Below are 243793 nucleotides of genomic sequence, written 5' to 3'. Positions count from 1 at the left end.
TTCACCTAAATCCCCTTCCCTGAGAGGCCACTTGGGTCACTGGGCATGGTAGGAAACTCGAGACGCTCTTCAAATCACTGTTCTGTCGAGCAAAGCCAAAGAGCAGGGCTGTGTGGATTCACAGCAGAGTTTGCATGTCTGGGAAGGTGTCTTAACACCCTGGTAGAATCCAATGCCTGTGCTGTGTGCAGCACCACCCTTATGCACATCAGTAGTGCACAGACGATTCTGTCTCACAGCCACCCTGTTTTAATGTCGGAAGTGAGAGAGCAGTGAAGATCTTAAAAGTTGCTTTATTTAAACAAAATTGATGCCAACTTTTCTATCTATATACAAACATGTTTCAGAACCAGAGCAGCAGACACACAGACTGTTCACACAGGAACTGTAATGCTTGACGTGTTCAGACAAAGTTTTGTTTCCTGCTCATAAAGACATTCACAGACTCAAAAGTCATTCTGAAGGCTAAACGACACTATACCTTCATCTTCCGGGGTGGCTTATAATTCTAAATAAAGGGGGGTGGAACTTTGGAGGGTCAATACACCATGTTTAGTTTAGTTCAACAGTGTACGGCCCATGATGGGGGCTCACAAAATGTTTTGGGCTGGAGATAAAATTTTGATTAAAATATAATTTATTGAGAGGACACTTAAGAGTCAGAGGCTCAATTTTTTTTTCATTCTACTTGTCTATTTCATAAATATAAGAAGATCCTTTCATTTTTTGGTCCCCCAAAGTAAGAAAGACTAGCTTAAAAAATAAGTTTAAAATAATTTCATAAGTACTATCAACAAAATGTAGTGACTAGATCCTTCAAAGTCAAGGTAAGACTATGGAAGTACCACATTCCTGTCCTCCTCCCTCCACACACTCGCCTACACGATACGCTAGTTCTAAAGATCCCTGTCTGGAAAGTTAGTCGCTTTTGCTTCTCCCATGCTACGGGCTTCCAGGAGCCCTCTGTTCAACAAGGATCACAGTTCCAAAAATCTCCCAAAGACGCGCTACATCTTCTGCTCACTAACTCCAGCTCCACACAGGTACTAGTTGCTTTAGGTAATACTTGAAAGCAGTGGCGGCTGCAGAGTGCGACCGTTCTGTTGGCGCTGATCTGTGGGCAGCTCTTGGCCCCTCCATTCGGGGGATAAGACTGTGCAACAGTGAGGTGGAGAAGGAGGGGATCCCATAGCCCGTCTGCCCCATCACATGAGACATTGGAGCCGCAGGGTGCCGGGCTGCACCGCAGATCAGACCTCAGAATGTCTGCATTACAGAGCCACCGAGCACCAAGCATGACTAGATGCCACAATACAATGACCACAGCGGTTGTCTACTCCCGTCTGCTCATAGGAATCAGCTCCCACCACTTACTGTGCTTTCATTTTCTAAAAATGAGATGAAACCATTGTAAAAATGTTCTTTCAAAATAAATTATTTCTAGAATATAAAAGCTTTATATTTTCCCAGCTCATGTATCATTATAAAATAGGAAATCAGAAAATTAGCTGTTGCAATTTGCATATGGTAAAAAATATTTATATGTGTACACATATATACACATATATAAAAATGTACCTTTTAAATTAAAATTATCAATTAAAATGATCAGGTATTAAATCATACCTAAGAAAATCCATGTATTTATAACGAAAACAAACCTGAAAGGAGTATAATCCCAACTGTGAGAAGGATGAGTTTGCCGTGTGCTAAGGCAAAGGCAGGAAGTCTGCTTACCCAGTAGACTAGAAGTCACCGAACCATTTCCTATCTACCCAGCCCTCACCCCAGTCCCACTCAGCACCACTAAGTCCTTAAGGATGGACAGCCTCAAGAGGGGTGGCCTGTGATGTCCCCCCTCGCCTGAGCTGCCCTGGCCCAGGAAGCCCTACCCATGCAGGAGATAGGCTTTCTCCCAGTGTGCACGAGTGCCTTGTGGACTGGCTGGTCTTGACACCTCTTAGTGGAGTCGAGGTGAGCAAGAAGAGAGCATCTGTGGCTAGACTAGGAGTGCTCCGTTCCTCGCACTGAGAACGGGTAGTGTTCCTAACGCCTCTGCAGACAGAGGGCTTCTCTTTCCATGTGGTTGATTCCCGAAGTCGCTAGTGTTCATGTTCATGAGGAAAAATGTTCTGGGTCTCAGACAGAGGCTACGCTCGTCCCCAGGAGAACCTGCTCAGAAAGGGCCAAAGGGAGAACTGCTCTGGCCTGGGGAACAGCCCTAGGATTCTATACTTAAAAGTGGTGGCCTCCCGTGGGGCTCTGCACGGACCCCCGGGTGAGAAGCCAGCCACAGCAGGCCCATCACAGCCTGCTTTCAAGTACACTTGGAATGGCACTGCTGAGGCTTGTGTTTTAATGGATCTGCTCCTTCACATTTTAAAGTGGCCCTTTATGTTTGGTGGAGCAGACTAAACTTTATGTATCTTTCCTTCTTTACCTAACAACAACCACAAAAAACAATTACACATCCCCTACCCAACTATTACCAATAAGCAGGCAAAACCTAAATACTGAAAAATCTGTCTTTTCTTCTGCTAACACCTGCTGCTGACACACGACCAGGGACAACGAAGCTCATGGCTTTGCAGAACACTGTTAGTCCTCGGAGTGGGAGGGACAAACACAGTGTATTTTCTAACCAAATTTAAAATGGCCCATCAAGTAGAAAATTTCTATCATGTGCCAACTATTCTGAAAGAGTCAAAGCAAAATCAGAGTGGAGGTGTGCACCAAAACACAGGCTGATCTCTTCAGTAGCATTTATCCAAGAAGCCTGTCAATCATAAACCTGCCCCTCTAAATGGTTTATGAAAGAAGTGTCTATTCAGAAAAAAAATAAACACTTAGTAAGAAAGGCCTCAGATCCCACCAAAAACCTGTGGAGAGCATTATTTCCTTTCAACAGAAAACAGTAGAATTTCAGGGGTCTCCCACCTCTCCTAGCCCAGCCACAGAGCTCAGGTAAGGGGCTCTCAACCTTTCTATGGTGACTCTGGGAAAAAAGCAAATCCCTCCTACTGCATCAAGAGTCTAGGGTGCGACCCTAAGCCACAAATACTAGAAGAAAACCAATTTGCTTCAAAGACCAATTCTGACTCATTTGCCCTTTGAAGAAAGAACATCCCAGTCTCTGGTGGCCTCTATCAGATGCCGCTGGCCGTGACTCATCCACTCTTCCTGGTCTTCGTAGAGCCGCCCACAGAACCAGCACTTAAACACGCACTGGGCAGGGTCATCGGGCAGGGAGCCCACCACCTGGTAGTTGTTCTTGTGAACCTTCTTCAGCTTCATCTTCAGCATCATCTGCCTCTTCATGTGGCTTGCCTCGTCTGCGGTCTGGTAGGTCAGGCGCGCGTGGTGCCGCCGGATGCCCAGCTGATACCGAGTCCTCTCGGAGAGCACAACCTTGAGGACATTGCCTCGGTACTTGTTTATGACCTTCATCACGTTGCTCACTTCGGGGGAGTCCACGTCAGGATGGTTTAGTACGATGACCGGCTGGTTCCGACGGGGACATTTGATCAACTGATCTGGCCTGGCAGCTATGAGTCGCAGCTGCCTGGCGACCTGAAAGAAGGAAGGATCTTTGAGGCCGCGGCTGGGATCCGCCTGCAGCTTGCTTTTTTTCTTGGCTGAGCTCACTTGCTTGGTTTTAGTCTTGCTTAGGGTTAGGTTCCTAGAAATGGGCCTCCCTTGCCTGCTGGAGTCATTGTTCCCTGTCTGTGTGCTGTACACAGGGATGATTTTCTTAGGGGTACTACCGCAGATAGAGTCCTCCTTTTTAGATTTGGGCCGAAGAGATGTCTCCAGATTGGGGGACATGTCTACCGACCCGCGTCTGCACACCAAAGGCTGGGAGCCTGAGCTGGTCTGTTTCACAGGGCAGAACGGAAGCGGTTCTAACTGGGCTTCACTGCAGGGTATGCTGACAGGTGTGTCGCAGGTGGCCTCGATGATCCGGGCATCTTCAGAAGAGTTCAGGACCCTCAACACGGCCCCTTTGGGGATCAGCACTGGAGTCGCTACAGGAGTCTTTCTGGTCACTCTGCTCTCCATTTTCCCATCGTCACCACTGGCAAACTTGGGGCAGATCTGCTGCTGAGCAAGCTGCCCGCTGCCAGCCATATTGCCTTCATTCTGAGGATTTTGGAGAGAACCTACGGAAGGGCCGGAACTAGGGCCAGGGCCAGTAAGAGACACACTCATTTCCTGACTGCCCTTGGGAGCTGCTTTTGAAGCCAGCTTGGGTGCCTGCCCTATAGACCGTCGCTGAGCACCATTGGCAGACAAAGAGGAGGGCTTGCCGCATGACTCAATTAACTGTGCGATCTTTCTGCGAAGCAGTTCGATGGACTTTATTTTGGTTGTTGAATTATTCCACTTAATGCCCTCTGGCACATTTTCAGATCCAGAGCTCAAAGAAAATACTGACGAGATGATTGGACCCTCAAATGTGTTACCTGTCTTTTCAGAATTCTTCGGCTGTTCAGGCTGATCCCCAGGCTGTTGGGACCTCAGTTTATCTTCCCCAGTAATGTTTATGTGTAAGTACTCTTTTTTCTGTGCAGAGGAAGCCTGGCCTGTATTTCCCACTGCCTTGTTTTCTACCTGTTTGTCTTCCAGCTTCCTGTCAGAGGGAACCATTGTTTCAGGACAACTAGTCCGATTCCTGGCTTCTAAGTCACTTTCACCTCTAGGCAGAATGCCCTTCTCTCCAGAGAAGGGAACCTTTGCAGGCAACGAGGTGAGGGGAAGGAGCTGCCGGGAGTCACTGTGGGAACCCCTTCCTTCTTCAGCCAAAGGAACTGCTGATTTACTCAAGAAAGGGTTCACTGTGGCTCCAGGACCGCAGGAAACACTGCTTTGTACAGAGGCTGGAGAATGGCCTTTTAAGACAGCAGAGGGAAGGGCTCTAGGTGGACACAAACTGTGAGTTTTTTGCAAATCTTTAATTGTCTCGGAGCTGAGAAAAGAGTCTTGATTATTGGGCACACCAGAACTGGGCATGAAGAAATTGCAAGACTTGACCCACTTCACATTTTTTAGTTGTTTCTGAACTAAAGAGTGCAGCCGATCAAGGCCCACAAACTCTCCAGCATTCCCTTCCATTGCTAGCGACCTCGCTGCTTCTGTAGAGAGCATCTTTCTCTGTCCCCCTGAGCCCTTCTCTGTAATAGTACAGATGGAGCTCCCTCCATCTCCTTTGCCTGTGTCAAGGCGGGTGTTTTCTTCTAACGGAAACAGTTTAAGCACCAGCTGCTGTGTGCCATTGACAACCTTCACATCGATCAACTGGGCTAGACAGTTGGTGGGGACCACCAGCTCCGAGGGAGCCATGACTGTCAGTGGCATACCAGCCTGCACAGGCTCCTTCGAGGGGGACAGGACTTCCACCTCAACGTTATTCTTATTCCCTAACAGGCTCACCTCGCTTGGCTCTGACAGGGCCATTTTGTTGGGAATACACACTACATCTTTCTGGTACTTCTTTAGCTCAGGTAACAGCATCACGCTGTGTGTCTTGTCTTTGTTTGTGTGGAGAGAGAACCGAGATAGCTGCTCTGACAACTTGTTCTGGAAGGTAGTCCTGGGACTGGGGGCCTTCCAGAGTTCTGTGCTTTGCTTTGCAATGTTGGTTCTCTTGGGCTCCAGCTTGGCAACGGTTTTGAATGGTCGTTTGGCACCGGCCCTCTCATGGACCCTCCTCCTGTGCTTGACAATGTAGTCATTGCGGATAGCGCCATAGTCACAGTACTCACAGCGGTACGGGAAGACGCCTGTGTGCTTCACCAGGTGCCTCTGGAACTCGCCCTTCGTGTAGGAGATGTAGCTGCAGTGGGAGCAGATGAACTTGATCTCCTCATGCTGCAGTGTGTGCTTTCTGTACTGCAGCGGGTCCTTTGTGGAGAAGCGACATTTGTCACAGTAGAATTTCCCCGGCTTGAAGTTCCTAACCTTAAATTTGTTATTTACAGGGCTTGAGATGGTTTCCGTCTCATTTCTGACAAGAACAGCAGCGGGGTTATTGTTCACAAAATGAAGCTGGGTAGGTATCGTGCGAAGGCTGCATTTGAAGCAGACAAAAGCGTCTTCCTTCTGGCTCTGCCCAGGGCCCTTCCTTAAGTCTTGAGGCGGGATCTTGTGAACACTTTTGCACTGTACACAGGTAGCAATGGTCAGTGTGGCTGTCTCAGCCTCTGAGCCTTGGTACAGTAAGGTTTGTGCTTCCTGTCTGTCTGGCCGGGTTGCTCTAGTACAACTAGGCTGTTTGGGGGACATGGTCAAAGAACTTGGTCCACCATTCACTTGTGTGGTATACAGCTGTTCTCCGATGTCCTTCATCTTCTTTATCTGCATACCCACATAGCCAGCTGAAATCGAAGATGTCATTTGATAAAGTCCTCTGCAGACATCCTTCCCACACACCCAGTGACTGGTGGAGCCGCAGACACTTCTTGGCAAATGCGTAACGATCAATCACGTTTTGTGTCCTTTCACAGGAAATACACGAACCGCAGTATGCTTTCAATTCTGTTTCCAGGCAACACTACAGGAAAAGACCATAAAGCATGATTAGTACAGAGGCTCATAGCTTGGCTAAGCTACCACTATTTCCACTGTGCCGGCATGACGCTGTGGGAACGTCACAGGGAATCCCCACAGAGACTAGAAGGACAAACACAAACACAAGCATGTTGGCAAGGCTAAACTAGGAACATTCTCTAGCCCACATCAACTGGGAGCCAGAGCTACCTGGAGGATTCTCACCAGCAGCTCAGGATCACCTCTGAATGTTTTGTTTATTGACAGTGACCACAGATAGCTTCAGATGATCCTCAGAAAACATCATAGAAAACACTGCCCGCTCAGCCTTGACGTGTGCGTCACCAAGTGGTGGAGACAGGTCTTATGGTCAGTTCACACATGCACCTGCATTATAGCAACTCTTATTCACACACCCACTCGGTTTGCACAAGTGGAGAAGCCAGCAACACTGTCTCAAACATAGCGATTTCTTTACCATCTTCATGGCCTCCATCAGGTGTGAGGCTCTGTCCGTAAGCTGAAGGGCAGTGATCAAGAGACGGTTCAATGGGTAAATACACTGACGGCCTGGGTTCCACTCTCAGAACCCACATGGTAGGAGAAGACCCATCCCTAGAAGTTGCTCTCTGACTACCACATATGTTCCGTGGCATGTGTTAACATGCGAAGAATTTAAAAATGTTTAAAAACTATGTACCACTGTCTTCCACTTATGAAGTCCACATTTGGGAGCATGGTTCATATATTTGGTGGTCAAATGACAGTTTAAGAAAGAAAAAACTGGTAAAGAAATATCAAAAAGCAAGGTGAAGAAGATAGGGAGTTCATCCAAGGAGGCGGAGGGATTGGCGGAAGGAGGGCATCCAGGAAAGACTGAGAACGGGAAGCCACATCTGTATACAGACCTGTGGCAGCCAGGGACTGAGCTCTGTGGAAGTCCAGAAAAAAAAGGATGTGTCAAGCAGAGAGGGCCAGGATCTGTAGGAAGTGGGCCTGGAGCACTTGGAGAATTAGCAAGAAATTGAGGTGGGGGCTGCAGGATGACCAGAATGGGACACAGCCTCACGGGATGGCAGTTCTTCCTGCATATGTGACAGAGCTGGGAGAGGGACTGGGTCAGTGGAACAACACTCAGATTTATATTCAGTGGCGTGCAGTGATGTGGGAGGACTAGAGCCTACAAAGGACTAAGCGGCAGCTGTGGGCCACAAGGCCTTGGATTGGAACAAGAGCAGAAACAGTATCTTCTAGAACAAGTAAGATTCATCATGCTCATGCAAGTGTTACAGGGTGACTGGGACTATACAATGTATAGAAACTTTACTTGGAAGATACAAACTAGAAGCCCAACAACACTTGCTTGGAATCTGCTGGAAGCTGGTCTTTTATGATCCTAAACAAACAAACCACGCCCGCAACATCTGAACAAATTTCCTCATTGTCTCCTAGTTCTCCTGCCATACACAAAGTCACCTCCACAGTGACCTATGTGCACCTGTTTGCTCATCTCTAGGGCATAAGCCTGGACTAGCTTCCCAAGCCTGAGGCTGCTGGTCTCTGAAACCAGACTTTATAATTTAGCAACACGAGCATCTTCAAGATGTTCTCGCCAGCAACTCTGTGCAGACACCACAACTGCAAGCAGAGCCTGGAAAACCACAGAGCCATACAATGCAGAGGCTGAAGTCAGGGAATAGGGCTCATGTCCAGTGGTCCTGAAGCTGGAGGAGCCTACGAGACATGCAGACACTGACATTCCTGGGATGTATTCTCTCTCAGGAGATGCGGCTGTTAAAGCAGCATCAGCTAAGGCACCGGGTAACCCTGACAAAAGCCACAGCTGGAATCGCCAGATCCCTCCGAACACCTCCACCTGGGACACAGAGGATCCTCTGAGCTCCCACATCCTTCCCTCTTCAGGTGGAATTCTGTTCTCATTGTCAACAATGTACCCTGAGATAAAAATGAAGAAGCTTCCCTGTAACTCATCCTCAACTGACTTGCAGGGAAACAAAGGACTTACTCTTGATGGGCCAGTCAGTAACCTGCACAGCCCAGCCTGTTTCTTGCCAGGCAGTCCTTGGTTCTCAGTTCTGTTCCAAAGATCTGCACCTGGTCCCTACCCAATGTTCTTATCTACCAGCCTGATAAACTTCTAATGTAGGTGGCAGTGGTGCTGGTGGGGGCGCTAATTGAAGCCCTGGCCCCCCATGGCTTGCTTGTTGATGCTTTCAATGCAGCACCTCTTTAGGCAAACATTAACTGAAGTGGTTCTCAGAGAAGCCCACCTGCAAAGCTTCCTGCAGGGGAAGAACCACACCAGCCAGGATTACATTGGTACACATTCAGGTTTTCACACCTTCACAGCCTCAAAGAATCATGTAGGGAAGCAGTGATGTTCTCAAGTCCTAACAAGACTTGAAGTGGATTTAGCCAGCAGGTCTGTGACAGTTAGTGAGAAGCAGAGAGCATCCTGAAGAAGTGTCTCTAAAACAATCAGGCCAGCACCAAGTGGCTGGGGAACAGCAGGGTCTGTGGCACCATCTCTGCAAAACATCTAAGCCGTTCTATATGCTCCCCAATTTCTGAGAGGTTTATGACCCACCACAAATTGAAAATACGCTAAGTGAAATATGAATTTAATACACCAGGCTTACAGCACAGCATAGCATAGCACACAGTTAGATAGTTATAATGAGTAGGTCATTTCAATTTTGGATACAGTTCACAGCTTACACTTATGACAGCATGGCTGACCATGAGCTCCAGATCCCTGCTGCCACCGGACATCACAACAGGGCTGTGTTGCACATGGCTAGCCTGATAAAAGGTTACAAAACAAACCCAGAAGTGTGATTCCTACTGAATGCACGCTGCACCTACACTGTGAAGTCACAGCGTCCTAGGCTCAACTATCATAAGTTGGGGGACAACTTGTACTTGAAATTAAGAATCCTTGAGAACAAGGGTTCTCAAATGGGACATACAAAATTGATCACACATCCTTGTACAGAGAAGGCAGACGTCTGGGCTGTGAACCATTTCACAGTATCTTCTACACTTTTAAACAGTCCTTAGAACAATACCACCATTTCTCCCCCTCGAAGCAGGAAAGAGCGAGGTTTCTTTAAAATGTTCTAGCTGAAGCTTTGCAACTTGTATGTTGAAGTTCAGGAGAGAACTCAGTTCCAGTCTTAATGCCTCAAGGAAAGGGTAAGCAGAGGCAACGAATGGGAGAAGGACGGTGGCTGCAATGGACCTAACACTTCTCAGGTACAGCCAATACCTCCTTCCTTACACACAGGGTCCTTCGTTTGATTCACACCCAACCACCTGGAAAGCTGAATCCTTGGCAGGTTACTGTCAATGGACTGGATGACAGAAGACACTGCAGACAGAGGACTGTACATGTATGCACTTAGCGCTGAAGGCACCCCACATGTCAGCAGCAGAGTCCACTGACCTCCAAAGGCACAGCTCCTAGGGCAAAACTCCATTTTTTTTCCCCCAGATAACTCAGAAGAGCTCAGCATTATTAACTTAATGGCACAGTAGGACATCCATTTAACACTGTTTCCCATAATAAATGACTTAGCAGGATATAAGAAGCCTTTAAATAACACAATTATCTATAGCAACCGTCATGTTTTGTGTACCATAAACTTGGTCTCTGCACTGAGGCAGGGGTGGGAGTTTATTTGCATGCACTAAGGGTGAGGTTTTTTTCCCCCCTGCATTTTTAACAGAATTCTTTTGAACTCACTTGTATTGATTTCTTACACACTTATTAGAGGAACATAAGTGTAAAAAATTTACCCTGAAGCTCCAGTTCAGTGACACAAAAGCTAGTCAAAGACAAAGTTTGCGCTCATCACTCAGAAGGAAGCGTATGGCACCTTAATGCTTACTAGTGTCCAACAGATCAGAGAGGGCCAGCGTGGAAGCCTAGGTCCCACATTATCCTTGGAGAAACGATGCAGGGTTTTAAAGAGCAGTGTGTGTGAACTGGGCACGCTGCTCCCAGCCGACACCAGTCGGCAGTAAGAGGAGCTACCACAATGCAGGTGCCATGTGTTGGGAGAGCCCTTGACTCACCTGGGCTCATTCAATGTTACTCTACATTTTTAATGAAGACCTTATGCCAAGCATTGGTTTCTCTGCTGCCTGACCATGGCTCTCTCCAGAACATAGCTGAGTCACTTTACATTTTAATTCTTTTTGGTTGCACAGCCTAAACTGATCCTGGTAGAAACTGTTTGTCAGCTTCAGTGGTAATAGGGCAGTTTTCAGCATGAGACAAAAGACACTGCACACTACCCTTGGCAATGGTGTCAGTTACTCAGCCAGGTGACCTTTCCCTACCCTCTTGACACAGGTGGGCAGCAAATGTCCCATCCAGATGTCAGTGAGGAAAGAACGTAGCTGGACACTGGATCACACCCATTGGCGCACAGGACGGATGACTGGCTATATCTGTTTTGACTGGGAAACAAACTCAAGTGGCTTTCTGTAGACATTCTGATCCAGAACTATTCCTTACTGTGGCTCCGCCCACATCCATCACTAGGGCAGGGACTGTGCTCTGAACAGGAAGAACAAAGGATCTGCTGGATGTTTAACTTTTCAGCCCTTATTGGCTGGATCCTTTGAGAAGTGATTTCTTTCTCTCCACTGCCAGGCGAGGGACAGGGTGTCACTCACAAGCTGTACCTATGCATTCCTTCTGCTTATGACTCATCTCGCCTGTCCCTCTCAGTGATCCCTTTAGCACTATTTGACCCCATAATGCCCAGTGGCGTGTGGATGGGGAAGATGTCAACATTAGACTTATAAAAAGCGTGTCATGTCACCGCCCGGGTGAGTACTTCAATGACCACAAATCAGAACTGGGCAGGTGGGAAAGCGGCCTAAACAGGCAATGCAAATCACACAATGGACTCTTCATGCTGAAGCGCTTTGCACTCAGGAATGATTAAGACTGACTGCCACCTGGATGACAAAAAGCGTGTGCAAATGTCACCGACAACACATCGCCCCCGGGGATCCCACTGTCTTCTGAAAGTGGGTGTATTGCTGGGGCAACAGAACGGAGCCAGACGGCTGTGACAGCCTAGCTGCTTTCTCAGTGCTGGATAGTTCTAAGAGTGCAGAGCACAAGATCTTGAGAAACCAAGGTCAAGGGTCAAAAGGCAGGTGGGTCTCTGGCTTGCTAGCTAGCCAGCTGTGTGGTTTTCTAGACTTTTAACCTAGCTTAACAGTTCCTGCGGTTGTAAAAGTGGGACAACTGACCACATGGCTGATGTGAGGATGAACGAACAAAAACCAAATGCAAGCGGCTAATACCAAAGAGCCTGTCTTGTCAGGAAATGCCAACATTTTGGCAAGACTCCTTTAAGTCGAAGAGTCCAGTAAAGCTCTGAGGAGCAGAAACTGTAAAAATGAACAAAAGAGGTGGCTGAGGGAAAGGTCCACACACAGAGGACTTGCTAGGCAGCGAGGAGCGTCCAGGTACTGCTCCCCAGGACTGAAGGAGGAACTGGCTCTGCAGAGAGCATCAGCAAACTCTACAGCAGAGAACAAAGAGGATTTTATGCGTTACTTCTCCCGACAGTTTAAGAGTAAGAATAGGGTTGGAATCCTTTGAGTTTAAAACTTGTAGCTTAAATGTGAAAAAGAAAACGCTAATGAGCAAATACGCTTATTAGCATCAGATCACACATACACATTCACACATACACACACACACACGACCAAGTGGTATTATAAGGAATAGGTACAAATTTCGGATTTCAAACGTTTAAATATTCATTAAAGATATTTAGTATGAACAACATTTTTGTAGTTCCCTCGTTTCCTTTTATTTGCTTCAAAAACCCCTAAATTTGTAGACCAGAGAGTTTAATGAAAGAGAAGAAATCTTTCCTTCTACACAGGGGAATCACTGGCTTTGCCTACATTAAGGCAAATATGGTCTGGATAAGGCCACAGTGTTTAAAGGAAGTTACTGAGGAAGCATTGAGAATTGCTGCTGCCAGAGTCCTATTCCTCAGACAGGGTTGCAATTGAGATACTGGCAGGGGCAGGGCAGAATCCAGAAACAAGTCTGCAAGGCTTTGAAAATGGTTCAAGCTGGGCAGTGGTGGCGCACGCCTTTAATCCCCCATCACTCGGGGAGGCAGAGGCAGGCGGATCTCTGTGAGTTCAAGGCCAGCCTGGTTCCAGGACAGGCTCCAAGCTACAGTGAAACCCTGTCTCAAAAAACCAAAAAAAGGTTCTAATATGCAACTTGGGTTGGAGACCACCCGTATTACAGGTGCAGGGTAGTAGGGATGGCAAGGAAAACTCGTTACCCTGTAGACCTCACAGTAGAGGTGGGGCTAGGCCACAGCCTCAGGGTAGTGACAGGGCCTAAAAACACAAGAGTCAAGGCTTTGCAACACAACCTTGGAAACACCAAGGTGCTCGCGAGGTGTGAAGATCTCAGTAATCTAAATGCTCCCACTCTCCCTCCACAGTATTTGGGCATGGCCACGCACAAAAGGCACAGACGAGGACCATACTAGCCCCACCTCTGTACGGGCTGCTGTCCCTAAGGAGTCTGACTGGACTCGGAAGTAAATGGGCAAATTCAATGTGGATCCTGTTATCAGGAAGCCGGCCCATGCCACAGCACTTTGGCCCTGGTCAGGAAGGGTGCCTGTAGGGGCAGGCTCTGTGACTGGACATGCTTTGAAGCAAAACTTAATTACCTGCTTCTTTCAAAACGACAGGCCTGGAGGTGGTGGTATATGGCTTTCCTAGGTCACAATGCCGTGGGAAGTGATAGCAGCCAGTATTCAGTCCAAACTCTTGTCTTGTGAACTCAGGTCGCAGCCAGGATCCCTGATTTCTTGGGCACTGTTCTTCCAGGCCCAGAAGTCAAGAGTGTAGCAAGTCTCGGTGGCTCTTCCTTCTTTTTCAGGCCTTCTCAGATACTGAGGACCATAGGTCTCAGGACGTCAGGCCCTGGTATAGACATGTAGGCACAGAAGCCAGGGCTGCGCCAATAGGCCTGCAACAGAGTCAGACACTCGGGTATAAGTGTGGGATCTGCAAGCTGTGGTCTCCTGGATACATTTATTGTAGGAAAGACAAAATGAATAAACCTTCCAAGTGCTTCTCAATGGCAGCCAATCTAAGCTTAAAGAGAAAGGGTTCCCAGGAACCCTGTGACCTAAATGCAATGGATGGCGCCCTTCCTGGGGTAGGGCACATGACAGGTTCAGAAACCTTCCCAGATTATCCCGTGTCTCCCACTCCCACCCGTGAAGGAGTGGTCTGGATTAGATGGCTCCAGCCACTTCTCTGCAGGCAGCTGGATTTGCAGGGTAGCAACAGTATGCAGCGGAGATCAAAGGTGGTTTAGGAACAATCAAGACAGGGAAAATCATCACTGGGTAGGACCCCGCTGACCCCAGCCACAGCAGACTTGGGCATGAAAAGCCCAAGGAGCAAAGAAAATGGCAGCCTTCGCAGCGACAATTATTAACCTGTTCTTTGTTCTGCCTCTTGCACAAACACTGTCCCAGACCCTCTTACTTAAAGGCAGATAGATAAGAAAGAATATATAGGTTTCTTTAAATGGGCGTGAAAATCAGCGATTGAGGAGAAAACCAAGAAACGAGGCAAGGCTCTCCTTTACGATAGCAACCAATATAACATGGCTGGGTCTGTCACATGTGTTAGCCTTCTCAGGGCTCACTACCAGATCCAAGACAAAAAAAAATCTTTAATAAATGCTTGTATTGGATAAAGATAATGCCTACAATGTAAAAAGCTGGATATGACGCTTCAAACATACTTACCAGGCTTCAAGAATCCTCAGCAAGGGCATGCTCTCCTGTACAGTCCTGGATTGGGCTTAACTTTGTGCAATTTAGAGGGACAGAGACACTTTTCCAAGCGAGCTGGCTTCTCTTCTGTCGCCAAGTGCTGCAAGTTATTGGCACCCAGGGAATTTTCTTATAAGGCGATTTCAATTCTAAACTTAGGGTAATGTTTTTAAGGCCTCAAACACAGCATTGAGTTGGGTTGGTAGGCTACTTTTCAATAGGACAATGTGCTTGATGTTTCAAGTTTTTATGATAAAATACCGTTGGTATTCTATTTTTTAAGAGCAGAGGTAGTTTAAAAGGATATGTCAAATCCCCAACAATCATAAGGGGAGTTCGATATCTTCTTCTATCTTTTGGTTTTCCCTTTTCGGATCATAAACTTTGCACTGGTTCTTTCCCCTCTTCTGCACCCTTTCCCTAGCCTTCATCTGCATCCACCCTCAACCCCAAGCAACAAGATCAAACTGAAAAGCTGTGATGGAGCTGTCCCACAAAAGGTGACACCAGCCGCATCCCACCCACGATTAGGTCCTCTGTGGGCAGGCCCACCCCGACACCCGCTCCAAAGACAATGCCAGCGTGGTCCTCAAGTTTATTGTTGGCGCGCTCGCAGGGATGCACGCTCTCGCGGGCGAGGCCAGGGCGCCGCACGGCACTGAGCGAGGCGCGGGTACGAGAGAGCCCGCACCGTCGCGTCTCCTGAGGGTCAGCCAGACGCAGATGGGGTGTCTTCCAAAAGCTGAAAGCTAAAGCCGCCTCAAGACAGCCTCTGAGGCCGAGAGGCTTTAAAAATGGCCTCCTGACGACACTTCCTGCTCGGGTCTGAGGCATCATTTAAAAAGCCGGCTCAGCCACCCGGCGCGCAGAGTCGCCGGGCTGAGCCGGCGCTGCACAAAGGCCGCAGGATGGGCCGTGGGTCTCCGACCGGACCCGCCTAGCCCGACGGGAGGCGCCTCGGGCCGGAGGCGAGCTCGTGGGACCGTGGAGCCACACCCGACCGCGCCCGCCCAGGTCCCGCACCGCCACTCACCCGGACGCCGCGGCACCGCACGGTCCCAGATCCCCGCGGACGGACAGGAACCTACACCGCCGGCTGCCGCCCGCAGACCGCCGCCGCCGCGCCCGCTGTAGGTCCCTACCCGGGGGGCGGAGCCGGGCCGACGACGCGCGTGCGTAGTGCGGCGCGACTGCAGCGGAGAGGCGGGCTCCTGAGGTTGCCCCTTCCCTGCCCTGGGCTGTGGGCTCTGAGCTTGGGGCTTGAATCTAGTCGTTTGCACCAGAAGAGTGCAGTGTCTGCATCGCTCAGCCCTGCACGCTCCGCAGCCTCCTCTGAAAAGAACTGAACCCTCTTCCCTTTGGGTCTAGTAGAACATCCATGGGCGTCTGTCCTGCGCTGGGTCCTGTCTGCTGAGGGTGGATTTGGTGCTTACCCTCAAGGAGCTTGAAGTTCTCCAGCAAGTAAGTGAAGCGATGACAAGCCTCAGTCATCATAGCTTCCTGGAGCGTCCTAGTGAAGGAGTTGGGCCCGCAGCCCTAGATTTGGATACAGCTTGCTGCTGGGCCTTAGATATGGAAGCGCAGACTCAAGCCATTTCTAAAGCTGAGAAGATTGTATTTGATGTATAAGGCCTCATCTAGTGCACGTTGTGACAGTCCGAGCAGGGACATGATTGATGGGGGAGCAGTCAGCAGATACTACGAGCTTTTAGTGCCGGAGTTTGCATTTACCTCCTGCGTTCCAACCATGTAAGCAGGTAAACGACCCCCTTTCACAGAGGTGCGCACCTGCAGTCTACTGGATAAGAGACTACCCCAAATCTGAGGGAGGAAGGGAATCACATGGCCACCCCCTCCCCCCGCGCAGTCAGCAACTCCGATGCCGCTCCCCACAAAATAAAGCTGCCCCCACTCCAGCAAGAACAGATGGTGGCAAGGGACAGTGTCGCTGTGAAATACAGATCCTCCATGGACAAGAGGCAGACGTTCTCTTCAAAGCTCTAGAAAGAAAAGAAAGCCAAGACTGGTTTCCTGTTCCTTCCTCTGGGCGGTGGAGGTCAGCTCCAAGACATCGGTAGTAAGCTGGGAGAAGATGCAGGGCTTTAGCAAAATCTAATGGGTGAATGGAGTTTGGGAAGAGCAGGCAGTCACAATACCAACTGCTGGGCAGGCCCCCAGTCCCTGGAAGAGTAGACGCTGGACATAGAAAATCTGGGCAGAGAGCTAGTCGGTGAGGCAATGCCTTTGACCACACCCTGATAAGGGAGCTTCTCCTGTTTTCTCTCTCCCTCTCCCTCCTGCTAAGCTAAAGGAAAAACAAACGGGTCCAGAGTTCAAAGTCTCTCTCAAGAGTAGGCTAATGATGAGGAGAACATTGAGAGCCTGTCCTGGTCATGCCTGAGAACCCCTAGTGACACAAGGAACCACACTCGGGAAAATCAGTTATGTATTGAAGAACCAGAAGTCCAAGGGTTAGAGAATTTTTCAGCTCAAAGCATTGCGCCCCCCCCTTGTCATTCCTACCCATACATCACAGTCCCATCTTCTTCAGTCACTTGGAACTGAGAGAAGGCTGCCTTTGGGTTGTCTGGAAGCTTCTCTGGAGTTCGTTCCTATAGGCCTGTTCGCTACCCTGCCAGAACCTTGGTTTCTCATGTAAAATCTAGTCACCATTGGGACTGCTCCCACAGGCAGCTATCAGTATTTAACTAGACAGAATCTTGCCCAGTGCTTCTCAAACCTGCGGCTCTGGCCCTCCCCTGCTTTGGAGTTGTACATTGGTTATCCTGAATATCAGATATTTACATCATGATCCGTAACAGTAACAAAATTGTGGTTGTGAAGAAACAACGAAACGGTTTTATGGTTTCGGGGTCACCAGAGCACGAGGAACTGCATTAAAAGGTCACAGCATTAGGAAGTTTGGGAAGCCCTGGTCTAGACTGTCACAGCCCCAGGCAGATGAGAAGGGTCTGAAAAGTCTTGCAATTCTCAGAGGTTCCGGTGTGGTGAGATAAAGCTGTTTTGCAGGGGGTTTGGAGATGCGGTATCTGCAGCCTGGGAAAAGGGCCAGCCAGGGTACAGACTGGGTTTCATGAGACCACAAGAGTTCAAGTGTTACTCCTCCAGAGTCTCTTGACGGGGAGCAGGGGGTGAGTTTATCAGAAATTCTCAGCTGCACATTCTGTTCCTGCCACTCACGCCTTCTTTCTCTCCATCTTCCTCACCCTCTAGAATAATTTGCCCAAGATCCCTTCCAATGTGGATTGAATTGTGCTCTACAGAAAGATTCTGAAGTCCATTGCCATGGTTCCTGTGAACCGGGGGCCTTATTGGGAAAAGGACTTTATGCATGAAACCCTATTAAAATGAAGTCATTAGGGTGGGTCCTTGCCCAGTATGGTAAGTGTCCTTGGAAGAAGAGGACAAAAGAAACTGAGAGGCCAGGAAAGGCATAGATACACAGAAGACAACATGGAAACCGGGCAGAAACTGGGATTATGTTTGCATAGTCAAAACCAGCAGAGGAGGCCAGATGCTGCAAGAGCTAAGAAAAGGATCCACTTCTCTTGAAAGCTTTGGAGGGCACCGTGACCCTGCAGACAGCTTGACCCATCAGGCTTGTTTGTTTTGTTTGAGACAAAGTATCTATGTACCCCTAGCTAGCATGGAATCCAGTGTGTAGACCAGGCTGGCCTCCAACTCAGGCGAACCCCACGTGCTGGGATTAGAGGTGAATGCCACCACACCCTCCTACTTCTAACTTCCAGAAATGCTAAACAAATCTATGTCACACAGTCTTCAGAAATGACCTCCCTCCTTGTCGTAAATGCCAGCTGTAGGAGAGGCGTGAATGTACCAGTCTTTGGATGATGGGAGGGGAGAGCCTCAGCCAGAAGGGTTGACTTTCCCTCAGGGGACAGTCACTTTGAACAGGGTTGTGGCTGCACAAACCTGTACAGTAATGCTTTATGACAAAGGGAAATGAAACTGGGCAGTCAGATTAGGACGAACGCAAAGCGGGAGGAAGGATGACGGTGGGACAGTGGAAGGCTCCCAGGAATGGTATTTGGTGTGCAGATGAAAAGAGCCACCGGCAGCACAAAGACCTGAGGTGGGGGGGGGGGGGAAGCTGGGGATGCCTGGGGAAGAAAGGAAGAGCAGCGGGGAGTTGGAGCTTGCGGGTACTTGAAAGCTGCACCTTCAGGTGTAGTTCTTTTCAAACTCTGCCAAGAACAGGTGGACCAAAAGAGGGAATCCATGAGCCTTTGCGTCCTGTCAGCCTGGCCATAGCTCTGTTCTTTACTACACACCACACCAGTCGGTTATATTTTCTCTAGTGGCGGCTAACACTTCCGAATACTATATGACTAACCTCACGGTGAGTGCCCCTTGGAAAAGACATGGTCTCTTGCACAGAGGCCGGAGTGTTCACACCAACGTTCCCATGCCCACTCAAATCTCAGGCGCTTTAAGACAGCATAAACTGAAAGACGTACAGGAACAGCACTAGTTCTTTTCAAACCTAGTGCTCAATGATGCGGCTTTTCTGAAGACCAAGTCACAAGACGCGGGCAATAGAAGCTGTAGAATTTGTTCCCAGCCGTGTGACCCTGGGCAGATTACCTCGGGTCTCTGAGATGCTGTTCCTAGGAGCAACCTTCCCTTAGGGATGTCCAGGCGCCGGGTCTGTGGACCACTTTCCTGCAGCCCTCTCTCGCTGGACCGTGGCGATCCAGTCTCTTTTGGTGCGCCCAAAGGTGTAACTCCTGCAGTTGCTGGAACTGCTGGAGCGTGCAGTGACGGTCACACTAGGCATGCGCGACTGGTAGACCAGGCGGCGCGGGAGCTGCAGTACTGCCAGTGGCCTGAGGCGTCGCTGCAGGGCCGGCGATCCCGGTTTCGAGGTATAGAGCTCCAGCCACCGCTCACTGAGCTGCCCGCTACCACCTGCCGCGCAGATCCTTTGGCCAAACCCGGGATGAGTCGAGTGGCTTTAGTTTTTTGCTTTTGTTGTTGTGGTTGTTGTTTGTTTTGTTTTGTGTCTTTTTTAAAGCTTTGGGAGCTGAGCACGCTTCACTTGGAGATAACTCAGCTCCCTTGGAGAGGCTCCCACGGTGCTCTCCACACCCAGGTTGGCAGTTCACTCAAATAGACCTGAGCTGCCGTCTCTGGGCTGTCAGCTCCGCGAAGTCTAGGACTGTTTTGTTCCCAGAAGTCACAGGATCTAGCACAGTGCCTGACACCCAGTTTGCCAGGCTTCTAGAGCGGAAATGCCAGAGCCATCAGTGTCACTTAGATCAAGGCTACGTGAAACGTGGTGGGTGACAAGGGCCGTCCTCGGATTGGTGCTAAAGTGTAGGTTCAGAAGGCAAGGAGACTTCGCACAGGGGTGGTGGTAGCCATGGTGTTTGTAAAAACTCAAGAGAAATCTGCTCCTCACCATGGGTTTTAGGATTGTCAGCATAGTCATTTGTGATTAGGGTTGTGGAGAAGCAGGAACTGGGGGAGGACTGGGCCTTGGCTGCAGGAAGGTCTAGGCTCATCCCAGACTTCCTCTCACCGGTCATCCGTCCTGCATTCAGAAATTGTCCTGCTACAAAGCTAATGGGCTTAGCCATTCTTCTGCCTACTGGTCTTCCAAGGACCCTGCAGTTTTAGGAATGGTCCCAGGCGCCAGTGAGCCTCCCAAGTCAGTTTTCCTGCTAGCTCCCCTCTGCACCACTGGACACCAGACTTACACTTCTGTTATTGCCCCCCCCCAGCACGCCCCCCACAATAGGGCCTCTGACATGCTTCACCTTTGACCTTCCTAAAGTGTCCACCATCACATCCTGTGTTCTATGCTACTCATGGTTGTAATTGCTAACTTCGCTGTTTTTCTTTCTCTTGTACAAAATAAGTCAACACTGGTTTGGTTTCCCCTTAGAGGTCCAGTGCCTGAGTAGGAAGGGTTATCATAGGACAAGGATTCCCGCCAAATGGAGTCACCCTTTATAAACTGAAAGAAAAAAAAAGAAAGAATGCAGCTTGAGGCACTAAAGCAGGGGCATGCTTGAAGTTCCCAGTCAAAATCTGAACACCGAGAGAGGATTCTGTCCTCTCTAGAGTTTCTTGTCTGAGGGGATGGAGGGGAAAACGATAGAATTTTTCTCCATCAGGTTGCCATGAGGATGAGATGGGAGAACTTTTGTAGGAAACTTGTAAGGGAGCTCACATTGAGAGCTGAACATGGCCTCCATATTGCCCGACTGCAGGAACCAACACTTCCCAGAGTTGTTTAAGAAGACAAAGGTGTATTTTTCTTCTTATACTCTCTGCCCACCACGGATTGGCTGAAGATGCTGTTTGTTAATCTTTTGTCCAACGACAGGGCTGACAAAGCAACCACTGGTTGATGTGTGGCAGCTGCCGGGGAAGAGGGACAAAGTTGCCTTTACCAAGTATTTCAAAATCTTCCACTAACTACAAATACTTTCTTATATTCGATTGGCCACAGCCAGTCACATGACTGCACTAATCTCTGAAGGGCGGAAGATTTTCGCTCCCTGTGTTGAGCCCTCTTGCAGGGTCTCTGTGAATACTGTGAGATGCACAAACAGGTGCAAAACTTGGGGAAGCTGAACTTGCACAGACCTAAAGTTTTCTCCCTGTTCTTGGGTGTGGCCCAGTTCTTCTGCTCTATGACGTGAACAGGAGTTTTGGCATTTTCTTGGTCTCTTCAAACAGTATCTGCATGGTACTGGATAGTACCGGATAGGAGGAGATTCGAGACAAAACATCACTCTTATCTTACTCAACTTTCATATACTAAATTCTCAGTACAGTGGCTGGTGTGTTATTTACTGAATCCTTTGTGTATTGTCTTGAAAATATATTTTATGGCACAAATATAACACTCGGAGCTCCCAGAATTCATTTTTTCCATGTATTGGAAGCCCCCTGTACTGACTGGTTTGTGTGTCAACTTGACACAAGCTAGAGTCATCAGAGAGGGAGAAGCCTCAGCTGCTTTATGGTCATGGTGTCTTGTCAAAGCAAAAGAAACCCTAACTAAGACATCCCCTAAAAAGGACAATGTCTTAGTTAGCCAGTCCACAGGATACTCACTTTGAACTCATTTTTGTGTGTAACAATCTAGTATAGTTCTACATTGCCCTAAAATAAAATTAGCTAGATATACATAGTTCTATAAACATAGGATAATTTCTGTTCTATCATCATGGGATAATTTGATACACTTCTGCAAGGTGTTCTCATTGTTTAGTATACTAATATAGCTCCAGGAATAGGGGTACAGCCCCCCCAAATCCTATTAAATAACCACATGATTCTATAACATGGGTATATTTCAGTTAATTTAACCAGTCTTTTACTGGTTTTTTGGGGGGAGGAGGGGACAAGGTCTCTTTACATAGCCCTGGCTGTCCTGGAACTCCTTATATAGACCAGACTGGCCTTGAATTCATAGAGATCAAGCTGCCTCTAATTCCTAAGCACTGAGACGAAAGCAACAGCACACCTGGTCCTTAATCTTTTTTAATAGATTTTATTTATATGTTTCCATAGACAGATAACACTTTAATGAACACCTGTGATGGCCAATCTTCATCATCAATCTGATTGGCTTTAGAATTACCTGGGAGACTATAGTAGGGAGGGGGCCGCTTGTTTGTCCCAGCTGCCCGGCTAGGTTAGCCCCAAAATAACCACACAGAAACTATATTAATCAAATCATTGCTTGGCCCATTATCTCCAACTTCCCACCAGCTAACTCCTACATCCCAATTCAACCCATCTCCATTAATCTGTGTATCGCCATGTGGCTGTGATGTACTGCAAAGATTCTAACTGGCCTCCATCTCAGATGAAGGATCCATGGCTTCTCAGCCTAGCTTTCCCTGCCAGGTTCTGTTCTTCTTTGCCATAGGCTCAAAGCAGTTTTTTATTAAGCAATAAAAGCAACACATAGACAGAAGGACCTCCTACACCAGGAGACACACCTCTAGGTATTTCCATGTGGGTGTTTCCAGAGAGGTTTGACAGAAGAGGGAAGGCCCACCCTAGATGTGTGGAGTATCGTCTTATAGGCTGGAGGCCCAGAATAAATAAGAACGAGAAGAGAGGGAGTCAGAGGAGTACTTTAGGTCTCTTCGCTTCCTGATTGGACACCGTATGACCAGCCTTCCCATGTCCTCCAGCCCCCTTGACTTCTCTGCCACAATGGACTTTACTCCTGGAACTGCAAGCCCAAACCTTTCTTCTGGAAGCTGCTTTCTGTCACATATGTAGTCTCCATGACAAGGAAAGTAACCAAGATATCACTCTTTGTGGTCTTCCTGCTTCAGGAACTACGGTTTCAATTTTATGCAATTTAATTTTATGGACTAAATTTTCAGAAGTAGAAATTGTAAGAGAATACATATATTTTAATTTTAGTAGATATGCCAGATTACTTTGCAGTAATTCTAATGTCCACTGTTAGGAAAAATTTATACATCCTACCATCTCACCCAGCCCTGACCCTCCAACCCATCTCCTGAACTTGACACTTGCTGGGTGGAGACCAGTAGGGCCCTTGCCATTGTAAGAGGTGCATCCCTGATCACGTGGAACCTGGACTTGCCTCATCTGCCTGGTACAGCAGGCTTTCCTCTCCTGGTGATTCTTACCCTTTGACAAGCTTTTATCAGGGGGATGTGTATCACTGGGGTTCTTTACAGAAGCTACCTGTGAGTGGGGTACAGAAGTCACCCATCTCACATTGATGCTTCATGGATTGCCTACAGTCTGTTCTTTGTCTTCAGACTTTGCTTATTATCTCTTAAGGTGAATTTCAAATATTCGCTTAGTGAAGGGTTTCTCTGTTTGCCTTTGCCTTTTGGGTTCCCTGTCTTGTTTGCAAGTGTCAGGCCAAGGGGGCTGCAGGGCACCAGAGAATCCACTTGTCAATAAAACTACAAGGTGTGGCATGGCCAGGCACAATCCTTTCATCTCTCAGCAACCCTCTGCTTAGATGCCAGAGTTCCTTGCAGACTCTGCCTTCTGGGAATAAATCCCATAGCCAGCCTTAGCAATGTTTTTGGTGTTGCCCTTAGTAGACCTCACTTTGGAAACACGTGATCTCTTCTCTTTGCTACTGAAGCCTAGGCTGAGAAAACATCACCTGTGAGCTTATTCAGCAGCCGCAGTCTTGTCTTTGAAAAGCTGCTGTCTGATTGTGTCTGCATTTCCCATCCTACTAACCGTCTCCCATCCTACTCAAATCAAGTTCTTCACAGTGGCTACAAACCTCCATGTGATCTGGTTCACGTCACCTGTCTGATCTGTTGCTCTCCTACCCACTATCCCATCGTTCAGTAGACGTCTATAGAGTGCCTACGGTGTGCCAAGGCCCCATTGGACACGTGGACTACTTTAGTCGATAAAAGAACAAATCATCATTATCCTCCCCAAACTTGCTTTCTGTATAGGAAAGCCAGGGAATATACAATAGACAAATAGTTAATAGTTTTGGAAGTTGGGGACCACTGCATCTGGCTGCCTGGAATGCAGAGACCAGATTTCCAGGGCTGAAACTGGGACCATCTTAGATAAGCTGGGCTAAGTCAGTCATCCTATAAAAGGTATAGGTGTCACTGAGAAAGAAAAAGGAGGGAAGGGAAAGGGCTGTGCAGACTGTATGCAAAATTGTGTATGTGTTTGTGTGTGCATGTGTGTGGGGGGGAGATAGAGATACAGATGGAACATTTTAGACTGGTGAGGGAAGGCTTGTGTCCTGTTCTCCAGATTGGTGTGAAAGCTTGTTTGGTGTGCATCTGCCTCAGGCTAGTAAAACCCTCACCTTCGCTGTTGTCTCTGACTGAACTGCTCTTGCTCTTAGGATTCACACGTCTGATGTCTTCTCTATCTGCAGGTCCCTAGAAATGCCCCTGCTATAGTTGGGTGTGGTTTCAGTATGACCTGCAGTGGCTGTGTGCTGGAATTCAGTACTCGCTGTGAGGTGTTAAGACATTAGACACTTATTTATGGTGTTTAAAAGTGGCAATGCCGGGGAGGTGAGGAGAAATCGATGGGGTCGTTAGGGTGCTGTGATGGCTAGTCTCGGTTGTCGGCTTGACTACATGTGGAGTTAGCTAAAAATCATGTGGCTGAGTTCACCTATGAGGGAATTTTTTTTTCTTAATTAAATCACATGTGGTGTGGGATAATCCTTCTATGCACTATGAATATATATTATTCTCATTGGTTGATAATAAAGCTGATTTGGCCTAAGAGAGGCAGAATAAGGCTAGGTGAGAAAGCCAAACAGAAAATACAAAGAGGAAGAAGGACCAGGTCAGGAGAGAGAGAGACAAATCGGCCACTGGGGAAGCAAGATGCTGGAGGACAGATAAAGTCATGAGCCATGTGACAAAATATAGATGAATAGAAATGGGATAATTTAAGTTGTAAGAGCTAATTAGTTATAAACCTGAGCTATAGGCCGAACACTTTATAATTAATATAAGCTTTTGTGTGATTATGTGGGACTAGGTAGTTGGGACAGAAAAACTCTGACTCCATTTATACACTTGAGGTAGGAAGACCCACCTTTAATCTGGATCTTTTGATGTTGGAAGATCCACCTTTAATCTGGGCCACACCTTCTGCTGGCAGCCTTTTAAAGGATGTGGAAGAAGGAAACTTGCTCTCTTTGTCTGCTTGCTCTCACTCTCATGAACAAGTCTATTTCTTCACTGGCATTAGAGCATACTTTTCCGGGATTCTAGTGTGTATTCAAGACATCAGCCTGAAAAAACTAGATTCTCGGTGCTTTTGCTGGTAGACAGCCATTGCTGGACTAGCTGGATCACAGCCTATAAGCTATTCTAATAAATCTCCTTTATTGTGTGTGTGGGCTCACAATTGTGAGCATGTTCCACCTTGACTAAAGGTCAGAGTTTGAGCTTTTTTTTTTCTCTTTCAAAGTTGTGACAACAGGTATGGCTCTTGTGACAACAAGAGGTCCTGACCTAGGGTGTGGTTAATTAGTATTTTGAATAGAGAAGAGAGGTGCATCCATTCTAATCCATTTTGCTATTCCTGCTCCTTCTAAGGAGATCAGCAGGAGGTTCCAGGGAGGAGCTGCCTGCAGGATATTTGATCTATTCCTTACATCATGTTAATGATGCCTGTTGTCTTCCCCGCTACCTCTTTGGACTGAAGTATAGAAGAATGTGGAAAATAAATGCTGGTGGTTCAGTTGCCCTCCCGGTACTATCCTACGTCTCTGCATTTCTTTCCTACCTCTGTTCTTTCTACCTAATTTTTCTAATCTCCTTGCCCCTACCCTGGAATGTATGAATCTGTCGAGGCTGGACCACAACAGAGTCACCCCAGCGTGTGGCTTACACATAAGGAGTTTAATTCTATCAGTTCTGCTCCTCTAGAGCAGTGGTTCTCAACCTGTGGGTTGTGACTCTTTTGGGGGGGGGGTGTCGACCCTTTCACAGGGGTTACATACCAGATATCCTGCATATTTACATTATGATTCTTATCAGTAGCAAAATTAAAGTTATGGAGTAGCAACAAAATAATTTTGTGGTTGAGGTCACCTCAGCATGAAGATCTGTTTTAAAGGATCGAACCATTAGGAAGAATGAGAAACACAACTCTAGAGAACCCTAACTAATACAGGTGCGTCACCATGACTGCATCCTGGTGGCTTCATAAGAAGGAGAGAAATCAAAATGCTGGCCCTCTCAACATGCCTGTTTCGGTCACATCACTTGCCATTGCTCTTCTGCTTTTAATTCAGAGCTCTTCTGTTGTCTTCATTTATGCAGCTAAAAGTTCATCGATTTTGTTAATAGAAACAGCTGTTAGTTTTGTTTATTTTCTGTTTCCAAGTTTCTATTTCTGGCCATGTCTTCTGTTGTCTTTAGTTTACTTTGTCCTCTTTCTAAGTTCTTTTTTTTTTCTTCCTAGGTTCTTAAGTTGTTCAGTTGTTGTTGATTTTTTTTTTCTTGAATGCTGGGGTTTCTTCTTATATACTTCCCTCTTAATAACTCCTGCCTTTGACCCAGCCTATCATTTGAGTACGTGCATCTTTGTTCTCGTCTGCTTTCAGATTAGTTTTCCAATTCACTTATGATTCACTTCTTTGACTCATAGTTAAGCAATTAAGCCAACCTAGGTGCCTGGTACAAGAATGGTCAGGGAAATACGCTGTATGCACACAATGGGGTTCTTCCCAGTCACAGGGAGAATGAGCTCATGCCATTTACAGGAAAATGAATGCCGCTGGGGACACTCATATTAAGCAAATTAAGCCAGTCTGAGAAAGACAAAAGCCATTAAGTTCCATTCCATTCGTAGATCCTAGATCTTAAACTGTAACATAAAATCATGTATTTGTATGTTAATGAAAGAGGAAAAGAAAGTGTCTAGAACAAGGGCGCTAATTGGAGGGAGAAGGGTGAAAGAGGGAAGGTGGAGGAACAGAGTTGGGATGTGCTCATCACACAATACCTTTAAGGAAATAAAAGTCGGTAAATTGAAAATGACGTGAACTTCCTTTACAAAGCAAGTTGCTCAACTGTCACACCGCTGTAGATCCCTTGTTGTGTCTTTTGCATTGATTTCTAGACTCGTTCCCTTGCAGTCAGAGAGAAAATGCCATATGATTTTAACCTTAAATTTGAACTCATTTTGTGGCCTCGTGTATGACCTACCTTAGAGGACACTTCACACATGCTTGGGGGCGGGACACATGCTTTGCAGCTGTTGGTGACATGTCCTGGAGGAAGCTCTTAGGTTTGGCATGGAAGGGGGACACTGAGGTAGGTTGTCCTTCTGGGTGAGAGGTTATCAGAAGTTATTAATGCAGTAGACAGACAGATGGTAGCACACGGGCTCTGAGCAGAGCTCAGGCCCAGGAGGCAGTGGGGCTTCCTTCGTAGAGGTCTCTGGGGAAGGTTGTATGCCAGGTGGTTGATGGATGGATAGTCCAGGCTGTCCCTGACTCCTGGAGACAGTGGGACTGGAGGGGCTCTGGTTTATTTGTTCACCAGGGTATGATGGCTATTATATTAGTCTCGTAAAAAGAGTGCAGACCTGGTTCCCTTTTCTATTTGGTATTGTTATAAAGAAAATTGATAGGGTCTATCTAAGTTTAGACTTAACAGCTTTTGTGTACAAAGGTTCTATTTTTTTTTCCACTTTAAATGTCTGCATTTCTTCTTCTATTTGTTCTGCCTGTGAGATTACAGTTTTCCACTTCATTAGTTTAACTGTGTTTCTGATACTACTTTCCTATATCACCAGCGTCTATGGAATCGGTTGGGTTGTTTTCGTTTGTGTTCTGTTAGGAGTCTTTGTGTTTGGTTGCTTATTTATTTTGAAAGGATTACCAGCATTTAGGGTAATAAAACTCTATTGGCCTCATTATTTTAAAATTTATTTAATTCTGCTCCTTATTATTTCTTTTCTTTGAGCATAATTTATGCTTTCTTTATAGCTCGTGCTAGGAAGTATGGTGCTTAATGGTAGGGTGCTCTTCGCTAATGTGTGCAGTTAAAGCTATAAATTCTTTGCTTTGCTTTCTTTCTTCTTCCTCTTCTTTTGTTTATTTTTAAATATGGGATGCTTCACCAATTTGCATGTCATCCTTGTGTAGGGGCCATGCTAATCTTCATTCCAGTTCTGGCCTATGTGCTCCCAAGTGAACACAGCTACAAATTCTTATATTACATCTTTAAGCAAAAAGGTTGACATGTCCTTTAAATTTTGAAGTGCACCCTTTGCTATCACTGCGACATATTTTTAAAGTTCTTTGTTTGTTTTTCTTTGCCTTAAAGAAATACAGAAATGTATGGCTTTCGTAACGGTGGAGGAATTTTCTAGATACATTATTAGCTTCTAATTTAAGGTTGTTTATTTTTAACTCCTGAGAGAGGAATTTGTGGTTTTTTTGGAAGTATTTTAAAATTTTGCGATTGCTTTAGGTCTCAGGAGTTGATCCTTCTTGGTGACTGGTGTGTGGGAAGGAGAGTATATGTACTCTGTATCTGTTTCATGAATGAGTTGCTAAATGGAATTAGACCTCACAGGTTGATAGTGACGGTAACAATCTCTATGTGTCCTTACTCGGTTTCATTTTCTCACCTAGTTAGTTGTCTCGCGTGTTAATGTTTCCAATGGTCGTTATGGCTTTGCCTGTCTTGTTCCTTTCAGTGTCGTCAATGTTTCCTTCAGAATGTCTGCCGATTTAAGCAGCATCCTGACTTTCTGTGGATTGTCCTCCCTCTAGGAACATTCACTTTAGTTTCCTGTGTCCTTTCGCCACCACCCCGGATCTTCCCATTATGCTCTTTAATTTTTTTTTTCTGGCTTGTGGTTTTTCTTTCCTAGTGGAATCTTCCCCTTATGTGTGGCCATTCGCATTTGAAGAAAAGGCTCTGGAGGTAGACCTAAGGGTATCTGCCTGGGTGGGGTTTCCTGTTGCCCCCCAGGAGGCCCCTGCTAGCCGGCTGTGTCAGCCTTTGTAGCAGATTTCTGTTCTCTTACTTCCTGGTCGAAAGCCTGTTACTCTTCTTAGAGCCTGCTGTTTACTCGGGCTTGGAGCCCCTGGGGCCCCCATTGTCCAGCACAGCTCTCACCCCACAGGGGCCCTAAACCTTACAGGCCTAATTTGAGTTGTTTTCTCTCAGTGGCCACCACAGCTAGGCTGGCTGAGTAAACCTCTGACCCAGATCAAGGAAGTGTTGGCTCTCATGGGCTCTCAGGATTGTAGATAAAATCTCTACCTTCACGCTTTACCTACACTTCATGGCAGGTCATTACGTCAAACTTCCCAGTCTGTCCAGATTTTTGTTTTGGAAATTAGCTTGCATTTTTCTTACATTTACTCCTTTTAGGCAAGTGTTTCTCAATCTGTGGGTCATGACCCCTTTGGGATCATGACTTTCACATGGGTCACCCAAGACCATCAAAAAGCATAGATATTTACATTCTGATTCATAACAGTAGCAGAATTACAGTTATGAAGTAGCAATGAAAATAATTTAAATGGTCTGCGGGAGGAGGGGGGGTCCTCCCAACATGAGGAACTGTATTAAACGGTCACAGCATTAGGGAGCATGAGAACCTCTGTTCTAGGCTAACACTGATAACTCCATCTGCCCAGTTCACATAACCCCGTGCTCAGCAAGGCAACTCCTCTTAACTTTCAGGCCTGCAGTGTTTTCCGAGTTGTTTATGCTCTTTGTATGTGCGTGTCGTGGTGTTTAATTGCCTCTTGGCTTTGCCTGACTTTTGCAAACATTTGCAATTTTGATATAATGAACCTATCAATCTTTCCCTTTATGATTTATGTCTTCATCTTGCTTAAGAGCACCTTCTATATCCCAAAGTCATAAAAATTATTAGATGAGAACACAGGACTCAATTCTGACTTTGCTTGCAGCTATTTGATTTATACAGAACATATTTTGTTGTGACTCAAAGAAGAGAAATAATTACCTTTTTTTTTCTTTTTCTAGCCAGAGAGCCAGTTTCCCTAGAAATACTTAATGAATCACCTGTCCCTTCCCTGAGGATGTTGCCTCTATTGTCTTCATCCAACCCTCCAGCATGTGGTCACTGCTTGACTCCCCGAAGTCTAGGTTAGCGCTGTGAGGACACGAGGTCTCCATGTGGACTAAGGACATTCCAAATGCTGTCTCCCAGGGTTACCCTCAAAGTCCCTAACCATCTCTGCAAAGTCTTCCCTGGCCAGACTGCCTGGTGAATCTGCTTCCCCCACCACCTGTGCGGCAACAGACAAAGAAGAAACTTACAAATCTATTATTTTGTCTTGCATGCATTTGTTAACTTGTATACTTCATCTTAACAGATAGCATTGGAGAAATATAACTGATATAGGGAGGGGAGCAAACCAGCATTGGTACATTTCATGTGTACATCTGGATACACTCGAAGATATGCACACAAACAGTAAAGGAAATAAACATATCAGTGCCTCCCCAACTTGCCCACCCCCTTCTTCTGTGGTAAGAATATTTAATATGAGACCCATTCTTAATCCAATTTTCGGTGTGCAATTCTTTACTGTTGACCAGAGGCATGGTGTTGTCAAGCACATCCTGTGGTTACTCGACAGTACAACCAAAGCTTTACACACTTTAATGTGTGTATCACCTGGCCATTTCATCCCACGTTTTCACGTATGGCCACATTTCTGATGGCTGTAGAGTGCTTTCTTGTGAAGATTTTAGGACACTTCCTTGTGACATGTGTTTTCTTTTCCCAGTGATGAGTGTTTAGGCTGACCTTATTTTTTAAATCTTGGCTGTTGTTAACAGTTCCACAATAAACATAGAAATGTAGGCAGCTCTTCAAGTGTTCCCCTCAGTATTTCCTGATTGGCCCATGGGAGTTGACTTGCTGACTCTAATGGTATTTCTTCTTATTTTTTTTTTGAAGGAGTCATAAACAGCATTTATTACCTTAGTATATCATCCTGGTCTTGTTGCTGTTCCTTCACATTTATGTGGTTTTCCATTGCCTTCCCTCCCATAGTCTGGATACACAATGCATTCTTGAACTGTTAGCCCACAGCAGCAATCTATATGCTCAACACCATTCATTCAGAGTCAAGATTCTGGTCCACAATCCCTTCACTCCAGGAAGCTCAATGATGTCGAAAGAATTTGCACTACACAAGACCGACCAGGATTGGCTAGCTCCAGTAAGATGATGATGGGAAAGAGAAGTTGGTTGGTTGTCAGTTTTCTGGACATTGAGTGGAGAATCTTTCTGCGTTTGCTCAAGATTTCATTTGTGCTTACCAGTCTATTCTTGGTACGTTCCAACTGTTCTCGTTGTTTCCCCAATTCTTCTATGATTTTTGTACCAATCTGGTCAGTTTCTGTGGCAATCCAATGAGAATGCTCAATGCTTTGGGTGGCCCGGTTCAGGCTTTCTGTGCCTTGTGAAAGCAATGCTCTTTGAGACTGTAGCTGATTCAAACGCTCATTCTCTAAGGCATATGTGCCGTACTTCACATCTCCTCGGCCTCCAGATGTGGCTGTCAAAGGTGTGCTTCTTACCTCGTGATGGAGTTTAGCAAGGTCCTTCTGGTAGTTTTGAAGTTTAGACATCATGGGATTAAAGAAAGTCAGGGGTGCATACCGTAGTTCTTCATCCATTTCTGCCAACGTTTCATTTGCTTCCTGTTGCTTTTCATCAAAATCTCTGACCAGCTTCTTCTCTCTGGTCCCTGCAGTCCACAGCAGCCACTTGGAACCCCCTTGTAGGTCTTCCAAAAGGCTGTGGAAGATCTCCGAATGCTCAGAGCAGGTGGAGTAGGTGGCCATGGCACAAGTTGCGCATGTGAGCTTCGGTCTCTGAGATTCTGGGCACAGGGCCCACTCCCTCCTCACATTCTTGTGTTTTTAATTTGTCAGCTTTGAGCTGTGAGTCACATGGCTGTGTCTCCATCTTTATCTCTAGAATCTAGCATAGTACTCATATGCCAATAATTATTCTAGGAATATTTCTTAACTTTGCCCTAAGTGTGATTTCCAAAGTGCTTTAGGGGCAATAGCACAAGAAACAAAGAAGATTAAATTTATGCTTTGAATTCCGCTCTTCACCCTCAGTGACAAGAGTATTACAATATTGAGTTACATACTTGCTTTCATTTAAATTAACAATCCATAAACTTCAAGTGTTAAAAGGCAGATGTGCTTAGCTTGAATACATATTACTAAGACTAAACCAATAGATGTACAAGTGTAATGTGAATCGTACATAGTTAAGGCTATCTTTAAAACATGTGTTCACCCACATAATAATAACTATATCTGACAGAGTCAAGCTTGACTTTTTTATATTAATTAGAATGAATTAATTAAATTGCTTATAGATATAATATAGTTAATCAAACTGGGCTGTGGTGGCACACACCTTTAATTCCAGCACTCAGGAGGCAGAGATAGGCAGATTTCTGTGAGTTCAAGGCCAGCTTAGTCTATAGAGAGAGTTCCAGGACAGCTAGGGCTGTTACACAGAGAAACCCTGTCTTGAAAAACAAACGAACAAACAAATCTACCATTTTCCTCCCCCTAAAGATCTCAGTGATGTATTCAAATAAAGATACAGAGAGTAACAGGAGACTAACTTGGATTATCTGTTTATGTGTGCACTTTGTCTCTCTTGCTCACTCCACTGTTCTCAACATCTACAACAGCCCCTAGCAAGAGGCCTATGAAAATGCTGTGTGATAACTGGAGGAGACACAGATGTCGTCCAAAAGAAATCTCTGGAATTCACAAGTGCCATAATCAGATGAACTGAAATTCCACTGCCCGACTGAGGCTAGGTATCAAGTGACATTTTTTAAAATGGAAAATGAGATACTAGTTAGAAAGACTGAAACATCCTACCATGCTACCTATCACTGGCTTTTTCAGCTAGGGATCCAATAAAACCAATAAGTGGAAAACAGAAAAACTGTACTTTCCAGCTTTAGTCACAAATATGTCGTCTTAAGATAAAGCCAAGGTGTTAGTATCTATTGTAAGAATGAAATACATTCAGTTTTTCATATGGTATTCCTTAGTCATCAATTGCAATAAAACACCTTTTATTGTAACAGACACTGGAAATAGTAAACACAGGAATGTTGCCCAGCAATTCAGTGGACAAGTCCCTGGCAAGTAATTTCTGTGTCTGTTACAGAGTTCAAAGCTCAGATCTCCAGCCAGTGAGTTGGCATGACGAGGCACCAGGACCAGGCCCTTTCTGCAGCATGACAGTCTAATCTATGAGCAAACTCTGGTCTGGATCTTACTACAGAGAGCATCTTTCCTGCCACGGTTTTACAAAAGAGACAATGCTAGAAATTGCTTGTTCTGTTTTCATTTGATTCTCTTACCTTTTCACTCTCTCTCTTTTGGAGGCAGGGTCTTACGTAATACTGGGTGGCCTTGAATTTGCTGTATAGTCAAGGATGACCTTGAGATTCTGATCCTCTGGCCTCTCTACCTCCCAGGTGCTGAGTTTATAGGTCTGCACCACCACACTAACTGTTTTCTACAGTGCTGGGAATTTAACCGAGGGCTGGGTATGCTTTCTGCCAACTTAGCTACATCTCCTGTGCTCTAGCTGGTTTTATTTCATCATGAAAACTCAAAACTGCATAACTGCTCCATGAATTTCACATGTGGTATTTGGTAATAATTGAAGCCATGGCGTATGGTATACCTATTTATTCAATGACACCTTATTTCGGTGAACTAATTATACTATAAGGATTTAAGGTGGATAAATATGTATTGTTAAAGTATAACTTTAAGTATAAGAGTTCATAGCTCAAATATAAAAGCCCATAGAGTAGAGAATATATCTGGGATGATGCAGTGACGTGGAACAGGCAAACTGGGTTACAGTTCATGCTCACTTCTTATCCTAAATGAGATCTTTGAATGCCCCTACCTCATCTGTGTTATAAAGTAGGAATACATTGCTTGAGAAGAGACAATACCATGATGTGCTATGGTGTTGTAGCTATCAGTACTCTGAGGACAGTTCTTCTCTTCCTGTAATAGAAATCTATCATTAAACTACTCAAAACATTTTCGCTGTAACTCAAATGAATGCTTGCTTTATGATTGGGGTGAGCTCTGTGTTCCTCTCTATGGATCTTCTAGTTCCATGGAAGTCACCATTCAGAAAGTAGGCTGACATCTGGGCCTCCGGCCATTTCACATCACGGTCCGCTTATTTCTTCTCTTTGTCTGCATGCTGGTATTCACAATGGCTTTTTTTAATTCATATCACATCTCTTCCCTGTATTTGAATTTCAAGGATTACAGGTAAAGAGAACTAAATAACACCCACTGTCATCCTCAGCATCCAAAAATGAGCATCCTAGGGCAAGACGTTCTGAACCGAGGTCAGCCTGATGTCCTCCACTGAGTAGCAGTTTGGGGATCTCACACCTGCTGCAAACATCGAAACCGTCAGATCTTGTTGCATTAGCTATTCATCGCTAATGTATGATAACCATGCCTACAGTTTCCCATTTAGAAAATTCTTTTTCAAACCTAGGTTTGATTTTTTTTTTTGCAGATTGCATATATTTCTTCTATGACTCAAGCTTCCAAGCCATAATTGAGCTCTCAAGTTCTATTACAGAATAATTTTTTTTTACAGAGTCAAGAAAGTCATCGTTTGAAGGCACAGACAATATAATTTGAGATAAATGCAGATGGTAGAAGCGCTGAATCCTTTGAGCTGAGGATGAGGCAAGGTCCAGGCTGCTGATGTGGAAATACCTGGCTAGGCTGCTTAGTCGTGAGGTGCCTGGTTGGAGTGCGGAGTCAGCGGGAGCCTGCCGAGAGGCAGGGGCTGAGTGAGGTAGCACTGTTCCCTGTGCACACCGGCCTTGTCTTTCCCATCGATTAGTTTAATGGGGAAATGCTTGTAGTATTCGATGATGTCTTCCACAGAACCAAACATCTGAAACACAGAAAGCAAAGTGACCACGTTTGAATGCAGCTGGTGCCCGAAGTGCAGCTCAGCTGTGGCATGCTACTCAGGGAAGGTGAAGGATTTCATACTTTTGACATTGTAGCGAGACGTGTTAGAAAGTGATATTGGTGGTGGTGTTCTGAGATAGGGTCTCACACTGAAGCTCAGCCTAGAGCTCTTTCTGGAGCTCAGATGGGCCTTGAACCTGCAGCAATCATCGTACCTCTGCCTCTTCAGGAGGCTAGCATTACATGGGTCAGCTACCTTGTCTGACTTACTCTATATGTCTGTCTTTCTTTCTTTCTTTCTTTCTTTCTTTCTTTCTTTCTTTCTTTCTTTCTCTTTCTTTCTCTCTCTCTCCCTTTCTCCCTTCCTTCCTTTCTCTCTTTCTCCCTCCCTCCTTTCCTCCCTTCCCCTCCTTCCCTTCCTTCCTTTCTCTCCCTCCGTCCCTCCCTCCCTCCCTCCCCCTCCTTCTCTCCTACCCTCCCTTCCTTCCTTTCTTCCTTCCTTCCTCCCCTCCTTCCTCCCTCCCCCTCCCTCTCTCCTACCTTCCCTTCCTTCCTTTCTTCCCTTCCTTCCCTTCCCTTCCCTTCCCTTCCCTTCCCTTCCCTTCCTTCCCTTCCCTCCCTCTCTCCCCTCTCTCCCTTCCTCTCTCCCCTCCCTCCCTCCCTCCCTCCCTCCCTCCCTCCCTCCCTTCCTTCCTTCCTTCCTTCCTCCCTCTCTCCCTCCTCCTTTTTTTCTTTGAGGATGTAACAAACAAGCAATTGAAGGATGACTGACAAACACAAGGAGAGGACAAGGGTCTTGGGACCATCTGGAGTCCTGGCCCCCAGCTGCTCTTCCCTGCTATAGATCTTTACTTTCCTTCTGATTTGAGTTACTAAAAGCTGGGTCAAAGTTGTTTACCAGCTCTGCTTCACGAGCCCGTGTTGCCTTGGCCTTGAGGATCAGAGGATAAGGTTTTCACCTGTTGGCCCACCTGACTGTTAGGTATATAAGCTTCCATGGTGCTATTGAATAAAGGGCTTCTTACCAGTGACTAGAGGTCCGTGTCTCTGTCTCTCTGTCTTTGTGTGTTTGTGTGTTTCAATCTCCAGCCCCTTGCCCAAAATTCGAAGCTCGTGAACTGTATGGTAGCACATAGAGCGCAGACGGGTGTTGTGCGCTGCACAAAGGGGAACGGATGTGCTCTTAAGTTTCCTGTCTGCAGAATTTTCCCAGTCAGACCACCTACCTCTAAGATCCTCCCAGCTCCATCACAGCCTTCCCACCCCATGACTTGATGAATTATTTATGAGGTCATCACAAATGAAGGCTTGAGTTCAATGTGTGGGTGTCCTGCCAGCTATAAGCTGTGTGACCCTAGGCCAACTTCTTATACTCAGTTTCTCTGTCCACAAAGAGTGGTGGTGACATTGGGACTTGCCTCTGTGTTCTTTGTGAGCATTAGTGGAACTTACACATGGACAGCATTTGGAGGAAAGCCTTCCCTTTATTTCCGCACATAGTGAGGGTCACTAAATGTGAGACCGTGGAATGCATTCTAGACTCTCTTCACAAGCCTCAGGAAGAAAGGGAACTTTTGAATTTCACTTCTAATTTCAAACCAAGGATGGGCTTTTCTTCCTTTACACTCAACAAAGTGGTCAATGCAGAGAACCTTTCTGTGCAGCGCTTGTCCAGTGATTGGGTTCACAGACAGCTAAGGGCAGATAATCACTCTGATAAGAGTAGCCTCACCATTCTACTCCATGGGTAATTTCTATGAGACCACACTATTAGGGACAAGGCAGGTGCAATCAACCACGCTCCTGTCCCTTCTTAGTGGATCCAGTGCTGTACTCACAGCTGCAACGCTGCCTGCAAAGGCTAGGAGAAAAAACTGTAATTAAGCTCCTATTTTTATCTTAGATCCCCCCCCCTCCAAGGACAACAGAGAATGTCAAATGTCCTAATATCAGATTTTTAAGCCTGTTTAAATCCTTTGTGTCTGTCCTATATGCAAACTGTCTTTCCTTTTTTCCCCCTTGTCAGAAAAGCAGAAAGAGAGGAGGGAGGGAGGGAAGGAGGGAGAGAGAGAGAGAGAGAGTGTGTGTGTGTGTGTGTGTGTGTGTGTGTAGAGACAGAGACAGAGAAAGGTGAGAGAGAGGAGCTACAGGGGAGGATAAGGAAGAAGTCAGGGAGGTGAGAAAGACAGACATGGGCTATTGATAATCTGTCTTTTAGTCTTAAAATCTTAAATTGTCAAGCCAAGTGATAGAGGCACATGCCTTTAATTCCAGTACTTGGGAGGCAGAGGCAGGTGGATCTCTGCAAGTTCAAGGCCAGCTTGTTTACAAAGGAAGTTCCAGAAACCCTGTCTTGTAAACCAAAAAAACCCCAAACTGTCAAGTAAATATCTGTCATCATTTTTAGAAACCCATGCTGTCCAGGTACCTGCATAGAGAGGTATGGAAGAGTCTTGTAACCCTGGGTAGCCATGAAATGGTTGCTGGTCCAGTCAGTGAATGACTAGACATCGTGAGCTAAATATTGTACCTTCAGCGCATCCATATTTGTGACCTAGAATCTATGCTCTCATTACTCTATGCTTTGAAAGTGTTAATAGCATTTTATTTGGTAAATTATACTCTTGAATGGAGTTCACCCCAGGTTATCCTCAGGAGGACAACAGGTCTTAGATGTAGTCACATGTCAGTGAGATTCTAATCAGAGAAGTAGATGTTTCCCTTGAGGCAGGCACTGGAGAGCTGTGGCCAAGAGCCAAGGACACCAAGGGTGGCAGAGTGTCTCCCTGGGGTGGGGTGGGGCTGGATGTCAGACTTCTGTTCTCCAGCATTGATGAGTTTCTTCTGTCCTAAGCCTTTCAGTTTGTAGAAAGTTATAGAAATACAGTTGGAACATTAAAGCAATGGGCACTCCTGGATCTGAAACCAAACAGGGATCTCTGTCTTCCTGACCAGTTGAATAACTTCCCAGGTTTTTGTTTTGAGGGCACGTGACTTTGCTTGCCTTCTGTGCTGACGAGGATGGCAGACTGGGAGAGCCTTCCCTGGGTCTGGCCTGGGTGCTTCTTATAGGCCTTGTGGTATGGCGTCCCCCTTTGCCTGAGGTACATGGACTCAAGGAAAGGACTTTCTGGGGTCAGCCCAGAAGAGACTGGTTACTTCACAGCACCTGCCTCTGTGTACCTGCCGTGGTATTTATATCATGCTATCTTGCACTCAGATGGCTCCTGAGAGTCAGGAGCCTACTGTCTTCCTGTGCCATTACGAAGTCCACAAGACAGATGAAAATGAAATGAAGTGAATATTGTCCCTAGAATCCCTCTTCCTCATCATGTGTTTCCTGCTGAAGTGGCCGATGATGCTCTTAGAGCACAGATGGAAGAGCTGGGAGGTCGTGCATTTGAGCAGAGATTTCTGAACCTGATTTCTTCCAATTTTCTTTTTCTTTCTTTCTTTCTTTTTCTTTTCTTTTTTTTTTTTTTTTTTTGCTTTTTCGAGACAGGAATTCTCTGTGGTTTTGGAGCTTGTCCTGGAACTAGCTCTTGTAGATTAAGCTGGTCTTGAACTTACAAAGATCAGCCTGCCTCTGCCTCCCAAGTGCTGGGATTAAAGGCGTGCGCCACCACCGCCCGGCTTCTTCCAATTTTCTTAACGATGAGAGGTTCCTCAGTAAGACAGAGAGGGGTCAGGTTGCAGGAGGCCCATGGGACCCTCTCACTCTGATGGCAGGGCTCCTCGCTTCCCAACAACAGTGAGAAGAATCTCTGTAGGTTGCAGTTTCTCTCAAGATGCTCGGTACATGATAAGCTCCAAGTAGGCATTGCTTATTCTCAACTTGCAGTGCTTGGGCTGTCATCAGGTGGGGGAGATTGTGTGAGAAGGCCAAGCTGTTTGCCAAGGAGAGTAAATCCCAGGACTGGTCTTTACTGTTTCTGGGCTTTACTTTCACCATCTAGAAAATGAGAGCCGTGTCCGCCTTTCAGGGTGGCTCTGAGTGCTCAGTGCATCCATGTGCCTGTGTACAGTGCATGTAGGTAAATGTTCCGTAGATGCATGAAAGGGAAGCCCATGTCCCAGAGGTGCAAAGAAGAGAGAATTATGGACTAATACAGAAAGGGGATTTTAAAAACCGGCACCAGGATCCAGTAATTGGAACAGCTTGTCAGGTGCTTACGGTGGGGTTACAGGTGGCCTCAGCTGACAGTTCCTCACTTCTAAGGCAGCCCGCTAAAGGCTTGTGATCTGATAAGATGCTGTTAGGATGTAAGTGCACTGATACGCTGTGTCCTCTTTCATTAGCAGGCAAAGCGTGGTGTGCTGGGAACAAAGCTGAAACTTTAATAAAGGCTCTGCTTCTCCCCAGTGAGTGGGACTCAACCACGTGGCTTTAAGGACCAAGTGAGAGAGCAAGTTACAAATCTCCTGGAGGAGAGAGGGCCCTGGAGTAGGACAATACACACAGAACAGACCTGGAATATGTATTCAGCTAAAACATCTCCTTTTGATCAATTGATTTACATAGTTATTAATTGATGTTTACTTGATTTTTTTGTAGGGTCTCACATGTGCTAGGTAAACACTTGACCACTAAGCCACACCCTTAACCCTATTTGTATCTTTTAAGATAGGGTCACACTAAGTTGCCTAGGCTAGTCTTGGCAATCTTCCTGCCTCAGACTCTTAAGTATGTGGGACTATTGGTCTATGCTACTAGGGCCAGCAACGGGCAGATTTGCCAGTAGATGGCCTCCCACCAGCACACCTGCACTGAGAGTGGGACTTTGGCTTAGAACCAATTGCTACTGTTGAACACACACTCACTTTGAGGACCGAATCTTGTGGATAAGTGAATGACGCTTGACTTCAGAAATGCCTGCAGTGAACATGGGGAGGTGGGAGAAGAGAGTGGAGCATGGGCTGAGAGAAGCACTCCACCAGGCAGAATGGAGTTGCCGCTTTCTGAATAGGTTTCTTTGATAGGTTTGGGACGACGGGGGGGGGGGGGGGATGGGGGGGTGAGGTGGGGTGGGGGGCATTCAGTGGCCTTGAGGACTGCTGGCCTGGTGAGCTGAGCTCAGCACAACAGGGTGTTCACAGGATGTTCATGAAAAACGGGCTGGAAGGGTATCATTACAGCATCTTTTCAATCCTGTCCTGTGTTCCCTGGGGTAGGTAGACAAGGATTTAGCACCTCCCAAACTCAATATTCCTTTTTTTACTTCTGGCCAAGGTAAGGGAAGTGGTTGAGTTGCACCCACCTCATTTCCTCGGAGTCCTGTCCCCAGGGCGAACTGCTGACTGCTCTCCAGAAAGCGAATTTTTACATTGTAGACTTTGTTCCCATAAAACACCACCAAGACATAGGGCTCTGCCTTGGATTTTGTGGAACAATCTCGGACCAAGAAGGTACCATCCTGAAGCAAAAAAAAAAAAAAAAAAAAAAGACTTACAGTTATCTTCTCAGGTGCCTAGGGCCCTGGCCTTAAGGTGATGTCAACAATGATGCTTTTGTGAGGTTCGTAACTGGATTTAGTTTGTGGCGACCCAACTGCACTGTTCCATTTAACTCAGTGAGCTTTCCTTGAGTTCCTGTTGGGGTTTGAATACAAAGTGTCCACCAAAAGACTACTGTGTTAACTGGTGGTGTTACAGGGAGACAATTGGTTTATGAAGGTGCTAACATTCTGAGGCTAAGCCATTGGTGAGTTCAAAGGCTATTTGGAGGTAGGGCCTAGTCATAGGAAGTTGGCCATTGGGGGGAGGCATGGAGGGGGGTGTTGCCTCTGAAAGACATATCTTGGCCTCATCTTTGCTTCCTGGCTGCTGTGAGGTGGGCAGCCCTTCATACATAGTACTTCTGCTTTGCCACAGACCTAAAAGCAATGGGGTCAGCCTACTAGGGGTTGAAACCAGGAGCCTCCCCCTTCCTTCTCAAAGTTTCCCAGGTCTTTTGCCACAGAAATAGCTGACATAGTATCTGCATGGATGAGATTTCTTTTACTGCCTCCTGACAGTATACCAGATGCACAGTGATGATTCCTTCTTTAAAATCTTCCTCTACTCTCTGCATAATTCTTACATCCTTAAGGCTTTCATATTAGATTCACCAGCCAGTCCCTTGTTTGATCTTCTGTCCCCAGCTCCTGGCTCCAGTTAGGCTACTGTTTCCCGAATGGACACTTTCTCTGGGTTTCTTATCTGTTGCATACTGCCCTCTTTCTGCACAGGGAGGTCCTCCTTCGTCCCTCTGTGGTGTGTTTCTCTGCACCTGTCACTACTCAACATGTCTCCTGTTCATCTTGGAGGTCAAATCTTATTCTGCAGAGAGGAGGAAACCATCACAGACCATGCAAAGATTTTAGCCCAAGAAATGAGGGAGATTCCAGTGTAGGATCAGGGATCCCAAAAGAGGGATGGGGTTGTGCAGAGACTGTGACGCCAAAGTGAGCAGAGAGAGGAAGCAGGAAATACAGCCTGAAGTGTGGTCAAGGCAAGGGCAGCACCAGGAGGAGGAGATTGGAAAGGTACAAGAAGCTTTAGTGTCTGAAGCCAAGGGGCGGCTAGCAAAGGTAAGCAAAAGATCAACTGGATTGAAAAGACCAAGGGCTGAGAACAGGCCTGGGACAGAAATAGCCAGACACACTGGAGAGAATCACTCAAGGTGAAGGCGTGAGGCTGAAAGGTGGAATCCCCCTGAACACACTGAAGAGCTCGTCTTCAGGGCTATGCTGTGTCATCTACATGCTGGAGGGCACTGAGTGTCCCAACTGTAAATGTGTGGAGAGGATGATAAATGCCATAAAATAGCATAGGTATAGACAGTATGAACGATTTTATATTTCTAATCCTTACATGTCTGTACAGAGTGCATGGAATATTGATAAGTAATCTATAATATAGCATAATCTATAATATGACATCACTATATAAAACACTATGTCATACAATGTTTCTCTAACAAACACTAAATTTAAGGATAGCACTATTATTTTGTGTTTATATTATAATGAGGTGGGCCGTAGAAGTCTACTGAGAGCCGCCCTTAAGGTGAGCAGCATCTTGCATGCATTATTTCACTTGGTCTTTACATACATCTTGAGGAAAGACTTTTATCCCCATTTACAGACACTCGGGTTTGGTTTCTGAGCCTAAGAAAAATCTCCCAGGCTTAGCAGGTGTGTCCAACATTGAGACTGGACATGAGGTTGTCATCTACAAAGTTCATGCTTGAGAAATGAGCAGTCAAAATTTCAAAGGAAAAAAGAAAGGCTGAAAAGATGGCTCAGCCATTAAGAGCCCTTGCTGCTCTGTCATGAGAACCTAGTTCATTTCCCAGCACCCAGATCAGACAGCACACAAAATCATGCCTATCTCTGAGGGATCAGACATGTCCTTCTAGTCTCTGTGAGCACCCCACACATATGTGCATACAAACACACACTTGAATAAGAATAATATAAATAAAGCTTTTTAAAATTTTTTTGGAGACAGGGTTTCTCTGTGTATCTCTGGCTATCCTGGAACCCACTCTGTAGACCATATTGTCCATGAACTCACAGAGATGTGCCAGCCTCTGCCTCCCAGGTATTGGGTTAAAGGTGTATGCTACCACACCTTGAATTCACAGAGATCTGCCTGCCTCTGCCTCCCTGAATGCTGGGATTAAAGGTGTGCACCACCACTGCCCAGCTCAAATAAAGCTTTTTAAAAAGTTACAAAAAAAGTCTCATAATGATTTAGTAAATTAACAATTGTATGTTGGCCTGCATTTATAGTTGTTCTTGGTCACATGTAGACAGTGGTTGGGCAGTTAGCAAATGGTAACCTGAAAGTCAAGCTCGAAGTCTAACAATTTAAGTGTGGTGACTTCTGCTCCACTGAGGGCGATGAGGAACCATCTGTGGCTCTCTCTGCATAAAGCGTTCATTTGGAAGCAGAGGCTTACGGCTCCAGCACAGAACCCTGCCAGAGATCAGGAAGGCGGATGGGGGCCAAGAATTGGGGCCAAACTTGGGTTTGTCTTCTTAAACTCCGCAATGCACTTGTCAAAATAAATCTGGGAGATCTTTCATTTAAATTAAATTATCTCTCACAAGTGGGAAACACTTCCTGACAAGGCTGATGCAAACAGAAAAGGGAAACACAGTCATTTAGTGTAGACAGTGCCATTCTGTGTCTGAGGAGGAGGCGGCATAGGCACACATGGAGGAAGGGAGCATTTGAGGAGCACCAAGCCTGGCCACAGCAATGCCAGATGGCCTGAACGTTGCTCTCCCTGCACAGTTCACATGTGGGCTTTCACATCTGGGTCTTCTAAGGTTGATTTCTGATGAAAGTCCAACTGCGTGTCTGTAGTAGTGCAGTGGGTAATGGAAGGAAGCCTTGCCTGGGGTCTACCATCACCGTGCCCCATCCTATGACAGCAGAGCCCAGCCACATCCGAGGCCATGACAGAGGGAGGGGCTAGAGATCCTAGGACAGGGGACCAGTAAACCTCAAGCTCCATCCCACTGCAGAGAACTGTCATGGTAGCTGGAAGCAGCTGAGACTTGGTGAAATGGGTACTAATCTTTGTTATGACAGAGACCCTGACCTCAGCCTCCCCGCCTATGAAACGGGATAGTTCCACTTATTCCTGATAGGGTTATGAAGGTTTGCAGGCAATCTTCTTTTCCTATAGTGCAAGTGTTAACACATTAACATGAAATTAGTGACTTAAAAGTAAAGCCATATTTTACATAGTTTTGGAGGTTAGAAGTCCAATGTGGGTCTCTGAGCTAGAGCTAGTGTGGGGGTATGGAGACTGTGTCTGTGGCTCTCATTGTCTCTAGAGGTCACCAGAATTCTTTGCTCCTGGTGCCCCCATCAGTCCGACCTCTACTTCCATAATCACATATTTTCTATGACATTCCTGCCTCCCTCTTATTGGGGAACACAAGGGGCCACTCGGCTCAGGATAACCTTCTCATCTTAATCCTCAACTTAATCTTCTAGGTTCCCTTTTCTATATAAAGTGATTCATTCACAGGTTCTAGGATTTAGGACATGGTATGTGGGGTGGGGAATGGCCACAATTTTGTTTATCTTAGCAACTGATGAGTAATTTACTTTTTACATCAATTCTATGTTTTCTTAGATGGGTTGGAGACCCGTGATTTATTCACTAATTAACAGATTCATTCATGTTGTGTTTTCACATTCAGCAGTAAATCTGTTTGAGAATTTGTGTTCTTAAACAACAGAAGCTATCTGTTATTTCTGAGTAACCCAGTGTCCCTCGCATTGAATGGGCAGTCATTCAAATTTTTCTGTTCTTTGGGTTATGTGGTAGGCTGGCACCTCCCTATGAATTTGATGAAGGAAAAGGTAAAGTATATTACTCCTGGGGAGATGTATGGAGAGCCAGGGTGGAAAGGCAGAAGCACACTGTGGACACAGTGCCTCACACAGACCAAATAAATTTATCTGGAATCTGGTGTGCGGTAAAGAAAGAGTATCATGTGGTAAATGACAGAGATCTTGGGGGGGGGGATCTGTTACTGCAGCATGACCTGTCATATCCTGGATCGCAGTTTTCATGACCCCTGCTCCTTTCCTGAAGGAGTGAGATAGAAAGACCCAGCTGTGCCATAGGTGCACATTTAGTGAGGGGATGAAATTTGAGGCGAGCAGGAGGCACTGCCCATTGTGACTCCTGCACCCCAGATGCCATCCGTGGTTTTCCTGTGGCTCCCTCATTACTGATATTTTTACAAACTGATTTTAATTTTATAAATAATCAATAGCTAACCTTGTTTATGAACTTGGGAAGGTCACATCTGATAAGTGACAAAACCAAGTCTTAGGTGTGAGGCCATTTTAAATATCTCTGCATTCTAGGAAAATTAAAGCCACAATTTCGTCTGTATGTTTAGTGTTCTTTCATCAAAGTTTTCCCTGAAGAAACTAGAAATTGTACTCCCTTATCTTTTCTCACCCCCTTCCTCTTCTAGAGAGCCCCCCATCCCAAGCCCTCTTCCTACTTTTGTGTGTGTCTGCATGTAGAAATAAATGCAATGGCCACAGGAACAACGTAGGAGCATTACCTTCTTCTCCTTCATTAGTGCCTCTTCTACTGCCTGGCGACTGTATTCTCCAATGTACCATTCATTCTTCTGGACATCCTATGGTACAAATCCAATGAGGAATATTTTAAGATCAAAGGGAAGCTATTGATTATGGACTAATTAATTCAGATTTTACTTTTGTTCCACCAGTGTCCAATCACAGACAAACTGATGGATATTCAGCATAGAACATTTTGATCTGGAGCCTGGAAATGCCTACTAATGCTGGAAGAAGATGGACACAACAAAAGCAACCATAGCTGGGATGCTGACTGATAGGGGTAAAAAGAGAGTGGTCATTGGGAGTGGCCAGAAATTGTCCATCAGTTAGGATGAGTCAAAATCTGCCACATGGTTGTCAAAATCAGACATGTGACATCAAGTCTTTGGTCTTCCATGAAGTGTCTGGTCTTTCCAGCACCAACATGAGCCATCCAGTGATGGGTACAAGTATATGCCATCTGGCCTGCATGCATTGCTCCTACCTAACTGCAGCTGCATTTCTTTTCATGTCCTCAGATCATGGGCCTGCCAACCATACGTGTCTACCATCCCAATATTACACACACACACACACACACACACGCTACCCTGGGCTTATATATAGTCTCATAGTCCTCCTGTATCTGACATTCAGGCATGCTCCTTCATTAAGAGTACAATACATAATTAGCGGGAAACAGAATACAGTCAACCACAGGAGTGAATCTCAAAAGCATTATGCTCAGGGAAACAAAGCTGGGAACAAAAAAAATGCCACTCTCTTGTTCTGTTTAGACAGTTTTCTAGGAAGGACAGGGCAGTTGGTGCAGGACAATCGAATATATTCTGTCAATTATATTTTAAATAAATGCTGATTGGCCAGTAACCAGGCAGGAAGTGTAGGTAGGACAACTAGGCAGGAAGTAGAGGTGGGTCAAGGAGAACAGGAGAATTCTGGGAAGGAGAAAGCCCATTCCTCCACAGTCCTGTTCAGACACTGAAGAAGCAAGATGTGACCTGCCTTGCGGAAAAAGGTACTGAGTCATGTGGTTAACACAGATAAGAATAATGGGCTAATGTAAGTTATAAGAGTTAATAAGAAGCCTGAGCTAATGGGCCAATCAGTTTATCATTGATATAGACCTCTGTGTGACTTTCTTTTGGGACATAACAACTGCGGGAACTGGGCAGGACAAGAAACCTCAGTCAACAGAATAGTGCCCAACATGTGGATGACTGCATCTACATAAAGCCTGACAGAGCTTGGGAACTAATTCTAAACATAAAATAATAGAATTAAGCATGGCTTATTGATAGCAGCACTCTCTCGGGTTGGCTCTGCTTGCTAAAGGCAAACACTCTCATTTAAGAGAGGCTTCCTGACTCAGCTTTAACTGTAAAACCTTGCAGCTCCTTTAAGAGGTCCTGCCAAGAAACACTTAAATGGTGTTGATAAAAGTTGACCACATGCTTTTTGGTTTTCAATGATAGTAGGAAAAAAGCCACACCATTTTAAAATGCTGGCTTTCTGGGCCATCCTGCCAGTGCAAACTCTGACTCGTTGTGAGGCAGGAGGTCTGGCTACAGAGAGAGCATTTGAGTGTTGTTTGTGAATGCATTGTTGCAGCTTGCTTGCTGGAAAGGACCTTGAAGCCCCATAGAGCTGTGGCAATAAACATGGCTCTGAGCCTGGAATTTCAGAACGTTAAGGAATGGGCTGAATTCAGCTGCCAAAACTATGGCTTTAATCCTCTCCATATTGCTTAGCAAATTAAAAACTCATGTGGTCATAAAAAAGAGATATACAGTAAAGAGAGAGTCAAAGATGAAGAAAATCTCTAAATGGTTTACAGTGTGTTAAAAATATATGCAGGTTAAAGATTAAAGTCCTTAAAATAATAAACAAAGAAAGAGAGTAGTTGGGTATGGTGGTACACACCTTTAATCCCAACATTTGGGAGACAGAGGCAGACAGACCTCTGTGAGTTTAAGGTGTGGTGGCACACACCTTTAATCTCAGTACTTGGGAGGCAGAGGCAGGAAGATATCTGTGAGTTCAAGGACAGCCTGGTCTACAGAGGGAGTTCCAGGACAGCCATAGATATTCAAAGAACCTGTCTCAAAAAGTAAGAGTAAAAATAAAAGAAATAGAGGTTAAAGTAAAGCCACATAAAGATGGAAAATACACAGAGAATCTGGATACTGTATGTTATTATGCTCTCTTTAAATTGTTTGAATGCTGAGGAAGGAGCAACAGCTGCTAAAAGATATTTACTTATAAATGCTGATGAATTAATCCAAGATAGATATTTTGAAAATACCTTGACTTCAAAATTGAAGTCAAAAGGTATGCTACTTTGGAGAAGAGATTTTGATTTTGTTTCCACAAGAAATGAGAGGCTGTGGATTCATTCTGAGTTAAGAAAAATCAGGTTTGACCAAGGAAGACCACCTGAGAAATATCTGGTAGGAACAGATGGCCCAGATGTCTGAGTTCTACATCCAGAACAGATTCAAGACTGCTGCCTGAGATGATCAAGACTCACAGGATACTCCAGTCCAGTCTTGATCATAATTCTAAATTTTCTTTAGGTCCCCATAAGATTACTAGTACCCCAAACCAGCAGAAAGTAGCCTGGAATACTATGCCCACATTCCCATTAAAAAAAAAGGACTATGGGGGGGTGATGCAGGACAATTGTCTATATTCTGTCAATTATATGTTAAATAAATGCTGATTGACCAGTAGTCAGGCAGGAAGTATAGGCAGGACAACCAGACAGGAAGTAGAGGTGGGTCAAGGAGAACAGGAGAATTCTGGGAAGGAGGAAGCCCATTCCTCCGCAATCTTGTCCAGACACCAAAGAAGCGAGATCTGACCTGCCCTGAGGAAAAAGGTACTAAGACATGTGGCTAACACAGATAAGAATAATAGGCTAATGTAAGTTATAGAAGCTAATAAGAAGCCTGAGCTAATGGACCAATCAGTTTATGATTAATGTAGAGTCTCTGTGTGGTTTCTTTGGGACTTACTGGCTGTGGGATCTGGTGGGAGGACAGAAACCAAGCAGGCCCACATTAGAGAGTTGCTGTCTGGAACCTGAGGAAGAGAGGGCTTCATAGGAGCTGGTAGGATATTGGGATATAGTGGAAAAGTATTTCTTGAACCAGGACAGTGGCTAGCCTGGTATTTTCATTTGTCAAAAGTCATGGGTCTGTACATAATACTTTCAATTTCTGATATTTATTGCATATAAGCAATATCTTAAGTAGTTCTTTGGTTTTATAAACACAGATAAAATTGAAACTAACTCTTCTCTTGTTTGAAGACCCTTTTGTAGTAAGCTTTTCTATTTGAGGGATAATCAGTGCTAGGAGGGTCAAGGCGCTGCTCTAGGCAAAGCTCAGGAAGGATCCCAGTAAGTAAGTGTCTGAGACAGCTCCCTGCTAGAGTGTGAGCCTTCCCATCCCTGTGGTCGCCATGGTCACCGTAGTCACTGTGATCCTTGTGGTGGTGGCTCTGGGGCTCCTGGTTGGGCTCAGAGCTTGGGCAGGCTTCGCCATGGTGAATTTCATTTACTCTGATTAGTTCCTTTAAGCTAACAGATGCCTTAGAGCAGTGGTCCTCAGCTTTCCTAATGCTATGACCCTTTAATACAGGTCCTTGGTTGTGGTGACCGCTACAGAAAATTATTTTGTTTCTACTTCATAACTATAATTTTGCTACTGTTATGAATTGTAATGTAAATGTTGATATGCAGGCTATCTGATTCCCCCAAAGAGGCTGTGACCCACAGGTTGAGAACTGTCTTAGACATTGCAGCTTAGGGCAACTTGGGCTATTTCAAGATGTGGTTATGAGGGCCATAGGGTGTAGACTGGTGCTTGTTAAAGCCCTTGGTGGCTTCTGAATGACAGTGAGGACAGGCCAAGCTTATCTTCAGTCCTTTCTTGTCCTCTGAGTGACTGCAGAGTATTATGCTTGGTATTAGAGCAGTCATACCAGTGCTGGCATTTCTAGTCATCCCTCAACAGAAGACATGAGCCCCCTACTCTGGGAACCTTTAGTAGGCTGCCTGTGGGATCCTGCTATACCTTTTTTAAAAGCACAATAAAATATACACAGTGTAAGCAGTCACTATTTTAGCCACTTTGAGTGCTCAACCCATCACATTAAGTGCCTTTATATTGTTTTAAAACCATCACCATTATCCATTTCCAAGAATTTTTCTATCCTCCCAAGCTGAAACTATGTGCCCACTAAACAACAGCTCCCCATTACTGCCTTCTCCTTCCCAGTTCTGGGGAGCCACCTTGCTAATGGATGTCTCTGTGCTCTAGGAACCATGAATAGCAGAAGGGATACGCTTCTCCTTTAGTGTCTTCTTACTTCACCTAGGGTAATGCTTTTGAAGTTTACTCATATATAACATGCCAGACTTTTTTATGCTTGAGACAGTGTGTGTGTGATGTTTCGTTTATCTCTGTCTGTGAATGGACACCTGTCTTCTCTTCCTGCTGTTTGACTATCATAAATAATGTTATAAATGTGAACGCTCAAATCCTGTTGGGCTCTGCTTTCAGTTCTTTTGGAGATGTGCCCTGTAGTAGAATGCAGTAATAGACCTCCATTTTACTTTTTGTCTGTGCTCTGGAATACGGCTTGGAAAACCATTAACATAGCAATGGAAAGTGAAAGCAGCCAATTTGCTGAATATTACACAGATATCTTTATTGAGAGGATTTAGATCTGTCACAAGTCATAAGATTTGTTGAGCTGTTGAAAATAGGAACATCCTGATCTAGTCCAGGCTCCTCTCATGCCCTGGAACTCTGGCTCTGGGAGGAGTTTGGTCTTAATGTAGACTTTGAGTTGCCCTGGAACTCTGGCTCTGGGAGGAGTTTGGTCTTACATAGAAAATGAGTTAGAGCCCAGGAATCCTAAGGCTTACGAGAGTGGCAGAGTGACAAAGACTCAGGTCCATGCGAAGGGAAAATGAGAGAGAATTCCAGAGTCCATAGAGAGATTGGGAAACCACTAGAGAATCAGGTAGGGATTAATTATAAGGCCAAGCAGAGAAACTTGAGATCCTATAGGGCTTACAAGAAATTGATCAGAGATCCCAGATGCTTTGCTTACAAGCCATGAGAAGCTCTGGGGCACCCATGAGTCAGGGCTATTGAATGAGGGCAATGCCATCTTCTTTTGTGCTGTCTGTGGGTAAGTAGTGGCATAGGTGATGGAGGGTAGAGCAGATAGGACACAAAGAGCTTCCCCTCCTTAGAGGGAACCATGAGTGCAAGGTAAACCGAGAAGCGACTGTGTGAACAGAGCTGGTTTTAGGGAGCTGTCATGAAACAGATGAAGACAAATGAAGCCACTTATTAGTCATTTCTAGCTCTCCTCTGTTTCCGGGATCCAGACTCCTCATGCTGACGCACACAATCAGTGCTCAGGAAATGGCTGTCAGGCTCAACTGAAGTTGAAATGTGACCTGTAAATCTTTGGATGGGAAATGATTCTAGTACTCAAATTCCAGTTAATCATCCATGAAACTTAACTAATACAAGTCTAAGTCTCTCTCAGCCCTGCCCTCCCACCCCCTACAATTAAAAAACAGAATGTTCTGAGAATCAGCAAAACATGCACGTTAAAAATCTAGTGAAAGAGTAATGACTTATGAGTCAACGAAACATTTTAGAAACATTAAAACCCACTGATTTGTCATTATATGGGAAATAATTAATGGCAATCACAATGATTTGCTTTGGGCCTTCCCAGCAAGCTGTCACTGGATGCCAAGGACAGTTAGAAAGGCTTGCATAGAAGCTCCCACCTTACCTTTTCATCAGGCTTGGTGGGGACAGGTTTTCCTGTGTTTGTGTTTTCATAGGGCAACACTTGATCATGAGGGCCATGCCTGACTGCAGTTTGGCATCTCTGAGGCAGACAGCGTTGCATGCTGTCTGTTTTGCCTGGGAAGAGATTGCACTTAAATGAAATCACATTGCTGTTGCAGCTTGTCTCCTTCCAACAGGAAGCTGGGCCCACCACTTCTGTCTTTGGCCATCTTTGTGGTCTAGACAAACCCTATCACCATGGACTGCAATGTCTTCTGAATGACTCCCTTGCTTCCACACTCAGCTTGCCCACTCTCTTTATACTGGGAACTGGGAGTAATTTTCCAAAACTGTAACTGTGTGGTTGGGGAGATGACTAGGTGGGTGAGAAGTGTTTGCCTCATAAGTGTGGTGAGCTGAGTTCAGATCCTCAGAACCCATGAAAAGGCCAGATGTTAGTGAGCAGGTGTAATCCCAGCATTCCTACAGGGGAATGGTAGACAGGGACTGGAGAATCTCTAGAAGTTTGCAGGCCAGCTAACCTGGCAAAGTACACTAGAAAAAAAAACCCAACCCTCCAAGACTCTGTCTCAAATAAGGTGGAAGGTGTCCTTTGTCCTCTGTGTGGGCCTACACACACACACACACACACACACACACACACACACACACACACACACACACACACGTGATAGAGAGAGAGTGAGAAAGAGAGGGAGAAATGTAACTGTGATTTAGTTACTCAGCCTGATTAAAAATCCTTCCATGATTACCCACTCCCAAATAAAATAGTCTCTCATCTGTTTTTTTGCTTAAATAATTTATTTATCTGGGTGTAGTGGTGCATGCCTTTGATCCTAGCACTTGGGAGGCAGAGGCAGGCGGATCTCTGTGAGTATGAGGCTAGCCTGGTCCACAGAGTGAATTCCAGGAGACCCAAGGCTACAGAGAAACACTGTCTGGAAAAACACTACCAATAATGATGATGATGATGATGATGATGATGATGACAATAATTTATTTTTACTTTAGGTGAATTGTTTGTGAGGGTGTTAGATTCCCTGGAACTGGAGTTGCAGATAGTTATGAGCTATCATATGGGTGCTGGGAATTGAATCTGGGTCCTCTGGAAGAGCAGCCAGTCCTCTTAACCATTGAGCCACCTCTCCAGTCCTTTCTCTTCTGTTTTAAAGGCTCCAAATTCCTTCTCTCCTTCTTTCTTCATCCTTTCCTCATCCTTCCCACATTACCCACTCCACCCAGGCCGTAATGAACTCCGTTCAGTTCCTTAAGCCTACTATGACCATTCCTAGCTTGGGAAATACCATTAAAAAACTCTAAGTGTAATCTAAGAAAGCTACAATATCTTTTCTTTTAACCTGGAACAGCAGCTGATAGAGAAACTATGGTAATGTAGACTTGGATATTCAGCAGATACTTTATTTAAAATGAATAAAGCAAATTTGTCATTTCATAGAACACAAGGGGATGGTATTGTCGATCATAAATTTAAACCATTAAGCCATATGTTGGAAGCTGGGAAGTTGCATCTAACACAATAGTATCCTGATAGACTTTTCTCATGAGATTGGTGGTACTATTTGCAAATAATATGAGTATATTATGTAATGACACACTGTGTGGTTGAGATAGTAACTGGATCCCCAAAGCATGTGTGTTGAAGGTTTGAGCCACAGTATGGGATACTTTTGAGAGGTGGCAGATAATTTAGGAGATGAACCTTAGCTGGAGGATATTCAATCACTGGCTTGTGCTCTTGAACAGGATATTGGGGTCCTGGACTGGAAATGAGTAGACTTGTTCTATCACACACTCCCTCCCATGATGCTCTGCTGTATCATAGGCCCAAAGCGACAGGGCCAGGCAACCATGGATAGAGACTAAAAACACGAACACAAATGTATTGCCACAATGCGGCACGTCTGACTGACACAAACATGTTATCTATGTCAAGGGTGTGTCTTGTAGGATTGATCCCAAATTGTAGTACTGTCGAGAGGTGATTGGTTCATGAGGCTCTGACCTCTTCATGGGTTAATCTACTGATGAATTCATAGATTGTTATGATGTGGGTCCTACTTGAAGGAACTGGATCACAGGGAGCGTGCCTTTGAAGGGTTTGCCTTATCCCTGGACTCCACTTCTCACTCTGCTTCCTGATACCCATGAGCAGCTTTGCTCCATCACATACTGTGTGATATTTGGCCTCGCCTCAGCCCCGAGAGTGATGGAGTCCAGCAATCATGGACTTGAAGTTTCAAGTCAGAGGAAGTCTTAGCTTTGTAGGTTTTTTGTTTTTTGTTTTTTTTTTTTTAAATCAAGAATTTTCCCAGAGGGAAAAGGGTGGCTCATACACATGTTAACACTGGAAGTCTGGATCATGTCTATGAACCATTATTTCTAACTGACCAATATGTTGATGCTACAATTTGCCATGCTTGGATTAGAAGTGAACTGAAATGTAAATAAACTTGTCCATTTTATAGAATATAGAAAGTTATTGTTTTGCCTGGCATGTCATCATTAAGGAACCACCATTTGTCAAATTCTGATATGGTGTTTTCTCTACATACTTCAACCAAAATGAAACATTTGCACCACATGTTACTCTTGTAAACAGAAACCAAGGCTGGAGTTTTTGACATTTAGGTCAGGAGGTGAGCCAAGCACAGCCAAGACATTTGTGAATATTTTAGAATTTAAGATAGGAATACCTAAAAAAAACCCCATAAAATCATAATAGTATATATAAACACTATGTAAATAAAACACCAGGCAAAAGCAACAAATAAACCAGGTGTGGTGGTGCACACCTTTAATCGCAGCACTGCTGAGTGAGCCCCATTTCTCTTTGAATTTGAGGTCAGCCTGGTCTACGTAAAGAGCTCCAGGCCACCCTGGGCTACATAGTTAGACTCCAGAGAGAGAGAGGGGGGGGGGAGAGAGAGAGAGAGAGAGAGAGAGAGAGAGAGAGAATGAACACTTATAAACTGGAAGTCAGGTCAGCATTATAAGCATATAGCCTGCCTCAGTATCAGACATATGACTAGGTTGTCATCCTGGCAAGCAGCTGAGCAAGAACTTCAGGAGTATGAGCTACTTTTGACCCAAAACTTTGTTTAGATGAAATGACGTTTCGGCAAATATTTACTAAGAACAAAAAATAGTCCTGATATTTTGAAAGTTTTATTTTAATTGTGCCAGTGATGATGGTTTTTATTGAGCCTAAGAATGTGTGTGTGTGTGTGTGTGTGTGTGTGTGTGTGTGTGTGTGTGTATTTTAAATGGGACTTGTACCTAGGGCTTTGTGCATACTAAGCAAATGATTAACCTCTGAAAAATGTCCCTAGAATACTCTAGAACACCCTTTAGTTCTTCTTTTTTTTCTGAAATGGGGCCTTATTAAGTTGCATAGGTTGGCTATGAACTCACTCTGTATTCCACGAAAGCCTTGCATTTGCGGTTCTCCTACTGAGAAGCTGGGACTACCAAGGCCTAAGAAGAAGATTGATCACTTAGAATCTAAATGCATTTATAATACTAAGTTAATTTTACCTACCAATTTATGATCTTAAGAACAATAGCTGGGCAATAATGGTGCATGCCTTTTAATCCCAGCACTCAGAGGCAGAGGCAGGTGGATCTCTGTGAGTTCGAGGCCAACCTGGTCTTCAAGAGCTAGTTCCAGGACAGGCTCCAAAGCTACAGAGAAACCCTGTCTTGAAAAAACAAAACAAAACAAAAAACCAAAAACAACAAGAAAAAGAACAAGAAGAAAGCTAAAGATTTCCCTCCTAAAATTTCAGTTGATAAATAATAAAACTTAACCTTGAAATGGTATAGAATATATACCGCTAAACTATTTTCACTTTTTGGTACTGTTTGGAAAGAGAATGTAACTTTCAGCTATTTTAAACATCTCTTTATTTAAAATGTTGAGTAACCAAGAGTAGAATACTTTTGAAAAATATACCTCCCAGACAATGAGGAAACATGGGAAGTAAAGGCGAGTTGGATCTAGTACATGTAGGAAGAAAACCAAAATGTGAGTGAAAAGTTGAGCAGCCAAGAGTCACAAAATAACCTAAATTTCAACAATCATGGCAAGCATCAAACATGGAAGGAGACAAGCATGGAAACAGATCACTTGAAAGTCAGACCTAAGCTGACTTAAAAACCTAGTGGTGTGCTGATGACATAGCCACAGTCTAAGGGCACTGAGGAATCACATGTAAAAGATGGGGACCACATGCCCTGCAGTCCTCAGAGCAAACCTACAGACCTGTATTTGTGAGAAGGACATTGGCTTAAAAACTTTCTTATAAGTGATCCTAGAGCAGAATGCAGGGGGCATATTATTTAAATGGGAGTGACTATCTTTACTTCGTGGCTTGAAGCAGTAAAAACAAACTTGAGAGGGAAAAATCAGCATTATCAGCATTTCTTATTACTCAGTTTGTGCTTTGTGTCCTATAGAATTCAGAGACTATGAAATTTTTATGATATTATGGCAACTGATTCATTATCGTTCAACCCCGTATGCCTTGCTTAAATATTTAAGAGGTCCTATTTTTACAAAGAGCATTTGGAAATAATTATGCATTTGTAGTCTGTTCACAGATCTAGGGAAATGAAACAGCAAAATTGCCACACTATTTTCTTCCGAATGCCGCTGGCTCGGCTCCGTGTGGGATGATGAATGAATAAATGAGCAGTTCTGAGCATGCTGTCTGTATCCCACCACATCATGGTTTTCCTCCCTCCGAATGAAAGCAGCTAAGCTTCCAGAGCTTCCCACACGAGGCTTCACATTTGAGGCTGATCACTCATATGGAGCCTGAAAGCGGGAAGGTGACAGCAATGAAGGGATTGGCGAAAGGTCAGTAGAAAAGATTTTGGGGTGGGTAGTTGACATCCCAAGAGACAAAACAGCCTGATTAAAAATGGTTTGGGGTAAAGCTGCACTGCGGTGAACACTTTCTAATGTTTTAAAATTCTTATGGAGCTATGTGTGTCGGCCCAAAATCTAACCCTTGCGATCAGCCCAGGGATGCTAACTTATGAGCGTGGTTAGTATTACCAGAGAGACAACCTTACATTCCTCTGTTGCCACTTACAGTACAGCATTTAAAATCAGGCATTATGTCAGTACTTATCAGAAAATTTTAATTTATATTTGTACATAATTAAAAATTAACTTTATAGGGAAAAAACCATATGTATGTTTTCCAAAGGAAAACAGAACAAAACAAGCCTAAATACAAACACACACCCACAAAAAGAAAAATCCACACTTCCAACTCTAAAGAGAAATATTATTACTATTTTGGCATATAAGAAGACATTTCTGAACCCTCTTCTAGTTTATGTGTATAACACACACACACATGATCTGTTTACTGAGATTCTTTATAGTTTATCTTGAATTAATTTATCAATACATTGGGCCCATTGTGTTTATCTGTAAGTGAACCACCCAGAAACAACCTAAACCTATCCGAGATTCTTTTTCCATTTGTTAGGTAACAATAATGACATCAGCATCTTCAGAGATGTGGAGCTCACTATCCTTTATGACTGCCTGCCCTGAAGGCATCTGTATGGATCCCAGTGTGTGGCCGAGCTCCAGTAAACTGTCAATCTATGAGTGTGGATGGCCCATCATCTTCTCACATGACGCATGGCTTCGTCTGATGAATCAGAAGTAAACTTCTATTCAGTAGAACGAGTATTTGCTGAGTAAACTGATGGGGAAGCATTGGTCAGTGGAAGGAGAGGGCTGTCTCTACTCTCTATCTTTAAACATGGCAACATTTCAAGTCCTGACCATGCATTATGATGTGTGCTTGTTGATGGAAGGAGAAAGTAATGGAGGCAAAATATGTATTCTGTCACCTCTAGTGATGTGGGATTCCCCTCTGTATGCTGTGATTACCATTAATGAATAAAGAAACTGCTTTGGACCTATAGCAGGACAGAACTTAGGTAGGTAGGGAAAATTAAATTGAATGCTGGGAGAAAGGAAGCAGAGTCAGAGAGAAGCCATGTAACTCCCATGAGAGACAGATGCCAGAACTTTAGCTAGTAAGCCACAACCACATGGTGATACACAGATTACTATAAATGGGTTAAATTCAGATGTAAGGAGCTAGAGCTATTGGGCCAAGCAGTGATTTAATTGATACAGTATCTGTGTGGTTATTTTGGGGCTAAGCGGCTGGGAACTAACTAGTGGCCTTCTTACTACAAATTAACACCTAATGTCTTGCAGAGGCGGTGAATGGACTTCCACAACACTCTAGGCTTTCTTAAGAAGTCTAGCTTCCTCTATGATGGGTTCAGGACACAAAAGATGGACTGGACTCCTGGTGGTGATGGCTATTCTCTTAACACTTTGGTTCCAGATTGTATTTGCTTTGCTTTGTATCTGCATGTGCTTTTATCTTTAAGAGAGAGACTCGACAGTCTGCCCTGAGTTATGATTCTCTCTAACCTCGAAGCACAATTTCAGAACCCACAAGTCAAGCCTCTTCTGGCCCCGTTCATCCCTGGTACTCTCCAGATGGATACTCCAAGCCATCTTATCTTTACCTACCTAAATCTGACCTTCAGCACTCCTGTGGATAGCATTTGAGTCCTCGAAATGGACGGAGATCATGTGTTAATCACAGCTCTCTTGGACTATGCAAGCCAGCCATGTTGCTTAACTGTACTACCAATATTTGGGAGGTAGAGACAGGAAGATTGGGAGTTCAAGGTCATTTTAGGCTACAGAGTGAATTCAAGACCACCCTGGGCTACCTGCAACCCTGCTTTGAAGAAGGAGGTATGTGTAGGGGAAAATCCCTGTTTGGAGAGAGTCCCATTATCATGGTATGCATTGAAAAAAATAAACTTATCATATGGGCCTTAACTGTTTCACTGTAGGGCAAAAATGAAATGAGGCATGATGGGAATTAGTCAGGTGTCTCTGAGGCTGGCTGATGTCATTTGGGGAAGAGGAAATAGGGGGACAAAGAAAATAATGAAGGATATTAAAACAGGAGAGTATCAAATAGACTGAGTGATGGAGGAGGGTTGTCTATGTGTTACTTTCATTGGTTAATAAAGAAACTGCCTTGGCCCTGATAGGACAGAAAATTAGGTAGGCGGAGTAGACAGAACAGAATGCTGGGAGAAAGAACCCGAGTCAGGCAGTCGCCATGATTCTCCCATCCGACACAGACGCAGGTTAAGAATCTCCCTGGTAAGCAACCAGCTCGTGGTGCAACACAGATTATTAGAAATGGGTTAATCAAGATGTAAGAATTAGCCAATAAGAGGCTAGAACTAATGGGCCAAGCAGTGTTGAAAAGAATACAGTTTCCTTGTAATTATTTCTGGGGCTAAGCTAGCCATATGGGATCCAGGCGGGAACATAGCCCGCCGCTCTCCATACAACAACTGAGTGCGCCTGTGTGAATATTGTACTGATATTCATATATGAGTTTTTATTTACATTCTGTCAGTGGAAGGGTGAAGTTCAAAGGATTTAACTGGATCTAAGTGGCCCTGCTGAAGAGTCAGAGGCAGACCTGGGTCCAAGAGGTGAAGCTCTCATCTCCTCCATTGGTACCCTATAGAGTCTGCTCTTCTCAGCCCCATGGCTCAGCTGAGAGACATGAATGCAGTACTTCCCTGGCACACAGTAATCGTGAGGGAAAATGCACATGGCAGAAGTAGCTGAGACAAGTGGCAATGGGCAATGCTGAGCCCCCTGCAGGCACAGGGCTGTGTTCTTCCGCTGCTTCAGGCAGAGATATGCTAGCTTTCTGAGCTTTATGTCATGATCAGTAAGAGGGGTCATTTAAGTTATTAGTATCATTTTCTTTCATTTTATAGATCTGTAGTTCTTAAGATAATTCTCCATTACACCCAGTGTGTTGGGGGAAATTTGTCTACAACTATTAGAGACGATGGAGATCACAGTGTGCTCATGAACCATTGGTGACTGATGGATGAATCCATCCCCCATCTGGTGAAGACCACTGTAGTGTGCTCTTATCAGTTTAATAGCTAACTGCTATGACTACCTTGCAAAGATACATCTGAGGTAGCTAAAGAGATACACAGTTTGAGAGCCGGATATTTCTCTCCCAGAAAGAGTTGAGCCTATAGCATTTCTGGAACCATGTCAATACCAAGGCTTCCAACAATAATGCTTATAAGAAGATTATTTCATTATGAATTCAAATAAAAACTAGTTATTATATAACTTTAACACAAATGGAACACTAATAATCAGTGAGAACGAGACCATCACAACTGTGCACATCAGCCCAGGGGCTCCAGTTCCCAAACATCGCGTCACCGTGCAGGACTCTCGTAGAGTGCTGGCTTACCTGTTCATATCACAGTTTTACTGACAGTGCCCTTACCTCTGACGTGTACACTGTGCTTTCCCGGCATGTAGGAAGAGCTAAAGAAAATGTCAGAATCGGTGTGTTAGCATTCCTGTGACAGACAAAAATCCCACTTCCGCAAAGTTAATGGCGACATCTCAAGGTGACATTTATAAAGTATGCATATTTTACGGAATCCGCTTAAAGAACTGTCAGTTTTCTAAAACAGCAGGGGTTGACTTTTCCTCTCCTCTCTCGAGTCTGGCAAGTGTTAGACATGGAACTAAGGGACTGGTGGACATACTGTTTTCCTCTGTCATCTCTGTGAGACCATGTCATTACTCTTGGCTTTGTTAAGCTGAGTTCAGCCTTGTCTTGTAGCTACTAACATCCGTGTGTTTGGGGCTCCTATTCTTTCTTTTTTTAAATTTATGTTTTTATTATTATTTTTAATTTATTTTACATCTCGACCACAGTTTCCTGTCCTTCCTTTCCTCCCATTTCCTCATCCCTGCCTCTCCTCTGCCCCCTCCCCATCTACTCCTCTGTTTCTGTTCAGAAAGAGGCAGGCCTCCCATGGGTGTCAACAAAGCATGGCTTATCAAGTTGCTGCAGGACTAAGCTCCTCCCTTTGTGGGGCTCTAATTCTATAGAATGGTCTACCAGTTGAGAGGCAGCTATAGCTAGGAAGAGAAGCATAAAAATTCCCACCTTTTGAAAATGTGAGCTGGATGACAAAAAAAACATGCTGGGGATCCCAAGGAATTCCACACAAAAGGGGATTATGAAAATATAACACAAATCAATCAAAACAGCAATATGCACTTCTAATCACAAACGTGGTGTGGCTAGGACTGCTCTCTCACATCTGCACTTTGCACTCTATTTCACTTTGTGTTCCCGTCAACGTCAACGTAAGCTCCAGGTGCTGATAGAATGCCATCTAATTACAAGAGCCATACTGTATCCCGAGGACTGTGCTATTGGCAGAAGCCTCTAGTGTAATTAAAAGCAACCTGACCTTTTCCTAGCACCAGTGAAATCAACCGAGGGCGTGTCTGCTTTTTGTTACCCCCACAAAAGCCCAAGGACCTTACAGCTGGCTTTATAATTGAAAATGCTTGCAGGTGGTCTGAGAACCAGACAGTGCCCCCATCACTGATTACGCTTCTGACATTCAAGCTCTTGACTGTTAAAACTGGTGTCCCCTCACAAGGAGCCAATGCAACATTTCTGTTAAATGAGGGAAAAAAGAGTCACAGAGCTTCTCTCTGACTTTAAAGAATTTGTGGGGAATGCTAAACAAGATGGGGTGTCCTTCTAGAACCTTTTAAGTACCAAGCACATCGTCTGTAAGGATAGACACAGCATTTTAAAACAACTAAGACCAACAAGTAGGTCGAACACTTTCTAATGAGCATATGTTTGGGGGACTATGAAATAAAGGAGAGACCCGGTTTCTACTTTAGTGGGGAGCACTTATGCAGGGAAGACATGGCTGTGGAGAATCCTAATGGACCCAACAGATGTCCCAGGAAAAGTTTGCAGTGTCAGCTGCTGTGGTGTGAGAGATCACACATGAGGAGTTGCTCAAAGTGTAAAGGATGGGGAAGCATGTTCCAGGGAGGTGGGAAGGCTCAAAGAGGAGAAGTCGTAGGTTATTCTGCAAGAGCCCAGAAGTAATCCCATAGGGATGGGATGGGGTGGGATGGATGCTCTTGGTGTCAATAGAAGGCTGTTGCAGTAGTCCAGGCAAGAGTTGGTGGGGGCTGGTCTATGCATAGAGCTGGGAGGAGAAATGGGTATATTCAAGACATGTTTTGGAGATAGAATTTTGGGTTAGAAAAGGGTTCCCCTCAGCAGGAGTAGGAAAGTTTGGGAGTGGTATTGGAAGTAAGAGCAGATTTCAACACAATTGTTTTTTGGTGTCTGGAACCTCTCTAAGGGAAGGGCCTATTGTACAATTGGATGCCAAGCAGAGGGGCTTGGTCAGGAGAAAGGGACTTGGGAGTCATTGACATGGGGAGGGCACTTGACCCTGAGACGAATGAGATTCATGTCTTCAGTGGCAGGAAGGGGCCAGTGAGATGAACTCAGTTACCACCCTTGTTTAGTACTCTGCTGGGAGATAAGTCCAAGAAGGAGACTTAGGAGAGGTAGCTAATTAAGAGAACAGTTAAAGTTAGACTTTGTGTGTAACAAATCAAACAAACAAATAAGCGGAAACCACATGGAATAGCTCATTTTCTTCTCTCAAGTGTGATTTACCCTCCATTAGAAAATCGGTGTAAGAAAGGCTGTCTGGTCGGATAGGGACTTATGTAGCAAATAGTCTCCTAAGAGCTACAATGCAATGGTCCTAATCTCTGCAGGCCAAAGGATGAGAGCTTACTGAAGGTACAAAACAGGACACATTAAGAAAATGAGGCAGGAGAAGGGAATTGGGGCTTATGATGCTCTGAGGTTCACAGCCTGGCAATCATCCAGAGAAGTCATTTACTAGGTTCTTGCTATGTTCCTGGCTCTGATTTAAGCTTAGACACCAACACTGTCCAAATTCGTTGCTCAGCAGTGAATCTAGTTGCTCCTACTTCACAGCCTTTCTCTTCAATCACTAATGTGGCCATTTTCAGTAAATATTATTCATCAAGGCAGCATCTCAATTATGGGCATGCGCAAGGAGAGCCATGACTATTGGGCAGCATTGTTAGAATCAAGTTTCTATGGCAGCAGGGGCTCAGGCTCTGGAGTTGCCCTTACTTCAGAGGTCAAGGAAGGCTGTCTCCCTGGACTTCATTTTTACCATCCGAGGAATGAATGAAACAATGTCCTGGATTCAGTGTGGTTCTAACCTTGGGTGTAATTGATGGAGGTGTTTTCACATAGGAGAGAAGTAACTGTGGGGAAAGTAGTCGGAAGAATAGACATGCATATGTCCTTCTGAGAGGGATAGTGTGGGGGCTGGAGAGTATCTGCTGAGGATGTAGTGTGTAAGGTCAGGAACTGAGGTCACAGCCATTAGCCAGAGTCTCACAGAGGCAACTCAGAGTCCAAACTTTGCAAAAGTTAGCACTAATTTTGATAAAGCCACTACTAATTTTTATCAAGCGACCTTGGTCAAGGAATCTCTCTTGATTCTTCCACTCCTCAGTGAAGGTGATGATGTCACAATCAATTGATCATGATTACATCATCAGAAGTAACATTCTCAACACCTGCTTACCTACACAGTACTCATCAAATGTGTCTGTGGACTTTGGTGCAGTCATGAACTGACATCAGCTGGAGATGACCCGCTTTTCCTACAACACTGATCAGCATCTACCCATCTAGTTACTATTTGTTTTTAGGCCCCTTAGTTTCCTGTAACACCCAATCATTTATAAATAGCAGGCAGGCATTATTAGATTCTGTGGCAGATGGAGATGTCCCTGTTTTCCTTGAGACCTGTCTGTCACTGGGCTGAAGAGTAGAAGGGCTAACATTTCCTGTTCTTAGAAGTCTTGTGAGTCACTGTGTAAGATCTAAGAGGATGCATATCTGTTGACATGAGAATAACAGGTATTCCTGCCTCCTTACCTGGCGATGGCAGGTGGACTCTTCCCTGTGGTTTGGTTTTGTGATGGATGAGAAGGTCCTGGCTTTTCCTGGTGATAAGATCCTGGAAAGTATGACATATTGGGTCAGACTGCACAGTGAATATAATTGAGGGCTTCCAGGAGAACACTGGGATGGCTATATCTTAAGTCCTCACATTGTCCTTAGGGGCTTTTAGAAACTATAAACTCATATAGTTTACAGTCCCGCTCTCCCCTCCCCCCCCCAGGAGCACTACCTTCTGGAGGCTGTAAAATTGCATGGATTGTTTACAGCCTAGAGCACATATGACTGGATTTTCCAAGTAATACAAACTATTTCATCAGAAGGCATTTTAAGGGGTATTACAGATAAATTAGTTTAAAAAAAACTTTGGCTTTATCATACACCCATACACTCATTCATTTGTTGGTTTATTCACACAGTTCAGTGAGACTGTGTAACATTTATGGAGTAGGTTCTCTGCTAGAAAATGGAGTTACTGTCAGGGAGAGAGATGTAATTTTTAAATTAAAGGAGATGGCAAACAAGTAGAGCAGGAAGAACATTTTGGACAGAGTGATGGACATAAAGAAAATAAAGTATGCTTCAGGATACAGGGTTGACCTTGTATGGCTAATGAGGGGCCTCTGAGAGTTGACTGGTGAATGGCATCCTGATGTGGAGAGCGTTAAGCCGAAGGACTGCTGTGGGGGCAGCGATGTTTAGGGACGCCTACTATCTGCACAAGCCATTGCCTTCTCATTCCCTCTTGTGCTAGAGCAGGTGATCTTCCACGGTTCTGAGGTAGGCCAGCAGCTACCAGCTGGTAACCAACAGGGATCTATTTTCTCCATGCTTCCTCCTTGATCATTGTCTTAGATAAATTTAACAGTCAATTTTACACATCCTTTAGTAACCTGAAGGAAGAACCTCAATCGAGGAATTGCCTAGATCAGATTAAACTATATTCATGTCATTGGGGGATTATCGTGATTATTAATGTAGGTGAGTGCAATCCACGGTGGGCAGTGCCACCACCGGGCAGGTGTCCCTGGGCTGTCTGAAAAAGCTAGCTAAGCATAAGCCTAGGAGGGGGACCATCAAGAAGCATTCTTCCTGGTTCTCGACTCCAGGTTCCTGCCCTGATTTCCCTCAATGAGTGACTGTGCCCTTAAAGTACAAACTAATCCCCCATCCCCACAAGCTGCTTTTGGCAAGAATGTTTGGCAACAGAAATGTCTAGAAAAAAAAAAAACAAGTTCAGTCATGCCTCCTTAGCACCATTACTGTTCCTGTTTTTCATCATGGATGGATTTTTAACCAGCCATTGATACTTATGAGGGACCTTGATTATACTCTGATGTGAGACTCATAAAGCATTGTTCCTGTTATGGTGAGTTATGGTGAGCTATAGAGCTATGGAAGCATGCACACCCTGGCCATCTTGCCTTAATTTGGGTTGTTGCTCTGTGTTCTGCCCAAGCTTGACCACCGACTGGACACTCCTAATTGAATGGACGGTGATTACTTGCAATAACATTTGAGTCAGTGATAGGCCCATTGATCACACATCCATAAAAATCACTAGCCAGTTGGAACATCTGCCCCTCTGGAGCTTAACAAGGCCACATTGTTACATCACTACATCAAAGCCGGTTGCAAGGTTTTCTGGATGTCTTAGTACATTAAGATTCACGGTAGATTTCATTTGGTTTCACAGTTATTTCAGTTGCTAACAAGTCCCTGGTTCTCTCTCAGGGACCCTGGAATTCCCAGACCTGGGTAGGCCCCTCTTCCAAGTATTTTATCTTCTTCTGCATAGGGCAGAAACAACTTGAGTTTCACAGAGGAAATACAACTCAGACTCACATAGTTTGATTTCAACCTGACACAAGTTACAGGGAATCTCAGTTGAGAAAGTGCCCCCACCCATAATATTGACCCTTGGGGCATTTTCTTGATTAATGATTGATATAGGAAGGCCCATCCCACTGTGGGAAGTGTCCTGGATGCTATAAGAAAGCAGACTGAGCAAACCATAAGGAGAAAACTATTAGTCAGCATTCCTCCACAGGCTCTGCATCAGCTCCTGCCTCCAGGTTCCTGCCTTGAGTTCCTGCCCTGACTTCCCTTAGGAATAGAGCGTGACCTGAGAGTTGTGAGCTGAAATAAGCCTTTTCCCATCTTTATGGTCATGGTGTTTTATTGCAACCATAAAAAACCTAACTAAGACACATGGTAAGTTGAAAACAGGTTTCATAGTTCCAATCCACTGCTCCTTCCTTGGTCCATGTGTGACTTGCTAATTCTCTGCACCATGACACTGGCCTTTTGAATAATAATTTATCATTTTAAACTAATGAGGAAGAGTATTTTAAAGATAGGCATAAAGGTACATTGCTGTTCAGTGTCTTGCTGTTTAACAAGCTTTGGGTTGCCTTTGTTCTACATGAATAAGGCCACTAGGGTGCACATGTGTATATGAGGACATGCACATGCACATGCGTGACCCTGACCTCAAGGGGACACCAAGATGTCCTTAACAATGGGACAACAATGCATTTCCCAAGTGGCAGAGGTGTGACCTTTTTTGGTTAGTGCATATAGATAAAGAAAGACACTGTCCTACTGCTATTTTTAATAATTCTCCTTATGCCAAAGGATGTTGGAATAGCCTATGAAGTCTTACATTCATCTTGGATGACTTCATCACACATGCCCCCTATAGATCCCAGGATTCAAACCTCACTTTCCACAGAGTGCTAACCCTAGAGACCTAGACTTAGGACCTAATGTGGTAGTCTAGGATAAGAAAATCAATGTAAACAGTTACCTTCTTCTGTTCCAGGGACCTGCATTGAATTTAAAAAAGATAATGGTGAATAACTTCAGGCAACAGAAAATTTAACCCAAAATTTAACAGAAAAGTAACTGTGTATATTGGAAATTTTGTTAGTAGAGTCTGGGGAAAATTATTGTTAGTACAGACTTTTAAGGAGATCTGCAAATAAAAAGATTACATAAAAACCAAGGTTTATCTTCTGTATATGATATAACAACTGTGTAGTTGGCCAATGGTGCTAAAAGTTCATTTAACTACTGGAGAACTGTACACTCATAGTTATCAAAGTCTTTAAAATATTCTATCCCAACAACTGGATTGGTGAGACTCATTTTCTAAGAAACCAAATATGGCTACATTACATACACAAGGATGTTCATGACATTGTTCCTTACAGTACCAGAGCATTGAAAATGGTCTACAGGTCCAGATGAGTAAGAAGTGCTCATTTAGGGGCCAGGGAGAATAATGCTTTCTTTCCAAGTGTAAGGACCTGAGTTTTAGTCCCTATCACTCATGTAAAAGTGGAGCATGGCCACATGTGCCTGTAACTGCAGTGATTCAGGAGGGGGCATCTGAGATAGGGGAATTCTGGGAGCCTTGGCAAGTCAATGTAGCTTCAGGGTTTGAGAGGGATCTTAAGGGACTAAGACAGAGAGCAACAGAGGTCTTCCTCTGGCCTTCATATGCACACGCATGATCCTGAACACCCATACACGTACCTGCAGGCATACACACATTCACCACACACATACATGTATGTACACGCACATGTACACACACATATATAAACACACATACACACTGGAATTGTTTATTTTGGTGTTATACTTGGTTAATGAAATATTATGCAGACATAACAGATATCTATGTAAAAATGGAATAAGAATATACAATACACAGGTTGCATGGGGCTTGTTTTCAATATATACATATGTGTGCATGCACACACACAAAACAGGTTTGAAGAAAGACTATGAAATAAGAAAGATCGTGCTCAAGTATGGGGCTGTAATTGCTTTATATTTTTGACATTTGCATTTTAAAAATGAACAGAAAATATGTTTTTGTTTCTAGATGCAGCTATTCCTCTTTCCAAACATTTTTTTCTCTTTTTCTTATTAAAAGTGGTTGACTTCCTGAATGTGTTGTGGGATAATGCTCTTGTACCCTGTAAAGATTTGTCACTCATATTGGTTAAATAAAACACCGACTAGCCAGTAGCCAGGCAGGAAGTATAGGCAGGGTGACCAGAGTAGGAAAATTTTGTAAGAGGAAAGGCTCAGTTTGCAGTCATCAGCCAGATGCAGAGAAAACAAGACGCCTTACTGAAAAAAAGGTACCAAGCCACATGGCTAAATATAGATAATAATTATAGGTTAATTTAAGATGTAAGAGCTAGTTAATAATAATAAGCCTGAGCTAATAGGTCAAACAGTTTATTTATAATTGTTATAAGCCTCTGTGTGTTTCTTCAGGACTGAATGACTGCAGGACTGGACAGGACAGAAACTTTCATCTACAAATGGTGCCAATGTGGGGCAACTGCATCCACATAAAACCTGAAAGAGATTGAGAAGGGATTCTAGACATAAAAGAACAGAGTTAAGCATGACTTCTTGGTAGAAGCATTTTCTCAGGTGGGCTCTGTTTGCTAGAGGCAAGCAGAGGCACAGATCCTTTAAGAGAGCCTTTCTGGCCCAGTGTTAGCAGCAAAAACCTCACAACTCTTTAAGAGGCTCTGCCACCAGACACATGAGCAGCCAGCATCAGGCTTCTTGGTGGTGGCATGGACCTAGAAAATCCCACAGAATTGTGGTAAAAGCATGGCTTCCACCAGTGCCTTTGCCACAAAGCTAGACTCTCAGAAAGCTAAGGAGTGGGGTAGATCCAGTCACCAAAGCTGTGACTTTAATCCTTGTCATGTCCTTAGCAAACTAAAGACTCATATGATCAGAAAAAGATAGAAATATACAGCAAAGACAGATGCAGAAAAAAGAAAAATATCTAAATGATTAATAGTATGTTTAAAAATATACATAGGCTTAGGAGAGAAAAGAAAAAGGATTGAGAAAGTCCTTAAAAAAAAGTAATATAGTCAGGTGTGCTGGGACATGCCTTTAATCCCAGCACTTGGTAGGCAGAGACAGGTGAATTCTGGGAAGAGGAAAGGCTCAGTCTGCAGTTATCAGCCAGATGCAGAGGAAGCATGATACCTCACAGAGAAAAGGTACCAAGTCATGTGGCTAAACGTAGATAATTATGGGTTAATTTAATATGTAAGAGCTTGTTAATAATAAGCCTGAGCTAATAGATCCAACAGTTTATAATTGTTATAAGCCTCTTTCATAACATGAATGTTATGAAGAATCTACATATCTGTTGGGCGGGCTTGCATTCTGCACACACACACACACACACACACACACACACACACACACACAATTTTCAGACAGGATCCCAGTATGTATTTTATGTCTCAGCTTAAAATCCTTCTGCCTTGGCACCCTATGGGATGATTGCGGGTATATACCACCATGCCTGGCTCTACCCTCAAACCCTGAAGAAGCAGAGAATTTTATAGTGGGCTTAGCACTTCACTTCAAATAACTTCCAAAGTCTATTCCAGACATTGCCTCTTCTGAGAAGCCATGAGGAATCAGCAAGAAAAGACAGTCGTTAACCTGGGGGATGGAAATGTCATGATATGGCTTAGGAACCTTATGAAGTAAAAATGATCTGATTATAAATAAAATCATATTTTCTTTTGTGGGCATAAGGAAACTTTATATACCTTTCATGAAAAATTCAAAGGATTGTGAAATCTAGAAATATTAGGAATCACTGTTTTAGATAAGTTGCAAGGTGGTGCCGGTGACCAGGTTTCCAGAGTTACTCTGAGAGTAACTGACCTTGAGCCCAGCTCTCTTGGTTCGTCTTGATTTTGCAGACAAGAAGCCCTTAGCAGCAATCTGCTTAGAGAGGCATCCTGCATCTTGTTTGAAGCTAACTGAAGGCCTCTTTGTTTTAAAGACCTTAGCATCTCTGGGGTTCTGGGATGAGGGTATGTGTATTGTGGATAGCAAATCAAAGCTAATTCATAGGCCAGGTATAAAGGGTAATGAGTCCAGTTTAGACGAGCAGTTTGAAAGTTTCCCCACTGAATATTCTCCTGCAGTTCAAAGTGCTGGGTCTAAGGCAGCCCGAGTTCTTAGGCTTGTCAAAGGCAAGGGGAAGGAGGCCCGTGCACACCATGAGAAGCCTGCTGCTGGGAGGGCTGTTGCTTTATCTTGCTGAAGCCCTGCTGACTGTTGTGCTTGAGGGCTCCAATTCCAATCAAACACAATTAGAAAAGCACAGTGGAATCTCTCTAGCTTGTTCTATGTGTTGATTTTCTCTGTTAACTAACATAGTGGAGTGAGCTAGAAATGTTTTATTTGTCTTGTACCTCTCCTTTCCTTTTTTTTTAACCTTTAAAAACTTATTTTCACTGTCTCTATTTTTTTTTTCCGGGCAGAGCCACAAATGTAGGAAGCAGATCAGAATGATGGGATCCATGTCCCGTCTTCTGCCAGGTGGGGAAGCTCTGGCAGCCAGCTCCTATCCAGGCTTTCTCTGATTAGGCAGTGATTCTCAATGTGTGTGTCTTGACTCCCTGTGGTCCCAATATAAGATATTTACATTATGATTTATAACAGTAGCAAAATTATAGTTAGGAAGTAGCAACAAAAATAATTTTATGGTGGGGGGGGGTCACAATGACATGAAGGTCGCAATATTAGGAAGGTTGAAAACCACCGGTTCACAGCTTTGTGAAGATCACATGGGACCCAATAAGCACCAACTTGGAGAGCAAGAAAGTCCATGTAAGCTTGAGTCAGAGCAGGTAACTTATTGAACTAGATCCTTCTCTGCACCACCCAACCAGGTGGGGGCTTAGTGTGCCCACAGCATGGCCTTGACCCTCCCTGGTGGGCTTTCATACTGGAGAAATGGCTCTCGGTTGCAGCTCAGACAAAAACAGGAAAAGATCTTGGCAAGATGTAAGAATGTGTGTTTTAGCTAAGCCTGGTTGTTAGGGTGATGCCAAGTTCTAGTGGAAGGCAAAATAAATAATAGGAAGAAAGGAGAGAGCAAGTAGGCAGCCCCTGTGCTCCCTGCTGCCTGAAGGGAGCAGCATCTTGCTTCTTACAGAGACAACACACAAAATTCCCCCTTTGTTAGACAAAACAGCTGCTTACCTCACAGACATCTTTAGGGCTGATCTGCCTGCAAGGAAAAAAAAATAGAAAGTAAGTAAGAAAGAAATATGGTGTTAAATAAAAGGTAATTTATCATGAGCAAGATAAATCATTGTGAACCTTATAAACCTCAGATTACATTTTCATGGCCAAATTAACAGCCCATAGTCCAGTGTGAATTCATCACTGCCCTATAAAATGAAACCAGGCTATTTTTCTTGTAGTTTTCTAAGGGAAAGGAGAAGCACTAAGCCAGTGTGGAAGCTGGTGAGAGGAGGCGCATGGATATACTACTCATTTCTCACTTTAGGGGGGCTCGAGTCACCCCCTCTTCTTCCTGACACCTGAGCTCCCACGCCAGGTTGCATTAGCTCACTCAGCCCTCTGCTTAGCAAGCTCTCGGCTTTTCACTCTGAGAAAGGGAGCTTTAAATACAAAGCTGTCAGGGGCACCAAGACCCCAGGAAGGCCAAAGAAAGAATGCAGGCGACGAAGGGAGAATGAGATAGAAGAAAAGCCATCACAATTAATGGGAAGGAGGAAATCCAATACGGCGTCCAACTACGTGGCTACTGGAAGAGCAAACATCAAATGTTTCATATGTGGACAAGCCCTCCAGTGCTCATTTGTGTATGGGTATGAGCATGTACGTGTGTGTGCGTGCATGTGTGTGTATCTTTTGAAACTGGGTCTCTCACTGTTTCTGCTAGGTTTGTGGGCTACAGGGAATCTGCATGTCTGTGGACACGGCAGGCTTTGGAGGTGGGGGCTGGGATCTGAACTCAGATCCTCATGCTGGGCTGCAAGCACTTTACCTCCTGAGCATGAGGGAAGTTCTTCTTTCTGGGATTTGAACCTGCACAGCCAGCATGAGCAGTACTCGGAAATCAAGTATGTTTGCTTTACAAAAGCATTTCAAATATTTAAGTGGATTTCTCTGAGTCTGTGAGCAAATCTCGCTCTCTAAGACTCTATATGCTCTCTTGCTTGATTCCATCTATATTTATAGGACAGGTGGAGTGGCTCTCTTGTTAGATAAAGCCCTCAAAGGATAAATCACTGTTGTAGCTCACAAATTGAACGGGGCTGCAAACCTCCGATTTTCATTTGTTCTCACAGAATGGCAAGGGCATTTATCTTGAGAGATTCTTAGGTGAACAACTAGAGATGAAAATAAGAATCGGTGGCAGCCAGTGGGCAAGAATGGCACATTGTGGCCAGACTGGTGAGCCAGCCAGGGGAGGATGTGGGGTGAGGTGTATTGCCCACCTGCTTGGGTGTATGAGTGATAAGAAGAACATGCTGCAAGGTTAAGATGACATTGCCAATCTCAGAGAGAAGCTGTGCATCTAGACCTTTGGAGTTGACCCCATCAGGCAGCCCATAGCTGCTGGCCTCAGGTCTAAGCCACTCCTTGGCTTTGGAATATAGTGTGCTTGGGTTATGGCCAAAAGAATTAAAGCCATGCACAAACACTTGCACATAGGAGTTCAGAGCTACATTATCCACAAGAGTCAGTAAATGAAAGCAGAAACCAATGAGGCTGCTTAGTGGGTGGGTTGAGTGATCGCCTCTAGCGTTAGTTCCCCAGTGCCATATGGACCAGTATGGTGGTTCAGGCCTGCAGTCCATGTACTGAGGTGGCAAAGGCGTGAAGCATAGGAGTTCAAGGCCAACCTGGGCTATACGAGGCAAAGCCTAAAAAAGCTGCCTCAGGTGTAATGTCTTACCCAGTCCCCATGGTCAGGGCTCATGATAAAAAGAGATATGAACGGGGATAATGAAATAGAACCGATACCATACTCCTAATTATATTGTGGTTATACTGAGCTAACCTCAATGTTTTCAATGCTTGAGATTATGATATGTCAAAGATGCTGTGGGACTGGCTTAAATTAAGATGTGATGTGTACAAATTGCATTATATACTTACATGCAAATGGACTTATATAGCTCTGTATAATGATCTTTTTTTAATGCAGAAACTGAGGCTGGAGAGGAGGCACAGTGATTTGTAGAGATGAGCTGCGGGCAGGCCAGCTTTTCGTCCTTCCCGGCTCCCGCGTGGTGAGCTTTACACCAGAAATAACAACACACAAATTGTATTCATTTAAACACTGCCTGGCCCATTAGTTCTAGCCTCTTATGCGACCCTCCTCCATCAGTGATTAAAAGTGTTTGCTGCTCTCAAGTTCATTTCCCAGCACCCACAATCCTTGGAGGGCTCACAGCTGCCTGTAACTCCAGTTCCAGGAGTTCTCATCTGATGCCCTCTTATGGTTTCTGCAGGAATCTGAATGCGCTGTGTTTGCGTGCGTGCATGTGTGCGCATACACACACAGACCCAGAAAATCCATCTTAAATCATAGAGGTGATCCTAGAACTGTAGATTTATGTTACAGTACTCATGACATTCAGCTCTGGGAAGAGTGTGAACTGTGTGAGAGGGCCTGCATTTTTTTATATTTACATACTGACTTTATTAGATGTACAAAAAGGGTGAAGGGAAGTTAGGATTTGAACCTGCACTGTCAGCATGAGCAGTATTTGAAAATCAAATATTCTCAATTTACAAAAGCCTTTCAAATATTTAAGAGGATTTCACTGACTGTGTAAGCAAAGCTTGCTCTCTAAGATTCCATATGCTTCCTTGCTTGACTTCAGTTATATTTGTAGGACAGGTGGAGCAGCTGTCCTCCGGCTAGATAAAGACCTCTATGTATAAATCCCTGATGCACCTCACAAGTTGAATAGGGCTCCAGGACAGGGGTGAGCTTTGGGATCTTCCATATTAGTAAAGTGAATTTTCAGGCAGAACACCAGAACTCTCTAAGTCCTTTCTGGGCAGAGCCGGTGGGGTATGCTGGTATCTGGATACGTACTTCCCCATGCTCTAGCTGCCAGAGCCGGTCCATTAGAAGGTGGCCCCAAACTACACAAAACAGTTCTCACATATGTCCCCCTGATATAACAGGTGCTTAGTATAACTTTAAAGATATTGCTGTTTTCTACAAAGGTGGACTTTCTTGACATGTAGTTTTTGGCTTGGTTTTGAATGGATTTTATTAGGACCCTTCTTCTGTCGTCTACGGGCTCTGCCATCCTTCTTGATAAAGTAAATTTCCTTTCTGAACCCCAAATTTATACAGTAGGGAAGAGGGTTGTTGAAAGTTCTACTTAAGAAAAGGATGCATGAATCTGTTTAGAATAAGACAAAATACTTCACGTCTGTGGGCACTCTGATGGTCACACTTGGTTGTCAATCTGTCCTGAGATTGATATAGGATGACCAGTGTAGTCTGACTTGATTCAGAGAGATGCTGAGTTTTTCCACCCAGTTTCTCCTAATAGTGGTATAACATTGTAACAATACATATTATAGTGATATTTATTAAAATATGTATATATAATGAAACACATATAATAATGATGGTGATAATAACAAAAATTTATGCTTTCATATCCTTAGTTTCCAGTCATAAATGGAATTGGTATATCTCTGAAACCCACACTTTCGTTCCTTTAAAAAGCCATGCTTTTTTGATATCTATAAAGCTTTCTTTCACTTCCCAAATTATCATAGTATACTTTTTGGTGAACTGTATTCCTTAAACAGATGTGATCCCAGTAGAAAAGGGGAAGTCCCAGCCAGTCGCCTAGGTGTTTCATGTCCTAAATATGAAATATGTCCTAAATATGAATAAATCATGTTTTGGCTCCATCCCAAACCCCAACCCATGGAGTCCACTGAAGCTTGAATGACAGACACATCGTGGTACAATAAGCTCTGTATTTCTGTTCCCTCAGTGTTATGGGGTGCAATAATAGCATCTTCCACACAGTGTGCCTGAATATGTACACACAGACGCTTCCCTGAGGGGATGGAGACACACAGTTGCTTTCTTGGCGTGTGCAAAGGCTTGGTTCAATCTCCAGAGCACACATAAAAAGACTCCGCGAGGGGCCTGGGTGCAGTTAGAACACAGAAAACGTTGGTTAATACTCAGGACAATGCTGTCTGGTCTGTGGACAGGTGAGTGAAAAATATCAGTGGGTCCACAGCCGTCAAGTTGTTTCCCTTTGAGTTTTCTTTAAGGTTATGGCAAGGGAAGGGTCTGCCTATGTGGATTACAAAGTCCCAGATGCCTCTTCAACATGTGTTATCTTCCTTTGTAACAGAGATTTCTCCGGGTCCAAAGGTTTGGTTTGAAATAGCTTTTGTTGCAGTTGTTTACAGTTGGAATGTAAGTATCTCTTCTGAGGAAAAAAAAATATTTTAATTGGAAAAAAATAAGTTGAGCAAAATAAAAAAAAAGTGTGTGGATATTGTCAGTTTCATAGCATCCGTTGAAAATATCCAGCCAGTGTCCTCACAATGTCAAGTTCCCCTCTAGTGTTTGGTTGTTGACAGGTGACCTAACTGGCAGCATCCTTCACTGGAGTGCTTCCACCCAGCACTGTTTCCTGAAGTCAAGGCTTAGCTGCAAAAGAGAGAGCAGTAGAGCTGACAGACAGAAGGGGCTGAAAGATAATAGCTGGAACCACACCTCCCGTCCATGGGGTGCAAAGGCAATGGTGCAGATCACACACTTCATTGCCTGCAATTGGTACCCGGGGCGCCAGAAGTCACAGCCTCCGTCTTCGGGCACCTCTTTCCCAAGTACCTACAGAGACGCTGTTAGAAGAGAAGTACCGCATCCTGTGTAGTCCCTGCTGATGCTCAGAGCTCCAGGGCACCGTTTACACAGCGGTGGCCGCACGGTTTGTATGTGACCTGAATCATCAGTAATGTCTGGCTACTCAGGAGGGTCCGAACGGAAGTGAATTTGAGAGCACTGCTTTCTCCTGTAATAAAACCCTCTTGTTCATGACCATGTCCCCAGTCTCCTCTGGGACTTTGCCTGTGTGCACCTCATCAAGACGCCCACATGATTTGCTTTCTGAACTGCAGTGATTTATGGGTGTGACGTTTACTGAGACTGTGTGCCATCTGCTGGCCTGGGCACCTGTTCTCCTCAGCCTTGGAAAACCTTCATTTTTAGCTCTGCTGGGAGGAGTCCATGAGATCACATGCAATTGCTCTTTGGAGATGTTTGTGACGCAAAGATCTTGTCTGATTTTTATCACATCTAAAAAATGAAGAAGTAAATAGAAACTATGTTCCCAAGGACCCCCAAAATAAAAGGCATTGACATGGGACCCAATAAAGTGATAATATCAAACCAGGAAACACAAAATTTTCCACTTAGAAAATTTCTTTTAAAAAAGATTATTATTGTTTTATGTGTGTGTGTTTTGCCTGCATGAATTTCTGTGTATCACACTAGTGCAGAAAGCCCCCAGAGGTCAGAAGATGGCGTCAGGTTCTCCGGAACGGGAGTTACAGATGATTGTTAGCTACCATCTAGTGCTGGGAAATGAACTTGGATCCTCTGCAAGAACTGTATAAGCTTTTAGGTATGAGCTCTAAACTGCTAATCCATCTCGTTAGCCCCCAGAAAATTCTTGGTGAAATAACCCAATATGTTAAAATTGTATAAAAGCTCTGTGATCAATGCCCTTCAGCACAGAGATTGATTCGACCCAGTTGCAGACATCAAGGGTGTTACCCATGCATTGGAAACCAAAGCATGAAGGAGGGAGAAAGGTAAAATAACAATTAGGGTATCTGAAAAAGTAATAAGGATTAATACTAGTAACTATCTACCTAAAATACCTATAATGTATGTAAGTCAGCATCTAAAAATTCATATATAGTCTAAATGAAAATTTCCCATCTGGAATGACAATGTTCCCTCCAAGAGCCAAAGACCATCTAACAAAAACCCCAACACCAGGCATGGTATTTTGAGTTGTTGGTCAGGGTTGTTCAAGAGGTTCCCAAGTACTATATAGGCTGTTGCTATTGCCCTCAACTGACCCTCAACGTTGGAAGGAAAGTTCCTGCTGAAGACACCATGCACTTCACATGAGAGCCCAGAGGCTCTTGAGCTGGAACTGATGATCTGAATAGCTCCTCCATGAGGACTAGCTTTCATGGTGTAAGAAAGGACCATGTAAGCTTCCAAAAGAGGGAAACAACCAACAGTCCCAACCAGCTATGCTGCCCATGAACCACACCGATGATCACCATGGCATAATAACCCCAAGGGTGTGGTAATGGCATGCATATCTTGGTGGTAACTAACAGTTAAATAATTGGACTTAAGATCCACTAAACTAGAAACCTGGTCAATCACCCAGGACTAGGAAAGTAATGGGTCTCGGAGAAAACCCAACTACTGCCATTTTACTAAATCAGCATAATCCCTAACTGCATTCCAAACATTTGTCCTTATGCCCACAAATACCTGTAATCCTCACTCTTTACCAAGGAAATGCCTCATTGCAACAGAGACCATTACAGAAAACCACAACCAAAGGAGAGTTGTGGAGCCCAGTCTACAATACATCTACAGAAAAATCCCCCACCTAAGGCTTAGGGAACAATGAGGAAGAGGGGACAGAAAGACAGTAAGAACCGGAGGACCAGGGAGTTTGTGTCACACCCATAAAGTATCACCAACATGACTTCCTAAGTACAATCTGAATAAGGACAGCAACAATAGATATGACAAAGTTAATGAGTGGAGACCATGTGGCTTCAACCCTACCCAAGGAACTATAGGAAACTAAGAAATTCTGAGTGGGAGAAATAGCCTTCCTCTGGGTAGATCACAGCAATTGGTTATCCAAAACCAAATGTCAGCTCAGAAAAAAAAAAATGTACAAACAAGTAACATTATACAGACTCAGTAGGGTATGTTTTACATACATATGCATATGTGAATGTAACAACAGTTAATAAAAAATAAGGCATGCATTTGAAAGAGAGCCAGGAGGGGTTCATGAGAATGTTTGGTGGGAGGAAAGGGAAAGGGGAAATGGTAAGTGACAATGCCTGCCTGCCAGCACCCCACTTTTTCCAGTCAAACACTAACCCCTAAGCTTATACAAAAAACAGTGCCAGGTCATAAGAAGCAAAATCTCTACCATGGATTTTGGAGTTACAGTTGAGATCTGTGTTCTTTTCTAGGTACTAGACTAAGGGATATAAGGACAAACTGTCTAGACAAGAGAGGGGGTGTGTTGGTTTGAAAGAAAATGCCCCCCAGAGGAAGAGGCACTATTAGGAGGTGTGGTTTTGTTGGAGGAAGTGTGTGTCCCAGTAGGGGTGGGATTTGAGGTCTCTTTTCTCAAGGTTCAGTCAGTATGACAGTCAGCCTCCTATTGCCTGAAAGATGTAGGACTCTCAGCTCCAGCACTACATCTGCCTGCACACTGCCATGCTTTCTGCCATGATGAAAATGGACTGAGCCTCTGACCTGTAAGTGAGTCACCCCACTTTAGAAAAGTTTCCATGGTTATAGTGTCTCTTCACAGCAAACAAACAAAACAACAACAACAACAAAGGAAAAGAAAAAAAGCCTAACTAAGACAGGGTACTTCTCTGAGGAGTTTTATGGGTCTATAAAGGAAAAAAAAGATGAGGGGACAGTTTAGGATAAGGGGGAGAATCAGAATTATAGTCATCTAATGTCCCTATCAGAATCAGACAGAAGATTTTTTTATGGTTGCTCAAAATGGCTTGAATTTCGGTATTCCCAAGGCACCAATTCTACCTAGTGTTGTCCCTGCATTAGCAGCCTGCTGACTCCAGCCTTCCATGAGAAATCCTCATTCATCCTGAGCCAGAGGAAGGAGAAGCACACTCCTTCCTCCCTTCCAAAATAAGGGACTTTTGGAAACCTACCATCTTGAAAGAACATTCCCAATACATTTGTGGTTAGTGTCAGCTAGTACACTCCCCTTGCTGGTGGAGGACTAGCAAATCTGTCAGCAAGGCAGTGATGTTTTTGGCAGAAGTGTGTTTAAGCTTGCTTATGTCCTCCAGGTTGGTATCTGGAAGCTGGCAAGGGGGTGGTGTGGGAGGTCCTTCTGTCTATGTGTCACTTTTACTGAATAAAGAAATTGCTCTGGCCTCTAGCAAGGCAGAATTTAGCTAGGTGGGGAAAACTAAACTGAATGCTGGGAGAAAGAAGGTGGAATCAGTGAGAAGCCACCAGAGACAGACACCGGAACTTTACAAGGTAAGCCATAGCCTTGTGGTGATACACAGATTAATGGAGATGGGTCAATTTAAGATATGAGTTAGCCAGATATATACTTAAGCTATTGGCCAAACAATATTGCAAATAATATGGTTTCTATGTGATTATTTCGGGGCTGAGCAGTCGGGAATAAACAAATGGCTCTCCTACAACAAGGGGGATGTCCTAGATTGTTTCTGGAGTTTTCTAGACCCATTATGGTTTGTTTGTATTTTTTTTTTTTGAGTCCAGATTTCTTCCTGGCATTTTCTATTCTCTGTGATGACCATTCAGGTCTTAAGAGAGCAGTTTTGTCAACGACTTACCTTTTCACCTGGAGCTGTGTTTGCAATGATGAGTCACACACAGGTTCCTAAGTCCATTTTCCCTCTAGGCATGTCCTCATCACTTCCAGTCCCCACCCCCAACTGGTGTGCAGTTCAGATTGGGGACCTGTTTGGTTTCTCCCATCTCTCATCTCCTCCCCACTATCTACCACTTCTACTGGTCATTTCACCACAGCAGTGACAAAGGTCTCACCTGAGCCCCTTCTGGTCTTCTGGAAAGCCATGTCTCGGAGAGAAGTGCACACTGATCTCTGGTGGTGCTGGAGGCAAGGGTTGATACTTCTTGGGGAGGGTTATGGTGGGCCTGTGGGAAGAGTCACACAGGTAAGGGTTGAGCAGGTCAGTAGCCATGCCTTTCTCAGATAGTAAGTTTACTCTAGCCCCCCTCCTCCCCTCCCCTGCTGTGGGTTTGAAGCCCTCTAGCCCCCCTGACTCCCCTCCCCTGCTGTGGGCTTGAAGCCCAAGTGTGAAGGATGCTTTCTGTAGCCTGGACCATTCTGGATGTCTTCAAGCATCCTCACGCTTCCAGAGCACCACACTATGATCCTCGGCATTCTGTAGCGTGTGTGACAATGCCCTACAGGTGTCACAGGCTTTTCAATATGCCACCCATTCGGACTACAGGAGGCCTGGGGAAAAGAGAATGGTAACCTCCTGCTTATTCCACACTGGACGACCTGAGTTTCAAAATTTCCCCCAAAAATCATGAAAATGTTTGCAAGTCAATGAAAGCCTGTTTCACCCATTTTCTCCAGCCATTTGTGTTCTGATCCACAAAGTGCATCATGTGTTTTGGTGGATGCAAAAGGAAATAAGAAAGACATAGTCCTTGGCTCAAGAAGCCCCTACTCCATGCAAGGGAAGAATGAGGAGTGAAGTGACTGACATGCTTAGTTTAGAGACACATTGGTCTAAGTAGAGCAAAGGCATCCACCAACCCACTCAGAGCCCGGTGGCCCAGTCTGCAGCTCTCACCTCTGTGTGTCTACAAACATAGCAACAATAAGCATTAATATATGTGCTATATAAACATATAGACTTAGATGGACACATATTCATACATTGTAAGTCCTTAAATTATAAATCAATTTATTTATGAAAATTCAAATTTCTGTTTGATTATTGACTTACTGATTTCTATGTTGGGTCTTTCCTGATCTCATGAGTCTGGGCAGCTAGATATACCTACAACAGGCTCTGTCCAACGTTTTCACTAAAGAAAGGAACATGCCATGTTGCTATTTGGGGAGCAAGATTCTGGGAAGAAAGAACAGCAAGTGTAGAGACGCTGCCGCTAGAAATGGATTTGGGGGATGGATAACGTTATGGTAATCAGAAGGTTGTGGGCTTTTGTTAGGCTGTTTAACACTGTCTGCCTGCTACATGCACCCTTGATCAGCTTGGTCTCGAGCTGGGGAGATGGCTCAGCAGGTAGAGGTCCTTGATGTTAAAGCTGAGGACCCATGTTTGATCCCCAGGACCCACAGAGTGGAAATAGAGAATTAATTCCCATACGTTTCTCTCTGACCTTCCCATGTGCACGGTGGCACATCACACTACCCACCACAAACAAGTGTCAAAAATGGGAAATGACCTGTTTTGAACCTCAATACTAAGAAAGAAAGATAGATGGAGGAGGGAGGTGTGCCAACAGTAGAAGGACTGTCTGATGGTGTGGAAGGATGGAGGCTTGCTGCCTGTTGTCCACAGACCAGCTTCTCCAAGGCCAAATGTTTGTGCTTCTCTTTTGCAGGAGCTGGCTCAAATCATTTAAGGTTATGTCAAAAAATTTACATTTTAAAAAAATTTATTTTATGCATATGGGTGTTTTGACCATGTGTTGTTTGTGCGTCACGTGTCCCCTGGAATAAAGTTACAGGCTGTTGTGAGCATGCTGGGAATAGAATCTGGTTTCTCTATAAAAGTAGTCAGTGCTTTTGATCTCTGAACCCTCACCCTGCCGCCACAAATATGATTTTAAATGTCTTACCGTGGAGGCGGCACAGGAGTCTGCAAAAGGAAAGAAGACCAGGAGTTAAATTCACTGTTTTGGGGCAGGCAGTGGTTGTGAATGTTTTGGTTTACAAATGGAAGTGAAAATGGTAACCGAAACCCTAGGGCATACTTTTCAAGTGACATGTCAGCCGCACTTATTTCCCAGTGCCCACGTGCCTGAGCTTTTCAAGAGTAACAGGTGCATTTTGACAGCTTTCACTCACCTTGTTCTCCTCTGTGCGTTTCAACCCTAAAATACAAGATAGAAAAAACCGTGAACCCCATGGAAAATATCATGAAATACTCTTACATACGCTCCTATGGAAACTGTTCCTATATTGATTGACACTGTTGATACTTATTGGGATCTCAGCAGTTGCCCGGCCTGGTGCTGAACACTGTAGTTTGGGGATCTTACTGCATGCTCAAGAGTCTGAGATGTGGGGGAAATTCAGCATCTCACAGGCTAGGAAGCAGACACCACTGAGTAGAGCGACTCTCAAGGACCCCTGAACATCACTCTCTCATCGTCCGTCTTGTTGCTCCCGGAAACCACCTTGCACTTCCTCCTACCTTGTGTTTTGTTATTTCAGGGTCATCTATGTGACAGCATGAAGAGCTTCATTTGAGTGTGTCTCATTTCACCTAGCGTAATGTCCCCAGGTCCATCCACGTGCTCACAAATGGTAGGCTTTCCTTCTTGTGGGGCTGAATAAAGCCCCATTGTATATATGTGTACCATCTCTTTACCCAGGCTGCGGGACACAGACAGATTGCTTCCATGTTTGCTTTATGGATTATGCTGCAGGGACTCAGAGTGGAGACAGCTCTTCAAAAGCCTAATTTCAATGCCCTTGATGAATACTACAGGTGGGATTCCTGAATCGCAGGCTGGTTCTAAATTTAGATTCTAGACGAAATACTATACTGTTTCTGCAGATGGCTGTGCTGACTTGGGTTCTCACTGACAGTGGGCACCGCCCCACACCTTGTGATGCCAATTTAGATAGGGTGCTCAAACTTGCAGCTTCATTCCTCATTCCAGGAAGCTATGAGGGCCTTTTGTGGCAAACGTGGCAGATCTTTCGGACACTCTGTGTATGTATCCTCGGTCTCGATTAAAATGTTGGTCTTTCTCTAGCATGGTTTAGTATTTTCTCCCCTCCCTTAAGATTGTAGTAGCAATTCTATCAACAATAGCAACAAATCACAGGTATCGAACTTGTGGCCTTGGGCCGCCTGTGTCTGGGATGGCTTGTTGTGCTGCAGTGCTACGCAGTACGATGTAAGAATGCATGCACCGCCATCAGCTGCAGGTGGAACATGGCTTTCCTGTGACGCTCTGGACAAGGGAATTTCCTTTGCCCTAGGAGGCATAGAAAAAACCAAAGGCCTGGACTCCCCTCCACTCTGTCAGCTGCAGCAGGCATGCATGCAGACAAACCACCCATACCAGGGGCCTCCCCACTCTGCTGGTTTAGCTATCAACATTTCACGAGGTAAGTGGTCTGGGTGACCTATGGGCAAGCAAAGGCAGGTGAAGTAACTCACCACATAGCTGTCAGCTTTTAGCAATTGGGCTAAAATCCAGTAAGGTTCTTTGTTTTCCATCAGGGGACCTTGTTTAATAAAGACCTAACAGGTCAGGTATTTGCAATAATAAAAAAAAAAGTAAGATTCGGAGTGGATTTTTTTTTTCAGACTGACCTTTAAAATTTGTTTTTCTTAGTAGTGCACACATCAAACTTGGGACCTTAGGTTGTGCTAAGCCAGCATTCTACTTACCCAACCACACCTACAGCCTGGCCTTGGCTCCTGGGGTTCACCGTAGGCTCAGCCAGCAGGAATGAAACAAACTGCTGGGCTGAGGAATGGGTGATTTCTGATACTCCCTCAGAATTTGTGTGTGGGAGACATGAATTAGAGCACATTAAGGCATACTTCCTGTCTTTAAAAATGATTATTTATTAAAAAACTTTGAGGCACAGCTTCTAATACACACTTGGTTTCTTCTGTGCAGTGGGAGACTGGAGAGGGGATGTTTGGCTATTCTGACAAAGCCCACGGGTGTTCTCCAATGCTGGGAAGAGTTTCCTATCAGTCAGACCAGAGGACCCTTCAGGCCTATCTTGAGGACTTTTCCCCTCCAAGTGTGAGGAGGCTTTTCACTGGGAGGTGACATGTCTGCCCTCTGGTGGCCAATGCTGTAATCAGCATTTTCTGCAAAGAGACTGGTCCTCCCCTTTCCATTAGGGCTCCCACTTCTAGCCAGGGTGCTTGTTTCTGGAGAGGTAGGTGATTGGGGAAGGGAGCAGAGCACAGCTGTGGAAGCTAACAGACCTGGGCTTGACTATTTTGGGGTCAAACCCTGAAGAATGTAACGACACAGTGTTATGTAAAGTTGAAGCTGTGCTTCTTGGAGAAGGGGAAGTTTTAGAGGTCTCTTTGAGATGCGCAGGAGAGGCTTGCACCACACTGTAAGACCTGATTGTTAAATGGCAAGGATTTTGTAAGCTGGTTGTTAAATATAGACATCATCAAAAATAGATCAGAGAATTGTACAGTTAAGTCATGTCAAAACAAAGATAAGGAACACAAATGCATGCATTGCTTCCTGTGTGTTATTGTATGTATCACTGAGGTGATCTTCCCACGCTATGAAATGACATCTCTTCCAATTCCATGGTCATGAGCACTCTGGTACGTGAAGACTGGCGTGCTGGGAGTATTTCCACGAAGGGGAATGTTACACAATGTTTTACCACTTGTCCAAACTTAAGAAAGTTTTAGAGAAAGTGTTAAGCGAGCACACCCTACTTCTACTTGTATAATGCACATAGGCATTACGTTCTAAAGAGTGTACCTAAGGAAACAGACATCTAGAAAACTAGTTTTCAGCTTAGTTAGGAAATGGTCCATGTCTTCATACCCTGGAAGCTGTGATTTGGCTGTGGATGTAAGAGCTTGGGCAAAAGTCAATCAGAGTTAAGGGTGGTAGCTCAAGTCTGTAATCCCAGCACTCAGGAGGTGGAGGCAAGAGGACCTTAAGTTCAAGGCCAGCCAGGGTTGCAGAATGAGTTCAGGGGCAGCTGGGCTCCACAGCAAGACCCTGAAAACAGTGAAACGGAAAACAACTGGTTCTATAAATTTGGAACAAGGGATATTTTATCTCTCACTCTTACTTTACAAGTGTATGCTATGCTTCTCTCCATCAGTAGCACGGAGACCTCATTGGCATACGTGTTTGAGTTCTCTTCTTTAGATACCTGACTGTTTGACATTTCCCTAGGCTTATGAGTTGAGAATCGAGCCTTGCTGTTATTATCAACGAACTGCATAACTTGACACAAATTGTTTGGTCTCCCTGGGCTACTTCTCCCGTTATCTGTGATTTTTTTGAAAAATGAGAAAATGAGACTCATATCACAGGAGCCAAGATTTTTGTCTCCTACTAGAAGACACAAAGCAGGGTGGCCACAAATGGGACCTGTGATGTCACTCAATTTGAGTATAAGCCTTGGTGACTTAAAAGTTAAAACACAGATTATGAAATCTAATTCTTTGGGGTTTTACGTGTGAAATATTTAGTTTTCACCTAAGGCAGTGGTTTTCAACCTGTGGGTCTCGAGCCTTGGGGGTTTGAACAACCCTTTCGCAGGGGTCACATATTAGATATCCTGCTTATCAGATACTTATATTACAATTCATAGCAGTAGCCCAGTGGTGTGGGAGAATTGTCTGTATTCTGTCAATCATGTTTTAAATAAGCACTGATTGGCCAGACAGGAAGTATAGGTGGGTCAACCAGAGAGGAAGTAGAGGTGGGACAATGAGAACAGGAGAATGCTAGGAAGGAGGAAGCCCATTCCTCCCATTCCAGCCCAGACCACCGAGAAGCAAGATGTAACCTGCCCGGCTGAAAGGTATTGAGCCATGTGGCTAACATAGATAAGAATAATGGGTTAATATAAGCTTCAAGAGCTAATAAGAAGACTGAGCTAATGGACCTATCAGTTTATAATTAATGCAGACTCTCTGTGTGATTTTCTTTGGGGCTTGCTGGCTGTGGGGTACCAGGTAGGATGGAAACCCCAACAAGCCTGCCCTCCATATTACAGCGCAGTTATAGTTATGAAGTAGCAATGCAATCATTTTGTGGTTAAGGTTGATCACAACACAAGTAACTGTATTAAAGGGTTGTAGCATTAGGAAGGTTGAGGACCACTGACCTAAGCTTCCATCTAATTTGTGTTGAACACAGGTGGTATTCACATGCAAACACTCCCAGAAACAGAGCATCCATGTAATGTCCTATAATTACAGAAATGGACTTGGAGGAAAATTAGATAAAACTTGGCCTCAATCACAAAATTTATTGTGTCTAAGACTTTTATGAGCATTAGCATTTTGTGTCTTGATGATTAATTATGGAGGAGTCCAAAGAAGCGACTTAAATAATCCCAGTGGCTAGTAATGTCCACTTGGCAGAGCCTGCCGGAGAAGCATCTTCAAGTCCATCATAGCCTTCAGAAATTAATTGCAGCAATAAATTACTGAAGCCATCCTTGGGGAAGCAGTAGGAAGGGATCTTGTTAGGCGAAGCCAAGGTTGTTGCAGGAACCCCATGGCTCTCATATCCCCTCAGATAAAATCAGAAGGCACTGCATTTAGAAACAAGCCTTTCAACAGCTTTCATGCTGGGCCGGTGGGGAAAGTGAGATGGAGCAATTCTTGCAGCCCAAGCCAGGAGGGAGGTGTTTTCGGCTGCCTTGCATGTGTTTGGATGAAGGACCATGGGCAGGCAGGGTAAAGTGATGGATGAAGACTAGGTAGGCAGGGGTGGTATGGATTCACAAAACGCTAGCGAACACAGACTTCTGCTTCCACAGCTGAGGTGTGAGGGTCCAGTCAAGGAACAAGATGCAGCTGAATTTGGAAGCACAGGCAGGAATGGGCCCCAAATTACCAGAGCCTCTTGAGTTGTCCCTGTGCTGGGCCCCACCCAGTGAGATTGACGTACTGTGTGGTCCTGTGGCATTAGTCAGGGTGATGATGTTTATCTCTACACAGTTAACACAGGCTAAGTCCTAGAAGGAATCTAAACATTTCCCACACGTCCAGCATGGTGCCACATGTTTGCTGCGTGGAGATGATGTTATGAGCTGTGTTCTCTGTGACTGAAGCCTCTGGCTCACTTTTTAACCAATTCAGCACAACAGATTAACTTGCATGCTAAAACCCAAACTAGGTAGACAGGAGATGGTTTTAGCCTGCAGTAGGAGTCAGGGGGAGTGTGATTTAGCCGACTGCAGTAGGGGTCAGGGGACTGTAATAAGGGGGCAGGGATCTAGGATGACCAGTGTGGAACCACACTGGAGGGCCACCATCATAACAGTGCTGTGGGTTTCCTCTGATGCCGTCCTCAGACACCTTGTCATGTAGTATTGTGGATGTGAGAACTTCAGCTTAGGTTCCTGAGTTACTTTCAGGTCTTCTAGCTGGGAGCAGCACCGTCAGGATTTGGATCCAGGATCAACTCCCCCAAAATCCAGTGTATAGCCAGCCACACTGTCGCTTTTTAAGCATCAAAAAGGCTGTTTTCCTTCCCCACCATCTCAGTTCCACGTCCCTTGCTCCTGAGATGCTTCTGGGAGACACACAGCTTCTCCCAGTGGGCAGTAGTATGGTTTTCTTAGTTATCGCAAGTCCTAGTACAGAACTCAACACACTGGCCTGTGCGGTCTTGTATAGCTCCCTGGCATGCAGAACCTTAGCAAGCAGTAAGTTTGGAAGTAAAGCCCTCCTGGCACAGCTGGTGTCATCAGTGTGGATGTCCCCTCTCTTTTAGAAACCCATCCTCTGGTTGGAGAGAGAGCCATGTGGAGACTTGGGCCTCACTCAGCAGCCCGAGAGCTGATCACATTACAGGTGCTGAATATGAGTGGCTAAGTGGTTGTCAGATCAGCCTACTTCAAGCTAACTTTTTTCCAGCTTTAATCCCCCGTCACCATTCCTGGGGAATTCTGAGGTAATGGCTTGATGCCAGACCCCCATGGATACTGATGTTTTTGGATGCTCAAGCTTTTTGTATAAAATAGCATAATGCCTCTGTATGCCTATGTCCAACTTCTGTTATCATTAATTTCTAGATTATTTGTAACACCCAAACCCTATCAGTAGTAGCTTACCGTATTGTTGAGGGAACAGCAACGAAGAAAAGTTTGTATGCGTTCAGTACAGACTTAATTGTTCAAGCATGCTCTCAGCCGATGGCTAAACCCACTGGCGTGGAGCTCACAGAGACTGAGGCACAAGTGAACTTTGGTATACTGGCTGTGTATGCCTTTCCTCCAAATTGTGATAAAGGATCTGAATTAGAAAAACTAAGTGAAAGGAGAGAGTGCACGCTGCCGTTCTTCACCCTCCTCCAATTCCCCAGAGGCTTGAGGGAGAAGAGAGAAGAGAGGAGAGAGGCAGGCGGTGGGGAGGAGGAAGATAGAAGGGGTTTATATAAAAAAAAACCTTCTTTTAAAGATTGAAGAACATTTGCCCTAAACAATGCCTGTATCCATTGTGGCAGCATCCTTCCTCAACAGCCAAATTACGGAATCAGATTAAGTGACACTGTGGTATATATACACAATGGAATATTACTCAGCTGCAAAGACCAGGATCCTGTCACTTGCGTGAATGGATAGAAATGGAAGACACCATGTTAAGCAAAACAAGGCAGGCTGAACCTAGATTTAAGTGTGTATATGAGTGCATGTGTTTGTGCGTGCATATGTGTGCAGATGTGTATGTGAGTGTGCATGTGTGCATGAGCCTGTACATGATGGAACTAAGAAGGAGACCATGAGAGAGGAGGAAGAGATCTTTAGGGAGAGAAAGAGCAATTACTAGCATGTGACCTGAACACTGAAGGGGGCCATTGCAGGGAAGGAGGCCAGAATCGGGAGGAAAGGGCCTTGGGGGATGGAGAATAATTAGAACCACTACAATGACACATATACATGAAAGTACCATAATTAAAACCATTTCTTTGTACGCTAGCTTAAGAAATTGATTTTTAAAGGTCTCATTAATGTGTGATGTTCAGTTTAAAGCATTAGTTTTGAATCCAGCATGGTAGTGATATTTGTGTTGATTTTGGACCATGGGTTGTAATTGAAATAAATTTAAATCCAACACAAACACAAGTCAGCGTTTCATTTCTCTCTTATCAATCTGTGAGCTAAGGTTTAGTGTTTTTAAGTATGCAGTTTAGGGAATACCTAGTTCCAATGTGTTTTGTGTTGCCACCTGCAGCCACTGGGGCACAGTACCACCCACCTGTTCTCCCCTGGAACCGAACAGTTTGGAGGGGCTGTCCATAGGTACAGGAGCAGCAGGTGACTGAATGGCAACACTGGCCAGTGTCCCAGGGAGCATCTGCAGCTGGTGAATACTGCGCTGGTGATCTAGGCTCTGACTCCTTGCTGGCTAACCCGGGAGCTGCACGTCAGCACGGGCCACCAGAGCCTTGAGCCAGATTGACTCCAGAGTGACCTCTGATTGTTTCAGCATCCCAGTCCCTTTAGATGCAAATTTGTGCGATCCCCCTGGAGGGCACTGTGTGGAATCTGGTTTGCTGCTTTCAACAAGCCATGCTTGTATTTCTGGATTTGCTCGTTCAGCTGCCGAGCATAATTCTTTTTCTTGGATGGTTTATTGTATTTCTTTAGGAAGTGATTCCTGAATAGAGTACGCATGTCACTTCAAAGAAACTTGGTTTAGCGTTTGAATTTAGTTTACATCCCAGGCAGAGAAATGTACACTGGGGCTGCGTGTGTTCTCGGCTTCACAGCTCCCAGGAAGCTAAGCCCTGACTATTGGAAAGTAACAGCTGTCCTTGAAGAAAAGGTGTCCTCTGGATCTGTGGTTATTGCTGGTGGGTCATCACACACAACTTATATGGTAACAGCTTTACCTCCAATTAAAACCTTTGCTCATTTCCAGGAGAAAAAAAACAAAAAACAAACCCTTCCTCCACCTTCAGGGAATGCAAGGTCTTGAAATCTGATGCTTTCTGGGTAATGATTGGAGGAAAAACGACAGGAGACAGACATTTACATAAAACTGTAGCTGCTTAACTTGATGAAAAATACCACCATAAAATCCCTCTGTTCCTGAATCGATGGGTGTGGTTCCTTTTTCCTGTGACATTTTATGAGAATACATTAGCTGAGAATATGTGTTGGCATCAAAAATACAGAGTTTTGTAATGAACACAAATCATCCTGGCATTTACCCTCCAGGTGCCTGATCCTAAAAGCAGGGGGAAGAGGGTCTGTATTTATTTTCTCCCCTCTGTCGGTAGTACCTGAGCGTCCAGGGTGACGGTGGAGATCATCAGTTCTAGAAGTGTGGGGAAGGACTATAGTCACGGAAGAAGCTTCGGGAATCCTGCCCTGCCTTCAGTGAGCCTTGCTTTACTTGAGTTACTGTCTCCAGTGATGGCCTGAGATGATACTGGGGGCTCACTTTGAAAAAGCAGTTAGATCTTTGTAGCCGTTCATCTTAGCCGCTTTTCTATTGCTGTGATACAACACCATGATATTGAAGGAAGGGATCACTTGGGCTTATGTTCCTGAGGGAGAAGAGTTCATCATGGCGGGGAAGGGGGTGAGCCTAGGGGGGCTGGAGTAGCAAGTTGAGAGGTGACATCTTGAGCCACAGGCACAAAGGAGAGAGAGAGAGAGAGAGAGAGAGAGAGAGAGAGAGAGAGAGAGAGAGAGAGAGAGAGAGAGAAGCTAGAAGTGCTCTTAGTCTTTCAACTGTCAAAGCCTGCCATACTTTCTCCACATCTCCTGAGCCTACTCAAACAGAGCCTCCGCCTGGGGACCTAGTACTCAAATGTCCAAGACCCTGGGGGACATGTCATTCAAACCACCACACCATGGCATCAGCCAGCATCCTCTATAAAACAGACAGTACCAGCCCATCCATGAGAAGCAAACCCACACCTTCTCCCTGAGGACTCGGTCTGCTATTTTGATATGTGAAATTAATATTCCATGGAGAACTACTAAGAATCTCAGAGGCAAACTAGGATTATCTCTATTTTCCTTCAGGGTTTACTTTTCCTTTCTCTATTTTACTGCTTGAGATTTTCTTTTCTTTTCCAGATCTTATGAACTGATGACATATTAAGGAAGTGACATGTCCAGACAGGTGGACAGCAGCCACTGAGACTGCTCTGCTGTTTCTTGTCCCAGGACTCATTTGTCATCACAGGAGTAGAGTGTGCTGCTATTACTGAAGACTTGTGCATATTGAATGATCAGGGCTTGGCTTGTGAGTGGTTGGACTTCTGTTCCCTGTCTCTGTCAGGAGAAGTGAAAAGGCTTTTGCACAATGCACCTTAGTGTTTAAAGAGTGGAAGCAAATCAGTTTATAGGATGAGTTGCAGTTGAGTAGACAGAGAAGCTGTCCTTAAAGGACCAAAGAAGCCTTGAGAAGATGGCTTCTCCATGTCAAACAAGGGTTCAGGAGGAAGACAGAGTCGGACAGGAACCTGTGAGGCTAAGCTGGCTGTGGATGAGCTGTGGACTGGATGTATTAGAACCCTCCCTGCTTATGTGTGATGGGTCTCCTGAGTGGCTATACTGAAACAAGTGGGCATCAAGCGGCCTGCTGTTGATCTTGAAGAGGTCTGCTCTCTTCAGGAATGATAGGCACCTTGCTGAAGGCCTCACAGCAGCCAGAGACCGGGCCCAGGCTGCTGCCCTTGCTCTGCACGCCCTGCTCCCCGCTGCGAGCATCCTTCTCTTCCTTCACTCTGCCATCAGCATTGTGGCCCCAAGTAGGCTGTGCTGGGAAGCCAGACAGGGATTGAGGGGGGCTGAGCATTTACCTCCCTGGTTCCTATCATGGTTTATATCCTTTTTATATTAAATGTCCATCAAAGACTCATGGGTCATGGGTTTTTGCCAGCCTGCGATACTATTGTGGAGTTCTGGGGACCCTAGGAAGGAGAAAGGAGTTAGGGGAGGAAGTTAAGGGTCATTGGGGACTTGCTTTTTCTGGGAATATTGGTACTCAGCCCCTTCCCCTCTCTCTCTGCTTCCAAGACATTTTCAGATCATGAGATTTTCCTCTAACATTCTCTGTCCTCTTGATGCTCTGCCTCACCACAGCCCCAAAGCACCAGTCACCCAGCTGTGATCCGAGATCTCTGAAACTGTGAGCAAAAGCAACTTCTGCTTACTTAGAGATTTTTGTTGTAGCAATGGGCAATTAACACAACTCCCTCCCTGGGAGGTCTCCCCACTATAGCGCTTGCCCCTGTGGCTTTCAGTAGCTCCTCCCCATCTCTCTGGGCCTAGGGTGTGGATCTCCCACCCCCTGATCACGTCAGCTCTGGATCTACACTATGATTCTGTACCCAGCACACTTCTGTAAATAGTTCCTTGGTAAGTAAACTTTCTTAAATTACCCAGCTTTGTGGTCATCGTCGTCTCCTATAGAGACGTGTAGTGCTGTCCTTTCTTATTAAAGGACACATTGGGATTCACCATTAAGCACTTGGGCTTCAGTTATTGGGGACTGTAAATCATACACATCTTCTTCACGGGACATCGTAAGGGACAATGGGGCCAGGGGGAAATGATGAGACAGGAAAATGATGAGAGCCATAATAGATAAGATCCAGCCGAATTTCTCCAGCTGCCCTTGGTTTGTGCTTCCAGCATCAATGGAATTGATTACTTCCTTTCAGGCTCGTACCTGTGCTTCTGTTGCCAAATTGAGTAGTTTTGCCTCAAGCTCTGAAGCCCATTTTCATATTCATTAATCAACATTTTAAAATTAGATTCCTATCTTGTGATTTTTTGGGGGGGGGCATGTGCTTATAGAAATGACTTATTAGAATGCAATCCATATGTTTTTGAAACAATGCCTTTCTCAGATGATGTAGAACAGAATATGAGTTTTCCCAATCAATTTCTTTGCCAATAAGGTAAGGCTGTAAAAGAGTTGAGAAGCATGCACGGTGGCCGAATAGGACAGTCATTTCTCTGAGCATCATCAGAGGGCCTGTGACCACAAGCAGAGCACAGGACCGTGGGAGCAGGGGAGATACTCCGTGGGATTTTAAATTCTTCAGACCTTACCTTTAAAGCGCTGGCTTCTGACATCCTTAGAGATGGGCTTGTCCCTGAAAAAGACCTGTAAAAGACAATGCAGCACCATCGGCTCACACGGATCATGCCACAGCCACGTGTCCGGCTACTCAATGGCTAGAGTCCTCAGCATAAATGCATATGTCCCCGGGCCCACTGTTCGTAGAGACTGCTGTGTGCCTCCAGTAGACATTGGCTGACTATCTATAAATATGTGGATTGCTACCAGAGGAGACTGTGGTATCCTGGGTGCTATTTGGCGTAAAATCTCATGAGAGAATGGGAAGGACATCTAGGATCTTAATGGTGTTAGCTCTACATCTTTATGATAAAGAAAGGAGCCAGGGAGTGCCACTCTGTCATAATGGAGACCAGTGCCCATGGCCAGGGCTGTGGAAGCCACTGGGCAGGCACAGTGGAGTGTGACCTTTAGTGACAGTTCAGGTGATTCCACCTCATCTCTGTCACATGCCAGTTGTGAGGGCATAGTGAGTCACGCAGCTTGGAGGTTTCCTTTCTGTGAAATGGAGGGAAAAAATACTGCTTCATTTGAGGATGGTGTGTGTGTGTGTGTGTGTGTGTGTTTGTTTGTGTGTATGAGTACGTGTGTATATGACAATGTGAGACACAGTGGCAATGCTCCCAGAATGTGAGGCATCACTGTGACACATAGTAACAATAGTGTCATCATTGGGGGTATAGTGAACGATTAATGGCAATGGGATGATGAAGTGGCCATTGAAGTGCCAAGGCCTTGGAAAGCCTTTCTGCCCCACTAGCACTGGACTTTAGTGTTTATCTTATCTAGTGCTGACTGTGCTGGGCAAGGTTCCCGAGGGGTCCGCTTCTCTTCCATGAACTCTGAGCCCCAGGCCTGGGGAAAGCCACGGTTGCTATTCTGCAGTTTAGCTCGGTTGGAATAGAGTGCTGGTTGGGTTTTTCTGAGATCCTGCATTCCTTTATGGAGCCATTCATTTCCTGTTGCGCCTTTGGGACCAGCTCCTGGAGGGCTTTTGGAGGCTCTCTCTGCAGCCCGGTATTCAGTCTCCCTAGAGCCAGGCACTCACCACGCTTGCCCATACCCCATTGTCAGTTGGGTTAGGGCAGCAGGCAAGGCTCTCTCCACTTTATATGAATTCCGCGTGCTTAGGGTTTCTGAGTGGGGCTTCCTCAGTGTCCCTGCTATTTCTTCCTAGGCCGTCGTCACATTCTGCTTTGAATTCATACAGAATGCTTTGTATGTGAGTTTTCAGTGACTTCTGAGGATGACGGTGATGTGTGTGTGTATGTGTGTGGTACAGTGTGTTGATTGTGTGTGTGTGATGTGCTATGGTGTGTATATTATTATGTGTTGGTGTGTGTGTGGTGTGTATATGTGCATGGTATGATGTGTGTGGAAAGTATGTGTGTATTGTGTGTGTGGTGCATTTTCCCTTGCACAATGCTAAGAAATATCCACTCTCCCACTGTAACAACTCAAAATGTCTCCAGTTTGCACCAAAGGTCCCGGGAGGCCAAATCCTGCTGCTGAGAACCACCAATTCCGATGCAGTGCGTTGTATGGGTGAACAACTGCTTTGCACACTTCTACCAGACATGGAGACTGTCAGGTTGGGCCACTGTCTCCTCCCTTAGATTCTGGGTGCTTCCATGCTGAGCACAGCGCTTGGTACCCAGCAAGCGTTCACTGAGTAGAGCACTAATGCAGGGCGAAGTAGCTGCAATCGTCCGGAGGGATGGAGACAAGAAAGGGCCTCTGTAAGGGTTATTGAAGAGCCAGTCCACAGATAGTTTAATCTTGAAACTAATAAGAAACGGCCTCTGGAAATGAAGTTGTTAATGAGAAAGATAATCTACCTGCCATGAAAACGTCCCTACTATCTCAATGATGGCTAAAGTAAAATTGTCTGAACTGAGGCTTGCCTAACTTATGAGGGGATTTCCCTCCAGGCGACCATTTGTCCTGGTCTGCCCTCTAATGCACCTCAGTTGATTCACAGTGATGGGATTGTGGCTCTGCTTTTGAAGTGACCTGTCAGAAAGAAGAAACTGAGGCAAAGCGGAGGTGTGGACTGCAAGACGGGAAGCTCAGATCTTGCCATGGTTGGGTTTTGAGAAGGGGTCTTATGTAACTTAGGCTAGCCCCAAATTTGTCATAGAGTTCAGGAAAATCTTGTTGGTCCTCCTGTTAAACCGTTGGCATTGCAGGAGTGTAGTGCAGTATCCAGCTTGCCATGGCGTTTAAAAAGCCAAATGAGGTTATTTTTCCTTAGGAAGTATATTCTCCAAGCGAAGGCATGCATGCACGGCATGCCAGGGAGTTTGAGGAAGGAGATCTCCGATCTTCTAAGTGCCTTCTATTCCTTCTATTTGGACCACGGCTTTTCTGGGGTTAAAGGCATGCACCACCAAGCCTGGTCCGAATGGAGGGTCTTTTATCACTAAAGTGGATTTTTCATAACAGGGCAACTCTGGCTCCTTTTTCTCTCCCCACCCCATCCCTCTTTCCTTCCCATCATTCCCTTGTCTTTTCCCATTCTGCCATGTCATGCTGCAGAGATTCTTTGCTGATTTTGGCACCTGGATCCTGGACAGCCAGACTCCAGAAGTATGGGACAATAAACTTGGTTCATTATAAACTACCCTGTTTCCCGTGGATGGTCTGTCATGTCGGCCCAAGACAGGCTGATGTGTGGTCAATATCAAGAGTAGCTGCGAGTCTAACGAGCAGAGAGGTCATACTGCCCGGGAGAGTTGACGGACATGCAGACGCATGCTTCAGTTCACTGCTGACCCGTGTCAGGGAAAGAGAATCTGACAGTGACATGTCCCCTTCGTAGAAACCTGAGATCACACCAGTGAAATCCAGTGTTGCTGAGACTTCCTTGAGCTGAACATGGTTTTGTAGAGCTTCTGGAAAACCACACATCGACATGATATGTGTGTGCCTTTCGCCTTAAAAATGTTCTCATCAGGTGTTGAGTATGCCAGTCAAAATTCTATAGTGGGGAACTGCACTGCTGTGCAGCTTAGGCTGATGAGCCCTTGCTTATTTTGTGACTGGACTCAGTGTGAAAAGAGAGGAGCCCGGGCATGTTAGTGTGACAAGGATTCCTTGTATGATTCTGTCTCTCCAGGGAATACTGACCTGGAATGTATCGGAATATTATTGCTAATGACATGAAGACCCGGAGTGAGTCTTTATTTTATTAAGAGTATTAGTCATTATACATTTTATTAAAATAAAAGTCTGCATATGGGAGCTGGAGAGATGGCTCAGTGGTTAAGAGCACTAGCTGCTCTTCCAGAGGTCCTGAGTTCAATTCCCAGCAACCACATGGTGGCTCACAACCATCTGTAATGAGATCTGGTGCCCTCCTCTGGTGTGCGGGCATACATGGAGGCAGAATGTTGTATACATAATAAATAAATAAATCTTTAACAAAAAAGTCTTCATATGTATCTAGTGCATTTTTATTTAATTTCCATAAATTCATTTCCATAAAACCATCTGCTGTTCCTCTAAATGCCCTTTTAGGCCAACATGTAGAATGTTCCTGTCTGGTTTGTACAAGGATCACAGAGGTTCAGAAAGCCATGAGACTTCTCACGGCCCAGTTTGATAGTTGACAATGCTGGGGCCGAGAATCTTGGTAAAATGATGTGTTATTATAAAAAAGATTCGTGTTCTAATTGAGGATCTGAAGAATGCAATGATAATTGGGTATGGCGTAAATCCTTAGCTTTTCTTTCCTTCCAGGCTCTCCAAAGGTCCGTGATTCCGTAACTCCCACCGTTTTGCTGCCCCAAGTCTGCCCTACCCTGCTCACCATCTGTCATGGGTCCTTGGGGAAGGAGATCTGAGTAGCACCCTCCTCATGCCAGCTCCTCAGGGTCCCCCTTTACTCACCTCTTCCTGTTGCCTCATCCCTGCATTCCAGGATGGCTTCCCAGTGGGGGCAGGAGCCTTGGGAGGTAACAAAAGGGGGGCCTCCATCATATCCTTGAAATAGCGTGTATCTGTGGGAAAATGAAACTGGTAAACTTGCGCCTTACAAGCTGGCTGGATTTGGCATTTTGCTGCTTGTGGCGTGTTCACACGTGCTCACACTCAAGGCACCAGCAACCGTGCAGGCACTAGGCAAGCAATTCTTTATGGGGGGTGGGATTCAGGGAGGGGGTAGAAGACAGGCAAAATTTATTACAGCATATTACATGCTACGGCGGTGGTGACACACACCTTTAATTCCAGCACTTGGGAAGCAGAGGCAGGTGGATCTCTGTGAGCTTGAGGCCAGTCTGGTCTAAAAGAGCTAGTTCCAGGACAGCTAGGGCTGTTATACAGAGAAACTGTGTCTCAAAAAAACAAATAAACAAACAAACAAAAGAGTAAGAGTGAACAATGACGAAGGGACTATTGTGGAAGAAAATATTCTCTAGTGTGTCCAGTGGCCAGAGGGATCAGTGTGAAAGAAAAACCAAAACACAACAACAGCAATGCACACAAGACAAACCACTTTCAAAGAGGCTAGTGATCCCACCTGCACTTGCCCAAGGAGGACGTGAGAACAGACCTGCTGGCTAAGGTTTACAGCCATCCTTCAAGTACGGCCTTGACTAGCCTCCTTTTTTTTTATCCTCCTGAGAAATGCCACCACTTCTTGAAGATTTATGCTATGCCACCCCCTTTATTTTTTCCTTTCTGTTTATTTGTTTGTTTACTTATTAGTTTTGTTTCAGACAGGGTCTCCTATCACAGCTCAGGCTGGCCTGAAACTCACTGTATGGCTCAGATTGGTCTTCAGCGGTGGCCATTCTCTTGCTTTAGCCTCCTAGGTGCAATTGTAGACATAAGCTACTGTATCTGCCCTTGGAGCCCACCACCCAGCGCCACCCCCCTTTCCCTTTGGTATGTCCGTATAGCATTTCCTGCATATTTATCTCCTGATCAGTTCTGGAATGGCGACAGCACAGTGCAGACAGCCAGCAAATGCTTTCGAGTACAGAAGACACGGAGGTCATTGCCCTTGTTGTTGTTGTTTTGAGTCAAGGTCTCATATGCAGTTCAAGTAGGCCTCGACCTTGGAATCGGCCCCCCTCAGCCTCTCAAGTGGAAGGGTGGAAGGGTGTGTGTCTCCTTACCTGTCCACAGCTTCTAGGACAATTCTCCCTAAAGAGATCTATACAGACTCATGTCTGTGAGCCAGGCCCTCAGAAATCAGGAGTGCTTCCTCCTTCCCTTTACAGTGACAAGAGAACCCACTGACATGGCCCTATGTGGGAAAAGGCAGGGGTGGGTAGAAAGCCAGCCTCCCTCCATTCTGGTGCCTGGGATGTTACTACTGGGTCCATTCCTAGGCTGGCAACCGCAGAGCGAACCGACCTTGTCTTTCTCCCCTCCCGGACCATACCGAGGAACCTCATGTCTCACATGCCCATCTTTCTGCCTGGCCACTTCTTCCATGCTCCCACCGCAGGGACAGGCCTAACACTCAAGCAGATCCTGCCTGACAACGGCTGCAAGCGAGAACAGAATTTGACTCCATATGTCACTCATAATAACCTCAGAGGCGCTCTCGGGTTAGTGTTCCTAGGAAGCCTGGATTCAGATAAAACCCTGAGTCCTGCAGTGTGCGCCTGAGATGTTGCACACGGACACGCCTCTTCAGACCCCCAGGGTACCTGCATATTCTGATTCCTGTATAGGTCTGGCTGGTAAAATCTTCATCGACGGCCACGCCTTTGGCAGCTGGGCCTCAGGTTCTTCATAGTCATCGTCGTCGTCGTCGCTGTGGCATTTTCCTTCATCCAGCACGGCAGCCAAGTTCCTTCGCTAAGTGGGTGGAACACTAGAATAAGTCCAAGGGAGGGGCCATGTGGATACAGGGGGCGTGTCTCAGTGCGGGTTTAGGGAGTGACACTGACGCTTCTGCGGAGAGATTCTGGGATTAGAATCTTACATAGAAATGTGATATTGTGATAGAGAGAATCCTAAAGGTGTCTTCCAAATTACCCTCAGCTCTTTGATCATTCAATCGAAGACTGCTGGGAATCTTGCTCTGCTGGGAGGGGACAGGGCAAGTATAAACACAGAGGATTCTGGGTCATCTGGGCGGGGCCTCATGTTTTCACAAGTCCCAGGAAGTGAAAAGGGAAACTCTCAGTGTGGAGCTGTTATTACATGTTGTGGTCAAGAATCCCTATAAATGAGTACCTTAGAGCTAATGAAAAGTTCAGCAAGGTTTCAGGATCCACGGTTGGTCCCATTCAAAGTTCAGTTTGTTTGTATGCAATGGTAATAACAATTAGTTTTTCTATAAGTTACCGATAGCAATTTGAAAATACAAAAGGAAAGAATGACAGCAAGATATCGAGAATTAAACCCATGAGTACACCGGGCCACAGAAGTGGAGCTTACGCTTAGCTGAAGGCATGCACGCTCCTGAAGATCATGTAAAAAGACCTTAACGAATGCAAAGAGGCTCAGTCTTCGTGGATTGAGGGCTTAATGTTAAAATCGAATTCTTTTAAAGTTGCGGTACAGATTAGTAGGATTCTTATAAAAACCTAAGCTGCATCCTGCAGTAAACTGACTGAAATTTTTATAAAAATTGACAAGCAGATTCTCACAGTGCTATGAAACCTCCCTCCCCATGATATCTGTGTCCCAGGGGAAAGACACAGGAGAGGTCTCCAGACACCCGCAGAGGGACAGTTCTTAGCAACTCTTTGGCACCTTGATTTGGTTTTCAGGGCAGAGGTAAAATAATGGCAATGATCTGGATCCAAGCCACCTCGGCCATGGCTCTTTGCTAGGGTAGCCCAAGTGGGCTTACAAGTGCCCTCATCTTAGGTCTTGGGCTGAAGCCTGGAAATGGTAGGCAGGAAGGGGAGCCAGTTCACAGCAGATAAATTCTGACTGAGTGGCCACAGCCATTCCCAAGTGCCTTTGGGTTGGGTCTGCAGCCAGAAGCTGCTCTGTGTAAGCAGGGACCTGGCAGCCATCGTGGGGCACTACCAGGAGTCACTTTTATTCCCTGGATCCCAGGATGCTCTGCTCTACCTACAATTGATGGTAGTCTTCGTTTGCCTCTAAGAAAGAGATCCGGGTGGATGGATGGAATTACATCTGTGAATGGCGGTGATCTGAAAGGTCTAAGGGCAGCCACGCAATGCCAGCAACTCAAGAGGACACGGTGTTTTCCATGCACATCCCCAAGCAGTGTCTCAAAATAAGGAAGGCCGGGCGGTGGTGGCGCACGCCTTTAATCCCAGCACTTGGGAGGCAGAGGCAAGCGGATCTCTGGGAGTTCGAGGCCAGCCTGGTCTTACAAGAGCTAGTTCCAGGACAGGCTCCAAAGCTACAGAGAAGCCCTGTCTCGAAAAAAACAAAACAACATCAAAATAAGGAAATCGTATCTCTATATTACAAATCTAGACTGACGTTGGTAACTCTCCAGAGCCACACAGGTTGTAGGTAGGTTGAGACCTTTCAACACCTCTACCTGACCCAACACCTGAATTACAAATGATTTTATATCTCCAGATGAAGGGCAGAGAGTACAGGGCATTCCATAGGTGGATGACTGGGGACTCAGCACAGCGGTTATAGACAGTTATATTCATGCCTGGGCATGAATCCTTACTCTGCAGAGGGACTTCTGCTTCACAGAAGGGGCAGCCCGGAAGTCCTTTTGGACTCTTGATGTTTTATAGCCAAAGGTTTTTTTTTTTAAAAAGTAAAAAGTTGAAGTTGTTCCTTTATGGCCTTGACTGTATTTGTGGTTTCTATAGTAGATTACTAATATATGATTGGTAAATAAAGTCATAGATTTTAATAAGACCGAGGATATAATTACTCCCAAGGGTGTGATTTAAAGTATTTATGTTGTAATTTGTCTAGTTGTTAGGTTTCAGTTTAATTTTCTTTTGGGTTAGATGGCCAGACGCATATCCCTATGGGTGAGTAGAGCCATTGATTACAGCTATACATGTTTATCAGATGGGGTTGCAGAAGGAAGCCCACTCCTGCACAAAAGCCCTGCCAGCCAAGGGTCCCACTGCTGCTCTGACTGGCCATGTCAGAGAATCCTGGGGAGGGGAAGGAGCAAGCTGGGCCAGCAGAGACTTTCTTCTCTCTGGAAAGGTAGAGAGGAGTCTCACGGGAGCCCAGGGAGGCAACAGGACAGGAGAGACTTGCCAGGCCCATCTGAGGACGTCACTGGGCTCCCTCCTGACTCAGAGCAAGAGCGCAGAGCATGGTTTAGTAAACTGTTCTCCACAGAAAAGCTGAAGACAGGATGAGTCAACGGTTTGACCTGTCAGTGTGCTAGTTCACAACCCCAACAAGTTCACTGTAAAGAAAGCCCAACAGACTGTGCGTGAACTTAGGACTCGGGCCAGTTATCAAGATGGGGTTTAACAGATCCCGTGATGCTGAAACCAGAGCAGGGTGGAAGACCAGTGCCTGCTCACCCACAGGAGAGGGGACTGAACCACCAGGTAAAGAACCACGTGGTACCATTGGAGCTGTCCCTAGGGGGCTAGGCTATCAGCACCATGAAATTGGCCTTCTTGTTGGGTCTTCAGAGAAAAACTGGGCGAAGATGGGACATTTTGTTTGGGAGAGTATTGGTGACAGACAGCATGGGTGTATTGCCACTGTGTCCTAGACCTAAGCTGGAGAGGCCATATTCTGCCCACAGGGAGAGTGCTTCATTTTCCTGATGGCAGGTGGAGGTGATTGAACCACCTCATTTGGTGGGAGACTGAGTAAATGCATAAGGATTTGATGTGGGAGTGATTTCTTATTAATAAAGAAACTGCCTAGACCCATTTGATAGGCCAACCCTTAGGTAGGCGGAGTAAACAGAACAGAAGGCTGGGAGAAAGAAGCTGAGTCAGTGAGTCACCATGATTCTCCCACTCCAGAGAGACGCAGGTTAAGATCTTCTCTGGTAAGCCATCTCGTGGGCTACACACATTATTAGAAATGGGCTAGTCCAGGTGTGAGAGTTAGCCGAGAAAAGGCTAGATATAATGGGCCAAGCGGTGTTTAAAAGAATACAGTTTCCATGTAATTATTTTGGGGCATAAGCTAGCCATGTGGGCTGCTGGGTGCTGGGGACACAGCCCCACTGCTCCTATTTCAACAAGGATTCTTGGCATCTGTCCCATGACAGGGGCCCAGGACATTAGATAACCTCTCTCTCCGGTTTATGCCTTGAGTGTAGCTGAGCCAAGGGCTCTGAGCTTAGTGAAACCAGGCATGAACGCCAGAGGGCGTCTGAGCAGGAAGGGTGGGCCATGTATAGAAGGACACTGATAAAAGGCACCCATCCTGTCAGCGACTTCTAGCATTCTCCAGGGAGACCCTGCTACCCACACAAAGAACCTAACCCAAAGCTGACGTCACTTTGTCATTTTGTACTTTGGTTAGTGTGCATGGGAGTACGGAATGGCAGGAAGGAGGATGATGGCTGCTGTCACTTGGGGTAAAGAGCATGTGCTCCGACATCTACCTTACAGGCCATAGGGGTGACTACAAACAGCTTGGTTTTCTATTTACTGGGGGCCTTGGGTTTGAAATATACCCAGTCACACCTGTTTCTTACTGTCCATACATGTCTCTCTCAGGAGCCTCTCACTTCAGGTCTCATATTCTTTACGTGTGAGCTACTTATGTAAAAACAAATGTGTGTGTGTGTGTGTGTGTGTGTGTGTGCATGTGCGTGTGTGCTTGTGGGTAAAGGTCCATAGCTTTAAATAAAAATTTAAAGACATACATCAAATAACAGCAAGCCAGTTTTTTCAGATATCATCTATAGCTATATAAGTAAATTATGTGAATACATAATTGAACATAAATTTTATAATATTTGATATTTGGATTATGTTATAAATTTTAACCTCTCCCTTCAGGTGTTAAGATTCTGGCCAGTGATTCCAGCAGCTTCACCTAATGCTCAAGCATCTAACAATTTTCAAATTATCGAATGTTTAGTGTGACTTCCACATGCTGTTATTTAAACTATGTTACAAAATATCAGCGAGTCCGGTGAAATGTCGGTCTGAAATGAATGCTGTTTCTTTCTTTGAAACTCTAGGAAAGACACAAAACAAAACAAAAAAAACCCACCAGGTTATTTTTACATTATTAAGAGAACATTGTCATGAAATTATCTCCCAAAAAGTCTGTTTCAACTTAAGATTTCACCGTGAATATTGAAAAGCGTCAGTCTTGGGACACACTCACCAGCACCGTGTATTACTATTTTCACCTCTGCTTTAGCAATGACCTTGAGGATTGGAGCACGGGCTGAAATGTGATTTTCCTCACCAGGAGAATATGCCGTGGGGAAGAATTTTTTCCTCCTTCTAAATCCATCAGGTGACAGAAAAAGGAAGCCCAAACAGCAGCACTTACTTTGGAAAGACCAGAGACTGACAGCTAAGGAATACGGCAGACTCACATGATCTGGAAGAGGCTCGAGAACCGCCCGACACCGTCCTGCCAGAAAACACAGATCACATGTCACTGCAAGCCCAGTGCCAGGTCACAGCCTCGAAAGCCTGCTTCCTTGAGCAAATCTTGTGTTCATTTCAAGTCAGTTTTGTGACACCCCCTCCCCCACAGTGTGCTTCTCATACCTCCCATTCCAGCTATTGGTTAGGTAGAACGGACAGAGCATGGAGAATGGGGTACAGAAATCAAATCCCAACTCAGGGTGGCTACGGAGGCGAGAAACTCTTCCCACGGCAGGTCAGCATTTTCTCTGAGAGAGACTGAAATACCTGGTGTGGATGCCCACCCCTGAAATCTTAGCCCTCTGGAGGTGAAGCAGGAGGATCACAAACTAAAGGCTAATCTAGGTGACAAGAAACAAAACTGTGATGTGGGAAAGGGCTGGGGATATTGAGTGCATGCCCAGAACCTGCAAGGCCCTGGGTCAGTCTATACCATTACAGTAACAACAGAAAACCGGGCTGAGGAGATGGCTTAGTTGGTAAATGGTGCCCCTTGCAGACCTGAAGACCTGATTTAGAGCCCCAGAATCAGCATAACAAGGAGATGTGCATGGTGATGACTGCTTGTAACTCCGATGGGGGGGGGGCAGGGGTTAGGGGAGTGGGGGGGCTTGCTGGCCAATCAGTTAGCCTAGGTTGCTTGGTGAGTTTCAGGCCAGTGAGAGACCCTGCCTCAACAGGATGCATTCTGAGGTGTCCTCTGACTCCACGCACATGACACGAACACATGCAAACACGAGCCAAGTGTACTTCTTGCAATCCCCACGGCACGCATGAGCACACACGAGCACGCACGCAAACACAAGAATGCTCCCCCCGCCTCAAACTAGAAAACAAGCATCAACAAACAAATGGACAGAAGGGAGAAGTGATGGGAGAGGAGTCCACAGCCCCTGCCCTGCAGTCAGGCAGGACTGGGTGGCTAAGGAGGAGGCTCCCCGGCACCATAGCCCAGCACAGCATGCTTACAGCGCTCTGGGCACCTGCCTCCTCCAGTGCCTGCAACCTCTCTGTGGGCAGAGCTCATGTCTCTACCTGGGATTGGTCCCCAGCTCCAGGCACACCTCTCAACATCTAGAAATCAAGCCACCCAGTTTTTGTTAGACCAGTATGGTTCAGCTGAGGCTTCTCTCAGCTCCCCGATTTGGACTCGTGTATGAAAATGGCTTAGATCAGGCAGCCCACTCAGTATTCTCTTCTAAAATTTACTTCCAGATTATGCGAAACCACCCAAGAACTGCTCACAGGAGTGACGAATCGTTGGCTCCCCGTAGACTGAGAGTTCCTTAGTTATGTGCTGTTTTTGTGTCTGTGATGAAGAACAGAAAGCAGAAAAATAATTTTCTCACATCTGTCTGCATCAGTACACGCATGAGATGTTTCTTTTAGGCTTCAGGACCAGAAACTGCCAGCTTCTTAGCGATGTGTTCACTTTGATTTCTTGGCAAGCATTGCTTCTAAGAGTGCATGTGGTTCCCTTTGCGCTTGGCTGCTAGGTTAGAACTCCTTGGGTGTGGTTATCACATCACTGTCCCCAGAGAGCACTGTGGGGGGTCTCACTTCTACCGAGGCCCAGGGTTCCTGAGTCTCCCAAATGTGCTTCATATTCCCCTCTGTGTCTGCCTGGGTCTGGCCCACCTGGGACCCTCACACACCCTTAGCTTCTTGTATTCAGTATCCATTGGCATCTGATGCCCCTGCTTCATGGAGCTTCCATCTTGGACCGTCCAGGCCACATTTATCTCATGACATCATTCGGTACTCATTTCCTGTCTCCTTCCTGACGCACACAAAGAGATGCAGCAGCCACTGGCTTCTTCGTTGTGAGTCTACCTGTCTTACCTGGGGAAGATGGCCTTGTGTCCATGTCCCAGATTTTCTCCCTGTGCTCTCTTCGAGGGAGAGTTTGAACACATAATTTTAAGTATGGTTTTATGCATCCGTTCATGTCCCCGTCACCCTGATCCGACAGCTCAGATTCCATGAGTAGACCCTTGAGCCCCACCCCTTGCTTTCCTCCTTATACCATCCAGCTCTTTCTGGGTAAATACATTAGTTACTCTGTTGCTGTGATAAACACTGACCAAAGCCTACTTGGGGTAGGAAAAGTTTTAGTTCATTGTAAAATGAAGCTTTAACGCTTCTCTTCCTTCGTGAAGGGAACTCAAGGTCAGAACCTGTAGCAGAGACCAGGGAGGAATGCTGGCTTGCTGGCTTGCTGGCAGCCTAATGCCGAGCTACCTTTCTTACACCTCCAGGACTATCTGCCTAGGGGTGGCACTGCCCACAGTGGGCTGGCTTCTCACCAATCATTAACCAAGAAAATGCACTATGGACTTGCCTACAGGCCAATCTGATGGAGGCATTTCCTCATCTTGGCTCCCTCCTCCCTGATGATTCTAGTTTATGTCAAGCTGACAAGAAACAAACCAGAACACTAAAATTCTCTCCCGACTGAAAGCCCAGGTTAGCTCCTCACAACTCTGCCTCAGGTTAACCCTGCATTCTTGGCTTCCTTGCTTGTCTCTTCATCTTCTAATTTTAGCAAGAACCCTACCAAGTCTGTTTATCCAGCGACCCTCTCCCTGTCTCATCACCAATCGTATCTAGCTGGGATCCACATCTTGTACCATCTCACAGGTAGCATCTTTTCCTTGACTTGCCTTCAGTAAGAATCCCGTTAGGCCGCTTTTATCCCCAATATTTCTTCTTAGTAATTTTCCACCCGTGGCCCCACCCTGAGCCTGGGCTGAGGATTCCCACTTCTCTTTGGTGGATTCAGACTGGAGCCACACTCTCTCTACTGCACACCCCTATTTCTGTAGTCCGTCTCCTGACCTAATGTTGGAAACAGTCAGCGATGGCTTCTTTAAGGATATCTTTAAAGCTTCTTTCACCCTCTTCCCTCCAGACTCCACACATCAGACTGTTTTTGAGTCCCTATAGCACGCCATGTTCTTCTGCCCCAAGGACACAGTGCATCCTGTCTAGAGTATCTCCTCCCAGCTTTGCCTGTGCCTATATCCTTTCTGGTCCTCAGATCCCACTTAGAATATTATCTCCCTTGGTGACACCTCTGGCCACCAGCCTCAACTGTTAAGTCAAGGAGCGTAGTTCCCCTCTGGTTCCCTCCCCCCTCCCCGAACCTTGTCTGGCTTTGGGGTGACTCTGCAGACTCACCATGTCCCATTTCCCTTTCCAGTGCTCGACTGGGGTGCACTTCCCAGCTGTCTAGGCTCTGGTCAGGCGTGCTATGGGTTGTATCCCTGGGGTTTAGAGAGTGAGATAGATGTCACCGAGGCTGGCTATGGTCTGCTGGGCCCTGCACACAGTTTTGTCTCAGCTAGTGGCAGAGACAGGGACAGAAGGCCCCAGGGTCCTGAGGTGTCTTGGAAGATGTTGTGTAAAGGTGCGTTCACATCAGGTTGGGGAATCAGCAAGAGAGCTGCCCTGCTTTTATCTTACACCTGGCATTTGTAGTCCATTCATTATAGATGTGAGCGCTGCCTAATTAACAACACTGTTCTATGTTTACCCATAGCATCCACGCTAGTGGAGACATTTACAGTCACAGATCATGGAGCCTGCCCCTCGATAACACTATAGCTCAGCATGTTACAGAGATTGGTGGTATATAGTACGTGTACACCACAAGAAAAATCATTTTATCTATGGCATGTGGCTCAGTGGAAATACTCCCAGAATGGGACCAGTGACAGGCTTCCTGGATCTCAAGTCAACAGATTATGGCCTCCTCCATCTCTAAATGAGCTTGGACTTGACCCTTTCCCTAGCTAGGCCCCACATTTCCAATACAATGGTTCATTCTCCATGGAACTCAAGTATTGACTGATGCTTTGGTGTAGACCCTGAGTGCCTGCGGTTCTAGTGAAGGGTGATGCAATCTTCCTGAGACATCATCCCTACCATGTCCTTCTCACCCATCATCCCTGCCATGATGGTCCTTCTCCCCCATCATCCCAGCCATGATGGTCCTTCTCACTCATCATCCCAGCCATGATGGTCCTTCTCACCCATCATCCCTGCCATGATGGTCCTTCTCACCCATCATCCCTGCCATGATGGTCCTTCTCACCCATCATCCCTGCCATGATGGTCCTTCTCACCCATCATCCCTGCCATGATGGTCCTTCTCATCCATCATCCCAGCCATGATGGTCCTTCTCCCCCATCATCCCAGCCATGATGGTCCTTCTCACCCATCATCCCAGCCATGATGGTCCTTCTCATCCATCATCCCTGCCATGATGGTCCTTCTCACCCATCATCCCTGCCATGATGGTCCTTCTCACCCATCATCCCTGCCATGATGGTCCTTCTCACCCATCATCCCTGCCATGATGGTCCTTCTCACCCATCATCCCTGCCATGATGGTCCTTCTCACCCATCATCCCTGCCATGATGGTCCTTCTCACCCACCATCCCAGCCATGATGGTCCTTCTCACCCATCATCCCTGCCATGATGGTCCTTCTCACCCATCATCCCTGCCATGATGGTCCTTCTCACCCATCATCCCTGCCATGATGGTCCTTCTCACCCATCATCCCTGCCATGATGGTCCTTCTCACCCATCATCCCTGCCATGATGGTCCTTCTCACCCATCATCCCTGCCATGATGGTCCTTCTCACCCACCATCCCTGCCATGATGGTCCTTTTCACCACAGGTCTAGAGCAACAGACGCAACTGACCATGGATTGAAATCTCTGAAACCATGACCCTAAACAAACCTTTCTCCTCTTATGCTAATTGTCTCAGGTATTTTTTTTTCACAGTGGTGAAAAACTAACACAGCTGTTTCTTCCCTCAGGAAGCAGGGCCAGTTACCAGGTCTCAGGAAGGTTCTGGTACAAAACCCCCTTCCATTTTCATTTCTGTTACAGGAGACTCAGAGGGAATGGAGTGGAGCGTGTGGTGTACTGCTTTGGCTTGACTCCAGAGCCACAGGCTACTAGTTAGACGTCACCAAATACGTACTGAAGACTGAAGGCTCAGAGGTTGCCTTCTGTCGCTCTCTGGATGTGCCACAGCAAAGACATCTGGGCATCTCCCTGGATCCATATGCCACTCGAGGTCTGCTGGGTTCCTGGCCAAGCGGTGCTGTCTGTGACCACAAGTCCAAGTTCTGTTCCGTGTAATCTAGGCAGAGAATCAACTCACAGCTGCCAGGATCCTTTCTTTAGTCGTGACTCACTTGCCTGTCTTCCTCCTGCTGTGTGGCTCACAGGCGTCATTACTGTGGGCTATGAGATTGAGGCCAACACAATCGAGGGAGCAATAAGACGGGGAAAATGTTTGGGTATTCGAGGATCTCTCAGAAGCCGAGAAGCTACAGGCCTTAGGCAGGTTATTTCTAGATTTGCCTTATGTAAGAAAAAAAAATATATAGCAAGTATTTCTCCTGGTAGAGCCTCCGTGAAGTCTTTACATGCCTTGCAGCCTTTAATGTTTCTGCTCCTTAGAGATGTGAGCTTTGAAGCTTGCCAGGCACATAGCAAAGTCACTAACAAAAGCTGGGAGAGAGGCAAACACATTTCTTAGAGACTAACGGGATGTTCTAGGTTCAAATCCTGGCCTGTCACTTTCTGACCACATGGGCTCAGGCAAATGCCCTCAGTTAGAACCTTGGCTAACGGATGCTACTCTTTGGAAGGGTTCGACAGGATGTATCCTAAATAGCTGCTGAGAAATTTTCGTCTGCGTTTTCAAGGTAGAAAATCACAGCTTCCAGAGAGTGTGTGATTTCTTGGCTCAGTGCCCTCGAACAATGTGCAGTGTGTTTGTCTTTCCAAGTTCAGCTGCATAGCCAGGCCTTTCTGGCTCAGTCCAAGTCTACAGCTCTGCTTTCAGCTCCAGCGTGGGAGCTCACTCCCTCCGGTGCTTACTTGAAAGTTAGGTGTGGCTTTTCTAGCGTTCAATTCCACTGACATCCAAATGCTGATCTTCCATAAAAATTCTTCAAGCCAGGTCCTCCTCAGCTGGAATGCTCAGGGACCCGGCAGCCGCTAACATCTGGCGATCCCTTTTTTAACAAATGAAAGACCAAGGCCAAAGTTGTCTGCTGCTTGGCATATTGCAGTGGATTTGAGCTCTACTCTACGGCCTTCTTGCCAGTGTATCTAGTTTCTCTTGGGCCCAGTTAATCTTATTTATATATGAGAATAATAAAACCAGCCCGACAGGTAAGCCAGAAAAGGTTATAGGATGCCTGGCACACACTAGGGAAAGGCAAAGAGAGAGGCCTGTGACTTTCTGGGTCTCTCAGTTTTAATTGCTGGTGCACAGCTCCTCGCCTGGATGCCATGAGCTGTCAATTCAGTCTCAGCCAGCGAGAGGCAATGCTCACGAGGAGCTAGAGCACAGGCCCTCACCCAGTGGCCCCAGAAAAGTCACCCCCTTTTCTAGGTTTTCACCTCTTCCTCTGTGATGCACATGCTCAGTTGGGTCTGTCAGACCTCAGTGTTTCATTGCTCTGTTATTACGGCTGCCACATTAGGAACCGGGGGTAAACGGGCTGGCTGGATGACAGATGAGGGACTAGGTGGTGAAGGAGAGGTGGTCCCCTCCTCCACTCCTTAGAGTTCAGTGGAAACCCCAGACTAATATACTGGCTGTCTAGACCACCAACAGAAGCCTCCAGGTGGGGATGGTCTGGATACTTGGAGCTTTCTTTGTCTCAGCAAGAGACTCTCTAACGAACATTCTAGAACTACCTGCATTGGAATTATCTTCTTAAAAGGAATGCTTCCTTGGCCTCAGCAGAGGTCAGCCACAGTGTAAGCCCTGGGGTGGGCTGTAAATCTTGTGTGCTTCTGCTGCACGTCTAAAGTACACTGCAGTTTGTAGGCAACTATTAGTCCTTGGGTTTGCCAGTATTGGGGTGATCCAAAACTGTGACATACTTCCAATAGTGTGGCGAGCGCCTCAGTCTAGTTCAGCTGTCCTTTTCGCTCTGTTCCTGTCCACTAGTGTTATGAACCCTTGCGGAGAACCAGACTGATAGCGCCTCTTATTCATTTAGCTCAGTTACTGCAATGCCCAGAATCAGCCAGCAGGGGTCGCTAGAGGCCCACATATTTTGTACTAGCTGGTTTGCCTCCTAGTCTTAAAAATCTTTATTACTTTTTCTTTTTAAAGTGTGTGTGTGTGTGTGTGTGTGTGTGTGTGTAATCAACTTTTAATACCCGTTATCTTAGAAAACTAGAAGGAAAAATCCAAATGTTTCTGGAAAAATGAAATTTCTTGTCTCTTTAATAGATCAGCGTATTTCTTATGACCACCCCCACCCCCCCAGCCTGTGAGGACACACTTTCTAAATAAGGCAGTCACTTGTCCGAGATTCTATTCATTAGGCATCAGAAGTAGGTAACTGACGGGTTCATATTGTTGGATAATATAGCACCATGCATGCCTCTAGAGGAGGCAGCTACATCGGCCCATTGCTTACATCCCAGAAAGTGTCCGGCTTTTCCAGGCCTGGAGGATTTGTTAAACAGTCAGTTTTTGATAGATTGTTTCCACTATATAAAAGCGTATGTTTCTTCAGAAGAAATTATAAGATACAGATATGCAAAAGAGGAGCAATGTTGATTCACTGACACAACTAATATAAATATTTGATTGCAGACAACCCTGCACTGAGACACGCAAATACAATTAGAGAGATTCCTACAGACACCCACACGGACAAGCACAGATAGGCACACTCACATAGACTTCCAGACACACACACACACACACACACACACGCACACACACACACACACACACACACATGACAGGGAGAGAGGGGACAGATACAAATAAACATAGAGACACAGAGATACAGAGACACACAGAGATACAACACAGATGTATGTTAATTTATCTTCTCATATTATGCACATAGTGTGAGACACACCCCCACACACACCGCAACTTGTGCATCAATACACCTGTGCGTATTGTGCACCATGTTTTCTTGCCTGCTCTTTCACAAACAAGCAGTCAACACTTTCACAGGGGGTGAGCATTCCTCTGCTAAAACGGCCTCAAGGCATTCTCTCTCTCTCTCTCTCTCTCTCTCTCTCTCTCTCTCATCACCCCACCACGTTTGCAAAGAATCCGTTGGTGAAAAATCGCCTACACCAGGAAGAACCTAGGAGTGTGTGACTATCCCGAGATGGCCCTTCTCTGACGTCAACCTTCGTGCGTTTCCTCAGTGACTTCAAGGCTGTTAGGGTTCTGTCGGCCTCGGAGTGGTCTGCGATAGGCATGCTGTGATTTCGTACAGTTTTGGCAGGGTGTTGATGCACCTGTGTCTGGGCAGGCCTGGACATTTTTAATCAGAGTTGGCTTTTTAAAACTTTCTTTCCCTTGTATTTCTAGAATGTTGTTAATGGAATAGACTATATACCTTCCATTCTTCTCTGCTTCTAACCCAAGATGGAGATGGCAATATGGCCGTCTACACTGACATGCTGTTTAACTCTCATGGTTCCCAAGCAACCAACTAATTAATGTATTCCCCCCACCATCACCCCCCCAATAAAAACAAGTTTATTGTCCTGGACAAAGTCTATTAGAGTGTTCCAGTCTCCTCCAGGATTCCAGTAAGGGCTGGGAGAAGATGGGAGGGTGGGGAGTAGATAGTGTATTTGAGACCACAGAGTTCAGCATAGTTTGGAGGCATCCACCTTGGAGAACTCAGGCCTGGAGGGGCACTTACCGGGGACAGATTGAGGGGAGGAGGGTGAGGGCTGAGCATCTGCCACTGTTTAGTCTCCCACTTCACTTTGGGGCGGTGCTGTGACTTTTATGCTATTCTATGGCAGCCTGTGTTAAGGCGAGTGCAGGGTGCATACTACAAGCTGCCCTACAGGAAACCTGTCCGCGCTGGGCACAGAACTCTCCAAGCTTCCTGCACTTCTTTGCACACTGCTTCTAGCCTAGTGCTCATTTTCTCTCTCACTTAGATCCTCACAATCAAGTCCCATTTTCTAGTGGGGTTCTACGGGACCTTCCATTTTTTCTGCCATACACACACACACACACACACACACACACACACACACACACACACACACAAAACCTACAATAGAAAGTTTAGTGAACTGGGCACTAGTGAATCATTTAGGTCTCTACCTATTTCACAAAAGGAGGAACTCGGGCTCACAATGCAGCACTCTGCCCAAGGCTGCACAACTAACCAACCAGAGGTGCCCCAGGATCCCCACATATCTGCCGAGTTGCGGGCCTGGCAGGCTAATCAGCTGTGCTCTGGGGCAGCTGGAGGGAAGGGGTACAAGAAGCTAATGCATGTTACTGGGTGATGGGAACACAGCATTCCTGGATGGCTGCATCTTCTGAAATCTAGGCTAATGACTTGCCTGTAATCCAGAGCTACATCGGGAATGACGCTCTGGATGTCTGAGGCTAGATCACAAGAAGGCTCTTGTCCTGGTTCCCCGAGTTGCTCTTTTGGGGGCTTTCCTTCCTGGAATGCATTCTCTCTTAAAACCCTGCCATCTGTTTTTGACAAGCCCAGCCCATGTCAAGGGGTCTAGACTTCCAGATGTCCAGATGCAAGCATCAGCCACCTGCTTGAAGGACCCCTGCTGTCCGAGTGTTCTCCACTGAGGCCCTGACATCAGGGCTGTGCAGAGAGAGGCAGTCATGGCTCCTTCACATGTACAGCAAAGAAAGAATGCCAGAAAAGAACAGAGAGGAAAGACCAATAGGCCAGGCTAGCTCGTCACTTAGAGGACACAGAACCCACGACTCACCTTTGGTACCGCTGAGGCACAGCCATGACCTAGGGCAGAAAAGAGAATAATCGTGAGTGTCAGCTACTGAATTCCTCACTGCTTCCACAGTAGAGGGCACTCCCAAGATGCATTTCACCATTCATTCTGTGAACGCTGCGCATGCATGTTCGTACCTGTGCAGATGCACAGGTGTGAGTGTCCACGAACATATAGCTTCACATGTGTATGGATGTGTGCACACATGTAAGCATGCATGTGGAGGCCAGAGGACATCTCAGTTTGCTCCTCAGGTGTGGTCCACCTTGACATTTCAAGACAGGGTCTGTCATTGGGCTAGAGCACACCATGGATGTTGGGCTGGTTAGTGAGCCCCGGGGGTCGTCTTAGTTCCACCTCCCCAGTGCTGGATTATAAAATTATAAACATGTTCTAATTTTCTATCACATCTATCTATCTATCTATCTATCTATCTATCTATCTATCTATCTATCTATCTATCTATCTATCTATCTATCTATCATCTATCTATCTACCTACCTACCTATCCACCTCTATCTATCTATCTATCTATCTATCTATCTATCTATCTATCTATCTATCTATCTATCTATCTATCCCTTTCCTTGCAAAGTAAGTTCTTTACCCTCTGAGCAATCACCCACCCTGCCCCAGCCTGTAAAATACAAACAGGAAGCAAACCCTTTGTGCTTGTATGATTGTAGGCTTGAAGTAATGTTTTGTTAGAGGCAATATAGGAGATAGAGCATAAACAAGAGTCATCACTGTATTTGTATGTGTATGTGTGTGCAATGAGGACGCATGCATGCATTTAAAGTCAAAACAATGTATTATCTTGTATGTGTGAATGATGCGTGCATGCGTGTGCACGCACTTGCATATATGTGTGTGTGTGTGCATATGTGCGTGTGTGTGGTGATCCCCGTGTCATGGCACATGTGTGGAGGTCAGAAGACAGCTCTTAGGGCTTGGTTCTCTGCTCCCACCCTCATTTCTGTACTTCATATTCCATGACAGCCCATCCTGTGAGCTGCCAGGCAATGCCCCTGTCTCCACCTCTCATCTCACTCCCCTTAGGAGGGCTGCAATTACAGACGCCTGTCCCTGCACTAGGCTTTTGGGTGGGTTGCAGACACAGACCTCAAGTCATCGGGATTGCATCTGTGCTCTTACCCACTAAACGGTCTTGCAGTCCCGCAGGCATACATTGAGATACATAGGTGTTTAAACGTCTTTATATCAGAGTGTGTAGGATGTCACTGTGACACTTCATTATGCAGTGTCTTTGAAAAACACATTTGTGGGCTATGTGACACTTTTGGAGCAGATTTAGGTTCTTGTTAATTTTGATGACTGTAAACAAGATTGCAAAACCCATCCATTCTAGCAACTCAGTGCCAGCTCTGAATATCTTCACGGACAGACAATAATCTAGTCAAAGGGAAGCGTCGAGTAGTGCAGGCGTCCACAGGCCCTTGTGGCACCTGTCTCTGATGCTTTCTGGATGCTTTGTATTGATTCCTATTAACTTACATTCTTATCCACTGAACGGGAAGCGGCCACCCACTGTGCCTCCCCACCGGGATCCTGGGTCCGACTCTGCTTTACCTACTTGACACTCGATCCTCATGGCACCTGTTTCACTCCTGAGACAGCTAAGGAGTTTGAATTATTACCTGCATTTCCTCCTTGATAAATCACGTGTGCTTGTCACTGCTCATGTTCTGACGACAAGTTCTTGGCATAGTCACAAATGTCACCCTTGGACAGTGTCCCCTTGGGAGCAACTTTTCCCTAGATTCGGGCTCTGGTCTGAAAAGCCCCAGGGCAATGGAAAGCTCCAAAGGCAGCTGCATCCGCGAGCCGAGTTGTTTGTGCATTTAATAACCCCTGCCTCCCTACGCACACCTTTCCTCCGAGGCGCTCGACGTGCGTCACAGCTGCAATTAACTGAGCATCGCAACACACACTGCGTGTAAATATTTATGAGGCCTGTCTGGGGGCTGGGACACTGGGCACACAATAGTTAAGCCATGAAGCATCCGTAACCAGGAGACCAGAGCTCCAGAGTCCAGATTCCTGCCTGTTCTGATGCCATCCCTTCCCTAACTTCATCGTCCAAATGACCTTGGGGAACTGTTGTCTTCCCAGACAAGGAACAGGGCACAGGGCTGCGCAAAGAGCCCAATCCAGCCAGTCACTGAGAGGTAGGGAAATTACCTCAAGCTCTGCTTTCTCTCCAGCTTGCTCTCCCTACCCACGCCTATGGGGTGTGGTGAGTCTCACTTGGGAGCCAAGGTGCACCTGCAGCCTGGAGCCCTGTGGTTAGCAGCTGGTACCCTTTCAAGTTACCTCAGCCCCAGCAGAAAGTAATGGTACATTACGCAGTGAGAAGCAAATCCTACTGGGGGAGGGGGGCTGTGAGTACTCTTCTGTTGCCCTGGACACATGGTCTCCTTGACATCCTGACTTTTCATTAGGCCTCACAAGGCCCCCAGATGTGCATCTTATGACGCGTGCAATAGGACAGGATCCTGCGATTGTGTACAGTGAGCTCATTAGGAATGAGCAAGTATCCCAGGGACTCCACATCAGGATTCCAAAGTGGGCCAGATGTAGGTGTGCACCTTGGACTTCTGAGCCCCAGGAGAAGTCTTCTGTGGGTCCTAGGGAGGACTCTGACTTTTGATTTCACTGTCTTCTGACTTGGCCTCCCCAGTCCTTTAGAATGCAACTGGAGATCACATAGTCTGATTTGCTAGTTGGACAAGAAAGCTGAGGCCGGAACTGGGGTAGTGTTTTCCCTCTCCTCAGACCCTTGGCTGAGGCCCTTTGGCACACAGTAAGTTGAACAAAAGATGATGAAAGAAAAAAGCAAAACCATTGAGCCGGGGTCTGGGCGCTGACCTGGCTCCAGCAGAGTTTGACCTATTTACATTTACCTACTCAATTTCTGTGCCCTGCAAATGCAATGTTTTATTTTACATTTATGGATTGATTAATTAACAGATTTTTTTTTTTTTTGAGACGAGGTCTCTCCATGGCCCAGGCTGGCCTTGCTTTGAACTCTCTACAGTCCTCCTGTTTTCGCTTCCCGGGTACTGGCATTAGAGCTATGTAAGAGCCCAGCTCCTATTTTTATTTCTGACTTACAGAAAGCCATAGATGTCACTGTATAGATGCTGCGAAGAGACAAATACTATCCAGCATCGCTGTTACGATGACACAGAGTGGAAGGGAGGCTGCCAGGGGCAGGAGAAGGATGGGCCATTCAAGGGCACAGTGTTTTGGTTTTTTGCAAGAAAACGGGTCTTAGAGATGATCTAGCGGCTGCCGTGTGCCCATAGTTAATGGCACTGTGTGCACAGCTGGATGTTGGGGAGCTGATCACATGTTATGTGTTTTTTATGCTATCCGCAAGTAATAGTAATACACAAGGGCAGAGGAGCTGTTTGGAGGCACCAGACATGGGTTTCTGGCATCCGTTTCAGCCAATTGGATCTCTGTCTTCCACTCTGCAGCTGTAACTAAAACTTAACCGGCCTAGAGTGGCACAATAAGCGATTGCCAGAGTCAGGTTTCCCCTCTGAGTTCCTTGTTATTCACAAGCCTAGAGCAGCAGCACAGCTTGCAGAGGGCTGTGCATCTGGAAGCCTCCTCCCTATTGCCAAGGCTGTCTGAAGGTGGCTTCTTTGCTTCTCTCTGGGCGGGGACCCCGAAATGATGGTTGGATGTTCATATGTCATGTCCTCGGGGATTCTGCACCCCGTGGGATTTCTGTGCGTCAATGCAGGCCTGCGAATTAGCCAAGGAAGCCTCAGCAAAGCAGGAAGGAGGGCTGTTATCCCAGCCGAGCCTGCTGCTATGATCCAGAGCGCTGGAGAATTGGCTTGGGGGTGGGGAGGCTGGCACTGTTGCCCTTGATGGAGGAAGAGGAGGCTGGACACTGTGGGTTTGTCTAGATGGAGTGTGGACATCATCCTGACACTAGCAGCTGCCGAGCTCTCGGGAAAGGCTCCCGTGTTAATGCTCTTTGCAGCCTGACAGCCCATGGTGACGAATGAAAGACGCCGCTAGCCGACTTCACGGGGATTTGATGTGCTCCGCCTGTGCTCCAGAGAGGCCGGCCTGTTAGCAAGCTGCCCCTTGCCAGGGAATCACAAGATGCATTCTGGCTTCCTTTTGTCAACAGCATCAATAACATAGTCATGTGCAAATGGGGCCACAGCTGGATAGAGCACAAGATTGGCAGCATCCTCTGCCTTTGGACTCCAGGCTCCCTTCCACATCTGGGCCTGAAGGAAGCAGGGTTTCCTTCCTTGGCATTTCCGGTGTGTGTGGCAGGTGTCATCACTGTGACAGGCAGATCCACGAACTATAGAATGGTCAAGGTTGGCCCTCCCATGTCTGTGGTTTTCCAATATGTAATTTTATCGTAGATTTTATATTTGGAATTATTTTTTAATTTTTAATTCTTTTAAATAATTTAATGCATTTAATGAGCTTTAATTTTTAAAGGATACTGAAACAAACTCTCCCCTCCCCCACTTCTCCTGCTGCCTAGCACACTGGATGTGATGATGCAGACAGTGTGTTCCTGTGTCCTTCCTATCTGCGGGAACACAGTGTAGCTGGTGTGTTATCTGGGTCCCATCTTTATAGGACCCAGCCCTGCCTCCAGGGTTGGCTCCTGAATAGAGACTAATAACTCATCGTCCCCTGGAATTTGGCAGCAAACCCAGGGACATGATCCATGTGATCTTACGTCATCAGTCTGCTTCATCTCCCAAGCTTTCAAGTGTGACCGAGTGGAACTTTACAACTTATTTAAGCACTATTCACGAAATTGGAAGGTTACTCCAGAATAAAATTCTGTAGCTTTTGAAAGACAATTGATATATTTAGGAGTTACTCAACTCATTTTAAATACAGAGAGACATGAAGGAGAACACGGGTTTCTAAGTTTGGTACCTCCCCCTCTTCACTTGAATAACCACAGTAGGAACTGAGCATGTTACAAAAAGGATCTCACACAGGCCTTGCACAGGGGAACAGTATCTTTATCCCCACACTCGGGCTCTTATAGAATGCTTGTGTCAAATGGGGTGGTAAAGATACTCGCGATTCCTTTTATTTCACGCGTGATGACTGTGGGTAGTTTCCCCGGGAGTCAAAGGTGTGTTGCTTCACACACCCAGGCTGGTGACTCTCCATTCAGAGGAGGAAGTTCCCACTAGAGAACTGTGGGGGCTAAGGTTTGGACACACGCAGCGTGCTCTGTGGGTAGAGAACCTGCAGGACTCCGTTAGCAGGCTGGCGCGACCGAGGCATAGCAGAGTGTTGGGCATGGCGAAGACATGCAGAACTATATCTCAGGAAGGTAACACAGGAACACACAGGATTGGTTAAAAAAGGGGCCAAGTGGGCTTTCCAGTAGTGTGTGTGGGGGAGCATAGTGGATGGATGTGAGTGTCTTCCTTATTTGCCAAGTGACCACAAAATCTCCTTTATTGCCTGGACATATACCTTACTCTTATTTGATTGAATTCAACCACACATCTGGAATAGATCCCATCTTGAATTCTCAGACTAACTACAGTGACCCCTAAAAGGAGATAGGCACTTCATATGGTCCCTGGAGCTTGGCCCATATGCACAAGCATGTTGGTGAGCCAGCAGGAGGAAGGAGATGGGTGAGAGAATGCATGTAGCATGCACATGCTAAGGGAAGCATGGATCATGAACATCCCATGAGGATGTAGGCCTAGTGATGCTTTGCAGACCATATCTTATCCTAACAAGGCCAATAGAGTATCCAAACACAGTAGGACTCTTCCTTATAAAAAGCATCTGAATTCCCTTGAAAGGGGAGGTCTATATTTTCACTAGAGTAGAGACTGGGGAAGGCTTTCCATTTCCTGATACTTGGAAGCTGGTGAAATTCGTTCATGGTGAAATCATCTCTGTTTAATAAAGTCTTAAAGACTTCCCTGGCGAGTTCCCAGAACCTTCCTCTTTTATACATAACAACTGTATGTCTCTGTGGTTATTTTGATACATTCACACACTCAACACTCTTCGATTCCAGAATCTTCCATCTGGTCCATCGGTGAACATGGTTTGGGGCAAATGCCTTGAGAAGTCCCCATGTCCGATACCACCCGTACCTCCATGAGCTTTCCTTCTCCTAGGAAGCATCCAGACAACCCCTCCTCCAGCTCTTGGACAACTTCTTCCTCTAAGCATGCATCTCTGAGGGGCTGGAAAGCTAGATGGGCTTAGTCACATGCTGCCTCTACTGATGAACTTCTGCGGACAGAGCATGTCCTCGAGAGTGACAGTCCTCTGCAGGTAAGCAGAGAATGTCCGTGGCAAAGGCTGAAAACTGAAGGTGAAGTTGATCACCTGGATGGGTACCACAGCAGGTGAGTCAGACCACAGGATGGCTTGTCACACCCGCTATAGCTGCGGCATTGTTTCAGTGAACTGAAGAGCTAGAAATCCTTGTCACCTCTCTTTGGCCCTCCCTGCTTGGCCCCTGCCTTTCATTCCCACTCTCCTCCCTGCCATTTGTGTTCCCAGGTCAGAGATCCTTTTGCCACCCATTTAAGCACTCAATAGATACTTGACACTGTAGAAAACTCTGGGCACAGTGACGTCTCCAACAACCCGGGTTATCAGCACTATTAAGCTGCCATGGGTCTTGACTTTATCTACATTTCTTTTGTCCCTTTCCTTAGATGTTTATCTGGCAATGACAACTAAGAGCCTGTCCTGGTTTGGAGAAAAGCTAGCAGACCCCCAGTGGGTGCTTGCATACTCTGAGCATGTATTGGATGTACAGTGAAGATTTTTCTAGCGAATCTCTTGCCCGATCGTCTCTACAGCGGAGTGGAGGCACGGAGTGAGCCCTGGAACCTCTCAGTGCTATGACATCCTTGAGCAGCTGCGTACCACAAGAGAAAACCAGAGTCTAGGCGAGCAGACCCACAAAGGTGCTAGCAGCTCACACCTGTTCTTACATGGTCTCAGGAGCTCAGCAGAGGGCATCCTAGTGCATAGAATAAAAGAGGTTCCTGTTTCCTAAGGATTGGAAGTCAGCCATCTGTACCTTGTCCCCCGGAGTACTGTTACTACAAATTTGGGATAGGAAAGAGGGATGGAATTCCTTTGTGGAAAATGAAGACAGGGGTTGGAGTGTTGGGCCTGCTTCTTGGTGGAGTCTGGATGTGGCTAGCCCTTTGGTTGACCAACAGATGCTAGGTTTCTGGGCCCCCATAGGGTCTGCTTCTCTTCTGCCATGTAATAAAGGTATCTATTTCAGATCAAACTCGTGAAAGTTGTATTTGCACACTCCCCTTGGGGTATCTGATGCATGCTAGTGCCAGATACTGATTGAGTGTGGCACTCACCAGTGCTTCTGCGTCTGTGTTCATAGGAAATGACACACAAGAGAAATGGTTGTTGTCAACGTAGCCAGGTAAATACTTTGAAAGGTTGCAGGGCTCTCTTAACCTTAGTACTGTAGGCAGACAATGGATGTGGGACTGGTCTGCGTAGCCTAGGTCATATTGTCCATGTGTGCCCTAGTGTTAAGCTTAGCAATGTACCTTATCAAGAAAACTTGAAGGAGGGTGGAGAGTTAATGCCCATGCTCAAAGACGTGCAAGCAGCAAGAGGTGGGTACCAGGGCTGTTTTCTATCTTATTAATAAAGATGGCTCTGCCGTTTATCATGTTACAACTAGCTGGGTAGCCTCGGGGCTGTTTTTTCAGTCTTCTCACCTTTGAATGGTAGACTGAGAAGATGATTGGCAGGGTTCAGAGCTACTTAATAAGTGCTTCAGGTGCAACCTAGTTTCTATTGAATACCCCCTGACTATTACTTATTGAGAATCTGCTATGATCCAGGAATAGTGCAGCGACCATGGATTCACTCTCCAAATACCACAAAGTCTTGAGTGAAAGGGATTCAGCCATGAAGGAGAATCAACTTTTCCCAGGTAACATTTCTAAAGTCCACAGCTGGAGACAGCTGCTGGAAGCCACACTATCAGTTAGCAAGTTGGCTGAGATTTCAGCTCAGGCCTGGATGACTCTATATGCACTGTGACCCTGCCCATCGGCAACTTCCCCTCTCCTCCCTTGATCAATGCCAGTGATTGCCGTTTTATGGGGAAGGAACACGTTGATTTAACAGATACTAAAGTAAGAGAGTGGACCAAAATATGTCATTTTCAGACATTTTAATTTGATTTATATATCTCAAAAACTAATTTATATTCATATAATGCTTTCATTATAAAATATGCAGTGATACAGAGATTTGTGTGAATATGGGAATTTTAAAAAAATTGGTTTATAAATGGCCTGGAACAGGTTGCGGAAGCATCATCAGTTGCTCTTTTTAATATATCTTGAGCGTGCTATGACACATCCTGAAATAATTTGCTTCTGAAAAAAAAAGAAAAAAAACAACACTCCTCTTTTTTCTCTGTCTTTTCCCCCCAAAATGTAACTGTAAATATTACTTTGATGTATGTAATCGCTTCAGCGCTCTCTCTTGGAAGGAAGGCTTCTAACCCTTCCATTTCTCAGCTCTTGCTTTTGTCAAGAAATAAGAAAAACAGACTTCAAATGCATTATTCAAATGTGTGTAATATAAACATTAAAGAAGTCTGAATGCAGCTACAAATTTCCCTTTTCTTAAAATGTTTGTGAAAAACAACTTGTCTATTCTGTCTTGAGGACATTTGTTCACTGTGCAGAGGGAGTTCACTTATTCCAGGGAGCCTTAGGGTCTCAGAGCTGCAGCAGGTGGCGCGTGGTAGGACCTGGAGAGCACACGAAAGGATTGACTTGAACTAGATGAGGGGTGCCAGCACTTGATAGATAAGAGACCTTGCGTGCTGCTGGGCAGAGAGGCCACCTCTGGAGGACTTGGGTACTGCTGGGCAGAGAGACCACCTCTGGAGGACTTCAGTGCTGCTGGGCAGAGAGGTCATCTCTGGCAGACTTGGGTGAATTATGTGTTCCAAGCACCAGGTTTCAGTGTTAGGGTCCACAACCCATTATTCCAGTCGCTCAAGGGCAGAGAGACAGCACGACCCCCTGTTCCAGTCACTCAGGGGCAGAGGGACAGATGATCCCTAAAGTGTCTCTCTTGGGCTGTTTAGAGGCTTGGGTGGACTGTAGAAGAACCCTGACAAGCAAAGCTGTGGAGGCCCATCAGCCCCATCAGCCAAGGTGTGTTTCACACACTAGCTGTCTGGTCAGCCTACCTCAAGTCCTTTGAGAAGCAAACCAACGAGAAGAACATTGTGATGTGTGTGTGAGTCTGTGTGTATTTGAGTCTCTCTCTCTCTCTCTCTCTCTCTCTCTCTCTCTCTCTCTCTCTCTCTCTCTCTCTCTCTCTGTATGTGGGTGTATGAGTCAGTGTCTATGTGTGTGTGTGTGTGAGTCTGTGTGTATTTGAGTCTCTCTCTCTCTCTTTCTCTCTCTCTCTCTCTCTCTCTCTCTCTGTATGTGGGTGTATGAGTCAGTGTGTATGTGTGTGTGTGAGTCTGTGCATCTGTGTGTGTGCATTAGTCTGTGTGTATTTGAGTCTCTGTGTGTGTATGAGTCAGTGTGCATGTGTATGTGAGTCCGTATATTTGAGTCTCTCTGTGAGTATGTATGTAGGAGCCCTTGTGTATGTGTGTCTGAGTCTGCGTGTATGTGTGTGTGTGAGTCTGTGTGTATTTGAGTCGCTCTCTGTGTATGTGTGTGTGTGAGTCTGTGTGTATGTGTGTGAGTCTGTGTGTATGTGTGTGTGTGAGTCTGTGTGTATGTGTGTGTGTGAGTCTGTGTGTATGTGTGTGAGTCTGTGTGTATGTGTGTGTGAGAGAGTCTGTGTGTATGTGTATGTGTGTATTTGAGTCTTTGTGAGTATGTCTGTGTATTTATGAGTCTGTGTGTATTTGAGTTGCTCTCTGTGTATGTGTGTGTGTGTATGAGTCTGTGTGTATGTGTGTGAGTCTGTGTGTATGTGTATGTGTGTATTTGAGTCTCTCTCTGTGAGTATGTGTGTATAAGTCTTTCTGTGTGAGTATCTATGTGTGTGTGTTTCTCTTTGTGTAGCACTGTGTGTGAATGTGTGTCTGTGTGTTATTTCGTGTGTGTGTCTGTCTCTGTGTATGTTTGATGGTCAGTTAGTCTGTCACAGAATTAAAACTTTTGCTTCTCTGATAATAAATAAGTAAACATTCTGACCTATTTTTCAGCAGAGAGAGGTTCTGGAAACTCAAATCACTGAATCCTTCTTTTGTTGTCCTTTTATTGCCCCTGGGATGAGAAAAAATAGATTATAGCTGGGGAAACAGCAAGGAGCTGGAGGAAAAAATTAATGAAGTGCTTTCATTCATAGAAACAGCCCCCCCAAGCCCCAGTCAGATTTGAGTAATTAATGCCTCATGTTTCTTCCTGACGTTTTCTTTGCAATTCCACAGGGGCTAAAAACACGTTTAAAGAAACTTAACTGCTTCAAACTGTTTGAGAGGACAGGATGTGGGACGGTGGAAGTGCCAGGTCAGGGCGAAGATGAGGCTGTCTCCCACATCAGTTGTCTTCCTTAAGCTCCACAAGTCCCTCTGCTCATCCCTAAAGAGAAGAGCATGGACCTCTGCTGGGAGCTTGACAGAAGGCTGCTAAGCTACTGTGGGGGCAGCGACTTGAGTCAGGCACAAGTCTAGCTGCTCCACTGTGTCAGATGAATTTGAGACAAGTCTAGCAAGCATCATTCTGCACAGAAAGGCAGACTGTTTGGCAAGCACAGCTCTGATGCAAGTAATGTTTAGGCACTCTGCTAAGACACTTTCCACAAAGAGATGAAATGATTTTAAATTGAGTTAATTTGTTAAAATTCATTAAATACATTTGCTATCATAAGCCATCATTGTTATGCATCCTTAGCTCATCTAATTAGTTGGGTTCATCATATTCTCTTTTCTTTGCAGACATTTCCTGGGCTTTATCAAATGCTTCCTGGGATTTTTTTCCTTGCACAATTGCTCCATGACAACGAGATAGTTAGCCAGCCTAACTTTACAACCTCCTCTTCTCTCTGCCTGGGTTAACTTGTCTATGAACACTGTCTACTCCCTGCCATGAGGCCTGTTCGGAGATGAGCCTTGTCTTCCCTTGTCAGCTTCTGCTTCCACTGTCAAGCACCCCGTCCCCACCCTGACCTTGCAGGCTTCCTCCTTTGTGGTTTCGGGCCGAGTTTTTATTTCACGTTTCTATTTACATATTTGTTTACTGTGTAGGTTTGTGTGTGTGTGTGTGAGAGAGAGAGAGAGAGAGAGAGAGAGAGAGAGAGAGAGAGAGAGAGAGAGAGAAAGAGAGAGAGAGAGGGAGAGAGGGAGAGAGAGAGAGAGCGAGAGAGCGTGCTTATCCATATATGCATATGCAGAGGCCAGAGGTGGACATCCATGTCTCATTTACTGTGTTCATGTGCTCATCACGCACACAGCCTATGCACTGAGGTCAGGGGACAGCTCGAGAAAGTTGATATTCTCCTTCCACCACGTGGCTTCTGGGGATGTCGGATTTGGCATTAAGCACGTACACCTGCTCAGCTATCTTGCTAGTCCCACTTGGCTCTTTTTGGGGGGCAGGGCAGGATCTCTCACTGTGTGTAGGGCTCATTATTTCAGCTGTATTGGTGGGTCAATGTGTTCCAGCTCTCCATCTTTTTCTGCCCTCCACCCCCACTGATGAGGTTATGGATATGTGCAGCTATTCCCGGCTTTTATATGGCTTCTGGGGACTCGGGTCCTCAATCTTTCCTGGCAAACGGTTTATCCATTGAGCCATCTCCCCAGCCCCCTACCTTTGTTTTAAGGTATAAAAGCTTGTTTGGCAAAACCATTGAGCTTCCATCTCCACCACTGCAGAGACATGAAGATTTGTCTTTCTGGGCCTGGGTTTGTACCTGACCTACCCTGGACCTATGTGGGTATGTGGGAATGCACACAGGACTTTTGGCCTCTAGGAAAAACCTCAGGATTGCCTGAGGTTCCCTCTCCAATGGGTATTTTGTGTGCAGACCACAGGATACCACATGGTAAGTATGCTGTGCAGGGAGGGAATTGTCACTATGGAACTTGATCCTATAGTTCATCATCTGAATTACCCATTCCAATTCTTCTCTATTATTTAAAAATGATTGTATGATTGCATTATCCCTTGTATCTTTTTATATCATTATTATTTTTCCTCCTGAGTTAAAACTGATTCATAAATCTTACCCACACATTAGTGTTTCTTCTAAGTTCTGAACATGAATGACCAACTGTTTTCTAGATCTTTCTATGAGTGCCCTTTGACAGACCCAGGCCTTCATTTTTGGGAGGTGCCACTCTGCAGGACTTAACTTTTAAATGAATATCCTGGGCACTGAGCATGGGTGTCCCCTCCACTCACTTACCAGATCCTAACACGTCGGTTCTCAAAGGCCTTTTAACTCTGAACCCCATAATCCAGTCTCAGTTTTAATTCTATTTTTCGTATCTCCAGCTCAGCCTCTAGCATCTCCTTTCTCAACTCCTCTCTCCCAGATCTCTGCTCTCATCCCCACTCCCATCCCATATCCATTCTCCTCTCCCCTCGAATCTTCTTTTCTGGTCTCCTGGGCTCCACCCATCTTCAGAACCTCGGCAAGAACACTATCACATACCCAGCTCATATACATTAGAATCCTCCCCAGATCACTGTTTCTGCAAAATAAAATCCAAATCCTCATCCAAAACTGTTGGAGGGAGGAGAGAGCCACTTGTTCTTCCTGGCCACCTGGCTAGCTTAGCCCAAAAATAATCACACAGAAACTGTATTAATTAAATCACTGCTTGGCCCATTAGCTCTAGTTTCTTATTGGCTAATCTCTTATATATTAGTTTAACCCATTTCTAGTAATTTCTGACAGTGGCTTACCAGCTAAGGTTTCGGCATGTCTGATTCTCTCAGCGGTTCCATGGCATCCCTCTGACTCCACTTTTCTTTTTCCCAGCATTCAACCTAGCTTTCCCTGCCTACCTAAGTTCTGCCTTGCTATAGGTCCAAAGCAGTTTCTTTATTCATTAATGGTAATCACAGCACACAGAGGGGACTCCCACATCATACAACAGTTTGATTCCTGCCCCAGAGTCCTCAAATGCCACTGATGTCACCATATTCTCCAGCTGTCCCTCTGCTGGGTTCTATTCTGTGGCCCGTGAGCTGTTCCTTCTCACACTTCCACACGCTCAAATAGATCACTCAGTGTTTCCTCGGTATCTGGAAATACCTGCCACTCTTCTAGGCCAAGTTCAGTACACCTTCCTTGTGAATTCCTCCAGTTATTGCTTCCTCTCTGAGTTCCTTCAGCATTTATTCTTTGCCATTCATTTGTTTGTAAATTCATTCATTCATTCATTCATTCACTCAGCAAATAGCTATTGGATTTTATCCATCCAAGGCAGTAACTGAAGAAGAGAGCAGGGGCAGGTGCATGAAACTTTGACTGTAGTTGGAGCGCGGGCCTTCCCTGACCAAACAACTCTATCAGAGCAACCTGTGTGTGCCCATGGCTGCTCACTTTTTCACTGGGTAGGTCCTGGACTGAGGGTGTGGTATATCCTGGGTATCTCTCCTACAGCACAGGCTGAGTTACCCCCGTCTGTACTTGGAAATGCTTGATTGATAACCAATATATCCACAGATAATATATAACCATCTGCCAGTATTCATACACAGTCCTGAAGGATTTTGCTGCCCAGAGTCCTCTGTGTCTCCATGACTAGGAGACTGACTGGCCCCTGCACTGAACTGGGTGCCCTGTTTCACCCTCCTCTGGGACATGAGCATCGGTTCCGAACTCTGACAATCCACACAACACTCTTTGCGTTGGTTTTCATCAGTCCATTTAGGCAGATGAAGATTCTGGGAACTGTCTCAGCTTCTCTCTAGGTTCCTCAGGAACTCAGCTGGCTAGATGCACCCTCTGACCTCTGTAGAAATCAGTTTTGATCTTCTTAACGTTAAGAAGAGAGCTGAGCAGTAATATGGATGGATTTCATGTTTATCGCAACTTGGCACCGTGTGGGCAAATTTCCGTCTTAGCTTTTGTAAAAGGCAAGGAAACAGCAGGCTGAGAGTGGAGAGTTGATTCTAGGGGAGCAAGCAGACTGGTGGCAGAGCAGGTGCTACACATCCAGTGAGTGGCCCATCTCTTGCCCTGGTATCAGTGTGCTGCAGAAGGGCCGGGACCAGCAGGCTAGCCCAGGCCAAAAGCCAAGAGGTACAGGAGAGGGGTTGGGGAGGGAGAGTGGAGAATGGGGAGGAGGAACCTTTCTGAAGAGAGTTAGTGAAGGCAGAGAGTAACAAACCTGGAAAACAAATTTAAAGTCTGTTTCGCTCTCAGAGAGCAGGGGTCATTAATAGACTTCCTCCCTGCCATGCCTCTCTCTGCCTTAAATCACTCCCCGGAACTCAGATTTTAGACACGTACACCAAACAACGCCAATACCAACAAAAACAAAACAGCCATAAAAAGAACATCTCAGCTATCGCAGAAAATGCCATCATAGGATTCCAAATTGTTTTGTATTCAGTGGAAATGTGACCTTGGACAGGCATGGACACTGGACCCGGGGGCGCTGGTGCTGTTTACAATAGTCGTAAGAATAGCCGTGCACCCTGTTAAAGCCCCAGTCATTTGGCTCCGGCTGAACCCCACAGGAGTCATCCGGTGCACCCCACCTAAGTAGTAAAATAAATCACTCCTGCATTCTTAAGCTCTGGTCCATTGACTTGTCATTGTCTCTTTAAGCATCCCCAGGGAAGGAACCCAGACTTAGTTGTTACACACAGTATTCTGTGTGCTCCAGAAAAACTGGAGGTGCCGCGGACTTGCCAGGAAACAGGCACAGTGAGAGGATCAACCGATGCACTTTGTGGTGATCACCTCCTCAGCTTCCCTTCAGGTTATCCATCCCCCGCCCCCACTCCAGACCCAGCCCTGTCTGGTTTGGCTAAGCTACCTTTAATTTCCTCTTTCCCCTTGAGCCTTCCTCCTGTGTCATTGTGCACTGGGGCCCATCTCATATTTCTTTATCACCCGGGGTGATTTCACTAAAAATGGCTCCCATAGACACACACATGTGAATGCTTAGTCACCAGGGAGTGGAACTCTTCGAAAGGATTAGAAGGTGTGGCCTTTCGGAGGAAGTGTGTCACTGGGATGGGTGAGTTTTAAGGTTTCAAAGGTTGAGTGTCTTCTCTCTCTCTCTCTCTCTCTCTCTCTCTCTCTCTCTCTCTCTCTCTCTCTCTCCCCGCCCCTTTTTGCCTGCCTGTTTTTTCTCTCACTGGCAAGATTATTCCTTCACTGACTTTAGAGCCTACTTCTTCAGGATTATGGTGTGTACTAAAGACTGGTTTAGGTATCCAGCCTCATGGGTTGAACAACTACTGGATTCTTGAACCTTTTGTTGGTAGACAGCCATTTTGGAACAGCTGGCCCACAGCCTGTAAGCCATTTTTAATAAAACCCCTTTCTCTCTCTCTCTCTCTCTCTCTCTCTCTCTCTCTCTCTCTCTGTATATATATATACATATACATATATATATACATATACATATGTATATATATATACACAATGTCCATATATACATATGTATATGCATATATATATATATATCCATTCTATCAGTTCTGTTCCTTTAGAGAACACTGATAAATATACCACCTTTCTTTATGTTTCATTCTTTCCTCATACTCCCTCCTTGTGTAGGTCCTCATTACTGTTAGATGGCTCTAACTGAAGCCAGTTCTGTAGAGTGGACTTGGTAGGTGCCAGTTGTCATGTGGGTAGCAGGCACTGCAATGTTCATGTTCTTGAGGTCTGGGTGTGTGAGTGGAAAAAGGGCTATGTGAAGGCGTAATTAAACTAACAGCTTTACTGTAGTCTAAATGTGAAATTTCCCCCTTCAGCTCTCGTGTCTGAATGCTTGGAGCTCAACTGACAGGAATGAGGGCATCTGGGACTCAGCGGGGGGGAAAAAGTGGGTGGCGGCAGACAGGTCTTGAGGTGACTTAGGCTCTTCCCATTCATTATCTCCTCTCTGTTTCTTAATGTCATCAGCTCCCCCACTCTCTGACTACCTCGCCTTCTCTGTCAGGTAGGCTTTTCCTTTAAACTCCGTAGTGTTGGTTTGCCCCTTTGAGGTAAAAGTTACCCTTTTGCATTAGCATAATAGACTGTTCAACCAGGTATGAAGTGTGCTCATCGGTTACACAGATATGAGACTACATTCCAGATCTCGTACATAGTTTATTTAGCTATATGGCTGTTTCTATTTGTATTTCTTGCTTTTTTTTTTAGCTTCATGTCCTTATTATTTTATAAAGAAAAGAATATATAATAAAGTGTCTTTTATCTTGAGACCAAGAAACATCGAAGAAAGAGAAGACCTTTGGCCAATGTGGGCTTTTCCTGGTGTGAAACTGAGCTGTAGAATTGTTTTCATCTTCCAGTCTTTTCTCTCCTTGGGGCTGTGCCCTGCGACGTCTTCCCATGGGAATTTAGCTTTCCCCAAATGCAGGGGCTGCATCCTTGTTAGCCAGTTAATTGCTCAATATTTTCTGCAGGTGAACTGAATTTTCTATTCCATTGCATCCTTTTACAGCAGCAACCGTAGCCTTACCAGCTAGCGTTAGACCCGTGCAAAAGCTTATGCCCTCATCCTTAGCTTTGGACTTTTTCCCAGCAAAACTTTGTTCTAGCAAAACTCTGCACAGCTTCCGCAGACCAGGACACATCTTTCTATGTCATGATGTCCCCAGTAATTCTTTGTTCCCACTCTTCAAGGTGTTAAACACTTATCCCTCACGATAACCTACAAAATGCTGATACTAGGATGTTGGTGGTTAACTGTGAGCATTGGAAAACAGCCTTGGTACACACTGTGCTTGGCAGAAATCAAAATCTTTCTTTCCATGCTTACATGCACCTACTGTTGAGGTCAAGCTTCAGATACAAAACTCTTCGTTCATGGCCCATGTATTCAAACATGGAGGAAGGTATTTACTCATGAGCAGCAATGCCTCTTGGGATCTCAGTTGGAGTCCCACTTAGCCGGTAAAATACCATATTCACCTACGCAAGGCTCCCAGAACTTCAGCAGCTATTTGGCCACCTTCTACTCTAACTTTATCCTACCATCCACCACCAGACTTTCTTTGTCCACATAGAAAGTCTCTTTCTTTCCTATATACTCCATGATGTGGAGGGACGGCCCCCATGGAGCAACCAGAAAAGGACTGGGTCTGCCATGTTGGCCTCATTCGGAAAGCATTCCCAAGCAGGACAGCTGTGACCTTCTTCTACCCCAAGAGTCGAACAGCAAAATAGCAGAGCCAAGCAAGCTACCTGCCATCCCCCACGACCACTAAGGCGCTGCCATTTGCATGGCAGGAACTGCGCAATGAAAAATGACATGCAGTGTGGCTCCTTGTAAGCCCTCATTGCACGAAGTGGAACTGCATACAGAGTGTGCACTTCCCACCGCACACACGTGGGGCTAAACGCGGAATAATCTGGAACGCTCTCTTTGCACTCTGGGGGAATACACACGCAGTGGCTCGCCCTAACAAAATGAGGACTCACCAAGGTGGAGCCCCCTTCCAGCCCATTGTCGTATGTAGGCAATCTTCAGCTGTTGGTCCACCCACTGTCGTTACAGTGTACTGAGTACCGCTGTACAGTTTCTTACTCTGGTCTTCACCACCTAACAAAATATCGCACCTCACAGGAGCCTTTCTACTCCCTGGGTAGTCCAGGAGATTTTCTTTCTTGGAATTCCCTAAGGGGTTTCCCCTTCCTTAGGCAATGTGTCAAGTCTTTTGTTGAAATGAGCTTTAGATTGCTTACACTCAGACAAAAATTCTCTGAATTTAAGTGTTTGACGCTATCTTTTCAGGAAAGCTTCTTGAATCTTTTCAAAGACAATTGTAATCCAGCTTTTCAAGATGATATGCACAAAAGTCAGCTCATGGAGCCAATGACCTTTTATTTTATTTTATTTATTTTTTGTTTTGATATGAGGTCTTTCTGTGTAGCCCTGGCTGTCCTGGAGTTTGCTATGTAGATCAGGCTGGCCGGAGAGTTCCATTCATTCTTGCGTGAGACACTCTTGACAACATAAAGTCACACTTCCCAGCTCAGAGCATAGCTCTGCTTTAAGAAAGCATGGTGACAATCTGGGTCCTTGTAACAGATTCCTAGCAGCTTCTCCCTTTTCATCAAGCAGTGTCTCCTCTCTTCCTTCCATGAACTCAGCCGCCAAACCACTGGGGACACAGAGTGGAGCTTCTTGACTTCTGTCCTCTTTCGCTTTCTGCAGAACCCTGATGAACGGCCCTGGCTTCTGTTCTTGTCAGGCAAGGAACCCTTCCTGGGTATCATTGTTGTCAAGATTTTTTTCCACTGCTGTTTGTGAGCATTAGTAAGCTCCATTACATTTTGTTTCCCTCTTAGAAATTGCATCCTGTACAAGTCACTGATAGCTACCAAAAGGCGTGGCGGCAAGGGGAGAGTATACGGAATGCAGTCAGCCGCTCAGGGTTTCCCCTTTGAGGCTATGGCCAAGGTATGAGCGGGAGCTGGATTCTCTCTCATCTGAAAGCTCATCTGGGAAGGGGTTGCTTAAGATGTAATATTTTTCAACTCAATAGACTAAGGATCTCATTTCCTTACCAGATGTTGGATGGAGATTGCCTAATGGGTGGCACAGCCCACAAAACAGGAATTGTTGTGCATGAGACTGTTCTATATCCTACCTTACATGTTCCTTCATCTGACTCCACATTTGTAGCCTTGAAAATATCCTTTGTAAAAAGTGGGTGTGTGAGCCAGGTGGTGGTGGTGCATGCCTTTAATCCCAGAACTTGGGAGGCAGAGTCAGGTGAATGTCTATGAGTTCAAGGCCAACCTGATCTACAGAGCAAGTCCCAGGACAGAATCCAAAGCTACAGAGAAATCCTGTCTTGAAAAACAAAACAAAACACCTAAAAAAATGTGCACATGTTGATGTGAGATTCTGCTTTGTATGCTGTGAACACGATTGGTTAATAAAGAAACTGTGTGAGTCTATAGCAGAGCAGGGCAGAACTTAGGTGGGAAAAACTAAGCTAACAGCTGGGAGGAAAGAAGGGCGGAGTCAAAGAGAAGCCAGAGACAGCTGAAACTTTGCTGGTAGGCCACAACCTTGCGGTGATACACAGATTAATGGACATGGGTTAAATTAAAATATAGGAATTAGCAAATGAGAAGCTAGAGCTAATGGGCCAAGCAGTGATTTCAATAATATAGTTTCTGTGTGATTATTTCAGGAGTCTGGGCAGCCAGGAAACGAACAAGCGGCTCCTGCAACGACATGTATGTAAGGTGCTTCCCTGAATTCTGCTAGCTGTTTTAGCAGGTTTAATTGAACCCAGAGAAGGTATCATGGGAACCCCAGTTTCTAGTTGGTCACAACCTGAAGCTTGGCGCTATCTTGTGGAGTGAGGCAGTCTTCTGGGGGCGAGCACTCAATCGACAAGGCCAGATGCTTCCTCCAGATGGCCAGCTCAGAATGAAGCCTGGAGCACGGCTTCAGGCAAAGCTGGAGTTGCTGATTACACATCCTGTGTGGAAACAGCACCCCACACCTGGGGGAGTCCCATGTATTGTGCTGAGCACAGTGTGTGAAGGAGCAAGAGTTGTCATCTGCCTCGCTCACTCCTGAAGGGAGGGATTGCACAGAGAGAGTTAAGTTCCAGGCTGTGGAGACCCATAGGGAGATTTCAGTCTGTCTGTTCCACATGGTGTTTATACTGCAGGGACGCAGGAGTGGAAATGACACTTTGAGCAACACCGGGGTCTTACAAGCCCACAATAGCCAGGCTCTTTCGGCAGCCCATGTCAACCACCTACATCCTCTCTACCTGTGAGTTCAAGTCTCTTGAGATTTCCAGCAGGAACCAGAAAACATCAGAAGAGACTATTTCTCTAACCTCTGGCTCTTGCATCTGAGATGCCTGTGTGGTTACTGTGGTAGCCTGTGCCTGTGTTTCTGGCTCCCTAGAAATAGTCACCACAGTAGTGGCTAGAAACTCCTCCAAGTGCCAGCAGCTTTTCTGCTCTTTCCTTTGGGGTCCCTAGGCAGTAACAGAGGTATGTGTGAACTTCCTTCAAGTACGAACTCCTGCACACAGCTCCATCTAAGAATAGAAAGGGATCGGCGCTCTCTTGAGCATCCAGGCTAATCTCGGGCTTCGGAATGCATTCATCCCATGTGCCTCATCAACCCACATGCTTGCACTGTCCAGCTCAAAAAATGAAGAGCCACATAGCCTTCTTCCCACCATTTTTTTCTTGTGTGTTTGTGTGAATTTAACTGCACTTATTTATTTTTAAAAAAATATTTATTTTATTTTAAATTATGGATGCAGGTAGGTGAACATGAGGGCAAGTACGTACAGAGGTCAGAGGTGTTGGATCTATTTACTGGAGCTGGCGTTACAAATGTGAGCTGCCTGCCTGGATGTCAGGAACTGTGCTGGAGTCCTCTGCAATGCCAGCGCACACTTGAAACTACCGAGCTCTCTCTCTAACCCCCTCACATATACTTAAACATTGCATTCTCTCAGGTTCACGAAGCCCTTCTTCCTACTATCTCATGTTTTTCTGCTAGTGGACTGGACCCTAAAAATGTGTTTGGCAACCTTCACAGAGAAGCATGAGAGAAAAATCGACTTGATAATCTACTGACCAGAGGGAGAGGCTGTGGTTTTTACCCCTCTCCTATTTACCACTTCCTGGTCCTGTGATATGATGGTTAACTTTATGTGTCAATTTAACTTGCCCATGTCTAAATGCAAATGTGAAGGTGTTTCTTTCTCATAATTAATATTTCCAAGCCCTCAGTGGACTCTGAGTCCAGCAGATAATTTATATCATGTGCCCCATCCTCTAAACCCTGCCGACCCTAAGAGCAATGACAGTTTTCCTGAGTACTATGTTTGGGTTTGGAATGGCCCAAGTTAAAGGCTTCTTCACTATCCTATGATCCTACAGGGAGATAAGGGAATCCTTAGGAAGTGGAACCTCTTGGGAGGAAGCTAGGTCATTGGGAGTGTGCCTTTCAAGGAGATTATTATGACCCCAACTCCTTCCGGTTTCTCCTGCTTCTCAGTCTCCAAAAGATGAACAGACCTCCTTCTGTTGGGTGCTTCTGCCATAGTCTACTGTCCAATCACAGGTACAAGCAGTGGGGGCAGGTGACTAGTGACTGGTTCTTCAGAAACCACCAGCCCCCATAAGCCATTCCTCCTGGTAAGCTGCTCTCCGTTACTTGGTTGCAATGATTGAAATGCTAAAGAAGGAATCTTTCATCAAAACTGACAGGAAAAAAAAAACTGTCAGTCACCAACCTGATGCCTTGAGGAATTTCAATTCAAGATGACAATATCAACTGTTACCTAACTCGCCAAATGCAAGACAGAGTGGTACTCTATGACTTGCCAGCTTCCACAAACCTGTGAGCCAACCCCTAACAATCTTTGTCTCTGTCTTTCTGTTTGTCTTGTGTATATGCTTTCACTACCACCACTACCACCACCATCACCACCACCACCTCTATCTTCACCACCACCTTTCCCTAATTATGTAAATCTATCTATATATACATCTCTATCCGTCTACATCTTGAAGATTCATCCATTTGGAACCGCATTCAGGCAGAGAGAAGACGTGGGAAATATATCATTAGGCAAAGAATGCCTCTCCTCTTAAAAAGCTGCTCTTTGTGAGCTTTGCATCCTCACAAGCCCTCAGAGAAGACACTCATCTTGTCCCCATTTTCCAGAAGTAGGAACCAAGACTCAGGGCTCTAATCACTGAAGTCCTGTAGTTAGATACAGCTTCCCTTAATACATGGCTCCCTTAATTCCCTTAGATACATGGCTCCCTTGCATAGAGACCAAACCCTAGGCATCTGAGGCATGGGCAGAACAGAAAGGCCGAGGAGAGCATAGCATGTGAACTGGTCCCACCATCAGGTAGACAGCCCCCCCCCCCCCACACTGTGGTCTGCTCTATTCCCTTCTGGCATTGAGGCAGCATTGGAGCTGCCAATAAAGATAGCGCCGGTGCCGGTATCTACTACACATTCAATCTCCTGATTTGGTTGTAGCAATGAGACCATGTCCCCATATCTTGAAGGAAGCTACATTTGCTCCGAGGTGGATGCCAATAAGTTCTGATATCAAGCCCTTTCAGAGACTTCAATACAATCTTTCTGTGCCCTGGCACACCAGGAAATCACAGTCAAGCAATGATGGGAGCAGTCCGTGCTCTGCCTAGGAACAGAGTTAGAGCAGAAAGTGAGTAAATAACTCCACTCTAAGCTAAATTCCTATTCTGAGACAGCTTTAGGTTTGGGAGGCGCTGACTCAGTGGTCCAGCTCCTCCCATCTGTGCTAACTACTTCCACAGTCTGGACTATGATCCCAAGGACAGCCAGCTACAAGGGAGTGAGAGATTAATTGTGTGACCCAGCCCAGAACCCTAACTCTTCTACTGACCTACGTCATCTCAGTTTATTTGTTCAAGAACTCTGGACCCTGTTACTTTACTTATAAAGCCAGGGGATGGGCCAGGTATGGGAACACATGCCTTTAATCCAAACACTCAGGAGGCAGAGGCAGATGGATTTCTGTGAGTTTAAGGCCAACCTAGTCTACATATCAGACTCCAGGACAACCAGGGGCACATAGAGAGACTCTATCTCAAAAAATGAACAAACAAAAACAAACAAGAAAAACATAAAACAAAACCAGGGAATTCCGTTAATTGTGTCCTTTATGGATTACTATCAATCAGGTTCATTCATACTCCTGGCTCTGCTCGAAACAGAGAAGAGTAAGAATTCAGATTCATGAACAGTTGAATGGAGTAGAAAAGTCCCAATGCCCTGTGCCAAGAGGGGTGTATATATGTAATCTGCTGAGAACTCAGCAGCCTTAGTTAGTTCAAGTGCCCCTAGCTCATAAACGCTTCCTTGATCATTCATCCAGACTAAAAGACTCTTTTGTTTACCTCGACACTAATCCCTTTCTACCCAAAGATCCTCTACAAATTTCTCAACCATTAGTTCACCTCCTTAGATTCGTTTTACAGCCCACATGCCAGAGGAGTGTAACCTCTGGGTGGCCCCAGACATAGTGAGCGGAAGCATCCTCATTCTCTAGTATCTTCTCTGGCTGCAAATCCCTTTCCTTTCTCCCCCTGCCTACCTTTAATTCTTCAGCGTCTTCTTAGTGATCTCGCCTTTCTAATAACCTTCCATATAGGTGAAGGTACAATGCTCAGTCTGTCCACTGGATTGGTACTTGCTCTTTGTATAAATGACTGTTATGATCCCCCAAGAGCCTACCCCAGCATGGATCGGACCTCTCTCCTCTGTCTCAGAGTCAAGGGGGGACCAGCACCCTTTAAGTTTGAAGTTTTTCCTTAGCTGAACTTAGTGGAGAGCAAACCCCAGTGCCCTTTTCCCGCCAAATATTCCCTTACTAGTGACTAAGATGAGTATTGGATTATCTGTTGTCTGAGCCCATTCTTGCTACTCTAACAAACTATCAGCCTACGGCCTTCAACATTTAACACTTATTGTGATAACAATGAAATGAATTCGATGCCATCTTTTCACTGAGAGAAGAGGGCTAGGCTTTCTGAGCTCTTTCCATACTTGTTGCTGAGGATGTAAAATAAGATGGGTTGGAAACAAGGAAGCTTGCATTAAAGTTGATTTGTAGTCAGGAGGTAACTCTCTCTCCCTCCCTGGACTGGCTTCCCTCCCTACAAATATGCTTCCTCTAGCTTCCCTGACTCAGGGAGATCCCTGTGTTCTTTGTTGAAATGAGTCAGGCCCCAGTTCTTTGTGTTTTCACTTTCAAAAGTCGTCCTTTGTAAATGTATCTTCCACCCTAAACCCTGGGACTCCAACATTAGGGCCTCTTGTTACCCCCTCATACAGAATAGCAGTAGAGGGAATACTTGAACAGTAGAAAATCAACCCATAGGGATAGGAACCACTCCTAATTCTTGTTCACTAAGGCAAAGGGTAGGTCTAGAATGTTCTAGGCTGGACTAGCTCTACTTCTGGGATGCAGGGATAAAGCGGAAGGAGGGGTCTAAACTTAACTCTTCCCCTCCTAGAATCAGGCCCTAAAAGAGTGAGTCTCAGAGCTTGGGACTGGGGAAAGGTGTGAGTGTTACCTTCCCAGGTCTGACCTTACAAATGAGAAGGGAAATGAGCTGTTGACTAATCTGGGGACAGAGAAGGCTGCCCTATATCTTCCGCAGTCCCTTCATTTGGCCTTGATTTCCTTACAGTTCTAACCAAGCCTTCTTGGTGTTTCTTAAGTGACTGTCCCTCATTGTAGCTCCTGAGAAAGTAAAAGAAGCACAAGGCAGAAAAGCTAACTTAGAAAATAAGGAAGGACTACTGAATCCTTCCTTCATGGCAGGTTTCAAGAAACCTGTGAACCCTTTTCCCACTTCTTTTTCCCCTTCTTGTTCAAGTTTTGATTCAGCAAAAGGAGAAATGCAACAACAAAAGAGCAGTCTATGGTTCCTGCTCAGGAATGCTTCCTCCTCTCTCTCTTCTCTCTAGACTGTCGGGAGAGAGTGGCAAATGAACCCTCAGTGTGGGCAGGAGTGCACACACTCACAGCTGTAGGCTGCCCTTTTCATAGGCCCGCAGGTATGTCCAGAGTAGAAGTTACTTTGTACACGGGCAAAGCTTCCAAGACCCCATTTGTATAATAGAAAACATGGGTAAACCAGAACGTGCCTTCAAAACATCCCCTGAAAACCTCCTTGATTTGTGCCTGGTGAGTCTATCCCAGCCATGTTCCCCTGCCATAAAAGGACACAACTGACCTGTCGTGTATATGAGTGCTGGGGGATGCCGAGAAAATAGGAGGAACTTCCAGAGAAAGCCGCCTAGAGAATGGTTCTCACTCTGTCCCCCAACACAACACTTTCTGACTTCAGCAGGTCCAAGGAAAAGAAGGAAGCCAAGGTGGGGGAGGGAAATGAGATGTTCCAACAACAGCTGCTTGCCTCAGTTTGCCTTCTTCCCTTGGAGGTCTCTGGCACTCACTGTGGGATCCTCTTCCCTCACACCACAACTCATCTCAGTTGACCCCGTATGTCCAACATGAAGTCATCAGGGTCCTTGTTTTAAAACTTGGCATTTCCACCACCCGAGCATCTGCACGTGGAGTGCGGGCTTTCCACAGTCTGAACCTCAACACTCCTTAGCCTAAACTTCACACCTTCATGGCAGCCGCTGGGAACAACTGGCTTATCTGAGGTGCGTCCAGCTTTTCCAGTGGCTTTCTAGAAGCAGAGAAAGCAGTCTGAGTCAGTCAGAGTATTCCCACAGTTTCTACGCGGTCCATAAGTAACATCTAACACAGGCTTTCTTGTTCCAGGCACATCTTGTCTGAGCCTCTCAGCAATTGAGTGTTGAGGGAGCTGAAGCCACTTGCCCTTTTCTTTCATTAAAAAGATAATATTTAATGTATGCCCATATTCTCAGCTCTGAGTATGGGGACTTACCTGCAGAAAGTGTTTAAGGTAACTAGCCTGAGCTTTACTACAATTCTGTCCAACACCAGTTCAAAGGAAGTAGTGTAGCTTTAAAGTGGGTCCCGAATCCTGTGGAAGGGGGAGAGGTGTGGATTATGAGAGCCAGGGGGACCAAAGACACTATGGGAGAACACAGAGTCAACTGACCTGCTCATTGGGATCACAGAGACTGAACCACCAATCAGAGAGCTTGCATGGGACTGACCTAGGCCCTCTTCACATGTGCTGCAGTTGTGTGGCTTGGTCTTCTTGTGGGACTCCTGGCAGAGGAGCAGGGGCTGTCTCTGACTCTGTTGCCTGCTCTTAGGACCCTTCCCTCCTGCTGGGTTCCCTCAACCATCCTTAATAGGAGAGGAGGTGCCTAGTCTTGCTGCAATTTAATATCCTATGGCTGGCTGATATACATGGAAGGCCTGCACTTTTCTGAAGAAGGGAGGACTGAGAAGTGAGGATGGAGGAAGGGAAAACTGATCTGACTGTGAAAAAAATTAATTAATTGATTAATAAATAAAAAATAAAATGAATCCCTACAATAAAAGGTAAGGTGTACACTGACCCTTGAAAGCTAGTTTACAATTCTTACGTACAGCATTACGTGCTAAGCCACACTCCTACTTTGCAGATGGAGAAAAAGAAGCGTAGAGAGGCAACGCATAATGCGCATGGCCGCACAGCTATATCTGCCATTACAGGATTCAAATTCAGACCCATCTGTCTCCAAGACCGTTTCCCTCAATTGTATCATACTGGACACCATGGAAATGCAGTGGCCAGGTTCCCAGAGTCACCTCACAGTTTGTATATCTTTTTGTGAATCAGTTCCTTTCCCGTGCTGGTTCTGACGAGCTTTGCAAACAGAGCCATCTTATCACGTGTCTGGTGACATGAGCTTTCAAAGCATTATCAAAAGGTAATCAAACCTGGAAAGGCAGAGTTGAAGCTGATCGTTAGAATGTGTCCCCCATTTGTGTCTCTCTGGGGCTTTTTAATAGCATCATCTTGTACTGGCAGTGTCCAGCCTTTGCTATATTTTGTGAACACTGTTGACATTGAGTGAGATAATGCATGCAAAATGCTTAGAATAGCATTTGGAATAGAGTAAGTTTTCAATAAAAGTTAGACTTGCAATTTTTATCAATGTTCATTTAAAAACCTTCTCTCTTTCTAGTTTGACCTGTGAGGCAGGAAGTATTAGTACCTAGATAGAGTAGTGAGCAGAACAAAGACAAGAACATCTCCCCTGAAATGAAGCAGAGGGGACCGTTGTCCACAGAATAGAGGAGACTGTCTATAACTGTAAGGAGAATGACCAGGGATGGGATGTGAGGACACATTGGGAGGTTAAGAGACACTCTCGGGGAACCACAGGTGAGGTGTAAAGATAACAGCAGCAGGTGCCCTGATGGAGTTGGAAGGAAGGTGGGAATAATCCACTACGTGGCCACCGTGGGCCTCAATGAGAGGAAGAGGATGGGGAAAGGCTCTATGTCTTAGCCATGTTTGTGCAGGAAGAGCATCTAGGCCCAGCAGCAAAATCCCCAAGGCAGCTGGATGGTTAAGTAGTGGAGTCAGGCAGGGAGGACTGACCTGGAGTGAGTTCAGTAAAGCACTGGGAAAGACTGTGTGAGAGCTTCTAAAACAATCAGAGCATGTGACAGGCTCTGCAGTCACCGAGAGACTGCAGAGTGAGGCTCAAAATAAATGAGCAGTCCATGCAGTGTCCACACCAAGGTATAGAACATCAACCATGTGTTCATAGGGCCCCGGTGACTGCTTTCTGGAGAGCAGGTCACTGGGGGATGCTATTGTGTGAGTATGCACCCCAGTGTTCTTGTATTGGGATGTTAACCCCTAGACTTACATGATAATGGCATTGAGGGTGCTGCCTTTGGTATATAATTAGTATCAGCCCAGGCAATGGCTCTGAGACTACATGATGGCATTAGTGGCATTATAAGGAGAAAGAAACACCCAGTACATTTGCTCTGTTTTGGTATGTAATGGGCTTGATAGTGTTCCGAGGCAGCAAGAAGGCTTGGAGATTTACAGAAATCAGCACAGGCTCCAAATCAGGGTTTGATTTTCCTCACACTGCCCGCCAAGAACATAGTGGAGGAATCATTGACGAAGCTGTCTTAATTTTCAAATGTGTCATGTTTATAGCTGTAGTGACGATCACAAACGTTGAAAAGGCAATCTTAGAGTGTTCAAAACTATTATCGAATTCAGTGAAGATTTGCTTACTCTGCAATGAACAAGGGAACGTCTGACATATGTCCATTGTCTCATTATTGTATCACTTATTAACATAAAGGAAAAATTCCATTCCTTTGTATTGGAAAGGAAATATTGATGCCAGAGCTATCTATACTCGTTTGTCAGTTGGAACCATAGATTGGTGAAAAATATGAGTTCAGCATGGATCAATGAAGTCACTCTGGGGGAATCAATTAGCTGTATAGTGCTGACAATAAAGAACACTGCATATTTCCTTATTATTTGTATGTTACATTCTGTAAATCTTTCATCATAATGAAATGTATGGAAACTTGCATGCTTGTATTGTTTGTCAGACTTTTGCCAACACCACTGGACTCCCACTTTGCACAGCACCACGGTGGGAGGAGCTCAGGGCAGCACCAGTTATTGCTGGTATGTGGCATATTTTGGATTAGGCCCTGAACTTCATTGCTCTGGGCCGCATATTTCACAACTCGAAGGTGGAAATCATGTTCGTGTTTTCATGCTTGCTTTGTGGGGTTTGTGCACAGTGGAAGTTAATTCCTTTCTCTTTCAAGTAGAGGGACCCAAGGGGAACACAACCTCACAGAACTCCCTCCTCAGTCCCAATATGACAATGTCTTCAGTAGTTTTTTTCTCCAAGTTCAATGTGCCAGGATCTATCTACTGTTCATATCTCGAGGAGAAGTAATACAGGGCAGACCCGAGTTCAAGTTTCCTTTTCTATTTCTGCTGTCAGAATTTTAGTCAGCAGGATGGATATTGAGCAAAAAGATAGAAAAGACCTAACTTCTTTTTTTCTGAACCATAGCATACAACATAGCTGTAAGGTATTGGCTTGTCATCAATGGGACTGGCTACTCTCTTGAACTTCTTGCACACATACAACTTTCTGTGCTCAGCACTTAGTAGGCATCCAAGCTCTGCCATGAATTGAATTGTGACTAAATAATTGCTAACCTTCGTCAGAGCACTGAAAAGAATGCAAACAAATTTTACAAAACGTAGTCACCAATTCATAACCCAAGGCAGCTGTTGGAAACGACAGCATGACCTATTCTTTCTATAACTCAATAGTATTTTGTTTTCTCTAAGCCATACAACCTAGAAAGAGAAAGAAGGAAAAACTGGGCTTCATTTCTTTCCTGGAAGTGTTCCTGGTGGCTCAAAGCCTTCACCTCTGTTGCAGGATGGGTGCAGTGTGGCCAGGAGGAGCACCTCGTGTTTGTGTTTCCCACCGAGGGCTGCAGGGGAGGTGTGAACCGCATGCCTCTCGTGTCAAAGCTGCAGGCATTTTTGTTGAGGCACACAGAGGAAATGAACACCGGTGGAAGCATCAAGAGCTGGAGACAGGTTTTTAAAAAGTGAAACACAAATCAAGTAAACCACCCCATACATCCTACCCTTAGGTCCACCTGAAAGAAACACAAATGTCTACATAAAGACCCGTGAACCAGTGTTCATAGCTATATGAGTTACAGGAGCCAATTGGGAAATGACTTAAATGTCTATCAATTGGTGTTAGAACACGCTGGGGTGGACTCGTGAAACGGGATGCTATTTTGCAATAAAACAAAAGAACTCTTACACATGCTGTCACATCTACAACCTCAAAACGTTAGACTGAGTGAAAGAAAGCAGCCAGGCACAGAGGCCCCACAAACACTGCTATGCAGTGTCAAGGGAAGGTTAAAGCAGATAAACAGTTGCCTGGGAGGGTGTGGAGAATGTAGCTAAATGGTTGCTTGGGAAGGTACGTGACAGTGGGGGCAGGTGGAGGTGTTGTGGTACTGGAGCTGACCCAAAAGGAACATGAAGCATCTTTTGGGGGTGATGGGAATGTTCTAAAAGCTGATGTGTAGTGGTGGTGGTTACACAGTCTGGTAAATTTGCTGAAAGGCCACCAAATTGTATATTTTGAACCTGGTGGATTTTAGGGCATGTGAAATATCCTGAATCAGTTTATATGGCAAGGAAGTGTACCCTTTAGCTTTGAGCAGCCTATGAATACCCTAACAGGAAGTCCCTGGTGTCTGTGATCTGGACACCGCCTACCACCCTACTGGAACTTGACAGCATCCAGTCCTTCCATAGCTGTGCCTCAAGGAGGTGAGCCCTGCGGACCATGAGCTGTAATTCATGCTAACAACGCACAGCTCTCGCCGAAGCCATCCGAGTCCTTTCACGCCAAATTAGAGTTAAGCATAGTTATCAGCCGTTAGGAAAATAAACTCGTTCTGGTTTCGGGAGTTTTGTGTTTTCAAATCAGTCAGGCTCCTTGAAGAGCTGCCAGTAAATCAGCAGTGGACATCAGTGGGAGACAGATGGAATCTGCGGGCCTGGGTTTGGCAATAATGAGATGGTCAATACCTGGTTGGAAATAAAATTAAGCAGTATGAGCTACCGTCCTTCTCAGAGCACCTTGGCTGCTCTCTGTATGACAATGACCTTACTAATTGCTTATTAGTGTGAGTTTTATTTCTGTAGGAAGCATTGGCAAGGGTGGTAGGAAGGGGTTAGGAGTTGGGGAGACACGGACAGAAGACAGAAAGGGAAGGGAAAGGGGACCTTCAGGGACACAAGGAGGATATAATAGACCTCTATTGTGTTCACAACACAAAACAGCAACTAAGGAAGCTGTCTGTGTGGTGTTCTGTGTAGCCTATGGAATCTGAGTCATCTCTCTCTCTCTTATAGAGCTGGCTTTCTTATTTGCATTTTAAATGAGGAAACTGAGGCAAATGAAGCAGGATACTCGGTCCCAGACCCACAGTGATCTCGACAGCTGCAAGCTAGTTATATTTCTACATGTTTCCAAGCCGAGAACTCTTCCTACAGTGTTGGACAAAAAGAGGAGGCTCCAACAATGGCCCAGCTAGGTCTTGCTAAGAATGTGAGCCCCGTGACACTGGACACCTCTTCTTGCTCCTGGTCTTCATGCCAAGTGAGGGGTCCTTTGCATAAATGACAGAGAAGATGACCAAGCTCCTGTCACATCTTCTCATCCCCACATGACAACCAGGACCGCAATAATGAAAAACAGGAGTACTAGGCTTGGAGCACTGACCCAGGCCACTGGGTCAGACAGTAACCATAGCTCGCTCCGTTCTGGAACTGAATCATTTTCCCAAGGGTCCCCTTCAATCAGGACAGCCACTTTATCTTTTTCTGCTGGGGTTAGCTCCTGGAGTATCTATGTCAGTACCAGAGGTATACCTATCATGAAGTCACCTCACATAGACACTGACCGAAGTCTCAAAGCATCATTGATGATTTTATCAGCAATGTGCATGAACTTCCTCTAGCTTCATTTTCCTGACCCTCACATTTTCCCCTAAGAGACCATTCACTCTATCCCTGGTGTGTAGCATCTCTTATGAACAAAGCTTCTGCCTGGGTCATGAGCTTTCCCACACTGCCTCACTGAGCTGATTCTATTTGGCGGTGCTCTTGCCCATCCCTGTCCCATGGCCATGATCTTACAGGCTGCTCTGGACTCACTTCTTTTATAATGCTTGCTGCATCATACTGTGTCTGCTGGATTGCTTGCCTTGGTGCCCCTAAACAAAACACTGTAAATATAAGCCCCTAGAAGCATGCTCCCTGGAGAGGGTGAACTACCAGGCTTCCAATTTCTGGCTCCAAGCACGGTTGCTGAGAGACAGTCAGTACTGGTAGATGTTTTTTGCAAATAGATGACTACAGGGTCTGCAACTCAGTCTGAGAAATCTAGCAATAGGGCTTTCCACCCCAGGGTCCAATGGTGTTCCCTTTAAGTCAAGAGCACAATCTTCTTGGTGAAGTTTCTTTGTACTTGGTGATAAATTTCTGCATGGTGGCTCCTTGTTCTGTGATTAGATGCTGGTGCACCACAGGTAAGAGGGGAACGATTCTAAGAGTAACCAAACTTAAATTTTCAGATTGGATCAGTACTATGTCACACAGCCTGAGTCTTTCTGTGATTGCAATGCTGAGAAATAGATGGGGGCAAACAGTTCTCAAATCACTCTATTAGAGCAGAACAGGGCTTGGTAGGTATAGTCAGGTGACAATGGTAAGAACAATAGTTGCTTAGGGACAGGGGCTTGGGGCTTTGGGATGGGGAAGAAATGTTCCCATGGGAAGTTTGAGTCCTCCAGATGTAGGTATGGAAGATTTGGAGTTCTTGGATGTCTTTGAGCTACCTAGCCTTCCACTGGATGAATGTCACACAGTCAGATTATAAGAAACATCATTTTCCTTAGAAGGTCTGCTCCCTTCAGAACCAAGGCTTTCCTTAGACACAACGGACCTTAGTTTATTTGTTTATGTTTTGCTTTGCTTAAGTTGCCCTTTAGATTACAACTCAAGGTCATATACTAACTCAGATAAAATCAATGCTACCTCTCATGAGTTCCAAATGGTTATTTGTGAAATTATTTGTTTTTTTCTGAATGAATGCAAAGTTTGTAAAAATGTAATGTCATTCTTTTTCCTTTTGTTTTCCAAAATGGAAATGCTTCTCCTACAGGCAGTGTAGGCCTGGGTGGCCCAGGGACTTCGGGGAGATAAAGATGGGTTCAAGTGTTAGTTTCCACTTTGCTCAGTCATGAATGGATCTTCCTGGAGCTGACCTGGCCAGCAGGAGGAAGGGGAAAGTTCACCTCTGTACATACATATTGGCAACATGAGGGTCTAGGGAAGAGAGTGCTCACCTAAGGTACAGCCTGATTCCACCAATTCCCAGGAGCTGAGAGTGAGCACAGAACCCCTGGGGAGTGTGGAGAGACACTGGCACCTACCAGACTGGGAGAAAAATCTTAGCACAAAGGTCAGCCCTCAGCAATCCTCTGGGGAGTTTGCCTCCACACCTACCCAGTGAAGGGGCTACTATTCCATCAGCCCACCCAGGTAGGTTTTCAAGCACTAGTGTCTAGGCTACAGAGTATGGACAAAGCGTCAGGATGTAGTCTGGCTGGTAATCACGGTACTGCTCCAGGGAAAGGCTTTTGTCACAGGCAGAGCCAGGGTCTCTCCCAGGACGTAAGCTCCCACAGGGAGTCCCCACAATATACTCATTTTTTTTCAAAGCCTCAGAATAGAAATCAACCCCCTTCTTTAGTCCCCAGCAGGGCTTCTCATGCTGACAGAGCACCACAGTTCCTCCATGGCAGGAGAAAGTGCATGGTTGACTCCCTGAGAGCTCGGGGAGGAAGATGCAGAAAGACTTCGGAATACAGTAATTAAGGGTGGGGCAGAGAATAGAGGGATGGGGAAGAGAATAGCCCTCCCCTCTGCTGCACCAGGAAACTTGATCCCTTCTTATGGAAACTCCTCAGCCTGGGGATACTGAGTAAACCTTGTCTTTGGATTGGCCTTGCCTTTTTGTCTGGCTCCTCTGCCTGACGACATTGTTCCAACAACTCTGCCTTTGCATTGCACTGCTAGGACTCTCCTTGGTTCTCTTCGGGACTTGGATCATTCAATGAGACAAGTGAGAGAGTGTTTCCCCCTCCTCACACTGCTGAGCAAGTGCAGACTGCTGGTCTCCTGGGACTAGCCCTGCTGTACAGCTATCGAGTAACAGAACTGGGATCCAGCCTACATCTGTTTAGCCAGAAGCCTAGGGTTATTTCTAGCTTTCTTCTCACTGTACACCAAGCCCTGATCCCCATTCTGTGGACTTGGGAATTATGGAGTCACTATCTCCGCAAATGGGCTATGAACTCTGGGAAGGGAGAAACCAAAGCATTGATTACAGTGGAAGAGGGGAGGATTAAGGTCTCTGACTTAAGGCTGTCCTGTTCTCATTCTCCACTCAAATAATTTGAACATCTGTCACTTTCATTCATATTAATTCATTCATTGACTAATTTTCTCAGTCACTCTCTTACACGTGAAAGCATTCATTCATTCGTCCATGTATTTATTAATCTTTCTTTCATTCATAAATTCCCATTCTTTTAGTAATTATACCAATAAGCCACTTTTTATTGGGTATCAGTCACAGGCCAAACACTATGCTAGGCACTACCGTCCTACATAAGTCATAGTAGACAGCCTATGATAATAGGTAAACAATATTGAGGATGATATTTCTCTTTTAAGTCCAGGCCATTTATCTTCATGCACATTGCTCAATGAATGAATAAATGGTTGAGCAAATGAATAAGGACAGCAATAAGGACAGTGTTGAGAGAAAGCGTGAAGGAGAAGCAGAATACGAGGCTTTCTAACTCACACTGCCTTCTGCTTACACAATAGCAACGGTGCCAGATGCCACGGACACTTCAGGAAATCAGTGCCTCCTGGTCCACTCGCACAACTTAATGCAAGCCTCTCTCTTTCCCTTCCACTCCCTCCCTGCTCCTCCTGATGTCGGGCAGTCTTTGGGTCAACACGATGAGGTCAGCCTCTGAAGAACTCTCCAGGATATAAGCAGAGTCTGAGTGACCCCTGCCCAGACTGTATTGATTGAAAAGCATTTCCAGCTGCCTAAGGTCCGAATCCTCTCTCACGAAGGCCAAGCACTCCAGATGCCCGCTATAGGAAGTCATTTAATTGTGTTCTCTGCTGGGCTGGGTAGCCCTCGATAAGCAGAAGGCTGGAAACCAGAGACAAGTGGCAAAGGAGGTATTGCTTCTGCCCCAGATGCTCAGATGAAGAGAAAGGAAATGTAATGACCGGGGAGGAGAGATCACAATTATAGATGTTTTTCTTCCAGATCATTATGTGATCTGAAAATATGATTTTTTTTTGTAGATAGATAAATGAACAGGGAGTAGGAAAAGACTTAGGTGAATTGAAATAGATACATTTGATAGAAGGTGCTGCCACAGTTTCTGCTCTCTTGCCACGAGGAAACACTACGATCAAGGCAACTCTTATAAAATAAAACATCTAATTGGGGCCATAATTACAGTTTCCGAGGCTTAGTTCATTATCATCATGGTGGGGAGCATGGAGCATGGAGGCATGCAGACAGGCACTAGAGCAGGAAAGAGAGAGATGAGAGATAGATAGAAAAATAGATAGGGATATATATATATATATATATATATATATATATATATATATATGGAGAGAGAGAGAGAGAGAGAGAGAGAGAGAGAGAGAGAGAATATAAATGAATGAATCTGGATCTAAGGTGGACTTCTGAAACCTCAGAGTTCACCCCCAGTGACACATTTCCTCCAGGAAGGTCACACCTCTAATTGTATTCAAATATTCCATCAACTAGGGATTAGACATTCAACTACATTAGCCTTTGGAAGCCATTCCTAGTCAGACCAGCACAGGTGCCAATTATAAAACAAAAAAAAATGTTTTAACACTCTGTTATAATTTTATTGATAATTGGTTGCATGTTTTAAACTAATGACTGATTCAATACCATTACCAAACTAGTGACTGATTCAATACCATTACCAAATTAGTGACTGATTCAATACCGTTACCAAACAGAGAGGACAGAAAAGGAGAGAAAAGAGACGGGTGGAAAGATGGAACCATAGTGTTGTTTCCCTCAAAGCCCCTCTGTGAGGTAGGAATAACATTGTTCAGTGTGCTCTAACAGGAAAGAATGTTTTAGAAATTGTCCACCGGATGCCATGGAGCTAGTGGACAGTGAAGCAAGGACCCAAATGGTCACTATCTGAGGTTTTTTTTTTTTTATGCTTTTTCGAGACAGGGTTTCTCTGTGGCTTTGGAGCCTGTCCTGGAACTAGCTCTGTAGACCAGGCTGGTCTCGAACTCACAGAGATCCACCTGCCTCTGCCTCCCGAGTGCTGGGATTAAAGGCATGCGCCACCATCGCCCGGCAAATTATGTATACAATTTCTGTCTGCAGGCCAGATGAGGTCACTAGATCTCATCACAGATGGTTGTGAGCCACCATGTGGTTGCCGGGAATTGAACTCAGGACCTTTGGAAGGGCAGGCAATGCTCTTAACCACTGAGCCATTATCTGAACTCTCAGCCTCTGTTCTCCTAGCCTTCTGAATAGAAGGATCTATCTGTCTATCTGTCTGTCTGTCAACCTGCCTACCTACCTATGAATGACCTGAGTCAGGAGTTGAGTTACAATATTAACAGTGATTGAAGTCTTGAGAAGATTTGCACAGAATAGTCACTTGCTGTCTCTAACTGGATGTCTGATGAGCACGTAAAAATTAAAATACCCCAAATGAGACTCATACTTTGAATCTCCATCTTCCAAGGATCCTCCAATATCATAAGAGATACCTTCTTTTATCCATTTTGCAGCATAAAAACCCAGGAGTCTAATTCTTCATAAGTTTAGACATTTTTTTCTCCTATCTTAGTCGGCTTTGTTTGTATATAAGAGTATTTGAGGCTATGCACTTTATGAAGAAAAAGACTTATTTGGCCAATGTCTGGGAAAAATATAAGCAGTTTTCCACTGTCTGATGAGGGTCTCCTGGCTGGCTGTCATAGCATGGTAGATGGTGCCGTCACATGAGACATGGATAGGAGAGAGAGAGAGAGAGAGAGAGAGAGAGAGAGAGAGAGAGAGAGAGAGAGAGAGAGAGAGATCTCATACACACAATAGAGAATGGAAGAAAAGGGTCCACTGTGGACTTGTATGCTTGCATGAGACTTGATCCACCCTGAGAGATCAACACTAATCTCTCCAAAGGTGGTGATCCATGCTTGAATCACCTTTCACTGAGTCTTCTTGTTAAAGACCCTTTACTTCCAAATATCTGTACACTGGAAATCAAACTTCCAACAGAGAATCTCTGGAGGCCAAACTAATCCAAATGGCAGGTCCTCCCAACTATCTTCTGACCTGTCAATTCACCTGACACCTGTTCACCACCATCTTTTTTGCCTCTCATCCGGGCCATGAGCAGAGGAACTCCCATTAACAGTTATGAAAACCAATAAAATCAAAATCAGAACTGTCATTTTACAGAGGACAGTGAGACCCAGAGTTGTCTAAGGCTGTCCAAGCAGGGTACAGACTGATGGACTCATCCTGAGCCCAGACATTAAACCTCTCATGCCACTTCTCTTCTTGGCTATTGTTAGTTTCTCAAGGTGCACACAGCTCAGAGAAGAAGAACAGAGGCCACCAGGATTGTTAGTAAAAGGCTCCTGGGAAGAGAGGGGACACTGAAAGTTAACAGAAGATAACTGAATTTTTGCTAATCCCCCAACAGTGGTCCACGGGAAGCTTCAGATATAAAAAGAAAGTCTTGGTGGTCACTTTGGGAGATGTCCCACATGTTAGCGCTGGGCCAGTGGGCAGGCCAGGAGACCCCACTGCTTCCTGGCCAGCCTGCTGTGTCCACTCAGTGCGCTGTCATCCAGGGGGACGAAGCTGACGTTAATTAGCTCTATTTACTGCATTTTCCTGTCAGTTCCCCGGCACCTCAAGCTTCATGCTCTCTACCTCTCCTCTCTCGATCTCAGGAGAAAATAACCATGCAGCCCAGAGTCCATACTTGGCTGGGGCGGCTTTCCAAAAGTTGTGATGCTAATTGCTCTAGTTCCTTCTACTTGCCTACTTGCAAAAGGCACTTCTGTGTGTCCTGGTCCCCAAGTCAAGCTCTGCTTCTGCGGAATACCTGTCACTGTGCTGCCTCTGGGGCATTTGTGCTTTCTTCCTGTGAAGACCACTGGGAGAACAACTGGACTCTTCCCTTCAGGTTCAGACCAGTGAAAGTCATCAGAGATGAAGAAGGATCCAAGCATTTCCTCTTCAAAAGGACTGCCTGGGTGTTCACAGGGGATGTTGCAGTCTGGAGAGAAGAAAGCCTTGCCCATAGCTCCTCCTCTATAGGAGGGAGTGTGTGCTAGTCAGTTTGAATTGTTGATTCAACACAGTCTAGAATCATCTGGGAGGACAGCCCCAGGAATTATCAGAGCAAGTTGCTGATGAGGGATTGATATGACGTTAACAGAGGTGAGGACCCACCCTGAATGTGGGTAGTGCCATGTCATGGGCTGTGCTCTGAAGTCTAAGATAGTATATTTTTTTCTTTTGACTATGACTACGGGTCTCAGAGTGAGAAGGAGATGTGTGCAAACTCCTGTCTTCAACACTGAGACAGATGCTGCCATCATGGAGTATGGTGCCTGACTCATGAGAATCCAGAGGTGGGCAGGAGTATTTTGCTCTGGGAAACTCTGTTTCATTGGTTGAATTGTGTTTTTGGGAAGGATACACTGAACCCCTCTGACCCGTGAATGCAACCTCATTTGGAAATAGGATTTTGCCTACATAACAGAAACACCAATTGGGTTCACACTGGCCTTTAATCCAACAAGACTCGTGTCTTTCTAAGAAGTGACTATGAGCCAGACACACAAGGAGAGGAGAACACCGTGTACAAATGTATGAGAATGGTCCCTATAGGCTCAGATGTTTGTCTACTTGTTCTCCAATTGGTAGAATTGTTTGGGAAGGACCTTGGAAGAGCTGTGCCACTGGGGGCAGAATCTGAGGCTTCCAAAGCCCATGCCATTCCCAGTTATCTCTTCCTTGGGGTTGTGTCCCAAGATGTGAGCTCTCGGCCCCAACTCTGGTTTCCTGCCTGCCTTCTGTCACGCTCCCTGCCACAATGGTGGTGGGCTGTCACCCTCTGAAACTGTAGACTCCAAACAACCTGACTTCTGTAAGTTGCCTTGTTTATGGTGTCTTATTACGGCAATCGAAAAGTAATTAAGAAGACAGTGACAGGATGGGGTGACACAGTTGTAGAGGACTCTGGCTTTGGACTTTTGGTTCCCCAAACCACAAGAGGTCAATTTTCTGTTGTTTTAAGCCACTCAGTTTGTGGCTATTTGCTATGGTACTCCTAGGAAAATGACACAGGTGGAAAATTCCCAAATGTCAACCCTTTCCCTGTGGGGCACTTGTGGCACTGGGCACCAGGGTAGGGGAAGACAGCCATGACAGAAGGACTAGGGTGTGTGAATCATGGGGGTAGGTCCCTCACCATGTCCTTGGAGTATGTCTGGCCCCTGTGTGTGTGGGCAGGCTACTTCAGCCTTGCATGGAATCACTGGAGCAAGACTGGATTCTGTGACAAGGGCATCATCAGAAAGAGGCACTGCATGGTACACTTAGCCTCTTTGTCCTCCACATCAAGGCTTCAGCCCAGGAGGCCATTGGCAACTCAACTGTTTTTCAGAATGGCACCTCATCAAACAAATAGAACTCCCTAGTGTTAACACTTGCAGCCTCTTATGGCTTAGATGGCATCTGACCTTGGGCAGAGCAGTAGAGACAAGTGGCTGCGTCCAGCCAGGTGTTACCATATAGATCAAGATCTCTCAGGGCCCACCAGGGGCAGTCAGAGGGGCTGCTCAAGAGGCAATGGAGACGGAACATGAGTACCTTCGAAGTATTCCCTGGACGCTCTCTTTCTCATCTGCAAGCAAATGTTCTTTCTAATAGCCATCTATCACAACACACACTTTTAGAAGAGACATCCATTGCTGGTAAGATCCACATGCTTGCCCACATTTTTTTTAGCCTCTCTGAAGTTGGGCAGGGCTACGAAAATAGTTCCACACAGTGAATGTGAATGGAAGGGAGTATATTCTACCCCACTACCTTTCTTTCCCAGGCTTAGACACCCATTCTGGTTAGTGGTGCTGAAGACACAGGGTTGAATCCCTGCATGGCCATGCAGAAATGATCTACCCTAGAGGACTGTTGGACTCACAACACGCTGTGTGCAAATGAGACACTAAACCTGTTCGTGCAGGTGGTATGTGGTATTATATGTGGTAAGGAACTGATGTTTACAGAGTCTGTTTATGACCATAACAAATCATGTACATAGTTTGGATGTTTTGGGGGTAACATACTGGAGTACACATATTTCCTGTCTCTAAAAGACTTCAAGCTCTTGGGGCATGCCAATCATTGCTCTTTACTGGTTGCTTTCTTATGCAATCCTTTAAATGTATCGAGCACTTATTGAATTAGCAAGAGAACTAAGGCTGGCGTGATCTCAGGATTACCTGGCTTACTTTCCTCATTTACCTTAAGCTCCTGCTCTAAGCCAGTGGCAGGGCCTAGGTAAGGCAGTGGTCTATTGAATTGAGCCCTCACTATGCCTTGTTCCCTACAAGGCAGCTTGTCGCTGAGGCTGTGTTTGCACCCTCCAGCCTGCCTGTGAGAACGCGACTGCGCAGGGATATTTCCTTACCATATTCACAGCTGGCATGCCCTACCATAAATCTGAAAACACCTGCAGAGAAGCTTTACTACTAAATGTGGTTTATAGGGAGGGAGACCGGGTCATAGTTTGGATACATCCAAATGCTTTTAGGGAATGAAAGTGGGGGCATTACTTAAAAATTCCTGTGGGGGAAAACGGTGTGAACTTGAACTCTTTTAGGAAAACTGGGACAGAGGTCAGCGCAGGGAAAAGCAGATAAGATGGCATGCAGTTTGTGCAGCGTGAAAAAGGCTATGGTGTTTGTGGCCTGGCATTATGAATGACTGTTTTTGTCTACTCCATCAGCCCATTTTGCTTGCTGAGTTTTCAGTTGCCCATCTTTGAAAGAGAACAATGATCGTGCCTCACAACGATAACCTGAGAAGGTATGTGTAAGGGCTGCCTTGGTTGTAAACAGCGGGGCTGGCTGCATTTATTGTTATTACAGTTACCGCTGACCTTGGCACTGTGAGGGCTGCTACAGCTGTTCCTCTGTAAAGCGGAGAGGAGGGTCTTTGTGCATGCCTTGTGTTAGAATTACCTGGGCAGATTTGTCAAATAAATGCTGTATTCATTTGTTTGGGATGCCACACAGAAAACCTTTAATAGCAGGAACTGACCGTCTCTTAATTTTGGAGGTCAGGTTCAAGGTGAGTTTAGAGCTGGCTGACCTACCTCTGAGTTTTCACCTCCCACAGTATAGTCCTGCCTGAGTCACCTCTCTTAATGTAGACACCTGCGTTAAGGACTACTCAAAACACTAATTTCAAATTACCACTCTCTGGAAGGTCCTGTCTCTACCTGTCTCTGAACATGGACAGATTCTTGGTGCTATAAGTCTGGGCTTCACCATTGTGAGTTTAGGGGACACAGTGTAGCCTGTAGCAGGTGCCCTTCCTCTATCACAGAAAGTATGGCTACCCTTATCTGCTTTAAAATGATGTTTTATTTTTCATGGTGGAAAAGGGGTGTTATATAGCTTAGGCTGGCCTCACACTCACCATGTAGTGAGGATGAACTTGAACTTCTGATCCTTTTGCTTCCACATCTTAAATGGTGGCATTAGAGGTTTAAGTGGGGCCCGAGATCAAATCTAGGGTTTCCTGCAAGTTAGGTAAGCACACTAAGGGCTACACCTGTCGTCCTTGCCTGATGCTGTAGCTTGGGAGGTCCTGGACTACTGTGTTGGAATGACATTTCATCTCTCAACCCTCATCAGAGAGGCTTTTGATCGCAATCGAGTAGATACCCACAGCTGGTCAACCTATGAGACTAAAGAGTATTCAGCTCTAGATGGGACAACAGCATCCCACCCCATCCTCCTACAAGACTGCAGAGTACTCATCTCTAGATGGGACAAGAGTATCCCACTCCCATCTTCCCATGGTTCAAGGATCATCAGGGAAGAGGGGGCCGAAAGATTATTAGAGCCAGAGACAGCAAAGCTGGCAGATGCAATAGAGACAGTCACACAGATGAATTGACAGACTGTGATTACATGCACCAGACCCCAACAAGATCAAATAAGACAAAATCCTAGCATGAATGGGGAGGTGATCAGGAAATCATGCCTCTAGCTGAGGAGCCATTGGCAACTGACACCTACTGACAAAGTTAGTTTTCTTCAAGGATGTAGCCCCTGAGAAGCTACCCACAGTCCAGTAGATGTCCCTGCCCTTAAGCTCATATAGGCAGCACTTAGTGGACTTTATGCTTAAACAAAACAAAACAACAAAAATATGTGAAATCAGGAGGGAAAAGTGGTTTGAGGGACAGGGGATGAATTAGAGGAAGGAAATTCAGGATAGACTTGATCAAAACACATTATGTGAGTGTATGAAATTACCAATAAATAAAAATGTACAAAATATTCCTGATCTGGTGAATGGAGTCATTTATCGCCAACACAAATGAGACCCTAACATCAAATTTCTATTCTCTTCATGTCTTTCCTAGTGAACTGCCTAGAGCTGCTGCCATCATCCTGTGAATGAACTGAGCCAGCTCCTTCCTGCTAGTGATGGGAAATGGTTTGCACAGGGAACTGACACCACAAACAATTCATCTTTGGTGACTTTGGCTCATTGTGTGAACAGTCTCAGCTGGAGGTGGCCCACCAGCTTTAGGGTTTGAGTCAGACCTATTAAATGGGCTGGGAAAGAGCTTGCCCTGACTCCCCAGCTTAGGATCCAGCCAAAGGCAAGGAGTACATTCTAGGGAAATCTCTTTGGAGCTTGTGTTTCCTCATCAATAGAATAAGAAAACAAGAAAAATGCTTCTTAATGATACTCTGCTACACTCAAATGTCAGCGTCTTGTCATCAGAAAGGCTTCTTCTGGCAGCAGATGGGAGTGGGTACAAAGACCAAAGGCAAGAGTCAAAAGTGGAGGTCCCTTGGATCCCTCCGCTTAGAGATCAGGGAACCCCAAGAAGAGGAGGAGGAAAGATTATAAGAGCCAGAGGGGATAGAGAACACCAGGAGAACATGGCCCACTGAACCAACTAAGTAAGGCTCACGTGCGCTCACAGAGACAAATGCCAAGTATGGGACCTACATGGGTCTTCATCAGGTTCTCTGTGTATATGTTATGACTGTTAGCTTAATGTTTTTGTGGGACTCGTAACAGTGGAAGTGAGTGTGTCTGACTATTTTGCCTCCTCTTGTAACTCTTTTCCTCCTGTTGGGTTGACTTGTCCAACTTGATATGAAGGCTTTTGCTTTGTCTTATTGAGTCTTGTTTTGTTGTGTTTGGCTATTCTCTTTTGGAGGCCTGTTCTTTTCTGAAGTGTTATGTGGTAGTGGGGGGGGCAGGGAGACAGTGAATTTGGGGGAGATGGAAAGTGGGAGGAAGCTGAGAGGAGTAGAGAGAGGGAAAACTGTGGCTGGGATATATTGCATGAGAGAAGAATTTATTTTTCATAACAAATAGATTAAAAAAAGACCTTGATTATTACGTAGCTCACAAAACCATATGGAGGATAAAGAACATGATTGGACAGTGCCTCAGATGTCACTAACCAAAACAGTCACAGGCCCTGGTGGTTACTCACAGACAATCATTTTAAAGATTGTAATTACGTGTTCCATATCAATTTTTACTTGAAGTTTTCATGGTCATGTGCCCTATAGAGACAGTTTGAACTTGGTGAACATTTTCTTCATCACAGAAAGGTTCTATAGGGGAGAAACGATCACTATGCAGGACAGGAGGCACTGAAGTCCCAGCTGAGCTCTTTCTCCTCTGCCTCACACGATGTAGCCGCTTGGACTTAGCTCCAGGTCTGCTCAGACATAAAGTCTGGACTCTTTAGCTAAGTGTCTTGCCAGGCTTATTGATGGACTATTTTTCTTTAGTTACAGGGAACACCACTGCAGTGTAACTTCTTTTTTTTTAATTTTCCCTTGAAAATAGAGCTTTGTTTCATACGGTATGTTCTGATTCTGGTTTCCTCTCCCCAGCTCCTCCCAGCTCCTCTCCACTTCCCCACCCACCCAAATCCATACCCTTTCTTTCTCTCTATCACTAGAATATGAGTAGGTATTATAAATAATAATAAATAACAAAAAAAACAACAAAATGATGATGATTGTGATAGTGTTGGTGATGAAATACAATAAGATAGAATAAAAATAAACAAACCAGACTAGGACAAAACATACAGGAAAAAAAAGTTCAAGGAAAAGTAGCACATAAGACACTGAGATATGCACACAGTAAAAACCCATAAAAATAAAGCCGGCAACCATAATATAGAAGCAAAAGGTTTGTGAGGAAAAAGATGCCCCGACAAAGAACTATGAGGCCTGTAACTTCCAAGGCAACGAGCATCCTTTGAAGCCTGGAAATCCAAGGAGATGACACAGGCTTGCTGGACTGGGCAGAGGGCTCAGCAGAGATATCTGACGAGGATTTAAGGCTTTACTCTTGCTCACTCGGTTTCACACACATGTCTTCACATATGCTCATGTTTATACATGCACCTACAAGTTTCTCGCATGATAATTCTTCCTCTGTTGCCAGCTGCTGTTAAGGCAGAGAGGCACAGGTTGCATCCACTTCCCCTCCCTCCCCAAAACATGGAGCCACACCCATCAGTTATCAGTTCACGTCCCCAGACCCAAGACTACACAGAGCTGTTTCTTTCATTCCATGCTCACCCACCTTCACATCCCTGCCTTCTCTTAAACACCGAAGGCTTTTTCCTCCCTGTGCAAAACCTGCCCTGGCAGCAAGAACCAGAAACAGCAGCCAGAAGCCTAGGTGGAGGCAGATGAAAGGCAGCTGCTGTGAGCCAGCATGGGTCTCCATCTGGGAGTTTGCACTCAAGTTGCAGCAGGAAGGGAAGGCACAGGGAGGGGCAGGGGCAGCTGCTTTGGAGGTTGCCTACGCTCCCCTCTGAGTGTGGCAGGGCTTTTTTTCATAGGAAAAAAATCATCAAAGTTTAGAAGCACTGGTACGATTTTTGCCTTGGGTATCTTGAAGCTACAGATGTTTCCAAACTTCTTGATGGTTTGGCTTACAACTTTTTGGCTTGATGATGGTATGAAAGAGATATCTCTCCAATAGATGCCGTACTTCAATTCTTAAATTATGATTTTTTTTTCTGGGTTGGTGGTATGTTCTGCAATCCCATTTCCTCTTGAGTGGTGACATTGAAAAGCACCTCTTCGACATGTTCATGAGGGAAAACAACTGAAACTCTCGCAGTTATATCAGCCTACTACCCAGGGCCAGCACATGCCCCAGGACAGCTCTGCATACAGCCCAGTACAAAAAACATAAACTTCCTTAAAATATCATGAGAGTTTATTGCGATTTATTTTGTAACCCAGTCACATACTCTACAGTATGAAATCTTTATGTGATAATGTGGCATGCCAATGCCAACAGGTGAGGCATACTGGTGGGTGTGTTGCCCTCAGATACTGTGATGTTGGGTAGGTTAGTGATTTAATGCATTTTGACTTAAGGTATTTTCACTTATTAGGGATCTATCTGCATATATCAAATAGGAGTTGGAAAAGCATTTGTATAAGATGGGATAGTGTTTTTGAGGGTGATTCAGACCTCCCCCCTCCACCAAGAAGGAAACATTCCCAACCATAGAGGCATTTGGATGCATGTTACTAGTCTGTCTGGACAGGGACATCGTGACAATAGAAAGGCTATGATGCTTGGGTGAAAACTGTGGAAATTGAGGCAGATTCAAAGTTCTTGTGCCTGACAGAGAGTTTAGAAGTTTTCTGCCACATGCAGAGATTGTCAAAGCATCACACTTGCTCTCAGCGAGATCTCCATTGAGTGGCAGAGAGTCAGCAGATGCAGAGAGGAGGGTCTAGGAATGCCAAAGATAAGAGATGCAGTTTTCTTCTTTCTTTCTTTCTTTCTTTCTTTCTTTCTTTCTTTCTTTCTTTCTTTCTTTCTTTCTTTCTTTCTTTCTGCTGGAAGAAACACTAGACAGGCATTAGGGGGAAAGCCAGGTTGCCCTGCTATGCTCCTGTGAGTCCTGAGTGTACTACCCATGAGGCCTGTGTATGCTTGTAGGGCACAAGATCTCAGTCATTGGTATTCCCCAACTCTACAACAGAAAGCTGAATAAATGAAACAAGACAGAACCATAAAAACAAAACAGCATCCCATCCACCTCATGGGACTGCACTGTCATTTAAGTCATGGGTAGATCAGAAAGTCGCTCAACATCTTTACCTCTCAGTTATTTTACATCTAAAGTGGGAATGGCTATGTTGTTTCCTGAGGAAGATACAGCAAATGGCAGACAAGAAAGGCATTTAAAGGGTTCCATGTGAGTAGGAGGAGAGAGCAAGGGAGGTTAAGATCATGATGGAGAAATCGACAGAGACAGCTTAAGCAAGCTCGTGGAAACTCAGGAACTCTAGATTGACAGATGTGGAGCCTCCATGGGACCCAATGAGGTCCTCTATATGTGGGAGACAGTAGTGAAACTTGGACTATTTGAAGAGCCCCTGACAGTAGGACCAGGTTCTATCTCTGGTACATGAGCTTTCTTGCATGAGACTGGTACGGGAGAATTGCCTCTATTCTGTCAATCATGTTTTAAATAAATGCTGATTGGCCAATAGTCAGGCAGGAAGTATGGGTGAGACAACCAGATAGGAAGTAAAGGTAGGGCAATGAGAACAGGAGAATGCTGGGAAGGAGGAAGCCCTTTCCTCCCCAGTCCTGTCCCAACCACCTAAGAAACAAGATGTGACCTGCCCTGCTGAAAAAGATAAGAATAATGGCCTATATATAAGTTATAAGAGCTAATATGAAGCCTAAGCTAATGGGCCAATCAGTTTATAATCTTATGGAGACCTCTGTGTGATTTTCTCTGGGACTAAAATGGCGGGGGGACTGGGCGGGAGAGAAATCCCAACTAGCTGGCCTTCATGTTACATGAGACCATTCCCTATGGTGAAATGCCATGTCCAACCTTAATGCAGAGGGAAGGGGCTTGGTCTTGCCCCAATTTAATGCGCCAAGCTTTGTTGACTTTCCACGGGAGCCCTTACCCGTTGGAAAAAGTGGATGAGAGGTGGGCTGAAGGGGAGGTGAGGGGAGCAGGAGAAAAGGGGGGAGAACTGTAGTTGGAATGTAAAATAAAATAAAAACAAATAAAAATTAAAAAAAATAAAGTGTTCTGTGCTACAGAACGGTATGCTGCCATTGTTAGCAAGTGTCTGGTAAATTCTTATTGACAGAGGACAGATAAATATTTAGTATGAAACAAGCCACACACTCATACACACACACTGAGACACTCACAAGCAGGTATGCAGAAACACACAGGTGCACATACACACAAAGATATACACACATTATGCTTACACTTGCATAATCTAGATTTTGAATGTACATATTTTGGATTGTAGTTGTTATGTGATTTTTGATTTTGTCTTTTTTTGTGACTGTTTCAACTCTTGTCACAAGGAGAATACACCTTTCTGAAAGGTGCAAGTGCCTCTTATGTTTATACCCGTGGGATGACTACAGACAGAGGAGCTCATGTGACTCTACAGTCATGAGAGCCTACCTTCAGGTTCCTCTTATTCTTCAATCAATTACACTAGCAGTTTATTCATCAACATATGTCATCATGCCTCAGGACCTATGCTGTATATATGGGATATAGTAGAGATCAAGACAAACATAGCCCTTGTCCTAACGGTGCCTACAGTGAAGAACAAGAAACTAGCCAATCATGACTAGCCAGAGGTGGTAAAATTCCTCCTCTGCTGTTGCCAATATCTCATAATTGCCTGATTCCCCCACAGTTAACTCAGGAGGGAGACATCAGAACACACTAGGAAGAGAGCTCATTGTTTTGCACATATGAGAGCAGGCAGACCTGGCCTCAGTTCCTCTTACTTATATGCCCCCAACAAATATTCAAATCAGTTAATCACATCCTAAAGTAACAACACAGGTATAAAATCCATGTCCCCAGGGAATGTTCAAATGTTCCAGAAAAAAAATTAGCATGAAGTTCCCAGGCATTATCCCATGAGAAGGATCTCACACCTGGACTCGTTTTTGTTTTTACATGGTTTATAACTGTGGTCCCCTAAGTCCTGTTACATGGAAGTCCCATTTCTCTGTTGTGAGCCTTGGTGGATTGGTTATGCAGCAGGAAGGAAGCCTGGCTAGGGCAGTGCCACATATCCCACATAGGATGGAAACTGACTGGGAAAAGAGGCAAAGAGGATGTGTAGCTGAGCGAAGAGGGGTGGTCACTATGGTCCAAGGAGAAACAGCAACATTGGGTAGCATAGAGCATGGTCACAGGAAGACTGTGTCCATTATGTGACTGTAGTTGTTGCTAGGGTATAGCATGAAGCTTCCATCCCATGTTCCTGGTGAATCGCCAAGTGGAATTTGGGCTTGTGGTAGTCATTGCTATGGTGCTGGAGGTAGGAACCAAAGAACCACTCTGAGCCTCAGAAGGTAATTCCTTGCTTACTCATGCACTATGATAACAACCTGTATCTTCATTTCCTGAGCACGTGACTGCTATTCTCCAACAGCCCACATGTTAACTCACCCGGAACTCATGACTAACCAGTTTGGTGCCTTTCTTTTATCTATTTTACAGAGGAAACTCCAACAGCATGAGACATGGTCATTTGGGCGAGCCTGAATGTAGGAAGCAAGGGCAGCCTGAATGTAGGAAGCAAGGGCAGCCTGAATGTAGAGGAGACCAGGGAAGAGACCCAAGTGAGGACAAAGGTGGTGTGTTTACCTTTGCAGCAGTAGTTAAGGGCCACCCTTCTCTTCTTTTTCTGTTGCTATAATAAGATGCCCTGACCAAAGCGACTTGCGGAAGCAAAGGTTTATTTTTAGCTCACAGATCAACTTTTACAGTCCTACCTAGCAGGGAATCTAAGGCTCCAAGAGTCTACAGCAGCTGGTCACAACACATCCATAACCAGGAAGCAGAGAGTAATGAATATAGGCTGAAGCTCGGTTCCCTTTCTCTGCTGATACAGTACAGGATCCTGGCTGGGGAATGAGCCTGCCCATAGTGGTTGGATTTTCTTCCCATCTTGATGAACCCAAGCAAGATAACTTCCCCATGTGCCCATTTCTCAACTGACTCTAGATTCTGACAGGGTGACAGTCACAAACTCCTAGAACTATAAGTACTCAAGATGATTACAGCTTTGGTGCAGTATTTTAAATTATTAAAATTAATATAAAAACAGTCTAATATCTCATTTCCTTTTTCTTTCTGGCTCCAATTGAGAAGAGTCTTTCTCCAATTCTCTTTTCTCCCCTTCTCCTGCCCTTACTTCTTCATTTCTAGATCCTAGCAATGGAATACAGGACCGCACACATGCTAAATATGGACTCTATGACAGAGCTACATGCCAAGCTCCATTATGTCATCTCTCAATTCTTATTCCAAGAGAACTGGCTACGAGAAGATTCACCGAGTAGTCCTACAGCTCTTAGAGTCATTCACAGCTTCTTATAAAGCATACTAAGTAAGTAGCCAATGCCAATCACAGCCATATTCCGAGGGTCAGAGGATCCTTATGAGCATCCAGTTCACTATCATTCTTCCCCAGTGCATTTTCACACACTCTTTGTTCCTCTTGTGAGACCTGAATGGAATCTTTAAGAACATCTATGGGCTGACAGAAGCCATAGAGGACTGTGGGCTACATGGCAAAAATGCTTTCTCTAAAATCTCTCTCTGCTTGCCACCTCTCTGGGTTTCTGCTCCAGAAACCAGCCTAGGGTGGGTGCACTACTCATGTAGAATGTCCCTTACTGCCCTCTGTCACAATGTGTTTTGCCATTGCAGCTGGTAAGGTGGACTGGGGACAAATGAGTGGGTGATTGACAGAGTGAGGCATCTCATGTCACTGTCCCATGTCTAGCCTGTAATAGAGTTCACTTAATCTCTGAAAGAGAGTAAATGTGCTTCCATGGAGACTTTTAACCCCATTGTTCTACGATTCTCTACGCCTCTTGAAATATCAATTCCTCTCCTTTCTTAGGGCAAGAACTGTATAAATTTTCATAGCTAAGTAAAAATGACACAAATGCTTAACTCAGATAGACTTGAGTTACATCCTTGCCTGCCTAATCTTCTGCTTTGGAGATAATACCACATGTAGCCCTCAGTCAGTCCTCAGGATAAACTTTGACTCAGTATAGATGCTGGGTGTGTAGTGAGCATTTTAAAGATGTCATGTCCATTTGTATACTTATATATTTGTATATTTCTAAGTATACATAATGTATACTTATACATTATACATTATAGCTGTTTCTATAGGGAGCAGCTTTGATAGTTTCAATTTTTAAATTCCATCCCTGGCAATTTGAATGGTTCTTTTAAACAAAACACAACCCGAACAGTCTTAAGCCTTTGCACCTTGCTAAGTTAAGGTTTATTTTTAAATCCAGAGAGCTTTGATATTTGAAAGGACACTCCGTGGCACTTACTTGTCAGCTCAGGAAATAGGCCTAAGACTTGAAGTGCAAAGTGAAGCGACCCTACGGCCGACGGAAGCTTTTCTAGGACACTGTATCAGCTTAGAGCAGATATGCTCAAGCAAAAACTTTGTGCCAAGAAGAAACATTTATGGCTGCAAAATTGGCCCAAGAAAGACAGAAATGGAGGAGATGGAAGTGGGCCACCGAACTATGCCCTTCTCTTCCTAGAGAACCATTTCCCAGTTATGGTACAGTTGGGAACAAGCAGGCTATCTCCTGTGAGCCACACAATGTGATGGCTGTCACCTGTACTTCTCTTTTGATTGTTTGAAACTTTGAACTAGCTCATGGATAAATGAAGCTGAACACCAGGAGATCAAGCACTGGCTCCCAGCTCTTCTACAGTTCTACCCGCTCGTGTTGACTTTAAGCAGATAGCCATGGAGTTGACCTAGAATTATTTTGAAGGCTTTGGTTTGGGTAACATGAAACAACCTTGTGAACTCTTGCCATGACCACGCTGAGGCGTTATGACCGGAAGACTGCCTGTCTTTGGGTAAGTTTGTCCCATTCTCTTCTTGTTTTCTTGAACATGGTAACTGTCACCATGGGAGCTCCTTAGGTGGCAATATTGGGTGGGTGCCTTTCAGAGACCATGAGATTCTCAGAGGCAAAGACTGCCTTCTTTCATCAGCTTGTGGATCCAGGTTGGGTGTGATACACAGGGAGGCCCAGCTCATTCCAAGCTGGCCTGTAAGTTACCTCCAAAGTGTATTGTCCATCTGGAGAGTTGGCCTTCTTTGCCTTCCCTTGTGTTTCTGGTGAAAAGTGGGCACTTCACAACTGCAGTCTCAGACTCTGCAGTCTGTTGGGAGATCTTAAGCATCTCCCATTCTCTTCTCTGATCAGCTTACCTTTCTTGGGCCTTCCATGCTGGTGGATTATGAATCTGAAGTCTTTCAGGGCTGAGAAACAACTGGACATCTGTCCCCTTTGGAGTCTGAGCTGTTGGCAGTGGTTGTTTATTTTCTTTTGTTTTCCATCATTAGACACAGTGAAGAAAAGAACATTTGGGACTTGGCCTTTTGGAACTGGAGTGGCAATTATTTATGGACATATGGTTAGGCTTGCTGATGGAGCTGACAGGCCAGCATGGGTGGGGAAAACCTCAAAAGGCCTTTCCCCTTTGAATAGCTGTAGGCAAAAGATGGCTACTCTGGGAGCTAGAATCAGTTCTCTCTAGGGACAAGACCCCAGATAGATTATCTCATCCTAAGTGATCAGCCCTGAACACATACACATATGTGCAACACTAAATGGGCTCAATAGGTTATATTTGTAAGTGTGAGTGTGAGTGTGTGTGTGTAGCAGTAATAATTAAAGGAGAAGAATAAAGCTGAGAGGAAGTTGGGGTGCATGGGAAGAGTTAGAGTCAGGAGTGCATGAGATGGAGATGTATGGAAATTGTGTGTGTGTGTGTGTGTGTGTGTAACAATAATAAGGAAAGGAGAAGAGGTCATGAAGTTGCGAGGGAGTTGGGGGGCATGGGAAGAGTTGTAATCAAGAGAGTGTAAGATGGAAATGATGTAAATACTGTACTTATGTATAAAATTCTTTAAAAAATTAAATGTAAAAGAGAAACTTTAAAAAATTAAACCAACTGTAAATTAAAGAAATAATGAAATCAAAAGTACAAAGAAAAAATTTCTCTGGTGGGACATATAGAAAAATCCATAGAAGGTCGACCCAAGAAGAAGATGTATACTGTGTATTAATAGTTCAGAGAGAGAAGTAGTCTAGACTGAGCGTCTTCTCACGTCCTAACTGAGGACATGGGACATTCCCCACCTCTCCTGGTAATACCAAGATGGAGTCATTACAGTCCCTTCATAGTGGGCAGGATAACTAAAAACCCACTTCATGTCTCCCTCCAGCTGACCTAGGTGACAGGATTCTAGGTGACCATGGTCTAAGAATGATGAAGATATACGTATCAGAAGTGTTCTTCTTATTCTCAAAAGGCAGAAACGATTAGCTCCTCAGCCAAAATCCAGGTTCCCACATTCTACATCGCAGTCATCCCACCACACCTGGGTGTTCCAGGCTCGTCCTCCACACACTGACCTCTCTCTGGACAGCATCAGGTGCTGGAGGACTCACCTTCTGCCTGGACCTGGGGAGGAATGGCCTCTCACTGCTCACCTCACTTGCACTTGGGTTTAATGGGGAAGGTACACGGACAGTTTCTTGATGCTCTTGTCTACATATCTTAGTGTACAAAAGATCACTTGATGAGATACTAGCTCTTTCTGGTCCTTTCTTATGACTTTTCTGAACTGCCACCAGTGGATCCCAGTCTTGTGAGACATATATTTTTATTTTTACTCTATATACCAAGAAAACGGCCAGTTTATCTGAGCCTCAAATGCCAATGGATGGTAGAGATACTTTAAGAAAAAAATTTCATCCAAGAGGTACAGGATGCTGGTTACAAGTTCCTCTGATATAGCAGATGGTAGGGGAAGATTGGTGCCACGGGGCCAGTTGGCTCAAAAGTTTAATCTCTTTTCTCATCATCTGTTTCCATAGTGGCCACAGTAATCTATTTTTCTGGTCAAGTCTTCTAGCTTCTTCTGCTTAAAAGAGCTCATTCCTAAGAAGGTGGCTGAAACCACTGAAAGTCATTATGTCTAGTTTTTAGATGAGAGAGACAAGACAAAAGTTCTTATCTGAGTGTCTAGAGCCAGTATGGGCTCTGTTTCCTGACTCTGGGTCAGTGACTTCCTCATTATCCACTTTTATTTCCCCTCAAAATTTGGAACTGATAAATTCTTCTCATGATGTCTAAGAGACCTTCTGGCTCTTCTTTACTTTAGAAACTTCAACAACCTAAAGCCGAGAGATGTGCTTTTCTGAGAATGAAGGAATTTACTGTGTTGTATTTAGGTGCCTCGCTAAGTGCTTCATTTCATCTTCCTCCTTTATGTATGGGACATCTCTGCATCCTTTATGTGGGAAGGTTAAATCTACCAGGGTAATTATTCCTGTAGGATCAGCAGGAGTCTGGCACACACTACAGATTCCTAAACCTTGATATATCCCACTGAGTGATGCATTTATGTATTGCTTTTCATTATGCAAAATTAAGAACACTAGTAATGAACCTGAACATGGGATAATCTTTTCTTCTACTTAAACTTAAATTTTATTGCAAGAATTTTTTAAAAGTTGAATTTCAATAGTCTTCACTCCATTTCTTGCTCATATTAAAATAGACACCATGACTGAAATTGTGATAGAAAATAGGTTTTTTTAAAATAAAACCTAATTTTCAATTAATAACTTGCCATGGGATAATGCTCTTGTGCACTGTAAAGATTTGTCACTCATATTGGTTTAATATAATTGGCCAGTAGACAGGCAAGGAGTATAGGTGGGTTAACCAGACTAGGAGGATTCTGGGAAGAAAAAAGGCAGGAAATCAATCACCAGTCATATGCAGAGAAAGCAAGATGAGAATGCCTTATGGAGAAAAGATACCAAGTCATGTGGTTAAACCGAGACAAGAATTTTGGGTGAATTGAAGTTGCAAGGGCTAGTTAGAAATAAACCTGAGCAATAGGCCAAACAGTTTATAATTAATATAAGCCTCTGTGTGTTTATTTGGGACTGAATGGCTGTGGGACATTACAATAACTAAGTAAGTAGTTCTTCAAGTAACAACTAGTCAAAGTGAGATCAAAATGCCAATGCAAGTGAGGCCACTATGCCAATGCAAGTGGTCTACTTTTCAATTAATAGTTACTTTTAAATAATAACTGCTTCAATTAAGAGCTAGTCAAAGTGAGATCACTATGCTAATGCAAGTGAGATCAAAGAGTGAGCCCAGAAAGTAAAGCATAGCAACATCTTTCTTCTTAGCTTTTATTATTAGAGGGTGGGTGGCCCTTCACTTCAAGCCATGAAACAATACGGAGAACTTGAAACAAAGCTCAGATCATCAATCTGATGGGGTAGTGTAGGGGTGTGGTGGAAAGAAGGTATAGAAAATATCATCCATCAGGGGCTTCACCTTCATGAAAAATGGGAGTGTCTGGTAGATTGACAACTGACTACGCAGTCTTGTAAGGCTACAGTTGAAAGTGCTACTCTCATTCAAGTGTGGCTATATACAAGCCTGCCTTCTACACTCTCAAACATGAGTGCTAAAGAGAAATGTCTCCACCAGAAACATATAATCACACAGATCTCTTGCCTGGATTATCTGAAAATCACAAACTTGAGCTGTGTAAGGAAGTCTTGTTATAGTTTCTTTAGCATTTGAGCAAAGCAAATAAAATCGTCTTCTGGGAACCCCTCCCCATTGTGTCCCCCTATCACCCCAGTAGGTCTGCAGGCCTATATTATGAAGCATCTCTAAGAAACAGCTAAGGCTAACTTATTGTAAGAGCCAAAGTTAATCTGTAAGACCCACTTGTCCAAGGTCAAGACAACTTCCTGGAATGCTGGGAGTTGTAGTTCTTGAGAAATAACAAACCACAAATCCCCTAATCAAGTTTGCCTGACCCATCTGTACCAGATGTGCTTAATTATGTGTGAGAGGTGGGTACACGGAAAAGAAATATGCTAGAATGTATGCATGCCCCTGATTGGGCCTAATGGGGAATACTGTGGATTATAGGTTTTGCCTTTTTAAGACACTTCAAAATGTTACTCATGGCTATTCTCTGGAAACCCTGGGGTAGACCTGACAGGAGTCCTTTTACTTGGCCAGTATTTAATTAAAGCTTGCCTCAAATTTGACTAGGAATTGTGGTACTGATTTTTCTCTTGCAAATCTCAGGATTAACAATATGAAAGTTAATTGTTAAAGGTTACTGAATATCTAACTAGAGTTCTGGAAGGAGATGAGAGAGAAGCAAGATGAATAGAGGGAATAAGACAAAGTCTTCAGAGTAGGAAGTCAAGATGTCCCTGTGCATAAAAGTCTAGGTAAATAACAAACAATACACATCACTGATCATTGTGGTGATAAAGAAAAAAATAAACGCACAGGGAAGATCTCATCAGCAATGAGTTGGAAAAGAATCACCTTACTTAAAAACATGTCTTGGACTACTAGCTTAATATGTGTTACATTCATTTATGCTGTGGGATATTTGTTTAATGATGCAAAGATGTGTTGCCTTCTTTTACGTTGCATTTGTTTAGCTTTATAGATCTGTGTTACTTTGCCTGCCTAAAACATCTGATGAGTCTAATAAAGAGATGGATGGCCAATAGCAAGGCAGGAGGAAGAACAGGTGGGTTGGCATGCAGAGAGAATAAAGAGGAGGAAAGAAGAGGGGTGAGGAGTGAGAAGAAGAGAAAGAGAGGACACCTGGGCCACCCTCACCCAGCCACACAACCAGCTACAGAGTAAAGAGAGGTATATAGAATAGAAAAAGATAAAAGCCCAGAGGCAAAAGGTAGACAAGATAAGTTATTAAAAGCTGGCTAGAAACAAGCCAAGCTAAATGCCAGGCATTCATAAGTAAGAATGAGTCTCTGTGTACTAATTGGTGGGCCCCCAAAGAGTAAAGAGTAAAAAAATAACCAACTATAACAATGAATTTTTCATCAGCAGCCAGAAAACATGGACTAAAAATAATAGTTCTGAGATAAACAGTGCCATTTTGAGGCTATGTGTCCCACAAAACCATCATTTGAAAGTTGTTTAAAGGATCCTGGCCCACACCTCTGGAGGAAGCCTTCCACTTCCCAGAGGCCAGGTCAGCATCCTGAACCCCAGGTAATTCTGCCCCTCACCCTGCCTGTTATCACACAGCATAATTCCAACTGCCTCTCCTTTCATCATGATAATATTCCAGTCAATACTTATGTCAGAAGCCTTTCACCCCATCAGAGGCCAAGGCAGAATCCTGATCTGCAGAGGCCAGACCAGAATCCTGAACCTCAGAGACCAGACCAACTCCCTGAAAACCAGGCAGAAGCCTCCTATCCCACCAGAAGCCAGGCTAGCATCTGAATCCCAGAGAACCCCTGATTAGATCAGAGGCCATGCATATACCTAGCCAGAACTTCAGCCCCAAACTTAGGCAGCAACTTTCTGCTGGACCAGAGACAAGGGACATGCCTACAAAGGTACAAGAAACTTATAGAACACCAACAGATCAGATAAGAAAATCCCCTCATGACATAATAATCAAAACACTAAACATACAGAACAAAGAAAGAATATTAGAAGTGACAAGGAAAAAAGGCTAACTAACATATAAGGGCAGGCCTATTAGACTCACACCTGACTTCTCAACACAGGCCCTACAATCCTGAAGGGTCTGGACAAACCTCTTGAAGAATCTAAGAGACCATCGATGCCAGCCCAGATTTCTATATCCTGCAAAACTGTCAAACACCATAGATGGAGAAAAAAAGATATTTCGTGACAAAATCAAAATTAAACAATATCTAGCCACAAATTCAGTCCTACAGAAGGTACTAGAAGAAAAACTCCAATCCCAGGAAGTTAAAGACATCCCCAAAAACACAGGCAATAGATAATCTCACATCAGCAAAACTCAAAGAAAGGACACACATACATATACACACATACACACTGTCACCACCACCACTAAAATAACAGGAATTAGCAATCATTAGTCATTAATATCTCTCAGTAATAATGGACTAAATTTGCCAATAAAAAGACACAAGCTAACAGAATGGATGCAAAAACAGAATCTATCCTTTTGTTGAATAGAAAAAAGACACCTCAACATCAAAGATAGACATTACCATAGACTAAAGGGTTAGAAAAATATTTTCCAACCAAACAAATATAACAAGCAAATGGGTGTAACTCTCTTAATATCTAACAAAATAGACTTCAAACCAAAATTATCAAAAGAGATAGAGGATATTCCATATTCATCAAAAGAAAAATCTACCAAGGTGATGTCTAAATTCTGAACATTTATTACCTATATGCAAGGGCATCCACATCTGTAAAAGAAACATACTGAAGCTTACATTGAGCACCACACATTAATAGTAGGAGACACCACTCTCACCAATGGACAGGTTGTCCAGACAGAAGCTGAAGAGAGAAATAATGGAACTAACAGATGTTATAACTCAAATGGACCTAACAGAAGTCTACATAACATTTCACCCAAAAACAAAAGAATATACCTTCTTCTTAGCTCCTCATGGAACCTTCTCTAAAATATTCCATGTACTAGATCACAAAGCAAGGATTCTAGGAGTCAGAGGGGGTCAAAGACATCACAAGAAAACTCACAGAATCAACTAACCTGGGCTCATAGGAACTCACAGCGACTGAACAGATAACCAGGGAGCCTGCGCGGAACTGGTGTAGGCCCTCTGTATATATGTGACAGTTGTGTAGCTTGGTCTTCTTGTGCGACTCCTAACAGTGGGAGCAGAGATTGTCTCACTCTTTCCTGGCTTTTGGGAACCTACTCCTTATGCTGGGTTGCCTTGCCTACCCTTAATATATAAACTAACAGGTAAACAGTAACAGTAAACAAGGCAAGGTGCTTTGTCTTACTGCATCTTGATATGCCATGGAAGACCTGCCCTCTTTTGAGTAGAAAAGGAAGAGAAGTCGATCAGGGTCCGGAGGCAGAGAGGAGGTGGGAGGAAGAGTCTGGGAGGAGGGAGGAAGCTGCAGTCAGTATCTAAAACAAACAAACAAACAAATAAAAAGTCTTATTCTGAGTTTTATTTTTTTTTAACAATAGACATCAATAAGGACAATTGCCGATTGCGATTTTAATGTTGAAAGGAAATGATGTCTGCAGTTAGTTTGAGATATAGAAAAGGATTGCCAAAGATTACATTGATATTTAGGTATATGTTTGGTCAAAAGCATGACTCCAGCTCCCTAACACCCCTTTTTACAAAGAGTCTGGAATCTTAAAGTCAGGGGCCTCATCCCAGCACCCTGGCATCCATCTTTGGAATGTTGGGTGGAAGGTTCCATTTCAAGCCCCCTCTCCTGGGAGTTGCCTTAGTCCAAACTCCACCTTCAAGAGAGCCCACCAAATGGTGACCCCTCCCCAGGGAGGGTCAAGAAAGCCTGCCAAAGGGTAACCCCTCCCCAGGGAAGGTAAAGACCATTCCCACAGGCCACTTAAACTGCCCTCCCCCCAGAATGAACACATGGTCTCCGGGTTTCGCATGGTCTCCCCTTCTCTCTCTTCCCCTAGCCATGCTCTCCCGGTGCCACCCAGAAGCATTGCATTAAACATGGGCATCTTTTATCTGGTCTGATTTGGTCTAATTGGAATCATTTGCATTAGCGGAGAGGCTCGTCTAAGAAATATTCCTAACACTACATACTTAACATCTGTGACTGTTTAGAACAGTAGTATAAGAACTTTAGTAAGTAGTATGTAAGAAAGAATTAGATGCAAGGCAGTGGAGACATATAAAGTGTGTGATTAGAATGAAAGGGTTAAAATGTCTATGTATTGTTTTGTTCTAGTTTGCTTCTTTGTTGCTGTGATTAAACACTGACCAACACTAACTCAGGAAAGGAAAGATTTGTTTTACAACTGCCAGGTCCCCATTCATCCTTGAGGGAAATCAGGGCAAGAACTCAAGTAAGAATGGAGGCAGAAAGCATGGCTTGCTTGTTCCAGTTCAGGTTCAGCTAGCTGGAGGGGATGGTGGAGTTGGGGTAGTAGGGTGGTAGGGTAGGGGATAAGGGTGAGGTGGGGTGGTGAGGTGGGGACAAGGGGATGGGAGTATATTGAGTGGGTGTGGGTGGTGGTCCTGCTCTTGGTGGCTTGGGCCTTTGCATATTAATCAGCAAACAAAATGGCCACAGGCCAGTATGATCTGGGTGTCTCTCTGTTGAGGTTCCCTCTTCCAGGTGACTCGAGATTGTGATAAGTTGTCAATAAAAACTAAACAGAATGTATTTATTCTGGAGTATGGAAATATCTAAGGAAGTCTCTCTCTCTCTCTCTCTCTCTCTCTCTCTCTCTCTCTGTGTGTGTGTCTGTCTCTCGACTCTCTATGTCTCTCTCTGTCACACACATGCTCTCGCACACATATGCACACTATACAGAAAGAGAAAGCAAAATTAATAAACAAGTACAAGAAAAAAACAGAAAAGTGTGCGTGTGTGTACATACACATGCCCATGTATACTACTCCCTTAAAAACCCCAAGAATGAAAATTAGCTCCCATAACAAGGAAATCGAACAGGAGGTATGGAAACATCCAAAAAAAAGGACGGTGTTTTAAAACCAAGAGCAGGCATACATCTTAGAATTGTTCCAATATTTTTTTAGAGTGTGCATATTTGATAATGTGAGCGAGAATTCCTGGAGAGAAGTTGCTGTGAGGCTGATTGGCTGATAAAGAATTCCAGGACTGTGCAGAGTCTGGAATGCGGCTGTTCTCATAGGCTAATTACAGTTTCTTTGGGGTTGATTCCACCCTGCAAGGGGCCATTCTTTGCCTACCTCTGCTGCAGACCTAACATTCTGATAAACAGATAAAAACCTTTGGAGTGATTAACATCACAAAGCCCTATTTTCTACTAATGAATAGGCCAAACAATGCTACAAGATAGCATCCTAGGTCCGCCACTGAGGTCCTGATACTTGTAATTGCTGCCTAATGTTTCCACCAAGGTATTTTAAAATTGCCTTGATTTATAATTTTCTTTGTTCTGTTACTATAAAAACTCCAGGAAACTGCTTCCATGTTGGAATATTGCATTTGAGGAGAACTAAGTCTATGTTCCTAGGCCACAGTCACTCACATTTAGCTTCAGAACAAACTATCTCTTATTCCTCTTGAGGTGGGAGCTATGGTTTTTTTTCCCCATCAACAATGAGAAGACTTTTATAGCTGATTAATACTTAAAATTTTTGAAAACAAAATAAGAAAGGAAGAAAATGAGACCTTGTGAAAGAGGACAGAGATTCGCTTCATATTTCTTCTTCATGCATTTTTGCATCTTGGTGGGTAAAACCCTCTGAAATTGTATACAAGTTGAGCTGGAAATAGAAATTTCAACATGCAAAGAATTTTTGTTCAAGCAAACAATAACATTGACAATGGTAGCACAAATGCCTGTAATTGCAGCAGGTCACAAAGAAAGTGTTGCAGGCCATCAAAAGCCAGTTCTTCAATGGAGCCTTTTAAAAACCATTGTCCCAATTCAGCCCTTTATTCTCACTTTGCTCTGTAGCCTCCTCCCCACTTCCCCCTGCTCCCATCAATAGAAAGACACAGGAAAGTAAATTCCACCATCCACCAGAAATAGTCAAGCAATTATCTCCCCAACTACTCAGAATCAGTTTTTTAAGCAACAGAAGTCAAAATATCAGTCAATTTAATGTTCCTCTTTCCATTCAACCTTGACAGAACTTTCCCAGCTGCTCTCATTGCTAATGACCACATCCCTACTTTCTTCTCCCTTTGTGCTTGCTAATGGGCTCCACTCAGATGGCACCTCCTCTAAGGATGACTCGTCTAGTGTAGACAGTGACTTCAAGTTTTGTTCCTGTTGCAGGGAAGTCATTTCTTCCAGGTGTAACACAGCTACCAGCCACCATGAAGCACAGTACCTTGACCTGCTATCATGACCATGAAATAGTAGACTATATGGTAATAGCTAAGTCTATGGGAACAGAGCTGTCAGAGATCCCATAGAACCTCAACCTACACTCAATCCATCATTCAATGATGAGTTTTGGCTAGACATAGTCCTATGTGGTGATAGACCATGAACCAAGTAATGGAGTCGTTTTAAGGACCAATCCTTTGAGTCATTGTTCATGCTTGAGTGGGATTTCTGGGTAATACAGCTATCTCTGAGTTCTACAAATAAGCTCAAGAAGATCATTTGTTCACCAAGATGGACTTGGATTGAATCATTTCTTTGACCTGTTGATGCCTTATTGCTGGGGCATAGTTAGATATTTGTGGGTCAATTATCAAAGGTCATAGGGTATGATTTCCTCCCCTACAATCAGCTAATAAAACAAGGAATTAAAATGCCATGACTAGTTAGAAGACTGGAGATTTCTGGTCCTAGGGGACATGCCATTCTGAACTACCTGGTCATAAGATCATTATGTAGTTGGAAGCTTTCTGATAAAGAGTAAAGGCATACTTTTGTCACCTCACTTCAGAATTAGCACAAATGGGCCTATTAATTAGCTGGACAGGACAAACCCTCTCAGGAAAACCTGAGATTCTAGAGATTTCAGAAATACTAAAAACAGCATACTTAAAATGTTGGTGAGCTCAGTGGTTTCTCTGGTCACTCTCTACTCTCACTCTTTGAGGGTATGTTCTACTCCACAGTCTCTCTGACCATTGTCCATTCCTATTCCTTGAGGATGAGCTCTGCTCGGCAATAATTCCTTTGGCCATTGCCCATACTCACTCCTTGAGAGCATTTCTCTTTGCTCTGAAGTGAACTTGTTTCTCTTCCATCCTAGTCTTCATCTTGTCTGAATTCCTTTAGTGATGATCACAAGGACCAGGAAGCTGAGGTGAGTTCAGAGTGACATCCTGGTGTCACTATCGGGGACAAATAGATATTGATTTATATCTCCCCTGGAGAGCTCTTGCAAGAGTCAGTCAACTGGATAACCATGTGATCCTCTGTTCTCCTGGCACTCTGAACATATCTAGTGGACTTTTTTGTATATGGTTTTGTTCATTATTATTAGTTTATTTATTGCCATTCTCATCTAGAATAAATGCTCCTCCAACAAGTTATATAAACTCAAAACTGATTTTTAATATCTAACAGTATAGGCCTTGTACAAGTGGTTATTGTAATGGCTAAGATAAACACATTATCTGTTCCAGGCATCGAGTTCTGTCTAACATATTACACTGATGTAGTAACTCAAAGTGATTTATTTTTATCTCTTTTGGTTGCAACTGGTTGGATTCCTCTTGGGCTCTTTGGTGCTGGTCTATTGAGAGGACAGTCTCAAGGCTAGACCAGGTTGAATGCTGGCTTGTTGACCCTCATGCCTGGACCTCATGCTTCACAATCTCTCCAGGGTTTCTCCGAGTGGCTTGAGATCTCATGGCATGGTGGTTGCTGACTCTCTAGATAAAAAGCAGAACTGTATGGATATTTAAATGAAATCCCTAAGCCTGGTGCTGGGTTTCTTCCATCACATTCCATTATTAAAGTATCACATGATCATACCAGTTATAGGAAAAAAGCAAGTGGGTAGAAATAGTAGTGATTTTGGAAGGCATCATTGGTTTCATCTACGGGCTATAACTGTGCTGGTCACAGTGCTAAACACACTGTACGTGTTAAGCCATTTGATATTTTTGATAATGCTTTGAGATAGTCACAATTATTTTTACTTAACAGTAAAAACAGCACTAAGGAGCCAAAATAAGTGTCTACAATGTCACAGTTAGTGAGCTTAACACCACCATCAAATTGTTCTAGAGTTTGAACTCTTAATCCCAGAAGTATTTAGTTGCTCCACAACTAAGCAAATGTTTAACTTTAATATCTACCTTCATGGAATAGCTCAGCAGAATTCCTTGCATGCTTGTAAATTTTGAGGAAAAAAAATTCATCCTTTAAAAACGAATGGAGAAGGATGAAAAGCAAGAATGCAGAACCAAGTACGAGGCGCTCCAACTCAGTGGCTTGCTATTTAGTCTGTGATCACATCTCCTTTGCTCTTCATGAGGGTCTCTCTTAACCAGGAAATTCTAGGCAGGCAGACTTCAGAGCTCAGACCTCCAGGATACATCCCTTTTACTTTCCAACCAGTGCACTTTCTGGGATATCCTGTTGACAATGGTTTCTCATCCTACCCATACAGAGTGTAACTCTTTTACCACATCTCACTTGAACACAACTTTCCCCTGGAGTTAGCTTTCCTAGATTTTACTGCAGGGGAGAGCTGGGCATAGATAAGATGTAGATATTCAAATGACTGACTGCTAGCCTTTATAAAGACCTTGACATAAATCCAAGTTTACAACACATCTCTTTGTTAAATACTATGCACTCACTATGACCCCTGTGTGATCTAGTTCCCCAAACACTGGCCTACCTCATAAGATTTCCAAAGGCCGTTGTTCCCCCCATCCTTATTTCTAGTAATAACATATATTATCTTGATATTTTGGCCTGGTTCAATTAAGTTTGTCAAATTTGATCATGAGTTTTCTTACTTTCTGGTAAAGGAAGCATATTAAATACGGTGCCCTAATTTCTTCTTTTGTGGTTGTAATGAAATACCTGACAAAAGCAACTTAAGGGAGAAAGGGCTTGTTTCAGCTCACAGCTCAAGGGTACAGTCCATCACGGTGGGGCACCAAAGTAGCAGGAACCCGAGCAGGTGCTCACATGGCATCCACAGTCAGGGAACAAGTGTGACAAATACCTCTGCTCAGCCCCTTTCTCTGTTTTAAACAAAGTCCAGGATCTAATCCCAAGCCTCAGGAATGGTGCTGCCCACTTTTAAGTGTGTCTTCTCACCTCAGTCACCCTAAGCAGTGTAATCCAGCACAGGCATGCCCCGGTGATAAATACTCCCTCACAGGTGTGTCAGGAGGCTGGCCTCCTGGATGACTTAATACTGACTGTCACAGATGGGCTGTCTAAACCACAGAAGACTGTTTAGTTTAAAAGGTGACTCCAGCCACATTGAAAAATAGTTGGAATAGAAAGGCTGGGAAGGTGGCTCAGAAGTGAAGAGCCCTTGCTAATCTTCTAGAGCAGTGGTTCTCAACAAGTGGGTCATGACCTCTTGGTCTCTCCAAACATATTTACATCACAAGTCACAACAGTAGAGAAGTTACTGTTGTAAAGCAGCAAAAATATAACTTTATGGTCAGGGTCACCACAACATGAGGAGCTGTATTAAAGGTGGCAGCATCAGGAAGGTTGAGAACACTGTGCTAGAGGATCAGCATTTGGTTCCCAACACCCACATCAGATAGCTCACAAAGCAAAAAAGAAATTCTGAAAAAAATTACCCAGTGATATTCACCACTTAGTTAGCAGTGGTTTTTGTGTTCATGTACAAATTTTTGTATTTCAACATATACATGGTAATAACTGATTGCTAATTTTTATCCTGTTTCACTGAGAAATTCCTGGATGATTATTAAAGAATAACCTGAAGAGAGGACCCACTCTGGACATGAACAGCACTATCCCATGGAACTGGATCCTGGTGATAATTTAAATAGGAAAACGAAGAAGCCTGCTAACAGTCATTCTCTCTCTGTGAGACTGCACAGCCCCTGCTACACTCTCCTGATGCCTCAGTAGTCTGCTTTGGCTCAGGATTAAAGCAGTCATCCACGCCATCCTGAACGAATCTTCTGAAACCGTCTTCTGAAACCACTAAAACCAAATCCTTCATTTCTTAAGTCATTCTTTTCCACGCATGTCAATTTAATGAAAAGTCAGCTTGATATTCTGTGGGACTCCCAACAAGGAGTGTGGGACTGTCTCTGACTCTTTTGCTTGTACTTGGAATCTTTTTCCTCCTACAGAGTTGCCTTATCCAGGCTTGACATGAGGGTTTATGCCTAGTCTTATTGTAGCTTGTTATGCTGTGTTTGGTGGATATCCTTGGGAGGTCTGTTTCTTCTTTCTTCTTCTTCTTCTTCTTCTTCTTCTTCTTCTTCTTCTTCTTCTTCTTCTTCTTCTTCTTCCTCTTCCTCTTCCTCTTCCTCTTCCTCTTCTTCTTCTTCCTCCTCCTCCTCCTCCTCCTCCTCCTCCTCCTTTTTCTTCCTCTTCTCCTTTTAGGGAAGTGGAGGAGGAGTGAGATTGAGGGAGAGTGGAGGAAACAGGAGGGACTGGGAGAAGTGGACTCAGATCTAACTACAGTCAGATCAGAATGTAATAAATAAGGGAGAAAAGCAGTACCAAATAAAAATAAAAACTAAAGAAAAGTCTGACCTGAGAGTTGTCTCCTAATTACTTCTAGTGAGCTGGAGGTGGGAGGAGGCAGCCATCCTGACTGCTCAGCTGGGTATAGGACTTTCATCTCTGGCCAGCACAGTAAACTTAAATATTAAAACATACTGTAGCCTTCTTTTATTCTATGTGACACTTTAAAAAGCTATAACCTAGAAAAGTCAAAACTTCTGGGCAATCCCTCGAGACAGCTGCGAGTTCCCCAGTAGAAGCAAGCAAGATAGGTCTGCCTATTCCTGCCCTACATGGTGCATTTGCTGTTAGAGGAGAGAAAGGCTTCCTTGCGAGCTTCATTTTCCCATCATGGACCATCTTCATTTTCTCGTGACTGATCAGGCCTGCTGCTCCTGCAGTGGCATCTCTGGGCCTGTCTGCAACCTCTGGAAAACTTTCTCTGTGGATCGCAGCTGTGCTTCGTGCACAGCTTGGGGCTTTTTAATTACCAGTGAACCACACCACTGACTCCTAGAGAGGCAGCATCCTCGGCATCAGGATGGGTCTAGTTGGCCCCAGAGTTGGTTCCTAATTACTTCTGGGGAACTAGGAGGACAGCCATCCTGACTGCTCAGCTGGGTATTGGACTCTGATCTCAGGGTGCCAAAATCCCTCCTCCTCATTTCCCCTCGATTCAGTAGGGTTTACACTTATTAATTCCTGCAAATCAAAATGAAGCTGCTCTCCGAGGCCGAACACAGTGGTCGTTCACACATGTGATGAAGAAAAATAATGATCTGGAGTTTACATGGAGTTTCGTTTTTATCATTCCCACAGAAGAGGGAAATAGCTACCGAGCATTCCCCGGGTGCCAGACACTGTGATGGGCTTCTGTGAGAGGAGTTTATAAGCATCTCCATTTGGGGTTGGGTGAATTCTATCACACAAGGTTTTTCAGAGAATGTATTTCTCTAACAAGCAAAGCTGTCGTTTAGTTTGGTGATATAACTCTGACGAGGAATACATGAAGAGTTTGTTCTTAATCATTGCAGGCAATCATTGGAAACAGTTTAATAGGGTACATGATTATGGAGACTTAGTTACTTTTAAATTGCCTTGTCAAAACACCATGACCCAGGGAACTTGTAGAAGAAAGAGTTTAATTGGAGGCTCACAGTTCCATTGGGTAGAGTCCATGACTACCACGTTGGGGAGCACAACGGCAGGTAGGCTAACATGGCGCTGGAGCAGTGGCTGAGAGCTCACATCTCACTCACGAGCATGAGGCAGAGATCACAAATGGAAAATACCACGTGCTTTTGAAACTTAAAGTCCTCCGCCTGGTGACTGACACTTGTCCTCAAACAGGGCTAAACAGTTCCACCAATTAGGGCCAACTATTCACATATATAAGCCCTTGGGGACCATTCTCACTTAAACTACCACATATGGAGTTTAGAGTCCGTATATGTGGCCTTAACAGTAGACTCTGAATTTGGAAACATCACTATCCTAACGGAAATCTTGGGTGGTAACACGGGAAGGGTGTTTGAATGCTGAGCATCCAGAGTGTGTGACCTAGATCCTGGAAAGAATGATGACAAGAATTCCTGGCTTGCAGGGGTGACCAGTGATCTTTGTCTTCTCTTTGGCCTTTCACTCTCATGGTTAGATACCTAACTAAGTGAGAAAACTATCCAGGGGGTGTCATTTCGCTTAGCAAAATTCCTAGGGGTCTACGACTAATTACACACACACGGGGTTGCCTAAGTCAGTATCAACGGGTAGGGATTTTCATGACGCTTCTGACCTAGTCATCTTAGAAGGTAGTGAGCTCCTTACCCTGAGAATATTTGAACTAAAATTTGATTGTGTCTCTCAGAGATGTGGCCAAACGCCACGTGTGACATTCCTATTCTATGCCTCAGGCTCCTTTCTTCTTTCTCTTTAGAATTTCTATTTTATTGCTTTGTTAATTCGGGGTCAACCTACCCCTGGACCCAGCAATACCACTCTTGGGAATTTACCCAAGAGATGCTCTATCACATGTCAAAAGCATTTGTTCAACTATGTTCATAGCAGTATTATTTGTAATAGCCAGAACCTGGAAACAACCTAGATGCCCTTCAATGGAAGAATGGATGAAGAAAGTATGGAATATATACACACTAGAGTACTATGCTGCGGTAAAAAACAATGACTTCTCGAATTTTGCATGCAAATGGATGGAAAGAGAAAACACTATCCTGAGTGAGGTATCCCAGACCCAAAAAGAAGAACATGGGATGTACTCACTCATAATTGGTTTCTAGCCATAAATAGGGGTCACGGAGTCTACAATTGGCGAACCTAAAGAAGCTAAGTAAGAAGGTGAACACAAGGAAAAACATATCGTTATCCTCTTGGATAAGGGAAGTAGACAAAATTGCCGGGGAGAAAAGTGGGATCTTGGGGGTGGGGTGGGAAGGGGGTAAGGGGAGATGGGGAGAGAAAAGGTAGAAGGGAAGGAGGGGGGACTTGGGGAAACAGGAGGATCGGGATAAAGGAAGGTTGGATAGGGGAGCACGGAACCACAATTCTTAGTTAAGGGACCCACTTAAGGGTGGGCAGGAGAATTGACCCTAGAGGGGCTCCCAGGTGCCCAAGCTGAGGTCCCCAGTTAGTTCCTTGGGCAGCTGAGGATAGGGAACCTGAAATGACCCTATCCTAGCGCAATACTGACGAATATATTGCATATCATCCTAGAACTTTCATCTGGCGATGGATGGAGATAGAGACAGAGACCCACACTGGAGCAATGGACTGAGCTCCCAAGGTCCCAATGAGGAGCAGAAGGAGGGAGAACATGAGCAAAGAAGTCGGGACCACGAGGGGTGCACCCACCCACTGAGACAGTGGAGCTGATCTACTGGGAGCTCACCAAGGCCAGCTGGACTATTACCAAAAAAAGCATGGGATAAAACTGAACTCTCTGATCATGACGAACAATGAGGGCTGATGAGACGCCAAGGACAATGGCACGCAGTTTTGATCCTATGCAATCTGCTGGCTTGGTGGGAGCCTAGCCAGTTTGGATGTTCACCTTCCTAGATATGGACGGAGGGGGGAGGACCTAGGACTTACCACAGGGCAGGGAACCCTGACTGCTCTTTGGACTGGAGAGGGAGGGGGAGAGGAGTGGGGGGAAGGGGAGAGGGGTGGGAGGAGGGGGAGAAGAGTGGGAGGAGGGGGAGGGAAAGGGGAGGCTGGGAGGAGGTGGAAATTTGTTTTTTTTCTTTATTCTTCTTTTATCAATAAAAAAAAAACTTTCTAAAACAAGCAAACGTTAAAGATACGTTCCCTCATGGAAAGAAAGAAGCACGAAGCTACCAAATGACTCATGCCTGTGTCCCCATGGAACCGCAGACTGCAGAGAGGAATAGGGCTACATATGGCAGACACAGGAAACTGACAGCCGGGCACAATCCACCAGCCCATCCTGATATTCCCAGAGCTGAACTTAATCCTGGTGGGTTGCACCGTAAAGCTCTGTAGGTAGCACCTTACCTACGCAACACCAAGGGCTAGATAAAATAACCCGCTGAAAAGATGGGCCCACCATTCGTTACCAAGGCCCTTGGGGCTTGGGATTCAGAATGTTGTGAGTGAAAAACCATATGGCCCATGTGCTGTGTTCTCTAAATGTGCTCATTGATACCTGGAGTACTACCTGGTTATCTGCAGTAAGAAACATAGAGTCACAAGGTGGGGTTTGCAGGATGGACTTGGCTGAAAAATTCGCTACGAAATGTCTGTCAGTATTTCCAAGCCCCCCGACTTGGAAAATGTGAAGGAGGAACCCATAGCCTGATTTGAGTAGCACTGTTCCACCAGTGTGACTTGGAAGAAAGTTTAATCATATGGCACAATGCTCGGAATAAAAATAGAATGTTTTGTGCAGGTTGCTGAAAATAATGCAGGGTTTTAAAAGTATACCAACATTTAAAAACCGTCCACACAGATTTATAAAATTGACTTCAGAAATCAGCAGCAGAGTAGTGGTGGAGTCTGGGTGTAAGGATAATTGGCCATTTTCCATTTCTTATTTTGGATATTTTTCTTAAATTTCCTTCAACACTAGGAAGAATTTTAGTAACAAACAAATCCAATTTATTTCTGTATCTTTTAGTGTCTTTCACTGTGTGCCCTGGGGATGCTTGTACTTTGAGCATGCCCAAGTCTGGGACACATGATCATGTCCTCTGCTTGAGTCTTCAGAGGGGCCCAGCCAGGCTGTATCTCATTGGAAAGGGCCTAGAAGGAAGCACTCAAATGACTTTGTCTCCTCCAAGACACGGGGAGTCGCAGCATCAGGGTTCTGAGGCCTGTCTGCAGGATGAAGAGACACTAGAAACCAAACCATACGTCTCCTTTTCCCAGTTCTGCTGTATTTATTACAGGGCAGGAAGCAGGCCTATGTATTCCCCTCGGAAAGCACTGCTGTGCTGCAGGGAACGAGGCTTCATGTAATAGGATGGATTTCCAGGGAAAGCCGTCAGGGTGGTGCACAGAAAGTCAACGCAAACCACCTCGCTAACTGTAGAAGCCCCTTAAAATCATGGAGTCTGGACTTGCTGAGTTCTTGCAGAATTTTTTTTCCCATCATTCTCTCGATAATGCCACAATGATTTATTTAACACTAGGAGAATGCTCTTGGAAGATGAGCGCTAACCTTCTTGATCTTCGTAAGTGATGTGCCTACCCCAGTGCCTGACATAAAGCACGGTGAGTGAATGCTTCTAATAGACTCATGGAATTATATAGAAAGATGTGGCAGATACCTGTGTGGCATCTATCTACACCCATGTGAAACGTGTGAGTGTGTATACCTGTGAAGTACGCAGGAAGGTAAACATAGTTACCTGTGTGTGTGAATAGTGTCTAACTTCTCTTTCACCCATCCGTTTGCATTCATTCACTATAAAAGTGTCTAATGAGAAATCCTATAGTGACTTAACTATTGTGTTTCTACAATCCATAGGTTAAAGACCTAACCGTTAAGGTGATGGTGATAAAGGATGGGACTTTAGGGAAGTGCTTAAGTCACAGTGGCTGAGCTCCCAAGTAGCATTTGTGCCTCCACAAGAGAGACCCCAGAACATTCTTCCTGTCCTTCCTCCCGTGTAAGAACACCGCAAAGAGATGCCGCTATGAGACAGGAAGCAGCTCTTTACTGGAGATCAACCTTGCCTGCACCTTGGCTGGGCTTCCCCGGGCGCAGAACGATGAACAGCATCGTTTCTGCTGTTCTGCTGTTTATGAATCTCCCAGCTGAGGCATTGCCTTGTAGCAACCCAACACAACATCAGGGATCAGGTCCCGGCCACAAAGGTCATGGTAAAGAATTTCAGTTAAAGACTGTAAAGAATTTCAGGTTGAGGAATCATGAATCCAAACATACATGGGTCACCTGGTTTCTTTGGCTGGAAGAAAGGATGTTGAGATTATTTTCTGGGGTTTGCCTCATGATTCTAATGTCCCTCAGTTTAGAATCTGCCACCTGGAGTCAACTAGGTTAATGATTAAGGAAGGGGCTTCCCCAGCGTGGGGGTTGGGGACTCACAGACCAGCACAGCACAGTCCTCTCTGTGGGACACAGGGCAGTGTGTGGCTGCTTCCTCCGGTTATACCTTGGTGACAGTTACAATCACTTCTCCAGGGTGCCAGAAGGAAACGGGGCTGGGAACTGTGGACTAGCACAGCCTTTCTGGAGTCTGTAAAAGCTCAGATTATCCTTCAGGGTGCTTGGCCTGGGGCCAGGGATTCCATATTTCTTCTAGGCTCCAGGGTGATGACAGTGCTGACACAGTCTGTGGTTGGAATGACAGAGCACTGCCCATCAGGAAACCCTAGTTAGGAAACCCTGAACAGTTGGTCCGGAAACCCCGGGTGGCGAGAACAGCACAGAGCGCAGACAGATGATTTCATTTTGTGTATACATTTCTCGTTTGTGTGTGTGTGTGTGTGTGTGCTGTGCTGTTGTTCTTCTAGTGTTCTCGTTCTGTCTCAGAACTGGCCTACAGCAATTCTGTATGGATTAGCTGATCTGAGTATCCTGAAGAGAGGACAGGCAGAAAATACGTTTGCTTTGGTGAAGACACATATCCTTGAGTTCTGGGAACTTGGCAAAGCAGGTTCCTACTGCTGAGGTGTAGGACGGACAAATAGGTAAGTGAGTGGTTTCCGATTCACTCATCTCCAGAGGAGAAAACCAGTGCATGTAATGTAGTGACCATATCCTCCCATGGAGCGATAGTCAGCTTCATATCCAGGGTACTTAAAACAAAAATCATTAAGACACACTTTAGAAAATATTTCAAAAATCCATTGCCCCCAGCACTTGGGAGGCAGAGGCAGGTGGGTCTTTGAGAATTCTAGTCCTGACTGGTCTACACAGAGAGAGTTTTAGGACAGCCAAAGCTGCATAGAGAAACCTTGTCTCAAAAAAAGAAAAAAAAAGAAAAGAAAAAAAAAGTCCTTGCCAAGATTATAGGCATCCAGCCAAAATCAAACTGCCCAAATCCTACTTGAGAGGGACGAACTTTCCTCTCTGTTATGAAATATTTAACTATGTAAAGATGTGTTACATTTGTTTAGGCTGCATTTGTTTAACCATGTAAGGATGTGTATTTAACTATGTGAAAATATGTTGCTGTTTTACCTTGCTTGCCTAAGGCACCTGATTGGTCAAATAAAAAGATGAACAGCCAGTAGCTTGGAAGGACAGGGATAGGAAGTGTGGCAGGCAGAGAGAATAAGTAGGAGGAGAAATTGAGGGGGAGGGGAGAGACAGAGAACAAGGGAGAAAGACTGGGATGTGACCAGGGCCAGAAGCCGGACAGTTACCAGTCAGTCAGGGAGACAGCAGGAAAGTAAGATATAGAGAAAGAAAGAAAGAAAGAAAGAAAGAAAGAAAGAAAGAAAGAAAGAAGGAAGGAAGGAACCTTGAGGCAAAACGGATGTGGAGAAACAGAGTCCTTGCTCATTCCTCTGCTGTGAGAATAAGAGTCCAGGATTGAGAGGCAGTTTTCCCATCCTGTGGGCCAGAGGTTAGGCTGCCACTGCTGATCCCCATGGAAGTCTGTGGGTGCTCAAGTTGCAAGAGCTTTTCCCTTGGTTTATAGCTGTTCCCACTCTAACCCAGGCCCCATTTGCCAAATAGAACTGTTTTCTGTTTCTGTGTGCCACCCAAGGGCTTCTCTAGGCACTCAGAGCCACTAAAACCCAAAATGTCCTTCCCCTTCTAAGTCACATCCTGCTTGCAGAGGCTCTGTAGTTTTGTGGCCATCCACAGAGTTAAGATCACCCAGCTGTGAAGTGACGAAGCAAGGACTTGACGGACACGCAGCCAACTTTTGCACATTCTCTCTGGTGCCACCAACCCGCTTCTCAGTTTGCACCAGAGCAATGTGTAACCAAGTCAAAGAGTAGATAAGGTCAATAAATACCTAAGTAAACAGACTTCGGAGTTAGCACCTGTATTCCTCACTCTCCACATCGCTGTGGCAATGAATTTGATGAAAACCAGTAAAGAGAGGAAGACTTGACTCTCCTCATGACTTCACTTATGCCAGATGATGAGGGTGGATGAGGCACATCAGACTCCACACCATGGCAGTTTGGAAACAGAGGGAGGAAATGTAGGAAAATATCAGTGCAGACATAGCTCCCAGAGACACTCCTGCAGGGACCCGCTTCCTTTGACTAGCCCCCACCTCCTAATTTATGGATCCATCCAGGGATTGATGGATACATTAGGCCAGAGCCCTCAGGATCTAGCTGTCTCTAGAGACTGCATCACAGACATGGCCAAAAGCAGGCTTCACTAATTCCTTCACATCTTTCTTCACATCACCCAGCTGACGGCCCAAATCAAATATCAGAGCACATCAAATTTCTCTCATTGAAAGTGTGATTTTTGCATTATAAACATTCCTCAACTACTCCTGTTGTTTTTTCCCCTATATTCACAGGCACGATCCATGATTGAGTTTTTCTATACACATTTGGTTATCCTAAGGCAATCACATCACTTATTCTGACTTTGTGCACAGAGAAAGCTGGGCTCAAGGTTTTATCCTGTGGGAGGCACTGGGCTTTTCTTTGTACCCCCACACAGTGGCTGCAGGTGACTCTTGGTATTTCTGCATGAGTGTCCAGTGTCTCAGTCCTGAACTTCTCAGTCCTGTTCTAGCTGCACACCCATGCTGGGCCAGAACAAGTGACCTGTGCACAAAAATTCTGCTTCTGGACACCCAAGCACACACAGCAACCCCTGTCTCTCAGGAAATCCCCTTCCCTCCGGGGCGTGGCGGCACTATTGAGGCGTCATCCATCTTGTGGTTCCTGTTTCCTCCAGAACAGCAGTTCTCAGTCTGCTTATCACATATTCACATGATGATTCATAACAGTAGCAAAATTACAGTTAGGAATTAGGAATGAAATAATTTTATGGTGTGTGTGTGGGGGTCACCACAACATGAGGAACTGTATTAAAGGGTCGCAACATGAGGAAGACAGAACGACTGCTCTAGAAACAGGAGCTGGAGTTCAAAGTGCTGTCTGGTACTTACTGGTTATTCATTGTCCTTGGCATCTGGCAAATGAGAGGGGTCTTCAACTCAGCCTGCGGAGACAAAAAAACATGCTCGTTATTGGACCTTACGCATCGTGTTTAGTTCTGTTGAGCATGCTACCCCTGATTCTTAGTAGGATTAGCTGCAGGTGCTGGTCTAGAGGAAGCAATAGGAAGCAAATCAATGTAGGTCAAACACTGGGTTATTTCTGGCACAGGGTGGGGGAGGGGACGCCCCCTCCCCCGACATGCTGTCCTCCTTCTGTCAGCATTCATCCCGTCTGCCCTGGGGAGCTGAGCAAACACGCACGCACGGAGTCTGGTTTTCCCTGGCGTGCAATTGTCCGCTTCCCCTGGGCACCTAGCAAACGTCCGCGCAGGCTCCATTGGCTCTGCTCCGAGGAGTCCACGGGCTTGCCGAAGCAGGCTGGAGAAAAGATGCTTTTCATTTCCCTGTGACTTTTCCATAAAATATTTACTGGAAGTTTCAAGTGTATACCACTTTTTAATCAGCCGCCACATTTTATTGGAACCCAGTGTTCACCCTCAGAGGAGGGGTCATTAGTTCCATTTACCATATACATTAGCAGCAGGGAGCATGCGCATACAGTAAGCGCTTTATGTCAGGGACCCTGTTTAATTTGTTAAAAGATTCTGAGAATTATAGCGGACATTTCACCGTATTTCCTGGAGGTCCATCCAGAAACAGATTTCTCAGATAATTTGAGAATAGTGAATTGTTATCCTTTGGAAGTTGTGGGCAGGTAGGGCACAAAATATCACGGGGTGCCTGGGAGTGCTAGAAAGGGGGTGCTGTCATCGTACCTGGAACACTGAAGGGAGGGGATGGTGACTGGGTTCAGAGACTGAGAGGGAGATTGATTGACATTTTCAACTGAGGCAGCTTCCCAAGGGAGCCGCAGGAAGATGGGATGGAAATGGCCATCCTGAGATCCTCCTACCGTGGACCATCTGCTGATGTCACCCACTGGCTAGTGTGAGGAAGAACCCAGGAAGATTCACTCCCATCACACCACCAGGGCTCCAGATAAGCAGGGCAGGGCAGAAGCTGGATTTCACAGCTTGGAAATGAAGCTCACAGAGGTTGAATTATGTGCTCATGCAGACCTATCGACAGGTGGGGCCCACTTCAGAAATTCCGATTCCAAATGTGTCATCACATTGCACACAGGTCTCACATAGGTCAGTTGACTCTTCTGTGTGTCTTCCCATCTGCTAACACTCTTGGTGTCCAACCACCATGAACTGAAGGCTTTGTATAAATACTGTATCCAGTGTCTAACCCGTGCCTGAAAGAGGCTTCTAAAGCTGGGAAGTTTCTTCACCCTTGTATGTAGACGGCAGTTAAAAGTGCATTGTGAACATAGACACACCCGGGCCAGAACACAACAGGTGTCAACTGTATCATAAGGAAGGAGACGGCTCTTCACATGGTAGCCGAAGCTAGAACTAGAGCCAGTCTTGCCAAAGAAGTCTGGTTCTTCCAGGCTCAGAGATAAAAATGTATTCTCCAGGCCAAGGTACACAGGCCTTAGACTTCATGACATGCCATAGGGGCTTTATCTAGACGGGTTGGTCACCACAGAGCTCCTTTAGACACTGCATTGAGAGCTTGAGGATATCACTCATTACGAACGGCGAGGACAGCTCCTCTCCAAAGGTGGGATTCATATTTGGTCTATGCGATCATGGAGTAACTGCTAAAGAAAAGTTACGGAGGAGCTTGAACTGAACTCAGGTCCTCTGACACCCTGTGTATTGCTTCATGCCGCACCTGTCCTCTGAGGCCTCGGGTCTGCCTCAGTTGAAAATGAGCTGTCGTTGGGCTTCTACTCTCCTAGGCTCTTTGAACAAGGCGGTATGTCTCGTTCACGGTCCCCTCTAGAAGTCATCTCCTCCAGGGTGGTGGAAAAGATTAAAACCCTATCAGTGAGACATGGACAATTTATAAGTCCCAGGTAGAGGAAATAGTAAGAGCTGTGACCATCTAGATGCCCTTGGTTAGAGAACTTAGTCTCTTGCCACGTGGAAATGGGGGCTTCAATATTGTTGTTTTACACTATGGAGTTAGAAGTTAAACTAATGTACATGATGTTGTCTTATAAACTATAAGATACAATCAAATATGGATGTACCAGTATTGATGGAATAGGGCTAGCAAACTATATCAACATCCATCATGTCATATTTACTATGTAGGCTTATTCATATCAATTTAAAGATAATAACACCTAATGAATGTAAATGATATGATCACAGTAAGATAGGAAAAATGGTCTACCCTGAAGCATTAGGACTTTCTTACACAGTCGCTTGGTTCCTTTGTATACATCCGTGGTGCTGAAGTGGAATCAAGCTCTCTGCAGAGGCCTCCCTGCATGCCTGGCTCTTAGCCAGGTCTTGGGCTCACTGCTCTGAGGCATAGGCCAGCTCTTTCCAAGGCCTCCTCACATCAGTACGGTGGGAAGTTGACCCATCCTGCTTCTGCCCTCTGCGGTATCGCTCTGCACGAAAGCGCTAGAGCTTGCTTGATCTCATTTGCTTCATCTGGAGGAGGCAATTGGGCCAAACAAGTTTCTTTTTAGCTCAAAGATGCCACAAAGCAGTTCCCTTAAAAACTATAATCCATCTAAACTTGATGACAACAACGGCTTTAAAATGTTAGAGATATGTGATTATATTTCTTGCATTTTATTGTCTTCTCCGGTGGAGCTTCTTGCAGAACTAAATTGCAGCGGTCTCTGTGAAATAGCTATCACAGGGGACAGCAGGGAGGCTGAAGGGAATCTTTGTTGCTTACATGTAAACCTCTGTAATTTGTTTGATCTGTCTCATTTTTAAATATTAGGGAAACTTCACGTTGTTCTATTAGTGATTTTTGAGAGATGTGAGCTGTATATTGTACAAAAGAGTGTTTTAAAGTGTTTATTTTTAAATGAGCCAAACTCCTTTGGCACTGTAAAAAAGTAAAATTTCGGGTCTGAGAAAGTCAGCCAAGCACAAGTCAGCCAAGCCGCAAGGCCTTGGTAGGGAGGACGGAGTACTCACTACAAGGCCACAGCTTTCAGCTCCACCCAGACTGTCCTGAGATCTTCTGAGAACACAATACTCTTATCTGATTTCCTTTTTGTAAAGGATGTGGTAATTCAGTTAGAATTGCACGTCTGCCCGTTTTACGAAGATAAAACAGAGTAGAAAAGACAAGTAGTTTTGCCAAGACAAGAACAAACTGATGCTATTCACACCCTATGTCACAGTGACCACTGAGTTTGTATAATCATCTTTAGTCAATACAAAGACAAACTGACATTCACATGTGTTAACTGGTTTTGCAGGGCATGCACATACCTGGTATTCAATACTCATTTGGTCCTGACACTTGGGCTACACTTTTGGGAAGCTCTTGGCTTGTGTAGAGCCTTTACTTTTCTGTATCATGGGGCAGTACACCAGTGACTGCTTAGGGTGTTTGTGACGATGATGGGAGACGTCTGTGATAGAAGTTAAGTACACAAATGTTTTCTCTTGCAGTTCACACTGGGTCTAGCATCAAAACATCAGAGTTGCTACTGTAGTTGGCTTTACGCTGAGCACAGATTCAAGTGAAGACAACAGCAAAACAAACAATAGAAAACAAGAGGACTCACATAAAATAAATAAACAAGAACAGGGTGGAATGGGGGGGGGGACTAAAAACTAACAGATGTGCTAAACACCAAGAACTTGAACCTGAAGAAGAATCAAATGCCTTTTATTGCTTCCAGGTTTGAGTCTCCAGGAATGTGGAGTGTATACCCATGCTCATAGACACTGGCTCCATAATCACAGGTTCTCTGTCAGCCCTTTGGATCTATCTGGGCTGTAAAATGTAAGGTGCCCTGAAAAGTACACTTGGGTTGTTCTGAGCAGTAGTCTATGTATGACGATAGTCTAAATGCCCCAGATACTTTAGTTGAGCGCTGGATGCTCAGATGGCATGACTGTAGACTACCCCAGATATTCTAATAAGTAGGGTGACCGCACCTGAGTGGATGGCCACACACCCGGGAGTATGTGAGCAACACAAACTAGAGTAGTGTTTTTTTTTTTTTTTTTAAAAATGAGGACACCAAGTTAAGTGGGTAGTGAAGGGGCGTGGATTTAGAAGAAATATGCAGAGGGAATATGATCAAAATACATTGTATGAAACTTTCAAAGAACTAATAAAAAGAAAAGAACAGAAAACAAAGCCACACATATGCAAAATGTTTTAAGTTGTGATTTTGCTTGGGACACATTCCTAGTCACACATAGCCCCAGGGACTTGTAGGTGGGACATGTTGGAAAGTCTAAACCCTGTACAGAGGAGCCAGAATCAGATCACCCTTTGCTTTGGATTAGAAATCCATGGTTTCATTTTCACATTTTCAGGAGTAGAGTCCCTTTAGCTTCATTTCCTCCAGTACATGTTTCTGACATCTACAGCGAGGAGTTAGAGCAAAGTGTCTCCTCTTTCCACTCTTGCTCACATAGAACTTGAAATTTTAGCACAGCGATAAGATAGGAAAACAAAAATCAAAATAGAAAAGGAAGAAGTGGAATTATGACAGTTACATCCTCCTGTTCTTTTTTTATTATTTTATTTTTTATTTATTTTATTTTATTATTTCATTTTTTTTACTTTTTATTTTTTTTAAAATTTACCTCCTGTACTTATGACACCCTGAAGACTTCACCAGAAAACTCTGAGAACTGATAAACAGGTTACAAGCCAACATAAAATCTAGTAGATTTCCTATATACCAGTACAAACATGTTTGAGGAAGGAACCATGAAAACAGTGCCATTTATAATACCTTAAAAATTACTTAGAAATAAACCTAACCAAACAAGTGAAAGGCCTTTTGATAAAGATTTCAAAATACTAGAGAAGGAAACTGAAGGCACTAAAAACCACCCGTGCTCATAGGTCAGAAGAATGAATATTGTGAAAATGACCATATTTCCAAATATGACCCACAGGTTCCCTGCAGTCTCTACCATTGTTCCAATTATATTCAGAGAAACTGTAAAACAATTCTGAAATTTATACAAAAGCACAGAAGACTCCAAATAGCCCATTCACTTCTGAGCAAAAGCAACAGCGTTGAACAAAATAATATATTGCCCTACTTTGCCTTTCTTTGCTGTGAGAAAGCCTGGCTTGAAACAAACTAGGGGAGAAAAAGAGTTATTGGTTAACAGGTTACGGTTTATCACTGAGAGAAGTCAAGGCAAGAATTCAAGGCAGGGACCTGGAGGTAGGAACTGAACGAAGCAGAGGCCCTGGAGGAGACTTGATCTACATGGCTTGCTCAGCTCGCTTTTTATATACCACGCAGGACCACCTGTTTAGAGGGTCAGGCCCTCTCACATCAATTATCAATCAAGAAAATGACCTACAGACATGCCTAGAGGCCAATTTGATGGAGATGTTGTCTCAGCTGAGGTTCCCACTTTCCAGGTGACTCTGGTCACCTGGAAAAGCTAACCAGTGCATTATATATGTGTATATATGTATATAATATATTATATATATATGCACACATGAAAATGGAAGCAAGATTATGTGAGAAAAAGGGATTTAAAGAAAGAGGTCAGTCACTTCCTTGTCCTCAAGGCAGGATAAAGGTCATGGCAGAGAGATTCTCAGAGGACTCACTTCTGAGAGCAAAGGGAAGCCTGACTCTATGAGCAGTTAGGCCAGCTAATCTTACAGTTTGGGACATGATGGTCCCTGTGATTATATCTCATTATCGCATTACATAGTCCATTTATGGGCTGAAACCCATTTCAGAAATACAAGGAATTTGATGGATATAAAGCTGGTTCTATACTAAAAGTATGAGTAAGATTTCCAGGGTATGTTATAGAGCTGGGTATTAACACGGAAATGTCTGCTTCTGAACTTGAAGCCTTCCTGGTGTCTCAGAGAACGGGTTAGGAAGCAAAGATTTTGTGTATAAATAGATGGAGTTTTGATGTGGGTCTTAATCCAGAAATAATTAATACCCTTATGGTATCATGAGCAGTTTAAACAACTGAAAACATGTAGCCCAACAAAATTGCATTTCCTTGCCATCCTTGAGAAGTCTTGCTGTCCTCTGGGAATGTGCTAGTGCTGCCAAGCAGCTAGGGAGATGCATTTTATCACAGACAGTTCTCCTATACTTTCCCTGGTAAAAATTAATATTTCATGAAGGGAAAACATACTTTACAGTACATAAATTTTTTTTTTGCTTTCAAATAGTTCTCATTTATTCCCAGAAGATAAAGCTTATAAAAATACGAACCTCTGCTTCTTTGAAAGTTTAAGAAACATCATTTTAATGACAATGTACCTGATCAGATACAGGAAATAGCCAACAGCAAACCTCAAGTTGCTGAGACAATGTGAGCATCAGCTGGGAAGCAGTGTATCCCAAACTGGGTCAAGGCTGAAGCATAAGGTCTGTGTAAAATACCTATGAGAGCCGTCTGGCACCTCTTTACAGTTATACCCAGCACAGGAAAATGGAGTTGAGGGAGAAACAGTACATGTATAATTGAAGCAAGAGAGGAGTGACTCAGTGAACGGGGAGAGAAAGAAAAGAAGTAGGGAGAGGGAGAGACCCATACATACAATTTCAAGTAAATATATCGAAACTGGGATTTCTCAGATGCAGACACTTATTAATTTACCCACAATTCAGAATTCTGTGTAATTTTCTTCTATTTTCATATCAAAAATTAAGAAGTCACAATTTAGAGATGCTCATATTTAGAGGAGAATGATTGCTGATTGGGTTTCTAATTCTAACCCTGGCCAGGGCAATCAGCTAAAATTAATTAAATATAATGTTTCATTTGATTGGATTTCCAATGAGTGGCGGCATTAAAAGTCAAATGGATTATTGTTATGGATTGTTTTGAGAAATCTCGGAGAATTCTCTTTTATTCTTGTTTTTCAGCTATTAAACTCGAGAATATTTTTTTTAAATGATTTTGCAACTGTCTTGATAACAAGTCACTTCTCTCAAGCATCTCAAGGAAGCATGGAAGGGCATCTATTTGTTCTTTTAGAAAGATTTTGAGAAGGCCTCTAACACACCGACACGATCTACAGTTGGTTTGGAATTTATTACTCATGGGGCATCTTGATTTCCAAAGCCATTTCCATTTCCTCTTCTGTGGTCTGATTCAGTAGAATGATCCCTAGGGCAGTGATCACTTCTGCTTTATTGTACAGTAGGCACACCCCTTTGCTTTCCCCTCATTCTCCTAATCTGCACTATGATTCTTTTTTCTGTTCTTCCTTCTTTTCAATTTTTCTTTCAACCTTATTCTCATAAAACTTCTGTTTGATTATGTTATTTAAGTTATTTTACTGTTCAGGAGAGCCAAGCTATAGTAAGCATACAATACATCTATCTGTCTACCACCATCTCTCTCATCTACCTTTTTCCTGTCTGTCTGTCTGTCTGTCTGTCTGTCTATCTATCTATCTATCTATCTATCTATCTATCTATCTATCTATCTATCTATCTATCTATCATATATTTACCTATTATCTTTTTTTACATAAGAACTACCCTCTGTTACTTGTTTAGTATATGTTCTGTGGTATGTGTGTGCGTGTATATGTATTGTGTGTGTTTTGTGTGTGAGTGTTGTGTGTATAGGTGTATGAATGTGTGTGTTGTGTGTGTTTTCTGTATGGGTGTATGAATGTGTGTGTGTAGCAAGTTTACTGCTAAAGACTAATGTTTTATTGAGCTATACATTTATCATTAGTTATCTAGTTATCATCTACTTGTCTATCTACTTGTCTATGTATCTGTCATCTATTTTTATATATTGTCTGTCTATATACCTATGAATCATCAATCAATCAATCTCTTTATCACCTATCTATTTATGTATCTATCATCTATCAATAACTTTCTATCATCTGTCTGTCTTATCATATATTTGCTATCTGTCATCTGTGTATTTTTCTCCCATCTATCTCTATCAACCAATCAACTATCCGTCACATACCTATCATTTTAATTTTCCTCATAGATTATTGCATAGTATACTTGATACAGTCTACCTACGTTTTGATGGAACAGTTACCTGTTTTTGTTTGAAGATTTATCCTATCTCACCCCATTTTCATTCGGCTTTTATAAACAATGCTAGAATCCTACCAACCGGAGGTGAAACGGCTAGGTCTCCATTAACTGGGAATTTCTCCATCTGTCACTTCTTCTACTAATTAATCAATTAATCAGTTCATTTGGTGATTCTAAAGGCATAGTTTTTGGAAAAGAAGAGAAACTAAGATGCAAGGATTACTGTTCATACTCTGTAATTTTCCGGCAAGGCTTAGGAAGAAGCTGTCTCGCTCAGTGATAGCTAACCATCAAAGGTGAGCAGCCTGCCATTTTTCAAGTCATTTATTAAGCACCTGCTGTCTGCTAGCTGTTCTGCATCATTGCTTCACAAGAAATAGCTGAATGACGTTTGCATAAAGCTTAAAATCTAAAACAGCACAAAAGTGCGGGTACTCTAATCAGTAATGGACTAGGAATAATGCAGCTTATGATAATAATAGATGACAATAACGGTGCCATTTGCTGCATACCAGAAATGCGTGTAAGACATTCGATTTAAGTAAGATTCCATTGTAGGCAGCAATCCAAATGACCCAGATTTTGCAATCCTGAGCGATTCTGTCATTTTCCTTTTCAGTGAGAGCCCTCTGGAACCATATCTGCCGTATATACAAACTGCACAGTGTGGGTACGGATGAGCTCAGCCCTTCATCTGGGACTTGAAGCACATTTGAAACCTAGCTTTGGAATTCAACTTCCTAGAGCATGATTAACTTATTTTTCTACCTTTTTAAACTCAGGTTCACCTACCTAACAAGATGTAGGGAAATCTCTGAGCCCAGGGACGCCGAATTGTACAAATTAGGTCTCAGGTCTCAGTTTCCCAAACATGAAAAATGACACAAGCACTTGCCCTTTTTGGCTAGCAGGGTTATTCTGAAAACCAAGTAAGAGCCAGGAAGTTAGAGTAATCCCTGTCTTGCTCTCTCTGGAATATGTGCTTGTATGTATGCAAATGCCCGAGGAAGAGACTGAGCATCTTGCTCTGTCTCCCTCCCTTTCATTCCCTGGAGACAGAGTCTTCACTGAACCTGGATGCTGTCAGCCTGCAAGCCTCAGTGATTCTCCTATCTCTAACTCCACAGTGCGAGGGTCAGACCCACGGTCAGCTGTTTACTTTTTTTTACACAGGGATACAAATTTAGGCTCTTATGCCTTCACAGCAAGTATTCTTGCCTACTGAGCCAACTCCCCAGCCCACCCCCGACCCGTGAGTAGTCTTTAGATTGTTGTGGAAGGATAGTGAATGATAATTATTGACTCACATCTTTGAATCAGTGAAGCAAGGATTTTGATGTTCCTTGAAGTAGGCAAGGAAAACATTCTAAAGGAAATCACATGCTGTACACCCAGTCTAAAAAATTTCAAGAGGGTCAGTACATCTGAGGAATTTTCAGACACCACCACGTCTTTGACAGATGAATGATAAAAATAAATATGAATGTGATGAGATTAGCTTTTTATAGAAATCACCTTAAAATAGTGTCCCGCAGAGGCTTGGGCTCCACTGAAATCTATAGAACTTCTTTAGGTCAAAATTCTGAGCAAGAGAAACAAAGGATTATCTAGAGCAGTGGTTCTCAACCTTCCTAATGCTGTGACCCCTTAATACAGTTCCTCATCTTGTGGTTGCCCCCAATCATAAAATTATTTTCATTGCTACAGCATAACTGTAATTTTACTACTGTTTTGAATTGTAATGTAAATATCTGTGTTTTCCAATTGTTTTAGGTAAGCCTTGTAAAAGGGTCTTTCGATCCCCAAAGGGGTCTTGACCCAAAGGTTGAGAAGCACTGATAAAGATATAAAATAAATCAGCTAATAGTAATACCCATTATTATTCTCTTTGCATTAATAATTACTAAACATCAGAAATGGATTTTTAAATATTACATTTTGTTTCTCACTACAAAACCAAAAGGTAGACACAACAAATCCATTATATAAAGGATAAATTTAGGTCTTGAGAGGTTAAATAACAAGCCTAAAATCTTACTGAGAAGTCAGAGTCTGGATTCCAGGCATTGCTTTTCCCAAAGGTGGGTGGGTAGTGGAGTGGGAATTGGAGACAGAAATAGAGGATGGGCTGGAGGAGGGAATGGGGAGATGTTCTATGGGGAGTGCTCAGAGATGGGTTCATCAGGAGATCCAGGCCCTGTTTATGAGGGAGGAGGACCTTTACCACCCGTGGTCTCCGAGCATCTGCTAATGGTTGTGGGACAGATGGCTCCCAGTGCCTGCTGGGGCATCATTCCATCAGTGGCTCAGAAACCCTCTCTTACAATGGCAGTTTTGATGCTGTGCCCACCTAGTGACTTCTGAGCAGTAACCCGGCTTCCTGTAAGGATGACTTCTGGGAATAAACACTCTACCAATCGGAAACAACAACTTGCCATATGTGAGCATCACAGGTGGCCCTTTAAATCAAAGTGCCAGAGTGGTGAATGGCTTGAGCTCCGTCAGTACCGAGTGTCCTAGTACTGGGGGAAGTGAGCCTCTGGCTCTCAGGGCTGATGAAAAGATGCCCACTACCAAGGTGTCCACGGTAGTTCACACTCTCAGAGATGACCATGGACCAGGAGTTAGCTGTAACTCCATCTAAAAGTAAATTCATCAAAGAACATAGACCAATCACAAACAAATGGCATTGAAATTTCACCTTTATGCTGAACTCAGCTCACAAGGCATCCAAACACAGTGGAAAACCATTTCTTGGGTTCAGGCATTTGGAAAGCAAAATTCTGATGATCACTACCAGTAACATTTAAAATGTATACTTTGAAAATATTAGTGATCTATATCTAAGGGTTTTATTTTTTTATTTTCGAGACAGGGTTTCTCTGTAGCTCTTTGGTTCCTGTCCTGGAACTAGCTCTTCTAGACCAGGGTGGCCTCGAACTCACAGAGATCCGCCTGCCTCTGCCTCCCGAGTGCTGGGATTAAAGGCATGCCCCACCACCGTCTGGCTATCTAAGTTTTTTTTATAATTAAAAACTATTATTATGTTTGTGTGTTAGTATATGTATATATGCCTGCCCCTGTTGACAGTTAGTTCTCTGATTTCACCTTGTAGGCACCAGGGATCAAACTCAGGTCTTCAGGTTTGATGGCAAGCATATTTACCTGCTGAACATCCTCTTGGGCCCTAAAACTGGGAATCCCACAAACCATTGTTTAGTTTGACAGAGAGTGATAATAAGGGCCCGCCATCTCAACAGATGGGGAGAGAAGATTTTTTCCTTAGAGATGTATACATAGCACCATGAATATGGTACATAATGTCCTGTGTGTTTCACAGTCACCAACAACTACTCTTGCCACAAACGCAAGGACTAGGGGTGGTTTTAATTATTATTGTTCTATAGTAAATGTTCTCTCTCTTAGTATGTGTATGTGAGAGGCTAATTTTATATATCTTTCTCAATTACTCTTCACTTTCTTTTTTTTGAGGTAAGGTCTCTCCCTAACTCAGGAGCTCATAGATTCAGGTAGGTAGTAGCCAACCAGCCCCAGGGATACTCCTGTCTCTGCCTTTCCAGCACTGGGACTTCCTGTGTGCTCTGCCACCTCTGGCTTGTCACCAGCTCTTACATGGGTACTGGAGATCTGTTTTTTCACACTTGTGTGGCAAACACAAACTAAGCTACCTCCCCAACATGTCTACATTGTATTCATGAACCACAGTGTTGCTTTTTACTGCATAAGTATATGAAACTATATTTTGATGTTAGTTTCTAATTAAAAAGGTAAAACAAATGTTTAAGTTATGGCTGACTATGTCCTTGGACGCAGCCAGCAGGGCCTCAGTACTAGGTACAAGACAGAGCCCTAGAACCTGGGTGCACCTGGGTTATTATCTCTGACTCATATATAAAACTAACAGTACATAGAAAATGTCAGATCCGTGATGTGTTCTTTATTACACCCAATAAACACGAGGACTAGGGAGTGGTCATTGTCCGAGGCATAGCATGCCCTCACATGGCTATCTAAATTGCTGATATTTGGAAGGCATGATTAGATTTAACCAGAACAGGGCTGGAGATTTGACCAGTTGGAAGAGTACTTGCTTAGCAAGAAGTCCCTGGATTTGATCCCTAGCACCAAATAAAACTGGATGTGTGACTCTTGCCTGGAATCTCAGCATTTGGGAGGTGGAGGTTAGAGGGTCAGAGGTTCAAGATCATTCTTGGTTGTCTTGTAAGTTTGAAGCCAGTCTAAACTACATCATCTCTCTGTTTGGTAATTTAATCCCTTGGATGCATATTCTGTCTCTTGCTGGAATGGTAGGCAGGGCTGAATGCATGCTGGCAGAACTCTGCCCTTGATTGAACTTGGTAGTTAATGTGGTGAAGAATGTAGCTACTTTATGTATAGAGCAAGATTCTGAACAGAATGCTTCCAGTTCACACTCTGTTACCCTCTCTTTGAATTGGGCATGATACAGTGTGGCTGCCGTTAATGCACTTGCTGGGCATCTATTCTCTTCTTTGTTAGACACCATGGCTGTTAGCTCTCAAACTCATAGCAATCTCCCAGTGTCAAAATGACAAACCACCAAAATCATGTAAGTGAAGACCAGAGGCATATAAGCACATCTTAGAGTCATGCCTAGTTTGAGGGGGGGGGGACTCTCAAAGTCCTTTCTTTTTCCATTTTTACCTTGCTGTTCACCAAAATAAACTTTTTGGAATTTCAGTTCCAATTTTTTTTTTGCTGTCGTAATATTCACCATTCATACTTCATAAATGTATTAAGAAAACTAAACGAGAACACGTGTACTCAAAGACTCCATACCAGGCTATGAAATTTTGAAATATTATTATTCTCTAATTAGATATTAAAATGAAATATTTATATATTGATACACATTAATACATTCTGTGGTAGTTGTGGAATGTTTATGAGTGGACTTGGGTCTGATTTGAGATTAGGATATGAAGTGAAAGAAAAAAGGAAATGGTTGCTGAATATGTACTAAAAATTATGACTATGTACGAAGTGTCAAGAATGTACAATACTTAATACAAATATTGTCAAGACTAAATAATTTTCAATCTGGGTCTTTGTTGATGTCTCCCCATTATAAAAATGAAAAATTAGGCTGGGGAGATGGCTCAGTGGCTAAAAGTGATTGCCATGGGAACATATGGGCCTTTGTTCAAATCCTCAGAACTCACATTAAGCCTGGAGCAGTGACTGTAAGGTGATGATATCAGAGACTAGAGGATCTCTTAAAACTTCGGGGACAGTTAGCAATGCACAACAAACAACCAAGACACTGCCTTAACCGATGTTGGAAGATGAAGACCAATATATGAAAGTTTGTCTTCTAACTTCCACATATCATACTATGACCTGCTCACACACACATGTACACGTATTCACACAAGAGAGAGAGAGAGAGAGACGGGGGGGGGGGAGGAATCTTATTTGAGGATCAGTGATAAAAGAACATACCCAGTCTAAGTGGCAGAGTGGCAGAATGGCAGAGTTAGGCCCTGACTCAGTCAGCATCAAATTCTACAGTGTGTCCTACGTAACATTGGACTCAATGAAAGCAGACCAGAAATGGGTTTATGACCATTTTTTTTAGGCCAGAGCTGACCAAGTGGGACCGAAAATGATAGCCCTTGGCTTCACAGTGGCCTTGTTCATTGAGTCATCTGAGAGGTCACCTTGTGTGGTGGGGGTTGGGTGGGCACAGATGTACCACCGTGAAGACATCTGAGCTCAGAGAAGACTCCAGCAATAAATTCAAGGGCACAGTCAACAAAGCTACAAACACACACTACTCACTTTCCACAAAAGCTGCTTGGGTGAAAATCAGCTTAGGTTTGAATTCTGTTTACTGAATTCCTTGCTGTGTGAAGAGCCTTGACCATGCTCCTTGGATCACACAAGCTTCCATCTGTGAGCAGGGGGAACAAGATCCCTAAGGCTCAAGACTGGGTGGGGGAGTTAAATGAGTGAGCCTAGGAAGCATGGCTCGCTGGAGCCTGTATTAAATCAATGCCTTTCCCCTTCTTGCCTCTCTAGGGTGCATTTTATGTGAGGCCTCTGGGAGGATTTCTAAAAGTTTCTGTGCTGTGCCTCCAATTAGTCAGAGCCACCCTTGTCTTGCTGGCTCTAGAAATGATTGTTCCCTGTACTTTGCCCGAGCCCTGGAAATCAAAGGGTGCTGTAACAGAGGGAGTGGGGGCTGGAGCTAAATTTTAGATAACAAGATTAAGTGACACTTATAAAAATCATAAAGTATCAATAAATTATACTCATATTTATCTTCTTAAAACTGTGTTTGCCCTTTTACGACAATTCTTACCCCCCCCCCCCCTGTAGTTTGCTGTCACTACCTTCTGAGTAAAACCTGGAGGAGATGCCTCCAGGCGCCATTGGAGAGTAAGCATTCCATCCCTGCTTTATCTAACACAGACTCCTCTGTCTTGGGAAAGGAGGGTGTCTGCCTTATCCTAAAGCCTACATCTTCCACAACAAAGCTAAAAGAAAACTGTATTAACTCAGAAAATACAAATATATATATCCTCAGGGCTGAAGGAGTTGACTTCTCCTTTGAATGACTCCCTTTGCTGAGGCTGTCTTTCTATGGGTTGCTCTACTGGAGGCTATAAAAGCTACAACAGACCCTGTCTCCTGACATTAGCAACATAGGCTGGTGGTGGTGGGGTTAACAAGTGCCAGAATAGATGGAAAAACCCTTTGTTTTCTATTTGATAATGGAAAGACATCTGAAATCCTTTCCTAGTAGAATGAAGGAGCAGAGCTGAAGGAGCTGGCTCCATTTGGCTCATTTGATAGGATATAGAAGTTCCACATTCATGTCAGGAAAACCTTTTCTCTAACTGTGCAAAGCTCTTTCTAGTGACCACTGTGACAGTGAGTACCACGAGACACATGCTAAGACAAGGTTATCCTGTTGAGTTTACCTGCTCGGTCCGCATTCAGTCAAGAGCTCAGCGTTGAGATGGCTGGATCCTGGAAGCGGAGTCCACGGCCGCATCCTGGAGAACTCAGGGACCAGGTAACATGCAAGCCAGGGGTTGAAAATTTTCCGTCTGCTCAGAGGAGTCCTTCAGCAGAGACTTCTCTATATGTACCTGTTAGTTTTGGTTTCCTGAGAAATGTAGCCACAGAGCTGGGCAGTCTGGCCTTGCAGCAGGCCAGACTTCCTCTTTATGAGTTGTGGTGCTAGCCTCGAAGGTGTGGAGGTTGAGGTTCCACCACTCAAAGTTGACCGTAAGTCATGCAGATTCTTTGTGCAGTCCTTCTTAAGAATCGGAACATGTGACAGCAGATCGTTGAGCAACTTGGAGCATAAAAGCAAGCTTTGCCTAGTGGACGTGAACTATCTTGTGACTGAGTGTTGCAATGACTCCCTAAGTCCCCCAATACTCATGGGCCCCTCAGGGATTCTTCAGAAACTACCAAGACTTAGAAGAGAAGTGGTTGGCTCCTATTCTTGCTGTGTTTGTGATTGGCCACAGGACCTCCATTCCCTTGCCATTTATTCCATAGGTAATTCTCATAACTATGGTTTCAGAAACATTATAAAGATGAGCAATAGAATGCAAAGTCATGCTGCACACTTGGAGCACATATGAGATACTCAATATATTTTCATTTCCTTCTGTCTTAACCTTAGTCCATTAAAGCTGACCTTGTTGAGTGGTCATTGTGGTGGTCCTTGATGATTTACTGTTATTCAAATTGATTTTATTGATGTTAAATTTTATATTAAATTCCTAAATTATTTAAAATGAATCCAACGAAGTTTATTTTTATTTATTTTTGGAAGGGATAGCTCTGGTTTTGACTTAATGAAGGAAACCCTGAAATAAGCACCCATGGAATGTTAATTATGAGCCAAGCTTTGCTCTAAGAAGTCTTAGGTATCAGTCTACTCAGTAACCACATGAGGAGAATATTATTTATTTCATTTTTTTGCAATTGTGAAAACTCAAGCCTAAAGGGATAAAAACAGTTCATTCACTTTATCAATGAGCCTGTATTACATCCGGGCCTTAAAACAAGGTCTGTTTCATGGGTTCACTGTCATTTGGGCCAGGTCTGCTAGGGTTTGCCCAAACCAGAGTCCCCCACATAGAGTAGTGCTTTAAACAGTAGTAGAGATGTATTGTCTCCAAGTTCCAGAAGTTGGAAGCTCAAGATCAAGGTGCCAGCATCCTTGGTTTCTTCCTGGGCCCATGGAGGAGGAAATGTGTATCTGGCATCTTCTAAGATTGTGGATGGCTCTTTCTTTTCACACAGCATCCTCTCCGCATCTGTTCAAATTTCCCCTTCTTAAAGGAACCAGTCAATCTGGTTCAGGACTTACACTATGACCTCATTTTAAATCTATGTCTGTGAAAACTTTCTCTCTATATAGGTCACATTCTGATATGCTGGTGGTTGAACTACAACATATGAAATTTGAAAGGACATTTCAACCATAAGAGGTACTACTTGTATGGCCTGTACTGACGGTTGTTGAGTACCTGAATGACTAAAGATGGTCACATTCATGCATTTGTTAAAGCGAAAGAAATCAGCCCAGCACACCCCAGTTCTCTACACTGCCACTTATCACTCTGCAGGCCCTTTAAAGCTTATTTTCCTGAGGTTTGAGGCTCTTTGGGTAAAGAGAGAGGAAGCCACACACACATGACTTTCTTAAGTCTGTGTTCTCATTCTGTTTGTTCAGGTCTCATTGGTCTGTTTCATCCAGAATGAGTATAGAGACATGTTCTCAAGATGCAGATGTTGAAAAGTAAGTTATAATAGAAAAGCTCATGTTCAGTTCATATTTAGTTCTTAGGATGTTGAGAAGCCAAGTCCAATATAAAAGCTCCATGTTCTACTAAGGAAGAATTAAAGATCATTTGAAAGAGTGAGAAAGTGGCTATATGTAATGTTCACTGCTTTTTTATTTAAATGAAAAATAACTCATCCATTATCTATTAAATATTTATTATCAGGGCTGTATGTGTAGTACTTTGGGGCTTGGATAGGAAGCAGTATCAGAAGTTCAAGATCATTTTCACAATGTGAGTTTGAGCTACACTTGATTACACGAAACCCTCAAAAAAGAGAAAACTATTATTATCAACCAAACACACTTGTAGATGCTGAAACACAACTGGGTTAAAGACATACCTGCTCTTCATCACCATAGATAACTTTCATGAACAAACTTTACAAACATAGAGCTACTGATTTCAGTTAACACAATGAGTTGGGCGGGCTTGGGAGAGACCCAGAGGCAAAAAAGAAAAATGATTGCTGCTTCGTGGGGACAGTAGGCCAGAGAGGCATTGAATATGAAGCGCTGATCTTCCTGCAACCTCGCTGGAATTTGAAACACAGCTTGCTTCAGTATTGAGGGGATTTAAGAGGTGAGGGAACAGCCATGTGGTGGGACATCTCACTGTCTAGGACCTCCACAGTGGGACAAAACCCTGGGACCCTCCCCCAGTTCTCTTGGCTTTTCTAGTCAGCCATCAGGAGACCTTCCTGCAGGTAGGCTCCCCCAAAACCCAAACTCATCCACCTGACCCTCCAAGTTACTAGCCCTACCCTGCCCCCAAACTTGCCTATCATCCTGCAACCTCAGTGGAACTCTGAAACACAACTTGCTCCAATACTGAAGAGACTTAAGAGCTTGCTACAGTACTGAGGGGACTAAGAGTTTGCTACAATACTGAGGGGATCAAGAGAGAAGACCAAGGGAGTGAACCACGAGAGAAGATCAAGAGAGCAGGCTTAAAGAGACCTTAGAGGCTTCCTGAAATGTAGACATTGACAGTACAGAGTAGACCAAGATTCCCAAACACTCAGACAGCCACTGCAAAGATTGAATCAAGGCACAAAGACATTGCTGCCTTCATTTGAAGGAAGAGATGGGTAGGTGGCAATGCAAAAATCAATTCAACAACATAAAAAGCAACATGGTAACACCACAACCCAGTGGTCATACAGCAGGGAGATTTGATCATCCTAACCCAGAAGAGGTTATGACTTTAAAGAAAATGACTTTAAACATAATCTTATGAAAATGATGAAGACCTTTAAAGAGGAAATGGAAAACTCCCTTAAAGAAATACAAGAAAAGACAAACAAAAATGGAAGAAATTAGTAAATTCCTCAAAGAAACCCAAGAAAACTAAGAAAAAAAACCAATCAAACAGGTGGAGAAAACAGTTCATTAGTTGAAGACTTAAAATAGGTAATAAAGAAAACACAAACAGAGGGAATTCTGGATATGGAAAATATGTGTAAATGGGCAGAAACCACAGAGACAAGTATAACCAACAGAATATAAGAGATAGAAAAAAAAGAATCTCAGGTGTTGAAGATACTATAGAGGAAATAAACTCATTGGTCAAAGAAAACATTAAATCCAACAAATTCTTAACACAAAACATCCAGAAAATCTGGGACACCATGAAAAGACCAAACCCAGAATAATAGGGGTAGAAGAAGAACTCCAGCTTTAAGGCACAAAAAATATATTCAACAAAATTATAGAAGAAAACTTTCCCAACCTAAAGAAAGATAACCCTATGAAGGCACAAAAAGCAAACAGAATACCAAATAGACTGGATAATAAAAAGAGTCCTCTTGCCATATAATAATCAAAATGCAAAACATACAGAATAAAGAAAGAATATTAAGAGCTGTAAAGGTAAAAGGTCAAGTAACATATAAAGGCAGACCTATCAGAATTACACCCAACTTCCCAATTGAAAACCATGAAAGCCAGAAGGTCCTGGGCAGATGTGTTACAGATGCTAAGAGACCACAGACGCAAGCCCAGACTGTTATACACAGCAAAGCTTTCAATCACTATGTATGGAGATAACAAGATATTCCATGACAAAACCAGATTTAAACAATACGTGTCCATAAACCCAGCCCTTGGAACTTCCCCAGAGCAATGCGCTTTACCTTCTAGGAGGATTGGATAGGGGTGGAGTGGGAGGGTATATGGAGGGAATGGGAACTTGGATTGGTATGTATAATGAAAAAAAGATAGTTTGTCTTCTTTTTTAAAATAAAAAAAGTGCTGAGCATGGTGGCTTTTCTGAGACAGGACAACAGAAGTTCTTACATGTGTAACAGGCTAGGTATCCCACACTTTGGGTTCATTACTTCCTTTGGGGAGGTGATGAGGAATGCTGAGGTCTCCATGAAGAGGGAGCATTTGCTAGACTAGATGAGGGGAACAAGAGAAATGAAGGATAAAAGGAAGGAGAGGAAGAAGGGAGAGAAGAAAGGCAGAGATAGAAGGATGGCATGAGGAAAAAAACTTAGATGCCAAAGGGTTGGATACTTGAATGCCAGTAGGATAGCCAAGCTCACCTGAGGAGCCTGCAGACCAGCAAACTGCTGGAATACAGAAGGAACAGGGAGATGGTGAATGGAAACAGGTAGAATCAGGCAACACTCACTTGGCTGAGGGCTGCAGCTCACGTTTTCTCTTTGCTGCTGTACATATTGGTACTCTTTCCAAATTCCTTCTATTTGCTGTCAGTTGATTAATTTTGTGCTAATTGTCACACAAATTCTTGTCTCTTGATTCCCATGCTCCTCTTCACCTACACAGTCTATTAGGTACGCAAGTTATAAGTTAGCAAAGGGGGTTTAAAGTAAACTCACTAGAGGTTGGGTTTGAATACGCAGTTTCTGAATATTTGGGTATATTGCTGAGGGGTGCTTGGCTTTGACAGGAGTGTAATCCTTTAGTTTTCCATCAGAAACCTGGGACAAACTTTTTAGAAGGAAAAGGAGGGGGAGTGGATTTAGGGGAGAGGAGAGGTGGGGGACAGAAGTGGGAAGAGAGGAGGAAGAGGAAGTTGTGGTTGGGATATAATATATGAGAAAATTAAAAACAACAATAAATGCCTGGGTGATAGCTGCAGTTGGAGGCATGCCATGATGACTGAACTGGTGACTGTGGATCCCAGAACTGTGCCTGGCTTACACTGAACATATGTTTCTTTGGTTTTCCCTGGGTCTCTTGAAATCATGAAAAAATGGGGACTACCGTTCAACTAACTGATGAACAAATAATAGGCCTTCTCTGCGTACCGAGGATGTGTGGTCCAGGAAAGCTTCATGTGGGGTGGAGGAGGGTGACTGTGCTGTTGCTTGAGCTAGGGAGTTGGTTACATTTTCACTTCTTTCTAGATGATTCAGGCAAAGCACAACACTCTTTAAAAAGCAGGAGTGTTATTCCAGGGACTGGGAGAAAACAGGCTCCTTTTTAGCTGGTTGGGAGGTTGAAGTGCAAGCCTGGGTAGCTTTAGAGTCACACTCATTGGCTAGTTGTTCAAATTCAGCCCCACCCACTGAATGAACTCAGGCAAGTATTAAATTTAACTTCCCCTTCTCCATCTCATCTCTTAAGGCAGAGTGTAATGTTATGAATTTAGCACCGTAAAGCATGGAACTGTAAGCTCACCTTTAAAGGTAGTTAGACCTGTGTGTGTGTTAACCACCTGGAATCCATCCAAAGACACCAGTTCTCCATTTTCCTCTCCAACTGTTACTGTGAGTCCCTTGTCCATTAAAATTGATATTTTAATGTATATTTAAAAATTATTTTTAATCTTTTAAAGTTCAGCAGACTTACAAGAAGGGGAAATAAGTCTAGAACTATGATGTGGACTGTAGAATGTCTCTCTGGCCCCTGAATTTCTAGAAACAGATTTCCCAGGTGTAAGTACTCTGGGTAGGTGCAAGCTTGATTCTACGTTCAGTTCCTCTATCTACAACAGGGTGCTGTGCTAGGGAGAGAGAAAAGCAGAACCCTGTCTAACCTTCCACTTTCTCCCTGATGGAGCTTACTCTTAGTTTTGTTTTGCAATTTTTTTTCTTTCTTTTCTTTTTTTGGGAAAATAAAATGAGTTCAAGTGTTAAAAGAAACAGAGAGTTCTGAGTAAACACCCTGACACCTCTTGGTTTTCAGTTTCCTGCTTGCAGCTGGTGCTGCCTGCCAAGTCCAGGTTCCTGTCAGACAGCTGGTCTCCGGCCGCTGTCAAGGGCCGCACTTGCATGGTGCAAACCCCACACACTCATACCCCGCAAACACAAGACAATTCTTTTCACCATTAGGGGAGAGGGGCTGCGCTTATTTGACAGGCTTGGTTTTTTTTGAGAGTGCTGTCTCCCGCAGTGGATCGAAATCCACATATTTTAAAACAAATTATACGAGAAGTCCTGTGTGGAACCTGGGTTAATTAGTACTAGCTTTCCTGATTTATTACAGCTTAGCATCTGCTCATTACTGGCGCCTCAGGCAATTGGACACTGGGCGCAAGTCAGAGAACGGCTCAACTTTCTCTGATTGTACTTGCCTCTTATTGTCTACCCTGTGTTCCCAGGATGCACGCTGTAAACTCTCAGCCCACCCCAATTAGCTATACTCTCTTTCATAACACAGTAGTGTCTTCCAAACTGGACATTTGGGCTTGAGTTCAGCTTAAGTGTTGTCCTCTGCTGGGTTTCACATATGCTCAACTTCGGCTGGCTCTGGGATGCCACTGGATACTCTTTTTTACGGTTAAGTAGTTACTAAGAGAAAAGCTCAAATTTAAATATGCCTGGTGTCTTGGGGATATTGTATGTCCCCACACAGCTTCAGGTGTTCCTGGGTGCTGGCTCTGCTGCCATGGCCAGGCCTCCTACTGCAAGAAGAATCCATATGGAGAACATAAGAGCTCAGGGCAGGAGCTTGCAGGCTCCATGCGGGGCAGTTTAGACACAGAACAATTCTGACATGCTTTTAGAGTGGTTGCCTTGCGCCAGTATTGGAGTCCTTTGGAGCTGCCAGGGGTAGAGAGGATAAGCAAGCGTGGCAGGGAACTTCTCTAAAACCTTTGTCTCACACTGTGTCCACAAGCTCACTGCTGAGCTTACAGCAAGCTTCTCCAGAAGGGTCTTACGGGTTAGTTTCTAGACTTCAGCAGAGTTGATAATTGTTCTAGGCACTTCACATAGATTCATGATATATATAATGAACATCTCTAGATAGGCACTTTATCTCTGCTATGAACTTGAGGAAGTACACTTAACAGTTCCAAATTCTCACAACCTGAGTGACATTCACTTAACTCCAAGGTGTGGAGTGAGGGCTGAAAGATACAGATACTTCGGTCCTGTTACACAGCATGGGGACAGGCCATGGCTGAAACTTGTGAAACGCCAGTGGCACCCAAAATACACAAAATATATATCATATACATATGCAGTGTCATAATATAGAAAAGATACATCACAGTGCAATGAAAGAGTAAAACAGGGTAAACAAGAGGTTGGTCAGAACATGTGCAGTGGGGATTTACCTAAGATGCTTTGAATTTGAATCTGTGCAGAGGTGGCATGTGAATTGAGTGAGATCTGGGTTCAAAAATGGACCCAACCAGGGATTACTCCAGAAGGCAGAGATTGCTAAGCGAAGGGAACATCAGGCGATGTCCCCAATCTTTGCGTGTATGCGTGGTTGATTATAAAGTCCTGGTTGGTAACTGTCTATCCTGACCCACATCAGACGCCATTACAACAAACCCTGAGCAGTTGTTGAACAGAACCGATCATAGTAGAAGCCTGTTGTTTTTCATTCGTGAGAATACAGTGGGCTAGTGAGGTGGAGTGAACAACCTCAGAGTGAACTGGAGAAGAGCTGAGACAGAGGCCCGATCCAGGCATCTCAGCCCAAGTCTCTTCTCGGTACAGCAATGTCTCTTAAGGCACCAGAGCTAACCATCTTTCTTGAGCAGAGCCTTGTTTAGACAAATCTGGCTAGGGATGTGACATCATCCCCAAGAAAAAAAAATTCTGCTGTGGGTTGTTTGCCAAACATTTTTCCCTGAGGTTAGAAACACTGTAGTATTTTTAAACTATGCAGGCAAAAAAATCACTCCCTCTGCACATAGGGACCTGGCTCTTGCCAAGATTGCTAAATTGGCAGGGCAAAGGGCCCCACGCCATCTGTCCTCACATTGACTGTATTCAGGTCTTGAAGGAAGGGTTGGATTAAGAAAAAGAAAACTAGCACAGAACGTTGCTGAGGAATCCCATGGTAGGCTCTCGGGGTTAGCACTTGTGGTGAACAGGCTGTGGGTGGGATGGAGACAGGCTCAGAATAGAGAAAGAAGGAGAGGAAGGAGGCTGGATTGGATACCCATGATGGACCTGGGCCTGTGGTGTGATAGAGGGACAGCACTCTTCCTCCCCCCTCTTTTTTTCTTTTCTTTTCTTTTTTCCTCTTCCTGTATAAAGCAGAAGGAAAGCTCAGGTACTTTCCTGTCTTTAAGGCTGTCGGGAGCACTGATAGCTGGTGTGTGCAGAGCAGTCACATATTCTAAGCTCTCGCCTTCACCCTGCTTTGCTTCATTTGCATTTTAGGCTACAACACACCCCCACCCTCAATATCATTTTCGAGACTCAAAGGCACTCATTAAAGAATTTTATCTGGGCCCTCGAGCTGCTGGGGCACTGGGCAAGAATGGGCTCCGATTTTAACCTCGTTTCTCCATCTTTGAACAGAGGAAGTGAAGATGCTACAAAGCGAAGCATCAGAGCTGAGTTCTAGTCAGCAGATGGCCTGAGACTGATGCGAAGCCTCCAGTTCTTTACGAGGATCCCCCGGAAGGGGAGCACTCTGCGATGCTGGACTTCATTAAGAATCAGTAGGAAAGTGGCTCCTTAGATAACGATCTTGTGTATATATCAGTACAGCCATTATAAAATCAGTGTGCATGTTTCAAATAAAAAGCCCCGTATTTGGGGCTGAAGAGATGGCTTAGCACTTAAGAATACTTGCTGCTTTTGCAGAGTACATGGGCTCAGTACCCAGCATCTGCACATTGATTTACACCTGTCTGTAACTCCAGTTCCAGAGGATCTGATGCTTTTGACCTCTACGGGCACCTGTACCCATATGGTGCTCATGCATACAAGCAGGCACTCAAAAATGAAATGAATCCAGTGCCAGGCATGGGTAACACTTGTAGAGTTGTCATTGATCAGTAAGATTCGATAACCACTCCCCCGCCCCAGGTATTGACATTACTCTTGGTTACCCTCTTGAACTTAATGGGAAGACCCTATTGCTGAGGACTACATGCTTGAGTCAGGACGTGTAGAAATCAAGCTGATACTGACCAGGAACTTCATCCCTATTGACTAGCTTTGATAATACTGAAAGATTATAGTTATACTGTATTCAGCAATCATACACATTTTTGAGTCCTGTGAACTATAGTAATGACTGGTCTGATAAGATATGGCTACTGGTCCAATAGTGACACAGACATTATAGAAGAGACTGATCACTTTCTTACAAGATTTAAAACAGCTCTACTCATGCCTGACACTATTAACTGGTCCAAAAACCTGTGACTAAATAAATATTAGGTCCTAGGGGAGAACCCAATAGTGTTATTCTGCTAAACTGGCATAGTATTAAACCGCTCCCCCAAATTCTTCATCTTTATACTTATAAATCAGTGCATCTCTCAACCCTCATCAGAGAAGCTTCTTTTTTACAGGAAATGGTGATGAATACAGAGATCCATAGCTGGTCAACATTTACATAATAAGAGACTGTGATGTGCTTAGCTCTAAATGGGGCGTCTGTATTGTATCCCTTCCCTCCAAGGTTCAGGAGTCATCATGGAAGAGGAGGGGAGAAGATCATAAGAGTCAGGGGTAGTGGATATCTATAGAGAACGTTATTTGATGGACATGTTGGGGTCACTGCTCATATGAACTCAGAGCTGCTGTGACTGCAAGCACATGACCTACATAAGACCAAACCAGGCTGAATCCCAGCATGAAAGGCAGGGGTAGTGTCGGGTGGTTTATGAAGCCCCACCCACAGTTAAGAAGCTGTTGGCAATGGATGGCTGCCAGTAGGGGGAAAGTCAGCTTTCTTCAGGGATGCAGCCCTAAAGAAAACTCATGTCCCAGTATATGGTACCACACCAATGCACATATGGGCAGCGATAAACGGACCTAGAGGGTTTAGAGAAAAGAGAAAGAACATGAGCTTTGGAAGGAAAAGTGATATGGCAAATAGAAAAGGATTGAAGGGGAAGGGATGGAGGTGGTTTTCTTTTTTTAATCAAAGCACATTGAATACTTATGTGAAATTCTCAATAAAAGGTTAAATATAGTATAACAATGCATTAAGAAAAATTAAAAGAGAATGACCATATGGCTTACCTTTGCTATTCCTGGGTATATACCCAAAGAACTTTACGTTCTATCATGTATTTGTGCATCTATGTTCATTAATCCACTATACATAATATCTAGAAAATGTAATTAGCCTAGATGTCCATCAACAGATGAGTAGATGATGAAAATGTGATATATATACACAACGGGATTTTATTCAGCTATCAAGAGAAATTAAATCTTGAAATTTGTAGGAGAATGAAGGAATCTGCAAACTACTATGCTAAGTAAGGTAATACAGACTCAGAAAGAAAAATATTGAATTTTTTCTTTCATATATGTATTCTCTCTCTCCTGTGTCCGTGTTTGTGTCAGTGTATGTGTGTGTGTGTGTGTGTGTGTGTGTATCTCTGTGTGTGTTGTATATACGAGGTTATATATGTGTGTAGATGGCAGAAGTCAATGTTGCCTGTCTTTCTGGGTTGTTCTTCATCTTATTATTTGAGACAGTCTTTTAGTGAACCTGGAGCTCTTCTGTTCTATACTGCCAGTGAGCTGCTGAGCTCCAGGGAGCCATTTGTCTCTGCTTCCTCCCCTGCACAGCACTGGGGTTACAGAGGCATGCTGACATGCATGGCTTTTCCTTGGGTTCTGAACTCAGGTCTTTATGATAGAAGGCATTTTTATGAGCAAGCCATGTCCCCAGGCCTAGGGGAGAAATATGTGTATGTGTTTGTGTCTTAGAGTGAATATCGGTCATGAGACTAGAACGGGTATCACAGGAGGGGAAAGGTTGTCTTGGGGGTGGAGGTAGGGCAATTGAGCTCATGTGACCTGAAGTTAGAAAGGAGCCTTGTGGGGTACAAGAATAAGAGGGGGCAGGAGAATAAATAGGGGCAGAAAAGGAGAGTAAGATGATTTATGATTCACCAAACAAAATGTTTAAAAATGTAATGAAACCCAATACTTTAATGCTCATTAAAAAATAAATTAAAAAATTACAGATAGTTCATCAAATAGCATACAAAGGGGAACGGGTTCCAAGGAAAGGGTTTTGTTTGTTTGTTTTATGAATTATAGTGTGGAAAGAATTGTAGGCACTTTAAGGAAAGAACTGGAAATGTTCTTAAATGAAGCACTCCATGGATATGGGGTATTGTCTCTCCACAAATCTGCCCTGCAGATCAGCCCTAGGTGCATCTCTGGTGCGCAGGGTAAGTTAACACAGAAGGACACACGTTCTGCCAGGCTGAGACTCTCTCTGCTGTTCACAATCTGTTCTGCTCGCTTTCCCAGCCAGCCATGCAAATTAGCAGATGGAAAAAAGAAAAAGAAAGAGTTAAATAGACTTTCCCATTGATGCCAAATAGTTTGACTATTAAGCTGTCATATGGTTGATGCTAGGTCTCAGATGAAGGCACAACCCTTGTCCTGAGAGATTGCTCAATATGGATGGTGCGTTTCCTCTAATCACGGTTGGGGACTGTTGGAAATGGGTAACAGAATTTCACCTGGAAAGTATCAGCAATTCTGCAGGATGGGGAGGGAGGCTGTGGGGCTTGCAAGACTGCTGTTTTATTTGGCTGTGCTCACGTCTAGCACATGCTAACAATGGGAGCAATAAGGACGAGAATGTGTAAAAACAGCTTGATAATGATTCTGATGGTGTTGATGGGAGAAAAGGGAGAGCGACAAAAGTTGAGTATAATTAAAGGCTGGATTTGCTGGTGGCACTTTGGCTTTGGAGCCTGTTAGGCATTGAATTGTGTCTTCTGAAGAGATGTGCTCAAGTCCTAAGGCCGAGTACATTACATGTGGTCTTACAAAAATAAGTCTTTGTAGATATCACTAAAGAGGAGATGAGGGGAGTAAAGTGGTTTTCAGGCACTTTGGTTTATAAAGTGAGGAGAGACAAATCTATGCGAGTCGAATAAAGCTGTGGAGATGGAGGCAGAGACAGGGGATAAGCCGTCACGAATATCTACTGAATGGTGGATGGGGCCAGAAAATGCCCTTTCTGGATACTGTGGGGGTCCCATGGCCTTGACAACATCTTCGTTTTGGACCCCTACCTCTAGAATACATTTCTCTTCATGGACTCCACGTGATCTGTGGTACCCATCCACAGGAGACATAACAAACCAACACAGACTTGTAGACTTGCCACTTTGGTATACCAGTTTGATATTCCTATAGTGAAAGAGCTTTTATGTTGATGACTAACTCTCCAGTTCCATCCCACATTTTGATCCGCATGGAACAACTGTTACTTTAAATGCATTTCTGGGGAATACAGAATGATCATGGCCATGTGTTGTGGAGTAGGAAGATTGAGGTGGAACCATCTTGAAACTGTGGTGCTCAGACTTTCCATGGCTTGCCCATAGCGTGTGTTTAAATAGCACTCAGAAGAATACAGCGAGAGTGTAGAGTTTCAACCAAAAGCCTGCCTGATTTTCTTGGCATATTCATCATCTTCCTCGGGTTTGCTCTCAGTAGAGAAGAGGTGGAGACTTTCTAGGCCCCTGTCCTAGACTGGTGTGCCTGAACCCTATGATTCAACTCATAACAGGTCGGGATAAGCAGTATAGCAGCAATAAAAAGAATAGCCACATGTATTTATTTCTGCTCATTCATATAGATTCCCAAATTCTATTACTATTTTTCTCATCATTTGTGATTAAACATGGTCATTCAGTTATATACTTAAACCTTAGACAACACCTTTGGACAGAGGTTAGGATCAGAGCCCTTTAACTGGTGGGGCATCTGGATGGCCTCAAGTACCATGCACAGCTGTTGACCTGTTGAGAGTAGGGCACTGCCACATCTCAGAGTAGGTGTTATCTATTTGTTTTCAAAAGGAGTTTGGATATATGGGCCCTTGAGTCATAAACTCAGAAAGGACCTAGGGTACACTTGAACTCAGTCAGACCAGAGTCAGATCCTCATTTACTCCACATCACTCCCCAGACTGAACTCAATGCCCTGCCCTGGGCCTATTTCTCTATAAGCCAATCTTAGCCTCAAAGTGTCTTTGGGACTTCTGGTGACTGAGACTAGGGTTGAGAAGTAGAATGAAGCTTTCTCCTCTCCACATTCTCATCCTAGTCAGGTCAACTTTGCAGTCATGGGATTCTCCAGGCCATTTTGTCTAAAGCAGAGGTGAAGCAGATGAATGGTTTTTCTTTCATTGTGATCAAACCCAATGAGAATCAATGTCAGGAATGAGTGATGGATCTCAGCTCTCAATTGGGGGAAAACCATGTTAGCATGGTGGTGGGAGAAGCATGATAGCGTGAGATACTTGGAGCTGCTGTGGTGGGAACTTGTTTACATTTGGGCAGCTCAGGAAGCAGAAAGAAGGGCATGTCAGCACTCAGGAGAATTTCTTCCTTTTTGTTCATTCAACATCCTTCCCTAGCCTATGGGATAGTTCCACCCATGTTCAGGGTGGGTCTTCTTTCCTTAGTTAAACCTCTTCAGAGATGTCTCTGCAGACATCCTTAGAGATCTGTGTATCTCCTACATGATTCAATATTCAGTCAAAGAACCATGAAGATCAAACATCACAAATCGGAGCAGTAAAAGAAGATAGTAGATGGACCAAGAGAGCTGAGCACTTTGGAGTCTGTAGGAAACATGAGCCCTATTGTCTTTGCATTGTTTGGCCTGTCCCTCTCTACAGACATAGCTCTGACTTCAGCCATAGTCTATACGGTCTATGTGCTGCACCCACTCCACTCCCACTTCACAGTACAATGTCCACAGCTGGATCATTAAGCAACCGCCACTGAGTACCCAACTAGTACTGAGGCTTGACGCAGCGCAGGACCCCCTTAGAATCCATGTGTAAGCAACATGAAAGAATTAATTCTGGGAGAGTTGCATTCTATAAGTTTGACATTGAGAGATTTGAGCTGTTGTCCTTTCAGCCTCTAGGAGGATTCTTCGGGACACAGCATTTTATCAAGACCTAGGGAGGTGACACCACGAGATTGTGAAGTGGAGCAATTACTCAGGTAAGATGCAAAGCAGACAGCTCGGTGTCATCTTTTTATAGCGTCCCAGTTTTTCCTCCGTCTGGCTTTCCCAGGATCTCATTGCTAATCAAATACTCAGCCATACTGTTTTAGACTCTATTTTCTGGTAAATCCAGGTTTAATTGTCTTAACCTCCCTGTAAGCAGTACTGACTGACAGTTCCAGGCTAACTGGGTCACTTGTTGAAAATGCACATTCCTGGATACCCGAGAACGGCGATGACAATCAACACGTTAAGTTCGGGGCTTGGAATGTAAGACAACGCCTTCTACAGATAACCTAAGACTCAATGTGCTAGCATGGGGTGGGCCAAGGACGAAGGATGGGATGTATGACTAATAACTGACATTTTATTTGCCTCTAACAACAGAAAAATCCCTAGTTAGGGGTAGAAAACCCACTTTCGATCCCTCAACCTATGGTACATTTTCTGCCCTCACGGAATCAATGTTTCCAGACACATGTGAGACAAATCATGTTAGAGGGAAGCTACTTCAAGGGGAGTTCATTGCTGGAACTGCTGTAAGTGACCCCATAGCTTCCACGAGAAACCATTTAGACACTAGCCCTGTGTCTGCTCCCACCCCAAAGTTACCAATGAAGAATTGTGGTGGAATCCAGGATCACTGGTGCTCAAGCAGACGCGGGCTCCTTGACAACTGCAATGACGTCTTAAGGCTCTGCATGGCTGACCTACTTAGGAGGACCCTGAGGGCTTTTCAGGTGTCTAAGAAATGCTATTTATTCCCTCATTTCTGTTGGTGAGCAAAAGAAGCCATCGATGGTACTTACAGGTAAAGCACAATGAAAACACAATTACGGCATGGAGTGGGAGAAGAGTGAGAATCCGAAACTGACTTCCATCGTCTTTCTTGAAATCATCGGCTCCTAAGTTCAAGGGCCCCACAAGAATGGCTTCTTATACCTGAGCACATGTTTTAAGTGGTCGGGGGGGGGGCACTGAGTATGGAGAGGAAACTTTGGCTTTTACTTTGTTCTCTCTCTACATCTTTTTCTTTTGCAAAACTAGATAAATGCTGTAGCTAGAGAATGGACTGGTGAGTTAGACAGAGATGACTTCACAACTCACCCTGGCTCTTCACTGTCTTGGGAACATTGAACAAACCGCAGACTCCTTCTCAGTTTGTTTTTCTCAATTCGAAATAGTGTTTCTTGTTTCATTTTTTTTTGTGAGTTGTGGTAATTAAATGAAGCTAATTATACAAGAGTCATAGCATGTGATATGATTTAGATGCATTACAAATAAATATCCTTGCGATCATCAGACTAGATCCTGGAGAAGGCAATTGAGTGTGTGCGATGGTTTAGATTTAAAATGTCTCCCAGAAGCTCATGTTCACAACACCTGTTTGCTAGCTGGTGGCACTGGTGGGGGGTGGGTGGAGCTGTCTGGATGTGTGTAGCAGAAATGGAGAAATAAGTCTTCATGACAGTCAGAAGGGGGTATCAGACTCCTTGGAACTGGAATTATGTATGATTGTGAGCTACCATGCCAGTATTATGTCAGATACTCGGCAGGAGAAGCAAGTGCTCTTAACTGCAGAACCAATCTTCTAGCTCTGACCAGCATGGCAAGATAACCCGAAAGGTTCAGTAGGGCTACTCATATCTCCGTATTAGTTAACCAACAGTTGCCTATTTAGACTTAGCCTACTCAACAGGAGGGAAATGATGCCTAGTACTAGAAACCTGGACAAAATCCAGGGGTTAGTGAGGCCTTGGACCTTAGAAAAGAATCTATTACCAACACTTCACTAGACCAATGTAATTCTTAACTACATTCTAAAACTATACATGTAGCTCTCACTCCTCATCAGAGAAGTTTTTCCTTACAGCAAATGGAGACCATTGCATAAAGCCACAATTGTACACAGTGCAGAGGTCAACAGATCTTGAGAAGCCCACCCCCAGAGAATATATATTTTATAGAACTCCTGCTCATAAGGCTTATGGGATATCACAGGAGAGGAGACAGAAAGATTGTAAGACCCACAGAACCAGGAAGTTTGCTATGAGGCTGTGTCTTACAGAAACAGCTGTCTGAAGAAGACACAAAGAATAATCATATTCCGTGGATAATGTATCTGCTAAGGTAGAAGGGAGAGAATCTCACAGGGCCCTACCCCTAGACAAAGAATTATATACAACTAACAACTACTGGGAGATGGGGAACTAGCCTTTCTCAAGGATGAGCCCCATAGCTGATTATCTAATATAGGGAGATCAGCTCCAAAACGCTATACACAGAAACAATAAAAATAGACTCAACTGGTTGTATTTATACATTTGTGTATTTCTCTCTATAGGTAACAATGATAATCAAAGAAAAGGAGGCCATTGATTTGAGAGGGAGAAAGGGGACCATGGGAATAGGTTGGGGGGCAATGGGAAGGCTTGGAGTGTGAAGAGGAAGGAGGAAAGTGACAGAGTTATAATTTTATTAAGATACATACCAAATAAAAGACAATGGGTCCTTGTGGTCATGCCTAGAAAATAGTCTTGTCTTGTAATTCTTGTCCTAGATCACTGCTTCCTGAGCTATTAAGATGTGTAGAAGTCTAATATACATCCCCACCACTGTAATCTCTGGCACACCTTCTCCACCATGGTGGACTGATATTTCCTGATGCCTTGAACCAACACATACTCTTCCTCCCTCAGTCACTCCTATCCTATATCTGGCCACAGTAATGTAAGTGTAGTTAATACAGTATGTATCCGTAAGATGGGTCTCATTGTGCTGATTTATGTGACATAAGCAGGATTAGGGCTACAAACTGAGAGAGACAGATTTTAGGTCTTGGCTCTGATCCTTATCAATGCTACAATGATATGATAACTCTGGGGATGAGTCACGAGTGTCCGTCTATGTGGCTACACCATGCAGGGATATGCTGATGATTTTAGAGTCATTGATGGTGGTGGTCTGGAAATAGGTAACAACGCAACTTTCAAATTAGCAGCAATTCTAATTCTAAATTAGATGTCATGCATATATTGCACCAAAGGTGTTTATAAACCTGGGTAAGTTTATAGGGATATCCTTGAGTTGATCCTTGGCCCCTGTACCCAGTATAATCCCCTCAGTCAATGCTGCCTGGTACGTGAATATGTAAGCAAGGCATCAGATGGATAATGGAAAAATAAAATGTGCCATGCGTGAGAGACAGATTTGGTCAAACCTCAGAAAGTCTGGGAAGCTAATTTTGTTCCTGGCATTCTTAGCTTTTCTTCTTTCGTATTCAGATCCACCTGTGCCTTCTGTCCCTTGACAGAGCTCCCAAACCATCATCTTTCTCCCATATTTACTCTCTTTAGCCACATCCTTCAAGGGAAAATCGTGGAGTGCCATTGCACTTAAATGGGGGAGGGACAGGCCCTTTTGTACCCTTACTGCTGCTTAATGTGTCATTTTGGTCTGTTATGGGGCTCCCAGATACTTGGTCAAAAGTTATTCTTGTGTGTCTGTGAAGGCATTCCTTAGTGAGATCTATACTTGTTGTCTGGCTGATTGGGCTCATCCAATCACTTCCACACAAGAATAGAACAGAAAGACTGAGTAGGAGGAAATGCTTTTGCTTTGCTTGCTTGCTTGAATTGGGATATCAGTGTGTTTCAGCCTTCAGTCTGAGATGAGATGGATTGACATATTAGCTCTTCTCTGGTCTCAGAGTTGCCAACTTCCTTTACCGTGAGCTCCCTTGGGTCTTAGGACCTTGGATACAGACAGGATCTGTGCCTTGGGCTCTTCCTATTAGGCTGACTGCACAGCTCAGGGGCTTTTGACTTCCAGCCTTTTAATGAACCAGTTCCTTAAATCCTCTCTTTCTTTTTGATTCCCCTTGTCTGGAGGACCTTAGTGCCCTCATGGTATGAACAATTTCATTTTAGTAGAGATCAGAGAAGAAACAAGTTTGGCAGAAGGAAGGAAGACTCATTACAGGATTTAATGTGAAACAAGACAGAAAGAAAATGTCTGCTTCAGGATTGAAGTGAGTGATAATTGAAATGGTTATTACATGGTCTATATAATGCACCTGCCATCATAATATGCAGCAAACACTATGGGGTTGATAGCTTTTGTAGGAAGCCAACAGCACTGAAGCTAAAAAAAAAATAGCTGGAGTGATGAAGCCTAACTGAAATCTAGGTCACACTCCAAGGCCAGGTAAGCATCCAGCTTGAATTTACAGAGTCCCTGAGATTACCATTGCTTTGCATTCAGGGCTGAGGTGGGATCCCATTACGGATTCACAGTGCTTCATGCTTCCCCAAAGCTTGACACTCATGACCCTATTCAATCTCAAAACCTGACTTGTGATACAGGCATTATTCTTAATTTTACATATAAGCAAGCTCCAGCTGCAGAGAAGTGATTTGTTAGTATGCAGAACAAACAGGGCGCTCCAGCTGGAGCTGACACCTCCTGACTCCAAGCCATGTGATTTGCCCTGTATTCCATGGAGGTGGCTCTTAACAGAGTTTACAGCTTCAGATTACTTGGTGAGCTGGTAAAGACAAAGGGGGAAATTGCTTACAATTCCTGTCTTTCATGGCCTGTGCAAACTATGTCACACTGTCATACTCAGGTGCCACGGTAGAATCCGCATAATGATGTGTGTACCATTATAGCAAGTTTTGCATTGGGGGATAAATTTCCCCAACTCTGTTATTGTTTGAAACAATTCACCTGATAGGGATGATTCCTCCTCTCTGGGATGCTGATCACCTTCTGCACCTGTGAAAGCTTTTTATCCTCTCTCCAACATTTGCCTACTCAGAATTGTTCTAAACTCCCAATTCTTCCATTTCCACCATAAATATGTTCATGAAGCAATTGCCATTCAACACCTCTGCCTGAGAGGATGGTGTTTTCATTTCATTTAGCCGTCAATCTTCTTCTTTTACCTCTTTTTTTCCCAAACACAGAGATGCTTAAAATTTTGCTACAGATACTATTTCAAGCATGATTTCATTCATTGCTTGGGCACATAAATCAAGATACTTAAACTCACTCCCCGCTCCTTATCTCCCTCCTAAGTCAGTGGGCTGAATGGCTTCTGGTAATTCACTGGTCCCTCTGTGTCAGGATGTGAATGGAATCACACAGCTGAATACCAGCAGTCATTGTCATTGCAAACCTTCTCTGATCTTCTTTTAGTTATTGTGACCAGTGCTGGATGCTGGGAGGATAAGCACAGCATGGTCTCTGCTCTCAAGGAATTGTTACGAGGGGAGAGAGAAAATAAAAGGACAGTTTGTTTCCTAAATGAAAGCACAGAGTTGCACACAAGGGATTTAGGGGATGAAGCTGACTTACAGGAGGGTTTCACAATCAACTCCTTGTGCTTGCTCATAGTTAACATTGGCTATCCCTGATGTGGCCAGCCGGAGAAGGGTTTCATTTGATCTGTCCTTCAGATGCCTCTGTGACACAACTTGGCATCATTCCATTATATAAATGGGGGAACTGAGAAATAGAAAAATGAAGTGAATCCACCCAGTAGGTTTAAAATCCTAAAGACTATTCAGTGCTCACTCTTTTAGCTGTTTACACCATCTCCGGGGTGGTTGGCCAATGAGAGGAGAAAGGAGAACACAATCTGTGTAGACCAACAGCTATTTTCAGAAGCCCAAGGAATGAGATGGTAGGGCAGTGAAGCTCCTTGTGTGTTAGTTTGACAGATTTGTTTTCCATATCAAGTTGAAATACTTCTAGAAACAGTCCTCCATGGCCCACCCACACCAAAGGTTAGAACCTACCTCTTAAGTGCAGAGCTTTGTGTTCTCAATGAGCTCTCTTGATGATGCAACACGCATGGCAGTCTAAGAGTTAGTTCCCAAACGTTCATGGTAGACTGGGGAAGACGAGCAAGGTACGCTCTTACTTTCGACATTCTACTTGAATGGTATTGTGTCTTAACTATGAAACGTCCTCCATAGGCTCATGGGTTTGGAAACTTGGTCCATAGTTGCTCTTTGGGAAGGTGATGGACACTTTATGAGGTGGACTTTGCTGGAGGAAGTATGCCACTTGGGGTGGGAATTTGAGGTTTCATAGTCTCATCCCACTTCTTGTTTGATTCGATGGGGCAAGTTGTGCCCATGCTCCTACCACCATGCCTTCCTTGCCATGACATACTCTAACATCCTGGAACCGTAGCAAACACGAACCTTTTCTACCTTAAACTGTAATGACAGGGCATTTTGTCACAGCAGAAGTGAAGGAACTGATCTATCCGGAATGACGGAGAAATCTTTATTTTTGACAAGCATCCTCTATACAATCTCTCAACCTCTAATCAGTTTTCTGCCATCCCTGAGTCTCTGTCTCAATGTTTCTAAAGGAAGTCTTCAGGAATACCCATAGTACATAGGTGTGGAGACACAAGCATTACAGGGTGGGGCCTGACAGGTCAACCTAATTTCTTAGCCTCTCAGGGAACAATTCAGTGACTTACCTTGAAGCCATGGAATTTGACCCAGAGAAACAGGGTGTGACTTTAATTTTCCATGTCATAATTCCCAATATATTTGAAGGACATGATTTGTATGTGAAGACATGGAACCAGGGAGGAGACAAGCTGCCAGCCCTCACCATTGTTCCTATGCTAAGGGATAGAAAGACAGCATAGACAGAGGAACAGAGAGCCCGTGATTGATTGGGAGAAATAGCCGTAGACAGGTTTACTGTTCTATGCTGTGACAATGAGTATGCTCAGGTTAGAAGGTTGACAGGACCAGCTATGGAGGAGCAGACAAGAGGAGAAATATTTTGCTATGGAATTTTTTTTCGGCTGGAGGTCCAAGGAGGGTCCACCCACATGGGATGGGTAGAATGGGTCTCTAGACTAGACAGCGGTGCTGGGAGATAGTATTCTGGCTTTAAGAGTTCAGCTGTGTTTACAGCAATGGCTACACCTCAGAGAAGGGGTTCTGGAAGAGACTGACAGGTGGCCAGGTCAGCTGGACACCAGCATTTCACGCCACCATTTCTTGGACAGGTGTCTGGAATGATGCCTGCAGCTGGGCTTATCACTTCAGCTGGGTGAATCAGCAGCCTTAACGGAATTCCTATTTATAAAGCATCCAAAATAGTTGCTGGAACTTAGAAGCACTTGCTAAATAAGTAAACAAATGAGCCCCATCTGGATGGCAGCTGAGTGGTGTTTTCTCACTTGACATGGCAGTCTGTGGGCAGAAGAATGGAGAATCCATCCCAGAGGGCCAGTGCCCAGGAAGTCAGTGAGAAAGGACTACCTGGTGGGATGGAGGTGCTTTGCAGGGCTCATGCAGCCAATGGGGAATTTCTTCACGGAGATGGGCATCGGCCATCATTCAGCAGGGCAGAGTTGAGCCTGAGGGCAAGAGATGGAGCGTGCTGAGTCACCTTTGGACTGAGCCCAAGGTGAAAGCTGTCCAATGCCTGGCAGGAGCAGTAGTGAGAACAGCCGAATGTCTGCCTTTCAAACATTGTGGATCCAACTTTAAATCTGTCGTGGGAAGGGTTAACAGGAGGAGGTAAGCAGCGTGCCAGAAATGAACTATTGTCTCGGTCCATTTAGTGACTCGGTGTACTAGTTACTTGTCTTATTGCCCTGACAAAATGCCTATCAGAAACAATTTAAAGAAGGAGACTTTTCTTTGACTCGTGGTCTGAGGGGCAGCCCATCACGGAAGAGGAGTCCAGGCTGCAGTAGTGTGAGGTGGGCGCTCATATCCCATCCACAGTTGGGAAGCATGGAGAGTTGGAGGCTGGTGTCTTTCAAATTCTTGCTTTTTCCTTTTCACTCACGTACTAAACGCGGCCTATGGAATGGTGTTGGCGTTGCTACATTTCGGTTGTTTTCCCACTTCAGTTTTAACCAGTTTAGAATCTCTCACAGACGTGTTGAGATGTTTGTCTCCTGTGTGATTCTAGGTCCTGATGTGTTAATAATCAATATGAACCACCACAGTCGGTAACTGTTTATTGAGCAGCTAATAATGGTCAGTGGTGGCACTGGGAGGGGACAGGGATGAACCGTATGGTCATTTGTAGTAGAGACACTCGTTCACGTGCTGCATCAATGTCTGAGCAGGATTTGCCTGTCTTGTGTCTTCATGCTTCTCATCCCAGAGGCTGTGTTTGCTGTGACTCTATTCTCTGGTGTAACATCGAGATGGGCAGAGAGGAGTCCGGGAGCTCCTCTACAGCAGGGCCCTTTGGTTTATGCTGCTCAAATCCTAAGCATGTGGCATAGAAACACAGAGAAGTCATCACATTTCAGGAGTGCTTTGAAGGAAAGGTACATGTTCTCTGAGAGTGTGCAACAGGGTGCGGGCTGTGGGGGCTGACAGAAAGTAGGGTGACCGGGGAGAGTAGTAAGAGATGAGCAGTTGGGAGGAGGCTTGAGAAAGAAAAGGAGGGGCTAGAGAACAGAGGCAGGAAAAAAATTCCAGACTGTGAGAAGAAAGGAGATGAGAGGTCTAAAGAAGGAAAGGGAAAGGGAAGGGCAAGGAAGGAAGGAAGGGAGGAAGGAAGGAAGGAAGCAAGAAAGGAAGAAAGGAGGGAAGAAAGGAGGGAAGAAAAGAAGGAAGGGAGAAATCCTCCTGTCTTAGTGAACAGTGCTAGCTTTATTCCATTTTTTTTTCTCACATCAAATTCTGGTTTCCTTTAGGCTCTGTAAAATGCCATTTCAGGTAGTCATGTTTTCTGTTTTGTAAAATGACTCATGTGGAAAAGCTCTTTTGTTGTCATTGGCATTAAAAATAATTCAGAATAAAATAACTTGGAACCACTTTTATTTTCATTCTTGTTTTTTTATATGAAATGATGGAATTCCAAGTTTAATTTTTCTTATGCTGCTTCAGAAATGAATGTTGCTGTGCTGACGGATGCCAGCTGCCAACCCCAAGCCCCTGGGAGCGGTGCTGCCTTCAGGCCCTCCCTCCAATGACGAACCATATGCTGGAGGAGGCCCATGGGTGTCCCTCCAGACTGCGAAGGGTGGAGCTGCGGGGACAGACAGCAGAATAGTTTTAGGACATGACACCTGTGCCTGGGGCAGCTAGTCCTCCCAGAGTTTGCACGTCAGCAGGGTGGAGCCTTCCATGTCCCCGAATGTCCTAACAGGCTGCCTTTTGCATGTAGTGTTGGAAGAGAGTCAACTACCCCATGAAGCACATATCTCTGAACTTAGAGAAATAAACAGTAACCATAGACAATGTCTAGTAAGCTGTTCAATACTCAGTGAGTTTCCAGGTTACAGAAGTCAAAATAGACCCACTCCCCACTTGCTTTATCTCTTCCTGTCTTAAAGTTCATACTAAATAGGTCCTTTTGGTTTTGAGAACCCCTGAGCCCATGGAGGATGGAGGGAATTGGTAAACACTTCTAAAGGAATGGGGGTTGGGCGCTTCTTGTGCGCGATCTGTAGTAGTGTATCCAGGGGCAAGATGGAAGCAGCAGAGCCCTAAATATAGATTCTGATCACTATTAGGCTTTGCTCTTAGACGTGAGTCCACGGGGGATGGGAAGCTTATGCAGGGGAGATGAGCTCTAGTGTACATGAGGCTTGGAAAGACAATACTTATCAAGGACCAGGTGTTTTAGTGGAGCACCCAAGTGCAGAGAGCCAGGGAGGTTCAGTCCAAGTAAGGACTTATAAGGAGTGATACAAGGCAGCTGCCTGCATGGGACCAAGGAGGCGGGGCAGACTTTGGGATAGGTGCCAGGGAAGGGACTGAAGACAGTATGAAGAGTATCCTTGGAACTCCGTGATAACATTTACATAAAAGCAGGTGTAAACCATTCCCAAGGGTCTGCCGGTAATGAGCGGAAGGAGTGGAGCTGTTGCATGGCGGATGATGAATTCCTTCTGTAGTAAGCGGACCAAGTGAACAGAGTACCGAGTATGCTGTTGGAACCCCTTCCTTGCTCCTTCTCAGATGGAGTGATGTTGGGAGACACTAGTGACTTAGGCACTGTATTATTTTTTATTCACTGCTATAAGAAATTGCCAAAGATTTAGTGACAAACAGTTCTTAAGAAAACATTACTATTCTGAGAGTCAGAAGCTTGAAATGGTTCCTGTTAGGCTAAAGCCAGATGGAGGCTGGGCTGTGCTCCCTTGCTTATGGGAACAATTGATTTCATTTCCCTCTCAGACGTCTACAGACTGCTTTCTGCCAAGGTTCTTGGTTTCTTCATCTTCAAATCTAGCAGCAAAAAATTTATTTATTGATAGAGAAGACATTACTATGTTGCATAAGTTGGCCTAGAGCTCACTCTATAATTCAGGCCGGCCTTGAACTTGTTATAATCCCCCTGCTTTAACCTCTGGAATGTTGGGATTAGAGGTGTGAACTTTCACCTGGTCAGAATCTACAATCTTTTTGCCCTCCCTATTTTACATTTAATGACTTTTGTGATTGCACTTGATCCTCTCAGATAATCCAGAATGATTTTTCTATTTTATAGCCAGCTTTTTTTTTTAGCACCGTTAATTCCGTTTGTCTCCCATCTTCTATAGGAGTAACCGAGGCTTCCTGTCTTAGGGTCATATCATGTTTTGTCTTTTTCTTATAAGAATGTTTATAGGCTTGAGGAACTAGTATATAAGCATATATCCTTTAGGAGACGATTATCCTGCCTTTCATTTTCCCATTGTTTGAACTGAGGGAGAGCCACATGAACGTGCAGGTATGAGAGCAGGCAAGGGGTCTGAAGTCAGTGTTATTGCTCATCAACTGTGTAATCCTGTAAGTACAAAGCACCTGTGATACTATCTAGAAGTGAGAACATTAAATTAGCTATTTGTCTTATTTTCCAGTGCCACTCTTATGAAAGTTTCTGGAGGCAAAAACTGTATTTGTCTTTCCAGCTGTCACGAGCTGGTGCTCTGGAAGGTTGAGTGGCCGTAGATCCCTTAGATCTCAGCACACAGTGCTGTCCCCTGCACGGGCTCCTCCTGATATGCCACTCCTTGTCCAACAGAACCACTCAGTGTTCTCTGGAAGTCCAGGCCTTTGCACACACCCTGATATCGCCAAGTACACGAGCTTGGTGTGATGTCTCTCCCCCATCTCATGGGTGAGGATACAGTTTCAGGAAGCTTAGGTCATTTTTTTAATTTTCCAGATAATTTCAAGTTTGTGTTTATCAGTTTGTGAAACTCCTATTTCTGGGTACCAGGAAGATGGATGGCAAACATGGCTGTATTTTTCCCACCTCTCTGTATCCATGCCCTTATAATGGGATTTCTTCACACATTTTCCTATTAACTAAGGAATTCTTCCCCACCCTTTGAATCTGGACTGCCCTGTGTCCTGGTTTGGCCAGAAAATGTTGCCAAAGTGATGCTATTACCAGTTTCGATTCCAGACCTCAAGAGACCTTTCAGACCTGCCAGGTAGCTCAGCGAGTAAACCACATCAGGCTACAGGGGAATGAAAGACACAGGGCCAGGGAGCTCTGTCACCCCAAATGCCAACCGTAGGTGAGTGAGGCCATTCTAGACAAGCTACTTGTAGTCCAGTCACATCGGGAGTCTAGACATCCAACCAGTCAGTTCAGGACCAAACCACAAGAACTACCATTCAGACCTCAAATCCCTAAGGTCAGGAAATGGTTATCATCTCAAGTCTCTGTCTGGGGCTGTTTGTTAGGGAGGATTGTCGATAGCTCCTGTGATGATTCATTATCTGGACTGAAAGACTTCTGGAACAAGGCTATATTAGTCAGGTCTCACTGGCTGAGGATGTAGCCAAGTGGAAGACTGCTCACTCGGCATGAACAAAGCTCAGCATTAAGTCCCCAGCACCACAACAATGGTACAAACACCACCAACAATAGTAATCAATAGTCCAAGGTAATCTACAAAAGGGGGCTACCACCGGCACTTTTCCTGGGGTTCTGATGCCAGCCCTGGGCTCAGGGTGCTGACACGCCTCTGAACAGAGGAGTGAGGTGTGGTCACTCTGTGTGCTGTGTGTAGAAATCTGTTATGTGCTTGGGATGGACAAGGATCATGGCAAGCAGATGGAGCTGGGAGACCAGCTAGCTCCCGAGAGGAAGGAGAAAATAAGGTGTGTCATAACTGAAATGAGAGGGTGATGAAGCCAGTGATCTATAGAAGTTTGATAGAGCACCTTTGGGGCTCATATTTGCAAGCACGTATCCCACCACTGTCCTCTCTGCTCATGAGAGCCAGGGTCTCACTGCATGGACTGTGACAGAGCTAACATTAAAGTATCAGTGGGTTCAATCCTCACAATATCTTCTGGGCCTTCTTCACATCTGAGGAGACTGGGGTTATGGAGGCAAGGGTCCTGGAGGAGAAAGCATGGTACTCATGATGAAACTTGGCTACTCCAACAACCAAGGCAGGACTTGCCTTCCTACCTAACTGCCCTGTGCCTCATGGATGCTTAAGGAACTAGTTTACTATTACCAGAACCACTTCCATAGATGTAATTATGATGTCCCTTGACATTTGCTCCTTAAGATCAGGTTCTGTCTTATCAACTTCTTACATGTTCTTGGGTCCCCTTTACGTATTACCTACATTGTAAAAGCCCAGTGAAAAATTCAATAGGAGAACAATCTAGAACTGAAAGGTAGGAGAGACTATTAGATGTATTAAATCCGATGCTCACTGCTATTTGAATGAGCTCTTTTAGATCTGAGGTCATGACCTTGTGTGAAAAATAAGTAATATTCATATCCCAAGGGCCTAAATTAATTTCATGAGTGACCCCACTCTTAGAATTGGTGACTCTTGCCCCTCAGAAGAGAAGGAAACTCATAGATCAATACAGATTCACAATCCTGGGCTACAAACTTTTCTCTCTGCTAAGTTGGAGTTGATAGTCAAACCCAAGTCTGAGACTTTGGACTAGTGTCTTTGCTCTTTCTTGTATTTCCTCCCTGATATTATGGGTCCTAGGAGCAGAGAATACTCACAACTCTTCTTTCTGTGCAGTGTGGGTGTGGTATCTAATAGGAGCCCAACAACAATCCATCTCTCTTAGCAAAAACACATGCTCTCTCACTTGAGTCTTTAATCTCATAGATGACCTTCCAACCTAATGCTACTGAGTCATGGAACATTCTTTTCCAAGGAATAACTGCCAAGTAATTTTGAAATATTAAAAAAATACCATATATGAGTCCATAAAACAAAGTGTCTCAGAGGATTCTGGCACTAAGCATCTTAGGGAAGCATACGGCTCATATTTTCTTCACTAAGCGTTTTTGTTTTCAGAGATGAGTTTTGTTCCACCTTTTAAAAAATGAGGGATATTTTATTCTCCCTTGCTTTTTGCAAAATTCTTGGTACAGAAACTGTCTCTTTCCTAAAACACTGAGTGGTGGTTATTAAGGCAGTGAGGCAGAACAGCCCATTTCTTGTCTTCCAGCTCTTTCACTGTGAACTGGGGCACTTGACTTTATCAAACTTTCTGGGATCTAGATCATTCTCTTTACAAAGGGAAGAAATTGAAATGGACGATTTCTAAGGTCCCTTTAATGCCAACACACTTCTGAAGTATTTACAAGGAACATTCCTGAACTAGTCCTGTGATCTCTAAGGTGAAAAGAAGGTTTGAAGTGGGAAGCGATTTTAGCATTGCTCTTGAGGATTCTGGGGAGATTCATTTGCATATTTAACAGGATGTGAATATAGAACTACTTGCCAAGGCTTCAGGAGACAATAGATATCACATTTCAAAGGAGGTACTAGATAGACCATACCAAGAAGTTCAAAGTAGATGATCAAAAGCTGGTTAGATGTCTCACCCACACGCAAGCTATCAAAAGGGCCAGCGGAGAGGAGAGAGAAATTTTGAATATGTATTCTTTGGGAAATATAGTGTTGAACTGTGAGACCTTTTCACTCACAAAGAGTTAGGCGAGAAGGTGTCTGCTTCTCCTCCCTAGTCTAGTGATGGTGAGAGTCTATAGGAGGGCCACCCAGAGGAATTTATGATGTTCTTTGCAGTGAGAAGTAGGTCAAAGATTGGGTGGTGGTAGTGGCTTCTTTTTCTGGAATCTGAGTCTTCTTTGACTAATCAATGAGTAAAGGACAAGATGACCAAGCAGAACATGGATGAAAAAGAGGGAAGTTGGGATTGGGTGGGAGTTTCTTGTACTTCTAGAGTTTCTCTGGTCAAGGATGTGTGAATGAGTAATTTCTTCTTTCTTTCTTTCTTTCTTTCTTTCTTTCTTTCTTTCTTTCTTTCTTTCTTTCTTTCTTTCTTTCTTTCCTTCTTTTGTCCAAGCAAGTTCTAAGAAAAAGATGTTGTGGAATAATCTTAGCTACATTTTAAGAGTACCAAGAGGGTAAGGATTCAGGAAAGGAGAGAGGGAGGAAAGACCTCAAACAAGAGGAGGAAGAGGAGGTGGAAAACTGAGGGCATCACCTACATCAGAGCAGTAGAGAAATGCCTTAGACAATGAAGCCAGGTTCCGTGGGTCTCTGAAGAATAGCTTCTTTTAGGTACTTCATGGATTTTCTTACAGCTGTATCCATGGAAATCCTTCTCCCAAGAATGCCCCCAGTAAGCTTCCAGAATAGATTTGTTTGTCAGATGTCTATCGAAAGCAGAAGCACAGCCCCTTCACAAAGAATTTTTCAGCCATGGTGTTATCAAGGAAAGACCTAATAAAAGATCTAGCTTCACCAATTCATGTTTTTTAGTTTCCTATTAGTGTCATAGGTAACTGCCTTATGGGTAATGCTAACAGCCACTGGAATTACTTTTAAAGACTCAAAGGTTGCTTTAGACGAAAACAGTGACTCCCCATTTAGGCCAAGGACATCTGGGGTGACTGGAGCAGATGGGAAAGTTTAGCATCCCTGTCTTCATATCATGATAGTTTACTCTGCTGCCTTAACAGCTAAGTCATAATTTTTCTCACCTCTGCATGTAGACATGGTAACCATTGAGATATGCTGTCTCCGGAACAATTATACAGAGTTATGTTGACCTAGACTTACCCCGTCTCTCTCTTTCTCTTTTTCCCCAGTGCATCTGGAGGCATCTAGTCATCAACTCAGAGACACCAGATCATGAGAGGAATGAGAAAATACCCTTAAAATCTCTATGTACTGCCAAAAAGCACGAGTGTTCTTCCTTTTGTCAGCCTTCAGCTCTCCCTTATTACTAATCCCTGTATCTGCAACTCTTCAACCTCTTTGCAATAATTCTTCATTTTATGTTCACTAAATCAAGCCCTTCTTTCAACCCAACACTCATGTCTTAGACGCTGACTTTTCCATGGGATGAACTTTATTGTCTGGTTATTAATACAACTGAGGAGCCAAGTCACCAACTCACACAGAGACTGCTCTGTTCCTCTAACTTTTCTCACTGCTGTGATAAAATGACTGACACATGCAATTTAAGGAAGAAAGGGTTTTTTCTTAATTGTTTTATTTAAAAGTTTGTTTTTTCATTTTATATACCAACTACAGTTCTCCCTCCCTCCCCTCCTCCTCCTGCTCCCTTCTTCCCCCCTCAACCCCCCATCCACTCCTCAGAAAGGGTAAGGCCTTCCATGGGATATCAAGTTGAGTTAGGCTCAAGCCCCTCCCCACTGGATTGAGGTTGAGCAAGGTATCCTTCCATAAAGAATAGGATCCAAAAAGCCAGTTCATGCACTAGGGATAAATCATGGTCCAACTGTCAGTGGGTCTACAGACTTCTCAAGCCACGGAACTGTCATCCATCTTCATAGGGCCTAATTCAGTCAGAGTCAGTGAGCTTCCACTTGTTCGGGTCCTAGGGAAACTCCCAGGAATCCACAAGAATAACCTCAGCTAAGACTCCTAGCAATAGTGGAGAGGGTGCCTGACCTTGTCTTCTCCTGTAATCAGATTGATGATCACCTTAATTGTCACTATAGACCCTTCATGCAGTAACTGATGGAAGCAGATGCAGAGATCCACAGCTAAGCACTGGGCCAAGCTCCCAGAGTCCAGTTGAAGAGAGGGAGGAGAGATTATATGGGCAAAGGGGTCAAGATAATGATGGGGAAACCCACAATAAAGGGTTTCTTATTGGCTCACATTTCAAAGGTAAGGTCCATTATGGTGGGAAAGCCCTGGTGGCACAAGCTTGAGGAAGCTGACCATACTGTATCCTCAGTCAAGAAGCAGAGAGATGAATGCTAGTGTTCAGTTGACGTTTTCCTTTTTCCTAAGGACCCTAGCCAAAGGAATAGTGTCACTCAGAGTTAGGATGGTTGTTCCCACCTCAGTGGAGCCACTCTCTGACAAATATGCCCAAAGGGCTGTCACCTAGATGATTCTAGATCCTGTCACATTGATACTATTAAACCACAGTCAAATGAAAGCTTGCTTATTGATCTCCTTTCTTTCATTCTGCTCATGCTGCCAATGTAGAGAATTTCACACACTCTGGGGGGCAGAGGGGAGTGAAAAAACTCTCAGAGAGGAAAAAACCAACCAGTGGAGTCTTTTCCTGACTCTGTACCACATAGTTTCTACCCAATTGGGGTGGGAAGTCTAGGACTTGAAGTCAATATGAGAATTTTATTTTAAACATTGTTATGTATACTTAAAGCAAAATGTCTGTGCTAATGACCAATTGTGTGGAATGATTTGTTACTGAAGAGAGTTAAGTCAGAGAGAAAACTAGTTCCCAGGATGAGCTTAAACAATGTGTGTGTGTGCGGGAGGGGAGATTTGGTTTATGATTATAGCTAGAATTTTCTCTTCTGGAAACTTCTTCAAAAAGAAATTTGTTGACTGTAGTAAGGAGCCGTTTATTTGTCCCGGCGTCCCAGAACCAAAATAATCACACAGAAACTGTATTAATTAAATCACTGCTTGGCCCATTAGGTCTGGCTTCTTATAGGCTAACTCTTACATCTTAATTTAACCCATCTCCATTAATCTGTGCATCTCCACAGTCCAAAGAATCAATGAAACAAAAAGTTGGTTCTTGGAGAAAATCAACAAGATCCACAAACCCCTATCCAAACTAATCAAACGACAGAGAGAGAACACGCAAATAAATAAGATCAGAAATGAAAAGGGGGACATAACCACAGACACAGAGGAAATTCAGAGAATCATTAGATCTTACTACAAAAGCCTGTATGCCACAAAACTGGAAAATGCAAAAGAAATGGACATTTTTTTAAAGATAAGTACCATATACCAAAGTTAAACCAAGACCAGGTGAAAGATCTAATAGACCTGTTAGTCGCGAAGAATTAGAAACTGTTATCAAAAATCTCCCAACCAAAAAAAGCCCAGGACCAGATGGTTCCAATGCAGAATTCTACCAGAATTTCCAAGAAGAGCTAATACCTATACTCCTTAATGTATTTCACAGTATAGAAACAGAAGAGTCATTGCCAAATTCCTTTTATGAAGCTACTGTCACCCTGAAACCAAAACCACACAAAGACTCAACCAAGAAAGAAAATTACAGACCTATTTCACTCATGAACCTCGATGCAAAAATTCTCAATAAAATACTGGCAAACCGAATCCAAGAACACATTAGAAAAATTATCCATTATGATCAAGTAGGCTTCATCCCAGAGATGCAGGGCTGGTTCAACATACGCAAATCTATCAATGTAATCCACCATATTAATAAATTGAAAGAAAAAAAAACATATGATCATTTCATTAGATGCTGAAGAAGCATTCGACAAAATTCAATACCCCTTTATGATAAAGGTCTTGGAGAGATTAGGGATACAAGGGTCATACCTAAATATAATAAAAGCTATTTACAACAAGCCAACAGCTAACATTAAATTAAATGGAGAAAAACTTAAAGCCATCCCACTAAAATCAGGAACACAACAAGAATGTCCAATTTCTCTATACCTCTTCAATATAGTGCTTGAAGTTCTAGCAATAGCAATAAGACAACATAAGGGGACCAAGGGGATTCGTATTGGAAAGGAAGAAGTTAAGTTTTCATTATTTGCAGATGATATGATAGTATACATAAGCGACCCCAAAAACTCTACCAAAGAACTCCTACAGCTGATAAACACCTTTAGTAATGTGGCAGGATACAAGATCAACTCCAAAAAATCAGTTGCCTTCCTTTACACTAAGGACAAGGAAGCAGAGAGGGAAATCAGAGAAGCATCATCTTTCACGATAGCCACAAATAGCATAAAATATCTTGGGGGTAACTCTGACCAAGGAAGTGAAAGATCTATTTGACAAGAACTTTAAGTCTTTGAAGAAAGAAATTGAAGAGGACACCAGAAAATGGAAGGATCTCCCTTGCTCTTGGATTGGGAGGATCAACATAGTAAAAATGGCAATTCTACCAAAAGCAATCTATAGATTCAATGCAATCCTCATCAAAATCCCATTAAAATTCTTCACAGACCTGGAGAAGACAATAATCAACTTTATGTGGAAAAACAAAAAACCCAGGATAGCTAAAACAATCCTATACAATAAAGGATTGTCTAGAGCATTACCATCCCTGACTTCAAACTCTATTACAGAGCTACAGTACTAAAAACAGCTTGGTATTGGCATAAAAACAGAGAAGTCGACCAATGGAATCGAATAGAAGACCCGGACTTTAACCCACAAACCTATGAACACCTGATTTTCGATAAAGGAGCTAAAAGTATACAATGGAAAAAAGAGAGCATCTTCAACAAAGTGTGCTGGCATAACTGGATGTCAATCTGTAGAAGAATGAAAATAAATCCATATCTATCATCATGCACAAAACTCAAGTCCAAATGGATTAAAGACCTCAATATCAGTCAGAACACACTGAACCAGACAGAAGAGAAAGTGGGAAGTACTCTACAACACATGGGCACAGGAGACCACTTCCTACGTATAACCCCAGCAGCACAGACATTAAGGGCAACATTGAATAAATGGGACCTCCTGAGACTGAGAAGCTTCTGCAAAGCAAAGGACACTGTCACTAAGACAAAAAGGCCACCCACTGACTGGGAGAAGATCTTCACCAACCCCGCAACTGACAAAGGTCTGATTTCTAAAATATATAAAGAACTGAAGAAACTAGACTGTAAAAAACAGTTTCTTTATTAACCAATGGTATTCACATCATACAGTGGAAAATCACACATCACCTACCCTTTTCTGTTTAAATGAAAAGGAAGGTTTTAACTTTAACACAGTAAAATTACATATAACAAAACAGGTACCAAACAAGAATTACAGTTACAACATTTATATCTACTTTATCTTTATCATAACATAGGAAAACTATAGCTATAAATTCTTCAACTCCATCAAAGACTCCAGAAAGATATAATATTAACTAAGTAAATAGAAAGTGCATTGTAAGCACCTTCCAAAACTCTAGGATTGACAGAGACATCTCACTGCCTGGACAGTCACCCAAAGTTCTTCTGTACCATTGGGACATCCATTTTCAGCCTATAGGCCCATTGTATCCAGCAGACTTTTTCATGAAGCAGGAAATCAGTCACTTTCTTTTGTGTCCTGCAGAATATCTGGCAGACTCTTTCTATTCTTTCATGAAGCAGGAATCCCAAGGAGCATCTCACCTTTAGGCAAGTTCAGTAGTCATTTCTCTGTGGGTCCTGCATGTCCAGTTAAGCAGTCCAGGCAAGAGCAGTTTCTTTCCCAAATGGCTAACAAACTCCATCAGTTATATATATAGTACATACATTGGTGTTGTATCTGCTTGTATATCTGTGTGAGGGTGTCAGATCTTGTAGTTACAGACATGTAACTCCATATGGGTGCTGGAAACTAAACCTGGGTCCTCTGGAAGGGCAATCAGTGCTCTAAACCATTGAGCCATTTCTCCAGCCGCCTATTATTAATTTTCTTGATGACAGCTACACGGACTAGAGTGTACCACTGTAGCTTGACCACAGTTGCTAGAAAACTTTAATGGATGTTTGGTAATCTAATTTATTCTTTTGAAACAGTCTTTTTGCTTCATTTATATACTTTTTTTGAATTGTTGTCTTTACTTTTATTCTTTTGAGTGTTTGTTTAACTTGGATGTTAATGGCCTGGTGGATGAACATCTAGCCACGATCATCTCTCTTTCTGGAAGATATGCATCCACTCTAGTGGATTTTTTTTGTTCCTTTGTTATTTGGAAGGTTTTCAATTTGATGTTATTCTTGACTTACTGAAGTCACGGTCTGAAAGTCATTCCCTATGCCCATAGTTTCAGGTTCTTCTCCTATGTTTTACTCTAGTACTTTCAGTATTTGAAATCCTGTTCGATTGTTTTTGCTTTGTTTTGTTTTGTCTACTTTCTCTGTGATCTTCAAACAAAATTATTTCTGCTGCTAAGTTTGTGGATCTTCCCTTTGCTCCTTCCTTCCGTTCTGGAGCTCACTGGCCTGGGGTGCTTGGGCAGTTTTGTTTTTAATTACTTTTTCTTCCTTTGATTCTTATTTAATCTTATTTTTCTTTGTTGCTATTTTAACTTTACTTGTTAAGACTTCTTTAATCTCCAGTCCAATCTGAGTATCTCATTGGAGCTTTGTTGTAGTAGATCTTTAAATCTCTTGTGAGTCATATAACGACAGCTCTAATACCTCTTTTATCTCCATGCCATCTAGGGTTGACACCCCTGGGTTATTTTTCTCATCCAGAACTGTGTGGTTCTTGGTATGATGATTGATGTTTGACCGAAATATGTGCACTGTGAGAATTACATTATGAAACCCTGGGTCTTGTTTAAATATGTGTCTTAGCTCTTCTCTCTGACACCCTTCAGGTATGGAAGGAGGGATATCACCCCTTATTTCTGTGGGGTTTAGGATGAAGGAGTCAAGGTTCCATTATGTCTCCTCAAAGCAGTTCATGCATTTCTCCCCACAAGCCTTCTTCTCATGACCCTGGTGGGCAAAGAGAGACATCTAGCTACTGGTAAGTGAGGTGGGAGGTCCAGGCATCCCAGAGTGGGGTAAGAATGGAAGACACAGGTCTGTATCTAAACACACACACACACACACACACACACACACACACGCACACACACACACACACAGAGCCAGAAGCCACTTAGTAAATGTCACAGGCCTCTAACAGAGATTCCTAAACAGTAATAGCTTCTGAGTCAGTAGATTTAGAAAGGGACTCACAGTCTACTATGGCCAACAGGGCTAATGCTTCCTCACGTTACGGCTCCACAGCTCATATCTTAAATAGCATGGCTCTGGATAATCACCCCTGCTAACATGTAAAAGGTGCTAACAAGCAGCTGATCTCTGCTGGAAGCTATCTTGGTCACATCATTTTTTTTTTCTTTTAAAAATGTCATGGGTACAGGGCAGGGAACCCTGATTGCTCTTTGGGCTGATGAGGGAGGGGGACTTGATTGGGGGAGGGGGAGGGAAATGGGAGGCGGTGGCGGGGAAGAGACAGAAATCTTAAATAAATAAATAAATAAATAAATAAATAAATAAATAAACAAAATGAGTTCCAGAACAGCCAGGGATGTTACATAGCTGTTTGTTTTCAGTCTCAAGAAACAAACAAAAATCATAAAAAAAGGGATAGATAAATAAATACATAAGAGTAAAAAAAATGTCATGGGTACTTCACTTCTTATGCTAAAACTGAAAAGATGTTGATTTGAGGCAAGGAAAACATTTAAGATGCATAAATGCCTTGAAATCAGAGTGTATGAACAGAGACATAAAAATAACCCTCCACTTTTATCAATATTTTCCAGTGTTCTCTAAATATCTTGATGACAATTACAAAGTCTGAAATTGAAACATCTGACTTGACTGTTTGTCAAAAGACAGAAAATTGAAACCAGGACTTTGGCAATTAGGATTCATTTTGCATTGAATTTTGAAATATTTTACCATTATATCCAAAATACAAAAAATAAATTCACGTATATAAATAAACATATAAACATTAAGTAAAAAAACTATAGACCATATGATGTAAAGACCAAAATGTTTTATACAGCAAATGCTATTTTGATCTTTGGATCAAAAGTCAAAATAATAATCCTCTTTATATTCATTTAAATATGTTTAAACAGCCAGACAACATGTGCCTAAAACATTCTAGAGCATTCAATTTTTGTAACACATTAACGCATATGGAAAAATAAAGAATTTTGTAGGAAACTAAGTTTAGTGGTCAACTGCTATAGAGATTTGCATTGGCATGGATCTTTGTTTATTATACAAATTTAAGGTCAATCTTATTTCCTCTCAGTTATGGAACTGAAGTGGTAGGGACCAGGAAGGAGACCCAGGGAGAAGGGGGGACTGGTGTAGGAGTTCCTTCTGTTTGTGTGCTGCTTTTATTGGTTAATGAATAAAGAAACTGCCTTGGCCTATTTGATAGGGCAGAACTTAGGTAGACAGAGGTAACAGAACTGAATGCTGGGAGGAAGAAGGGAAGAGTCATAGAGAGGCTATGGATGCTCTGCCTGAGATGGATGCCAGTTAGAATCTCCAGTAAGGCACAGCCATGTAGCGATACACAAATTAATGGAGATGGGTTAAACTAATATGTAAGAGTTAGCCAATAAGAAGTTAGAGCTAATGGCCAAGCAGTATTTTAATTAATACAGTTTCTGTGTGGTTATTTTGGGTGTAAGCTGGCTGGGCGGCCAGACATATAAGCTGCCTCTCCTTACAACAATTTGGCACTAAAATGATGGACTAAATCCACTTAAAAACCGGAGAGAGTTTATTTCTAGACACACGCACACACACAGAAAAAAAAACAGAGTTTAACACAGCTTTTTGCTGTTTGCTGGCAGCGTGCTGCAGAGAGATTTTCCTGACTCAGCAGCAGCAATAGGGGACAAGTGTAGGAAGTGAAGTTGAATGTCATCAAAGCACCTTATACTAGCACATGAGATTGTCATGACATAATACAAAAAGTCATTATTTTGTATTTTTAATATAGCTAATAAAAGAAATGAGACTTAACAATTTAAAGAACACCAGAATTTAAGAATTACTCTAGAAAACCTATGCAAGTGAAAGGAAGAAAGAGAACTATTGGCTGCAATGAGAGAGGACGACCCCATGGCACCAGGGACACAAGAGCCCAATGCATGCAGTGTTGATGTAGATTGGTAACCTAGGCAATGCAACTTGCTCTTCAAAAGGACAAGTCACAATGTTGGTCCACCATGAAATAATCTGGCCATATCTATAAGCACGAAGGAACTCAGATTTCTTGAGATGTTATTTTCAAACACAAGTCTCTAGGTGCAGATGGTTTCACTTGCAAACCTCATCAAGCTGTAAAATATTAACACTAAATCTACACAATCTGCTCTAGTAAACAGAAATGGAAGGAAAGCTCTGCAGTCCACTTTATGATGCAAGGACTTCCCTGGTGCCGAAAGCAGCACAAACAACACTAAAAACAAAACAAAACAAAAAGATAAAATGAAAAACAAAAGACAAAACAAAATAAAAATCCTAAAAAAACAAAAAAAAAACAAAATTGGGAAAGCCTTTGGGAATATACATGCAATTTTTGTAACTTTGTGTGTGTGTGTGTTTCTAATGTGTGAGAGTACTGGCATGCATGAGGCTCAGCACATGTGTGGTAGTGAGAGGGAAACCTCAGGTGTAGTCCGTACCTCGTACTTTGTTTAAGACAGTGTCTCTTGTATTTTGCTCTGTCCCCTGTGAGTTCCCAGGGATTCTGTCATCTCCACCTCCTATCCCACTGTAGGAGCACTGCATTTACAGATACTGACTTCCATGTTTGGCTGTGTGAACTCTGGTCATCAGACCTGCACTGTCAGCAAGTTAACAGCTGAGATCACTGTGCAGCATATATGCAGAAATTTGTATCACAACCATCTCAAAGCACTCCAGCAATATATAAAAATAACTTTCCCCCATGTTCTACTAGGATTTATCACAGGGATACAAGGTGGTTCAACAGAAACTAAGTCTATGTAGTGAACCCCAGTAGCATGCTGAAAAAGAAAGATCATGTGATGAAATCAATTTATATAGACTGCACATTTGACAAAGTTCAACACGTATTTATGATGAAAGCTTCTTGAAGAGTAGAAGCAGGAAGGATCTGTCTCAACAAACAAACAAAACCTAACAGCTACTGCGATACTTGATTGCGAAAGCTTTCTTACCCTCCCCTCGGATCAAGAACAAAGAGAGACATGGAGAAATCAAGCTGGTCTTCCACTAGAAGTGTCACCCCTACCGACTAATATTCATGGTGCTAGCTGGTACTTTACATGCTACTAGAGGAGAAAGGTAACGACCAATGTCATCTAACTACAAACCCTTCACCACACAACAGCAACTTGCCTATAAAATATACTGGTGAATTTGTGGCACAAATGTTTTGGGAGTAACTAACCACCCTTTGACTGGATGAGATGAGATGACCCACTCTGTGAGATGGAACCCATACACGAACCTGCTAAAATGGCTAAGAACCTGAGACTAGACAGACCATAGGCCTAGGGGAAAACTTACTACTATTGTTCTGCTAAGAGAACATAGCAACAGAATGACTCCTAATGACACATCACTATACATATACATTAGCAGAACACTGATCAGTCCTTCAGAGAAGCATTTTTTTGTGGCAGTAGATGATAATTAACACAGACACCCACAACTAGACAACGTGTGTATATGTGTATGTGTGTGTGACAAACAGAGAGAGACATCAACAGGTGCAGAGATAGAGAGAGAACAAAAAGTTGTTTGATGGGAGGTAGGAATGATCTGAGAGGAGTCATGGGAGGGCAAAGAATATGATCAAAATTTATTGCATGAAAAACATTTATGAAAGAAAAATGAGAAAGAACAAAGCAAGAGTATTTGAGCCTACCCGTCTTATTAAACACAGTGTTGGAAGTTCTAGCCAATTTAATGAGGCAGCAAATGAAAATAAAGTCACACAGAAAAGAGAGAAATAAAACTATCTGTACATATGCATATATAACTTTTAATAAAGCAATTTAAGCAGATTACAGAACATCTTTTCAGAACAAGTTTGCCAAGGTCTGATCATAGAAGATATAAATAAAAATTCCATTATATGCATTAGCACTGAACATGTTGATAACAAAGCAAAAATAAAATGTAACCTAAAAGTATTACAAAACAAAAAAGACACATTTATCTGTATATCTAAGTAAACATGCATCGGACTTATATACTAAAAGCTGAAAACTCTGATGATATAAGAATCAAGGAAGAATTAAATAATGGGTAGCCTCAACCAGGAAATGATTTATATGTTCTCTGATGAGTTGAAAGTATAAATGAATTGTATTCATATTGTCAAATGTTACTCAGCAATGAAAAGAATGAATTATTGATACATACACAGCACAGTTGAGTTTTTAGATAATTGTATACAGTAAAAAAATAAATTTGATAGTTTTCTTTCTATGGTTCCATTAATGCAGCATTCTGAAATAGAAAACTGTAGAGAATATCAGACTACTTACTTCCATGGGTAGGGGAGAGGGGAACTAGAAAGGAGGGAGTGTGACCAGAAAGGGACAACGTGATGGATCCTGTAGTGACGGCAGGGTTATTTGTCTTGATTCTATGTCCACATCATGATGACGACACTGTGTTATAACTTTGTAAGGAATCATCATTGGGGGATATTGTGGAAGGACTCACTGAGTGCTCTGTCTTACCTGTTACAACTACAGGGGACTTTCCAGTTAGCTGACTAAAAAATTAAATTGGAAAGTGAAAAAGTTAGTATTCTTTCCTTAGAGATATAAGTGACTTATGAGATGTTTTTTTAAAGGAATGAAATATAGAACTATTATAGTAAGTGCAGGCAAAATCTGTTTTTCCTAAATGGAATAAATGAATAGGATAAACTAGTAAGAAATTTATTATTTTATTTATTTGTTGATGAGGTCAATTAGGTGAGTCATTTATATACTACTCATTTGTTTTTGTTTTTTTGTTTTTTTGAGTCAGGGTTTCTCTGTGGTTTTGGAGCCTGTCCTGGAACTAGCTCTTGTAGACCAGGCTGGTCTCGAACTCACAGAGATCCGCCTGCCTCTGCCTCCCGAGTGCTGGGATTAAAGGCGTGCGCCACCACCGCCCGGCTATACTACTCATTTGTAAATCTAATAATTCATTTGTTCATTTATTCTTTCCTTCAAATAGAAATTATCCATGATATTACAATAAGCACCAGGACCAATGGAATCAAGAGACAGTATGACATGGCCTTTGAGTTAGAAAGATCAAAAGTTTTCATTTATATATTCCATCAACCAGCTATACTGTACAGTGAGACAACCACCTAAACAATGAAGCAGTCAACCAAATATCCAATCAACCAATCAACCAAGTAATAAGCTAGTCAATCTACCAAGCCATCACCCAGTCAGCCAGTCAAATAATCAACCAGTCAACCATGTACACAGCCAGCTATCCATCCATCCAGCCAATCTGCCTGCCAGTCAGCCAGCCAACCAGCCAGGTACCCAGCTATTCAGCTAGCTAACTAGCCAACCAGCCAACCAGCCAACCAGCCAACCAACCAACCAACCAACCAACCAACCAACCAACCAACCAACCAACCAACTAACTAGCTAGCCAATCTTCCAACCAACAAGACAACCACCGCCAATCTACCAACAATTAGTCAACCATCCAATTAGTCAACCAATCAACAACTAACCATCTACCTAGCCATTCATTCAACCAATCAACAAACCAATTAACCAGCCAGCCAATCAACCAACCAACCCACCCACCAACAAACCAACCAGACAACCAATTAGCTATTCAATCTACCAACCAACCAAATAGCCAACCAGATAACCAAACATCTAGTTAACCAACCAGATAACTAACCCACTGAACAACCAACTAGATCAACCAATCAGTAAACCAATTATCTAATCAAACAACCATCTATCCAATCTATCAACCCACCAACAAGCCAACACACCAACTGATCAACCAACAAATTAACCAGTCAGCTAACCAATCAACCAGTCAACCAACTACCCAACTAATAAACCAACCAAACCACACACCAACCACCCAATCAATCAACCAGCTAATGTTATAGATAACTATTATAGTTCTACTGTACTCCTTGCCATATACATGAATATACATGTCATTGATGATTACCTATTTGCCACAGAAGGTAAATATCTCTGTAGAGCCAGGTAACAAAAGACAAGGTAGCTATAGAATAGGAAAAGAGGGCAATTTGCTAAGTCTTTCTAAAGGATATGTAAAAGCATGTATTTAATAAGATTAGATTTTGGTTACCCACAGCATAAAATTTAAGCTTGTGATCATGAACCCTCAGGCTCCAACATGGCTCTATCCTTCTCTTCTGTTCCCTATTAGCTCAGGTTTATGGTAATTTCATTATTCCTTCATGTTAGTTCATCTGTATTCTTCCTCAACTTGTAAAGTCAGTGGCGCCTTGTTTTGTGTTGTTTTATTGACTTTTATTGAGCTCTACATTTTTCTCTGCTTCCCTCCCTGCCTCTCCCCTTCCCTTCAACCCTCCCCCAAGGTCCCCATGCTCCCAATTTACTCAGAAGATCTGTCTTTTTCTACTTCCCATGTATATTATATCCATGTATGTCTCTCTTAGGGTCCTCATTGTTGTCTAAATTCTCTGGGATTGTGATTTGTAGGCTGGTTTTCCTTGCTTTATGTTTAAAAACCACTTGTGAGTAAGTACATGTGATAATTGTCTTTCTGTGTCTGGATTACCTCACTCAAAATGATGTTTTCCTGCAAAATTCAAGATGTCGTTGTTCTGTGTCTTTTGATGACTTCCATTTACTATGCAGAAGGATGTACTCCATTTTCACAGAGCAAGCTACACATATTGAGGTTCTGATCACATGCCAGCAGAGTGCTCCTAGGACATTCAGGGAGTCAATGCATACAGATTGATGTCTCTCTTTTCCAGTCAATGGTTGTGAAAACTCTGGGAAACTTACTAGCTTCTCAGATCTCTCTTCTTTTGACCTATAGATGCAAATTGGCTCTTGTCTTAGTACTGATGTAAGTTAAGAAAAATAACACTCAGTGTATTTCATAAATCTATTTGGAATGTAGGTAAGAATGAAGAAATGCTATCTTTTTGTTCATTTATTTATTTACTTATTTGTTTATCTATCTATTTATTTATTATTTTTGAAGTAGGGTTTCACTGTGCAGCGCTGTCTGTTCTGGAACTCACTTCGTATACCAGGCTGGCCTTGAATTCAGAGATCTGCTAGCCTCTGTCTCCCAAGTGCTGGAAATAAAGGTGAGAGCTACTATGCCAGGCTTAAGTGTTAGCTTTATGCATTATGGCAAGTCTTTTGGGGGAGCAGATTTCCTTCTGTTTCATTCAGTATTTGATGTAGAAGATATTCCTGTTTGTGACCTCAAACAGCAATAGTGCTACTTAATAGTAGCCATGGTTGCCACCAACATACTGGTTTCTGGTATCCAGTAGGTGATGAATGTATGCTGAAATATCTTGTTTGGAAATTACTAGACCCTGTATCCCTATATCTCTTCTCATTAGATCATGGTAATAAATACTGAATTCTGGTGCTTTCTTCAATAGACTGAGGATCTCCATTGGATCAGGAAGAGGGAAGAGGAGGTAGGCTAGTGTGCTTTGGTTATTGTGTCTGGATGAAGTCCACCACCCCTCAGAAGTTAGTAGTCCTCTGAGCAAGGAAAACTTCCTTGTGAGATATCTCAGAAAAGGAAAGATGGGGCTGAAAGGTTCTTAGGATTTCTTTTTGTCAAGATGGAAACTGTACAGAGGTTTGCACAGTATATAATAATTATTATAGAAAACACTATGAATACACGTAGAAGAACAAATTGTTCTAGAGATCAT

The 243793-nt window shown here is 44.2% G+C and overlaps 2 protein-coding genes and 2 pseudogenes across 3 annotated transcripts; all 4 read right to left on the bottom strand.

The window, feature by feature from the left end:
• Positions 1-273: 273 nt before the first annotated feature.
• On the bottom strand, positions 274-15670 carry Znf518b (zinc finger protein 518B). 2 transcript variants are annotated; one of them, XM_075943692.1, is made up of 3 exons: positions 15454-15670; positions 13299-13600; positions 274-6550 (listed from the first exon to the last, which is right to left on the bottom strand). In XM_075943692.1, the coding sequence occupies exon 3, from the start codon at positions 6391-6393 to the stop codon at positions 3100-3102; it is 3294 nt and encodes a 1097-aa protein (XP_075799807.1). In that variant the 5' UTR covers positions 6394-6550; positions 13299-13600; positions 15454-15670; the 3' UTR covers positions 274-3099. The 2 variants fall into 2 exon arrangements, with proteins under 2 accessions (XP_075799807.1, XP_075799808.1); XM_075943693.1 differs by lacking the exon at positions 13299-13600.
• Positions 15671-28035: 12365 nt separating this feature from the next.
• LOC142833256 (U6 spliceosomal RNA) lies at positions 28036-28133 on the bottom strand (annotated as a pseudogene).
• Positions 28134-31095: 2962 nt separating this feature from the next.
• LOC142832891 (vesicle transport through interaction with t-SNAREs homolog 1B pseudogene) lies at positions 31096-31782 on the bottom strand (annotated as a pseudogene).
• Positions 31783-34757: 2975 nt separating this feature from the next.
• Clnk (cytokine dependent hematopoietic cell linker) lies at positions 34758-200842 on the bottom strand. Its single transcript, XM_075943700.1, has 18 exons — positions 200628-200842; positions 185505-185557; positions 111889-111917; positions 102046-102083; positions 97256-97406; positions 95484-95593; positions 91565-91619; positions 80636-80661; positions 80407-80426; positions 78610-78720; positions 69942-69969; positions 65692-65710; positions 62859-62940; positions 59316-59356; positions 50879-51012; positions 45034-45111; positions 40207-40362; positions 34758-34928 (listed from the first exon to the last, which is right to left on the bottom strand). The coding sequence occupies exons 1-18, from the start codon at positions 200640-200642 to the stop codon at positions 34758-34760; spliced, it is 1317 nt and encodes a 438-aa protein (XP_075799815.1). The 5' UTR covers positions 200643-200842.
• Between the last annotated feature and the right edge of the window lie 42951 nt (positions 200843-243793).

Source organism: Microtus pennsylvanicus, chromosome 12 (assembly GCF_037038515.1).
Source record: "Microtus pennsylvanicus isolate mMicPen1 chromosome 12, mMicPen1.hap1, whole genome shotgun sequence".
NCBI classification, from domain to species: domain Eukaryota; kingdom Metazoa; phylum Chordata; class Mammalia; order Rodentia; family Cricetidae; genus Microtus; species Microtus pennsylvanicus.
The sequence above is the reverse complement of the archived record's forward strand: the minus strand, read 5'-3'. Positions and strand labels throughout refer to the sequence as shown.

Bases quoted from the DNA above. Each gene is read 5' to 3' on its own strand.
- Znf518b (XM_075943692.1), bottom strand. From the start codon at position 6,393: ATGACATCTTCGATTTCAGCTGGCTATGTGGGTATGCAGATAAAGAAG.
- Clnk (XM_075943700.1), bottom strand. The intron at 91,620-95,483 runs GTGAGTAAAGGG...TGTCTTTTACAG, and splicing joins GGATGAGGCAACAGGAAGAG to GTCTTTTTCAGGGACAAGCC. The intron at 59,357-62,858 runs GTAAGGAGGCAG...CATTTTCTTTAG, and splicing joins AGTCCACCTGCCATCGCCAG to CTCTTCCTACATGCCGGGAA.